This window comes from Haemorhous mexicanus, chromosome 31 (genome assembly GCF_027477595.1).
Source record: "Haemorhous mexicanus isolate bHaeMex1 chromosome 31, bHaeMex1.pri, whole genome shotgun sequence".
NCBI lineage: Eukaryota > Metazoa > Chordata > Aves > Passeriformes > Fringillidae > Haemorhous > Haemorhous mexicanus.
Genome location: NC_082371.1, coordinates 3,985,853 through 4,233,658, shown reverse-complemented (window position 1 = coordinate 4,233,658; position 247,806 = coordinate 3,985,853). Strand labels below are relative to the sequence as shown.

The 247,806-nt window shown below is 55.2% G+C and overlaps 20 protein-coding genes and 4 long non-coding RNA genes across 42 annotated transcripts in view; 13 read left to right on the top strand and 11 right to left on the bottom strand.

The window, feature by feature from the left end:
- The window catches only part of LOC132340178 (T-lymphocyte surface antigen Ly-9-like), a 9,684-nt gene extending 7,884 nt beyond the window's left edge, over nucleotides 1-1,800 (bottom strand). For all 3 annotated transcript variants that reach the window (XM_059871017.1, XM_059871018.1, XM_059871019.1), the window contains exon 1: nucleotides 1,508-1,800. In XM_059871017.1, coding sequence (XP_059727000.1) covers nucleotides 1,508-1,580 — 73 coding nt within the window. In that variant the 5' untranslated portion in view covers nucleotides 1,581-1,800. The remainder of the gene's footprint in view (nucleotides 1-1,507) is intronic.
- A 6,214-nt stretch (nucleotides 1,801-8,014) lies between these two features.
- On the bottom strand, nucleotides 8,015-37,160 carry KIRREL1 (kirre like nephrin family adhesion molecule 1). Of its 2 annotated transcripts, XM_059870999.1 has the most exons (15): nucleotides 36,888-37,160; nucleotides 22,560-22,709; nucleotides 21,045-21,194; nucleotides 20,277-20,434; nucleotides 19,195-19,345; nucleotides 17,052-17,157; nucleotides 16,184-16,332; nucleotides 15,975-16,102; nucleotides 14,899-15,025; nucleotides 14,178-14,278; nucleotides 12,214-12,412; nucleotides 11,314-11,421; nucleotides 10,270-10,409; nucleotides 9,469-9,546; nucleotides 8,015-8,593 (listed from the first exon to the last, which is right to left on the bottom strand). In XM_059870999.1, exons 1-15 carry the CDS (start codon nucleotides 36,937-36,939, stop codon nucleotides 8,156-8,158), a joined length of 2,235 nt encoding a protein of 744 aa, XP_059726982.1. In that variant the 5' UTR covers nucleotides 36,940-37,160; the 3' UTR covers nucleotides 8,015-8,155. The 2 variants fall into 2 exon arrangements, with proteins under 2 accessions (XP_059726982.1, XP_059726983.1); XM_059871000.1 differs by lacking the exons at nucleotides 22,560-22,709; nucleotides 36,888-37,160 and adding an exon at nucleotides 22,378-22,405.
- A 6,444-nt stretch (nucleotides 37,161-43,604) lies between these two features.
- LOC132340193 (natural killer cell receptor 2B4-like) lies at nucleotides 43,605-48,597 on the top strand. The gene is made up of 9 exons (XM_059871041.1): nucleotides 43,605-43,848; nucleotides 45,415-45,732; nucleotides 45,811-46,116; nucleotides 46,838-46,963; nucleotides 47,260-47,336; nucleotides 47,592-47,657; nucleotides 47,762-47,830; nucleotides 47,940-47,999; nucleotides 48,076-48,597. Exons 1-9 carry the CDS (start codon nucleotides 43,776-43,778, stop codon nucleotides 48,133-48,135), a joined length of 1,155 nt encoding a protein of 384 aa, XP_059727024.1. The 5' UTR covers nucleotides 43,605-43,775; the 3' UTR covers nucleotides 48,136-48,597.
- Nucleotides 48,534-55,886, bottom strand: LOC132340182 (signaling lymphocytic activation molecule-like). Of its 2 annotated transcripts, XM_059871024.1 has the most exons (8): nucleotides 55,458-55,886; nucleotides 54,886-55,198; nucleotides 53,187-53,507; nucleotides 52,323-52,604; nucleotides 51,015-51,125; nucleotides 50,398-50,465; nucleotides 49,737-49,883; nucleotides 48,534-49,642 (listed from the first exon to the last, which is right to left on the bottom strand). In XM_059871024.1, the coding sequence occupies exons 2-8, from the start codon at nucleotides 54,935-54,937 to the stop codon at nucleotides 49,598-49,600; spliced, it is 1,026 nt and encodes a 341-aa protein (XP_059727007.1). In that variant the 5' UTR covers nucleotides 54,938-55,198; nucleotides 55,458-55,886; the 3' UTR covers nucleotides 48,534-49,597. The 2 variants fall into 2 exon arrangements, with proteins under 2 accessions (XP_059727007.1, XP_059727009.1); XM_059871026.1 differs by lacking the exon at nucleotides 55,458-55,886 and having other exon boundaries at nucleotides 54,886-55,327.
- LOC132340257 (uncharacterized) lies at nucleotides 55,874-56,683 on the top strand. Its single transcript, XR_009489825.1, has 2 exons — nucleotides 55,874-55,992; nucleotides 56,555-56,683. It is a non-coding gene; the product is annotated as an uncharacterized LOC132340257 (long non-coding RNA).
- A 489-nt stretch (nucleotides 56,684-57,172) lies between these two features.
- LOC132340190 (CD48 antigen-like) lies at nucleotides 57,173-60,638 on the bottom strand. Of its 2 annotated transcripts, XM_059871037.1 has the most exons (4): nucleotides 60,293-60,638; nucleotides 59,600-59,920; nucleotides 58,320-58,574; nucleotides 57,173-57,645 (listed from the first exon to the last, which is right to left on the bottom strand). In XM_059871037.1, the coding sequence occupies exons 1-4, from the start codon at nucleotides 60,363-60,365 to the stop codon at nucleotides 57,551-57,553; spliced, it is 744 nt and encodes a 247-aa protein (XP_059727020.1). In that variant the 5' UTR covers nucleotides 60,366-60,638; the 3' UTR covers nucleotides 57,173-57,550. The 2 variants fall into 2 exon arrangements, with proteins under 2 accessions (XP_059727020.1, XP_059727019.1); XM_059871036.1 differs by lacking the exon at nucleotides 60,293-60,638 and having other exon boundaries at nucleotides 59,600-60,286.
- A 1,755-nt stretch (nucleotides 60,639-62,393) lies between these two features.
- Nucleotides 62,394-64,519, bottom strand: LOC132340188 (natural killer cell receptor 2B4-like). The gene is made up of 5 exons (XM_059871034.1): nucleotides 64,354-64,519; nucleotides 63,736-64,053; nucleotides 63,353-63,658; nucleotides 62,709-62,828; nucleotides 62,394-62,573 (listed from the first exon to the last, which is right to left on the bottom strand). The coding sequence occupies exons 1-5, from the start codon at nucleotides 64,424-64,426 to the stop codon at nucleotides 62,569-62,571; spliced, it is 822 nt and encodes a 273-aa protein (XP_059727017.1). The 5' UTR covers nucleotides 64,427-64,519; the 3' UTR covers nucleotides 62,394-62,568.
- Nucleotides 64,520-65,126: 607 nt separating this feature from the next.
- On the top strand, nucleotides 65,127-73,800 carry LOC132340183 (T-lymphocyte surface antigen Ly-9-like). Its single transcript, XM_059871027.1, has 8 exons — nucleotides 65,127-65,590; nucleotides 67,708-68,001; nucleotides 68,074-68,343; nucleotides 69,855-69,965; nucleotides 70,133-70,177; nucleotides 70,997-71,049; nucleotides 71,532-71,615; nucleotides 71,767-73,800. Exons 1-8 carry the CDS (start codon nucleotides 65,485-65,487, stop codon nucleotides 71,818-71,820), a joined length of 1,017 nt encoding a protein of 338 aa, XP_059727010.1. The 5' UTR covers nucleotides 65,127-65,484; the 3' UTR covers nucleotides 71,821-73,800.
- Nucleotides 73,801-79,432: 5,632 nt separating this feature from the next.
- VANGL2 (VANGL planar cell polarity protein 2) lies at nucleotides 79,433-92,945 on the bottom strand. 2 transcript variants are annotated; one of them, XM_059871009.1, is made up of 9 exons: nucleotides 92,844-92,945; nucleotides 88,211-88,347; nucleotides 86,814-87,075; nucleotides 86,572-86,692; nucleotides 84,473-85,080; nucleotides 83,347-83,483; nucleotides 83,021-83,156; nucleotides 81,839-82,070; nucleotides 79,433-81,255 (listed from the first exon to the last, which is right to left on the bottom strand). In XM_059871009.1, the coding sequence occupies exons 3-9, from the start codon at nucleotides 86,882-86,884 to the stop codon at nucleotides 80,995-80,997; spliced, it is 1,566 nt and encodes a 521-aa protein (XP_059726992.1). In that variant the 5' UTR covers nucleotides 86,885-87,075; nucleotides 88,211-88,347; nucleotides 92,844-92,945; the 3' UTR covers nucleotides 79,433-80,994. The 2 variants fall into 2 exon arrangements, with proteins under 2 accessions (XP_059726992.1, XP_059726993.1); XM_059871010.1 differs by lacking the exons at nucleotides 86,572-86,692; nucleotides 86,814-87,075; nucleotides 88,211-88,347; nucleotides 92,844-92,945 and adding an exon at nucleotides 85,474-86,303.
- Nucleotides 92,946-96,400: 3,455 nt separating this feature from the next.
- On the bottom strand, nucleotides 96,401-102,076 carry NHLH1 (nescient helix-loop-helix 1). Its single transcript, XM_059871106.1, has 2 exons — nucleotides 100,505-102,076; nucleotides 96,401-98,537 (listed from the first exon to the last, which is right to left on the bottom strand). Exon 2 carries the CDS (start codon nucleotides 97,723-97,725, stop codon nucleotides 97,390-97,392), a length of 336 nt encoding a protein of 111 aa, XP_059727089.1. The 5' UTR covers nucleotides 97,726-98,537; nucleotides 100,505-102,076; the 3' UTR covers nucleotides 96,401-97,389.
- A 1,429-nt stretch (nucleotides 102,077-103,505) lies between these two features.
- NCSTN (nicastrin) lies at nucleotides 103,506-126,154 on the bottom strand. Of its 2 annotated transcripts, XM_059870996.1 has the most exons (17): nucleotides 125,893-126,154; nucleotides 125,105-125,209; nucleotides 124,016-124,139; nucleotides 121,474-121,592; nucleotides 120,488-120,633; nucleotides 119,064-119,217; nucleotides 117,712-117,821; nucleotides 114,859-115,011; nucleotides 113,503-113,607; nucleotides 112,702-112,779; nucleotides 112,271-112,440; nucleotides 110,860-110,962; nucleotides 109,903-109,998; nucleotides 109,320-109,407; nucleotides 107,916-108,067; nucleotides 105,298-105,510; nucleotides 103,506-104,525 (listed from the first exon to the last, which is right to left on the bottom strand). In XM_059870996.1, exons 1-17 carry the CDS (start codon nucleotides 126,152-126,154, stop codon nucleotides 104,403-104,405), a joined length of 2,301 nt encoding a protein of 766 aa, XP_059726979.1. In that variant the 3' UTR covers nucleotides 103,506-104,402. The 2 variants fall into 2 exon arrangements, with proteins under 2 accessions (XP_059726979.1, XP_059726981.1); XM_059870998.1 differs by lacking the exons at nucleotides 125,105-125,209; nucleotides 125,893-126,154 and adding an exon at nucleotides 125,049-125,092.
- COPA (COPI coat complex subunit alpha) lies at nucleotides 126,070-155,875 on the top strand. Of its 4 annotated transcripts, XM_059870988.1 has the most exons (33): nucleotides 126,070-126,192; nucleotides 127,248-127,361; nucleotides 128,211-128,284; nucleotides 129,821-129,901; nucleotides 131,074-131,150; nucleotides 132,191-132,300; nucleotides 133,854-133,963; nucleotides 135,333-135,432; nucleotides 136,191-136,326; nucleotides 136,416-136,498; nucleotides 138,017-138,167; nucleotides 139,322-139,388; nucleotides 140,043-140,118; nucleotides 141,705-141,787; nucleotides 142,461-142,600; nucleotides 142,967-143,052; nucleotides 144,498-144,636; nucleotides 145,396-145,558; nucleotides 146,219-146,365; nucleotides 147,181-147,370; nucleotides 148,395-148,490; nucleotides 148,746-148,834; nucleotides 149,103-149,226; nucleotides 149,712-149,801; nucleotides 149,886-149,995; nucleotides 150,111-150,188; nucleotides 150,337-150,405; nucleotides 150,611-150,747; nucleotides 151,455-151,641; nucleotides 152,733-152,843; nucleotides 153,416-153,577; nucleotides 154,363-154,557; nucleotides 155,401-155,875. In XM_059870988.1, the coding sequence occupies exons 1-33, from the start codon at nucleotides 126,153-126,155 to the stop codon at nucleotides 155,458-155,460; spliced, it is 3,675 nt and encodes a 1,224-aa protein (XP_059726971.1). In that variant the 5' UTR covers nucleotides 126,070-126,152; the 3' UTR covers nucleotides 155,461-155,875. The 4 variants fall into 4 exon arrangements, with proteins under 4 accessions (XP_059726971.1, XP_059726974.1, XP_059726973.1 ...); XM_059870991.1 differs by lacking the exons at nucleotides 126,070-126,192; nucleotides 127,248-127,361; nucleotides 128,211-128,284; ... (1 more) ...; nucleotides 131,074-131,150; nucleotides 132,191-132,300 and adding an exon at nucleotides 132,493-132,541; XM_059870990.1 differs by lacking the exons at nucleotides 126,070-126,192; nucleotides 127,248-127,361; nucleotides 128,211-128,284; ... (1 more) ...; nucleotides 131,074-131,150; nucleotides 132,191-132,300 and adding an exon at nucleotides 132,886-132,934.
- Nucleotides 155,876-156,597: 722 nt separating this feature from the next.
- Nucleotides 156,598-159,169, bottom strand: LOC132340202 (protein S100-A11-like). Its single transcript, XM_059871057.1, has 3 exons — nucleotides 158,942-159,169; nucleotides 157,778-157,915; nucleotides 156,598-156,875 (listed from the first exon to the last, which is right to left on the bottom strand). The coding sequence occupies exons 1-3, from the start codon at nucleotides 159,152-159,154 to the stop codon at nucleotides 156,723-156,725; spliced, it is 504 nt and encodes a 167-aa protein (XP_059727040.1). The 5' UTR covers nucleotides 159,155-159,169; the 3' UTR covers nucleotides 156,598-156,722.
- A 990-nt stretch (nucleotides 159,170-160,159) lies between these two features.
- LOC132340165 (trichohyalin-like) lies at nucleotides 160,160-167,914 on the bottom strand. 2 transcript variants are annotated; one of them, XM_059870984.1, is made up of 4 exons: nucleotides 167,783-167,914; nucleotides 166,685-166,841; nucleotides 163,499-166,357; nucleotides 160,160-163,156 (listed from the first exon to the last, which is right to left on the bottom strand). In XM_059870984.1, the coding sequence occupies exons 2-4, from the start codon at nucleotides 166,820-166,822 to the stop codon at nucleotides 160,721-160,723; spliced, it is 5,433 nt and encodes a 1,810-aa protein (XP_059726967.1). In that variant the 5' UTR covers nucleotides 166,823-166,841; nucleotides 167,783-167,914; the 3' UTR covers nucleotides 160,160-160,720. The 2 variants fall into 2 exon arrangements, with proteins under 2 accessions (XP_059726967.1, XP_059726968.1); XM_059870985.1 differs by having other exon boundaries at nucleotides 160,160-162,349; nucleotides 163,700-166,357.
- LOC132340256 (uncharacterized) lies at nucleotides 162,279-168,232 on the top strand. Its single transcript, XR_009489824.1, has 2 exons — nucleotides 162,279-162,361; nucleotides 165,359-168,232. It is a non-coding gene; the product is annotated as an uncharacterized LOC132340256 (long non-coding RNA).
- A 10,854-nt stretch (nucleotides 168,233-179,086) lies between these two features.
- Nucleotides 179,087-183,069, top strand: LOC132340144 (NF-X1-type zinc finger protein NFXL1-like). The gene is made up of 3 exons (XM_059870944.1): nucleotides 179,087-180,926; nucleotides 181,017-182,403; nucleotides 182,941-183,069. Exons 1-3 carry the CDS (start codon nucleotides 179,581-179,583, stop codon nucleotides 183,067-183,069), a joined length of 2,862 nt encoding a protein of 953 aa, XP_059726927.1. The 5' UTR covers nucleotides 179,087-179,580.
- A 4,508-nt stretch (nucleotides 183,070-187,577) lies between these two features.
- Nucleotides 187,578-190,053, top strand: LOC132340199 (proline-rich protein 9-like). Its single transcript, XM_059871046.1, has 2 exons — nucleotides 187,578-187,731; nucleotides 189,091-190,053. Exon 2 carries the CDS (start codon nucleotides 189,144-189,146, stop codon nucleotides 189,687-189,689), a length of 546 nt encoding a protein of 181 aa, XP_059727029.1. The 5' UTR covers nucleotides 187,578-187,731; nucleotides 189,091-189,143; the 3' UTR covers nucleotides 189,690-190,053.
- Nucleotides 190,054-192,361: 2,308 nt separating this feature from the next.
- On the top strand, nucleotides 192,362-193,997 carry LOC132340252 (uncharacterized). Its single transcript, XR_009489820.1, has 2 exons — nucleotides 192,362-192,556; nucleotides 193,604-193,997. It is a non-coding gene; the product is annotated as an uncharacterized LOC132340252 (long non-coding RNA).
- A 416-nt stretch (nucleotides 193,998-194,413) lies between these two features.
- On the bottom strand, nucleotides 194,414-198,471 carry LOC132340179 (titin-like). Its single transcript, XM_059871020.1, has 2 exons — nucleotides 198,373-198,471; nucleotides 194,414-196,462 (listed from the first exon to the last, which is right to left on the bottom strand). The coding sequence occupies exon 2, from the start codon at nucleotides 196,438-196,440 to the stop codon at nucleotides 195,304-195,306; it is 1,137 nt and encodes a 378-aa protein (XP_059727003.1). The 5' UTR covers nucleotides 196,441-196,462; nucleotides 198,373-198,471; the 3' UTR covers nucleotides 194,414-195,303.
- On the top strand, nucleotides 196,459-212,552 carry LOC132340172 (keratinocyte proline-rich protein-like). Of its 7 annotated transcripts, none has more exons than XM_059871004.1 (4): nucleotides 196,459-197,065; nucleotides 199,658-199,750; nucleotides 201,681-201,917; nucleotides 210,538-212,552. In XM_059871004.1, the coding sequence occupies exon 4, from the start codon at nucleotides 210,558-210,560 to the stop codon at nucleotides 212,205-212,207; it is 1,650 nt and encodes a 549-aa protein (XP_059726987.1). In that variant the 5' UTR covers nucleotides 196,459-197,065; nucleotides 199,658-199,750; nucleotides 201,681-201,917; nucleotides 210,538-210,557; the 3' UTR covers nucleotides 212,208-212,552. The 7 variants fall into 7 exon arrangements, with proteins under 7 accessions (XP_059726987.1, XP_059726984.1, XP_059726985.1 ...); XM_059871001.1 differs by having other exon boundaries at nucleotides 199,001-199,750; XM_059871002.1 differs by having other exon boundaries at nucleotides 199,001-201,158.
- A 3,830-nt stretch (nucleotides 212,553-216,382) lies between these two features.
- LOC132340184 (DBF4-type zinc finger-containing protein 2 homolog) lies at nucleotides 216,383-219,979 on the top strand. Of its 2 annotated transcripts, none has more exons than XM_059871028.1 (2): nucleotides 216,383-216,985; nucleotides 218,526-219,979. In XM_059871028.1, exon 2 carries the CDS (start codon nucleotides 218,545-218,547, stop codon nucleotides 219,418-219,420), a length of 876 nt encoding a protein of 291 aa, XP_059727011.1. In that variant the 5' UTR covers nucleotides 216,383-216,985; nucleotides 218,526-218,544; the 3' UTR covers nucleotides 219,421-219,979. The 2 variants fall into 2 exon arrangements, with proteins under 2 accessions (XP_059727011.1, XP_059727012.1); XM_059871029.1 differs by lacking the exon at nucleotides 216,383-216,985 and adding an exon at nucleotides 216,992-217,431.
- Nucleotides 219,980-220,114: 135 nt separating this feature from the next.
- Nucleotides 220,115-220,695, top strand: LOC132340253 (uncharacterized). Its single transcript, XR_009489821.1, has 2 exons — nucleotides 220,115-220,189; nucleotides 220,291-220,695. It is a non-coding gene; the product is annotated as an uncharacterized LOC132340253 (long non-coding RNA).
- An 11,181-nt stretch (nucleotides 220,696-231,876) lies between these two features.
- LOC132340189 (keratin-associated protein 5-4-like) lies at nucleotides 231,877-236,614 on the top strand. Its single transcript, XM_059871035.1, has 3 exons — nucleotides 231,877-232,080; nucleotides 234,280-234,347; nucleotides 235,502-236,614. Exons 1-3 carry the CDS (start codon nucleotides 232,036-232,038, stop codon nucleotides 236,184-236,186), a joined length of 798 nt encoding a protein of 265 aa, XP_059727018.1. The 5' UTR covers nucleotides 231,877-232,035; the 3' UTR covers nucleotides 236,187-236,614.
- Nucleotides 236,615-240,760: 4,146 nt separating this feature from the next.
- Nucleotides 240,761-241,264, top strand: LOC132340143 (scale keratin-like). Its single transcript, XM_059870943.1, has one exon. It carries the CDS (start codon nucleotides 240,761-240,763, stop codon nucleotides 241,262-241,264), a length of 504 nt encoding a protein of 167 aa, XP_059726926.1.
- Nucleotides 241,265-247,806: the final 6,542 nt, after the last annotated feature.

The following is a 247,806-nucleotide window of genomic DNA, read 5'->3' as shown; positions in this document are numbered from 1 at the left end:
GATTCATTCCCGCTTTTCCCGGGATTCATTCTCGCTTTTCCCAGGTTTGAGTCCTGCTTTTCCTGAGTGTCATTCCCGCTTTTCCCGGGTTTGATTCCCACTTTTTTCCCCCGGTTTTGTTCCTGCTTTTCCTGAGTTTCATTCCTGCTCATCCCAGGTTTTATTCCTGCTTTTCCAGGATTTGATTCCTGCCCATCCCGGGATTGATTCCCGCTTTTCCCGGCTTTCATCCCTGCTCATCCCGGGTCTCATTCCCGCTTTTCCAGCCCGACTTTAAAGCCGAGGGAATTTTTGAGCGCTCGGTGAAGTTTTTGGGGGGTGAAGCCCCCCCAGACCCCAGGGGAGGATGCTGAGAGCAAGGAGGGGCCGGGGAGGGGCTTCCCGAAACCCCCCCGGAATCCCAAAATCCCCCGGAATTCCAAAATCCCCCGGAATTCCAAGATCCCCCCCGGAATTCCAACATCCCCCCGGAATTCCAGGATCCGCTCCCGAATTCCAGGATCCGCTCCCGAATTCCAGGATCCTCTCCCGAATTCCAGGATCCGCTCCCGAATTCCAGGATCCTCTCCCGAATTCCAGGATCCGCTCCCGAATTCCAGGATCTGCTCCCGAATTCCAGGATCCGCTCCCGAATTCCAGGATCCGCTCCCGAATTCCAGGATCTGCTCCCGAATTCCAAGATCCCCCCGGAATTCCAGGATCCGCTCCCCCTCTGGAGCGGTCTCCACCCCCCTCCCCATCTCCCCCCGGGCTCCGCAGCCCCCCGGGCGCTCCCTGCGCTTTTCCCGGGATTTTTCCCGGTGCTCCATCCCGGGAGGAGCGGCCGGGGGGGCTCGCGGTGGCCGCTCGGCCCCTCCCGCGCCAAGCGCCGCCCCGCCTCAGCCTGTTTATCCCGGATCCCGATTTTTTTGGGAGCACGAGGCTCTCCCGCAGCGCGGGGAGGAGGGAGAGGGAGCCGCGGGATCCGTCCCTGCTCCCGGCCCGCCCCAAACCTCCGAAAATCCCCCAAAACCAACTCCAGCCTCGCTCTGCGCCCCGCGTCCCTTCCCCCCCGGCCGGGCTCTGCTTCCCAGGCTGCTCCAAATCCCGGGAATTGCGGCTTTCCCACCTTTCCCGGGCCGGTGTTTTGGGCATCACCTGGCGGCACCATCCCCGCCAGGCCAATTAATCGCGGAGGCAAATGAGCCCCGTAATTAAGGTGCCCGTGGGCCGGACGCTGTCCCGCAGGAACGCTCCCGGAGGGGATTTGCGGGAATTCTGGAATCTTTGGGAATTCCGGGGGGATCCCTCGCTCCCGGCTTTACGTAAGGAGCCGGGGAGGGGGGAAAAAATATCGCAGGTCCCTCAATCCAAAAAAAAAAACCCCAAAAATCCGCCTGGGGAGGGGTGGGCGAGCCCGGCGGGCCCGGCCCCGCTGGATGCGGCGTTCCAGAGCTTTCCAGGGCTCGGGGGGGTCCCGCCCGAGCCCCCCGGGGGTCCCGCGGCTCCGGGGTCGCCCCCGACTCACCTGGGCCGAGCCCCAGCAGCGCCAGGAGCAGCGAGGGCAGCCGCGATTTGCCCCGCGGCGATTCCCGCTCCATCCCCGCGCGGTTTTGCTTTTATTTCCCCGGGAATCGGCTCGGCTCGGCTCGGCTCGGCGCGGGATCAGCGGCCGGAGCGGCTCGCAGGAGGAGGAGGAGGAGGAGGAGGAGGGGGAGGAAGGAGGAGCGACCACCCCGGCGCCGCAGCCCGCGGGGCGCGGAGCATCGCGGGGCTCAGAGCGAGGGGTTCTCCATGGGGGAAAAACACCGGGAATGGGGGAAAAACACCGGGAATGGGGGGAAAACCACCGGGAATGGGGGGAAAACCACCGGGAATGGGGAAAAACCACCGGGAATGGGGATAAACACCGGGAATGGGGGAAAACCACCGGGAATGGGGGGAAAACCACCGGGAATGGGGGGAAAACACCGGGAATGGGGGGAAAAACGGGGATGGAGGGAGTGCGGGAATGGAGGGAGTGCGGTAATGGGGGGAGAAAACACCGGGAATGGGGGGAAAAACCGGGAACTGGGGGGAAAAACCGGGAACTGGGGGGAAAACACCGGGAATGGGGGGAAAAACGGGGATGGGGGGAAAAAACCAGAGAATGGAGGGGAGGAAACGGGAATGGAGGAAAAAACGGGAATGGAGGGAGTGCGGGGATGGGGGGAGAAAACACCGGGAATGGGGGAGGAAAAACCGGGAATGGGGGGAAAATGGGAATGGAGGGAGTGCGGGGATGGAGGGAGTGCGGGGATGGAGGGAGTCCTGGAATGGGGGCCAAAACCACCGGGAATGGGGCGGGGAGGGGGAACACCGGGAATGAGGGGGAAACGGGGATGGGGGGAAAGGGGAAAATGCGGGAATGGAGGGCAATAAATGCGGGAGTGGGGGAGAGCGGGGCTGCGGAGCGGGCGGAGCGCGCAGAATGGCGGGGGCCGCGCTGACCCCCGACCCCGCGGCAGCGCCCGGATCAGTGCCCGGATTAGCGGCGGCCGCGCCGGGCACGGCCCGAGAGCTGCGGCCGCGCTGCCGGCGGGAAACACCGGGAAAAGAGAATTCCCGGAACGGCCGAGGGTCCCCCCGCAATGCCAGAGCCTGTCCCGGCAATGCCAGAGGATCCCCCGGCCACCGCCAGGGTCCCGGGTTTGGGGTGGGGTGTGGGGTGTGGGGATTGGGGGTTGGGGATTGGGGATTGGGGTTTGGGGATTGGGGTTTGGGGATTGGGGATTGGAATGTGGGGATTGGGGTTTGGGGATTGGAATTTGGGGTTTGGGGATTTGGGGATTGGAATTTGGGGATTGGAATTTGGGGTTTGGGGATTGGGGGTTTGGGGGTTTGGAATTTGGGGATTGGAATTTGGGGTTTGGGGATTTGGGGGTTTGGAATTTGGGGATTTGGAGTTTGGGGATTGGAATTTGGGGTCTGGGGATTGGAATTGGATTGGGGATTTGGGGTTTGGGGGTGTGGGATTTGGAATTTGGGGTTTGGGGATTTGGAATTTGGGGTTTGGGGGTTTGGGTTGTGAGGTTTGGGGGTTTGGAATTTGGGGATTTGGAGTTTGGGGGTTTCGGGGTTTCAGGGTTTGAGGTTTGGGGTTTGGGGGTGTGGAATTTGGGGATTTGGAATTTGGGGGTGTGGGGTTTGGGGATTTGGAATTTGGTGATTTGGAATTTGGGGTTTGGGGTTTTGGGGTTTGGAGTTTGGGGTTTTGGGGGTTTCGGGGTTTGGGGTTGGGAGGTGTGGGATTTGGAATTTGGGGTTTGGGGATTTGGAATTTGGGGTTTGGGGTTTAGGGGTTTGGGGAAGGAGATGCTGGAATTCCTCCCTCCCTTCCCTCCCTCCCTCCGGCTGATCCCGGTTTTCCAGCCGGGATTTGGGAATCCAATTTATCGTGGGTGCAATTCCCGGTGGGAAATCGGGAATGCGGGGAGAGGGAGCCCGCGGCGGGGTCGGCACCAGAGGGGTTAATCCCAGCTTCGTTTTCCCGGATTTTTTTTGAGGAATTCCCCAAAAGGACACGGCAGCAGCCAGGTGTCCCAAAAAATCGATTTTTGGGTGCCCCAAATCCCTCCGGGATTTTCCTTTTCCGCCTCTCATCCCCAAAAACTCCTGGAAAAATGGGACGGAGCCTCCTGGCCTGGGTTAATTAACGGCAATTAAGGGCTAATGAAGGCTTCGAGGGGCGATACAACCTCTGGAATTCCGCTGGAATCCCGGGAGGGAGAGAGGGAAGAGCTTGGAGCAACTCCCAGGCTGGGGAATTCGGGATGCAGAGAATTCCTGGAAGGAAAATTGAAATTATTCCAAAAGAGTTCAGGGATCCTGCAGTGAAACAGCGCAGGAGGAAATTGGGAATGGGGATTGATTTTCTTTTTTTTGGGATCAGAGCCAGGAAAACCAGGGAAAAAAAGGAAGAAAAGCCATTCCCAGGGCCAGGAACATCCTGGATTTTCAGGGAATCCTGGAATAATTTGGCTCGGAAGGAGCTGAAATGTCCCAGTTCCACGGGCAGGGACATTCCCGTTATCCCGGGGCGCTCCAGGCTGGGATTTTGAGGAATTTAAAGGAATTTTAAGGAATTATTTTCAGGAATTTTAAGGAATTCCCGCTTTTTTTCCCCAGCCCCACTTCCTTGGATCATCCTGGCGGGGCGATCCTTTCGTGTGGACATGAAGGGATTTTCAGGAATTTTAAGATTTTTTTCAGGAATTTCCAGGTATTTTCAGGAATTTTGAACGATTTTAAGGCATTTTCAGGAATTTTCAGGATTTCCCAGCAATTTTAAGGGATTTTAAGGAGTTGTCAGGATTTTAAAGGATTTTTCATGAATTTTAAGGAATTTTCATGGTGTTTTTTCCCACGTTGATCCCAAACTCCGGAGTTTTCTGGGATGTGGCCGTGGGGAAGGCCTCGATCCAATGGGATCCATCCCAAACCCAGGAACAGGGAAATAAATCCAGGGTTTGTGGACCCCAACCCCAGGGAATGAGGGATCTCAAATTTCGGGTTTTTCACCCCAAACCCAGGGGAAGGGGGGGGACCCCCTCCAAACCCCTCAGAACTGGGGGGGCCCTCAAAGCCCCGTTTGGGACCCCTCCAGGCCCCGGGGCTGCTCCCCGGGGATCCAGGCGGGAACAAAGGGGAGAATTTGGGGGATTTTGGGGTTTTTTCCCCTCCTGGGGTCCCCAAAACTCCTCGGGACCCCAAAGCCCCCTCACGGCTCAGCGATGACGTCATGGGGAGAGCCACGCCCACAACAGTATGGCGGGACGGCAAATCTCGCGAGAGCTCGCGGTGTTCCCGAGGTTATAAATAGCGCCGCCTGAGGGACGCGGCCCTCAGAGCCCGCCCAGCCGGGGGCGGGTGCGGAGGTGGGGTGCGCTTTGCTGCGGGCCCGGCCAGGGCCTCTCTTGGCGGCGATCGTGAGGGGAGAGGGGACAAACCCCGGGAATTCGCCCCGGGAATTCGGGAATTCCTCCTTGGAACAGCACCGCAGCCTTGGGGTGACAGCGCTGTCCCCCTGGCTGAGGGCCCTGGAAGAGCCGTGAGGGGAAACTGAGGCACGATGGGTCCTGCGTTTCCAAAAGTTTTACATTTTTCCGCATAAAATCCGGGACAGTCCCTCCCGATTCCTTCTTTTCCTCTTCCAGCTGCTCGCGGTTTAGGGAGAATTCCAATAAAATTTATTTATTTGAGGTGTTTTGTCAGCCGGCCGGCGAAGGGAAGGGCTGGAAGGTGAAATTCCAGCGGGATGGGGAAAAAAAAAAGGGAATTTTCCTTCTAAAAGCCAAATTCCTGATTCTGTGAGGGAATCCTGATTTAATTATTGGATTAAAATCGTTTTCGTATAAAGGGAAGGATGAGGCGAGGGATTTGTGGTGAAAATTCCCAGGGAATAAATGGGGATTAAGGCAGGAATAAATCATAAATCCCTGGAATAAATTCATCTGAAGTTTTTGCATTTTTGGAATTGTGGTTGCCACCAAAACCCCTCCAGGGATTTGGGAACGCTGGAATTGTAGGAATTATGGATGGAAAAGGAAAATATTCCTCCCTCCATCCATTCCTCAATTCTCCCAGAAAAACTATTAAAGAATGACAAAAATCCCCCCAAAAAAATAAAAGGAAAACTCGGAGCCGCCTCAAGTTTTTTTTTAACCATTTATATTTATATATATATATATAAAAAAATTAAATATATATAATATATCGTGTTTAAGACTAAAAATATAGTACAGAATATTTAAAAAAAAAGGAAAATGCAACATAAAAAAAAAAAAAAAACCAACCAAAAAACGGGAACGGGGAAAGATCTCGGAATTTCGGGGGGGGGAAAAAGGAAACGGGGGAGGGTCTCTAAACCAACCTGTGCTAAAAAAAAAGGGGGAAATTCCATGTTCCAGCCCCAAAGTGGGGTTGGAATTTTAAAGCTTCCCGGTGGCCGGGCCGGGGCTCCCCCTCTTCCCGTGGGATATTGCTCTGGAGTTCGGGTGCAGCACCTGGAGCGGGAATCCCCTCCCCCCTCTGGCGTTTTGGGGTGAATTCAGGCACCTTTGGGATCCCCGGGGGGTGGGCCCGTCCTGACGGGACCTTCTGGGGTCTGGGGAATTTGGGGAGGGGGAGGCGAGAGGGGAGGGTCCCGCGGCTCGTACCGGGATGGGGATTTGGGGATTCGGGAATTCGGGGAAGATCCCGACCCCGGGGAGGGCCCTCGAGGGGTGGGGAGGGGTCTCGTACCTAATCCCGGGGTTTTTTGGGAATCAGCTGGGAATTCCCTCCGAAATTCACCCCCCAAAATCCCCAGCTGGGGCTGGGAATCCTCTGGGAATTCCCTCCAAGACTCATCCCCCCCACAAATTCCCAGTCCTAAATTGGGGTCCCTTTGGGAATTTGGGAATTGGGGCTGGGAATCCTCTGGGAATTCCCTCCAAAATTCACCCCCCAAAATCCTCCATCCAAAATTGGGGCTCATTGGGGAATCTGGGAGTTGGGGCTGGGAATTCTCTCAAAAACTCATCCCCAAAATCCCCAATCCCAAACTGGGGCTGGGAATCCTCTGGGAATTCCTTCCAAAATTTATACCCCAAGTTCCCCCATCCCAAACTGGGGTCCCTTTGGGAATTTGGGAATTGGGTCTGGGAATTCCCTCCAAAACTCATCCCCCCCAAGTTCCCCCATCCCAAACTGGGGTCCCTTTGGGAATTGTGGCTGGGAATTCCCTCACCCCCCCAGTCCCCAGTCCCAGCCCGGGGTCCCCAGTGCCCCCAGTCCCCGGCCCAGCTCCTGATCCCGAAGTTCTGGCCGGTCCCGGCTCCCGGGATTCCCGGGAATGCGATTCCCGCCGGATTTACATTCACAGGAGGGAGGGGGATGGGGGGATCCGAGGGGATCCCACGGGAACGGTGTGCGTATGGATCGGGGGCTGCTCCCCAAAACCCCAAATTCCCCCGCGGCCGCTCCGGGGGGATTTGGGGAGGGGGAGAGCGGGGGCAGCCAGCCCGAGGGAGGGGCGGCCCCGAGAGCAAGGCACAGGGAATGGGAATGGGAATGGGAATGGGAATGGGATTTGTGTGTCCCTCTGGATTTGGGGACACGCAGAACCCTCCCACTGACCCCAATGGGAATGGGAATGGTTTGGGACGGGGCTGGTTTGGGATTTGTGTGTCCCTCTGGATTTGGGGACATGTGTATCCCAAAGGGAATGGTTTGGGATTTGCACATCCCCCTGGATTTAGGGACACATGGATCCCAATTGGAATGGGAATGGTTTGGCGAATGGGAATGGCTCAGGATGGGAGTGATTTGGATGGAAGTTTTTTTTGGGATTTGTGCATCCCTTTGGATTTGGGAACACGCAGATCCCAATGGGAATGGTCGGGACGGGGCTGTTTTTGGGATTGGCGTGTCCCTCTGGATTTGGGGACATGCAGAACCCTCCCACTGATCCCAGTGGGAATGGGAATGGTCGGGATGGGGCTGGTTTGGGATTTGCATATCCCATTGGATTTAGGGACACGCGGAGCCCTCAGGGAATGGGAATGGTCGGGACGGGGCTGTTTTTGGGATTTGTGTGTCCCTCTGGATTTGGGAACATGCAGATCCCAATGGGAATGGTCGGGACGGGGCTGTTTTTGGGATTTGTGTGTCCCTCTGGATTTGGGAACATGCAGATCCCAATGGGAATGGTCGGGACAGGGCTGTTTTTGGGATTTGCACATCCCCCCGGAGTTGGGAACACGCAGATCCCAATGGGAATGGGCGGGACGGGGCTGTTTTTGGGATTTGTGTGTCCCTCTGGATTTGGGAACACGCAGATCCCAATGGGAATGGTCGGGACGGGGCTGTTTTTGGGATTTGCACATCCCCCCGGATTTAGGGACGCGCAGAGCTGCTCCCTGGCAAAGCTCCGGGACCAACAACAGGGCTCAAACCCCGGCGGGTGACACGGAGGGGACGGCGCCGCGCCGAGCCCTCCCCTGCGCCTGCGGGGTCGGGAGAGTACCGGCAAAACAACCAACGGAATGAACGGAAGCTCCAAGGAAACCGGGGGCGTCGGGGTCGGGGCGGCGAGCCAACGAGCCCCTGAATATCAGGGGCCGCCCGCCGGGTCCCCCGCCGAGCCCTGCCCGCCCTAGACGTGCGTCTGCATGCGCTGCTGGAAGCGCTGCCCGTAGTCCGAGTGCTGCGAGGTGTAGGAGAAGCGCGCCGCGCCGCCGCCGAACTTGCCCACGGCCTCGTAGGCCTCGTAGGCGCCGCCGAAGCCCAGCCGGTAGGGCGGGAACGCCGCGGCCGCCGCGCCCGGGAACGCCGCGCCCACGCCCGCGTAGTTCTCGTAGGACAGCTGGCTGGCCGTGTCCCCCGGCGCCGCCGCCGGCGCCTCGGCGGGGAACTCGGGGCCGCCGCGTGGGTAGGAGCTGAGCTGGGCGTAGCCGCTGGAGTGCGAGAGGCGCGAGGGCGGCCGCGCCTCGAAGCGTCCGGGGCCCGGCGCGCGGTAATCGCCGTAGAGCACGGAGCGCGAGGCCGGGCGGTCCTCGTGGGCGCGGACGTTGTAGTAGCCGTTGGTGGGGTCCTGGTGGAGGGAAAAACGGGGGGAAAAGGGTGGGTTTTGGGAATGCTGGGGGTGGGAGAGGGGTGGGAGGGGCGTGGGGTGGCGGGGGTGGATGGGATGGTGGGGGTCCTTTGGGATTGCTTGGGGGCTGGGAATGGAGAGTGGGAATTCCTTTGGGATTGCTTGGGAGGGTGGGAATTCCTTGGGATTGCTTGGGAGGGTGGGAAATCCTTGGGATTGTTTTGGAGGGTGGAAATGGAGGGTGGGGGTCCTTTGGGATTGCTTGGTAGGGTGGGAAATCCTTATGATTTTTTTGGAGGGTGGGAATTCCTTGGGATTGTTTGGGAGGGTGGAAATTGAGGGTCGGAAATCTTTGGGGTTGCTTGGGTGGGTGGGAATCCTTTGGGATTGTTTGGGAAGGTGGGAATTCTTTGGGATTGCTTGGAGGGGGTGGGAATTCTTTGGGATTTCCTGAGGGATGGGACTGGGTCAGGGATGGAATCCTGGATCTCTTGGAGATTGGAGTGGACACGCCAAGACCATCCAAGTCCAAAATACCCCCCCGTCCCTTGGCAGCCTTGTCCAAACGCTCCCGGAATTTTTGGGGCTGTGCCCATTCCCTTGGGGGCTGCTCCAGAGCCCCACCCCCCTTTTTCCCTAAAATCCATCCCAAATCCCTCCCTGGGGCGTCTCCATCCATTCCCTCTGATCCCATCCCCGACCCTGGAGATCCGAGCTGCACGTTCCCAAAATTTCCCCTCCATCCCAACAGTTCCAGCTCCTCACGCCTGAAATTCCAGGAGTTTTCCATTTTGCCCATTCCAGGGGAAAAAAAAAAACAAAGAATGTGGGATCTGCCCCTCTTTTGCCACCCTAAAACCGCGGCGGGAGCGGACCTTGAGCTCGTACTCCTCGCGGGTGTCGATGGTGTCGCAGCGCAGGTCCTGCTTCAAGTCCACGTCGTCCTTGAACGACTGGAGAGCCCGAGGGAATAACGGTGGAATGGTGGAATGGGATGGGCGGGGAGGAACCCTGGGACCCCCCCGTGGTGGGAAGGGACGGCTCCCCAGAGCCCGGCTGGATCCGAGGGGGAGCTGGGCACTTCCAGGGATGGGCAATCCATGGGATCCATGGGATCCGGAATGGGAATCCATGAGTTCATGGAATCCCTGGGATCAGGGATGGAGAGTCCATGGGATCCATGGGATCAGGGATGGGGAATCCATGGAATCCCTGGGATCAGGGATGGAGAGTCCATGGGATCCATGGGATCAGGGATGGGGAATCCATAGGATGGGGAATCCATGGGATCATGGGATCCATGGACTCATGGATGGGTCCAGGACTGATCCCTAAAATCCCATTAAACCGGCCCAGGGAATGCTGGAATTCTTTGGGACAGAAAAGATCCCTAAAGATCCAAGGGCAGGGACATTCCCATCATCCTGGGTGGCTTCAGCCTGGCCTTGGGGACACTCCCAGGTTGGGGACACTCCCAGGGCTGGGGACACTCCCAGGTTGGGGACACTCTGAGCGTTGGGGACACTGCCAGGGCTGGGGACACTGCCAGGGCTGGCGACACTGCCAGGGCTGGGGACACTCCCAGGGCTGGGGACTCTGCCAGCGCCTCCCGGCCATCCCAGGTGACAGTCCCTGCCCAGAGCCCGTCCTGGCGCCGCTGTCCCCGTGTCCCTCACCGAGTAGATGGCCTTCATGACGCGGGTGGCCGTGGACACGCTGGCCGTGTCCTCCTCCCTGTCTGCGTGCAGCGTCAGCGGCTCCCGGTTCACCGTCTCCACCTTGATGTCCAGCTTGCGCAGGGTGACGTCCTTGCGGCCTGCCGGGGGACCAGAGTGACCTCTGGGTGACCACTGGGTGACCACTGGGTGACCACTGGGTGACCATGAAGTGACCACAGAGTGACCATGAAGTGACCACTGGGTGACCACAGAGTGACCACTGGGTGACCACTGGGTGACCACAGAGTGACCACTGAGTGACCCCCATAGTGACCCCCAGAGTGACTCCTGAGTGACCACCGGGTGACCATGAAGTGACCTCCATCGAGACACCCAGAGTGACCACAGAGTGACCCCTGCGTGTCCCCGAGTGTCCCCGAGTGTCCCCTGTCCCCACTCACTTCCTTTGCGGCGCCGGTAGAGGAAGCAGGCGAGGGCCAGCAGGCAGCTGATGAGGAGGATGCACCCCGAGTGTCCCCTGAGTGACCCCTGAGTGTCCCTGAGTGACCCCGAGTGTCCCCAAGTGTCCCCGAGTGTCCCCTGTCCCCACTCACTTCCTTTGCGGCGCCGGTAGAGGAAGCAGGCGAGGGCCAGCAGGCAGCTGATGAGGAGGATGCACCCCGAGTGTCCCCTGAGTGACCCCTGAGTGTCCCTGAGTGACCCCGAGTGTCCCCAAGTGTCCCCAAGTGTCCCCTGTCCCCACTCACTTCCTTTGCGGCGCCGGTAGAGGAAGCAGGCGAGGGCCAGCAGGCAGCTGATGAGGAGGATGCACCCCGAGTGTCCCCTGAGTGTCCCCGAGTGTCCCCGAGTGTCCCCAGGTGTCCCCGAGTGTCCCCTGTCCCCACTCACTTCCTTTGCGGCGCCGGTAGAGGAAGCAGGCGAGGGCCAGCAGGCAGCTGATGAGGAGGATGCACCCCGAGTGTCCCCTGAGTGACCCCTGAGTGTCCCTGAGTGACCCCGAGTGTCCCCGGGTGTCCCCGAGTGTCCCCTGTCCCCACTCACTTCCTTTGCGGCGCCGGTAGAGGAAGCAGGCGAGGGCCAGCAGGCAGCTGATGAGGAGGATGCTGGCGCCGATGGTGGCCCCGGCGATGATGCCCACGGGCAGCACCTCTGCGGGGACACGGCCGGTTGGGGACACTTGGGGACAGCGCCACAGCCGGGGCTCGCGTCCCAAACCCCCAAGAACTCGGCTCGGAGCGGGAGTGAGGGGTCACCCAGCCAGGGTGGGACCGATCCCCAGAATTCCGGGGGTTCCTCGGGGGGTCCCGCCCCGTCCGGGGCCTGACCGCCCGATCCAGGAGGAACTGCCCCAAATTTCCAGCTCGAGGCCACCCCAAGCTGTCCCCAAGCTCCCTGCCATTGTCACCTTTCTCCTGCAGCTGCATGATGGCCGTGCCCAGCCCAACTCAAGGCCATTCTCTGTCACCCCAAGCTGTCCCCAAGCTGTCCCTGCCATTGTCACCTTTCTCCTCGAGCTGGATGATGGCCGTGCCCAGCCCAACTCAAGGCCACCCAAAGCTGTCCCCAAGCTGTCCCTGGTGTCACCTTTCTCCTCCAGCTTGGCCGTGCCCAGCCCAACTCAAGGCCATTCCCTGTCACCCCAAGCTGTCCCCAGGCCGTGTCCCCTGTCACCTTTCTCCTCGAGCTGGATGATGGCCGTGCCCAGCCCAACTCAAGGCCACCCAAAGCTGTCCCCAAGCTGTCCCTGGTGTCACCTTCCTCCTCGAGCTGGATGATGGCCGTGCCCAGCCCAACTCAAGGCCATTCCCTGTCACCCAAAGCTGTCCCCAAGCCGTCCCTGGTGTCACCTTTCTCCTCGAGCTGGATGATGGCTGTGCCCAGCCCAACTCAAGGCCACCCAAAGCTGTCCCCAAGCTGTCCCCAGGCTGTCCCTGGTGTCACCTTTCTCCTCGAGCTGGATGATGGCCGTGCCGGGCCCGAAGCTGTTCCAGGCCGTGCAGTTGTAGCGCGTCTGGAAGTCGGCCTCCATGACGTTGTTGATGGTCAGCGTGGACAGGACCCCGCTGCCCGTGTTGCTCCTCTCCACCGTGTAGCGCTCCAGCGTCCCCGCTTCCAGAATGTTCTCCTGCCACGCCCAGGCCTGCGGGAGGGGCTGCTCAGCGCGGGCACGGCCGCTCGCGCCTTTGGCTGCGTGGGGTGGGCTTGGGAGTCACCCCGACAGTGACAGAGGTAGTGGGATTTAGGTCAGGTTATCCTAGATTATTTATTGGTGCTCTCTTTATAAACCGCGTTGGATTATTGCTATATGCATTAATATATATTAATTTTATTGTTTTCATCCGAATGTATATTTAATGTAAACATGTATAAATATAGACATCGATATTTATATATTATTTTAGATTATTTGTTTGTGCTCTCTTTATAAACTGCATTGGATTATTGGTATATGCATTAATATACATTAATTTTAATGTTTTCATCCGAATGTATATTTAATGTAAACATGTATAAATATAGACATCTATATTTATATATTATTTTAGATTATTTGTTGGTGCTCTCTTTATAAACTGCATTGGATTATTGGTATATACATTAATATATATTAATTTTAATGTTTTCATTCGAATGTATATCTAATGTAAACATGTATAAATATAGACATCTATATTTATATATTAATATATATCAATATATAAAATGTGTATTAATTCAAATGTATATTAAATGTAAACATGTATAAATATAAACCTCTATATTTACATATTAATATATATCAATATATAAAATATGTAGACATTCAAATGTATATTAAATGTAAACATGCATAAATATAAACATCTATATTTATATATTAATATATATCGGTATATAAATCTATCCATATATATTAATTCAAATGTATATTTAATGATATAATTTAATACATATTATTATATTATATTATATATTATATATTATATTATATTATATTATATTATATTATATTATATTATATTATATTAATTATATTATATTAATTATATTATATTATATTATATTATATTATATTATATTATATTATATTATATTATATTATATTATATTATATTATATTATATTATATTAATAATCGAAATCGATATTAATGCTAATATTAAAATATGAGCTGTGCACTGCATTAAGCGAGAAGGAGCCAAGGGCTGTGGCTCGGGCAGAGCCGGGCAGGCGTGGATAATTTAAAATGGAATATTTTATATTATATTATATTATATATTATATTATACACTATATTTTATTAATAATCTAAATCACTATTAATGCTAATATTAAACTATGAGCTGTGCACCGCATTAAGCGAGAAGGAGCCAAGGGCTGTGGCTCGGGCAGAGCCGGGCAGGCGCAGCTAATTTAAAATGGAATATTTTATATTATATTATATATTATATTATACACGATATTTTATTAATAATCTAAATCGCTATTAATGCTAATATTAAAATATGAACTCTAAACCACATTAAGCGAGAAGGAGCCAAGGGCTGTGGCTCGGGCAGAGCCGGGCAGGTGCGGCTAATTTAAAATGGAATATTATATATTATATTATATTATATTATATTTTATTAATAATCGAAATCGATATTAATGCTAATATTAAACTATGAGCTGTGCACTGCATTAAGGGAGAAGGAGCCAAGGGCTGTGGCTCGGGCAGAGCCGGGCGGGCGCGGTAATTTAAAATGGAATATTATATATTATATTATATTATATTATATTATATTTTATCAATAATCTAAATCGCTATTAATGCTAATATTAAACTATGAACTCTAAACCGCATTAAGCGAGAAGGGGCCAAGGGCTGTGGCTCGGGCAGAGCCGGGCGGGCGCGGCGGTCTGGGCTGGGGCGCGGTTGGACTCACGATGCGGTCCGGCGGCGGCGTGCTGCCGATGAAGCACTCGACCTTGCCGCGGCCGCCGCGCACGGCGAACTGCAGCGGCGGGCTGGAGATGATCGGGGGGCCTGGGGGCGGGAACGGGGGTGAGCGGGGGGATAGCGGGGGGATCGGGGTGGAAATGGGGTGTTCGGGGTGAGCGGGGGATATCGGGGTGTTTGGGGTGTTCGGGGTGTTTGGGGTGAATGGGGGGATATCGGGGTGTTTAGGGGGATTAGGGTGTTTGGGGTGAGCGGGGGATATCGGGGTGTTCGGGGTGAGTGGGGGGATTGGGGTGTTTGGGGATATCGGGGTGTTCGGGGTGGAAATGGGGGATAGCGGGGTGTTTGGGGTGGAAATGGGGGATATTGGGGTGTTTGGGGATATTGGGGTGTTTGGGGTGGATGGGGGTATCGGGGTGTTTGGGGTGAGCGGGGTGTTTGGGGTGAATGGGGGGATTGGGGTGTTTGGGGTGGATGGGGGGATCAGGGTGAGCAGGGTGAACGGGGGGATTGGGGTGAATGGAGGAGATCGGGGTGTTTGGGGTGAAAATGGGGGGATTGGGGTGTTTGGGGTGAATGGGGTGTTTGGGGTGTTTGGGGTGGATGGGGGGAATTGGGGTGTTTGGGGTGGAAATGGGGGGTTCGGGGTGTTTGGGGTCTCGGGGTGTTTGGGGGGTTCGGGGTGTTTGGGGTCTCGGGGGGCTGACCGTTGACGAAGAGGGTGACCTCCCTCTCGCCCACGCCGATCCTGGGGACGATGGCCTTGCAGACGTACTGGCCCGCGTCCGCCTGCGTCACCGACTTGAGGTACAGCTGGTTGCTGTTGCTCAGCACCTGTGGGGACACGAGGGGACCTTGGGGACAGCCAGCGGCGACAGGGACATCCCCAAAGGCTCAGGGACAGCCAGCGGGGACAGGGACATCCCCAAAGGCTCAGGGACAGCCAGCGGGGACAGGGACATCCCCAAAGGCTCAGGGACAGCCAGGGGGGACAGGGACAGCCGGGGGGACAGGGACAGCCGGGGGGGACAGGGACATCCCCAAAGGCTCAGGGACATCCCCCAAAGGCTCAGGGACAGCCAGGGGGGACAGGGACAGCCGGGGGGACAGGGACATCCCCAAAGGCTCAGGGACATCCGCAAAGGCTCAGGGACAGCCAGGGGGGACAGGGACAGCCAGTGGGGACAGGGACATCCCCAAAGGCTCAGGGACATCCCCCAAAGGCTCAGCAGCCTGGCCCTAAATCATTCCCGTGGGAATCTCAGCCCCCGGGATTTCTGGGGGGTTTCGGGGTGTGGAGGGGGCACGAGGAATGGTGGGGACGTTCAGGGGCCGCGTTTGACCCCAAACCCAATCCCAAACCCAATCCCAAACCCAAACCCAAACCCAATCCCAACCCCAAACCCAATTCCAAACCCAATCCCAACCCCAATCCCAACCCCAAACCCAAACCCAATCCCAAACCCATTTCCAAACCCAATCCAAATCCCAATCCCAAACCCATTTCCAAACCCAATCCAAATCCCAATCCCAGTTTCCATTTTTTTGGGGATTTTTTTTTGGGGATTTTTTTGGGGGGATTTTTTTGCGGGGATTTTTCCTGGGATTGTTTTTGGGATTTTGGGGGGACTTTTTTTCAGATTTTCCTTCAGATTTTTTAGGGGATTTTTTTGGGGATTTTTTTTTGGGGGGTGGGGGGGGGATTTCAGGACACATGGAACCCCCCCCCCCCGACCCCAAGGGAACAGGGAACATTCCGGAAGCCCCGGGAAGGGGCTCCTACCATGTTGGATTCCTTCTTGGTCCAGGTGAGGGTCAGCGGGGGGTTCCCCGACCACACGCAGGTCAGCGTGACGTCGGAGCCGATGTCGGTCACCGTGGGCTTGGGGTCCACCACGATCCGGGGGGCGACTGGGGGGACACGGCCGGCAGGGGACGTGGGCAGGGGGCTCTGGGGCGGGCAGGGGGCTCTGGGGCTCGGGGGTCACTCACAGTGCACGTCCACCAGCGTGCTGACGTTGGTGCTGCCGATGTCGTTGTGCACCTCGCAGGACACGGGCTCCGTGAAGAAGGTGTAGTCCACCTGCGTGTCGTACCTGTTCTCCTTGGCCTCCTCGATGATCACCCCCCCCTTGGCCCACCTGGCGACAGCGGGGACACCGTGGGACCCCCATCCCTGTCCCCAGTCCCTGTCCCCATCCTAAATCCCGATCCCGATCCTAAATCCTGATCCTGATCCTAAATTCCAATCCTGATCCTAAATCCCGATCACCCTTTCCAGGGGTTACTGGGGAGGGGCACAGAGCCATGCTGGGGACATCCAGGGACACTTTGGGACCCCAATCCCCATCCTAAATCCCAATCCCCATCCCAATTCCCAATCCCCATCCCAATTCCCAATCCCCATCCCAATTCCCAATCCCACTCGCCGTTCCCAGGGGGTTTTGGGGAGGGGGCGCAGAGCCAAGCTGGGGACGTTTGACCCCAATCCCAATTTCCAATCCCAGGGGTTTTGGGAAGGGGAGGGGACGCAGAGCCAGGGTGGGGACATTGGGTGGCCCCGAGTGACCCCCCCCAGTCCCAGTCCTGGGGTTTGGGGCTCACCTGTGGCCCTTTTTGGGGCTCACCTGTAGCCCTTTTTGGGGCTCACCTGTAGCCCTTTTTGGGGCTCACCTGTGGCCCTTTTTGGGGCTCACCTGTGGCCCCTTTTTGGGGCTCACCTGTAGCCCTTTTTGGGGCTCACCTGTGGCCCCTTTTTGGGGCTCACCTGTGGCCCTTTTTGGGGCTCACCTGTGGCCCCTTTTTGGGGCTCACCTGTGGCCCTTTTTGGGGCTCACCTGTGGCCCTTTTTGGGGCTCACCTGTAGCCCTTGATCTCGGGGTTGGCCGTGGCCATGCAGGTGAACACGACCCTCTCGCCCTCCTGCACCGTCTGGGGCTGGATGGACAAGGTCACCGTCGGGGGGTCTGTGGGGACAGCGACGGCTCAGGGGGGGACACCAGGGGTCCCCAAAGCTCTGTGGTGGGGCAGCCCCGTCCCTGTCCTTGTGGGGACCCTAAATCCCACCTCTGTCCTTATGGGGACCCCAAATCTCACCCCCGTCCTTGTGGGGACCCCAAATCCCACCCCCGTCCTTGTGGGGACCCCAAATCCCACCCCTGTCCTTGTGGGGACCCCAAATCCCACCCCCAGTCCTTGTGGGGACCCCAAATCCCACCCCTGTCCTTGTGGGGACCCTAAATCTCACCTCTGTCCTTGTGGGGACCCCAAATCTCACCCCCGTCCTTGTGGGGACCCTAAATCTCACCTCTGTCCTTGTGGGGACCCCAAATCCCACCCCCAGTCCTTGTGGGGACCCCAAATCCCACCTCCATCCCCGTGGGGACCCCAAATCCCACCCCTGTCCTTGTGGGGACCCCAAATCCCACCTCTGTCCTTATGGGGACCCCAAATCCCACCCCCATCCTTATGGGGATCCCAAATCCCACCTCCATCCTCGTGGGGACCCCAAATCCCACCCCTGTCCTTGTGGGGACCCTCCCTGGGGCTGTCCCCGCTGTCCCCGCTGTCCCCTCCCGCCGGTGGCCGCCCCTTCCCGCAGCAGCCACCGGAGGTCGGTGTTGGCCACCGAATCCCGGCCCTGCCTCCCCCTCCTCTTCCTCCTCCTCCTCCTCCTGCAGATCCCACCCACAGACAGCACTCCCCCAGCGACACCCCAAAATCCCCCAAAAATGTCCCCAAATCCCCCCAAACCCACATCCACCTTCTCACTCCTTTCAGCCCTGCTGTCCCCAGTGTCCCCAGTGTCCCCAATGTCCCCAATGTCCCCAATGTCCCCGTGTCCCCGTGTCACCCACGGTGCACGTTGAGGCGCACGGAGCTCTCCCTGTCCCCATGTCCCCAGTGTCCCCATGTCCCCAATGTCCCCAATGTCCCTGTGTCCCCGTGTCACCCACGGTGCACGTTGAGGCGCACGGAGCTCTCCCTGTCCCAGTGTCCCCAATGTCCCCAGTGTCCCCTGGTGTCACCCACGGTGCACGTTGAGGCGCACGGAGCTCTCCCTGTCCCCATGTCCCCAATGTCCCCAATGTCCCCGTGTCCCCGTGTCACCCACGGTGCACGTTGAGGCGCACGGAGCTCTCCCTGTCCCAGTGTCCCCAATGTCCCCAATGTCCCCGTGTCCCCGTGTCACCCACGGTGCACGTTGAGGCGCACGGAGCTCTCCCTGTCCCCATGTCCCCAGTGTCCCCATGTCCCCAATGTCCCCAATGTCCCTGTGTCCCCGTGTCACCCACGGTGCACGTTGAGGCGCACGGAGCTCTCCCTGTCCCAGTGTCCCCAATGTCCCCAGTGTCCCCTGGTGTCACCCACGGTGCACGTTGAGGCGCACGGAGCTCTCCCTGTCCCAGTGTCCCCAATGTCCCCAGTGTCCCCAATGTCCCCGTGTCCCCGTGTCACCCACGGTGCACGTTGAGGCGCACGGAGCTCTCCCTGTCCCAATGTCCCCAATGTCCCCAATGTCCCCAATGTCCCCGTGTCCCCTGGTGTCACCCACGGTGCACGTTGAGGCGCACGGAGCTCTCCCTGTCCCAGTGTCCCCAGTGTCCCCAATGTCCCCAATGTCCCCGTGTCCCCTGGTGTCACCCACGGTGCACGTTGAGGCGCACGGAGTCCCTGTCCCAGTGTCCCCAATGTCCCCAATGTCCCCAATGTCCCCATGTCCCCATGTCCCCTGGTGTCACCCACGGTGCACGTTGAGGCGCACGGAGCTCTCCCTGTCCCAGTGTCCCCAATGTCCCCAATGTCCCCAATGTCCCCGTGTCCCCGTGTCACCCACGGTGCACGTTGAGGCGCACGGAGCTCTCCCTGTCCCAGTGTCCCCAATGTCCCCAATGTCCCCAATGTCCCCGTGTCACCCACGGTGCACGTTGAGGCGCACGGAGCTCTCCCTGTCCCCATGTCCCCAATGTCCCCAGTGTCCCCAATGTCCCCATGTCACCCACGGTGCACGTTGAGGCGCACGGAGCTCTCCCTGCCGCCGGGCACGGCCTCGTTGGAGCTGCGGCAGGAGAAGACGCGGCCGATGTCCAGCTCCGAGGGGGTGATGGGCAGCAGGCTCGTGGTGCTCTCGCGCTTCCCGTCGGCCAGCACCTCCTGGGGGACAGGGGACAGCTCCAGACAGGCTGGGGACACGGGGAGCCACAGCCGGGATGGGGACATGGGGACACGGGGACGGGGGACAGGGGACAGCTCCAGACAGGCTGGAGACACGGGGGAACCACAGCTGGGACTGGGACATGGGGACAGGGGACAGCTCCAGACAGGCTGGGGACACGGGGAGCCACAGCCGGGATGGGGACATGGGGATGGGGGACAGGGGACAGGGGACAGCTCCAGACAGGCTGGGGACACGGGAGAGCCACAGCTGGGAATGGGACACAGGGACAGGGGGACATGGGAGAGCTCTGGTGGGGCTGGGGACATGGGGACATGGGGACAGCCACCATGGTGCTGTGTCCCCATCCCATGCTGGTGACAGCCTCGTCCTTCTGGGGCCTGGTGTGGAACCACCATGGTGGCAGTGAGCAGAGGGACATGGGGACAGCTCCAGCAGAGTGTTGGGGACACTGGGGACACCGAGAGGGGACATGGGGACAGCTCCAGCAGAGTGTTGGGGACACTGGGGACACCGAGAGGGGATGGCCATACCGTGCTGGTGCAGCCCATCACGGAACCAAACAATGGTGGTGACAGTGGGACAGGAGGGACAGGGGACACAGGGTGACAGTTGTGGGGACAGCGAGAGGGGACGGCCATCCTGTGCTGGTGACAGCCCCGTCCTGCTGCAGCCCGTCGCGGAACCAGGGGAGGCTGGCAGTGGGACAGGGGGCACAGAGGGGACAGGGGACACAGGGTGACAGTTGTGGGGACAGCGGGAGGGGACGGCCATACCGTGCTGGTGACAGCCCCGTCCTGCTGCAGCCCGTCGCGGAACCAGGGGAGGCTGGCAGTGGGACAGGGGGCACAGAGGGGACAGGGGACACAGGGTGACAGTTGTGGGGACAGCGGGAGGGGACAGCCATACCGTGCTGGTGACAGCCCCGTCCTGCTGCAGCCCGTCGCGGAACCAGGCCAGCGTGGCCGCGGGTTTGGCGCTGCGGGCGCGGCACGTCAGGTTGTAGGGGGTCCCCGCCCTCAGCAGGATCTCGGGGGCGCCGTCGATCGTGGGGTCCTCGGGGGGGACTGCGGGGGGACAGAGGGGACAGCGGCTCGGGAGGGACACCCTGGGGGTGGGGAGGGGACAGCGGGAATGGGGAGGGGACACGGAATGGGGAGGGGACACCGGGAATGGGGAGGGGACACCGGGAATGGGGAGGGGACACCAGGAAGGGGAAAAGGACACAGGGAATGGGGAAGGGACACTGGGGACAGTGTGGGGCATTGGGGACAGTGTGTGACATTGGGGACCGTGTGTGACATTGGGGGCTGTGTGTGACATTGGGGACCGTGTGTGACATTGGGGGCTGTGTGTGACACTGGGGGCTGTGTGACACTGGGGACCGTGTGTGACACTGGGGGCTGTGTGACACTGGGGACCGTGTGGGACACTGGGGACCGTGTGTGACATTGGGGACCGTGTGTGACATTGGGGGCTGTGTGTGACATTGGGGACCGTGTGTGACATTGGGGGCTGTGTGTGACATTGGGGACCGTGTGTGACACTGGGGGCTGTGTGGGGCACAGGGAATGGTGAGGGGACACGAGAGGCCCTGGAGGACACAGGGGTGGGACGTGGGGGACGCTGGGGGCCGCGCGGGGCAGGGGGACCCCGGGGACACGGGCCAGCCCTCACTGAGCACGGTGAGGCGGGCGCGGCGCGAGCGCAGCGCGGCCTCGGTGGCCTGGCACTCGTAGACGGCGTCATCGGAGAGCTCGGCGTCGCGGATCTCCAGGTTGTACTGGCCCGAGTCGGCCGTGCCCACGATGCGGTACCGCGGCCACGCTGCGGGGACGGCACGGGGTCAGCTGGGGACACCCGCTAACACAGGGACACCCCGACAACAGAGGGACACCCGGTAACACAGGGACACCCCCATAACACAGGGACACCCCGATAATACAGCTGGGGACACCCGCTAACACAGGGACACCCCATAACACAGCTGGGGACACCCGCTAACACAGGGACACCCCATAACACAGCTGGGGACACCCGGTAACACAGGGACACCCCATAACACAGGGACACCCCGACAACAGAGGGACACCCCATAACACAGGGACACCCCATAACACAGGGACACCTGGCAACACAGCTGGGGACACCCCATAACACAGGGACACCCCATAACACAGGGACACCCGCTAACACAGGGACACCCATAACACAACTGGGGACACCCCGTAACACAGGGACACCCCGGTAACACAGGGACACCCCAATAACACAGGGACACCCTAATAACACAGCTGGGGACACCCGGTAACACAGGGACATCCCATAACACAGCTGGGGACACCCGCTAACACAGGGACACCCCGACAACAGAGGGACACCCGGTAACACAGCTGGGGACACTCGGTAACACAGGGACACCCCATAACACAGGGACACCCGGTAACACAGCTGGGGACACCCCCATCCCACAGGGACACCCCCATAACATAGGGACACCCCATAACACAACTGGGGACACCCCGTAACACAGGGACACCCGGTAACACAGGGACACCCCATAACACAGGGACACCCCATAACACAACTGGGGACACCCCATAACACAGGGACACCCCGGTAACACAGGGACACCCCGGTAACACAGGGACACCCGGTAACACAGGGACACCCCGACAACAGAGGGACACCCCATAACACAGGGACACCCCGGTAACACAGGGACACCTGGTAACACAACTGGGGACACCCCATAACACAGGGACACCCCCATCCCACAGGGACACCCCAATCCCACAGGGACACCCCCATCCCACACCCAGGCTGTGGGGACAGCCCTGGGATGTCACACAGGGACACCCCCAGAGCCACCCCCCCTTTCCCAGATACCCTTCAGCACCTGCCCCTTGGCTGTCACCCCCAGGGCCAGCCCTCCCCAGCCGGTGTCACCCCCAGGGCCAGCCCTCCCCACCCAGTGCCACCCCCAGTGTCACCGCTGTCCCCGGGGTACCTTTGAGGCCCTGGCCCATGCCCAGTGCCACCCCTCCCCACCCAGTGCCACCCCCAGTGCCACCCCCAGTGTCACCCCTGTCCCGGGGCACCTTTGAGGCCCTGGCCCATGCCCAGTGCCACCCCTCCCCAGCCGGTGTCACCCCCAGTGTCACCCCCAGTGTCACCGCTGTCCCCGGGCACCTTTGAGGCCCTGGCCCATGCCCAGGGCCAGCCCGTCCTTGGTCCATTGCACGATGCCGGAGTAGTTGAGCACCACGCAGGACAGGACGATTCTCTGCCCGGCCACCACCGTCTGGTCCTCGGGCTCCTCCACGAAGCGCGTCTGCACCGCTGCGGCCACGGGACCGCGGTCAGCACCGGCCACGGGGCCACGGTCACCGGCCACGGGGCCACGGTCACCGGACACGGGGCCACGGTCAGCACCGGCCACGGGGCCACGGTCACCGGACACGGCACCGTGGTCCCCGCGCAGCGCCCGGCACCGCGGCACCGCGTGCGCCGCCATCCTGGGATCGCCTCCGATCCTCCCGAGATCCCCCCAAGATTCCCCCAGGATCCCCCTGGGATGCCCCGAGACCCCCCGGAGATCCCCTGAGACCCCCCCCCCCCGAGACCTCCTGAGATCCCCCAGGGATCCTCCCCAGATCGCCCTGAGATGGCCCCAGGATCCTCCTGGGATCCCCCCGAGATCCCCCCGACCCTCCCGGAGCTGCCCAGGATCCCCTCAGGATCCCCCCGGAGGTCCCGGGGACCCCCCAAACGCCCCCAGCCCGGGCCCCGCCGCTCCCGCTCCCGTTCCCGTTCCCGGCGGTCCGGGATCGATCCCGGGGTCACGCGGCCCGCGGGAATCGAGCGGGATGTGACAGGGACGGAAACAGGGACAGGGACAGGGACAGGGACAGGGACGGGGACAGGGAGGGGGAGGGCTCGGGATGCGGCCGTGCCCTGGAGCGGGGAAGGGGCAGCGCGACCCCCGCGTCTCCCGGCTCCGATCCCGGTTTTTATTCTGGAATGAGGCACGGCACGGAACGGAACGGCACGGAACGGCACGGCACGGCACGGAACGGCACGGCACGGCACGGCACGGCTCGGGGTCCCCGTCCCGCTCCTCTCCTTCTGAGTCCCCAAAACCCACAGGCTCCGCGGGCCTCCTGCTTTTGATCCCGAAAACAAAACTCCCCAAACATCCCCCAAAATCCCCAAAACTGCCCCAAAATCCCCGTGTGGGGGTGTCCGCTCCTCCTCTCGGCATCCCAGGATCCCTGGGAGCCCGGGAACCCCGGGACGGGGAATCCGGGGATCCCCGGGATGAAAAAACCCCAAATTCCCGGGACGGGGAATCCGGGGATCCCCGGGACGGGACCCCCCAGGACCCCCCGGATCCCCGGGAAGACCCCCGGGCCGCGGCCCCGCCAGGCTCGCGCCCCTCCCCGCGCGGGTTTTTGGGGCCAGCCCGGGGTGTCCCGGTGCCACCCCCGCCCCGAGGCCGCGGGGATTTTGGGGGAAGATGAAGGGAAAGCGGGAGATCAAAGAGGGGAAGGTGCCGGGAGAGGGAGGGGGAGGGAAAATCAGAGCGGGGAGAGGGGGAGGGGGCGGCGGGGGGGACCCGCAGCCCGCCGGCACCGGGCGGGCACCGGGACGGCACCGGGCGGGCACCAGGATGGCACCGGGCGGGCACCGGCCCAGCCCAGAATGGTTTGGGATTTGGGCGCCACCATCCCTGTGTCCCCACGCATTGTCCCCAACCACCAAACGCCAGCGCCGGGTCCCCGCAGTGCCAGTGCCACCCCCCGGTGCCACCCCCCCGCAGTGCCAGTGCCACCCTCCCGGTGCCACGTCCCCGCAGTGCCAGTGCCACCCTCCCGGTGCCACCCCCCCGCAGTGCCAGTGCCACCCTCCCGGTGCCACCCCCCCGCAGTGCCAGTGCCACCCCCCCGGTGCCACCTCCCCGCAGTGCCAGCCGCGCTGACAGCCCGCCGGCGGGGGCTGGTGGCGATTGTCACAGCCGGAGCCACCTCCTGCCACCTTCCCGTCCCTCCTCCCCGGGCAGGGACCGAGACGGGGGTGGGAGGTGGCGGTGCCACCCCTGCGGTGTCGCCGGGCGGTGACACGGTGGTGGCACGGCCTGGTTTGCTCCGAGGAGCCGCGGCGGGCGCGGGGGTGGCCTTTTGTCGTGCGGCCGAGGTGACACTGCGCCGAGGTGACAGCGGTGGCCCGCGGCCGGCGCGGGGACAGGCACGAGGTGGCGCCTCGCTGCTGCGTCCCTGCGTGTCCCCTGGCCGCTGGTCACCGTGTCCCCTTCGCCACTGTGCTGTCCACGCCACGGGGCCACCGCTGCGGCCCCCCCGTGTCGCTGTGCCCTCCCCCTTTGTCACCACGGTCCCCGCCCGTGTGGCAGCACGTGCTTGTGCCCGCGGGAATGTCCCCCTGTCCCCCGTCCCGCCACGGCAATGTCCCCAAAGCCGGCTGTCCCCACGGCAATGTCCCCAAACCGGGGGGAGCCAGGACCCTGAAAGAGCTCCACGTGTCACCCCCGCTGCTCCTGTCCCCCAGTGTCCCCCCTCGCTGTCCCCCCTGTCCCCGCTGTCCCCGCTGTCCCCCCCTGTCCCCGCTGTCTCCCCGCTGTCCCTGCTGTCCCCCCCCTGTCCCCGCTGTCCCCCCTGTCCCCCCTGTCCCCGCTGTCCCCCCCCGTCCCCCCTGTCCCCGCTGTCCCCCCCGTCCCCACTGTCCCCCCCTGCCCCCGCTGTCCCCCCGCTGTCCCCGCTGTCCCCCCCTGTCCCCGTTGTCCCCGCTGTCCCCCCCGCTGTCCCCCCCTGTCCCCGCTGTCCCCCGCTGTCCCCGCTGTCCCCGCTGTCCCCCCCTGTCCCCGCTGTCCCCGCTGTCCCCCCCTGTCCCCGCTGTCCCCCCCTGTCCCCGCTGTCCCCCCCGCTGTCCCCCCCCGTCCCCCCTGTCCCCGCTGTCCCCCCGCTGTCCCCCCCCTGTCCCCGCTGTCCCCCGCTGTCCCCGCTGTCCCCCCCTGTCCCCGCTGTCCCCCCCTGTCCCCCCCTGTCCCCGCTGTCCCCCCGCATTCCGCGGCCGCGGCGCTGAAGCCGCCCCGGGCCGGGCCCGGCCCCTCCCGCCGCTCTCCGCGACCCGCGGGGCTCCGCCGGGCCGGGCTGGCGCTGGCAGCGCTCCGATGGAGCTCCCGCGCCTCGCCTCCCTCCGCAGGGTTCCTGCTCCTTCTTCTCCCCCCTTCTTCCCCCATTTTTCCCCGTTTCCCTCCATTTTTCCCCCTTTTCCCCCATTTTTCCCCGTTTCCCCCCATTTTTCCCCATTTTTCCCATTTTCTTCCCCATTCCCCCCCATTTTTCCCCCTCCTCATTTCATCTCTCCCTCCTCCCCTCCCCTCTCGGCTTTTCAGTTTAAAGCCTTTCCCCTTCCCGAGTTGCTCGCTGCTATTTTTATGTGAAACCAAAAAAAATTAAAAAAAAACCCCCTGAAAACCTAAAACCCGCCCCAAAAGAGGCGAGGAGGGAGGAGGGCTCTGAAACCTGAACTAATGGAAGCAGAAAAAGCTCTGCCCGGGCCGGGCCTTGGGTGGAGAAAAGGGGATTTGGGGTTCTTGGGGCCGAGAGGCCGGGGCAGGGCCGGGGGCGCTGCTGTCCCTCTGTCCTTCTGTCCTTCTGTCCCCTCTGTCCTCCTGTCCCCTCTGTCCTCCTGTCCCCTCTGTCCTCCTGTCCCTCTGTCCCTTTCTCCTTCTGTCCCCTCTGTCCCTCTGTCCCCTCTGTCCCTCCTGCTCCCTGTCCCCAATGTCTCCTCTGTCCTTCTGTCCCTCTGTCCTTCTGTCCCCAGCGCCATGGGACCCATGGGATGGGATTTATGGGATTTATGGGATTTATGGGATTTATGGGATGGGGTCAGTGGGATGGGATCCATGGGATGGGATTTATGGGATTTATGGGATCCCTGGGGTAGGATCAGAGGGATGAGGTCCATGGGATGGGATGGGATGGGATGGGATGGGATGGGATGGGATGGGATGGGATGGGATGGGATGGGATGGGATTTGTGGGATGGGATGGGATCTATGGGATGGGATGGGATTTGTGGGATGGGATGGGATCTATGGGATGGGATGGGATTTGTGGGACCCCTGGATGGGGAGGGGTCCCGAGCTGGAGACCCCGGCAGTGCTGGGAATGTGGGGTCGCATCCCCACGGGATTTGGGATTTGGGATCACATCCTGCCAGGAATGTGGGGTCTCACCCTGCCTGGGAATCAGGGTCCTGTCCTGGCAGGGACCGATCCCATCCCGACGGGGATCTGGGATCCCGTTTTACCACGGATCGATCCCGTTTTCCGGGGAGTCTCGGCCCAGTTTTCCCAGGAATTCCGGCCCCATTATCCCGGGAATCCCGGCCCCGTTTTCCCGGGAATCCCGGCCCCGTTCTCCCGGGAATCCCGGCCCCGTTCTCCCGGGGATCCCGGCCCCGTTTTCCCGGGAATCCCGACCCCGTTTTCCCGGGAATCCCGGCCCCGTTCTCCCGGCCCGCGCCGCTCCCGGCCGAGCCGAGCCCGGCCCCATCCCCGCCCCCCCCGCTCCCGGAACTATTTTGGGATCGGGAATTTGGGACTCCGGGCCCGGCCCCGGCGCTGCCGAGGGAGGGAGGGAGGGGACGCGGGGACAGCGCCGGTGCCGCGTGTCCCCGGGGCGGCCCCGGGAGCCCCGCCGCGATTTCGGGATGCCCGGAGAACATTCCCAAATGTCCCCTCCCGAAAATCCCGGCCCCCACCCTGTCCCCGGCCGGGTGACACCTCCGGGGTCCCCCTGGACACCGGGAATTTCGGGAGCCGGGGCGGGATGGGCCGTGCGGGGGTCCTGGCCCCGTGTCCCCCCCAGCCCGGTGTCCCCAGCCCCGTGTCCCCCCCAGCCCGGTGTCCCCCCCCGGTGCCACTCTGGTCCCCGCTGTCCCCCCGCTGTCCCCGGCCCCAATCCCCGCCCTCTAATCCCGCAGTAATTAAAATCCCGGCCCTTAATTCCTCGCTAATTGCGGCCCCAGCCCCAACCCCCGCACGGCCCAGAGCTGCCACTGGCCCGGTGTCCCCTGTCCCCATCCCTGCCATGGCCCTGTCCCGGTGTCCCCTGTCCCCGTCCCTGCCATGGCCCCGTCCCGGTGTCCCCTGTCCCCATCCCTGCCATGGCCCCGGCCCGGTGTCCCCTGTCCCCGTCCCCATCCCTGCCATGGCCCTGGCCCGGTGTCCCCATCCCTGTCCCCATCTCTGTCCCCTGTCCCTGCCATGCCACTGTCCTGGTGTCCCTGTGTCTCCATCCCTGTCTCTGTCCCCATCCTGTCCCCATCTGTGTACCCATCCCTGGCCCTGTCCCTGTCCCTGTCCCTGTCCCTGCCACCATCCTTGGTGTCCCCGTGTCCCCATCCCTGTCCTTGTCCCCGCGCTGGTGGCACCGGGCTGAGGGACGGATTCCCATGGACACGGCAATCCTTGGGCACCGAAATGCCAGGGGGAAACTGAGGCACGGGTGGAGTTATTCCATGGGGAAACTGAGGCACGGGCAGGGTTATTCCAGAGGGAAACTGAGGCACGGGTGGAGTTATTCCAGAGGGAAACTGAGGCACGGGCAGGGTTATTCCATGGGGAAACTGAGGCACGGGCAGGGTTATTCCATGGGGAAACTGAGGCACGGGCAGGGTTATTCCAGAGGGAAACTGAGGCACGGGTGGAGTTATTCCAGAGGGAAACTGAGGCACGGGCAGGGTTATTCCATGGGGAAACTGAGGCACGGGCAGGGTTATTCCAGAGGGAAACTGAGGCACGGGCAGGGTTATTCCAGAGGGAAACTGAGGCACGGGCGCTCCCGCCCCTCCCCCGCTCCCCGCGGCCCCGGGGCCGGGACTGGGGCGCCTCTCCCGGGGCCGTTAATGCCATTAATTAACGATGTCTCATTAAGACATCTGCTAACGAGGCCGCAGCTCCGGGGGGGGGAGGGAACGCTTCCAGCGCTTTTTTTTCCCATTTTTAACATTTTTTTTCCCCATTTTTTAACATTTTTTCCCCATTTTTTAACAATTTTTCCCATTTTTTAACTTTTCTCCCCATTTCCCTCCCGTTAAATTCGGGATTTTTATTCCTTCCCCCCCCGAATTTTCCCAAAAATCCCTCCCCCCCCCCCCCCCGCGGGCCCGGGCAAACAAACAAAAGTCTTAATTAGACATTGTTCCTGCGCTAATTAATTAACGCCGCGCCAATCAAGGGCGGGGGGGGGAGGGGCGGATTGGGGGGGTCGGGGGGCTCTGACTGGGGGAGGGGTCCCTGGGGCTGCGGGGGGCTCAGTTTGGGGGGTCAGGGCCGTTTTTGGGGGGATTTTGGGGGGGTTGATCCACCTGGGTCACCCCAGCAGCGAAATTTGGGAAGTTCGGGATTTTTCTGGGTTTTTTTTTTTGGGTATTCGGGATTTTCTTGGGGACATTTGGGGTTTTTTGGGGTTTTTTGGGGTTTTTTGGGGGATTCCGGATTTTTTAGGGGGGGATTCGGGGTTTTTTGGGATGAAATTCTGGATATTTTTGGGGAAAGAATTCGAGATTTTTTTAGGGGGATTCTGGATTTTCTAGAGGGAAATTGGGGATTTTTGGGGGCGGTTCGGGGTTTCTTGGGATGAGATTTTTGGGGGGAGATTCGGGGTTTTTTTGGGATGAAATTCTGGATATTTTGCGGATAGAATTCGAGATTTTGGGGGGGAAATTCGAAATTTTTTGGGGGGAGATTCGGGGTTTTTTGGGATGAGGTTTTTGGGGGAGATTCGGGGTTTTTTGGGATGAGATTCTGGATATTTTAGGCGGAGGATTCGGGATTTTTTTTAGGGGGTTCTGGATTTTCTAGAGGGAGAAACTGGGGATTTTTGGGGGCGGTTCGGGGTTTTTTGGGATGAGATTTTGGAGGAGATTCGGGGTTTTTTGGGATGAGATTTTGGGGGCGGTTCGGGGGTTTTTGGGATGAGGTTTTGGAGGAGATTCGGGGTTTTTTGGGATGAGATTTTGGGGGCGGTTCGGGGTTTTTTGGGATGAGGTTTTGGAGGAGATTCGGGGTTTTTTGGGATGAGATTTTAGGGGCGGTTCGGGGTTATTTGGGATGAGATTTTGGGGGAGATTCGGGTTTTTTTGGGGTGTCCCGAGCCCTCCCGCTCCCGCTCCCCTCGGGCTGCGGTCGGGCCGCCGATGATCCCACACTCCTGGAATTTGAGGAATTTCCTGCCAAGGCTCCCTCTGGAAAGGCAAAAACGCCGAGATTTTAACCCTCTGCTGCCCGGCCCGCCGGGGATTTGGGGACAATTTCTCATTTTTGCCTCATTTCTGATTTTCCCCTGATTTTTTTTTCCCCCCCCGGGATGGGAATCGCTGCTTTTCATGGAAAAATCCGGAATTCCGTGCCTCAGTTTCCCTCTCCTGGATCCGAGGGTTCCATTCCCGCCCCAAATCCCCCTGAAAACCCCAAAAAACCGCCCCAAAACTCCCCCAGAGCCGCCCATCCCAAATCCCCTTTTTTCCATCAAATCCGCTCGGAATTTTCTGGGTTTTTTTAAAAAATAAAATTTCACCAAAACGGGGAAAGGAGGGGGAAAAAGGGGCCGGGAATTGTCCCCCAAAAGCGGCCCCAGCTCCGGGATATTCCCGGTTCCAGCCCCGAGGAGGGCGGAAAAGGGGAAAAAAAGGGAATTTTGGGGGAAATCCTCCTGGGGGAGGGGGGAAAATGTGGGATTTGGGGAAAATCCGCCTGAAAAAAGGGGAAAATGTGGATTTTGGGGGAAATCCTCGTGAAGAAAGGGGGGAAAAAAAGTGGATTTTGGGGAAAATCCACCTGGGGAAGGGGGAAAAAAAGTGGATTTTGGGGGGAAAATGTGGATTTTGGTGAAACCCCACATGGCTAAAGGGGAAAAATGTGAATTTTTGTGGATTTTGGGGAGAAAAATGTGGATTTTGGGAAAATCCAAGTGGGGAAGGGAGGGAAAAAGTGAAAATTGGGGAACATCCACCAAGGGAAGGAGGGAAAATGTGGATTTTGGGGAGAAAATGTGGATTTTGGTAAAACCCCACGTGGCTGAAGGGGGGAAATGTGGATTTTGGGGGGGAAAACGTGGATTTTGGGGGGAAAATGTGAATTTTGGGGGAAAACTGTGGATTTTGGGGGAAATGCACCTAGGGAAGGAGGGGAAATGTGGATTTTGAGGAGAAAATGTGGATTTTGGGGGGAATAATGTGGATTTTGGTAAAACCCCACGTGGCTGAAGGGGGAAAATGTGAATTTTGGGGGGAAACCCCCCCGGGCACGGCTCCCAGGGGACCCCCCCGAGGATTGGGGGTGGTCGCGGTGCTGGAGCCTTCATCTCGCTCCTCCTCCCCCTCCCCGCCCCTTCCCCATTCCCATTTCATTAAAAAAAAAATTAAAAAAAATTAAATTTTCCCCCCCGTTCCCATGGCAACGCCTCCAACCGCTCTCGCCTTGGAAATAAAAGTTGTTTTTTCCTTCCCCCTCCTCCTCCTCCTCCTCCTCCTCCTTTTCCTCCTTCCCTTCCCATTCCCATCCCAAACCCCCCCCCGGATTTTGATTTCCATTTGGATCATAATCCGCCCGTTGCCATGGCAACGCTGCCAGCCCTTTATGTCCCGGCCCTTGCAGAAAAGGCCTCCTTCCCCTTTTCCCCTTTTCCCTCCATTTTCCCCATTTTCCCCTCATTTCCCCCCCCCCCATTCCCTCCCCCATTTTCCCTTTTTTACCCCATTTTCCCCCTTTTTTCTCCTTTTTTCCCGTTTTCCCCCTTTTTTCCCCATTTTTTCTGCTCCTTGCATCCCCTCCTTCCTCCCATCCCGGGGTCGCTTTGGGGGAGGGGGGACAGGAGGGGCTGGGCCAGATCCCGGAGACCCCAGACCCCGAATCCTAAACCCCAATCCCTAAACCCCAAATCCCTGATCCCAAATCCTAAACTGCAATCCCTAAATCCCAGATCTCAAATCCCCAATCCCAAATCCCTGATCCGAAATCTAAAATCCCAAACCCCAAACCCCAAATCCCAAAATCCCAGACCCCAGATCTAAAATCCCAACCCCCAAATCCTTGACCCCAAACCCCAGACCCCAAATCCCTGATCTCTGATCCCAAATCCCAGATCTCAAATCCCCGATCCCCGGTCCCAAATCCCAAACCCCAAATCCAAAACCCCAAATCCCCAGCCCCAAATCTCAGATCCCCAAATCCCAAATCCCAAACCCCCGACCCCCAACCCCCGACCCCCAACCCCTTTCCCCTTTTCCCGCCGCTCCCCTCGCTCTGTCCCCGCTCCCCGCGGGGTCTCTGTGGGGCCGGGGGGGATTTGGGGGGTTCTGACCCCATGGGGGGATTTGGGGGCGGAGTTTGGGGGGTTCTGTCCCCCCCCCCCCCCCCCCCCCCCCGAGCCGGGGTTATGCAAATGAGCCGCGTGCCCAGGAGAGCGCAATTAGCGCGAGAGCCGGAGCGGTTAATGAGGAGAGAATGAAGGGAAGAGCCGGGGGGACGGGGAGGGGGCGGAACTCCCGAGAAACCCCAAAATTCCCGGGAATGGCCGAAAAAACTCCCGGGAATTCCCGAAAATCCCCGAGAATTCCCGAAAATCCCCGAGAATTTCCGATAATTCACGAGAATTACCGAAAAATTGCCGAGAATTACCGAAAATTGCCGAGAATTACCGAAAATTGACGAGAATTCCCGAAAAATCACCAAGAATTGCCGAAAATTGCCGAGAATTCCCGAAAATCACCGAGAATTGCCGAAAATTGCCGAGAATTACCGAGAATTGCCGAAAATATGACGAGAATTACCGAAAATTGCCGAAATATGACGAGAATTGCCGAAAATGCCCGAGAATTGCCGATAATTGCCGAGAATTGCCGAGAATTGCCGAAAATTGACGAGAATTAATGAAAATCCTGGAGCACTCCCGAGAGTTCCCGATAACTCCCAATAATCCCGGATAACTCTCAAAAATTCCCCAAAATCCACGATAATCCTGGCGAATTCCCAACAATTCCCGATAATTCAGGATAATAATTCCCGATAATTCCCTAAAATTCCTGAAGATTCCCGAAAATCCACAATAATTCCCGAGAATTCCCAATAATTCGTGATAATTCCCAAAAATTCCCTGAAAGCTCGGGTTATTAATTCCCAAAAATTCCTGAGAATTCCCCAAAATTCTGCCGAGAATTCCAAAGCCGAGCTGGGCGCTCCCAGGGTTTGTCCAGGTGGGCAAAGCTCGGGATTAAATCAGGCCTGGATTAAAGCAGGGGATTAAACGAATAAATCATTAACGAATGAATAAATAAATTAATATATTAATTAATGAATTAATGAGCTGGGGTAGAGGTGCCGCCCCCCGAGGTCGCCCCCAGGGACACAAAGGGAATCGGGAGAAGGTTCCGGGGGCTCCAGGGTTGGGGTTTCCCATCCCAAATTCACCAAAAAATCACAAAAAGTCACCCCCAAATCACCCAAAATTTCCCGAAATCACCCCAAATCCTGTCCCAGGGGTTTGGGCCAGCCGGGGCGCTCCTGGCCCTGTCCCTGTCTCTGCCACCTTGGCACAAAATTTGGGGTCGGGGGTCACATCCCAGCCCCATCCCCAAATCCCACAGGATCCCAAATCCCACAGGATCCCAAATCCTACAGGATCCCAAATCCTACAGGATCCCAAATCCCACGGGATCCCAAATCCCACGGGATCCCAAACCCCACGGGATCCCAAATCCCACAGGATCCCAAATCCCACAGGATCCCAAATCCCACAGGATCCCAGATCCCACAGGATCCCAAATCCTACAGGATCCCAAATCCCAGGGGATCCCAAATCCTACAGGATCCCAAATCCCACGGGATCCCAAATCCCACAGGATCCCAAATCCCACGGGATCCCAAATCCCACGGGATCCCAGATCCCACAGGATCCAAAATCTTCCAGAACTCCAAATCCCACAGGATCCCAAATCCCACGGGATCCCAGATCCCCTGGGGTCAGGTCCCCGCTGTCACCTCTCCCATAAGAGGGAAGGGAAGGAGGAAAATGGGGGAAGATAAAGTAAATTCTAAAATAAAATAACAAATAAAATATAAAAATAAAATAAAATAAAATAAAAAAGAAAATAACATTTAAAATGTAATATAAAAGAAAATACGAAATAGAATAAAAACCAAAATATAAAATTAAAAAAAAATAAAATAAAAGCGGAACTAAAATAAATAAAAAACCCCGCGGAGAGAAAAGGAAGGGCCCAGAAAATGAATAAATATTTCAATTTGAGGCGCAATCAGGGCGAGTGATTGAACCGGGGGAAGAATAATGGGTTTCATTTAGATAAGATACAGAAAATTATTTAGTGAGAAATGAAGAGTGATGAGCCCCATTCAGCGCCAGGGCGGGCTCGGCCCCGAGCGCCACCCACGGCGGGAGGGACCCCAAACCCGCCCAGGATCCCCCAAATCCCCCCCAAATCCCCCCAAATCCCAGCCTGCTCCAGAGGGAAACCCCACGTTTTACAGAAAAACCAAACATTTTCCAGAAAAACCCAAATTTTTCAGAAAAACCCAAATTTTTCAGAAAAAAAACCCAAATTTTCCAGGAAAAAACCAAACATTTTCCTGAAAAACCCCACATTTTACAGAAACCCCCCCAAATTTCACAGAAAACCCCACATTTCCCAGGAAAACCCCAAATTTTCAAAAAATCCCCTCATTTTCCTGAAAGAAACCCAAAATTTTTGGGATGGGATTGATGGGATTGGGATGGGATCTGGGATTGATGGGATGGGATCTGGGATGGGATTGGGATGGGATTGATGGGGATGGGATTGGATTGGGATGGGATTGGGGTGGGATTGATGGGATGGGATTGGGGTGGGATTGATGGGATGGGTTTGGATTGGGATTTGGGATTGATGGGATGGGATTTGGGATGGGTTTGGGATGGGATTGATGGGATGGGATTGGATTGGGATGGGATTGGGATTGACAGGATGGGATGGGATTTGGGATGGGATTTGGGATGGGATTTGGGATGGGATTGATGGGATGGGATTGATGGGATGGGATTGATTTAGGATTGATGGGATGGGATTTGGGGTGGGTTTGGGATGGGGTTTGGGATGGGTTTAGGATGGGATTGATGGGATGGGATTGGGGTGGGTTTGATGGGATGGGATTGGATTGGGAAGGGATTTGGGATGGGTTTGGGGTGGGTTTGGGATGGGATTGATGGGATGGGATTGGATTGGGATGGGTTTGGGATTGACGGGATGGGACTGGGGGTCACTGGGATTGTCACACAGGGCTGTGAGCCCGGATCCCAAACTGGGATCCTCAAATGGAACCATCCCAAAACAGACCTGCTCCATCCCAAACCAGAGCCATTGACCCCAAAATGGAACCATGCCAAACCAGACCTGCCCCATCCCAACCTGGAACTGTCCCGCCCCAAACCGGAGCCGTTTCACCCCAAACCGGGGCCATTGAATCCCAACCTGGATCTGTCCCATCCCACACCGGAGCAATCCCATTTCAAACCGGAGCCCTCCCGCCCCCCCACCGGAGCCCTCCCGCCCCACACCGGAGCCGTTCCTCCCCACACCGGAGCCCTCCCGCCCCACACCGGAGCCGTTCCTCCCCCCACCGGAGCCCTCCCGCCCCACACCGGAGCCGTTCCTCCCCACACCGGAGCCGTTCCGCCCCACACCGGAGCCGTTCCTCCCCACACCCGGAGCCCTCCCGCCCCACACCGGAGCCGTTCCGCCCCACACCGGAGCCGTTCCGCCCCACACCGGAGCCCTCCCGCCCCACACCGGAGCCGTTCCTCCCCACACCGGAGCCGTTCCTCCCCACACCGGAGCCCTCCCGCCCCACACCGGAGCCCTCCCGCCCCACACCGGAGCCCTCCCGCCCCCACACCGGAGCCCTCCCGCCGCTCCCGCCGCTCCCCGCGTGGCCCCGGGCGGAGCGCGGCCGCTTTTGTTCCCGGGGGACGCGGAGCCCCCGGCGCTGCCCCCGGCGCTGCCCCGGCCCCGCGGCCGTCCCGGGGGTCCCGGAGCTGCCCCGGCGCCTCGGGGGTCCCGGGGGTCCCGGTCCCACCGGCGCCTTCCTCCCGCTCCTCCCCGAAGCCCCGCGGTCCAGGCGGTTTTTTTGGTCTTTTTTTTTTTTGGTTTTTTTTATTTTTTTCCCTTTTTTTCCCCTTCCCCTCTCTCCTCTTGGCATCTTAGCAACGCCGCCCCCTTAATTAAAAATTAGATTGGATTTTGCAGCTGGGAAGAGCCGGAGGCCGCGCTGGGGCAGAGCCCGGCCCCGGCCCCGCGCGCACGGGAGACCCCCCCCAAAACTCCCCGCGGGGATGGGGGCGCCCCCAGCCCCCCTCCGAGGGCTCGGGGGGGGTTTTGGGGACCCCCAGCCCCCCCCCCAGCCCCGCGGCTGTTCCTCAGCGTGACCTTGGCAGAGCGGCTCCCCCCGTGCCTCAGTTTCCCCCGGGGAGGGCACAGCGCGGGATTTGGGGGGGGGGGGTCGGGTTGTTCCCCACCCCCCACCCCGGGAGGCGGCTCTGGAGGGGGGTGGGGGTGGGCAAAGGGTGGTCCGGGCACCCCCAGCCCCCTCCCCAAGGAATGCCCGGATTGGGGTCCGGGGTCCCCCCCGGAGGTGGCCCCTGCACTCGCCACGGACGGACGGACACACGGACAGCCCCCCCCCCCCCCCCCCCCCCGGCCGGGTCAGGGCCCCCCCATCACGCTCAGCCCTGCCCCCCCCCGCCCCTCCCGGGGGTCCCGTTTGACCCCAGGGCCCCCGAACCGGCCCCGGGAACCGCGATGGGGCCCGGGACCCACATCGGGGGTGGGGGGCCCGAAACCTCGGTCCCGGTCCGGGGGGCTCCAACAGCACCGGAACCGGGGGAGGGAGAACCGGGCCCGGTTCCATCAGGACCCCCCCGGTAGCGAGGGGGGGTCCACGAGGAGCAGTCCCAGGACCCGGGGAGAACCGGGCCCGGTCCCACCGGGATCCCCGGTACCGAAGGGGGGGTCCACGAGAACCGGGCCCGGGTCCCCACCGCGCTCCCCCCGGTACCGGCGCGGGGGAATCCACGAGAACCCACGCCAGGATTTGGCAAGACCGGGCCCGGGATTGAGCAGAACCGGCCGCGATTCCATCCGAACCCTCCGGTACCACAACGGCGGCTCCACAAGCGGCGACCCCGGGGCCCGCCAGCACCGCCAGCACCCCCCGGGACCCCCCCGAGCCCCGGTCCCGGCCGGAGCCGGGCTCTCATCCCTCCGGGATCGGGCGGGACCGGCGGCGAGCGGGGCTGGGAGCGCTGCCCGCGGAGTTGGGAACGGCGCTCCGGGGCGGCCCCGCTCCCGGTCCCGCTCCCGCTCCCGGTGCCCTCCCACCGCCCGTTCCCCGGCGCCCCCCCGCGCCCCCCCGGTGCCCCCGGTGCCCCCGGCGCCGGTGCCCACCTTGCCCGCGGGTCCCGGCGAGAGTCAGCAGGCACAGGAGGAGGATCCGCATCTCCCGTCCCGTGGCGGCGGCCGCGCTCCGGGGCCGGGCCCGCCGGGGCTCCGGGGGGGGTTCGGGGGGGGGATCGCCGCCCCTCTCGGCCCCGCGCCGCCCCCGGTACCGGCGGCGCTCTCGGCGAGCCTGGCCCGGCCGGGCCGGGGCCGGGCAGGGGCCGGGAAGGGCCACGGAGCTCCGGCGGCTCCGCTGCGCGCCGAGCCCCGAGCGAGCGGCGGCGGGGGCGGGGCGGGGGGCGGAGGGGGCGCGGGGAGGGGGGAGAGGGAGCGGCGAGCGCGGGGGGAGGAGGAGGAGGAGGAGGAGGGAAGGAGGAGGAGGAGGGAGGGGGAGAGCGGGGACGTGCGCGCGTGTCACGCGTGGGGCTGCGCGGGGGAGCGCCGGTGGGGCGGCGGGCGATGCGCGGTGGGGCGGGAGAGCGGGGTTTGGGGGGGGAGAGCGGGGTTTGGGGCGGGAGAGGGGGATTTGGGGGTGTGCGAGGGGGGTTTGGGGGGGGGAGAGGGGGATTTGGGGCGGGAGAGGGGGATTTGGGGGTGCGCGAGGGGGGTTTTGGGGCAGCGAGCGGGGTTTGGGGGGGGAGAGGGGAATTTGGGGTGTTGGGAGGGGGTTTTGGGGCGGGAGAGGGGGATTTCGGGAGGGAGAGGGGGATTTGGGGTGTGCGAGGGGGATTTGGGGGGGGGAGAGGGGGTTTTGGGGCAGCGAGCGGGGTTTGGGGGGGGAGAGGGGGATTTGGGGTGCGCGAGGGGGTTTTGGGGCGGGAGAGGGGGTTTTGGGGTGTTAGAGAGGGATTTGGGGAGGGAGAGGGGGATTTGGGGTGCGCGAGCGGGTTTTGGGGAGGTAGATCGGCATTTGGAGCGTGCGAGGGGGATTTGGGGCGGGAGAGGGGGTTTTGGGGTGCGCGAGTGTGTTTTGGGGTGTAAATGTGTGTTTTGGGGTGTTCGTGCACCCCTGTTCTCACACATCGCCCACGCCTGCACGCGTGTCGGGTGCACATCTGCGTTCTGGGGGGCACATCTGCATTTTGGGGCTGTGCTCCTGTGTGTGCACATCTGGCCACGGCTCGGAGCACCTGGGCACACCTGGATGTGCGCACCTGGAGGTGCAGGCGTGCCCATCTGGCCCCGCGCGTGTCTCTGTGTGTGAGTGTGTGTGTGTGCACACCCGTGTGCGTGGGAGCTCCTCCATCTTCCCGGGATTTTTTTTTCAGGGCTGGAATTTTTATCCTCTCCCCCCGTTCCTCTTTTTTGAGCTTTCTCTTTTTTCTCCCTCTCTCTCCTTTTTTTTTTTTTTTTTTTTTGCCTTTAATCTTAAATAGAATTTTCTTTTTCTTTTTTTTTTTTTTTTTTCCTCCTCCAGCCTGGAGGGATTTGGAGGAAACCTGGGAAAAGCGGGGCAGGGCTCCTGAGCCAGCCCGGCCCCGGAGCTGGGCCAAGGGGGTCGGGGAGCAGCGCGACCAGAGGCCGCCCAGCGCCTCCTTCCCACATTTTTTTCCATGGAAAACACAATTTTTTCCCTTTCTCCCGGGGATTTCCAAACGTTTTTTTTTTTTCCCTGGCAGCGATCCCGGGCCTTGTCCCGTTCCGGGACTCACCGGGGGCTCCCTCCTCTCTTTTCCCTGCATCCCCCAGCCCCAGGAATTCCCAAATTCCCGGGGGGCCCCGGAAGATTCCCGTTCCAAAGCGCCCGAGCTGGGCTGCAGCAGAATGGGGTGAAAAACCCGGATTTTTGTTAAAAAAAATCCCGCGGGGGAGCCCGGGCTGGGAGGGCGCCCCCGGACCCCGCCGTGCCCGGAGGTTTTCGGGGTTTTCTCCCAAATCCACCCGAATTCTCCGCTCGGTGCCGGAGGGTCCCGGGAGCGGGAGAGGCCCCGGAGCTGCCCCCGCTGCCGGGAATTTGGGGAGGAGGAGGAGGAGGAGGAGGAGGAGGAGGAGGAGGAGGGAGCGAGGGGTCAGGGAGGAGCCGGGAATTCGCTGACGGGCCGGGAAAAGCCGCTGTGTCGGCACTCGGGAGCCGGGCCCGGGGCACCGGGGGCGGGAGAGGCAGCGGGGGCCGGGCCGGGGGCAGCGGGGACCCCAAACTCTGGGAGGAGCGGGAGGAGGAGGCGTCACGGCCTGGAGAGCTCGGCTGCAGCGTTATCCCAATGTTTGATCCATTATCCCGGAGTTTGGTCCGTTACCCCACAGTTTGATCCGTTATCCCAAATTTTGGTCCGTTATCCCAGAGTTTGTTTGATCCGTTATCCCGGAGTTTGGCCCATAATCCCAATGTTTGCCTCACTATCCCGGAGTTTGGTCCATAATCCCAGTTTTGGGCCCATTTCCCCAGTATTTGGTTCATTTCCCGGTGTTGATCCCAAATCCCAACACTGGATCCATCACCTCCTCACTGGATCCCAAATCCCAACACTGGATCCATCACCTCCTCACTGGATCCCAAATCCCAGCACTGGATCCCAGATCCCGACAGTGGGAAGTGTCCAGCGAGTCCCCAGCCCACGGGACCCCAGTTTTGGGATCGCTCCCCAATCCCAAAATCCCGGATCCAATCCCGGAGCAGCCGGGGGGGGACACGGCCCCAGAAGTGACAGACCCGGGAGTGGCACCCCAGATTCCGGGATTGGCACCCGGAATTGCGGGATTGGCACCTGGAATTCCGGGATCGGCACCCTGGAATTCCGGGAGCAGCACCTGGAATTCCGGGACTGGCACCTGGAATTCCGGGATTGGCACCTGGAATTCCGGGATTGGCACCCCAAATTCTGGGATCAGCACCCGGAATTCCGGGATTGGCACCCCAAATTCTGGATCCGCACCCCAAATTCTGGGATCAGCACCCGGAATTCCGGGATTGGCACCCCAAATTCTGGATCAGCACCCGGAATTCCGGGATCGGCACCTGGAATTCCGGGATTGGCACCTGGAATTCCGGGATCAGCACCTGGAATTCCGGGATTGGCACCCCAAATTCCGGGATCAGCACCTGGAATTCCGGGATCGGCCCCCGCGGCTCCGGGCCTGGCAGCAGCCCCGCGTTCCTCGCGCCGCAGCGCCGGGGGCGGGCGGGGTCTCCGCCGGGCCGTGAAATCCCAATCTGTGCCGGAATTCCCGGGACATCCCTGCGGAGCCCGCGGCTCCCGGCAGCTCCCGCAGCCGGCTCCACCCGTCCCCGGCGCCGCCGGAGCGGGGAGGGCCAGGGAAATGTTTGGGGTGGCCAAATGGAGATCCTTGGGATGGACCAGGAGAATCCTTGGGATGGACGGGGAAAATGTTTGGGATGGAAGAGGAAGAGGAATATTTGGGATCTCCAGTGAAGATCCTTGGGATGGCCAGAAGGATCTTTGGGATGACCAAGGAGGATCTTTGGGGTGGCCAAGAGGATCTTTGGGGTGGATGGGGAAAATATTCGGGATAGACCAGGAAGATCCTTGGGATGGACGAGGAAGATCTTTGGGATGGCCAAGAGGATCTTTGGGGTGGCCCAGGAGGATCTTTGGGATGGATGAGGAAGATCATTGGGGTGGCTGAAAGGATCTTTGGGGTGGCTGAAAGGATCTTTGGGGTGGCTGAAAGGATCTTTGGGGTGGCCCAAGAGGATCTTTGGGGTGGCCCAAGAGGATCTTTGGGGTGGCCCAAGAGGATCTTTGGGGTGGCCCAGGAAGGTTTTTGGGGTGGCCCAGGAAAACCCTCCTGGTCAGCCCCAGGGTCTCGGCCGGGATTCCCTGGGGAGCTGCGGCCCTGGAACGGGGATGGAAGGAAGGAATGTCACGGTTTCCGTGGATTTTCAGGTTTTGGGAAGCGTTTCCAGCGGGGAAGGAGCAGCCGGGCTGGAGGCTCCGGCCCTTCCCACCCGAGCGCGCCTCTTTATGACTCTTCTTTCTTTCATATTTTTCATTTTTTCCCCCCCAAAATCAATCCCAAATCCCTGCCCTCCATCCCGCGGGAATTATCTCCCTGCCGGGGCCGGGCTGGGATTTGCAGGAATTCCATTTCCCGAGGAAAAGCCTCTCCAGCCCCAAAGGAATCCTGAGCTCCGCGGGGACTGCGGCCAGAGCCCGGCGGAGGGGGAGGGGAGGCTGGGGGGGACTGGGGGGACATTGGGGGGGCACTGGGGACATTAGGGGGACATTGGGGGCACTGGGGGGCACTGGGGGTCACTGGGGGGCACTGGGGGCACTGGGGGCACTGGGGGGCACTGGGGGCACTGGGGACATTGGGGGCACTGGGGGCACTGGGGGTACTGGGGGGGACACTGGGGGTACTGGGGGCACTGGGGGTACTGGGGGGGACATTGGGGGGCACTGGGGGGACACTGGGGGCACTGGGGGTACTGGGGGGGACACTGGGGGTACTGGGGGCACTGGGGGCACTGGGGACCTTGGGGGGCACTGGAGGCACTGGGGGTACTGGGGGGGACACTGGGGGACACTGGGGGGCACTGGGGGGCACACTGGGGGCACTGGGGGGCACTGGGGGTACTGGGGACACTGGGGGACACTGGGGGGCACTGGGGGGGACATTGGGGGACACTGGGGGGCACTGGTAGATACTGGACACTGGTGGACACTGGGGGTACTGTGGGTGCTGGTCACTGGTGGTCACTGGGGGGTGCTGGGTGCTCCATTCCCACCCCCACCCCCACCCCATCCCCCCCACCCAGAGCTCCTCCTCAGCCTAATCCCGATCCGGGGTGAAATCCCAAATCTCCAATCCCAAATCCCAAATCCCCAGTCCCCTCTCCCCAGACGGCTCCCGGCCCCAATCCCAGCCCGGCCCCGGCTGCTCCCGGCCCTCCCCGCCCTGCGGAGCTCCCTGGCTGCTGCCAGCGGGGCCCTCCGTGCCTCAGTTTCCCCAGCTCCTAAATCCTGCTGCTCTGTGGCCACGGGGTCTCTGAATTCCGGAACCCCACAACCCCAGGAACCCAGAATCCAAGAATTCCAGAATCCCAGAATCCCAGAATCCCAGGATCCAAAGATCCCAGAATCCCAGAACTCCAGAACTCAAAATCCCAGAACCTTAGGAACCCCAAAATCCCAGAATTCCAGAACCCCAGCATTCCTGAATTCCAGAACCCCCAAATCCCAGAATCCCAGGATCCAAAGATCCCGGGATCCCATAGTTCCAGGATCCCAGGATTTACGAGGTTGGAAAAGCCCCTCCAGCCCAAGCCGTGCCCACTCCCTGCCCACCCAGAATTCCAGGAATTCCGGGGACCCCTCCAGCCCTCCCCGAGCCCCTTCCAGGCGGGAATTCCTCCTTCAATCCCGGATTTTGGAGAGCAGATTTGGGAATGGTGGCCCAAAAAAGGAGCAAAGCCCATCCCGAGGCTCCTCCGGGGCGCGGCTGTGCCGCGGGGTGTTCCTCCCCTCCCTAATTAATCCCTAATTAATTCCCTAATTCCCCAATCTCCCGCTTTTGTCTGGGGCTTTGTTCTGCCCGCCTGGCGGACAGAGGTGACACCCAGGGGACATCTGCCACCTGCCACGGGATCAGCGCGGGGCCTCGGCACCGCCCGGCCCCCACCAATGATTCATTCCATCACCAATTAATCAACCTAAATTAATGAATTGATTAAACCACATTAATGAATCCCCGGATCAACAATTGGCCGTTCACCCCAACATCCCCGGCGGGCGGGCGGGGCCGTCCCAGCCTGGAAAAATCCCGAATTTCCCCCTTTTCCCCCCCATCCAACCCAAATGTGCATTTTCCAACAGCCCTTCCCAAAATCCCGCTCTGGGATTGCGGAATTCTGGGATTTTGGGGGGGTTCCGAAATTCAGGAGTTTTGGGATTCTGGCATTCAGGAAATCTGGGATTTTGAGGTCCTGGAATGCTGGGATTTTGGGATTTTGGGGTCCTGGAATTCTGGGATTCTGGGATTTTGGGGTCCTGGAATTCTGGGATTCTAGGATTTTGGAGTCCTGGAATCTTGGGATTTTAGGGTCCTGGAATTCTGGGATTCTGGGGTCCTGGAATTCTGGGATTCTGGGATTTTGGGGTTCTGGGATCTTTGGATTCTTGGATCCTGGAATTCTGGAATTCTGGAATTCAGGAATTCTGGGATTTTTGGTTTCCAGAATTCTGGAATTCTGATGTTCTGGGGTCCCATCCTGTCCCCTTTCCCATCGGAACCAGCTCGGACTCAGCTCCAGGACTTTATTTGGGGCTGAGGGACCCACAGCTGCATCCCGGTTCCTCCTTTCCCGGAGGGATTTGGGATTTGGGGGGGAGTTCGGGGACCCCCTGGCCGCTCGCGGTCTCCTGCTGCCACCTCCCGGCTCTGGCTTGAAAAGAATTCCCGGGATTTTCTCTCCCTGCCGGCTCGGGAGCGCGGGATGGGCGGGGATGGGGCTGCGGGGGGCGGCCACAGCGGCAAATCCCATTTTGGGATTTTTCCCCGAGTCGGGAGCTCGGGGGGGTTTGGGGCTGGAACGGGGATTTTGGGGCTGGAAAGTGCATTTTGGGGTTGGATACTCCTCCCCAAAGCTCCCGGTCCTGCTGCTGCGGTGCTCGAGCTGGGGACAGCGGAGCCACCGCGATGTCCCCAAGTGTCCCCGGCGCTCGCTGCAAAGGGAAAGCCAAACCCCCAAAACCCCGCGCCCTGCCCGGGCAGTTAAAATGAATTCCCTCCGAGCTCTGGGGCTGAGAGCGCCGCAGCCCGGCATGTCCTTGTCCCCTCTGCCACTGCGGTGCCCTGGGGGTGACAGCGCGGCCCAACCCCCCCGCAGGAGGAGGAGGAGGAGGAGGAGGAGGAGGAGGAAGGAGCCGCACGGAGCCCGAGCAGAGGAAGTCCCCGCCGGGCACTCGCAGCCCCGAGGGGTCCCCGCTGCGCTCCGAGATGTCCCCGCCCGGGGGTCGCCGCTGTCCCCCCGCGCTGCTGGCGCTGCTGCTGGGGCTGGCCGGGAGCCGAGGTGAGGAGGGGGCGCGGGGGGGGCCGGGGGGCTGCGGCAATTCGGGAATTGCGGGGAATTGGGGGATGGAGGGAAAAGCCGGAGCGGCGAGAGGGGCTCGGGGGGATGGAGAGGGGCTCGGGGGGATGGAGAGGGGCTGGCTGCGGGTTTGGGGGATTCTCCTCGGTTCTCTCAGCCCCCCCTTGCCCAGGGAGAGCCGAGCCGGGCCGGGCCGTGACGAGGGGCCGGTTCCCCTTCCTGGGCAGCGTTTCGGACGTGAAGTTTGCCTGAAAGTCGCGACTTCCCTGTCCCGACAGTTCCCCAAGCCCAGAGCAGTGACCTTTCCCTGTTCCCAATCTCAGATCCCTCTGCCGAGCCAGCGCAGCCCCGTCCGCTCTCCCGGGATTTTGGGACAGCTGCTGGTGACCCAGGGTCACTTTTCCCTAAAAGCAGCGATTCCTGCAGGAATTCTGGCACCTGGGGCAGGGGGAAATCCCTTCCTCATCAACGATCCCGGCTCCCGCTGTCCCAGGGAAGGATTTCCTGCCTCTCCCTGCACCAGCCCCAGGAATTCCCGAATTTCCCGAGCCCCGGGGTGTCCCCACACCCGCAGCTCTGCCCTGGAGCCGCTGGAGCTCCCGGAGCTCCCAGGGCAAAACCCTGGATGCGCCCGGGGAGGAATTTCCTGGCGGAAAAAGCCCCGGGATGGGTGGGATTGGAGGCGGGGGGTGGGGAAGGGGGGGTTTAGGGGGGCTGGGCTGGCAAAGGTGGCCCCAGAGCCGCCCTGACCACACGGAGCCGCAGGAAGCAGCGTCGGCCCTCCGGATGTTCCGCGGGTTTTATTTTGGGGGCCTCCGACATCCGGGGCTGCTCTGAGGAGAGAAAGGCAAAAGTTGGGGGGAAAGGGGGCAGGGGGGGAAATCCCCTGGGATTGGGGAGGGGGAACGGGCACTGGGAGGGTGGGGGGTGGTGTGGGGAGAGAGGAGCCCCCGGAAGGGGGAACGGACCTTGGCCAGTCTGGGAAAATGGGGAGAGGGGAAATTTGGGAATGGGATGGGGAATAGATGGAGAATCAGTTTGGGATGATGGGGTGAGAGGGGAAATTTGGGATGGGGATGGGGAATGGACACAGAACCAGTCTGGGATAATGGGGAGAAAATGGAAATTTCGGGATGGAGAATGGACATAGAATCAGTTTGGGAAAACAGGGAGAGAGGGGAAATTTGGGAATGGGATGGGGAACCAGCCCAGGATGGTGAAGAGAGAATGGAACTCCTGGAATGGGGGATAGGCACAGAACCAGTCTGGGAGAATGTGGAGAAAATTGAACTTTTGGGACGGGGAATGGACACAGAACCAAGTCTGGGATAGTGGGGAGAGAGGGGAAGTTTTGGGAATGGGATGGGGAATAGATGGAGAATCAGTTTGGGATGGTGTGGAGAGAGGGGAAATTTTGGGAATGGGATGGGGAATGGGCCCTGGGGCCAGGCGTGGCCTTGGTGGACGCTGCAGGTGTGTCTCCTCCAGAGCTGTGGAGCCTCTCCTGGGGTCACAGCCTCACCTGGGGCTCCTCTGGCTCTGGTTTAGGATTCCCGGAATGCGAAAATCTGGCTGTGACCGAGGGAGGGTCGCTGTGCCTGGGGCCGGAGGAACCCCCGCGGGAGTGGACAGAGATCCGCTGGAAAGTGAAAATTAATTCAGGAACGTGGCAGCGGATCCTGACAGCCCTCAGGGATGGAGCTGTCTCCTATCTCAAAGGTCCTTTCAATGGGAGAGCGAAATTCCAGCCGGGAAACCTCTCCCTGTGCATCTCCCCGGTTCACAGGGACGATCACGGGCTCTATAGGGCCGAGTTCGAGAATTCGGGAGCGATTTCATCCCGGTGCTTCCGAGTGTCCGTGTGGGGTGAGTGGCTGGGTCCTGGTCCCTGTGTCCCTTGTGCCCATGTCCCGCTGTCCCCTCTGACCCGCGCTGTCCCCGCAGACCCCGTCCCGCAGCCGGAGCTGAAATCCCAAATCCTGCAGCGGGGTCGGGGCTGGTGCCGCCTGGCCCTGCTCTGCTCCAGCCCCGGGAACGTCTCCTACAGCTGGGCCTGCGCCGGGGATCCCCCCGGGCAGATCCCGGAGCAGATCCCGGAGGAGATCCCGGAGGAGATCCCGGAGGAGACCCCGGGGATCCCCTCCCGGCTGCTGCGGAGGCTCCCCGAGGGCGCCGAACCCCAAATCTGCCTCTGCAACGTCAGCAACCCCGCGGGGTGGAGCGCGGCCCGCGCCCGCCTCACCTGCCCAGGTGCTCTTCCAGCGGGTGCCGGGCTGAGCACTGCGGGTTTTACAGGCCAGAAATGGGGGGAAAAATTGGGTAAATTTTGGAAAATATTGGGTAAAAATCTGCTGGAAAATATTAGGTAAAAATCATGTATATAGATGTAAATTATATAATTTCTAATTTAATCTTTGTGTGTAATATACATAATTTTTTTGTATGTATTCTATGTAAAATTCATACTTATATATATAAAATCAATTAATATATAAAAATATACTTACATATATAATATATACTGATTTATCTATTAAATTTATTTATATATAAAATTATACTTATTTTTAGATAAAATATTATAAAATATACTTATTTTTTATATATAAAATCCATCCTTATTTTCTCATATAGCACACTTATTTATCTGTAAAAAATGGACATTCATCTGTATAAAATCTACACGTATTTTTATATCAAATATGTAATTATCTATAGATACATTTATACTTATTTATTATTATTCATTATGCTTTATTTATTATTATTTATTATTATTTTTAAAGCCATAATTGTTTACATATAAAATATAAAATTATTTTTATATCTTTAATCAATAATTATTTAAATTTTTAAAATTTGATATACAGCAAAAATATAATTTTAGAGATTCAGGGGATCCTGGAATGCTTTGGGTGGGAAGGAACTCCAAATCCCAGCCCAGTTCCAGGATTCTGGGATTCTTTTCCAGAAATTCCCGAGAATTTCAGCCACTGGACACTGCTGGCCGTGGCCGTGGCTGTGGCCGTGGGGGTGATCCTGCTCCTCGTGGGCTGCTGCTGCTGGTGGAGGAAGAGGAGGAAGAATTCCCGGGAAGGTTTGTCGGGAATGTGGGGGCGGGATCCCAAATTTGGGGGTTTCTGACCCCAAACCGACCACTGGAACCCCAAAATCTGGGAGTTCTGATCCCAAACTGACCCTTGGAACCCCAATCTGAAAGTTCTCATCCCAACTGAGCCTTGGAACCCCAAAATCTGGGAGTTCTCATCCCAACTGACCCTTGGAACTCCAGTTTGGGAATTCTGACCCCACACTGACCCTTGGAACCCAAATTTGGGAATTCTGATCCCAAACTGACCTTTGGAACTCCAATTTGGGAATTCTGACCCCCAGGGACCCCCGGAACGCCCCCGGAGCAGGCGCTGACCATCTACGCCACGGTGGGAGAGAAGAAACCCCGCCAGGACCCCGTGAGTGCTGGGAATGTCCCTTCCCACCCCAAATCCGGGAATTTTGGGGTCGGAAAAGCCCCCCAAGGTCACCGAGTCCTCCCTGGGGCTGACCCCAGCCCGGTCACTCCTCGGACACTTCCAGGATTGGAACCCAAAGCTCGGGCAGTTCTCGGGCCTGAGCACACTCCCCATGGGGAAATCCCCTCCGTGTGGGAATTCCGGGAACCCCAAATTGATCCTTTTAACCATTCCCACCTTTTTTTGTGTCCCCAGGCCGGGACTGGCGAGGCCACCCAGGAAGGAGCCACCATCTACGCCGTGGTCACTCCCAGGACACTGGTAGGGTCATCCCTGTGGGATCCCCAGGCTGGATCCACTTTTTACCCATTTTTTATCCCAAAATTTCCCATTTTTTGCTCATCCCCACGCTTTTTCCCCGGCAGGAGCACCCCAAGCACCAGGAGGAACCCGGGAATTTCACCATTTACTCCACGGTCCAGTTTGACCGGAGGGTGAGGCTGTCCTGGAGTGTCCCCAAGCCTTGGGGACACCAAATCCATGTCCCCCGAGGTTCTGGGATCCCGCTTTTCCCAACGGGAATTTTTCCCCTTTTTCCCACAGCCTTCCTCCATCAAGAGGAAGAGGCTGGACCGATCTTTGGTCTCCACCGCCTACTTGGAGGTAACGGAGAACCCACGGGGCTTTTTGGGATCCAGAATTCCCCAAAATGCCCCAAATCCCGCCCGTTTCCTGGCAGGATAACGGGGGCTACAGGCGCTTGGGCTTCCCAAATCCCGCCGACCACCAGCACCCCTGAAACCCCGGAATTCCCATCCCGGTGGAATTCTCCTCCTGGGAACTGCAGCCCCCACTGGGATCCATGGAACAGAAACATCCAGAAATTCGGGTTTTCCCCCCAAGATTCAACCCCCAGCTGCGCCTCGGAGCGAAGATCTGGGGATGGAAAACTGTGGAAGGGATGGATTTGGGATTGGGCAGTGGGATGGGAATTCTGTGGGGTTTGGGAAGTTTGGGAATCCTTTTTTTTTCCTTTTCCTGGTGAAGAGTGTGAAGAGGTCTGGGTTCACCAATCGGAGTTTCCAGTTTTGGGGTGGGTTCGGTGCTGGCCAAAGTCCAGGCGCTCGCTGGAGTTGTTTGCTCATTTCCTGCTGAGAGATCTGGATTAGGAGGAGGAGGGCAAAACAGGCTCAAAACTTTAAAAGATGTAAAAAAAACCTTTATTGGCTGAGTTAAATATAAAATAATACAAAAATCAGAATGAACATGGAATGCTTATCTCCCCCCCACCCTCTTTCCTCCCCCACTGACAACATAAAGAGACAAAACCTGGGATTTTCAGTCATTTTTCCAACTCAAAATTGCCTTTCTTCATCTCTCTCGTGGAGAGGAGTCTCTCCTGCCATGCCATGGAGACTTCTCCACAAGAAACATTCTTTCCTGGCTTTTAACTTTAATTTTAATTTCCATGAAGTCCTTTGCGAGATAGCCGTGGTTGCGTGGCCTGCACGAGAGGATTTGGGCCGGACAGTCTCGGCCTCGTGGCCACTCCAGATTTCAGAGGGGTCCTGGACCTTGTCCTGGGCTGCATCCAAAGGAGTGTGGGAGGGTTCTCATCTCTGGAATGGTGAGATCCCACCTGGAATGGTGAGATCCCACCTGGAATGGTGAGATCCCACCAGGTCTGGTGCCCCCAACACGAGAAGCTCCTGGAGCTGTCACAGGTCTGGGAATGACCATTCCAGGTTCCACAGCTGTGGGAATGACCATTCCAGGTTCCACAGCTGTGGGAATGACCATTCCAGGTTCCACAGGTCTGGGAATGACCATTCCAGGTTCCACAGGTCTGGGAATGACCATTCCAGGTTCCACAGGTGTGGGAATGACCATTCCCGTTGGATCCTCCATCACTCCCAGCTCCAGGTGCATCCAGAGCCTCTCTCCCTTCTCCCACGGCTCCAGGATCCCGCTGGAATTCCTCCAGCACAGCCTGGAATTCCTTCCCTGTGTCCAGCCCTTGTTTGACCACCCCACATCGCTCCGGCCACGCTGGACACGCCGCTCGATTCCTTTGGGGGTGTTCAGGGATCCCCAAAGGATTTCCCGGGATCCCCAAAGGATCCCCTGGGATCAGCGGTGATTCCAGCCAGGAATGGATCCCAGGGAGGCTCTGGAGGTGCTCAGGGATCTCCAAAGGATCCCCCGGGATCCCCAAAGTATTTCCCGGCGATTCCAGCCGGGAATGCAGATCCTGGAGAGGCTCAGGCCACAGGAAGGGTCACGCTGGCATAAACCGTCGTGGGCTCCTTGCAGGGGACAAAAATGGGGACACGAAGGGGTCAGCGAGGTGGCTGGGCTGGGGGTGCCCCACGGGCGGGGGTTGGGGACGGTCCCCCTTACCTGGGACAGCGGGGGGCGTCCCCGCGGGGTTGGGGACCCGGCTGGGGACCGGGGGGCTCCATCAGGGGCCGGGGGTGGCCCGGTGGCCGCGGCGTAGATGGTGGTGCAGGACAGGGGGGTGGCGTTGGGGACGGTCCCTTTGGGCTTCTGAGGGAGGGGACAAAGGGTGGGCAGCGAGCCGAGGGTCCCCACGGGGCCACCCTGGTCCTGCCGCCGGGGCTGTGCCCGGCTGGGCTCGGGAAAGGGGGAAAATCCCAGAGTTTGTCCCCAAAACCACCGTGGGACCTCGGGGGCTCGGTGCCTTGTGTCACCCGGCTTCATTCCCGAGATTCCCAAATTCCTGGTGAGTGGGGCGGCAGGGATGGGGGACAAACCCCCTCCCCAATGACACCCTCTCATTTTTCCCTCCTTTCCCTTATTTTTCCCCCTTTCTCCCCCTTTTCTTCTTTTTCTCCCTTAATCCCCTTTTTACCCTTTCCCTCCCTTTTTTTTATCTTTTCCTCCACTTTTTCCCTTTATTTTCCTTTTCTTTGCCCTTTTGACCCCTACTTTCTCTCCCCTTTTTTCCTCCTATGCCTCTTTTTCCCCATTTCCCCTTTTTTCCATCCTTATCCCTGTTTTTTCCTCATTTTCCCCTTTTTTCCCCATTTTTCTCCCTTACCTGCACCCGCTGCACCTGGGCGTAGATGGTGGCGCTGGCTGGAGTGACCTGGGAGGGGTCCTGGTCACCTGTGGGGTGGGGAGGGGTCGCACAATCCCGGGATCAGCCAGGTTGGAAAAGAATTCCGAGGTCACCAAGTCCAAGCAGTGTCCGGTCCCCTCTTGGTCATCCCGAGGAATCTCCAGGAATTCCTCGGACACTCCAACCCTCCCTGAGCCCCTTCTGAGCCCTTTTCCCTTTTCCAGGAGGAATTTTCCCAATTTTCCAGCCCTGGCACAGCTCGAGGCCGTTCCCTCTTGCCCCGTTCCCTGGGATCAGATCCCAAATCCCCCTTGGCAGATCCCAAATCCCCCCTGGCTCCCCCTTTTCTCCAGGCTGAGCCCCCCCCAGCTCCCTCGGGAATTCTCCTTCCAGGATTTTCTCTCCCAGGAGCTCATCCTGGGAGGATCCCAGCCATCCCAGGCCCAGTCCCTCCTCCTGTCCCTCAGGACACCGGGTGGCCACAGGGGACCGGTCACAGCCAGGACTCGATGACCTCGGAATTCTTTCCCAGCCTCTGGAATTTTGGGGATCAGCCCTTGGGGACCCCTGCCCACTCCAGGACCCCCCAAACTCACATTTGGCCGAGCGGGTGGCCCTGCAGGTGACAACGACCACGATGACGATGACGACGATGACACCGAGCACCACCAGAGGCACCAGGAGCTCTGTCCTCACCCCAGGGACACCTGGGACAGCAGGGGACACACAGGGGAGGTGGCCCCAGGTCACCAGAGCCTTTCGTCACCTCTGTCACCCGATTTGGGGCTGATTTTTGTCACCTGTCACCTGATTTCCATCACTTTGTCCCCTGACTTTGGGGTGGATTTTTCTCACCACTGTACCCTAATTTTGTCACCAGATTTGGAGGCCGAATTTGTCACCTCTGTCACCTGATTTGGGGTTGATGCGCCACAGAACAGGAAGCAAAGGGCAGGAAATGCCTCTGAGCTCTCTTTATTTGCCTTCTTTGAGCTAAAAACCCGCTGGGGGCTGGATGTGGGGTCGGGAAAAAACCCTAAAATCTCCCTGGTGGCTTTGAGGGGGCTTGAGGGACAGAAATACTTTGAATGTTCATAGAAATATCTCCAATATCCGTAAAAATCTCCTGTCCAAGGGGGATCCCATTAATCCATTGAACTATCTCCAATATCCGTAGAATTCTCTCAAAATTCCAACACGAATCTCTCAAATTTCTGCCCAAATCCACCAAGTTGACACCCCTGTGCTGAGAGCACAGGGACATCTCCAGAGCTTCCTTCCCACCCCATAATCCTGGAATTCTGGGATTCTGGAGTTCCAGGATTCCGGGGTTCTGATATTATGGGATCTCACAATTCTGGGTTTATGGGATTCTGGGGTTCTGGGGTTCCAGGATTCTGGGATTCCAGGATTCTGGGGTTCTGGGGTTCCAGGATTCTGGGGTTCTGGGGTTCCAGGATTCTGAGGCTCCGGGATCCCAGGGTTTGAGAGTTCTAAGATTCTGGGATTCCAGGATTCTGGGATTCTGGAATTCCAGGATTCCGTGATTCCAGGGTTCTGGGGAACTGGGGTTCTGGGGTTTCAGAATTCTGGGATTCTGGGGTACTGGGATTTCATGATTCCAGGATTCCGGGGTTCTGGGATTCTGAAATTCCAGGATTATGGGATTCTGGGGTTCTGGGGGCCTGGGATTCCAGGATTCTGGGGTTCCAGGATTACGGGATTCCAGGATTCTGGGGTCCTGGGATTCCAGGGTTCTGGGGTTCCAGAATTACGGGATTCCAGGATTCTGGGATTCCAGGATTACGGGATTCCAGGGTTCTGGGGTCCTGGGATTCTGGGGTCCTGGGATTCCAGGATTCCGTGGTTCTGGAACTCCAGGATTCCGGGGTCCCAGGACCTACCCCTGAGCTGGGAGCCGCAGCGGGCGGCGTCGAAGGTGGCGCGGCGGCTGCTGACGGGGTTGCGGGCGGTGCAGACGCAGCCGAAGGCCGCGCTCCGCAGCGGGAACGAGAGTGTCAGGACGCTGCCGTTGCCCGAGCAGATCCCCCCGGTGCCGTTGTCCCGGCTGTCCCAGCTGTAGGAAACCTCGTCCCCCCGCTCCGAGGAGCAGCGCAGAGCCAGGGAGCAGCTCCCGTTGGAGGATTCCTGGTGGAGGATCCGGATGCTGGGATCGGCCACCGGCTCTGGGGAGAGACGGGAATGCCGAGGCTTGGACATGAGGGTTGGCGTTTTCCACCTCCCGCATCCCAGACCTGCTCCCAAAGGGCTGAGAACACCCAGAAAAAAACCAGCAACATCCAGGAAAGCAGCAGGAAATTCCTGGAGAAGCCTGGGAATATCCAGCAAAAAGCCAGGAAATTCCAGCAAAAAGCTGGGATTGACCTCCAGCTCCGGAAAAAGGAGAAATGGAAATTCCAGGATTCTTTGGACATCAAAGTGGGCACTTCCCACCTCCCTGACCACCACCCACCTCCCAGACCTGCTCCCAAAATGCCAGAATCATCCAGGAAAAGGCCTGGAACATCCAGGAACAGGCCTGGAACATCCAGGAACAGGCCTGGAACACCCTGGAAAAGGCCTGGAACACCCAGGAAAAGGCCTGGAACATCCAGGAACAGGCCTGGAACACCCCGGAAAAGGCCTGGAACATCCAGGAACAGGTCTGGAACACCCTGGAACGGGCCTGGAACATCCAGGAACAGGCCTGGAACACCCCGGAAAAGGCCGGGATCACCATCCTGGCGATTCCCAGGGGATTTTTTTACCGAACACCTCCAGCTGGATCTGCCAGACCTCCTCCTCCGAGCCCTTGCTGACGCTGTACTCGTAGAGCCGCCGGTCATCCCGGCTGGTGTTGAGGATTTCCAGGGAAAAGTCCTCCTTGTGGAAGCGCATCCGCCCCGGCTCGTACTCCGTGTGGTTCCCGCCGGAAATCTTCAGCAGGAATTTCTTCTTCAGCGGCTCCTGGGTGATTTTTTTCCAGGAGGCTTCCCCGAATTCCTCGGTGCACTCCCGCAGCTCGCGGGGGATCCGCAGGAGCGTCGCCTCCCCCAGAGTCCCCAGCAGCGTTTCCCTGGCTCCGGTCCCTGGGAAGAGGGGAGGGAGAAGGGTTGAGGCTCGCGGGGATCATCCTCATCCCAATCCTGGAGGAATCCTCTGGGATCGGGTCAGGGATGGCGCTGGATCCAGCCTGGTGATCCACAGGATCCCAGATCCATGGGAGAAACCTCCAGATCCAAGGAGGAGACCCCAAATCCAAGAGAGAAACCCCCAGATCCAAAGGTGAGACCCCAAATCCAAAGGTGAGACCCTGAATCCAAAGGTGAGACCCCAAATCCAAAAGGAGAGACCCCAAATCCAAAGGTGAGACCCCAAATCCAAAGGTGAGACCCCAAATCCAAAAGGAGAGACCCCAAATCCAGAGGTGAGACCCCAAATCCAAAGAAGTCTCTTTCCCAACTTCAAACATCCTGGAATTTTGGGAATTGCAGCCTCCTGGGAGCAGGCTCAGGTACAAACCCACATTTTCCCTCAGGCTGAGGTGGTCCCAGGTTGGTTTTTTTGGAAAAAATGTGAGGGGTTTCATCTCCCACAGCCTGGGATTCCCGTGGGAGGATTTTTCCCCCCAAAACCCCTCTGCTGTTTTTTATTCCAAGCCAATGATTCAGAATTTCCTCGACTTGGATTTTGCTCGACTCAGATTTTCCCTCATTTCTGGGCAAACAAATTTTGGTTTTGTAGGAAATTGTGGGAGGAGGAGGAAGAGGAGGAAGAGGAGGAGCCAAATCTGGAGCTCCCAAAAGCAGAGAAGGGTCCCCATTGTGCCACCCCCACTTTTCCCAAAGTCTGTATTCCATGGGTTTTGCCCAGAAAGGAAAGGAAAAAGGAAAAAGGAAAGGAAGAAAAAGGGAAAAAAGGGAAAAAAAAGGAAGAAAAAGGGAAAATGGAAAAAGGAAATGATCTCCTGGTGGTGGAACCTGGAATTTTGGCTGGAATCTTGGAGGGAATTTTGGCTTTCCAGACCCCCCCAAAAGAGAGATTGGTCCCATTTTCATGGAAGTTGTCCCATGGCAAAGGGTTGGGAGCCAGCGATCCTCAAGGTCCTTCCAGCCCAAACCATTCCATGATTTTATTCCTTGGGAATCTCCCAGCCCAGGGATCTGAGCCAACCCTCCGGGAATCTTCCTCTGGAACATCCCAGCTCCTTCTGGCACTGAATTAATCCCTCAGGGCTCTCAGAACCCCGCTAAAATTCACCCAAACCCTTCACTTTTCCACCTGATTTTTTTCCATCACATTTGAATCCCATCCCCCCTTTGGGAGATTTTTAGGGACGCTCCTCACATCCCACCCGGAGCACCTCCACCCCAAAGCCCTAAACCCCTGCAGATCCACCCAAAAAACCCCAAAATTCAGGAAAAAACACCAAGACCCCCCCCAAATCGGGGAGGAAACCGTACATACCCCAAAGAGCTGCGAGGGTGAGGAGCAGCCGGAGCCAGGCCCCGGAGCCCATCCCGGGATCACGGAGCCTCCGCTGCTCCGGGGCTCAGAGCAGGTGCTGACAGGAAGATCTTCACCCCCAGGCCTCTCATTTCCTGTTTTTGGGGCTGATTGAGTCGAACCTTTGCCTTTTATCTTCTTCGGTTGGAAATTATTCAAAGCGCGGGGTTGTGCTCCGTGCCCCAGAGGTGAAAAAGGAAAAAGCAGAAGAAAGCAGAAAAAGGGGTTTGGTTTTTCCACCAGGATTCCATCATCCTGCTGAGGGGTCCTCAAACTGCTCCGAAAAAAGAGGAAAAATCCAGGTTTGGAGGAATTTCCTGGATTTTTCCAGCTCTGGAGAGGTGGAAGCTTCAAAGCGATCCTGCTAAAGGATGTGGGCGGCTCCTCGGAGCATCCCAAAATCTGCTCCACCCCCCCAGGGGTGGGACCACCCAGAAAGGGGAGGAAACCCCAAATTTCCCGGGAATATCCCAGCCTGGAGCTCCGTGGGATCCACAGAAGGAGGAGAAGGACGGGAGGTCCCCAAAACTCACCCGGGAGAAGCCAAATCCTCGTTCTCGGTGGATTTGGGACCACCTGGAGATGGGGACGGTCCTTCCTGGTGGAATGGCTGGGAAAGAATGGGAAAAATCCAGTCGTGGATCTGCTGCTGGAAAATCTTGACTGGTTTTGGTGGAGGAGCTTTGAAATCCGAGGGTTTTTGCCTTTTTCTTGCTCCAAATTTTGCCGTTTTTCCCAATTTTCAGGGCGTGGATGGAGCAGGAATTCCAGGATCCCTGAGGCTGGAGAAGAGCTCCGGGATCCAACAATCCAAGGTGCCACCGACTCCCACCTTGCTGTTCCTTGGACACCTCCAGGGATGAAAATCCCAGGATTTGAACCCAAACCCAATCCTGGGATTGGATCACATCCCGCTGCTCTCCAGGGAAGCCCAGCTTGGAGTTTTCCCCGAGGTTTTGCTGCTGGGAAATGATTTTTGAATGGCAAAAAAACCCGAAGCCACCCAAAAACCCCCGCCCGGAACCTCCTGTCAGGCTCCTCCTTCCTTGCTCAGAAAGCACCTGATAGGTAAAACCCCAAAGCCATCATTTCTCAAAAATCAGACTTTTACCAAAAAATACAGATGGGGAAGCGCAGGATGAAATAATCCAGGAAAAACAGCAGTGGCTCTTCCTGGAAACTTCTGGAATGGGAGCTTGGAAGGATTTTGGGGTGGAAAAGCAGTTGGTTGTGGGGTGTTTGGGGGTATTTTGGGATATTTGGGGGTATTTTGGGGTTTTGTGGGGGTGTTTTTAGAGGCACAAATCCCACCTGGAATTCCCGTGGCCAGGCTGGATTTCTCCATGGATTTCTCCACCAGTTCAACCCCCAGGTCCCAAAAGGAAAATTTTCACCCTGGAAATGGTCCAGAAAAGCCAAAAAATCCCCCCCCCCCAAAAAAAAAAACCCACCAATTTTCCCCACCTGGGCTTGGCTGGCATGGAGCAGGAAAAATTAATGAAGTGAAATCATCCAGAGGAAAATTCCTTTTGGGAAGCATTTTGGGGAGCAAGGAACAAAAAATGCCGGGGAAAACCTCTTTTAAGTGGAAACAATGATCCTAAATCCTTTCTTCTCCCCATCAACTCAGCCTGGAATGTTCTGGCTGGAAGCTCTCCCGAAATTCAGCAGCGGGATCAACGTTTATCAATTTCCAGAGGTTTTTGGGACATCCTGGATTTTACAAGTGGAATAAAAGCTCAAAATCTCCACAAGGGAATGGATCAAGACCCCAAAAAATTCTTTCCAAGGGGCAAAATCACTGGAAAAATCAACTTTGGTGTTAAAATCATCACCCAAGGAGCAGGAATTATCCCTGGCTGCTCCTCAGGCATGGCTGGAATCACTTGGAATTTTCCAAGGAAGTCCCTGTTGACCCTTGGATGATTCCAAGGAATCTTTGGGAATCTTTGCCTAAAGTGGAACTTTTTGGGATTTATGGAGGTGAAATCCCCGATTTTCCCCTTTTTAGCGCTGGGTTGGTGGAGCTGGAAGTGTCCCAAACTTTTCCAGGGTTTTTTTTTGGGGGGCTGAGGGATCATCTCCATCATTCCCGAGATTTCTTCCCGCCCCGCTGGATCCGTGTCCCCCCCTCCGGAGCCAGACCCTCCTCTGGGGGACAGAGGAAGGGATTTTGTCCCCAAAAACGGGGCTGGGGGGAAACACTGAAATCCCTGAGCCCAGGGAAAAATCCAGAAAATCCCAAAGATGGGGTGTCCAGGATGGAATTTAATGTGCAAAGAAACATCTGGGAAATCCAAACCCGACCCCAAGCCCTCCCTCGCAGGGAGCACCAAAGGCGCCGCCTTGGCCCCGCCCTTCGAGGCCATCCCAAAAATTGGAGGATCCCCCAGAATTCCAGGGAACCCCGGGAAGGGCTCAGATGGGGTCTCCCCGCAGATTTTGGGATGGTTTTGGGGAGAGAAGGATTTCCGGATTAACCCCGAGCTGAACGGGCCCGGTGACGCCGCTCCCTCGCGCGCCCGCGGTTTTTCCGCGCCCGGAGGATTTCGGGATCTTCATCCAGGTGTTGGTCCTGTGGTGCTGGCAGGTGAGGAGGTGACCGGAGGTGCCACCCGCGGGGTCCTCAAGCCACGGTGAGCAGGAGGAAGAGGAGGACGAGGTGTCCCAGGGCCACCAGGGCGCGGGGCGCGGCGCAGGTGGCGGACGAGGAGGATTCGTCTGGAGGCAGATCCAGGAGCTCCAGGAGGGTCCCCAAATCCCTCCCCAAACCCACGGGAGGAGGGAAAAGGGATCCCCCACCCCTGGGATCCACCTTGGGACTGGGATCTGCTCCCAGGGATCATTTTGGGGGGTGCAGGGAGCCCCTGACCCCTCCTGGATTGATTTTTGGGGTTCAGGGACCCCCCGATACACCATGGGGTCAGTTTTGGGGTTCAGGGATTCTCCGACAGCACAGCGGAGTCGATTTTGGGGTGGAATCCAAAAATCAGGACAGAAGAAGGGCCTCGAGCTGTGCCAGGGGAGGCTCAGGGTGGGAAATTTGGGGAAATTTCTCCTGGAAAAGGGGAAAAGGCCTTGGAAGGGGCTCAGGGAGGTTTGGGGTGTCCATCCCTGGAGATCCCCCTGGATGACCAGGAGGGGTCAATCCCAGGGAGGTTTGGGGTGTCCATCCCTGAGGTGTCCGAGGAACCCCTGGAGATCCCCCGGATGACCTCGTGGCTCAGCCCCACGGGGTCAGCCCCACGTTGGACCGATGACCTCGTGGCTCCTTCCCAACCCCAACAGTTCTGTGGGATGGCTCTCAAAGTCCCCAGACCCCCCCCAAACCACTCTGGGGACATCCCAAAGGCCAGGCCAGCCCTGCCCGGAGCCGTGGCCGGCCCTGGCCGTACCTGTCCAGCTGCAGGGGGGCCGGAAGGTCAGCGAGGCGTTGCTGGAGGACACGGGGTTGCTGACCTTGCACACGTAGGTTTCCACCGTGGGGTTGATGGAGACCTCCAGGATGGGGCCCTCCTTCATCACGAGCTTCTGGGGAGGGATCCACTCGTAGGTGACCCCTTCGAGGGCCACGGAGCAGTTCAGGGTGGTGTTGCACACCTCAGAGTCACCGCTGGTGGTGGCCGTCACGCGGGGCTTCGGGACCAGGTCTGCAGGAGAGGCCAGCATGGCACAAAGTCCCCCTGGAGCTCCTGGACAGTGCCCAGGATGGCACAAAGTCCCCCTGGAGCTCCTGGAGAGTGCCCAGGATGGCACAAAGTCCTCCTGGAGCTCCTGGAGAGTGCCCAGGATGGCACAGAGTCCCCCTGGAGCTCCTGGACAGTGCCCAGGATGGCACAGAGTCCCCCTGGAGCTCCTGGACAGTGCCCAGGATGGCACAGAGTCCCCCTGGAGCTCCTGGACAGTGCCCAGGATGGCACAAAGTCCCCCTGGAGCTCTGGGACAGTGCCCAGGATGGCACAATGTCCTCCTGGAGCTCTGGGACAGTGCCCAGGATGGCACAAAGTCCTCCTGGAGCTCCTGGACACTGCCCAGGATGGCACAAAGTCCCCCTGGAGCTCCTGGACAGTGCCCAGGATGGCACAAAGTCCTCCTGGAGCTCTGGGACAGTGCCCAGGACGTCACGATGTCCCCATGAGGTTCTTGGACAACCAAGAAGTCACAACATCCTCCTGGAGCTCTGGGACAACCCCCAGGATGTCACAAGGTCCCCATGAGGCTCTTAGACAACCCAGATGTCACAATGTCCCTGTGGGGCAGTGGGGCAACCCCGAGAATGTCACAATGTCCCCAGCCCACCCATGGAGCTCTGGGACAACGTCTCCATGAGGTTCTTGGACAATCTGGAAGTCACAAAGTCCCCATGGAGCTCTGGGACAATCCCCAGGACCTCACAATGTCCCCAACCCACCCATGGAGCTCTGGGACAACGTCCCCATGAGGTTCTTGGACAACCTGGAAGTCACAACCTCCCCATGGAGCTCTGGGACAATCTCTTGAGCACATCACAACATCCCCAGCCCACCCATGGAGCTCTGGGACAATGTCCCCATGAGGTTCTTCGACAACCAGGAAGTCACAAAGTCCTCGTGGAGCTCTGGGACAATCCCAGGACCTCACAACGTCCCCAGCCCCACCGTGGGGCTCTGGGACAGTTCCCTGTCCCCACACTCACCGTAGACCCTCAGCAGGACCCTCTGGACGCTTTCCCTGCCCGTGTCATCCTCCAGGTGGAGGCGGTACTCGCCGCTGTCCCCGAGGCTCAGGCGGCTCATTCGGAGGGTTCCGTTGGCCAGCAGCTCCAGGCGCCCCCCAAAGCGGCTCTGGGGGTACCTGGGCTGCTCCCCCCGCTCCCGGCTGGCGATCCTCAGCTGGTTTTCCCAGCGCCAGTGGATTTGGGAGTATTTCGAGGGGTTTTGGGGGTTTTGGGGGTTCAGGAAGACCACCCCGCCAACAGCTCCGGTCACCTTCAAGGGTGGGGGTTCTTCTGTCCAGGCTGCCAAAAAAAATTGGGGATGGTGGAGTTGGGTTCGTCCTTCCCTGGGTCTCATCCCACTTGGAATTCCAGACAGGTTCAAAATGGAAATGAACATTAAAAATAAAATTGAAACAGCTCGGCCCCGTCTGGAGCCCTTTGCACGAAGAGGGGCAGGAGCAGCGTTTCGGATTTTCCCACCCCAAATTCCTCAGGGATGAATTTTTCCCTCACTTCCATTTTTTGGGACTCCGTGTGGGGACGGTCCGTCCCCTCAGGGCATGGTGGCTCTCATGGGGAGGGACCTGGTGGTGGCACCTTGTGGAGACAGGGTGGGGTCACCCCAAGGTCCCCAGCTGTCCCCAAAGCCACGTCCCCACCCCAGCCCCGTACCTGGCGCGGTGAAGAGGAGGAAAAGGAGGAAGAGGAGGAAGAGGAGGAGGTTCAGCGCCAGCCCGGGCGCCATTTTGTCGCCAACGTCACCTCACCGAGGGTGGGACACGGCCAAACCCAGGGTGGGGCACCCCTCAGGGGGGACCGCCCTCACGGGGCAGCTGCTCCCCAAGGACCCCCAAGGCCGGAGCCCCCCAAGACCCCCCAAAACTTGGGGCGGGGGGATTTTGATGGCGGGGGAGAAACCGCGTGATGGGAGGTTCCTCTTCCTCTTCCGGATCATAACGGCGTTTGGGTGGAACCTGAAGTTATCAGGGTTACACAGGCAGCCCTTGGGCCTGATGGGGACACATCCCCCAGATCCCCACTGGAGTGGCCCCAAGGCCCCCCAAAACCCCTCCAAAACCCACCCAGATCCCCCAAATCCTCAACAAAACCCACCCAGACCACTGAAAACCCCTCAAATCCCCCTAAAATCTACCCAGACTCCCCCAAGTCCCTCAAATCCCAAATCCATCCAGGATCCCCCCACTGTCCCCATGGCCAGTGGGACACTGACCCCAAGGGTCACATGTCCCCCTCACTGTGGGTGACCAGAGTGACCCCAAAGCCTGGGGGGATTTGGGATCTGATCCCAGGGGGTTTGGGATCTGATCCAGGGGGGTTTGGGATCTGATCCCAGGGGGGATTTGGGATCTGATCCCAGAGGGGTTTGGGATCTGATCCCAGGGGGGTTTGGGATCTGATCCAGGGGGGGTTTGGGATCTGATCCCAGGGAATGGGGCAGGACGAGAGGGAACGGCCTCGAGCTGTGCCAGGGCTGGAAATCTGGGATGATTTTTCCATGGAAAAAGAGTTGGGAAGCGTCGGGAGGGGCTCAGGCAGGGCTGGATCCCCATCCCGGGATGCATCCGAGGGATCCCTGGACATTCCCCTGGATGACCTCGGGCTGGCCAGGCCGGCTCGATCCCAGCTCCCTCCCGGGATTCTCCCCCATCCCCAAACCATCCCCGCGGGATTTCCCGGGGTCGCCGCTCCAGACGCCGCCGAGGAGGGGCTGGAATTCCATCGCGGGTTCCTCCCCGCCCGGCCACGCTCGGCGCCTTTGTCGCGGCTCCCCGCGGCCACCGCCACCCCCGCTGTCCCCTCGCTGGGGACAAACGGCCCTCGGCGTCTTCCCACGGGCGGGGGTCGGCCAACAAAGGGACCCCGCGACCCCCGCTGCGCCCTGACCCACTTGGGGCCGACCCGGGGCTGTCCCCGTCCCGCTCCGGTGTCGCCTCGCTGCGGTGACACCAAAACCGAGGGAGGAGAAATGGGAATGGCGATTGGCGGGATGCAAATTAATCCGGTATGCAAATGAGGGTCATTAGGATAAATTACAGCGCCCCGACGGAGGCGTCCCCGCTCGTCCTTTGGGATGAGGAGGGGCTGGAGCTGCTCCAGGGGGATTTCGGGGTGGATTTCAGGGAAAATCCCGGATTTTGGGGTGGCTGGGATGGTCTTTTCCAACCGGGATTTTCCATGATTCCACGAGGCGTCACCCAGGCATTCCCAGCACCTTTTCCAAAGGGTTTCCCGCCCTTTTCACCGATCCTGAGCTTTTCCCACCCAATCCCGCCCCCACCTCTCCATCAGCGCCGATTTCCACGAGCAGAGGAAGCGTTGGGATCACCCCGAAACACCGGGAATGGCGCAATTCCCTAAGTCCCCTCCCTGTGGATGATCCCAATTAACGCCCGGAATTGGCCACGAGGATTTTTGGGATGAGGGAGAGGAGGCGCCACCCCTTTCTATCGCGATCCCAAGGAAAATCCCGACCCCGGGGTCACCTCCCCCGCTCCATCCCCACACAAAATTCCAGCCCAGAATTCCAATTCCCCAAAAAATTCCCACTCCCTTCCCGCTCCCCAGGCTCTAATCAGCCAGTTAATTAATTAAACAACTTTATTGTGCGGCTCAGCCGTATTTACAACAAGGAAAATAAATATAAAAAGGGATTCCCAAGTTCCCAAACCCTACAAACCCCACAGAATTCCCATCCCGCTGCCCAATCCCAAATCCATCCCTTCCGCAGTTTTCCATCCCCAGATCTTCGCTCCGAGGCGCAGCTGGGGGTTGAATCTTGGGGGGAAAAACCCGAATTTCTCGATGTTTCTGTTCCATGGATCCCAGTGGGGGCTGCAGTTCCCAGGAGGAGAATTCCACCGGGATGGGAATTCCGGGGTCCCAGGAATTCCCATTCCTGTGGATTTGGGAAGCGCCTGTAGCCCCCGTTATCCTGCAAGGAAACGGGGGGGATTTGGGGCATTTGGGGGATTTTTTAATCCAAAACTCCCAGATTTTCGGGTTCCAGTGGTCGGTTTGGGGTCAGAACCCCCAAATTTGGGATCCCCCCCCCACATTCCCGACAAACCTTCCTGGGAATTCTTCCTCCTCTCCCTCCAGCAGCAGCAGCAGCCCACGAGGAGCAGGGTCAGCCCCTCGGCCACGGCCACGGCCAGAGGTCTCCAGCGGCTGAAATCCTCTGGAATTTCTGGAAAAGAATCCCAGAATCCTGGAACTGGGCTGGGATTTGGGGTCCCTCCCCACCCAAAGCATTCCAGGATCCCCTGAATCTCTAAACTGATATTTTTGCCTTATATAGAATAAAAAAAAATTAAATAATTATGGATTAAAGATATAAAAATAAGTTTCTATTATATATATATATATAGTATATAAAAATAAGTGTAATAATATAGAAAAATAAGCGTATGCTCTATAAAAATAAGTATAAATTATATATAAAAATAAGAATATTATACGAATACCTATTATGTATATAAGTATATATTTTATAGCTATTAATAGATTTTATATACATAACTATAGATTTTACACAGAATACATACAAAAATTATGTATATTACATACAAATGTTAGATTTAAAATTATATAATTTACACCTCCATAAACGATTTTTACCCAGTATTTTCCAGCACTAAACCCACAATTTTTCCCCCCATTTCTGGCCTGTAAAACCCGCAGTGCTCAGCCCGGCACCCGCGGGAAGATCACCTGGGCAGGTGAGGCGGGCGCGGGCCGCGCTCCACCCCGCGGGGTTGCTGACGTTGCAGAGGCAGATTTGGGGTTCGGCGCCCTCGGGGAGCCTCCGCAGCAGCCGGGAGGGGATCGCCGGGGTCTCCTCCGGGATCTCCTCCGGGATCTCCTCCGGGATCTGCCCCGGGATCTGCCCGGGGGGATCCCCGGCGCAGGCCCAGCTGTAGGAGACGTTCCCGGGGCTGGAGCAGAGCAGGGCCAGGCGGCACCAGCCCCGACCCCGCTGCAGGATTTGGGATTTCAGCTCCGGCTGCGGGACGGGGTCTGCGGGGACAGCGCGGGTCAGAGGGGACAGCGGGACATGGGCACAAGGGACAGGGGACCAGGACCCAGCCACTCACCCCACACGGACACTCGGAAGCACCGGGATGAAATCGCTCCCGAATTCTCGAACTCGGCCCTATAGAGCCCGTGATCGTCCCTGTGAACCGGGGAGATGCACAGGGAGAGGTTTCCCGGCTGGAATTTCGCTCTCCCACGGAAAGGACCTCTGAGATAGGAGACAGCTCCATCCCTGCGGGCTGTCAGGATCCGCTGCCATGTTCCTGAATTAATATCCCATTTCCAGCGGATCTCTGTCCACTCCCGCGGGGGTTCCTCCGGCCTCAGGCACAGCGACCCTCCCTCGGTCACAGCTGAATTTTCGCATTCCGGGAATCCTAAACCAGAACCGGGGGAGTCGCGACTTTCAGGCAAACTTCACGTCCGAAACGCTGCCCAGGAAGGGGAACCGGCCCCTCGTCACGGCCCGGCCCGGCTCGGCTCTCCCTGGGCGAGGGGGGGCTGAGAGAACCGAGGAGAATCCCCCAAACCCGCAGCCAGCCCCTCTCCATCCCCCCGAGCCCCTCTCCATCCCCCCGAGCCCCTCTCGCCGCTCCGGCTTTTCCCTCCATCCCCCAATTCCCCGCAATTCCCGAATTGCCGCAGCCCCCCCGGCCCCCCCCGCGCCCCCTCCTCACCTCGGCTCCCGGCCAGCCCCAGCAGCAGCGCCAGCAGCGCGGGGGGACAGCGGCGACCCCCGGGCGGGGACATCTCGGAGCGCAGCGGGGACCCCTCGGGGCTGCGAGTGCCCGGCGGGGACTTCCTCTGCTCGGGCTCCGTGCGGCTCCTTCCTCCTCCTCCTCCTCCTCCTCCTCCTCCTCCTCCTCCTCCTGCGGGGGGGTTGGGCCGCGCTGTCACCCCCAGGGCACCGCAGTGGCAGAGGGGACAAGGACATGCCGGGCTGCGGCGCTCTCAGCCCCAGAGCTCGGAGGGAATTCATTTTAACTGCCCGGGCAGGGCGCGGGGTTTTGGGGGTTTTGCTTTCCCTTTGCAGCGAGCGCCGGGGACACTTGGGGACATCGCGGTGGCTCCGCTGTCCCCAGCTCGGGCACCGCAGCAGCAGGACCGGGAGCTTTGGGGAGGAGTATCCAACCCCAAAATGCACTTTCCAGCCCCAAAATCTTCCTCATTCCCACCCCAAAATCCTCCTTGCTTCAGCCCCCAAATCCTCCTCGTTCTCACCCCAAATCCTCTTTCCAGCCCCATTTATTGTCCTTAATGTCCCTTCCACCCCAAACCAGTCTGGGTCAGCAGCTCCCAGTTCCTCACTGGAGTAGAGGAACCAGGGGAGTTTTTAAGGATTTTAAATCCATTTTTAAAGAATATTTTTAGAACATTTTAGGATAGTTTTTAAATCTGCTGCAGTTCACTTCCCCCTCACCCCAAAATTTCGCCACGACCATCCTCATGTGACCTTCCCTGAATAATCTGGACTGGGGAAGTGCTGTTTCCCAAAATGGTCATTGTCCCATGTCCAGGGGTGGCTTTTGGGGGACACAGAGGGGGCTGGAGCAGCTCCATTACGGCCCAGGCTGAGGGAACTGGGCTGGTCCCATGGAGCACCTGAGCCACTTGTCCCAGCGGTGACACTCCTGGGCCACCGTCATCTTTCCGTGGAAACCAGTGGTTGTTTCAAACACCTCAAATTTCCATTTTGAGTGAGAATTGCACCTCCTTGCTGCTCCGTTTTTTTTCACAAACCACATCGAAAGCCACTTCCCCCCACCAGGCACTGAAAAGCCACGCAGGCGCTCTTCTTCTTCCTCTTCATGGCATTTTTGGGTGGCGGTGCCCCAAATCCTCTCCGTTTTCGGACATCCATGGACGTGTTTTGGATCCATCTTCTCGCCACCCTCGTGCTCCTCCTCCAAACCAGTGAGTGCTGGGTCCTCCTTGTCCCCCGGGAAGGAGATCTTGGGGTGCTTTTGGGGTTTTTGGGGTCGAGGGCTGTGTGGGACCACCAGAGCAGCTCCACGGGGTGGATTTGAATTCCAATGTTGGGATCCAGGGCTGCCGTGGAGCTCCTGCTGCCATGGAAACCTGCTGCTAGGGGGCTGGGGTCCATCTCTGGGGTCCCTCTCTGGGGTCCCTCTCTGGGGTCCCTCTCTGGTGCCCATCTCTGGTGCCCATCTCTGGTGCCCATCTCTGGTGCCCACCTCTGGCCAGCTGCTGCCCAGGTGCTCCTGGCAGAAGTTATTCCATGGATTCGCCATCTCTGGAGTGACCAAGGCCAGGTTGGAGCCAGGTGGGACGCTGGAAGGTTCTGGGAGGTGGAACGGGATCATTTTGAGTTCCTCCCAACCCAAACCTCTCAAGAATTCCAGGTCTCTCCTCCAAGGAGCAGCTCCAGGAGCTCCCTGTCCTGCTCAGGTCCCTGAGCTGGGACTTTGGTGCTCAGAGCGAGCCTTTCCGACCTTTCCAAGCCCTCTCCAACCTTCTCCCTCCCATTTTCACCTCCAGGCTCCATCCCCGTGCCCCTTTGCACGTGCCAGGTGCTCCTTGTCCCTTGGCAAGGAGCCTGTGGAGGGTTTGGGGTGGTTTTGGGGACCCCCAGGAGGGTGGGGACGTGTGGGGTCAGCTCCAGAGGGGTGGAGGATTGGGCAGCCAGGGGGAGAGATGGGGCAACCAGGGGGAGAGATGGGGCAACCAGGGGGGAGTGATGGGGCAACCAAGGGGAAAGACACCCTGGCCTCTCCCCTGGCCATGGGAACCCTCTAAAGAGGGGTGAGGAGGTCCCACCTCTGGTGTTCACCTCTGGCCCAGCCTCTGTCCCAGATGTTCTCCAGACATCCTGCTCTGCCTTCAGCTCCTGCTCCTCTCCACGTTGCCTCCTGGTTTTTGGAGGTCTCATCCTGGGGTGTTTTCGGGCTGAAAAGAGGGAAATTGGGCAAAGTTCAGCCCTTCCCCACTCTGAGGGAGGTTTATCATGGCAACCATGCCAGACTTCGTTCTTCCTGCGAGTTTATCTTCCCCTGCAGCTTTTTCCTGCCACGTGCTCCTCTGTCGGTGTCCCAGGGGTGGCTGAGGCTGAGGGAGCCAGAAATTCCAATCCCGAGCTCGGGGCTGGGCCAGGATCAGTTCTCTGTTAGGAAAACTGGGAAGAAGAACTCCATTCCCAGTATAAATGGGGTGACGTGGTGAATTGGAAATGGGAAGTTGTGAAAATAACGAAAACAACTCCTTCCTCCTTAAATTGGTGAGCCAAGGTCCTGGTGTGGTCAGTGGAGGGAAGGGAAGGGTCCAGAGGGGTCCTGGACCTTGTCCTGGGCTGCATCCAAAGGAGTGTGGGAGGGTTCTCATCTCTGGAATGGTGAGATCCCACCTGGAATGGTGAGATCCCACCTGGAATGGTGAGATCCCCCCTGGAATGGTGAGAGTCCCCCTGGAATGGTGAGATCCCACCAGGTCTGGTGCCCCCAACACGAGAAGCTCCTGGAGCTGTCACAGTGAGCCCACAGTTTCAAAGTTCCCTTGCCTGTGGCCACAGGGAGTGGCCAGCCTGGAGCAGCTGTGCTGGAGCTGCCCCGTGCACCCCCGGCAGTGTCCAAGGCCGGGCTGTCTTCAGCTCCTCGTTCTCCTTTCCCTCTCAGGTCCCCTCTGGGCTCCGTCCTTGGCTCGAGGCTGTGGGGGCTCGGCCTGGGGGTGGCCTCGTGCTCTTCCTTCACCCAGGGACCCTTCCATGAGCCCCCCATGAGCCCTCAAACAGCCCCAGCGTGGATGGGCTTCATCCTCTGGGTTCTGGCACTTCATCCCACCCTGATCCCACCTTGATCCCAGCTTTTCATCCCACCTTCATTTCCCCTTTTCATCCCACCTTCATCCCACACCCAGAACTCCTTCACCCCAACTTTCTCCCACCTCCATCCCACCTTCATGCCCCCCTCACTGATCTCCATCCCACCTCCATCCCACCCTGAGCCCCCCTTCATCCCACATTCCCCCACCTCCATCCCACCCCCATCTCAAGTTCTCTCCCCACTTTCTCTCCCCAGCGAGCGCCAGCGACCCCACGGAGGTGATCGGGGTCCTGGGCAGGTCCGTGACCCTCCGCACCCACAACCCAGACAGAAATGTAGCACTCTGGAGTTTTGGGAATGATCCCATCGTGACTGTGGCACTTGAGGACCCTCCTCAACCCTTATTTCACAAAGACGAATTCAAAACCCGTTTTGCCGTCTCTGAGAGAGGCCACGCGCTCGCCATCTCCCAGCTGAGGATGGAGGATGCCGGGACCTACTCTGTAATCATTGACGGAAAAACATCCACCTTCACGCTGCGGGTGTTCAGTAGGTGCTGTTAGTGCTCTTTTGGGGGGTTTCACGCTCAAAGAGAGGTTTGTGACAGCCCGGTGTCCCCAGGGGAGCTGGCAGAGCCCACGGTGACCTGCGAGGCCCAGAACTGCTCGGACGGGAGCTGCAGCTCCTCCCTGCGCTGCTCCGCGCCCGGCGCCGGCCTCGGGAACGTCTCCTACACCTGGAGGGTGGGGGAGCACACGTGGGACGGGAGCTCCGTGGTGCTGCTGGTGAACGAAACATCCCAGGATGAGCCGGAGCGGCTGACGTGCACGGCACGGAACCCCGTCAGCAGCAGGAACGTCACCGTCACCATCCCCGGGGTGCTCTGTGCAGGTGAGAGCCGGGGACAGGTGGGGGAGAGGTGGGCTGGGCTGATCCCCATCCCCTGAGAGCCATGGGAACATTGGGATTTGGGGTTGGGGTGGGCTGATCCCCATTCCCTGAGAGCCATGGGAACATTGGGATTTGGGGTTGGGCTGGGCTGATCCCCATCCCCTGAGAGCCATGGGAACATTGGGATTTGGGGTTGGGCTGGGCTGATCCCACTCCCCTGAGAGCCATGGGAACATTGGGATTTGGGGTTGGGGTGGGCTGATCCCACTCCCCTGAGAGCCATGGGAACATTGGGATTTGGGGTTGGGCTGGGCTGATCCTTATCCCCTGAGAGCCATGGGAACATTGGGATTTGGGGTTGGGATGGGCTGATCCCACTCCCCTGAGAGCCATGGGAACATTGGGATTTGGGGTTGGGATGGGCTGATCCCACTCCCCTGAGAGCCATGGGAACATTGGGATTTGGGGTTGGGGTGGGCTGATCCCCATTCCCTGAGAGCCATGGGAACATTGGGATTTGGGGTTGGGATGGGCTGATCCGGATCCCCTGAGAGCCATGGGAACATTGGGATTTGGGGTTGGGATGGGCTGATCCCACTCCCCTGAGAGCCATGGGAACATTGGGATTTGGGGTTGGGGTGGGATGATCCCCATTCCCTGAGAGCCATGGGAACATTGGGATTTGGGGTTGGGGTGGGCTGATCCTGATCCCATGAGAGCCATGGGAACATTGGGATTTGGGGTTGGGATGGGCTGATCCTGATCCCATGAGAGCCATGGGAACATTGGGATTTGGGGTTGGGGTGGGCTGATCCCCATTCCCTGAGAGCCATGGGAACATTGGGATTTGGGGTTGGGGTGGGCTGATCCCCATTCCCTGAGAGCCATGGGAACATTGGGATTTGGGGTTGGGGTGGGCTGATCCCCATTCCCTGAGAGCCATGGGAACATTGGGATTTGGGGTTGGGATGGGCTGATCCCCATTCCCTGAGAGCCATGGGAACATTGGGATTTGGGGTTGGGGTGGGCTGATCCTGATCCCCTGAGAGCCATGGGAACATTGGGATTTGGGGTTGGGGATGGGCTGATCCCACTCCCCTGAGAGCAGGAAAAGCTGGGATTTGGGGTTGGGCTGGGCTCATCCCGATCCCCTGGGAAACACGGGAGGGTTGGGGTTGGGATGGGATGGGAATGCTGAGGTTGGGATGGGCTGATCCCACTCTCCTGAGAGCCAAGGGAAGGTTGGATTTGGGGTTGGGATGGAGATGGGAATGTTGAGGTTGGGATGATCTGATCCCCCTTCCTGTGAGGGCCATGGGAAGGTGGAGGGGAAGGTGGGATGGGCTGATCCCGACCCCCTGAGAAAAGCGGGAATGTTGGGGTATAGGGATGGGATGGGATGGGATGGGATGGGATGGGATGGGATGGGATGGGATGGGGTGGGATGGGATGGGATGGGATGGGATGGGATGGGCTGATCCCCCTCCCCTGAGATCTTCTCCCTTTTCCAGGCTCCCTCTCCAGCAGCTCAGTCAGGGTCGGGCGCGGGTTCTTGATCTTAGCCGGGATTTTAATCGCGGCGTCTTTGTCGATTATCTTCTTGCTCTTGTGGAAATCCAGAGGTGAGCGTGGAAAACCATCCCTGGAGCCCTGGGGAGCAGGAGGGGGACCTGGGTGGGGGGCAGAGCCAGGATGGGGCTGATTTGGGTGGATTTGGGTCGGATTTGGGGCAGATTTGGGGCGGATTTGGGGCGGATTTGAGGTTCTGATTCTGTCCCATCTCCCCCAGGCTGGACGAAATTCCGCCTCTCCCAGTCCAAGCCTGGGGACACAGGTGAGATTTTGGGGCAGTTCCCGGCCCTTTTGCCTGGTGGGAATAGCCAGGGAATTGCATTCAGGACCATCCCCGGTGCCGTGGTTTGGGATCGGAGCCGAAGGACCCTGACCCCTCTGTCCTGGCGGGGAGTGGGAGGGGCTGATCCCAGGGGAGGATCCCAGATTCCTGAAATCCAATTTTCCCTCCATTTTTTTGCTGGAAAACTTCATCCCAGACCACTAAGGGGGAGCTGGGAGCGGAGCTGTGGGATCATGAATAAAAGAGGGAATTCGGGAAAAAATAAAAGCTGGCAAGAGACGTTTGGGGGGAAAAGCCAGGAATTCTACCTGGGGACTCAGGGTCAGTCCAGCCAAGAATTCCAGAATCCCCGAGGTTGGGAAATCCCTCCAGGACCACCGAGTCCAAGCTGTGCCTGATCCCCACCCGGACACCCAGACCAACATCCAGGAATTCCAAAGGGAAATTTACCCCAAAAATGGAATTTTAAGGGATTTAAATCCCCCTTTTCCCCTCTGTTCCATGAGCAATGGGGGGGACCACGTGAAGGAGGAACAAATGGATTTTGTCCTCCAAAAAGCAGCCAGGAATTTGGGATTTAAACCAAAACAGGGCGGATTTTCCCTGTCCTTGGTGCTGGAAGTTCATCCCAACTCCACAGCGCCAGGGGGGGTGGGACGAGGAGCAATTCCCACCTCCAGCAGCTCCGAGGGGCTTCGGGGGGCGAGGTTTTACCCAAGCCTGGATTCCTGAGGTTGGGATTCCCTCATTCCCTGCATCCCAAATCCCCAAATTCCTGCTTTTCTTCCCCATCTGCAGGGGCCACAAACGACTACACGACCGTGTACGCCGAGGTGGGCCCAACCCAGCAGGTGAGACTGGGCTTGGGGACACCCCGGGGACACCCCAAGGACACTCTGGGGACACCCCAGGGACACCCCAGGGACACTCTGGGGACACCCCGGGGAACACCCCGGGGACAGCGGGACAGTCCCTGGCTCCCTTTGAGAATTCCAACCAGGAAGTGCCACAGCTGGAGGTGGCCCAAGGGCGCCTGAGCTTGCCCAAAACTCCGTGCCCAGCCCCAAAATCTCGGTTTTGGAGGGATCAGAGAGAAATGGGGATTTGGGGGTTGGGAGGGAGTTTAAAATCGTCCCATTCCATGGGCGGGGACACTTCCCACGGTCCCAGGATGCTCCAACCTGGCCTCGGGATGGGACAACACCTCCAGAGGTGGCTCTTGGAGGGAGCTCTGGATTTGGGATCATTTTTCCAGCACCGAGCCCTAAAAGTTGTTAAAATCTTTAAATTTTTTTTTTTAAATTTTAAAACTTTTGAAATCCTTTTCCCCCAGCGCGTCCCTGACGGAACTAAAGCCAAACCAGCGGAGGGGGGACCTGCCACAACCATTTATTCCCTGGTCAAGCATCCAGACCAGGTGAGCTGGGACACCCCGGGCTGGGGCGGAACCCCTGGAGCTGGGACGGGCACAGAGGGGTCCAGAGCCTTGAACCGAACCCTGGATCTCTCCAGGGCTGGGATCAGCCCCCACGACCCCAAACCAAGCTTGTGTCCCTCTGTCCTTGCAGGTGCATGGTGGGACGGCAGAAAACGCCCCCACGGCCAGCCTGGAGCTGGTCTAGAAGGATCCAGAACCGGTTTAAGGAAAAAGAGACTGATCTGAAGGGCCTGGATCTGGTTTGGGGACATGAAACTGGCTTAAAAACCTGGAAGTGATTTAAAGATCTATTTTAGTGAGTCTGCACCTGGTTCACAAAAACAAGAACTGATTTAGAAGAAGCTGGAACTGCTCCAAAAGGACCTGGAACTGGTTTAGAAGGATCCAGAACTGGTTTAGAAGGATCTGGAACTGGTTTAGAAGGATCTGGAACTGGTTTGAAGGGTCTCCACTCCCAGGTCAGACAGAAGGACCCCACAAGGTGGCTCTGGAACAGCTCCGACGTCCCCGACCCCGCTCCGGACTGGGATCTCCCAGATCTCCCCCTCCTGGAATCTCCCTTCCCCCCCTCATCTCTGCTGCCTCAGTTTCCCTCTCTTTGGGATTTCAGGAGGATTTCTGGGAGCTTTCTCCATGGTTTTGGCAGCTCCGTGGGGTTCAGGCTCCTTTTCCCACCAGGATCCTGGACCAAAACTCTTCCAAAGCTGCCGGGCTGCAGGAGACTCTCAAAAGGGTTTTCCCATGGAATTCTGGAATTCCTGGAGTTGGGAAGACCCTCCAGGACCGTCAGTCCCAGCCTGGGACCGATCCTGGTCACCCAGACCAGCGTCCAGTGGGTTCTCAGGAGATGTCCAGGGATGGCTCCAAACCAGCCCCTTTTGGGGCGGAAAACCCATTTTTTACAAACAATTCTCTCAGGGAACCTTTGGAAACGAATTTTATTTTTTATATTTTGTAAATTACTTTTTTCTAAATGATTTTTTTTTTCTCTCTCTCTCTTCTGCTGCATTTTGAGCCCTGTGAAAGGCTCCTGGCAGGGCTGAAAACAACCAAAAATAACCCCAGGAAGTTAAAGCAGAACCAGAAGTGGTGCCCCCCCTGTCACAGCTCGTGTGGTTTCAGCACCTGCTCCCTCTCCCCACCTCCAGAACTTTCTACATTTTACAGCACCCACCCCCCAAAAATAACCTCAGCCCCACCAATCCCTGCAGGGCCAGGGCTTGGGATCATCTGGGATTTGGGATCTGGGATCTCGGATTTGGGATTTGGGATTTGGGATCTGGGATTTGGGGTGGACCTGAGGGAAAACGGGACACGGAGAGCGACTCCGGGGTGTTTGGGTGTGGGGTTTGGATTTTGGGCGAGGGATTCGGGCTGGGCTGCTGGAGCTGGGCGGATTCCCAGCAGGGATCCCAGCTGGAATCTGGGGATCCCAGCAGGAATCTAAGGACCCCAGGCAGGAATCCCAGAGGGGATCCCAGCAGGAATTTGGGAATCCCAGAAGGAATCTCAGCAGGAATCTCAGCAGGAATTTGGGGATCCCAGCAAGAATTTTGGAATTCCAGAAGGAATTTCAGCAGGAATCCCAGCAGGAATTTTGGGATCCCAGCAGGAATTTGAGGATCCCAGCTGGAATTTGAGGATCCCAGCAGGAATTTTGGGATCCCAGCAGGAATCTGGGGATCCCAGCAGGAATTTTTGGGATCCCAGCATGAATTTTGGGATCCCAGCAGGAATCTGGGGATCCCAGCAGGAATTTTTGGGATCCCAGCAGGAATTTGAGGATCCCAGCTCCCTCCAAGAGCAGGATTCCTTTGGAACGCACATCCTGCTGGGGACAAGGACCCGAGCAGGGGACAAGGGACACATCCTCCCTTTCCCTGCTCCCCAAATCCCCCTGGAAACGGCAGAAATGGCCCCAAACCCACGAGCTGGCCGGGATTTTCCGATGGCTCCGGAATTCTGGGAATTCTCTTCCCTGCCGTGCCCCTTCCTGCTGCTCTTTGTCTGTGCCTCGGTGAATTATTCACGGCTGGAACCGGAGCCGCCTTTGAAGTCTCGGGAATAAAAATTCCAGGTGCATCCTGGCATCGTTCCTGCCTGCACTTTATTTTTTGGGAATCAAATAAGTTTTTGGAATAAATTTGGAATCATTTGTATTTTCCGGGTGTTTTCCCCGTGTTTTGAATGTTTGGAATATTATTTTGAATTAAAAGCAAGTCGGGTTTTATAGGAGTGGGATTTGCCCACGGGGCTCCTGGGAATCCCATCCTTGGCTTGGACTGGGATTTGAACAATTCCAGGGATTGTCCTGAAGGGATTCTGGGAACTCCTGGAGCTTCCCCCACTCCTTGCCCAGGCCTCCAACCTTTTCCCTGCCCCTTCCCATGGAGAAATGAATCCATGGGGAGGAGAAATGAATCCATGGGGAGGAGAAATAATTCCATTGCATTTCTCCATGGAACGGAGAGACGATTCTATGGGATGGAAAAATAATTCCATGGGGAATTCTTGGTTCCTTTTGAGGATTCCAAGAGATGATCCATGGGGTGGGCAGATGAATCCATGGGGTGGAGAAAAGAATTCCATAGGGTGGAGAAATAATTCCATGGGTGGAGAAGTGATCCATGAGGTGGAGAAATGAATCCATGGGGAGGAGAAGTGAATCCATGAGGTAGAGAAATGATCCATGGGATTTCTCTGTGGAATGGAGAGACGATCCCATGGGATGGAAGAGTAATCCCATGGCAAGGAGAAACGAATCCATGGGGTGGAGAAATGACCCACTGGATTTCTCCATGGAATGGAGAAATGATTCTAGGGGATGGAAAAATAATTCCATGGGGTGGAGAATGAATCCGTGGGGTGGAGAATGAATCCATGGGGTGGAGAGTTGATCCATGGGGTGGAGAGATGATCTATGGGGTGGAGAATGAATCCATGGGGTGGAGAATGAATCTGTGGGGTGGAGAGATGATCCATGGTGTGGAGAGATGATCTATGGGGTGGAGAATGAATCCATGGGGTGGAGAATAAATCCATGGGGTGGAGAGATGATCCCTGGGGTGGAGAGGTGATCCCTGGGGTGGAGAGATGATCCATGGGGTGGAGAATTGATCCATGGGGTGGAGAGATGATCTATGGGGTGGAGAGATGATCTATGGGGTGGAGAGGTGATCCATGGAGTGGAGAATGAATCCATGGGGTGGAGAATGAATCCATGGGGTGGAGAATGAATCCATGGGGTGGAGAATGAATCCCTGGGGTGGAGAAAGGACCTCCGGGGTGTTTTTTACCCGTTCCTCCCCCGATTTCACCACCTTTGCTCACCAACCGCCGCTTCCTGCCCCGAAAGGGGAAGGAAGGCGGCTCCGAGGGGCCGGGGAGGGGCAGGATGGGCCCGAGGGGCTTTGGGGGGCTCTGCCTCGCCCTGCTCTGCTCCGGGGCCGGTGAGTGGGGCTGGGGGGGCTCGGGGTGTGGGGCTGGAGCGAGGATGAGGAAGAGGAAGGGGCTGAAGGCAGCGGGAGCAGCTCACGGAGGTCCCTGGAGGGCTTTTCTGGGGGTTAAGCTCAGGTTTGGGTTGAGCCTGGCTTTGCTGAGCGTGGTTTGTGTTCCCAGGAGGGTTTTGGGGTCCTCTGAGCTGTCCCAGCTCCCCAAATCCATCCCAGCCCACCCTGGTGGAGCAGCAGGAGGGGCTTTTGGACCGTTTTGGGTTGGTTTTGTTGGTTTTAATCTCGGCAGGGCCACAAATGGGACTTGGATGATCCTGGCGGGTCCTTCCACCTCACACCCCCCAATTTCACACCCCAGATCTGGATGTTTTGGGATATTTTGGGGTATTTTATAATTCCCTGCTGGTGGCACAGCCCCAAAACCTCCTGGGTTTCGGAGCAGCCTCAGCGTAGCCCCAGCCCCCATTTTCCACGGTGAAAACCCGACAGATTTGGGGTTTTTGGTGTCGGGGGCGAGGTGTGAGCCCCACAGGATGTGGGGCCGCTGCTCTGCTCGAGCTCAGCCCCCTCGGAGAGTTGTGGGACCTCTTGAGATGGAAAAACCCACCCGGATCGTCCAACCCAACCCCAGGCCATCCCCAAATCCCGAAATCCCAAAATCCCTCCCGGTGTCTGGAAGTGGTTTCCAGACCCTCCTGGAGGTTTTGGGGTCGGGATCATTCCCTGGGGGGCTGTTCCAGAGCCCCCAAACCCTCTGGGGGCAGAATTTCCCAGATCTCCTCCCCAAATCCCGCCTGGAACATCTCCGGCTGTTCCTGGGATCCCCCTCGGAATTCCCGGGATTTCCTCCATCTCCTCTTTCCCAAAATTTCCTTTTGGGGCCCCTCCTGACCTTTCACCCCCCTGGCGATGTCCCCAGACTCTGTCTCACGTCCCCTGAGGGGACATTGGGGTGGATATTCCCGTTCCCGACCCCCGAATTTGGGGGAGAATGGGCAAATCCCAAATCCCACAAATTCCCAGCTCTCGGCTTCCAGGAAGAGGAGTCGGGGAACGGGAACGGGAACGGGAACGGGAACGGGAACGTCACCAAGGAGACCCCGGAGGGCACACGGGACCCCCTGGAGCCACCTGGACACCCCAGCACGGCCACCGGGGATGGGGACACGGTGACAACGTGGCCGAGGGCCACCACGAGCCCTCCTCGGAGCCTTGGGGACCTCGCGGTGACACCGGCGGGGAACCAAACCCGTGAGTTCCACGGGAAGGGGAGGGAGGTGGCATTGTCCCCAGGGATTGTCACCATCGTGGGGACGTGGCATTGTCCCCAGGAACCTGTCACCATCATGGGGATGTGGCATTGTCCCCAGGGATCTGTCACTGTCATGAGGAGGTGACACCACCCCTGGAGGACCTGTCACCCTCTTGAGGGGTATGTGCCATCCCCCTCGGGACTTGTCACCTTCCTGGGGGAGGTGTCACCACTCTGGGGGACCTGCCACCACCCTGGAATGTCCCAAACTGTCCCCCTGGTCCCCTCTGTCCCCACAGGAACCTCCTCGGGTGTCCCAGCCCGGTACTGGTCCCCCGTCATCTTCGTGGTGCTGGCCCTGCTCGTGCTCTTTGTCACCTACCAGAGGACCAAGGACAAAGGTCAGACCCAAATCCCAAAACCTCCAGAGGTCACAACCCCAAAATGATCAGAAATGCCCCAAAACCTCCAGAAGTCACCACCCCAAAACTTCCAGAAGTGCCCCAAAATGATCAGAAATGCCCCAAAACCTCCAGAAGTCACCACCCCAAAACCTCCAGAAGTGCCCCAAAATGATCAGAAATGTCCCAAAACCTCCAGAAGTCACCACCCCAAAACCTCCAGAAGTGCCCCAAAATGATCAGAAATGTCCCAAAAGGTCCAGAAGTCACCACCCCAAAACCTCCAGAGGCCACCACCCCAAAATGATCAGAAATGCCCCAAAACCCCCAGAAGTGCCCCAAAATGTCCCTTTTTGGGGTGCAGCACCATCGGGGGGATCCTGATCCCAAAGCCCTCCCGTGGCCACAGCTCAGGGCTGGGGGTTCCCCCTTGCTCAGATCTGTCTCCAAAACTCCCCAAATTCACCCCAAATTTCCCATCTGACCTCAAATTTGCCTCTTTTGGGGTCACCTCTGCCCTTTCCTTCTCCAGCTCACGCAATTTTTTGGGGTTTTGGGTTTTTTTTCCTGCTTCAAACCCAAACTGAGGCTGGGCTGGTTTGGGGGTTTCCCAAAGGGGATTTGGGGTGGAAAATCGAGGTTTTGGGTCTGTTGTGGTCACAGGGATCCGGGACCGGGCCACGAGCGGCAGCGACTCCTCAGGTGAGCCCTGGGGGGTCGGGGTGACTGGGGTAACTGGTTTTACTGGGATCTTTTGTTTTATTGGGGTGCTTTATTTTATTGGGGGGTTTTTTAATCAGGCCGTTTGATTTTATTGGGAGACTTTGATTTTACTGGGAAATTTTCTCTTCTATTTTATTGAATATTTTATATTTTTATATTTTGTTGCATTGGGGTTTTTTTTTATTGGGTGTTTAATTTTATTGGGATGTTTTATTTATTTCTGGGATATTCAATTTTATTGGAATGCTTTATTTTTTTCTGGGATATCCAATTTTTTTGGGATATTTTGGGGGTTTTTTTCTGGGATATCCAATTTTATTGGGATATTTTATTTTTTTCTGGGATATTCAATTTTATTGGGATATTTTGTTGTTTTTTTTCTGGGATATTCAATTTTATTGGGATATTTTGTTTTTTTTTTTCTGGGATATCCAATTTTATTGGGATATTTTGGGGGTTTTTTTCTGGGATATTCAATTTTATTGGGATATTTTGTTGTTTTATTTATTTCTGGTATATTCAATTTTATTGGGATATTTTGGGTTTTTTTCTGGGATATTCAATTTTATTGGGATATTTTGTTGTTTTTTTTCTGGGATATTCAATTTTATTGGGATATTTTGTTGGTTTTTTTCTGGGATATTCAATTTTATTGGGATATTTTGTTGGTTTTTTTCTGGGATATTCAATTTTATTGGGATATTTTGGGGTTTTTTTTCTGGGATATTCAATTTTATTGGGATATTTTGTTGTTTTTTTTCTGGGATATTCAATTTTATTGGGATGTTTTGTTCTCCCATCCCTGGGAGTGCCCAATCCCAGTTTGGGATGGTGGGAATGTCCCTTCCCATGGGATTGGGGTGATCCCAAAGCTCCTCCCGTCCCGGTCATTCCCAGACCTCATCCCAACCCTTCCCTTGCAGATTTGGGAGCTCTGGTCTGTGACCCCATCCCAAAAATCCCGGAGAACACCGAGACCCCCTTGGACCAGCCAGACCCTCCCCAGACCCCGGTATTGCTGGGAAAAGGGAAATTCCTGGGAAATGGGAATTCCTGGGAAAAAGGGACAATTCCCGGGAAAAAGGGACAGTTCCTGGGATAAAGGGACAATTCTTGGGATAAAGGGACAATTCCCAGGATAAAGGGACAATTCCCAGGATAAAGGGACAATTCCTGGGATAAAGGGACAATTCCCAGGATAAAGGAACAATTCCCAGGATAAAGGGACAATTCCCAGGATAAAGGGACAATTCTTGGGATAAAGGGACAATTCCTGGGATAAAGGGAAAATTCTTGGGCTAAAGGGACAATTCCTGGGATAAAGGGAAATTCCTGGGATAAAGGGACAATTTCCAGGATAAAGGAACAATTCCCAGGATAAAGGGACAATTCTTGGGATAAAGGGACAATTCCCAGGATAAAGGGACAATTCCAGCCTCTCCCAATTCCTGATTTTCCTCCTCCCCAGCCGGACTCGCCCCCGGGAGGCTCCTGAGGGTCCCAGGGTGGCCCCAGTGGCTCCCAGACCCCCCTGGGGACACGAGGCCACCCCGAGGTCCCTCCGGTGTCCCCTGCCTGAGGAAGAGCACAAAAAGTGGGATTTTATCCCAAAAATCCGTGGAATTTCTCCGCCGGGACACGCAGCCCCCTCTGACATTTTCCCCTGCCTGTTTTGGGGCAGTTCTGGGGGATTTGGGGGTGGGATGAGCACAAAAGGAGTCGGGCATTGACCCCAAACCCTCAGCCCCAAAAATCCCAAGTTTTTGGCCCCATAGGTCCCAAAATTTTGGCCCCAGAGATCCCAAAATTTTGGCCCTGAAGATCCCAAAACTTTAGGGGAAAACATCCCAAATCCCTGGCCTCATAAATCCCAAATCCTTGACCCCACAGACCCCAAATCCTTCACCCCACACCCCCCAAATCCTCGGCCCCACAGCCCCCGAGCCGAAATAAATTGAAAAAAAAAAAAAAAGTCAAAACAGATTTATTTTATTAAAAAAACAAAATTGTACAATTTTAGTTCCTCTATGAAAAAACAAAACAAAACAAAACAAAACAAAAAAACCCAAAAAAACAACCAAACACCAACGGAAAAAATTCCTACCACTGCCGGAATGCTCCGACCCACTGCAAAACTCCGGGAAACTCCAAGCTCTCTTTATATATTAAAAACCATTAATTTGACATTTTACAACTTTCTACACGCATGCACAGAAATCTCGGCTCTGCGGGAAAACGAAATCCAAACCCAACCCCAAAAACGGAACCAGAGAAAGGGAATTTTCATCTCCCAAAATTCCCAAATGGAATCGTGAACTCCCCACCCCTCCCAGGAAGATCCATCTGCTTCTTTTTTTTTTCTTTTTTTTTTTTTTTCTGGCAGGAAAATGCCCCAAAATGGGCTCCCAGTTCAAATTCCCCCAAAAAATTATTCCCCCCAAACATTCCCCAAAAAACCCAGGGATTTCCTGGAATTCGGGTAGGGGATGGATCCCCCCATTTTGCTACTGGTGCTTACTGGGGAAGCCTCCCCTGGCTCCAAACTCCCCCTTTTTAGTGCTTAGGACAAAATCGACCCCAAAACCCGACCCCAAAACGCCTCCCTGGAATGAAATCCGGCACTTCCGGCCCCACGAGGGTGCAGGTGGAAGCTGGAGAGAAAAAAAAAAAAATGGAATAAAATTCCAAATCCATCCGTGAGGTATTTGTGACCTTAAAAACAAAACCAGGAGAAGGCAAAAAAAAGCTTTTTTTTGCATCCCGATGGGAATTCTGCAGGATCACCACGGGGCCGGGATTTGAGGGATCTTCCTGAAGGACCTCGCTGACATCTCCAGGAGCTGCTCAGGGTTACGGATCCAGGATTGCTCCAACGGCACCGGGAAGCCCCACGGAGCCGCTGCTGGAATTTGGGACGTGGATCCCCCCAAGCAGCAAAACCCACCCAAAAAAACCCTCCCAAAACCTCAATTCAACCTTCAGCTCCTCCAAAAACCCCCAGATTTCCGCTCGTTTTTCCTAAAAAATCAGCAGGGGTGAGGAGGACGCTCCCAAAACCTGGGATGCACCAGGGGGAGCTTTTCCATAGCAGCCACGGATTCCTGGAGATGATTCCAAAATCCTTCCCCCCGCCCAAGAAATTCCCTTGGGATTCCAAGCCCGGCCCCGGGGCCGGGCAGTGGTTTAAGGCCAGAGCCAGGACAGTTGTCCAGGAGAACACGGACAGGAGCAGGAGGTCTGTGGGACCCCGGGCTGCTCCAGGACGCTGGTGAAGAAGGAAGTTGGGAATTCTTGGAATTAGCCCTTGAGTTACGGCTCCAAAGGATCCGGATTTTGGGAATGAGGAGGAGGAGGAGAAGGAGGAGGAGGAGGAGGAGGAGGAGAAGAAGGGGCTCAGCCACCTCAAGAAAGGACGAGTGGTCATGATCCCAGCAAGGCGCCGGAGCCGGGAGCGGCATTCCCGGTTTTCCGCGGCGCCGGAGGAGCCAAATTGGGAGATTCGGAGCCGGAAGGATTCGGGAAAAGTCCGATCACACCGAGGTCTCCGACTGCAGCCTCATGATGAACTTGTGCGACTTGGGGTCCACGAACTCCTCGGAGAGCTTGAAGAACGGGATCTTCTTGGTGGACACCACCAGGCTGAAGTCCTGGCGCTTCAGCACGAAGACCACGCCGTCCTTGAGGCCGTTGGTCACCGGCTCCTCGCTGACCAGCGTCCACTGCTTGGCCAGCCAGCGGTCCTTGTGGTACTGGATGGTGGGACCGGCTGTCAGGTACCGCTCCAGGAAGGCCTTGGGAAAGGGGAAGGACATGGGAATGTCACCTCCGGGTGGCCCGGCCCAGGTTTTGGTGTTGGAGGGAGAACGGCCCCGTGGTGCTGCTTTGGGGATTTTTGGGGATGGATCCTGGGATTGTCCAGGTTGGGAAAGAGCTCCGAGGTCATCGAGTCAGAGCTGGGGCCAATCTCCAACTGGTCCCCCGGAATTCCAGGAATTCCTTGGACACCTCCAGAGGTGGCCGCTCCAAACCTCCCTGAGCCCATTCCAAGGCCTTTCCAGGAGGGATTTTCCCAAATTTCCCACCCTGAGCTTCCCCTGACACAGCTCAAGGCCATTCCCTCTTGTCCTGTCCCATTCCTTGGGATCGGATCCCAAATCCCCGCTTGCAGACCCCAAATCCCCCCTGGATCCCCCTTTTCTCCAGCCTGAGCCCCCCCAGCTCCCTCAGGATCCTCCAATCCCTTCTCCAGCAGCTCCATTCCCAGTTCCCCATGAGAAGAACCCAACCCCACCTCGCTCCAACCCCTCTTTTCCCAACGGGATGATCCCAAATGGGATAAACCCACCCAAATCCCGTTTGGGCTCCCCCACGCACCTTGGGGGTCATGTCGTGGGTGATGCAGAACTCCAGGTGCTGCAGGATGCTCTCCATGGTGTGGTAGGGCTGCTGCTTGGTGGTCCTCAGGTACTTCTGCATGGCCCGGGCCATGGAGGCGAAGATGGCCTGGGCGGCCTCGCGCGGGTCCATGATCTCCCGCGGGTTCTTCTGGTCCTCCTCCTGCAGCCGCTTGATGTGGGTGAAGGCCTCCTCCACCGCCACCACCAGCCTGCCGGGAGAGGTGGGAAACCCCGTGGGGTTGGGATGGGAAACCCTGTGGGGTTGGGATGGGAAACCCCTTGGATTTGGGACAGAAAATCTCTTGGATTTGGGATGGAAAATCTCTTGGATCTGGGATGGGAAACTCCTTGGATTTGGGATGGGAAACCCCTTGGATTTGGGATGGGAATCCCCTTGGATTTGGGATGGAAAACCCCTTGGATCTGGGACGGAAAATCTCTTGGATTTGGGATAGGAAACCCCTTGGATTTGGGATGGAAAATCTCTTGGATCTGGGATGGGAAACCCCTTGGATTTGGGATGGAAAACCCCTTGGATTTGGGATGGGAAACCCCTTGGATTTGGGATGGGAAACCCCTTGGATTTGGGATGGGAAACCCCTTGGATCTGGGATGGAAAATCTCTTGGATTTGGGATGGAAACTCCCTTGGATTTGGGATGGAAAATCCCTTGGATCTGGGACAGAAAAATCCCTTGGATCTGGGATGAAAAATCCCTTGGATTTGGGATGGGAAACCCCATGGATTTGGCATGGAAACTCCCATGGATTTGGGATGGAAAACCCCTTGGATCTGGGACGGAAAATCTCTTGGATTTGGGATGGAAAACTGCTTGGATTTGGGATGGGAAACTGCTTGGATTTGGGATGGGAAACCCCTTGGATTTGGGATGGGAAACCCCTTGGATTTGGGATGGGAAACCCCTTGGATCTGGGATAGGAAACTCCGTGGATTTAGGATGGGAATCTCCGTGGATCCAAGATGGAAATCCTGGATCTGCTGGGATTCACTCAAATGGACAAAGGAACCCAAGCTTCACCCACGTGACTGCCCTTGGGATGAGCTGGGATCGCCCTCTGGAATCTCCCCATCCATGGAAAACCTGGAAGGAGCCCCCCACGGCCTTCCTGACGCGGGGAATCCGCGGATTTTCCCGCACCTGGCGCGGCGTTTCCGCACCCGGCGCTCGTGCTCGGCCTCCTCGTAGTAGAACTCGTTGTGGCTGTTGTCGCGCCGCCGCGCCGCCGCCGCGATCACCGCCCGCGACTGCCCCGTGGAGTTGTTGGTGGAGTTCTCTGCGGGGCCGCCCAGACCAGGGGTGAGCTCGGAGGAAACCCCCGGAGCTCCCCCCAAAAAAATTCCGGAGAGGAAGGGAGGAAACCCTCCGGAGCTCCCCCCAAAAAATTCCAGAGGAACACGAGGACAGGGACGGAAAAACGGGAGGAGAAGGAGAGGGGGAAGCCAAGGGAAAACGGGGACTCTCACCCTCGCCGAGGGAATAGACCTTAAAGCCGGACATTTTCTTGGAAAGGACGGATTTTGGAAGGTTGAGGAGGGCGGGGTTGTAGACCGGGAAGTCGTGGTAGTAATTCTCCAGGATCCACACGGCCGCTCGCTGGATGCTGCGGGGGAAACACCGGGAATGTGGGGCACGGGGAGAGCGGGGAATGCATGAGGGGGACACACACCGAGGGATGGGAGGGGCTGGTAGGGAATTCCCGGGAAAAAACGTGGCTGCCCCATTCCTGGAAGTGTCCAAGGTCGGGTTGGAGCCACCTGGGATGGTGGGAGGTGTCCCTGCCCATGGATCTGTAAGGTCCTTCCAACCCAAACCATTCCGTGATTCCATCAATCCCAGAGAAAAGAGCTCCAGGATCACCGAGTCCGAGCTGTGCCCGATCCCCCCTTGGTCATCCTGAGGAATCTCCAGGAATTCCTCGGACACCTCCAGGGGTGGCCACTCCAACCCTCCCTGAGCCCCTTCCAAGGCCTGGCCACCCTTTCCAGGAGGGATTTTCCCAAATTTCCAGCCCTGGCACAGCTGGAGGCCGTTCCCTCTTGTCCTGACCTTGTTAGAGGACACAGTCTCGAGCTGCGTCAGGGAAGGCACAGGCTGGGTATTAGGAAAAAATTTTTCACCAAAAGAATAATCAAGTACTGGAATGCTCTTCCCAGGGAGGTGGGAAGAGCATTCCAGTACTTGATTATTCCAGCTCTGGATGTGTTTAAAAAGACTGGACATGGCACATGGTGCTATGGTCTGGTTGAGGTGTTGGGGCATGGGTTGGACTCGATGATCTTAGAGGTCTCCTCCAGCCTCATTATTCCGTGATTCTGGGATTCTGTGATTCTGGGATTCCATGATTCTGGGATTCTGTGATTCTGGGATTCTGTGATTCTGGGATTCCGTGATTCTGGGATTCTGTGACCCCGTTCCCTCAATCAGATCCCAAATCCCCCCTGGAGGAGCCCAAAATCTCCCTTTCCTCCAGGCTGATCCCCTCCATCCCCCTCAGAACATCTCCACACCCCTCACCACCTTTCGCACCAAACAAATCCCCCGTTCCCACCACGGCAACGTCCACCCAGCCGCCACCGGAGCCGTCCCCACCTGAGGTGGCCGACGTTGTAGAAGCGGCTGGCGCCGTCGGCCGAGCGCACGGCCTTGAGCGTGAACTGGGGCTGGAGCTGCCGCAGCTCCAGCAGCACCACGGCCAGGTAGTGGACGAAGAGCAGAGCGTCCACCAGGGACACGGCGAACTGCACCACGCCGCGGTAGTTGCGGTCCCGCGAGTCCAAGATCCGCACGCCGTAGAAGAGCCAGTAGGAGACGACCAGCAGGAAAACCAGCACCATGAGGAGGGCGCGGAAGACGAAGACGCGTGGGAAGAAGGCTTTGGGGCGGCGGAAGAACAAGGCCCAGCTGCCCAGCAGGAGGATGAGGAGTTTGAAGGCCACCGAGATGAAGAGCCCCTCGCAGGGCGTCCCGCAGGGCTCCAGCTCCTCCCGCCACAGCAGCTGCGGCAGGAGGAGGAAGGCCAAGGGCGTGAGGAAGGCCAGGAGCGCCAGGGCCACGCCCAGGGCCACGCCCAGGTGGCGGGAGCAGTCCAGGTGGGCGCTGTCCTCCATGTCCTTGGTGATGCGCGTGAGGTCATCGTGGGAGATGCTGTGCTCCGACGTCCCCGTCACCACCGTGGTGGTCTCGCCCCAGTTGTCGTCCTGGGGAGGGGACAGGGGACATTTCGAGGGGTGGCTCCGTGTCCCACCTGTCCCAGGTGGCCACCTCACCTCCAGGACCTCCCACCGATCACCCAGATGTCATCCTGAGCAGGGGACATTTCGAGGGGTGGCTCTGTGTCCCACCTGTCCCAGGTGGCCACCTCACCTCCAGGACCTCCCACCCATCACCCAGATGTCATCCTGAGCAGGGGACATTTCGAGGGGTGGCTCTGTGTCCCACCTGTCCCAGGTGGCCACCTCACCTCCAGGACCTCCCACCCACCACAGCTCCAAACCAGGAAATGTCACCCTGGGGAGGTGACAGGGCGCATTCCACGGGGTGGCCCCAAATTCCTCCAGCCCCAGAGGGACATTCCCAAACCCCCATCCCACCTCCACTCCGGGAGCGCTCCCTGGAGCCATCGCCCTCCTCAGAGTGGAGGAACCTCAGCCTGGGCCTGGGAGAGCGGCGATTCCGACGGGAATTTTCCCTCTGGGAAGCTCCGGCTCCGGCAGGAGCAGCTTTGGGATCGGGAAGCTCCCGGATTTCCTGGCCAACCCCCCTGGCTGGCAGGGCCAGCAGGAACATGCCCGGCACGCCCCTGCACCGCTGGCCACGCCGGGAAGGCTGGGAATGCTTGGGAATGGTTGGGAACGGTCAGGAATTGTTGGGAATGGCTCTGGATAGGCCCTTCCCTGCTCCAGAAGCCCCTCTCCCAGCCAGAGAGGTGCCAAAAATCCTGGATTCCTTCCCAGCAGGATTCCTTCCCCTACCCCTGTCCGTGTGTCTTTCCCTCATCCTGGTTTTGGCCACTCGGACATTCCTGGAATTTGTTGTTTTTCTTTTTTCCCGTGTCGGAATTTTCCCCACAGATTCCTGCCGGAACACTGGGAGATTCCTCCCTGTTTTTCCATGGATCCCCCACCCCTGGAGGTGCCCAATTCCAGCTCAGAGCACCCTGGGATGGTGGGAGGTGTCCCTGCCCATGGGATGATCCCCAGGGTCCCTTCCAACCAATTCCAGGGTTCCATGAATTTCGTTCCAGAGGGCAAAGCGGAGCCCGGGGCGCTCCGGCGGGACGGGAAGGGCGGCTCTGGGAGCCCCATTCCCAGGAAAAGCCGTCGGAGAGGGAACATGAAAAGCGCCGGAGCCGCCGGCGTGGGCGGACTGGGAGAGGATGAAAGGCGGGGATCAGGCTCCGCGGAGTCCGGAAGAATTCCAGAATTCGGGAGCGAGGGGCACCGGGGTGGGGCAGCCTCCCCTGCTCCATCCGGGAATTTGGGGCAAATCCTCCAGGTTTGGGTCCGTCGGGATCGGATCCCGGGGGCGTTTCCAGCCGGAGGCGCCGCCGGAGCCGCGTCTCCTTTCATTTTCTCATTTTCTCGTTTTCCCGGGACCGGCCCGACCGGCTGGACCGCTCCGCCGGGAAATTCCGCCGGGAAGCTCGCCCGGGATCCCGCCCTCGGGCTCCCAGCCCTTTCCCCGCTCACCCTCTCGTCCCCCCGCGTGGATTCGTTGTCCAGCAAAGGCTCTCCCGGCGCTTGGATCGTCACCGATTTGTCCCCGCGCGTCCCATCCCGGCTCTTGGAGCGGTGCCGCTCCCGCCGATCCCTGGGAAAAGCGGGAAAAGAGTGGGAAAAATGGGGGAAAAGGGGAAAAAAGTGGGACTGGGACACGCACCGGGATTGGGACGCCCACCAAACGTGGGGACAGGGAACGCGGGGTCCCTCACCTGTGCTTGCGGGAGCTGCGGGAATGGCCGGATTTGTAGGAGTATCCGGAATACTGCGACTCATTATCCATGGCGTCGGAACGCCGGGGTTTGTGCCGCTCCAGGATGTGGGATTTGGGTTTTCCCGGGAGAGCGGCCAGGGCCTCCTTCAGCGGGGGCTTCTTCAGGCCCAGGGGCACCTTCAGGAAGTCGACCGTGACCTTGAGGGGCTCAATTTTGTCACCTTGGGGTGGCCTCGCTCAGGAGAAAAGGACGCGCCCACCTGTGGGGACACACGGGGAGCGTCACTGGGGCTGGCCCAGTACGGCCCAGTACGGCCCAGTATGGCCCAGTATGGCCCAGAGCCCCTCCTGTCCCTGCAACCCATCGCCTGGTGGGAAATGGGGCTGGGAAAGGGAATTTGGGATGGGCAGGGAAAGGGGATTTGGGATGGGCAGGGAGAGGGAATTTGGGATGAGCAGAGAAAGGGGATTTGGGATGGGCAGGGAAAGGGGATTTGGGGTCAGGAGGAAGAGGGAATTTGGGATCTGGGGCTGTGTCCCCCCCTTGGGAATCTGGGAACGCCGGATTCCATCAGGATGATCCTGCCAAACCCCGCTGCCTTTTCCCCGGGGTTTTGGGGGAATTTGGACGCCCCAATCCCGCAGGCTGGGAGGCCCCAGCTGCCTCTGGGAGCCATCCCAGCTTCCCAGGTTTCCATGGAAATCCCATTCCCACCAAATCAACCCCAAAAACCCCTCGGGCCCCTTTTCCAAGGCCCCGGGAAAGGGGGAGAAGGGGTCAAGGAGGCGAAAAGGGGGAAGCGGGGGGAATTCCTTTGTCCGGAATTCCGGATGATCCCACACCGATCTCCATGGAAACCGAGGCCTTTCCCCGCTCCCGCCGTCGTCCGGGAGACGGGAATGGGGCTGGGAGACACTGGGGGTCCCAGTATGGTCCAGTAAGAGATGGATCCTGTCCCAGTATGGCCCAGTAACCCCAGTAAGGGCTGGATCCTGTCCCAGTAACCCCAGGAAGGGCTGGATCCTGTCCCAGTATGGCCCAGTAACCCCAGTAAGGGCTGGATCCTGTCCCAGTATGGCCAGTAACCCCAGTAAGAGCCACGTACTGGGGGTCCCAGTAGCCCAAATAAGAGCTGGATACTGGGGGGGCCCAGTAACCCCAGTAAGGAGCTGATACTGGAGATCCCACTAGCTCCCAGTAACCCCAGTAAGGGCTCCCAGTAACCCCAGTAAGGGCTGGATCCTGGGCTCCCAGTAACCCCAGTAAGGGCTGGCTCCTGTCCCAGTATGTCCCAGTCCCCCCAGTAAGGGCTGGCTCCTGTCCCAGTATGTCCCAGTCCCCCCAGTCAGGGCTGGCTCCTGTCCCAGCATCCCCAGTTTTCTGGGCTCACTCACCGGGCGGCTCCGGCGGCGGCGGCTCCGTCCCGGCGCTCACCGAGGCCTTTGGAGCGTCCGGAGCCTCCGGAGGGGCCGGCATGGGAGACGGGCCGGGCATGGGGGGCTGCTCACGGCACGGGGGGGCCGCCCTGGAGCTGCGAGAGCCAAGCAACGGGAATGGGGGAGCTCTTCCCGAATCCCCGAATCCCAAATCCCCGAATCCCAAATCCCCGAATCCCAAATACTGCCAATCCCAAATCCAGCCAATTCCGCCAATTTCAAAATCCCGCCAATTCCAAAAAATCCCGCCAATTTCAAAAACCCGCCAATTTCAAAAAAATCCCGCCAATTTCAAAAATCCCGCCAATTTCAAAAAATCCCGCCAATTCCAAAAAAATCCCGCCAATTAAAAAAAAAAAAAAAATCCCCGCCAATTTCGAAAAATCCCGCCAATTTCGAAAAATCCCGCCAAATCCCAAATCCCGCCAATTCCAAAAAATCCCGCCAATTCCAAAAAAATCCCGCCAATTCCAAAAAAAATCCCGCCAATTCCAAAAAAAATCCCGCCAATTTCAAAATCCCGCCAATTTCAAAAAAAAAAAATCCCGCCAATTTCAAAAAATCCCACCAATTCAAAAAAAAAAAAATCCCGCCAATTCCCAAATCCCGCCAATTCCAAAAAATCCCGCCAATTCAAAAAAAATCCTGCCAATTAAAAAAAAAAAATCCCGCCAATTTCAAAAAATCCCGCCAATTTCAAAAATCCCGCCAATTCAAAAAAAAAAAAATCCCGCCAATTTCAAAAATCCCGCCAATTTCAAAAATCCCGCCAATTCAAAAAAAAAATCCCGCCAATTTCAAAAAATCCCGCCTATTTCAAAAAATCCCGCCAATTCAAATAAAAAATGAAAAATCCCGCCAATTCCAAAAAATCCCGCCAATTCCAAAAAATCCCGCCAATTCAAAAAAATCCCGCCAATTCCAAAATCCCGCCAATTTAAAAAAAATCCCGCCAATTCAAAAAAAAATCCCGCCAATTCCCAAATCCCGCCAATTTCAAAAAATCCCGCCAATTTCAAAAAATCCCGCCAATTCCAAAAAATCCCGCCAATTCAAAAAAAAAAATCCCGCCAATTCCAAAATACCGCCAATTTCAAAAAATCCCGCCAATTAAAAAAAAAAAAAAAAAAAATCCCCCCAATTCCAAAAAAATCCCGCCAATTTCAAAAAAATCCCGCCAATTCCAAAAAAATCCCGCCAATTTCAAAAAATCCCGCCAATCCCCAATCCCGTTGCTCAGGGATTCCTTGGGAGCACCATGGAAAAGCGATTGGACACCCCACCCCAGGCATCCCAAAATTTTTGGGAATCATCCTCCTGGATGATTGGCTGGGAGAGATTTGGGATTCTCCAGGAATCCCTGAGTTTTCCCGAAATCCCAGGGTCTCTGGGTGAAGTGAACTTGGGGTTTTCCACAAATCCCGGGGTTTTCCGGGATTTTCCAGGCGGTCCGAGGTCTCTTGGCCCCAGCCCGTGGATTCAGCCAAAATAAATTTGGGATTTTCCAGGAATCCGTGAGTTTGCCAGGTATTATCCCCATCCCAGCAGTTTTCCAAAGGGAATTCCAGCAGGAATCCGGGATCCAGGAGCTCCTCATCCTCTCAGTCCAGCAGGAAAAAAAAGGGATTTTTCTTGGAATCTTTTCCAGCAGAGCCGGTTCCACAGCCCTGGAAAAGCTGGGAATGGATTCCCGGACTCTGGGAGACGCCGGGAGCCAGAGCCAGATGCAAAAGAGGAGGAGGAAAATTCCCATTTTTTAATCCTGGGATGATCAAAGCTCCCAAAAACCCCCCAGGGCCGGAGAGGCTTCGCCATTCCCAACATCTTCAAGTCCAGGCTGGAATTTTTCCCGGGATGGGGCTCGGGATCAAAGTCCTGAACCTCAAATCCAATGTTTGGGATTCAAATATTCCCAAAAGAGCGAAAATAATTAAAAATAACACATAGATCCAAGCGTTTCCAGGTGAAAAATCTTCTTCCCAATGGCTCCAGAGGGAGAATTCCAAGAGGGAAATCCCGATCCGGGGTTCTGGGAATGCTGGGAATGAGTTTTCCTGGAAAAATCCCACTTGGAGAGGGAGAATCCGGCGGATGAAGGATCCAGGATTCCCATCCTGGAGGAACTGGGGAGGGTTGGGAACGAGGCGGGTGAGAATCCCAGAATCCTGGGATTGTCCAGGCTGGGAAAGATCTCCGAGGTCACCGAGTCCGAGCTGGGATGGATCAACATCCGAATTCCAGGGATTCCCTCCAGGGATGGGGATCCAGCCCTGCCTGAGCCCCTCCCGACGCTTCCCAACCCTTTTTCCATGAAAAAATCATCCCAAATTTCCTGCCCTGGCACAGGTCCAGGCCGTTCCCTCTTGTCCTGCCCCATTCCCTGGGATCAGATCCCAAATCCCCCTGGATCAGATCCCAAATCCCCCTGGATCAGATCCCAAATCCCCCCTGGATCAGATCCCAAATCCCCCCTGGATCAGATCCCAAATCCCCCCTGGATCAGATCCCAAATCCCCCCTGGATCCTCCTTTTCTCCAGGCTGAGCCCCCCCAGCATCCCCCGTTCCCATCCCTGGAAATTCCCACTTCCCTTCCCAACCCCTTTTTCCGAGAGGATCCAACAGCACTGCAGCACCTGGAAAACCAAATCCCACAGCTGGAGGAGCCAGGAATCCCAAATTCCCGGAAAAAAATTCCGGGATTCTGAATTCCCACCCCACAGCCCTAAATCCCCCATCCCAGACTCCCGCTTAGGATTCCCTGGAGAAATCCCAAATCCCAGCTCCCCGTCCCTTCCAGCAATGCCAAGGACAGCCCAAAGCCGCTTCCAGGTGGCTCCGTGGGATTTGGGACGGAAATCCCAGAAATCCACGTCCTCGCTCGGAATTCCGACGTTTTCTCCAGGAGAACCCCAAAATCCCGACTGCTGCCCCCAAAGGGCACCTGGGTCGCCCAGGACTGGGGTTTGGATCCATGAGAACTCTTCTCCAGCAGCTCCTGATCCTTTGGGATCCCCCCAGTCCATCATCCACGTCCCGGATCCCGGAAAAGCAGTGCAGGGACGGGATCCAGCGGGATCGAGGAGCGCTGGGACGTTTCCATCACATCCAGGGATCCCGCAGGGCAGCGGGGCCGAAACTCCTCGGGTTCGGGGCGGTGCTGGCCGGAATTCCGAGCCGGGAATTCCCAAATCCCTTCCCAGGCCTCTTCCCAGGCATCCCGGCCGGACAATAAATCCATAAAACCTCGGCGGCGCTCGGGAAACTCATCCCAAATCCCGAATTAAGCCGGATCCGCGACCTCGGGGCTGCTCCCTCCGGCCCCATTGTCTGCCGGGAGCCGGGGAAAAACAAGGAATCCTCCCATGGGATCGTCCCAAGGGCTGGGATGTCCCCAATCCCTCTGGAATAGGTGGGGAGGGGACACGGGGTGACCTTGGCCCCGGAGCGGCCGCCCCCGGGCCCCCCTCTCCGGCCGCCGCCTGTTAATTGTTAATTGCTCATTAATTAAATCATCCGAGCTTCACAAAGCCTCCGGAAAATCCTCGGGATCCCGTCTGACTCCCAGCCCCGTCCTCGAATTTCTGGGATGGAGCCGGAGGCTCCTCCAGGAGATCCGAATGATTCCAAAACCTTCTTCTTTTTGTTGTTGTTTTGATTTCTTTTTGTTGTTTTGTTGCGTTTTCACCTCCGCCCGCGGGGGGAAGAGGATCCCAAAGGAAAAGAAACCATCCCGGGCCGGGCTCCGGGAACTCCCCGGCGGCTCCAGGGCGGCTCCGCCAGGAACCGGCTCGGGATCCGGCCGGGGCTGTCCCGGAGCCGGGGGCAGCGGGCACGCCCGGCCCAGGGACCCCCGGGCGGCGGGCAGGGCGTGGGGACAGCGGGGGACACAGGGGAAAGAGGGGGACACAGGGGACAGCGGGGGACACCGGGCACATCCCGGCCCAGCCACCCCCGGGACGGCCCCGCCCGGGCACTGGGGAGGGGATGGGGACAGTGGGGGGGGACACCCCAGGGCCACGCCTCAGGTGACGGGGACACGGGGGACACCCCGCAGGTGATGGGGGGGACACCCAGGGGACACCGGGGGACATCCCGAGGGTGATGGGGACACCGGGGACGCCCCGCAGGTGATGGGGGGGACACAGAGGACGCCGCGCAGGTGACGGGGACACCGGGGACGCCCCGGGGACGCCCCGCAGGTGCCCCCGGGATGGGCACAAAGCGCTCCGAGGCCGCCGTGCCACCGCCGCCGCAGCCGGGGGGCGTTCCGGGGGTCCCGGGGGTCGCATCGCGCCCCGAGGAGGCTCCAGCGGAGCCCCGCAGCCCCGGCGCGGTCCCCGAGGGAGTCCCCGGGGGGGTTCCCGGGGGGGTCCGGGGGGTCCCATCGCCCCCTCCCCAGCCGGGACCCCAGCGCCGGGCTCGGGGCTCCCGCCGCCGCCGCCAGCCCAGGAAAAGCCGCGGCTGCCGGGGCCCTTCCCGCAGGGAGCGCGGCCCCGGCCCGGCCCCGCTCCCCTCCCAGCCCCGGGGCCGGTTCCGCATCCCGGGATCCCCCCGGGACCGGCCCGAACCCCCCCGGAGCCCCGCACTCACCATCGCCGCCGCACCTTTGTGCGCGTCCCCCCCGCACCCGAACCCCGGCGGCGGCGGCGGCGGCGGCGGCGGAGGAGGAGGAGGCGGAGGAGGAGGCAGAGGAGGAGGAGGAGGAAGAGGAGGAGGAGGAGGAGGCGGAGGAAACCCCGGCTCCCCCCCTCGCCCCCCCTCGCCCGGCCCCGGAGCCCCCCCGCCCCCGCTCCCGCCCATTGTCTGCGCTGCGCGCTCCCGGCGCCGCTGCGGGGCCATTGTTTGGGGCGGGGGGACACCCGCCGACCCCCCGAGCTCCCGTGGACCCCCCCCCCATATTGGGGACCCCCCCCGAAAAACCGGGAGCCCCCCCCCGGCCGGGGGGATTTGGGGTGAGGATGCGCTTTTTTGGGGGAGGGGCGTTTCTTGAGGAGGGTCCCCCATTTTCTGGGGAGGGGGCTGCGGTTTTTGGGGAAGAATCCCCGGTTTTGGGGGGGCAGTGAGGGTTGAGCCCCCACCTCGTGTCACCCCCCGCTCGGTGCTCCCCCGCGTGGGTCCCCAAGGGGTCTCCGCACCCCAAAATTGTCCCCAGAGGGGTCTCAGCGCCCCAAACCCGCCCCCCAGCAGGTCTGAACCCCCCAAGGGGTCTCAGCCCACGGAGGGGGGCACAGCCCCGCTGCTCCCACCTTGTTTTGGGGTTTGGGGAAGGATCCTGAACCCCATAAACCCCCCCGAAAAAATCGGGGTCCGGGTCCTGCGTCCGGCCGAGCCCCCCCAGGGTTTGGGGTGTCCTGGGGGGGTCCTGCCGAACCCCCCGCCTTTGGGGTCACCCCCAACCCTCAGCCCCAGCGGTTCCGGGGTGCGTGGGAGCCGCTGGAAGACCCCAGCCCCATCCCTGCGGATATGGAGGGGCACGGGACACACCTGGGGGCACACCTGGGGACACACCTGGGAACACACCTGGGGAACCCCGGCCTGCAGCAGAGCCGGGGGGGTGGCAGCGGTTTTTGGGGGGGCTCAGGGCCAGCAGCACCCCCCGAGGCAGGAGGGGCCGCTGGGGACACACGGGGGGTTCCAGCACCTCATCCCCCCCAGAGGGAGGGACCCCAAATCCCCCCGAGCCCCCCAGGGACACCCGGGGGTCCCCAAAGCCTGCGGAGCGCGGGGGGGGCGCGGCCGCTGCCCGGAACAGCCGAGCGCTCAATGGGCGAGGGTGGGAACGCGCTGGCCACGCCCCCCGCGGCGCTGGCCAATGGCGTGAGGCGGGGGCAGAGAGCCGCGCTGCCATTGGTGGGATTGAAATGCGTGGTTGGGGCTCAATGGGGAGGAGGGGCCGGGAGGGGAATTGGGGCGGGGGGCGAGGGGAGATCGGGATTTGGGGGGGATTTGGGGCAAGGGGAGATCGGGATTTGGGGGGGATTTGGGGCAAGGGGAGATCGGGATTTGGGGGGGATTTTGGGGGGATTTGAGGGCGAGGAGAGATCGGGATTTGGGGGGGATTTGGGGCGAGGGGAGATCGGGATTTGGGGGGGATTTTGGGGAGATTTTGGGGGGATTTGAGGGCGAGGAGAGATCGGGATTTTGGGGGCACTTTGGGGGGGTTGGGGGCATTTAGGGCCGGGGGAATTTGTGGCTGGGGGCTATGGGGCGATGGGAAAGCGGTTATGGGGCTGGGGGCGATGCGGCAGGGAGATTAGGGCGGAATTATGGGGCGGGGGGCGATGGGGTTATGGGGCAATGGGCTCAGCGCCCCCCACCCCATTATTTCACCCCCTAATGAGCGGAACCACCGGCCCCACCCCGAGCTGCGACCCCAAACCCGGCTCCTGGCGCCCCCATTGTTGTGGGGTCTGTGCCGGGTGGGGGGGGGGTCCCTGGTGACCCCATTGTTGTGGGGTCTGTGCCGGGTGGGGGGGGTCCCTGGTGACCCCATTGTTGTGGGGTCTGTGCCGGGTGGGGGGGGGTCCCTGGTGACCCCATTGTTGTGGGGTCTGTGCCGGGTGGGGGGGGGGTCCCTGGTGACCCCATTGTTGTGGGGTCTGTGCCGGGGGGTCCCAGGGCCGCCCCCGCAGCTGCCCCGGGGCGCTCCCGGCCCGCTCCGGGGATGATTTATGGGGTCGGGGGTCGTTCCCCGGGATGATTTATGGGGTCGGGGCTCGTTCCCGGCCAGATGGGGCTGCAGCAGCTGGGAAGGGGCGCTCGGCCCCACCCGGGCCTTTATGGGGCCGCCCCTCCCCTCTGAAGGCTGCGGGAGGCGACACGGCCCTAAAGGGGTTTGGGGACAATGAGCCCTAAAGGGGTTTGGGGACACGGCCCTAAAGGGGTTTGGGGACACGGCCCTAAAGGGGTTTGGGGACAATGAACCCTAAAAGGGTTTGGGGACAATGAGCCCCAAAGGGGTTTGGGGACAATGAACCCCAAAGGGGTTTGGGGACAATGAGCCCCAAAGGGGTTTGGGGACACGGCCCTAAAGGGGTTTGGGGACAATGAACCCTAAAAGGGTTTGGGGACAATGAGCCCCAAAGGGGTCTGGGGACAATGAGCCCCAAAGGGGTTTGGGGACAGTGAACCCCAAAGGGGTTTGGGGACAATGAACCCTAAAGGGGTTTGGGGACAATGAGCCCTAAAGGGGTTTGGGGACACGGCCCTAAAGGGGTTTGGGGACACGGCCCTAAAGGGGTTTGGGGTTCCCAAATTGAGGGGAAGTTTGTCCCCAAATTAGGGGGAGGTGACTGGGGGGGGGACAGGGGGCGATGTCCCCAAATTGGGGGCAGGCAGGGCCGGCGGGGTCCAGCAGGGGGCGCTGCTGTCCCGGCGGCGGTTGGGGACGGGGGGGACACTGGGGACACCCCCGGGGGACACTGGGGACACCCCCGGGGGACACTGGGGACACCCCCGGGGGACACTGGGGACACCCAGGAGCAATTCCCTGATGTTTATCCCAAACCCAGGTGGATTTTTCCCAAGGAATGGGAATTTCCAGAGGGATGGAGAGGATGGGAGGGGCTGGGAATAGTGGGGGGAAAAATGAGAATGGGGGGAAAATGGGAATGGGGGAAAAATGGGAATTGTGCCGGGAAAGGCTTGGAGAGGCCGAGGACAAAGGGCGGGAATTCCCAATCTGTCGGGCCGGAATCTCAATGAGAGCCGAGAGTTCCCATTGTGAGGGGGACAATGGGGCCAGATGGGGCCGGGGCCCCAAAGGGGTTTGGGATCTGCCGGGAGGGGGAAAACCGACCCTAAAGGGATTGGGAATGGGGACAGGGCCCTAAAGGGATTGGGAATGGGGAAAACCGACCCTAAAGGGATTGGGAATGGGGACAGGGCCCTAAAGGGATTGGGAATGGGGAAAACCGACCCTAAAGGGGATTGGGAATGGGGAAAACTGACCCTAAAAGGGATTGGGAATGGGGAAAACCGACCCTAAAGGGATTGGGAATGGGGAAAACTGACCCCAAAAGGGATTTGGAATGGGGAAAAATGACCCTAAAAGGGATTGGGAATGGGGAAAACTGACCCTAAAGGGTTTGGGAATGGGGCCAGGGCCTTTTCCTTTTCCCGCCAAAAGTGCACAAGGACGCAGTGGATAAATTCATAATAATAATAAATAATAATAATAAATAATAATTCTCAATAAATAAATTAGTTCCATAAATATCCTGACGGCACAGACGGGGGGAGGGGAGGGTTTGGGGGGAAAAGGGGGAGCTGGCTCTGGGAACTCCTGCTCCAGTTCTCTGGGAATTCTGCTCCCAGTTCCTCCGGGAATTGCGGCTCCAACCTCCTGGGATTTGCTGTCCCAGCTCTCCGTTCCTCTGGGAATTTGGGCTCCATCCCTCTGGGAATTGCTGCTCCAGTTCCTCAGGAGCTGCAGCTCCAAACCCCTGGGAACTGCGGCTCCCCCCTCTGGAATCTGCTCCTCCAAACTTCAGGGATTTGCTGCTCCATCCCCCGGGATTCGCAGCCCCAAATCTCTGGGATTGGCTCCTCCGTCCCTCCGGAGTTGCTGCTCCAGTTCCTCTGGAATTGCTGCTCCAAAGCCCGGGGAGCAGGGCCGGGGGGGGCAGGGTGGGCACACGGACGGACGGACGGACACAGGGACGGACACAGGGACAGCCAGATGTCCACGACGTGGTTCAGGTAGGAGATGCAGCAGATGAACAGGTGGACACAGGGACGGACACACGGACACAGGGATGGACAGACGGACAGGTCACACGTCCAGGACGTGGTTCAGGTAGGAGATGCAGCAGATGGCCAGGTGGACACAGGGATGGACAGATGGACACACAGATGACCAGATGGACACAGGGACGGACAGACGGACACAGGGACGGACACAGGGACGGACAGACGGACACAGGGACGGACAGACAGACAGGTCACACATCCAGGACGTGGTTCAGGTAGGAGATGTAGCAGATGGCCAGGTGGACACAGGGATGGACAGACGGACACAGGGATGGACAGACGGACGTGTCACACATCCAGGACGTGGTTCAGGTAGGAGATGTAGCAGATGAACAGGTGGACACAGGGATGGACACACGGACACAGGGATGGACAGACGGACGTGTCACACATCCAGGACGTGGTTCAGGTAGGAGATGTAGCAGATGGCCAGGCGCAGGATCTCGATCTTGGACAGTTTCTTGTCGGGGGGCAGCGTGGGCAGCAGGCGCCGCAGCTCGGCGAAGGCCACGTTGAAGGCCTCGACGCGGATGCGCTCGCGCGTGGCGTGCGCCGTGCGGTACTTGGCCGTGGCCCGGCGCCGGCGCCGCCGCTCCTCGCGGCTCAGCGGCTCCTTCCCGGCCGGGCCCGCGGCACCGGCACCGCCACCGGCAGCGGCAGCGGGCTCGGGGGGAGCCGAGGGGACGGAGAGAGAGGCCGGCGGCTCCGAGTTCAGCATCATCGTCGGGGGGAGAGGGGACGGATCTGAACTGATCCTGGGGACGGCGGCAAAGGGATCCGGGGACTTGGGGACAGCTCTGAACTGATCCCGGGGTTTGGGGATGGATCTGAACTGATCCCGGGGTTTGGGGACAGATCTGAACTGATCCCGGGGTTTGGGGATGGATCTAAACTGATCCCGGGGTTTGGGGACAGCTCTGAACTGATCCTGGGGTTTGGGGACGGATCGGAACTGATCCTGGGGTTTGGGGACAGATCCAAAGGGATCCCAGGGATTTCAGGACAGCAGCAAAGGGTTCCCAGGGACTTGGGGATGGATCCAAAGGGATCCCGGGGACTTGGGGACAGCTCTGAACGGATCCCAGGGGTTTGGGGACAGCAGCAAAGGGATCCCTGGGTTTGGGGACAGATCCAAAGGGATCCCAGGGATTTGGGGACAGCTCTGAACTGATCCCGGGGTTTGGGGACACCTCCAAGTGTTTTGGGGTGACCCCCGAGCGGGTCCCAGGGATCTGGGGACACCTCAGGAGAAGCTGATCCCGCTGTTTCAGGGTCACCTCCGCAGGACAAGGCTCCGGCTTTGGGGTGCCCGTCCCCGGCTCCCAGCGAGGCCCGTGGGGATCCTCCTCCTCCTCCTCCCCATCACACTCCAGCCGGGAATTGGGGCGTTTCCCTTGGGAATTCCGTGGCCCGGGAGAAATCCGGGAGAGCAGCCGGAGGCATCAAAATGAGATGGAGATTTCCCCGCGGTTTTTGGGGTTTTTGGGGTCAGGATGCGGCTCTGGAGCCCTCGGGGGTCAGATCCCGACGGGTCTGGAAAGGAAAGATCGGGAATTTCAGCTCCGGGTGGGAAAGGAGCCGGCAGAGGCGTCAAATAAAATAATAAAAATGAAATGATGATAATAAAAAGGGTAAAAATTAAAATAAGGTAAAACGAGGTAATATCAAATAATAATAAAAATGAAATAAATAAATTAAAATAAAACAAAATAAAATAAAATAAAATAAAATAAAATAAAATAAAATAAAATAAAATAATTAAAATAGAATGAAAGTATTTTCCTCAGCTTTTTCCAGTCAAATCCCGTCCACTTTGGGGGAACAAACTCCGGGAATTCCCGCTCCCGGAAGGAAAAGGATCCGCCGGGAAGCTCGGGAGGATCGGGAAATTCGGGAAGCTGGGAAAGCTCGGGGAATTTGGGGAGCCGGGGCGGCAGAGGCGCTCCGGAGGTGGCAGGTGGCGGATGCGCGGCGGGGGCGGGGCGGGCTTTGTGTCGCAAATGAGCCCCGTCTGTCCCCACGGCTGTCCCTGCTGGCTGTCCCCCCGGCTGTCCCCTCTGTCCCCCCCGGCTGTCCCCCTGTCCCCCCCTGGCTGTCCCCTCTGTCCCCCTGTCCCGTCTGTCCCCGTCTGTCCCCGCTGGCTCCGCTCCCGGCAGATGGAGCGGCCGCAGCTGCTCCCGGGAATCCGCAGGGAATCCCGAGCGCCGGGAACGCGCCCCGCCCCCTGCTCATCATCCTCATCCTCCTCTTCCTCATCCTCTTCTTCCTCATCATCCTCATTCTCATCCTTATCTTCTTATTCTTCTTCATCCTCATCTTCTTCATCCTCCTCCTCCTCGTCCTCCTCATCCTCATCTTCCTCCCAATCCTCATTCCCATCTTCATCCTCCCCCTCATCTTCATCCCAGTCCTCATTCCCATCCTCATCTTCCTCCCCTTCCTTCCCTGGAAATCCGGGCGCGTCCAGGGAAAGGGGGAGAAACTTTGGGATGGGAAAAGCGGCTGGGAATGAGCTGGGAATGAGCTGGGAATGAGCTGGGAACGCTCCTCTCCTTCCCTTCCTCCTCCTCATCTTCATCCCCATCCCCATCCCCGGCTGCCGCACCGGGAAATCTGGGAATGCCACGGGGAAAAACTTCGGAGTGGGAAAAGCGGCTGGGAATGGATCCCAAATCCCAGCGGGACGGGGCAGGAACGGCCCCAATCCCGATTTTTTCAGAGGCTGGAATGGTGGGAATTTGCTCCCCAAAAATTCGGGAAGAGCCGCCCGACCCTCCCAAAATCCCTGAGAGGGGTGGGGGATTTCCCCCTCTGACTCTCCCGATGAAATTCCCGGGAATTCGGATGTCCGGGATCACCCCCGGGAGTCCTCCCGGCTCGGCTTCACTCCGAGATGGGAATTTGGGGATTTGGGAATTTGGGGATTTGGGGATTTGGGAATTTGGGGATTTGGCCCCTTGAGCTGCCCTGCGGGTCTGGGATTCCCGGGAATGTGGGGTGGATCCCACACCTGGGTGGGAAGCAGGAGACTTTTTTTGGGAAAACTCAAGTTTCATTCCCAGATCCAAACAAACTCCGGGCCTGCGTTATCCTGGAGATTCTCCTTGGAGCGGAATTCCTGCTCCCAGCGCCTCTCTCCCCAGATTTTTTTGGGAAAACCGCCCCATTCCTGAATCCAGCCGCTCCAAGGATTCCTGGTCAGCCTCCACCTTTCCCAGCAAAACCCCGGGAATTCTTCCCACCTCCTCCCTGGCCCTTTTCCTGCCATTCCCGACCCTTGGAGTGGCGAAATTCCCGACAGTTTTCCTTGGAAACCAAACGTGTCCAGGACCCCAATTCCAGGCGGGTTCTTTTCCTTTTCCCCGCTCCCCAACCCTCCCAGGAAAAACCCTTTTTCCAAAGGGATCTGGGAGCCAAAGCTGGCAGTGGGACCGAGCCTTGAATTCCCGCCGGGATCCCGGTGTTTGAGCCATTCCCGATCCCTGGAAAAGCCGCCTTACCCCGAGTCCCGCACCATTCCCGGGCTCCGGGCTTTCTCCTCCAGGTATTCCCAGGATGTGGAATCCGCTCCGCTCATCCATCCATGGAGGAAGGAAAAAACTTTCCCTGGGTTCTCCCGAGGTCCCGCGACGGATCCGGGATGGGAACCCGGGATCAACCCCGGAATTCCCGGGGCGGCGGCGCCGCTCCGGAGCCTCCGAGGAGGAAATTCGCCGCTCCCCCCAAAATTCCCAATTTATCCACCCTGGGCCCGACCCCGGGAGCCTCATTGGCCTCTCCCGCTCCCCCTCCCTTTTCCCTCATAAATATGGAAAACCGGGAATTCGGGATTCCATTGGCTGCGCGGGAGCCCCCCGGGAGGGGCGCGCTGGATGCGGGCCGGGAAAAGGCGACAGCTGCTCCCGGTGCTCCTTTCCAGCGGGAATTCGGGCCGGGAAAAGCGGGAAAAGAGCCTGGAGCGGAATTCCCGGTCCCCAAAATTGGGAAAAGGGAGCCTGGAGCGGCATTGCCGGCCTCGAGAAACTCGGGAAAAGGGACCCGGGAAATGGGAAAAGGGAGCCTGGAGCAGAATTCCCGGTGGATCCGGAGCCCTCGGGTGATCCCTGAGGACTCAGCGGGTCCTTTTGGGATCACCCAGAGCCTCCATCCCATAAATCCCTCCTGGAGAATTCACCTGTGGTGGAGAGGGAAAAGTGAAAGGGCGGAAACTCGGGAATAGCCCGGGAGAAACCCGGGAATATCCCGGGAAGAGCCGGGAATGCGATCCCGAGTCCAGCCGGGACACAGCGACCTTTGGGGCCGGCTCTGCTCTCGCCCTGCTGGGATTGTCCGGGAAATCGGGAAAACCGGGGAAACCGGGAAAATCGGGGAAACCGGGAAATGCGCTGCAATTCCAGGGGGATCCCAGCGCCCCCACCCCGCATTTGGGATCCTCCCGGAGCCCCCGATCCGTCCGGGATCGTCCCACCCTCCCAGGGCCGCGCTCGGGATCCCTCCCGCGCGGCCCGCGGCTTTCGGGTCCCCTGTCCTGTCCCTGTCCCGGCTCTGTCCCCGCTCTGTCCCCGCTCGGTCCCCTCTGTCCCCGCTCGCTGCCATGGCGATGCTGGCGGTGCTGGCGCTGCTGGCCCTGGCTCTGTCCCCGCCGCTGTCGCCAGCTGAGCCCCGCGCGCCGCCGCCCGCGGCTCCGGGGCCGTTCCGGGAGCAGCTGCGAGCGCGGCGGGCGCGGAGCCCGGGCAGGAGGGGCCGGGTGGGGACGGGGACAGGGACAGGGACGGGAGAGGGGGACAGGGACAGGGACAGGAGAGGGGGACAAGGACAGGAGAGGGGGACAGGGACGGGAGATGGGACAGGGACGGGAGAGGGGGACAGGGACAGGGACAGGAGCTGGGGACAAGGACGGGAGAGGGGGACAGGAACGGGAGATGGGGACAGGGACAGGAGATGCAAGGGGACAGAGTGGGGACAGAGCCTGGAGCGGCTCCCGGCGCAGCCGCATCCCAAATCTTCATCCCAAATCCTCATCCCACACTCCCGAATCCCCTCCCCGCCACCCCGAGGGGATTTTTTGGGATCGTTCCCGGCCCCTCCCGCATCCATCACTCCCCATCCCGAATCCCACACCCCAAACCCACATCCATCACCGCAATCCCCCATCCCGAATCCCACACCCCAAACCCACATCCATCACCCCAATCCCCCATTCCCAAATCCCAAATCTCACAACCCAAATCCACATCCATCACCCCAATCCCCCATTCCCAAATCCCACACCCCAAATCCACATCCATCATTCCAAATCCACATTTCCAAATCCCAAATCCCGAATTCCAAATCCCAAACCCACATCCATCACCCCAATCCCCCATTCCCATCCCACATTCCCAAATCCCGAATCCCAAATCCACATCCATCACCCGAATCCCCCATTCCCGTCCCGAATCCCAAATCCCACACCCCAAATCCACATCCATCACCCCAATCCCCCATTCCCAAATCCCACACCCCAAATCCACATCCATCATTCCAAATCCACATTTCCAAATCCCAAATCCCGAATCCCAAGCCCACATCCATCACCCGAATCCCCCATTCCCGAATCCCAAACCCACATCCATCACCCCAATCCCCCATTCCCGTCCCGAATCCCCTCCCCGCCGCCCCGCGGGGATTCTTTGGGATCGTTCCCGGCGCGGCCGCAGCTGAGGCCGCGGGCTCCGGGCGCGATTCCAGCCGGGAATGAGGCGGGAGCGAGCGGAGCCGCCCCCGCCTGCCAGCGCTTCCCGCCGGGAATTCCCAGCCCGGCTGCTCCTGGAACTGGACCGGGGGCTCCGGGCCGATCCCAAAAAGGGGACCGGGATCGGGGCCGCGGGTCCCGGCGCCGGGATCCCCTTCCCGGGAAATTCCCTCCGCCGTGCTCCCGGCCCAGCTTCTCCTCCTTTTCCCTGCCGGGATTCCCGCCTGGAATTGCCGGGAATGGGGCTCGGACCCCAAAGATCCCAAAGATCCCGCGGAGCCGGGAAGGTTCTGCCGGGATTTTGTTCATTCCCAGTCCCGGGAATTCCCGGGATTTCGCCCGTTCCCCAATTTCCAGCCCGATATCCCGAATTCCCAGCTCATTATCCCGAATTCCCGGCTCATTATCCCGAATTCCCAGCTCATTATCCCGAATTCCCGGCTCATTATCCCAAATTCCCGGCTCAATATCCCGAATTCCCAGCTCAATATCCCGAATTTCCAGCCCATTATCCCGAATTCCCGGCTCAATATCCCGAATTCCCGGCTCATTATCCCGAATTCCCGGCTCAATATCCCGAATTTGGGCTCCATCCGGCCCCACCCCTTTGTGTCCTTCCCATCTGTTATCCCAAAGCTTTTCCTCCTTTTCCACGATTTTTTTGGGATCCACATCCCACCCCTTTTATCCAATCCCAACCCCAAATCCCCCCAGTTCCCAGCGTTTTCTCTGCATTTTCTTTGGAAAAAAACCTGGAAATACAAAGGTTCCTTGGGAATTCCAAGGGTTTATTTATAATATTTACAAATCCCAGGGAAAAAAGGGACCTTTTCCATCGGGACATTCCCAGACCCGTTGGAATCCTCACAATTCCCAGAAATCCCCCCTTCATCCTTCCTTTATCTGGACTTTGGGAAAAGCTCCACCCCGGGAAACAGGATGGGTCCAATTGGGAATTCTGGGAATATTTTGGGAATTCCCCACTCAGGGCACCGGATCCATCCAGAAATCCCAGGAATTTGCCACTCCGGCAAGCAGGAATTCCAGGAATTCTTCACTTGGGACATCAAATCCAAATGGGAATTCCGGGAATTCTTCACTCGGGGCATCGAATCCAACCGGGAATTTTGGGCATTTCCCCCCCCCAGCAGCAGACCCCACCTGAAATTCTGGGAATTCTCCCCCCAGGGCATGGATCCCACCCGGAATTCCGGATTTCCCGGGAACACCTCTGGCATTCCCAGCTCTGGGGGAATTCCCTGCCGAGGCTTTTCCAGGCCCCTTCCAGGAGGTTTCCCTGGATTTTCCAGGGGTTTTCCCGGGTTTTCCAGGGGTTTTTCCTGGATTTTCCAGAGGTGTTCCTGGATTTTCCAGAGGTGTTCTCGGATTTCCCAGGGGTTTTTCCTGGTTTTCCAGGAGGTTTCCCTGGATTTCCCAGGGTTTTCCTGGGTTTTCCAGGGGTTTTCCCAGATTTCCCAGGGGTGTTCCTGGGTTTTCCAGAGGTGTTCCTGGATTTACCAGGGGTTTTTCCCGGATTTCCCAGAGGTTTTCCCGGGTCTCCCAGGGGTTTTTCCCGGGTTTTCCCGGGTTTCCCAGGGTTTTTCCCGGGTTTTCCCAGGTTTTCCCGGGTTTTTCCCGGGTTTTTCCCAGGTTTTCCCGGGTTTTCAGTAGCCGGAGGGGCCGGGCGGGGCCGGGAGGCCGAAGAGCAGCGCGGCCTTGGAGTTGATGAGGAAGGTGCAGAGCAGGGACAGGAGCAGCACCAGCACCCCCAGGGCCAGGGTCAGGAGCTGGGAAACGGGAATTGGGGATTTGGGAATTTGGGATAAACCCAGGGTCCCTCCCTGTCCCCGCCATGTCCCTGTCCCCGTGTCCTTGTCCCCGTGTCCCCTTCCTGTGTCCCTGTCCCCTCTCTGTCCCATCCCTGTGTCCCCTGGGTGTCCCTGTGTCCCCTCCCTGCATCCTCATCCCTCTGTCCCTGTCCCTGTCCCCTCCCTGTGTCCTCATCCCTGTGCCCCAATCCCTGTGTCCCTGTCCCCTCCCTCTGTCCCAATCCCTGTGTCCCTGTGTCCCTGTCCCTTCCCTGTCCCTGTGACCCCTCAGTGTCCCTGTCCCTATCCCTGTGTCCCATCCCCTGTGTCCCTGTCCTTGTGTCCCCTTGCTGTCCCTGTCCCCTCTCTGCCCCCTCCCTGTGTCCCTTCCCTCTGTCCCTGTGTCCCTGTCCCCTCCCTGTCCCAGTGACCCCTCAGTGTCCCTGTCCCATCCCTGTGTCCCCTCTCTGTCCCCACCCCTGTGTCCCATCCCCTGTGTCCCTGTCCTTGTATCCCCTTGCTGTCCCTGTGTCCCTGTCCCCTCCCTGTGTCCCTGTCCCCCTCCCTGTGTCCCCTCTCTGTCCCCATCCCTGTGTCCCTGTCCCCCTCCCTGTGTCCCCTCTCTGTCCCCATCCCTGTGTCCCATCTCCTGTGCCCCTGTCCTTGTGTCCCCTTGCTGTCCCGGTGTCCGTGTGTCCCCTCCCCGTCCCCCGGCTGTCCCCAGTGCCATCTCCCGGTGTCCCCGTGTCACCTCCAGCTCCCGGCTGGCCACCAGGAAGATGCGGGCCCGGATGTCCTTCCAGCGGCTCTCGGTCCAGGTGGAGAATTCCGGCGAGTCCCAGCGGCGCAGCTCGAAGGCCGGGGACAGCGCGGGGGACAGACGGACGCCGGAGCGGACACAGCCGGGCAGGCGCGAGCTGGAATTGCCCTCCAGGGGGCCCTGCACCCACCAGTACTCGAACAGCTGGGAATGGCGGGGAAAAACGGGAATTACAGTGGGAAAACAATGGGAATTACAGCTGGGAATGGCGGGGGAAACCGGGAATTACAGCGGGAATTACAGCGGGAATTACAGCGGGAAACACCGGGAATTACAGTGGGAATTACAGCAGGAATTACAGCTGGGAATGGCGGGGGAAAAACGGGAATTACAGTGGGAATTACAGCTGGGAATGGCGGGGGAAAACGGGAATTACAGTGGGAAACAGCGGGAATTACAGCTGGGAATGGCGGGGAAAAACGGGAATTACAGTGGGAAAACAATGGGAATTACAGCTGGGAATGGCGGGGGAAACACGGGAATTACAGCGGGAATTACAGTGGGAAAACAATGGGAATTACAGCGGGAATTACAGCTGGGAATGGCGGGGAAAAACGGGAATTACAGCGGGAAAACAATGGGAATTACAGCTGGGAATGGCGGGGAAAAACGGGAATTACAGTGGGAAACAACAGGAATTACAGCTGGGAATGGCGGGGAAAAACGGGAATTACAGTGGGAAAACAACGGGAATTACAGCTGGGAATGGCGGGGGAAAAACGGGAATTACAGCGGGAATTACAGCGGGAATTACAGCTGGGAATGGCGGGGGAAAAACGGGAATTACAGCGGGAATTACAGCGGGAATTACAGTGGGAAACAACGGGAATTACAGCTGGGAATGGCGGGGGAAAAACGGGAATTACAGCGGGAATTACAGCGGGAATTACAGTGGGAAACAACGGGAATTACAGCTGGGAATGGCGGGGAAACACGGGAATTACAGTGGGAAAACAATGGGAATTACAGCTGGGAATGGCGGGGAAAAATGGGAATTACAGTGGGAAAACAATGGGAATTACAGCGGGAATTACAGCAGGAATGGCGGGGGAAAACGGGAATTACAGTGGGAATTACAGCGGGAATTACAGCGGGAATGGCACGGGGAAATGGGAATTACAGCTAGGGAAAAGGGAATTACACATGGAAAAACCCAACTCCCATCCCACATTCGGGATCACCTCAGGCTGCATTCCCAGGCTCTTCCCGGGGCTCTGGCCCCATTATCCCACTATCCCGCTATCCCAATCCCAAACCCCACCTCGGGCTGCGTTCCCGGGCTCTTCCCGGGGCTCTGGCACTGCTCCCATTATCCCAATCCCAAATCCCAATCCCAAACCCCACCTCGGGCTGCGTTCCGGGGCTCTTCCCGGGGCTCTGGCCCCATTCCCAAATCCCAATCCCAAATCCCAAATCCCAAACCCCACCTCGGGCTGCGTTCCCGGGCTCTTCCCAGGGCTCTGGCACTGCTCCCAGTATCCCAATCCCAAATCCCAACCCCAAACCCCACCTCGGGCTGCGTTCCGGGGCTCTTCCCGGGGCTCTGGCCCCATTCCCAAATCCCAATCCCAAATCCCAAATCCCAAACCCCACCTCGGGCTGCGTTCCCGGGCTCTTCCCAGGGCTCTGGCACTGCTCCCAGTATCCCAATCCCAAATCCCAATCCCAAATCCCACCTCGGGCTGCGTTCCCGGGCTCTTCCCGGGGCTCTGGCCCCATTATCCCATTATCCCACTATCCCAACCCCAAATCCCACCTCGGGCTGCGTTCCCGGGCTCCTCCCGGGGCTCTGGCACTGCTCCCAGTATCCCAATCCCCAATCCCATTATCCCACCTCGGGCTGCGTTCCCGGGCTCTTCCCGGGGCTCTGGCCCCATTATCCCAAATCCCAACCCCAAACCCCACCTCGGGCTGCGTTCCCGGGCTCTTCCCGGGGCTCTGGCCCTGCTCCCATTATCCCAATCCCAAATCCCAACCCCAAACCCCACCTCGGGCTGCGTTCCCGGGCTCTTCCCGGGGCTCTGGCACTGCTCCCATTATCCCACTATCCCAATCCCAAACCCCACCTCGGGCTGGGTTCCCGGGCTCTTCCCGGGGCTCTGGCACTGCTCCCAGTATCCCACTATCCCAAATCCCAATCCCATTATCCCACCTCGGGCTGGGTTCCCGGGCTCTTCCCGGGGCTCTGGCCCCATTACCCCACTATCCCAATCCCAAACCCCACCTCGGGCTGGGTTCCCGGGCTCTTCCCGGGGCTCTGGCACTGCTCCCAGTATCCCACTATCCCAAATCCCAATCCCATTATCCCACCTCGGGCTGGGTTCCCGGGCTCTTCCTGGGGCTCTGGCCCCATTACCCCACTATCCCAATCCCAAACCCCACCTCGGGCTGCGTTCCCGGGCTCTTCCCGGGGCTCTGGCACTGCTCCCATTATCCCAACCCCAAATCCCAATCCCAAACCCCACCTCGGGCTGCGTTCCCGGGCTCTTCCCGGGGCTCTGGCACTGCTCCCATTATCCCAATCCCATTATCCCAATCCCAAACCCCACCTCGGGCTGGGTTCCCGGGCTCTTCCCGGGGCTCTGGCACTGCTCCCGGCTCAGGTTGACGCTGGCCCCGGTCAGGTTGCCCAGCACCGCCTGCAGCAGCTGCGTGGTGTTGGTGGGGCTGGAGACGGCCACGTAGTGCTGCGGGAAAGGGCCTGGGCAGCAACGGGAAAACGGGAATCACGGGATGGGAATCACGGGATGGGAATCACGGGATGGGAATCACGGGATTGGGGACGGGAATCACGGGATGGGGAATGGGAGAAACGGGAAACACGGGATTGGGGATGGGGATCACGGGATTGGGATCACGGGACTGGGGACGGGAAACACAGGATTGGGGACGGGAGTCACGGGATTGGGGATGGGAGAAACGGGATTGGGGACGGGAATCACAGGATTGGGGACGGGAAACATGGGATTGGGGACGGGAAAAATGGGATTGGGGATGGGAAACACGGGATTGGGGATGGGAATCACAGGATTGGGGATGGGGATCACGGGATTGGGGACGGGAGTCACGGGATTGGGGATGGGAGAAACGGGATTGGGGACAGGAATCATGGGATTGGGGATGGGAGAAAAGGGAATCACGGGATTGGGGACGGGAGAAATGGGATTGGGGATGGGAATCACGGGATTGTGGATGGGGATCACGGGATTGGGGACGGGAGTCACAGGATTGGGGATGGGAGAAATGGGAAACACGGGATTGGGGACGGGAAACACGGGATTGGGGACGGGAAAAATGGGATTGGGAACCGAAGTTATGGCTGGGGAATGGGAAAAATGGGACTGGGAACAGGAAAACCAGGATTGGGAACAGGAATCACGGCCCTGGGGAATGGGAAAAATGGGACTGGGAACAGGAAAACCAGGATTGGGAACAGGAATCACGGCCCTGGGGAACGGGAGAAATGGGATTGGGAACAGGAATTATGGCTGGGGAATGGGAAAAGCAGGATTGGGAACTGAAATTCCAGCTGGGGAATGGGAAAAATGGGAAAAATGGGATTTGGAACAGGAAAAACGGGACTGGGAACGGGAATTCTGGCTGGGGGAAAGGGAAAATGGGATTGGGAATGGGAATTCTGGCTGGGGAATGGGAAATCCAGCAGGGGAATGGGAGAAATGGGATTGGGAACGGGAATTCTGGCTCTGGGGAATCACAGCTGGGAAAATGGGGATTGGAGAGGGGAAAAATGGGAATGACAGCCAGGAAAGATGGGAATGACAGCTGGGAAAGATGGGAGTTAGAGACGGGAAAATGGGAATTACAGGCAGGGAAAAGTGGGGATCCCAGCAGGGGAAAACGGGGATCCCAGCTCCTGGGGATCCCGTCAGGAAAAAGGGGAATTCCAGGCTGGAATGCCAGCTGGAAGAGCGGGAATGGGGCTCTCTCCTCACCCAGGATTCCCTTCTGGTCGGGTTTGATCAGGGACTGGAACCAGGAGTTGTTGGAGTTGAGCAGGAATCCGTAGAGCAGCCGCGTGACCTGGGGGGGAGAGCCCGGAATTCCCTCAGGGAAAAGGGCCCAGGCAAGGAGGGGGGAAAGCGGGAATTCCAGGAAAATCGGGGGGTCTGATTCCAGGGATCCCAGGAAAATCGGGGGGTCTGATTCCAGGGATTTCAATTTTAGGAATCCCAGCAGAGTTGTGGACTGTAATCCCAGGAATTCCCGGAGAATTTAGGGATTCTTATCCCAGGCATTTCAGGTAAATGGGGGATCCCAATCCCAGGGGTTCCAATCCTACAAATCCCAAGAAAATGGGGGCTTCTAACTCCAGGGATTTCAGCAAAAAAAGGGGATTCCAATTCCAGGAGAAGTGGGGATTTTAATCCCAGGGATCCCAGGAAAACTGGGCATTCCAGGGAAACTGGGGATGCCAGGCTGACTGTGGATTCCCACGGCAGCATTCCCAGCACTCCCAACAGGAGTTCCCAGCATTCCTTCCCAGCATTCCCAGCAGGAATTCCTTCCCATCCCTACCGTTCCGGGATCCGCCTGGATGCTCTCGGTGCCGGATTTTCCCCCGGCCAGGGTGAACAGAGCCCGGGCCACCAGCGTGGCCACCTCGGCCAGGGCCTGGAGAGCGGGAACAAAGCCGGGAATTCTGGGAACTCCGGGAATTCTGGGAACTCCCAGGATCAGCGTCCGGCCCGAAGCGCCCCTGTCCCGACGCTCCCGGATCCTTCCCGCCCTCGTTCCCGGCCTTTCCCTCCTCTCCCCCTTCCCAAATCCCTCCCAGCTGTTCCCACCTTTCCCTCCTCTCCAATTCCCACTCCTGCCTGGATCCTGAATCCCAGGAATCCCCTGGATTCCAAGTCCCAGATCCCAGGAATCCCCTGGATCCCGAATCCCAAGAATCCCTTGGATCCCAAATCCCATTTCCTGAATCCCAGGAATCCCCTGGATCCCAAGTCCCAAATCTCAGGAATCCCAGATCCCAAATCCCAAGAATCCCTTGGATCCCAAATCCCAGATCCTCAATCCCAAGAATCCCCTGGATCTCAAATCCCAGATCCCAGGAATCCCAAATCCCCAATCCCAGGAATCCCCTGGATCCCAAATCCCAAGAACCCCTTGGATCCCAAACCCCAGCTCCCAAACCCCAGGAGTCCCCTGGATCCCAAGTCCCAGATCCCAGGAATCCCAGATCCCAAATCCCAGATCCTGAATTCCAGGGATCCCCTAGATCCCAAATCCCAGGAGTCCCCTGGATCCCAAGTCCCAGCTCCCAAATCCCAGGAATCCCAGATCCTGAACCCCCGGAACCCCCGGATCCCCTGAGCCCCGGGAACCCCAGGAACCCCGGGAATGACGGGAAGCCCGGGAACGCCAGGAACCCCGGGAAGGCCGGGAAGCCCGGGAACGCCAGGAACCCTGGGAAGGCCGGGAATTCCGGGAAGGCCGGGAATTCTGGGAATTCTGGGAATTCCGGGGGACCTGGGCGGTGCCGGTGACGAAGTGCAGCTGCTGCTCGGGGCTCAGCCCCTCGGGGTAACGCAGCCCGATGCTCTCGGCCGTGTCGTAGATGCTCTGGAAGTACCTGGGAACACAGCCGGGAAAAGCCGGCATGGGGCCGGAATTCCCATCCCGGAGAAGGGCCCCGTGCCCGGGGATTCAGCCAGGAGGGGCTGGAATTCCAAAGGAATTCCCCGAGGGATTTTCTGGGATTAGCGAGGAGGGCTCGGGCTCTGCTTGGAATTCCAGGCTGCGGTTGGAATTTCAGAGCCCGTTCCCGGAGCTGGGAGAGGAAAATTCCCACAGGATCCAAGGAAAAGATGGGAATTCCAAGGGGTTCCATCAGTGAATGGTGTATCATCCGCCAACAGCCGGAATTCCAAGGGAATCCCAGATTCCCACACTCCCGGGAAAGCTGGGACGGTCCCAAGGGATCCCAGAGCTGGGATTTGGGGTCTTTGGGATTCCCAAATTCCCGCCGCGGATCCGAGAATTCCTTCGGGAAAGCTGGACCGGGGTCAGGGGGGGTGATCCCACAAAACCCCTGGAAGGGGAGAGGAGCCAGCCAGGCAATAATTCCACGGAAAATTCCGGGAGCAGCCTCTGGAAGCGCAGCTGCGGCTCCGGCGCCTCCGGCCCCTGCCGGGCTCCGGGCCAGGAACCTTCTCCCAGAAAAAGCCGGAATTTCCTCTCGCCTGTCCGAGCAATTCCCTCCCGCTCTTCCGAGCATTCCCAGAACTCCCCTGGGCTGGGATCCCCACGGGAAGGGCCAAATCCCGCTGGAAATCCCGGACTTTCGGGATGGGAAGGTGGGATCCTGCTGGAACGCCTGGAATTCCCGAATTTCACCTGTCCCGGAATTCCCAGATTTTGGATCTGTTCTGGAATTCCCAGAATTCCTGTGTTGTACCTGTCCCAGCATTCCCGGATTTACCTGTCCCAGAATTCCCAGATTTACCTGTCCCAGAATTCCTGGCATTCCCGGATTTACCTGTCCCAGAATTTCTGGAATCCCCAGATTTACCTGTCCCAGCATTCCTGGCATTCCTGGATTTACCTGTCCCAGAATTTCTGGAATTCCCAGATTTACCCATCCCAGCATTCCTGGCATTCCCGGATTTACCTGTCCCAGAATTTCTGGAATTCCCAGATTTACCTGTCCCGGAATTCCCGGCATTCCCAGATTTACCTGTCCCAGCATTCCTGGATTTACCTGTCCCAGAATTCCCAGATTTACCTGTCCCAGAATTTCTGGAATTCCCAGATTTACCTGTCCCAGAATTTCTGGAATTCCCAGATTTTCCCATCCCAGAATTCCTGGCATTCCCAGATTTACCCGTCCCAGCATTCCCGGATTTACCCGTCCCGGCATTCCCGGCGTTCCGGGCCGTACCTGTTGCGGAAGGCGGCCCGGTGGTCGCTCAGCACCACCCCCGGGATGCTCCGGGATCTCAGGAACCTCTGGAATGACGAGGGGGGGAGGGGCTGGGACACGCCCGGCTCCTGCAGGGAAAGCCCGGAGCCGGCGCCGCTGCTCCGGAGCACGGCCAGGATCTCCTGCACCTGGAAAAGCGGGAATGCCGCCTCAGGAGCTGGAATCCTGCTGGAAATCCTGGAGTTTGGGTCGGAATTTCCACGGAAAAGGGAGTTTGGGATGAGCCCAGGGGGTTCTCCGGGATAGAATTCCCACCGGGAATCTGAAATCCCCTGAGGGATCCCGGGTTTTGCTGGGAATATCCCAGGAATCCGGGCAGGGTTTGGGTTTCTGGGAAAGGCTCCGAGCCTGGGATGGATCCCAGGGGATTCCCGGGGTGCCGGCCTCACCTGGGATTCCACGGATTCGTTCCGGCGGGAGACGGGATCCGTGTGCATCCAGAGCACGGAGCTGTTCCGCAGGGACACCTGGAAAACAGCCCGGGGGAATTCCAGGGGAAAATCAGGGCTGGGGTGGGAATTCCAGGGAAAAATTCCAGCTGGGGTGGGAATTCCAGGGAGAAACCAGCTCCAGGGTGGGAATTCTGGGGCCCTGGATGGGAATTCCAGGGAAAAATCACGGCTGGGATGGAGAATTCCAAGGAAAAACCAGCCCCAGGGTGGGAATTCTGGGGCCCTGGATGGGAATTCCAGGGAAAATCAGGGCTGGGATGGAGAATTCCAGGGGAAAAATCCAGTTGGGATGGGAATTCCAGGGAAAACTCCGGGTGAGGATGGGAATTCCAGGGAAAATTCAGCCCCGGGGTGGGAATTCTGGGGCTCTGGATGGGAATTCCAGGGAAAACCCAAGTTGGGATGGGAATTCCAGGGAAAAATCTGGGCTGGGATGGGAATTCCAGGGAAAGATCAGCCCCAGGGTGGGAATTCCAGGGAAAAATCTGGGCTGGGCTGGGAATTCCAGAGAAAAAACAGCCTCTGGGTGGGAATTCCAGGTCCCTGGGTGGGAATTCCAGGAAAAAATCAGAGCTGGGGGGGGGAAATTCAGGGAAAAATCAGAGCTGGGGTGGGAAATTCAGGGAAAAATCAGAGCTGGGGTGGGAAATTCAGGGAAAAATCAGAGCTGGGGTGGGAAATTCAGGGAAAACTGGGGGAATTCCCGGGAAAAGGGTCCCTGGGAATGCTGTCCCAGACCTGGCCCAGCTCCAGGAAGGCGCCGATGTTCTCCAGGCGCACCGGGAACTTCTCCTGCTCCATGTCAAACACCAGGCGGGAGCTGCCGATGTAATCGAAGGTCTCCTGGGAAAGGGAAAAAGTCCTGGAATTCCGGGGAAAGGGAAAGGGGAAAGGAAGGGAAAACCAAGGAATGACAAGGAGAGGAATGGGAAAAGAAAGAAAATAAAAGGGGAAGAAAGGGAAAAAAGGAAAAGGAACAAAATGGGAAATGCGGGGAAAGGAGAAAACGTGGAAAAGAAAGGAAAAATAAAGGAAAAGAAATGGGAAAGATGGGAAGGGAGTGGAGAAAAGTGAAAGAAACCAAACCAAAGCCAATCCCAACCAAAAACCCAGGAAAAACCTGGGAAAAACCCATTCCCAAGGGCTGGGATTGATCCCAAAGACTCAGGGTTGGGATCCCGAGGATTTGGGGCTGGATCCCGGGATGGATCCCAGGGAATTTGGCTCTCACCCCCTGGAAGAAGACGAAGAGGATATTCCAGGGGACCTGACTCCAATCCCACCCAAAAACCTGGGAAAAACCCATTCCCAAGGGCTGGGATTGATCCCAAGGGCTGGGATTGATCCCAAGGATCGGAGCTGGGATCCTGAGATGGATCCCAAGGATTTGGGGCTGGATCCCAGTGAATCCCGGGCTGGATCCCAGGGAATTCCTACTCCCAGAAACCCAGGAAAAACCCATTCCCAAGGGCTGGGATTGATCCCAGGGAATCCTGGGCTGTGATCCCGAGGATTTGGGGCTGGATCCCGGGAATTCCAGCTCTCACACCCTGGAAGAAGACGAAGAGGACGTTCCTGGGGAACTGAGCCCAATCCCACCCAAAAACCTGGGAAAAACCCATTCCCAAGGGCTGGGATTGATCCCAGGGAATCCTGGGCTGTGATCCCGAGGATCTGGGGCTGGATCCTGGGAATTTGGGACTGGATCCCAGGGAATTCCGGCTCTCACCCCCTGGAAGAAGATGAAGAGGATGTTCCTGGGGACCTGACTCCAATCCCACCCAAAAACCTGGGAAAAACCCATTCCCAAGGGCTGGGATTGATCCCAAGGATCCTGGGCTAGATCCTGGGCTGGATCCCAGGGAATTCCAGGCTGGATCCCAGGGAATTCCAGGCTGGATCCCAGGGAATTCCTACTCCCACCCGCTGGAAGAAGACGAAGAGGACGTTCCCGGGGAGCTGAGCCCAATCCCACCCAAAAACCCGGGAAGAACCCGGGAAGAACCCATTCCCAAGGGCTGGGACTGATCCCAGGCAATCCTGGGCTGTGATCCCGAGGATCTGGGGCTGGATCCCCGGGAATTTGGCTCTCACCCCCTGGAAGAAGACGAAGAGGACGTTCCTGGGCAGGCTCTGGGAGCCCGGGGCCGCCTGCAGGGCCTGGGCAGCCGCCAGCAGCGCCACGAAGGAACCGACGGCGGCCTCGGCCCCCGGGGCCACGTTCCAGAAAAACGAGTGGCTGTCCACCTGGGAAACAGGGAATGTTCTGGAAACATGGGAATGGGGCAGGGAAACGAGGGGCTGAACCCCTGGGAATGTTCTGGAAACACGGGAATGGGGCAGGGAAACGAGGGGCTGAACACCTGGGAATGTTCTGGAAACACGGGAATGGGGCAGGGAAACGAGGGGCTGAACCCCTGGGAATGTTCTGGAAACACGGGAATGGAACAGGGAAACGAGGGGCTGAACACCTGGGAATGTTCTGGAAACACGGGAATGGGGCAGGGAAATGAGGGGCTGAACACCTGGGAATGTTCTGGAAACACGGGAATGGGGCAGGGAAACGAGGGGCTGAACACCTGGGAATGTTCTGGAAAAACAGGAATGGAACAGGGAAATGAGGGGCTGAACACCTGGGAATGTTCTGGAAACACGGGAATGGGGCAGGGAAACGAGGGGCTGAACACCTGGGAATGTTCTGGAAAAACAGGAATGGAGCAGGGAAACGAGGGGCTGAACCCCTGGGAATGTTCTGGAAACACGGGAATGGGGCAGGGAAACGAGGGGCTGAACACCTGGGAATGTTCTGGAAACATGGGAATGGGGCAGGGAAACGAGGGGCTGAACCCCTGGGAATGTTCTGGAAACACGGGAATGGGGCAGGGAAACGAGGGGCTGAACACCTGGGAATGTTCTGGAAACACGGGAATGGGGCAGGGAAACGAGGGGCTGAACCCCTGGGAATGTTCTGGAAACACGGGAATGGAACAGGGAAACGAGGGGCTGAACACCTGGGAATGTTCTGGAAACACGGGAATGGGGCAGGGAAATGAGGGGCTGAACACCTGGGAATGTTCTGGAAACACGGGAATGGGGCAGGGAAACGAGGGGCTGAACACCTGGGAATGTTCTGGAAAAACAGGAATGGAACAGGGAAATGAGGGGCTGAACACCTGGGAATGTTCTGGAAACACGGGAATGGGGCAGGGAAACGAGGGGCTGAACACCTGGGAATGTTCTGGAAAAACAGGAATGGAGCAGGGAAACGAGGGGCTGAACCCCTGGGAATGTTCTGGAAACACGGGAATGGGGCAGGGAAACGAGGGGCTGAACACCTGGGAATGTTCTGGAAACATGGGAATGGGGCAGGGAAACGAGGGGCTGAACCCCTGGGAATGTTCTGGAAACACGGGAATGGGGCAGGGAAACGAGGGGCTGAACACCTGGGAATGTTCTGGAAAAACAGGAATGGAACAGGGAAACGAGGGGCTGAACCCCTGGGAATGTTCTGGAAAAACAGGAATGGAACAGGGAAACGAGGGGCTGAACACCTGAGAATGTTCTGGAAACACGGGAATGGAGCAGGGAAACGAGGGGCTGAACACCTGGGAATGTTCTGGAAACACGGGAATGGGGCAGGGAAATGAGGGGCTGAACACCTGGGAATGTTCTGGAAACACAGGAATGGGGCAGGGAAACGAGGGGCTGAACGCCTGGGAATGTTCTGGAAAAACAGGAATGGAACAGGGAAACGAGGGGCTGAACACCTGGGAAATGGGAAAAATGGGAATGTTCCAGAAAAATGAGTGGCTTTCCACCTGGGAAAACACAGAATGGGGCAGGGAACATCCCTGAAACACGATTTCAGTGGGATCTTCATGTGATTTCCCAGGGATTTTTCCAGGGTTTTCAAAGGATTTTCCAAGGAGTTTTCCTGGGATTTCTCCGTGATTTTTCCTAGGATTTTCCCTGATTTCCCCATGATTTTCCCAGAGATGTTCCCAGGATTTCCCCATGATTTCCCCCATGATTTTCCCAGATTTTTCCCATGATTTCTTGAGGAATTTCCCCCTGGTTTCCCAAGGATTTTCCCCAGGATTTCCCCCATGATTTTCCCAGAGATGTTCCCAGGATTTCCCCACAATTTTCCCAGATTTTTCCCAGGATTTCTCAAGGAATTTTCACCACGGTTTCCCAAGGATTTTCCCCAGGATTTCCCCCATGATTTTCCTAGTTTTTTCCCAGGATTTCCCCACAATTTTCCCAGGATTTGTCCAGGAATTTCCCCATGGTTTCCCAAGGATTTTTCCCATGATTTTCCCCAGGATTTCTTGAGGAATTTATCCCTGCTTTCCCAAGGATTTTTCCCATGATTTCCCCCACGATTTTCCCAGAGATGTTCCCAGGATTTCCCCACGATTTTTCCCAGGATTTCTCAAGGAATTTCCCCACGATTTCCCAAGGATTTTTCCCAGGATTTCCTCATAATTTTCCCAGAGATGTTCCCAGGATTTTCCCCAGGAATTTCCCCACAGTTTCCCAAGAATTTTTCCCACGATTTCCCCCATGATTTCCTCATGATTTTCCCAGATTTTTTCCAGGATTTCTTGAGGAATTTCCCCCATGATTTCCCAAGGATTTTCCCCACGATTTTCCCATGATTTCTTGAGGAATTTCCCCACGTTTTCCTAAGCATTTTTCCCAGGATTTCCCCATAATTTTCCCAGAGATGTTCCCAGGATTTCCCCACGATTTCCCCACCATTTTTCCCAGGATTTCCCCACGATTTTTCCCAGGATTTCTCAAGGAATTTCCCCATGATTTCCCAAGGATTTTTCCCATGATTTCCCCACGATTTTCCCCAGGAATTTCCCCACAGTTTCCCAAGGATTTCCCCACGATTATCCCAGAGATGTTCCCCTTTTTTTTCCAGGGATTTTCTCTCACCCTGGTGGCCGCCAGGACCAGCTGCTGCTCGGGCTGCAGCCGCCCCGAGGCGTTGATGGGCTGCAGGGAGCTCCAGACGTTGTAATCCAGCAGGGGGTCACACACGATCTCTGGGAAAGGGAACACATTCCAGGGGCTGGGAAAACTCCAGGGGAAAACCGGGAAATCCTGCTAAAAACGGGGAAAAATGGGATTTCTCTGGGAGGTTTTACAGGAAAAAGGGATTCAGGGAGCTCCAGATGTTGGAATCCAGCAGGGGGGCACACAGGATCTCTGGGGGTGGGAACACATTCCAGGGAAGTACTGGGAAGTCCTGCTACAAATGGGATTTCTGTGGGAATTCTTATGGAAAAGACAAAGGGATTGGTGGCATTCAGGGAGCTGCAGACGTTGGAATTCCCAGGATTCCCCATGGACTCCCCCTGGATTCCGCAGGGCTCTCCCAGGGTTTCCCCGTGATCTTCTCACGATTCTCCCAAAGTTTCCCAGGATTTCACTGAGATTTCCCCAGGATGTCCCTGTGATTCTCCCAGGATTTCCCCAGAACTTTCCCATGATTTCCCCAGCACTTCCCCGGTAATTTCCCCAGGATTTCCCAGGATTTCTCCAGGATTTCCCCATTATTTTCTCAGGTTTTTTCCTAGATTCCCCCAGCATTTCCAATTATTCCCCCAGGATTTCCCTGGGATTGCTCCTGAATTTCCCCAGGATTTCCCTGGGATTGCTCCTGAATTTCCCCAGGATTTCCCTGGGATTGCTCCTGAATTTCCCCAGGATTTCCCTGGGATTGCTCCTGAATTTCCCCAGGATTTCCCTGGGATTGCTCCTGAATTTCCCCAGGATTTCCCTGGGATTGCTCCTGAATTTCCCCAGGACTTCCCTGTGATTTTCCCAGGATTTGGGCCAGTGACCCGGGCTGAGGCTGCAGCCCCTGCGCAGCCCCATGCAGCACTGCCCTGGGTTGATGCTGAAGGCGCTCTGCAGCCCCATTGCAGCACTGCTCCATTGCAGCCCCACTGCAGCACGTACTTGGGTTGATGCTGAAAGCGCTCTGCAGCCCCATTGCAGCCCCATTGCAGCACTGCCCCACTGCAGCACAGCCCCAATGCAGCACGTACCTGGGTCGATGCTGAAGGCGCTCTGCAGCCCCATTGCAGCCCCCAATGCAGCACAGCCCCATTGCAGCCCTGTGACTGACCTGGGTCGATGCTGAAGGCGCTCTGCAGCCCCATTGCAGCACTGCCCCATTGCAGCACAGCCCCACTGCAGCACGTACCTGGGTTGATGCTGAAGGCGCTCTGCAGCCCCATTGCAGCCCCACTGCAGCCCCACTGCAGCACTGCCCCACGTACCTGGGTTGATGCTGAAGGCGCTCTGCAGCGAGCTGCGGCGCATGCAGGTGACGGTGCTGGCCGCAGCATGCATGTGTGCCTGCAGCTGCATGGCGCAGAGCGGGAACTGCGGCACCGAGCCGGGCGAGGGCGGCACGTTGTGGGCCTGGAAACACTGCAAGAAATGCAACAAACACGGCACTGCTCAGCCAGGGGAAAGCTGCATCGGCACCACGGGGGGGTTTAAAACTTCTGGGGGATTTTGTTAATTTTTTGGCTTTTTTTCTGGGTTTTTAAACGAATTTTTAACAGAATTTTTCAGACTTTTAATGGATTTTTTGAAAGGCTCATTAATGGATTTTTGATAATATCCTTTTGATTTTTTCTTAAAGTTTTTCTTTTAAAGGATTTTTTTTTGATTTTTTAAACTTTTTTTTTAAGCTCTTTTAAAAAAAGATTTTCTTTTTAAAGATTATTTTTAAAATAGTTTTTTAAAAAGGATTTTTAAAGGTTATTTTGTGGATTCTTAAATCTTCTTTAAAACTTTTATGGGTTTTTTACAGATTTTTCAAGATTTTGGATGGACCCCTTACGATTCTTTTTAACACCCTTTTAAAAGAATCATAAAAATTGATTCTTATTTCGTTTTTTAAGATTTTTTTAATGGGTTCTTAATGGTTTCGTGGTATTTTTTTAAATGGACTTTTTGAAAGTATTGTGGAAGACTATTATGCAGTTTTTCATGGATCTCCAGGTTTTTTTAATAGATTTTCAGTGGATTTTCAATGGACTTTCATGGATTTCAATGAATTTTAATCAATTTTCATGGATTTAATGGATTTTCATGGATTTTCATGAATTTTCAAGGGACTTTTATAGATTTAATGGATTTGAACAGATTTTAATGAATTTCCAATGGACCTCTATAGATTTAATGGATTTTAATGAACTTTCAATGGATTTTAATGGATTTCCAATGGACTTTTATGGATTTAATGGATTTTAATGAATTTCCAATAGATTCTTATGGTTTTAATGGACTTTATTAAACTTTCAATGGATTTCATTGGACTTTTATGGTTTTAATGGATTTTCAATGGACTTCTGTGGATTTGATGAATTTTCAACGCATTTTTATGGATTTAAATGATTTTTAACTGGGTTTTACTGAATTTTCAATGGATTTTATGGATTTAAGTGATTTTAAATTGGATTTAAATGACTTTTAATTGGCTTTCACTGAACTTGAATTTTCAACAGCTTTTCAATGGACTTTTGTGGATTTTAATGAATTTTCAAAGGATTTAAATGATTTTAAATTGGATTTTTACGGATTTAAACAATTTTAAATTGGATTTTCACGGATTTTACCGGGTTTTGATGAATTTTAAAGAACTTTTAGCAGGTTTTTAGTGGGATTTTGCCCCAGCCCGTGGCCCCAGCACCTCTTTGATGAGCTGGGTCTCGTTGGCATCCTGCAGCAGGAAGATGGGGAAGGGGAAATCCTCGTAGGAGAGCCCCGAGCCGCCCGGGTTCCACTGGGAGCCGTTGCAGTGAGCAAACTGGGGGCCGTAGGTGTCGGAGTAAACTCCTGAAAAACGGGGGAAAAACAGTGAAAAACGGGCAAAAACTGTGGGCTGTAGGTGTCAGAGTAAACTCCTGAAAAATGGGGGAAAAACAGAGAGAAATGGGCAAAAACTGGGCAAGAACTGGGGGCTGTAGGTGACACCTGAAAAATGGGGGGAAAATGGTGAAAAATAGGCAAAAACTGGGCAAGAACTGTGGGCTGTAGGTGTCGGAGTAAACTCTTGGGAAATGGGGGAAAAATGGGATAAAATGGGAAAAAACTGGGCAAGAACTGTGGGCTGTAGGTGTCAGAGTAAACTCCTGAAAAATGGGGGGAAAACGGTGAAAAATGGGCAAAAACTGGGCAAGAACTGTGGGCTGTAGGTGTCTGAGTAAACATCTGGGAAATGGGGATAAAACGGTGAAAAACAGGCAAAAACTGGGCAAGAACTGGGGGCTGTAGGTGTCTGAGTAAACATCTGGGAAATGGGGGAAAAATGGGAAGAAAGGTGAAAAATGTGAAAAGAACAGTGAAAAAAATGGGATAAAATGGGGGAAACCAGGGGGAAAATGGTGGGGGAAGATGGGGAAACAAAAAAAGAAAAATGGGAGAAAAGCCCAAGAAAAAATGGGAGAAAAATGTGAAGAAATGGGGAAAAAATGAAGCAAAAATGGGGGAAAACAGAAAAAAATTGGAAAAAAACTGGGAAAAATGGGAGAAAAATGGGAAGAGACAGAGAGAATTGAGGAAAAAATGGGGGGACAAAAAAGGGAAAAAATGGGGAAGAAACAGGAAGAAAAATGGGGGGAAATCAGGAAAAAAAACAGAGGGGAAAAAAGGGGAAAAGCTGGGAATTCTGCTCACCAAATCCATCGTTGGGACACTTCAGTCCCGGGGAAAATCCTTGGGAAGGGGCGGGAGAGGCAGCGGCCACGGCCAGGCCTGAGATCCGGGAGCTTCCTTTCAGCTGCATCAAAACCTCCCTGGAAAAGGGGAAAAAGGGGAAAAAGGGCTGGAATTTGGGATTTATACATCAGGAACTGAAATCCGGGGATAAATCGAGGAAATGAAGGGAAAATCCTGGGATTTTTATGTTGGGAGGGCCCAAAATGGCGGAAAACCGACAAGGCCGTAAATCCTGGAAATTCCCCTCAGGCACAGCAAAACCTCCCTGGAAAAGGGGGAAAAGGGTTGGAATTTGGGATTTATCCACCAGGAACTGAAATCCGGGGATAAATCGAGGAAATGAAGGGAAAATCCCGGGATTTTTATCTTGGGAGGGCTCAAAATGGTGGAAAACCGACAAGGCCGTAAATCCTGGAAATTCCCCTCAGGCACAGCAAAACCTCCCTGGAAAAGGGGAAAAGGGCTGGAATTTGGGATTTATTCATAGAAAAGTGAAATCCGGGGATAAATCGAGGAAATGAAGGAAAAATCCTGGGATTTTTATCTTGGGAGGGCCCAAAATGGCGGAAAACCGACAAGGCCGGAAATCCTGGAAATTCCCCTCAGGTGGAGCAAACCCCCCCCTGGAAAAGGGGAAAAGGGTTGGAATTTGGGATTTATTCATAGAAAAGTGAAATCTGGGGATAAATCGAGGAAATGAAGGAAAAATCCTGGGATTTTTATCTTGGGAGGGCCCAAAATGGCGGAAAACCGACAAGGCCGGAAATCCTGGAAATTCCCCTCAGGTGCAGCAAAACCTCCCTGGAAAAGGGGGAAAAGGGTTGGAATTTGGGATTTATCCATAGAAAAGTGAAAACTGGGGATAAATCGAGGAAATGAAGGGAAAAGCCCTTGGGAAAATCATGGAAGGGCCTAAAATGAGGGAAAAATCAAGAGGGAGAAAATTCCAGCCAGGGCCCTCCTGCCTTTCCCAGGAACAGGAGCCCCAAGTCCATCCCGAGGTTTGTTATCCCTGGTTTTTAAATCATGGATCGACATTCCATGGATGGGGGAGTCCAATCCCACAGAAAAAGAGAAGGAAAAGCAAAGTTTAGCAAGGACAAAATCCCTGCAAGGCCAGGAAGGGCCCAGGCCCGGAGCAGCACCTGGAGAAGGGGATTTATTTCCAGATTTTGGAGTTCCCAAAGATCCCACCTGGAGAAAGGGATTTATTCCCAGATTTTGAAGCTCCCAATCCCAAAGATCCCACATGGAAGAAGGGATTCATTCCCAGATTTTGGCATTCCCAAGAATCCCACCTGGAAAAGGGGATTTATTCCCAGATTTTGGCATTCCCAATCCCAAAGATCCCACATGGAACAAGGGATTTATTCCCAGATTTTGGCATTCCCAAGGATCCCACACAGAAGAAGGGATTTATTCCCAGATTTTGGCATTCCCAAAGATCCCACACAGAAGAAGGGATTTATTCCCAGATTTTGGCATTCCCAAGGATCCCACACAGAAGAAGGGATTTATTCCCAGATTCTGGCACTCCCAAGGGTCCCACATGGAAGAAGGGATTTATTCCCAGATTTTGGCATTCCCAATCCCAAAGATCCCACATGGAAGAAGGGATTTATTCCCAGATTCTGGCATTCCCAAGGGTCCCACCTGGAGAAAGGGATTTATTCCCAGATTTTGGAGTTCCCATTCCCAAAGATCCCACCCGGAAGAAGGGGCTCATTCCCAGATTTTGGCATTCCCAAGATCCCACCTGGAGAAAGGGATTTATTCCCAGATTCTGGCACTCCCAAGGGTCCCACATGGAAGAAGGGGCTCATTCCCAGATTTTGGCATTCCCAATCCCAAAGATCCCACATGGAAGAAGGGATTTATTCCCAGATTCTGGCATTCCCAAGGGTCCCACCTGGAGAAAGGGATTTATTCCCAGATTTTGGAGTTCCCATTCCCAAAGATCCCACCCGGAAGAAGGGGCTCATTCCCAGATTTTGGCATTCCCAAGGATCCCAGCTGGAAGAAGGGATTTATTCCCAGATTCTGGCATTCCCAAGGGTCCCAGCTGGAAGAAGGGGCTCATTCCCAGATTCTGGCATTCCCAAGGTCCCACCTGGAGAAGGGGCTCATTCCCAGATTTTGGCATTCCCAAGGATCCCAGCTGGAAGAAGGGATTTATTCCCAGATTTTGGCATTCCCAAGGGTCCCAGCTGGAAGAAGGGGTTCATTCCCAGATTCTGGCATTCCCAAGGGTCCCAGCTGGAAGAAGGGGCTCATTCCCAGATTCTGGCATTCCCAAGGGTCCCAGCTGAAGAAGGGGATTTATTCCCAGATTCTGGCATTCCCAAGGGTCCCAGCTGGAAGAAGGGGTTCATTCCCAGATTCTGGCATTCCCAAGGGTCCCAGCTGAAGAAGGGGATTTATTCCCAGATTCTGGCATTCCCAAGGGTCCCAGCTGGAAGAAGGGGCTCATTCCCAGATTCTGGCATTCCCAAGGTCCCACCTGGAGAAGAGGTGCCCGTCCAGCAGCACCATGTAGGGTGGGTGGGGGCCCTTGGCCAGGGCCCACTCCAGGTCCTGCTCCTTCTCCACCACGTGGATCACGCCCGTGTCCCCGCTCAGCGAGGCTGGGGGAAAGGGGGAGCAGCCCCTCAGAACTCCAGGGATTCCCACCAAAAATCCTGGGATTCCCGTGGAACATCAGGGGAGCAGGGGGAGGGGCTGAGGGGGAGAGCTCTGGGGGGGAAATGTGGGAATTGTCCCCTCAGAATTCCCAAAATTCTCTGGAAAGGTGGGCAGGAGGATGAGGGTTTTAAGGAAGAGCTGTGGGGTGGAAATGTGGGATTTGTCCCCTCAGAATTCCCAAAATTCCCTGGAAAACCAAGGCAGACAGCTGAGGAATTTAGGGGAGAGCTCTGGGGTGGAAATGTGGGATTTGTCCCCTCCAAATTCCCAAAATTCTCTGGAAAACCAAGGCAGAGAGCTGAGGAATTTAAGGGAGAGCTGTGGGGTGGAAATGTGGGATTTGTTCCCTCAGAATTCCCAAAATTCTCTGGAAAACCAAAGCAGAGAGCTGAGGAATTTAAGGGAGAGCTATGGGGTGGAAATGTGGGATTTGTTCCCCACAGAATTCCACGGATTCCCACCAAAAATCCAGGGATTCCCATGGAATAGCAGGGGAGGGGGGTGAGGGGTTGAGAGGGAGAACTCAGGGGTGGAAATGTGGGAACTGTCTCCTCAGAATTCCCAAAATTCCCTGGAAAATCAAGGCAGAGAGCTGAGGAATTTAGGGGAGAGCTGTGGGGTGGAAATGTGGGATTTGTCCCCTCAGAATTCCCAAAATTCCCTGGCAGAGCAGGGCAGGGGGATGAGGGGCCCTGACACCGCCAGCATCACCAGGAGGCTCCCTCAGACACCCCCAGCATTCCCAAATCCCCTGAAATTCCCAGATTTTCACACTGGCAGCCAATCTGGTGTGTGGCCCCCAGCATTCCCAGACCCCCCTGGAATTCCCAGGAATTCCCAGGATTTCTCACACTGGCAGCCGAGCCCCATGCCCCCCAGCATTCCCGGAATTCCCAGGATTTCTCACACTGGCAGCCGATCTGGTGCGTGGCGTTGAGCAGGCGCACGCAGGGCGCCGTGTGGTTCAGGGTGATGTAAATCTTCCTGTGCACCGAGTTCCCCTGGCAGGAACCTGGGGTGGGGCAGGAAAAATATGGGATCAAAACTGGGAAAACACCGGGATCAGGGACTGGGAATAATTGGGATCAAAACCCGGGAATGCAGCAGGGAAAAACGGGGTCAGGGACTCGGACTGGGGCAGGGAAACACCAGGATTAAAACCGGGAAGGTGACGGGATAAATGGGATCAAAGCCCGGGAATGGGGCAGGGAAACAGCAAGATCAAAGACTGGGAATGACTGGGACTAGGGACTGGGAAAAACCAGGATCAAAACCCGGGAATGGCACGGGACAAATGGGACAAGGGACTGGGAATGGGGCAGGGAAACACCGGGATCAGAAACTGGGACTGGGGCAGAGAAAAACGGGGTCAAAAACTGGGAATGGCATGGGAAAATGGGATGGGAGACAGGGAAAGGGCTGGGAAAAGGAGAAGGGAATGGAGCCAGGGACACAGCCAGGGACACAGGGACCCCAAAAGGGCCCGGGGGGACCCCAAAAGGGGAATTAGGGACCCCAAAACGGGCACTGAGGGGGACACGGACCCCTCCCCAGCCATGAGGGGACCCCAAAAAGGGAACTGGGGACCCCAAAAGGGGAATTGGGGACCCCAAAAGTGTCCCCGGGAGGCCTCGCCCCCTCCCCTCCCCTCAGGACCCCCCAAGCCACCCCTTCCCCCTCCCCCTCAGGCCTCACCCGCCGCCAGCGCGGCCACGAGCAGCGCGCGGAGCACGCCCAAGGAGCTGCGGAGCGTTCCCAGGGAATTCCAGGCCGTTCCTGGGGAGCTCCGGGCCATTCCCGGGGAATCCCGGCCCGGCCCCGCCGCCATCGCCGCCCGCGGCCGCTCCACTTCCGCGATCCGGCGGAAGTGACGCTGCGGAAGCGGTGCCGCTTCCGGGGCGGTCCCGCGGTGCCGACGTGGAGGTTCCGGGTTGCGGCCGGGCCGGGCTGGGACCATGTTGACCAAATTCGAGACCAAATCGGCGCGGGTGAAAGGTGGGAAAAACCGGGAATAACCGGGATAAACCGGGATAAACCCGGGGTTCAGGGGATGGGGAGGGGGAGTTATGGGGGGAAGGTGGAATTCCGTCATGGAGGGAGGGCCTGGAGGGGCCTGGGGGGGCTCAGGGTGGAGAAAAGGGAACCAGGGGGGATTTGGGATCTGATCCCAGGGGGGTTTGGGATCTGATCCCAGGGGGGATTTGGGATCTGATCCAGGGGGAATTTGGGATCTGATCCGGGGGGGGTTTGGGATCTGATCCAGGGGGGTTTGGGATCTGATCCCAGGGGGATTTGGGATCTGATCCAGGGGGGATTTGGGATCTGATCCCAGGGAATGGGGCAGGACAAGAGGGAAGGGCCTCGAGCTGTGCCAGGACAGGAAATCTGGGATGATTTTTCCATGGAAAAAGGGTTGGGAAGCGTCGGGAGGGGCTCAGGCAGGGCTGGATCCCCATCCCTGGAGGGGTCCGAGGGATTCCCAGGATTTGGGCTGGGTTTGGGGCTCGGGGCATTCCCAGAGCTTTCCCAGGTTTTTCCCACCCTTTCCCCAAGGTTTTCCCCAGGTTTTTCCCACCCTTCTCCCAGATTTCTCCCCCCAGTTTTTTGCCACCCTTTTCCTGGATTTTCCCCAGGTTTTTCCCATATTTTCCCCACTCTTTTCCCACTCTTCTCCCAGGTTTTTTTCCCACCCTTTCCCCAAGGTTTTCCCCAGGTTTTTCCCACCCTTCTCCCAGGTTTTTTTCCCACCCTTTCCCCAAGGTTTTCCCAGGTTTCTCCCATTTTTTCCCCCCACCTTTTCCCACCCTTCTCCCAGGTTTTTCCCACCCTTTTCCTGGATTTTCCCCAAGGTTTTCCCAAGTTTATTTCCCAGGTTTTCCCCACCCTTTCCCCAAGGTTTTCCCCAGGTTTTTCCCAGTTTTTTTTCCCACCCTTCTCCCAGGTTTTTTCCCCCATTTTTTTCCCCACCTTTTCCCGGATTTTCCCCAGGTTTTCCCCAGGTTTCCCCAGGTTTTTCCCACACTTTTCCCACCTTTTCCCTCCTTTCCCAGGGCTGTCCTTCCACCCCAAGCGGCCCTGGGTGCTGAGCAGCCTCCACAATGGCGTCATCCAGCTCTGGGACTACCGCATGTGCACCCTCATCGACAAGTTCGACGAGCACGACGGTAAAATGGGGCAAAAACGGGGGAAAACGGGAAAATCCTGAAGTTCTCAGAGTTCTGGGAGAGCTCCCTGAGATTTGGGGGGGAATTCCCAAAGGTTTTGAGGGAGAATTCCCAAAGGTTTGGGCTGGGTCCTGTGTGCGCCCTCAGTGACAATTCAGTGAGCACGATGGTGAAAATGGGGCAAAAATGGGAAAATTCTGGAATTCTGGGGGTTCCAGGATCCCCCTGAGCCCGTGGTGCTCCTGGGATTGGCTCCAGGGCAGAATTCCCAAAGGGAATTTGGGTTGGGTCCCCCCTGTGCACCCTCAGTGACAAGTTCAGCCAGCACGATGGTGGAAATGGGGGAAAAATTCAGTGAAAACATGGGAAAAATTCTGGGAAAAAACCCACAAAAAACCAGGAGAAGTTTGGGAATTCTGGGGGTTTTGGGGATCCCCTTGAACCCCTGGTGTTCCCAAATATTTGGGGGAGAATTCCTAAAGGTTTGGGGTGGGTTCTGTGAGCTCTCTCCGTGACAGGTTCAACCAGCACGATGGGAAAAAATGGGGGAAAAATGGGAAAAAAACGGGAAAAGTCCAGGAAAACTGGGAAAGTTTCCAGGAAAAAAAAGGAAAAATTCTGGGAAAACCCAGGAAAAACCAGGAGAAGTTTGGGAATTCTGGGGGTTTGGGATCCCCTTGAACCCGTGGTGCTTCTGGGTTTGGCTCCAAGGTGGGGGGGAAATTCCCCTAAATTGGGGGGAAAAAATCCCAAAAATTTAGGGAAAGTTCCCAAAGATTTGGGGGAAAAAATTTCCCAAAAAACCAGGGAAAGAACCCCAGAGGAATGCTGAGGGGGTTTCTGTTCCAGGGCCCGTCCGAGGCATCGATTTCCACAAGCAGCAGCCGCTCTTCGTGTCCGGGGGGGATGACTACAAAATCAAGGTCAGCCTTCCCAGTTCCCCCAGTTTTTCCCCAATTTCCCCCCATTTTTTCCCCCCCCATTTTTCTCCCATTTTTTTCCCATTTTTCCCCCAATTTTCCCACCATTGTTTCCCCCATTGTTTCCCCCTTTTTCCCCCATTTTTCCCCCCATTGTTTTCCCATTTTCCCCCCAATTTCCCCCCATTGTTTCCCCCCATTGTTTTCCCATTTTCCCCCCATTGTTTTCTCATTTCCCCCCCAATTTCCCCCCATTGTTTCCCCCATTGTTTCCCCCATTTTTTTTCCCATTGTTTCCCAATTTTAACCCCCAATTTTCCCCCCATTGTTTCCCCATTTTTTCCCATTTTCCCCCCAATTTTCCCCCAATTTTCCCCCAATTTCCCCCCCAATTTTCCCCCCAATTTTCCCCCCAATTTTCCCCCATTTTCCCCCCATTTTCCCCCCCATTGTTTCCCCCATTGTTTCCCCCATTGTTTCCCCCATTGTTTCCCCCATTGTTTCCCCCCATTTTCCCCCCATTTTTTTCCCATTTTTTCCCCTTTTTTTCCCCTTTTTTCCCCTTTTTTCCCATTTTTCCCCATTTTTCCCATTTTTTTTCCCATTTTTTTTTTTCCATTTTTCCCCCATTTTTCCCCCGTTGTTTCCCCCATTGTTCCCCCCATTTTTTTCCCCCCATTGTTTTTCCCATTTTTTCCCATTTTTTTCCCATTGTTTCCCATTTTTTTCCCATTGTTTCCCCCATTGTTTTCCCCCATTATTCCCCAATTTTCCCCCCAATTTCCCCCCCAATTTCCCCCCCATTGTTCCCCCAACTTTCCCCCAATTTTCCCCCAATTTTTCCCCCATTTTTTCCCATTTTTTCCCCATTGTTTCCCCCATTGTTTTCCCCCAATTTCCCCCCCCATTTTTTTCCCATTTTTCTCATTTTTCCCCCATTGTTTCCCCCATTTCCCCCCATTTCCCCCCATTTTCCCCCCATTTTTTCCCATTTTTTCTCATTTTTCCCCCCATTTTTCCCCCCATTTTCCCCCCATTTCCCCCAATTTTCCCCCCATTTTTTTCCCATTTTTTCCCATTTTTTCCCCATTGTTTCCCCCATTGTTTCCCCCAATTTCCCCCCCCATTTTCCCCCCATTTTTTCCCATTTTTTCCCATTTTTTCTCATTTTTCCCCCCATTTTTCCCCAATTTTCCCCCATTGTTTCCCCATTTTTTTCCCATTTCTTCCAAATTTTTTCTCATTTTCTTCCAAATTTTTCCCATTATTCCCCTTTTTTTTCCCATTTTCCCCCATTTTCTCCCCTTTTTCCCCCAAACCCTGAGCCTGGCCAGGGCTGGGATGAGCCCTGGCGCCCTGCTCGGCATTTCTGGGAATAAAATCTGGGATTTGGGATTGAGCCATCTGGGATTGCCAGTTGGACATGAGCACAAAAACCTGGGACCCAGCAGGGAAAAATCCCGGGCACAAATGGGAATGGGGTGCTGCTGCTGGGCTGGAATTCCGGGAATTCCCCTGGAATTCTCCCTGGGATTGCAGGTGTGGAATTACAAACTGCGGCGCTGCCTCTTCACCCTGCTGGGCCACCTGGACTACATCCGCACCACCTTCTTCCACCATGTGAGCCCGGGAATTCTGGGAATTCTGGGAATTCTGGGAATTCTGGGGGGTCTGGGAATCCGGGCTTCTCCCGGGAATCCGGGATTTCTGGCAGCCTCCAGTGGGAGTCTGCTCTCCAGGGAGTTCTGGGGTGATCCCGGGAGCTTGGGGGCTCTCCTGGGAATTCTGGGAATGCTGGGAGTGCAGGGATATCCTGGGAATTCTGGGGGTTCTGGGAATGCAGGGTTCTCCTGGGAATTCTGGGAATGCTGGGAGTGCAGGGCTCTCCTGGGAATTCTGGAATGCAGGGTTCTCCTGGGAATTCTGGGGGTTCTCCTGGGAATTCTGGGGGTTCTCTTGGGAATTCTGGGAATTCTGGGAATGCAGGGTTCTCCTGGGAATTCTGGGGGTTCTCCTGGGAGTTCTGGGAATTCTGGGGGTTCTCCTGGGAATTCTGGGAATGCAGGGTTCTCCCGGGAATTCTGAGGTTCTGGGAATGCAGGGTTCTCCTGGGAATGTGGGGTTATCCCGGGGATTCTGGAGTTCTGGGAATCCCGGGATTTTCTGGGAATCCAGGATTTCTGGTGGGAATCTCCTCCCTAGGGAATCTCCTGGTGGGATTTTTTCACCGACCCTGGTTTTCCCAGGAATCTCCTCCAGTGGGAATCCCCTTCCTGGGAATTCTGGGGTGGTTTATTTCCTGGGAATTCCTTCCTGGGAATCTCCAGCGGGGATCTTTTAACGGGAATCAATTCCTCTTGGGAATCACTTCCCGGGAGCCCTCCGGGATCCCTTCCCAGAGGATTTTTCCCTGGGGATGGGCAGTTCCCGGGCTGGGCTCTCCCATTCCCTCATTCCCTCTCCCATTCCCTCTCCCATTCCCTCATTCCCTCTCCCATTCCCTCTCCCATTCCCTCTCCCATTCCCTCTCCCATTCCCTCATTCCCTCTCCCATTCCCTCTCCCATTCCCTCTCCCATTCCCTCTCCCATTCCCTCTCCCATTCCCTCTCCCATTCCCTCTCCCATTCCCTCTCCCATTCCCTCTCCCATTCCCTCATTCCCTCTCCCATTCCCTCTCCCATTCCCTCTCCCATTCCCTCATTCCCTCTCCCATTCCCTCATTCCCTCTCCCATTCCCTCTCCCATTCCCTCATTCCCTCTCCCATTCCCTCTCCCATTCCCTCTCTCCCAGGAGTATCCCTGGATCCTGAGCGCCTCCGACGACCAAACCATCCGCGTCTGGAACTGGCAGTCCCGCACCTGCGTCTGGTGAGGCCGGAATTCCTGGGATTTCCTGGGAATTCCTGGGATTTCCTGGGATTTCCTGGGATTTCCGGGGAATTCCTGGGATTCCTTGGGATTTCCTGGGATTTTCTGGGATTTTCTGGGATTTCCTGGGATTCCTTGGGATTTCCTGGGGTTCCTGGGATTCCCTGGGACTCCTGGAACTCCTGGGATTCCTTGGGATTTCCTGGGATTCCTTGGGATTCCTAATTTAAACCCTTCCCTGGGATTTCCTGGGACTCCTTGGACTCCTGGGACTCCCTGGGATTTCCTGGGATTCCCTGGGACTCCTTGGGATTCCTAAGATAAACCCTTCTCTGGGATTTCCTGCGATTCTGGGGTTCCCTGGGGTTCCTTGGGATTCTGATTCCTTCCCTGGGATATCTTGGGATTCCTGGGATTCCCTGGGATTCCCGAGATCCAGGGATTCTGGCATTCCTGGGATAAACCCTTCCCTGGGATTCTGGGATTCCCTGGGACTCCGGGATAAATCCTTGTCTGGGATTTCGGGATCAGTTCTCCCTGGGATTCCCAGGATTTTGGGATAGATCCTCTGTGGGATTCTGGGATTCCCTGGGATTTTTGGGGTTCCTGGGATTTCCTGGGATTTTGGAATAAATCCTTCCTTGGGAATCCCTGGGTTTTTGGGATAAATCCTTCCTTGGGATTCTGGGATCAATCCTCCCTGGGATTCCCTGGGATTCTGGGATGAGCCCTTCCCAGGGAGGGCAGAGAATTCCCAGGCCCAGGGAGTTCCATGGATTCCCCATCCCTGGGACTGCCCCGGGCCAGGCTGGAGCCCCCTGGGATTTTGGGAATGTCCCCACCCTTGGAATTTTGGGGATCTTTGGGCTCTCTCCCGTCCCAAACCATCCCGGGATCCCCCGGGCCGGGTCCTTTGGGATTCCAGGGATGGATCCCAGATCCCCTGGGAGTGCCCAGCTCCCATCCCAGAGTTCCCAACCCCCCCGGGCGCTGCCGGGCTCCGGGATTTTCACGGAATTCCGTCCTGGATTTGGGCTCAGCGTCCTGACAGGGCACAACCACTACGTGATGTGCGCCCAGTTCCACCCCAGCGAGGACCTGGTGGTGTCGGCCAGCCTGGACCAGACCGTCAGGGTCTGGGACATCTCCGGTGAGATTCCAGGGAAATCCATGGGAAAAACTGGGAATGGGAGTGGGATGGAGCAGAGCGTGAGGGTCTGGGACATCTCCGGTGAGATTCCAGGGAAAATCCATGGGAAAATGGGAATGGGAGTGGGATGGACCAGACCGTCAGGGTCTGGGACATCTCCGGTGAGATTCCAGGGAAAATCCATGGGAAAATGGGAATGGGAGTGGGATGGACCAGACCGTCAGGGTCTGGGACATCTCCGGTGAGATTCCAGGGAAAATCCATGGGAAAATGGGAATGGGAGTGGGATGGACCAGACCGTGAGAGTCTGGGACATCTCCGGTGAGATTCCAGGGAAATCCATGGGAAAAACTGGGAGTGGGAGTGGGATGGAGCAGAGCATCAGGGTCTGGGACATCTCCGGTGAGATTCCAGGGAAAAACCGGGAGAAACTGGGAATGGGAGTGGGATGGACCAGAGCATCAGGGTGTGGGATATATCTGGTGAGATTCCAGGGAAAATCCATGGGAAAAACTGGGAATGGGAGTGGGATGGAGCAGAGCATCAGGGTGTGGGATATATCTGGTGAGATTCCAGGGAAAAACCGGGAGTGGGAGTGGGATGGACCAGAGTGTGAGGGTCTGGGACATCTCCGGTGAGATTCCAGGGAAAATCCGGGAAAAACTGGGAGTGGGAGTGGGAGTGGGAGTGGGATGGACCAGACTGTGAGAGTGTGGGATATCTCCGGTGAGATTCCAGGGAAATCCATGGGAAAAACTGGGAGTGGGAGTGGGATAACCCAGACTGTCAGGGTGTGGGACATCTCCGGTGAGATTCCAGGGAAAAACCAGGAATGGGAGTGGGATGGACCAGAGTGTGAGAGTCTGGGATATATCTGGTGAGATTCCAGGGAAAATCCATGGGAAAAACCAGGAGTGGGAGTGGGATGGACCAGAGCGTGAGAGTCTGGGATATCTCCGGTGAGATTCCAGGGAAAAACCGGGAAAAGCCATGGAAAAAGAGGGGAAAATTGGGAGTGGGAATGGGTGTAGGACACCTCTGGTGAGGGATCCCAAAAACTCCTGGGACAGCCGGGAATGAGGGGCTGGAAAAGGGAATGGAGGATCCTGAGGGAGCTGAAAAAAGGGGATCCAGGGGGGATTTGGGATCTGATCCAGGGGGGGTTTGGGATCTGATCCCAGGGGGGATTTGGGATCTGATCCAGGGGGGGGTTGGGATCTGATCCAGGGGGATTTGGGATCTGATCCAGGGGGAAATTTGGGATCTGATCCCAGGGAATGGGGCAGGACAAGAGGGAAGGGCCTCGAGCTGTGCCAGGGCTGGAAATCTGGGATGATTTTTCCATGGAAAAAGGGTTGGGAAGCGTCGGGAGGGGCTCAGGCAGGGCTGGATCCCCATCCCTGCAGGGAATCCCTGGAGATCTCCCTTGGAGAGGGAAAAAAACAGGGAGGAAAAACCCCCTGGAATTGCTGGATCCGGGTGCTGAATCCCTTGGTTTTCCCGGGTTTTTCCCGGGTTTTTCCCGGGTTTTCCCGGGTTTTCCTGCCCCCCAGGGCTCCGGAAGAAGAACCTGTCCCCCGGCGCCGTGGAGTCGGACGTGCGCGGCATCACCGGCGTGGATCTGTTCGGCACCACCGACGCCGTGGTCAAACACGTGCTGGAGGTGCCTGGTGCTCCCCAAATCCCTGGGAAATCCTTGGGAAAGCCGTGGGAAACCCTGGGAAACAGCGGGAAATCCAGGGGGATTCCAGGGATCTGTTTGGGATCTGATCCCAGGGAGCGCGGGCAGGGCAAAGGAACGGCCCCGAGCTGTGCCAGGGGAGGCTCAGGATGGGAAATTTGGGAAAATCCCTCCTGGAAAAGGGAAGGAAACCCTGGGAAGGACCTCTGGGAAGGGCCAGGGTGGCTCTGGGTCGGGATATTCCCAGATCTGCCAGATTCTCTGGGAATGGTTTGGAATTGCTCAGCTCAGCTCAGCTGAATTCCCTCCCTCCCCAATCCCTGTCCCGGAAAGGGATTCCAGAAGGATTTTCCCCCATTCCTGGGGTTTTCCCCCCATTTCTCTCATTTTCCCTGGATTTTCCCCATTCCTTGCTGTTCTTCCCCTGTTCCAGGCTGCTTTTCCCTGGGTTTTTCCCTGGATTTTTCCCTGGATTTTCCCCTGGATTTTTCCTGCCTTCCCTGGGTTTTTCCCTGAATTTTTTCCATTCCCGTCCCTTTTTTCCCTGGATTTTTCCCCCCTTCCCTGGATTTTTCCCTGGATTTTTCCCATTCCAGTCCATTTTTCCCTGGATTTTTCCCATTCCAGTCCATTTTTCCCTGGATTTTTCCCATTCCAGTCCCTTTTTCCCTGGATTTTTCCCATTCCAGTCCCTTTTCCCCCAGATTTTTCCCATTCCAGTCCCTTTTTCCCCGGATTTTTCCCATTCCAGGCTGGTTTTCCCCGGATTTTTCTCATTCCAGTCCCTTTTTCCCCGGATTTTTCCCATTCCAGTCCCTTTTTCTCCGGATTTTTCCCATTCCAGTCCATTTTTCCCTGGATTTTTCCCATTCCAGTCACTTTCCCCCCGCATTTTTCCCATTCCAGTCCCTTTTTCCCCACATTTTTCCCATTCCAGTCCCTTTTTCCCTGGATTTTTCCCATTCCAGTCCTTTTTTCCCCGGATTTTTCTCATTCCAGTCCCTTTTTCCCTGGATTTTTTCCCATTCCAGTCCCTTTTTCCCCGGATTTTTCCCATTCCAGTCCCTTTTTCCCTGGATTTTTCCCATTCCAGTCCCTTTTCCCCCAGATTTTTCCCATTCCAGTCCCTTTTTCCCTGGATTTTTCCCATTCCAGTCCCTTTTCCCCCGGATTTTTCCCATTCCAGTCCCTTTTTCCCCGGATTTTTCCCATTCCAGTCCCTTTTTCCCCGGATTTTTCCCATTCCAGGCTGGTTTTCCCCGGATTTTTCCCATTCCAGTCCCTTTTTCCCTGGATTTCCCCCCGTTTCCTGGATTTCCCCCTGGGTTTTCCCTCATTCCCGCTTTTCCAGGGCCATGACCGGGGGGTGAACTGGGCTGCCTTCCACCCCTCCATGCCCCTGATCGTGTCCGGGGCCGACGACCGCCAGGTGAAGATCTGGAGGATGAACGGTGAGGGAAAAACGGGAAAAAAACCGGGAAGAAGGCTGGGAATTCTGGTGGGGGTGGGGAAAAGTGGGAATCACCCCCATTCCTCCCATTTCCCTGATTTTTCTCCCCTGTTCCTCCCTTTTTCCTGGCGGTTTTTCCCCACTTCCTTGCTGTTTTCCCCATTCCATGATTGGTTTTTCCCATTTTCCCTGGATTTCCCCCCAAATCCCACAGAACCCAAGCCATGGGAGGTGACCACGTGCCAGGCTGGTTTCTCCCTTTCTCCGTTGCTTTTTTCCCATTTCCCTGATGTTTCTCCCCATTTCCTTCGGGCCCCTCCCCCTTCCCCTGCTGTTTCTCCCCATTCCATGATTGGTTTTTCCAGTTTTCCCTGGATTTTACCCCAAATCCCACAGAGTCCAAGCTGTGGCAGGTGTCCACGTGCCAGGCTGGTTTCTCCCTTTCTCCATTGCTTTTTTCCCATTTCCCTGATGTTTCTCCCCATTTTCTTGGAGCCCCACCCCATTCCCCTGCTGTTTCTCCCATTTCTCTGGGATTTTTTCCCATTTTCCCTGGATTTCCCCCCAAATCCCACAGAACCCATGCTGTGGCAGGTGACCACGTGCCCGGCTGGTTTCTCCCTTTCTCCGTTGCTATTTTCCCATTTCCCCGATGTTTCTCCCCGTTTTCTTGGGGCCCCTCCCCCTTCCCCTGCAGTTTCTCCCCATTCCATGATTGGTTTTTCCCGTTTTCCCTGGATTTTCCCCCAAACCCCACAGAGTCCAAGGCCTGGGAGGTGGACACGTGCCGGGGCCACTACAACAACGTCTCGTGCGCCGTGTTCCACCCGCGCCAGGAGCTGATCCTCAGCAACTCCGAGGACAAGAGCATCCGGGTCTGGGACATGTCCAAGCGGTCAGTGCCCCCCCAGGGGGCGGCAGAGACCCTCGGGAATCTCGGGAATTCCCGGAATTCCAGGATTTTCTCCCCCACTTCCCCCCCAGGACCGGCGTCCAAACGTTCCGGCGCGACCACGACCGGTTCTGGGTGCTGGCGGCACATCCCAACCTCAACCTCTTCGCTGCCGGTGAGTCCCGGAATTCCATCTGGGAATCCCCGAATTCCATCTGGGAATCCCCAAATTTTATCTGGGAATCCCCGAATTCCATCTGGGAATCCCCAAATTCCGGCTGGGAATCCCCAAATTCCATCTGGGAATCCCCAAATTCCGGCTGTGAATCCTGAAATACTCTCAGGAACACCAAAGTTCCAGCTGGTAGTCCCAAAATTCCGGCTGGGAATCCCCAAATTCCAGCTGGGATACCCTGAAATACCCTCAGGATCTCCACGTTTCCCCAGGAACCCCAAATTCCGGGTGCAATCCCCGGTGTTTTTTCTGGAATTCTGGGTGGTTTTCCCCAGGGCACGACGGTGGCACGCTGGTGTTCAGTTCCCCTTCTTCTCTCCCATTCCCATCCCAAATTCCCGGTGTAATTCTGGGTGTTTTTCCCTGGAATTCTGGCTGTAATTCCTGGGGTAATTCCGGGTGGTTTTCCCTGGAATTCCCGGTGTAATTCCAGGTGTTTTTCCCTGGAATTCCCGGTGTAATTCCGGCTGTTATTCCAGGTGTTTTTTCCTGGAATTCCCAGTGTAATTCTGGGTGTAATTCTGGGTGTTTTTCCTTGGAATTCCCGGTGTAATTCTGGGTGTTTTTCCCTGGAATTCCCAGTGTAATTCCAGCTGTAATTCCGGGTGTTTTTCCTGGCATTCTGGCTGTAATTCCTGCTGTAATTCTGGGTGTTACTCCAGGTGTTTTTCCCTGGAATTCCCAGTGTAATTCCCAGTGTAATTCTCGGTGTTTTTCCTTGGAATTCCCGGTGTAATTACTGATGTAATTCCAGGTGTTTCCCCCAGGCCATGCTGGTGTCCTGTTCCCCTTTCTCTCCCCCATTTCCATCCCAAATTCCTGGTGTTTTCCCCCAGAACTCCGGCTGTAATTCTGGGTATTTTTCCCTGGAATTCCCAGTGTAATTCCGGCTGTAATTCCGGGTGTTTTCCCCTGGTATTCCCAGTGTAATTCCTAGTGTGATTCCGGGTGTGATTCCGGGTGTTTCCCCCCAGGGCACGATGGGGGCACGCTGGTGTCCCGTTCCCCTTTCTCTCCCCCATTTCCATCCCAAATTCCCGGTGTTTCCCCCAGAACTCCGGCTGTAATTCCGGGTGTTTTCCCCCGGTATTCCCGGTGCAATTCCCGGTGCAATTCCCAACGTTCCCCCCAGGGCATGACGGGGGCACGCTGGTGTTCTTTTCCCCTTTCTCTCCCCCATTTCCATCCCAAATTCCTGGTGTTTCCCCCAGAACTCCAGCTGTAATTCCGGGTGTTTTCCCCGGTATTCCCAGTGTAATTCCCGGTGTAATTCCGGGTGTGATTCCCAACGTTCCCCCAGGGCACGACGGGGGCACGCTGGTGTTCTTTTCCCCTTTCTCTCCCCCATTTCCGTCCCAAATTCCCGGTGTTTTCCCCCAGAACTCCGGCTGTAATTCCAGGTGTTTCCCCCGGTATTCCCGGTGTAATTCCGGGTGTAATTCCCACCGTTCCCCCCAGGGCACGACGGGGGCATGCTGGTGTTCAAGCTGGAGCGGGAGCGGCCGGCGCTGGCCGTGCACGGGAACTCTCTGTTCTACGTCAAGGATCGCTTCCTGCGGCAGCTCGACTTCGGCAGCTCCCGCGACGTGGCCGTGATGCAGCTCCGCAGGCACGGCCCTCCCAGCAGCCCTGAATCCTGAAATCCACCCCGAAATCCATCCTGAAATCCATCCCTGAATCCCTGAAATCCAGCCCGAAATCCACCCCGAAATCCATCCTGAAATCCATCCCTGAATCCCTGAAATCCAGCCCGAAATCCATCCTGAAATCCATCCCTGAATCCCTGAAATCCATCCTGAAATCCACCCCGAAATCCACCCCCGAAATCCACCCCGAAATCCCTGAAATCCATCCCAAAATCCCTGAAATCCACCCTGAAATCCAGCCCGAAATCCAGCCCGAAATCCATCCTGAAATCCATCCTGAAATCCATCCCTGAATCCCTGAAATCCACCCTGAAATCCACCCCAAAATCCAGCCTGAAATCCATCCCAGAATCCCTGAAATCCACCCTGAAATCCATCCCTGAATCCCTGAAATCCAGCCCGAAATCCAGCCCGAAATCCATCCCAGAATCCCTGAAATCCACCCTGAAATCCATCCCTGAATCCCTGAAATCCAGCCCGAAATCCATCCTGAAATCCACCCCAAAATTCCTGAAATCCCCCCCAAAATCCAGCCCGAAATCCACTCCAAAATCCACCCTGAAATCCATCCCAGAATCCCCGAAATCCATCCTGAAATCCATCCCAAAATCCCCGAAATCCATCCTGAAATCCATCCCAAAATCCATCCCAAACTCCACCCCAAAATCCCTGAAATCCACCCCAAAATCCATACCAAGCTGCACTCCAAAATCCATCCCAAACTCCCTGAAATCCACTCCAATTTCCACCCCAAATTCCACCCCAAAATTCCTGAAATTCCTCCTGAAATCCACCCAAGATCCAAGAATCCCCAAACCCCATCCCAAAAATTTCTAAACTCCGTCCCAAAATCCGTCCTGAAAACTCATCCTGGAGTTCCCCAAATCCATCCCAAAGAACCCCAGGCTTCCCAAAATCCCCCAAATCCATCCCAAAGAACCCCAGGCTTCCCAAAATCCCCCAAATCCATCCCAAAGAACCCCAGGCTTCCCAAATTCCCCAAAATCCATCCCAAAGAACCCCAGGCTTCCCAAAATCCCCCAAATCCATCCCAAAGAACCCCAGGCTTCCCAAAATCCCATTTTTTCCCATTTTTTCCCCATTTTTCCCTTTCCAGCGGCTCCAAGTTCCCGGTGTTCAGCATGAGCTACAACCCAGCTGAGAACGCCGTGCTGCTCTGCACCGTGAGTCCCAAAATCCTGGAGGTTTTGGGGAAAAATCCCCCAAATCCCCAACTCTGGGAAAAACCCCTCCAGTCCCCCTTCATTCCGCTGAAAAACCCCTCAAATTCCACTTTTTTGGGACAGAAAAATCCCTTGAATTGTTGGTTTTTTTAGGGAGGAAATCCCTCAAATTCCACTTTTTTTGGGAGGGGAAAAGTCCCTCAAATCCCTGAATTTTGGGGGGAAAGTCTCTCAAATCCCTGAATTTTCTGGGGAAAAGTCTCTCAAATCCCTGAATTTTGGGGGAAAAGTCTCTCAAATCCCTGAATTTTCTGGGGAAAAGTCTCTCAAATCCCTGAATTTTTGGGGGAAAGTCCCTCAAATCCCTGAATGTTTTGGGGGGGAAATCCCAATCCCTCAAATTCCACTTTTTTAGGGTGGGGAGGAACTTTTCAAATCCCACATTTTTTAAAATGGGAAAATCCCTTAAATTCCTCATTTTCCTGAGGAAAAAGCCTCTTAAATTCCTCCTTTTTCTGGGGAAAAAAACCCCTTAAATTCCGCAGGTTTTTTTTTGGGAAAAATCCCTTAAATTCCCCAGGTTTCTTTGGAAAATCCCTCACCCACGGATGTTTTGGGGGAGAATCCCAAAAATGCCCCATTTTTATCCCACAGCGAGCCAGCAACCTGGAGAACAGCACCTACGACCTGTACACCATTCCCAAGGATGCAGATTCCCAAAATCCCGACGGTGGGTGTGGCCTGAGCTCCCAAAATTCCCAACAATTCCCCTCCCCATCCCCCCCTCTGGTTTCCCCTTCATTTCTCCCCAAATTTTAGTTTTTTCCCCCGGATTTTTGGCAGCTTTCCCTTGAAAAATTCAAACTTTTCCAGCCCCCCATCCATATTTTATCAGGAATTCTCCTTTCCCTTCCCAAATTTTCCTCCCAGCTGGAGATTTCCTGGCTCTGTCCAAAGCTGATGGATCTCAGGCGGATTTTTGGGATGTTTCATCCACCAAAAAATCCCTTTCAAAGTGACAATTCCAGGAATTATTTTGTTTTCCCTTCCTGGCAAATTCCTTGGGATTTTTTTTTTTTTTAGGGAGGAATTTACGATTCCAAGCCTTGATTTGATGGGATGAAAACTCCCAAATTATTGGTTTTTTGTCCTGGTTTTAAATCCCAGCTGCTCCCCCTGCCAGGCAGCCCTGATGGATTCGGGGCCTTTTCCAGGGATTTATGGATTCCGGAGCGTTTGGAGCAGGGAATATTTCCCTGCTGGGGTGGATTTGGAGGGAAAGAACGGGGGGGAAAAAAAAAAAAAAATCGTTTTTTTGGGAAGTTTTTCCAGCTGGGATATTGGGAAGATCAATCAAGTCCCTGGGTTTGATGGAGGAGCAGCTGGGTCCCAAAAAAAAGAGGGAAAAGGGAAAATTCCGCTGCCAGAGGAGGGAGAAGGGCCCGGCCTCAGGGAGGGTTTGGGGACAAAACCCTCAGATCCCTGAGGTTTTGGGAAAATCCCTTGAATCCCACATTCTTGGGGTGAAAACCCCTCGAGTTCCACATTTTGGGGATTGTCAGGGCCTTTTCTGGCCGAAAATTGTGGATTTTTATGGGAAATCAGAGGCTGGAGCAGCCTGGGATGGGGGCACGGTCCCAGGGAGTGGGAGGAGAGTCAGGGGCCCTCCTGATCCCAGAAATTCCAGGATTCTGGGATGTGAGTCTGGGAGGAATCTGGATCCCATCCCAACCTCTGAACCCCATCCCATCAATCCCATGGATGCCAATCCCTGAATCCCACTGATCCCATAAACCCCATGGATCCCATCCCATACATCCCACTGATCCCATAAACCCCCTGGATCCCATCCCATAAATCCCACTGATCCCATAAACCCCATGGATCCATCCCAATCCCATAAATCCCACTGATCCCATAAACCCCATGGATCCCATCCCATAAATCCCATCCATCCCATCCTTCAAATCTTGTCGTGTGAATCCCATCCCATCCCATCAATCCCCTCCCATCAATCCCATCCCAATCCCATCCTGAGGGATGGATTCCCAGGTTGATCCCAGCTGGATTCCAGGGTTAATCCCGGGTTGATCCTGGCTGGATTCTAGGGTTTATCCCAGGTTTATCCCGGGTTTATCCTGGGTTGATCCTGCTCAGATTCTGGGTTAATCCCGGGTTGATCCCGGCCGGATCCCGGGTTGATCCCGTGCGGATTCCCGGGTTGATCCCGTGTGGATTCCCGGGTTGATCCCGCCCGGATTCCCGGGTTGATCCCGTCCGGATCCCGGGTTGATCCCGGTTTTTTTGGGCTCTCAGCTCCGGAGGGGAAGCGCTCCTCGGGGCTCACGGCCGTGTGGGTGGCGCGGAACCGATTCGCCGTCCTGGACAGGATGCACTCGGTGAGATCCCGGGAAAAACCGGGAAATCGGGATAAGGGGATGGGATCCGGGGGGGGCTGATCCCAAAAAAAGGGCTGGGAAAACCAGGAATGGGGCTGGAGCAACTGGAAAAGGGTCTGGAAAATCCTGAGGGAGCTGAGGGGGCTCAGGCTGGAGAAAAGGGGATCCAGGGGGATTTGGGATCTGATCCAGGGGGGGTTTGGGATCTGATCCAGGAGGGATTTGGGATCTGATCCAGGGGGGATTTGGGATCTGATCCCAGGGGGGTTTGGGATCTGATCCCAGGGAATGGGGCAGGACAAGAGGGAACGGCCTCGAGCTGTGCCAGGGCTGGAAATCTGGGATGATGTTTCCATGGAAAAAGGGTTGGGAAGCGTCGGGAGGGGCTCAGGGAGGGCTGGATCCCCATCCCTGGAGGGGTCCAAGGGATTCCCAGGATTTGGGCTGGGTTTGGTGCTCCTGGAGGGCTTTTCCAACCTCCAAAATCCTGGAATTCTGGGAAAACCCCGATTCCCAACCCAGCTCTTGGTGCTCCCTCAAAAAAAGGGGAAAATCCTGGAAAAACCCAACTCTGCTTCAGCCCAAAGGGCACAAAACCTTCCCTGCTTTCCCTAAAAACCCCCAAAATCCGGGAATTCCCCCCCAAATCTGGGAATTCTCTTCCCGGGGGCAGATCCTGATCAAGAACCTGAAGAACGAGATCACCAAGAAGGTTCCGGTTCCCAACTGCGACGAGATTTTCTACGCGGGCACCGGGAACCTGCTCCTCAGGGACTCCGACTCCATCACCCTCTTCGACGTCCAGCAGAAAAGGTGGGCATCTTCCGGGAATTTCCTGGGAATTTTCCAGGAATTTTCCAGGAATTTTCCAGGAATTTTCCGGGAATTCCGCACCTAAAACCTGATTTTTCTGCTCCAAATGCTGCTTTTTTCACCCTAAATCCTGCGTGGTTTTCCCCCTAAATCCTTGGGTTTTTTCCCCCCTAAATCCTTGGGTTTTTTCCCCCTAAATCCCCCTTTTTTACCCTAAATCCCTCTTTTCCCACCCCAAATCCTGCTTGTTCCTGTGGCAAGCTGGGAAGGGCTGGAGAAGGGATCTGCTGGGGGTTTTTGGGATCCCGGAGGTTCTGGGGCTGGATTTTGAGCCATTCCCTGATCCCGGGTCTGGGATTTTTCCAGGACTTTGGCCTCGGTGAAGATCTCCAAGGTGAAGTACGTGATCTGGTCGGCTGACATGTCCCACGTGGCTCTGCTGGCCAAGCACGGTGAGCTCCGGGGGAAAATCCCCCTTCCCATCCTGATCCCTGTTCTCATTCCCATCCCGTTCCCATTATTCCCATCCCCAATCCCATAATTCCCACAATCCCTGCTCCTATTCCCATCCTGATCCCCATTCCCATCTCTAATCCCATCCCCATTCCCGTCCTGATCCCTGTTCTCATTCCCATTCCTGCAATTCCCATTCCCATAATTCCTGCAATCCCCATAATCCCCGTTCCCATCCTGATCCCCATTCCCATCCCCCATCCCCATCCTGATCCCCATTCCCATCCCCCATCCCCATCCTGATCTCCCTTCTCATTCCCATTCCTGTAATTCCCATTATTCCCATTATCCCCATTCCCATAATTCCCACAACCCCTGTTATTCCCATTCCCATCCTGATCTCCCTTCTCATCTCCCATTCCCATCCCCATTATCCCAATTCCCATCCTGATCCCCATTCCTGCTCCCATCCCCATTCCCATCCTGATCTCCCTTATCATTCCCATTCCTGTCATGCCTGTTATCCCCTTTCCCATAATTCCCACAATCCCTGTTATTCCCATTCCCATCCTGATCCCCATTCCCATCCCCCATCCCCATTATCCCAATTCCCATCCTAATCCCCATTCCTGCTCCCATCCCCATCCCCATCCTGATCTCCCTTCTCATTCCCATTCCTGTAATTCCCATTATCCCCATTCCCACAATCCCTGTTGTTCCCATTCCCCTCCTGATCTCCAATCCCCATCCCAATTCCTGTCCCCATCCCCATCCCAGTCCCCGTTCTCATTCCCATTCCTGTAATTCCCATTATCCCCATTCCCACAATCCCTGTTATTCCTGTTCCCCTCCTGATCTCCAATCCCCATCCCAATTCCTGTCCCCATCCCCGTTCCCATCCCGATCCCCATTCCCGTCATTCCCGTCGTTCCCTTGTTCCCGTCATTCCCACCGTTCCCTCGTTCCCGCCGCTCCCGTCATTCCCGCCGTTCCCGTCATTCCCGCCGTTCCCGTCATTCCCACCGTTCCCTCGGTCCCGCCGTTCCCGTCATTCCCACCGTTCCCTCGTTCCCGCCGTTCCCGTCATTCCCACCGTTCCCTCGGTCCCGCCGTTCCCGTCATTCCCACCGTTCCCTCGTTCCCGCCGTTCCCGTCATTCCCGCCGTTCCCTCGTTCCCGCCGTTCCCGTCATTCCCGCCGTTCCCGTCATTCCCGCCGTTCCCTCGTTCCCGCCGTTCCCGTCATTCCCGCCGTTCCCGTCATTCCCGCCGTTCCCTCGGTCCCGCCGTTCCCTCGTTCCCGCCGTTCCCTCGTTCCCGCCGTTCCCGTCATTCCCGCCGTTCCCGTCATTCCCGCCGTTCCCTCGTTCCCGCCGTTCCCTCGTTCCCGCCATTCCCGTCATTCCCGCCGTTCCCGTCATTCCCGCCGTTCCCTCGGTCCGCAGCCATCCTGATCTGTAACCGGAAGCTGGAGTCGCTGTGCCAGATCCACGAGAACATCCGGGTCAAGAGCGGCGCCTGGGACGAGAGCGGCGTCTTCATCTACACCACCAGCAACCACATCAAATACGCCGTCACCTCGGGGTCAGCCGCCCCCGGGCCGGGAATTCTCCCTGGGATGGACGGGAATTCCTTGGGATGGACGGGAATTCTCCCTGGGATGGCCGGGAATTCTCCCTGGGATGGCTGGGAATTCTCCCTGGGATGGTCAGGAGCTCACTGAGATGGCTGGGAATTCTCCCAGGGACGGTCAGGAATTCTCCAGGATGGTCAGGAATTCCCTGGGATCGCCGGGAATTCCTTGGGATGGTCTGGAGTTCTCTGGGAGCTCATCAGAAGTTCCCTGTGGTGGCTGGGAATTCTCACTGGGAGTGTCCTCCCAGAACTCCCCGGGATGGCCGAGAATTCCCTGGGATGGGCTGGGAATTCTCACCGGGAATGTACCCCCAGAATTCCCTGGGATGGCTGAGATTTCTCTCTGGGAATGTACCCCCAGAATTCCCTGGGATGGCTGAGATTTCTCACTGGGAATGTCCCCCCAGAATTCCCTGGGATGGCTGAGAATTCCCCGGGATGGCTGGGAATTCCCCAGGATGGGCAGGAATTCTCACCGGGAATGTCCCCCAGAATTCCCCGGGATGGCTGGGAATTCCCCAGGATGGGCAGGAATTCTCACCGGGAATGTCCCCCAGAATTCCCCGGGATGGCTGGGAATTCTCACTTTGAATTCTCACTGGGAATTCTCACTGGGAATGTACCCCCAGAATTCCCCGGGATGGCCGGGAATTCTCACCAGGAATTCTCACTGGGAATTCTCACTGGGAATGTCCCCCCCCGGTGCAGGGATCACGGGATCATCCGCACGCTGGACCTGCCCATCTACGTGACGCGGGTGAAGGGCAACAACGTGTACTGCCTGGACCGGGAGTGCCGGCCCCGCGTGCTCACCATCGACCCCACCGAGTTCCGCTTCAAACTCGCCCTCATCAACAGGAAGTACGACGAGGTCAGGAAATGAACCCGGGAATGGGGAAAGGGGGATTGGGAATGGTGGGAAAGTGGGGTTGGAAATGGTGGGAAAATGCAGGTGAGCCTCGAGTGCTCAGCATCGGCCCCACTGAGTTCTGCTTCAAACTCGCCCTCAGCAGCAGAGGAAGTATGATGAGGTCAGGGAATAAATCTGGGAATGAGGAAAAGTCAGGGAAAGTGGGATTGGGAATGGGGGAAGGATGGGATTGGGAATGGGGGAAAAGTGGGGTTGGGAATGGGGGAAAAGTGGGGTTGGGAATGGTGGGAAAATGGAGGAGAGCCCCGCGTGCTCAGCATCAGCCCCACCGAGTTCTGCTTCAGACTCGCCCTCAGCAACAGAGGAAGTATGATGAGGTCAGGGAATAAATCTGGGAATGAGGAAAAGTGGGGGAAAATGGGATTGGGAATGGGGGAAAAGTGGAGGATTTCCTGAGGATTTTGAATTTGGGCCTGGAGCATTTGGGGATGGGGGGCTGGCAAAGCCTTTCCCGAGGATAGGAAGAGCCTTTCTTGAGGGATTTTGGGAAGAGCCTTTCCCAAGGCATTTTGGGAAGAGCCTTTCCCAAGGCATTTTGGGAGGAGCCTTTCCCAGGGATTTTGGGAAGAGCTTTTCCCCGGGATCTGGGGCCACCCGCAGGTGCTGCACATGGTGCGGAACGCCAAGCTGGTGGGGCAGTCGATCATCGCGTACCTGCAGCGCAAGGGGTACCCCGAGGTGGCCCTGCACTTCGTCAAGGACGAGAAAACGCGCTTCAGCCTGGCCCTGGAGTGCGGCAACATCGAGGTGACGCGGGCATGGGGGCATTCTGGGACATTCTGGGACATTCTGGGATGTTTTGGGATGTTTGGGGATGTTTTGGGAAAAACGCGCTTCAGCCTGGCCCTGGAGTGCGGCAGCGTGGAGGTGATGTGGGCATGGCGCTGCCTCAGGAGATTCCAGGGGATTTTGGGATGTCTTGGGATGCTTTCAGCTGTTCTGAGATGTTTTGGGGCATTCTGGGAAGTTTGGGTTTGGATGTTTTGGGACGTTTTAGGGACATTCCCTGGCACAGATCGCCCTGGAAGCAGCCAAGGCCCTGGATGACAAAGGCTGCTGGGGGAGGTGGCTCTGCCGCCATCCCAGAATTCCAGAATCCCAGCTTCCATTCCCCATTCCCAATCCCTCCAACCCCACTTCTGATCCCTCTGACCCCATTCCCGACCCCTCTGACCCCGGAATTCCCTGGCACAGATCGCCCTGGAGGCAGCCAAGGCTCTGGACGACAAGGGCTGCCGGGGGAGGAGGCTCTGCTGCAATCCCTGCTCTCGATCCCCATTCCCGACCCCCCTGACCCCATTCCCGACCCCTCTGACCCCATTCCCGATCCCTCTGACCCCATTCCCGACCCCTCTGACCCCGGAATTCCCTGGCACAGATCGCCCTGGAGGCAGCCAAGGCCCTGGACGACAAGGGCTGCTGGGGGAGGAGGCTCTGCTGCAATCCCTGCTCCCGGTCCCCATTCCCGACCCCCCTGACCCCATTCCCGACCCCCCTGACCCCATTCCCGACCCCTCTGACCCCATTCCCGACCCCTCTGACCCCGGAATTCCCTGGCACAGATCGCCCTGGAGGCAGCCAAGGCCCTGGACGACAAGGGCTGCTGGGAGAAGCTGGGCGAGGTGGCTCTGCTGCAGGGCAACCACCAGGTGGTGGAGATGTGCTACCAGCGCACCAAGAACTTCGACCGCCTCTCCTTCCTCTACCTCATCACCGGCAACCTGGAGAAGCTCCGCAAGATGATGAAGATCGGTGAGTGCCGGCATTCCCGGTGGGAATGGCCGCTGAGTCCCGGTTTCCTGGGGCCAGGAATGGCCGCTGAGTCCCGGTTTTCCCGGCGGGAATGGCCGCTGATTCCCGGTTTTCCTGGGCTGGGAATGGCCGCTGATTCCCGGTTTTCCTGGGGCTGAGCACGGTGGCTGATTCCTGGTTTTCCCGGGGCTGGGAATGGCCGCTGATTCCCGGTTTTCACGGGGCTGGGAATGGCGGCTGATTCCCGGTTTCCTGGGGCTGGGAATGGCCGCTGATTCCCGGTTTTCCCGGGGCTGGGAATGGCGGCTGATTCCCGGTTTTCCCGGCGGGAATGGCGGCTGATTCCCGGTTTTCCCAGGGCCGGGAATGGCCGCTGATTCCCGGTTTTCCTGGGCCGGGAATGGCCGCTGATTCCCGATTTCCCTGGGGCTGAGCACAGCGGCTGATTCCCGGTTTTCCCGGGGCCGGGAATGGCGGCTGATTCCCGGTTTTCCCGGCGGGAATGGCGGCTGATTCCCGGTTTTCCCAGGGCCGGGAATGGCCGCTGATTCCCGGTTTTCCTGGGGCTGAGCACGGCCGCTGATTCCCGGTTTCCCAGGGCTGGGAATGGCTGCTGATTCCCGGTTTTCCCAGGGCCAGGAATGGCTGCTGATTCCCGGTTTTCCCAGGGCTGGGAATGGCGGCTGATTCCCGGTTTTCCCAGGGCCAGGAATGGCTGCTGATTCCCGGTTTTCCCAGGGCTGGGAATGGCCGCTGATTCCCGGTTTTCCTGGGCCGGGAATGGCCGCTGATTCCCGATTTCCCTGGGGATGAGCACAGCGGCTGATTCCCGGTTTTCCCGGGGCCGGGAATGGCGGCTGATTCCCGGTTTTCCTGGGCCGGGAATGGCCGCTGATTCCCGGTTTTCCCAGGGCTGAGCACGGCGGCTGATTCCCGGTTTTCCCGGAGCTGGGCATGGCCGCTGATTCCCGGTTTTCCCGGGGCTGGGAATGGCGGCTGATTCCCAGTTTTCCCGTTTTTCCAGCGGAGATCCGGAAGGACATGAGCGGGCACTACCAGAACGCGCTGTACCTGGGGGACGTGGCCGAGAGGGTGCGGATCCTGCGGAACTGCGGCCAGAGTGAGTCATTCCCAAAGGGAATCCCGGGAATTCCAGGCACGGGGACTCCTTCCCAGTGGGAATTCTGCCCTGGGAGCTCAGGAAAGGCTCTTGGATCCCCCAGCACTTCCGTTATTCCAGTGGTTATTCCCATTATTCCAATGGCTATTCCCACTATTCCTGTTATTCCAATGGCCGTTCCCAGTATTTCCCATCATTCCCATGGCCATTCCCGGTGTTTCCCGTTATTCCCGTGGCCATTCCCGTTTTTTCCAGAGTCCCTGGCGTTCCTGACGGCCGCCACGCACGGGCTGGACGAGGAGGCCGAGAGCCTGCGGGAATCCTTCGATCCCGAGAAGGAGACGGTGAGAAAACCGGGAAAACTCTGGGAATTTGGGAGGGAGGGAAGGCATGGGGGCTCCTGGGAAACTCTGGGAATTTGGGAAGGGGACAATGGGATCTAGTGAGGAAAACGCCTGGAATTTGGGAAGGAGGGAATGGTGGGGATGGATGAACTCCTGGAAAACTCCAGGAATTCGGGAAGGAGGTGACAATGGAAGGGCAGCTCCTTCCCGGGACCCCAGAGGACGGGGTTTTCCCGGCGCATCCCGACGTTTTCCCGGCGTGTCCCAGATCCCGGCCGTGGATCCCGAGGCGCGGCTGCTGCAGCCGCCGGCCCCGGTGCTGCCCCTGGACACCAACTGGCCCCTGCTGACCGTGTCCAAGGGCTTCTTCGAGGGCTCCATCGCCGGGAAAGGTCGGCATTGCCGGCATTGCCGGGATTTGGGATCAGCGCTGGGAGGGTCCTGTGGTCCAGACAGACCCAGGGAATGTTCTGGGGATGGGGGAAAAGGGGCTGGAAAACTGGGGAAGGGTGTGGGGGGTGAGGCCAGGGGGGTGGGAGGGGGCGGGAATGGGATCAGGGCTGGGATTGACCCCTGAGAATGGGATCAGGACTGGGATTGACCCCTAGGAATGGGATCAGGACTGGGATTGATCCCTGGGAATGGGATCAGGTCTGGGATTTAACCCTGGGAGTGGGATCAGGTCTGGGATTGGAATTCCTGGAATTCAGAGTGGGTGTCCAGCTGGGGATGAGCCCCATGATCCTGGAGCTCTCCCCCACTCTCATAAATCCCAAAATTCCGCAAAATCCCAGCCCGAGGTGCGACAGCACAACGTCAGGGTGGGGTTTTCCCCAGATGGAATTATTTTCCAAGGGTCTTTCCCTGTTTTTTTTAGGGAAAGGAGGAGCCCTGGCTGCCGACATTGACATAGACACGGTGGGCACCGAGGGCTGGGGCGAGGATGCCGAGCTGCAGCTGGATGAAGGTGGGGAAATCCTGGAATTTTGTATGGGAAAACGCCATTCCCCCCGCCCGTGGGACCCCCGCTGACATTCCCTGCTCCCTGCAGATGGATTCGTGGATGCCGGGGAAGGATTCGGAGAGGAAGGAACGGGAAAAGGGCAGGAGGAAGGAGGAGGATGGGAGGTGGAAGAAGATTTGGATCTTCCCCCCGAGCTGGTAGGGGAATCCTGGCGCGTCCCAGTGCCGATTCCTCGGGAATTCGGGAAGCAGGGAATGTTCTGTGGGATCATCCGGGTCGGATTTCAGCTGGAATTCCGGGATTTTCCCTCAGGATGTCCCCGCCGGCCCTGCAGGAACGGCTGAGGACGGATTCTTCGTGCCCCCCACCAAAGGCACCAGCCCAGCCCAGGTAAAATCCTGGATTTCCTTGGAAAACCAGGAATTCCCTCCTTTTCCCCTTCTTTTTTGGTTTTTTTTTTTTGGGATTTGTGAGCCCATTGTGGGAGCTCTGCCCATCCCAATCCCACCTGGATTCCCTTCCCTTCCCTCTTTCCCAGGTGTGGTGCAACAATTCCCAGCTCCCCGTGGATCACATCCTGGCAGGATCCTTCGAGACAGCCATGAGGGTGAGTTTTCCATGGAATTTTTTATGGAAAAACGCCTCTTTTCCCCCCTTACTTTGCCTGCTCCACCCGATTCCTCCCTTTGCATCCATCTGGGAATATTCCATCCCCGCTCTCCTGGGGATGTGACCCAGAGCGAGGCCTCGGCGCTGCCTGATCCAGGTTTTCCTGACCCAATCCATGATTTTTTATTTTTTTTCCCCCTCAGCTGCTCCATGACCAGGTGGGAGTCACCAACTTCGGGCCCTACAAGCAGCTCTTCCTGCAGACCTTCTCCCGAGGCCGGACGACATTCCAGGCTCTTCCCAGCCTCCCCGCCATGTACGGATTCCCACACCGCAACTGGTGAGCACCGGGACGCGCCTTTCCCACCTTCCAGGGGTTTTCCTGCGGAGAAATCCCGGATTTATGAGGTTGGGAATGAGGTCAGCCAGTCCGAGCTGGACGCTCAGAATTCCAGGAATTCCTTGGGCAGCGCCAGAGATGGGGAGGAGGCGGAATTCCCGGTTTGTGGGGAGAGCTGGGAATTGTGTGGGGGCAGAGATGGGTTTGGGGCTGAGCTCGGGGCAAAATCCAGGGAATGGCCAAGGCTGGATCCTCATGGAATGAGGGGCTGGGAATTGTCCAGGGAATGGAGAATCCTGAGGGAGCTGGAGGTGGCTCAGCCTGGAGAAAAGGGGGATCCAGGGGGAATTAGGGATCTGCCAGGGGGATTTGGGATCTGATCCCAGGGAATTGGGACAGAATGAGAGAGAACTCCTCAGGTTGCTCCAGGACAGGTTTAGGTTGGGTATTTGGGGGAATTTTTCCATGGGAAAGCATTGGAAAATTCCATTTCCGTGGAAAAGCACCAGGACAGGTTTAGGTTGGATATTTGAGGGAATTTTTCCATGGGGAAAGCATTGGAAGGGACTCAGTGAGGTGCATTCCCATCCCTGGAGGGAATTCGCAGGAATTCCTGGGCCGCTCCGGGAATTCCATCCCGCCCTCACCGGGCCCACACGGCCCTCGCTGCCCTCATCCCTAAATCCGGAACTTTCCCGGGGTGCCAGGAAGGAGGCCGGGCTGAAGAACGGGCTGCCGGCCGTGGGGCTGAAGCTGAACGACCTGATCCAGCGGCTGCAGCTCTGCTACCAGCTGACCACGGCCGGCAAGTTCGAGGAGGCCGTGGAGAAATTCCGGCTGATCCTGCTCAGCGTCCCCCTGCTGGTGGTGGACAACAAGCAGGAGATCGCCGAGGTCGGGGGGGCTGCGTCCCGGTGGGATTCCTGAGGGGGGAGATGTGGGAATTCCTGAGGGGGGAGATGTGGGAATTCGTGAGGGGGGAAAGGTGGGAATTCCTGAGGGGGGAAAGGTGGGAATTCGTGAGGGGAAAAGTTGAAATTCCTGAGGGGGAAAGGTGGGAATTCGTGAGGGGAAATGTGGGGATTCCTGAGGGGGAAATGTGGGGATTTCTGAGGGGGAAAATGTGGGAATTTGTGAGGGGGGAAAGGTGGGAATTCCTGAGGGGGGAAATGTGGGATTTGTGAGGGGAAAATGTGGGGATCCTGCCCTGAAAAACATGCAGTTCCTGAGGGGGGAAATGTGGAATTCCTGAGGGGAAAAGGTGGGAATTCGTGAGGGGAAAAGTTGAAATTCCTGAGGGGAAAATGAGGGATTTCTTAAGGGGAAAATGTGGGGATTCCTGAGGGGGAAATGTGGGAATTCGTGAGGGGAAAATGTGGGAATTCGTGAGGGGAAAAGTTGAAATTCCTGTGGGGAAAATGAGGGATTTCATAAGGGGAAAATGTGGGGATTTCTGAGGGGGAAAATGTGGGAATTTGTGAGGGGAAAATGTGGGGATCCTGCCCTGAAAAACATGGAATTCCTGAGGGGGAAAATGTGGGAATTTGTGAGGGGGAAATGTGGGGATTCCTGAGAGGAAAAGGTGGGGATTCCTGAGGGGGAAATGTTGGAATCCTGCCCTGAAAAACATGGAATTCGTGAGGGGGGAAATGTGGAATTCCTGAGGGGAAAAGGTGGGAATTCGTGAGGGGGGAAATGTCAGGGGAAAAGTTGGAATTCCTGAGGGGAAATGTGGGATTGCTGAGGGGAAAAGGTGGGAATTCGTGAGGGGGGAAATGTGGGAATTCGTGAAGGGAAAAGTTGGAATTCATGAGGGGCAAATGTGGGAATTCCTGCCGTGGAAAACACGGAATTCATGAGGGGGGAAATGTGGGATTTCTTAAGGGGAAAACGTGGGGATTCCTGAGGGGGAAAATGTGGGGATTCCCCATCCCGATCCCGGGGTATCCCCAGGGAAGGGTTTGATCCCCGGTTTTGTCCCAAAGGCCCAGCAGCTGGTCGCCATATGCCGGGAATACATCGTGGGGTTGTCCATGGAGATCGAGAGGAAGAAGCTGCCCAAGGAGACGCTGGAGCAGCAGAAGAGGATCTGTGAGGTGAGGGAGGCCTGAGGGGAAAAACAAGGAATTCCTGAGGGAAAAACACGGAATTACTGAGGGGAAAATGAGGGAATTCCTGAAAAACATGGAATTCCTGAGGGGGAAGTGCAGGATTCCTGAGGGGGGAAATGTGGGAATTCCCGAGGGGGAAATGAAGGAAATCTGGAGGGAGAAATGAAGGAATTCCTGAGGGGGAAATGTGGGAATTTCTGAGGGGGAAAACACGGAATTCCTGAGGAAGGAAATGTAGGAATTCCTGAGGGAGGAAATGAGGGAATTACTGAGGGGAAAATACAGAATTCACGAGGGGGAAATGTGGGAATTCCTGAGGGGGAAGTGCAAGATTTCTGAGGGGGGAAAAGGAGGGAATTCCTGAGGGTGAAATGTGAGAATTTCTGAGGGGGAAAACACGCAATTCCTGAGGAGGAAATCTGAGATTCCTGAGGTGGTAAAAACCTCACTGGAAATTTGGAATTCTGCCTTCAACACAAACACAACAGGGAAAAGAGGGATTCCTGGTCATAATTCCCATTATTTCCAAGGATTTTAACCCTTGCTTTCCCTGGCAGATGGCCGCCTACTTCACGCACTCCAACCTGCAGCCCGTGCACATGATCCTGGTGCTCCGCACCGCCCTCAACCTCTTCTTCAAGCTCAAGAACTTCAAAAGCGCCGCCACCTTCGCCCGGCGCCTGCTCGAGCTCGGCCCCAAGCCCGAGGTGGCCCAGCAGGTGAGACCCCAAAGGGCCCTGTCCCCAATGGCCCCGTCCCCAAACCCAGCAGGTGAGACCCCAAATGGCCCTGTCCCCAGTGGCCCTGTCCCCAAACCCAGCAGGTGAGACCCCAAATGGCCCTGTCCCTAAACCCAGCAGGTGAGGGCTCAGTGGCCCTGTCCCCAAATGTCCCCAATGGCCCTGTCCCCAAACTCAAGGTGAGGTCCTCCGATGAGGCCCTCAAGTTGGGAAACACCATTTTATCCCCAGACCCCCCCTGTGAGCCATTTTGGGGTGTCCCTGTCCCCAAACCTGAGCTGAGGCCCTCAGGTGTGGAACCCTTCCTGTGATACCATTTTTGGGGTGTCCCTGTCCCCACACCCCCGCTGTGAGCCATTTTGGGGTGTCCCTGTCCCCAAGGCCCTGCTGTGAGCCATTTTGGGGTGTCCCTGTCCCCACACCCCTGCTGTGAGCCATTTTGGGGTGTCCCAGTCCCCAAACCCCCGCTGTGAGCCATTTTGGGGTGTTGCAGTCCCCAAACCCCCGCTGTGAGCCATTTTGGGGTGTCCCTGTCCCCACACCCCCGCTGTGAGCCATTTTGGGGTGTCCCAGTCCCCACACCCCTGCTGTGAGCCATTTTGGGGTGTCCCTGTCCCCAAGGCCCTGCTGTGAGCCATTTTGGGGTGTCCCTGTCCCCACACCCCCGCTGTGAGCCATTTTGGGGTGTCCCTGTCCCCAAGGCCCCGCTGTGAGCCATTTTGGGGTGTCCCCCTTCCCCGTGCTCACGGCGCTGCCGTTCCCAGACGCGGAAGATCCTGGCGGCGTGCGAGAAGAACCCCATCGACAGCCACCAGCTCAACTACGACCAGCACAACCCCTTCGACATCTGCGCCGCCTCCTACCGCCCCATCTACCGCGGCAAAGCCGTGGAGAAGTGTCCCCTCAGCGGGGCCTGCTACAGCCCCGAGTTCCGGGGACAGATCTGCCGCGTCACCACGGTGAGGGGACTCCGCTGGTTCCGTGGGAATTGTGTCCCACTGAGCTGTGGGCTGGGAAAGTTTGGGGTTTGGAGGTGGTTTGAGGGCTCAGCGCTGTCCTTAGGGGGGACATTTTGTGCTTCCGGAGGGGGTTTGGGTCTCTCCCACAAGGGCGGCCTGTGGGAGAGACCCCAGGCCTGTGGGAGTTGGGCCTGGTTGGTCTGGAGCAGGCTGAGGGGGAATCTTATCCATCCGTGGAAATATCTTCAATATCCATGGAAATGCCTCAAATATCCATGGAAATATCTCCAAAAATCTCTCCTCTGAGGGGGAATTTGAGCTCTGGAGTGTTTCTCCCACAAGAGAGGCCTGTGGGAGTTGGGCCTGGTTGGTCTGGAGGAGGCTGAGGGGGAAACTTATCCATTTGTGGAAATATCTCCAATATCCATGGAAATATCTAAAATATTTGTGGAAATATCTTAAATATTCCCAAAAATCTCTCCTCTGAGGGAGGATTTGAGCTCTGGATTGTTTCTTCCACAAGGGAGGCCTGTGGGAGTTGGGCCTGGTTGGTCTGGAGGAGGCTGAGGGGGAATCCTACACATCCATGGAAATATCTTAAATATCTGTGGAAATATCTTAAATATCCCCTCAAATTTCCATGCAAATCCCTCAAATTCCCACCCAAATCCCCTAGTGGGATCTCAGAGACACTCCCAGACCCTTCCCAGAGCTCCCCGCACAGGCTCAGGAGTGACAACCACAAACCCAACCCCTAAATCCCAAACTTTTCACTGCTAAATCCTGAATTTTCACCCCTAAATCCCAAATTTTCACCCCTAAATCCTCACTTTGTCCCTGCAGGTGACGGAGATCGGGAAGGACGTGCTGGGGCTGCGCATCAGCCCCCTCCAGTTCCGCTAGGAATTCTCCTGGATAAGAAGTTCCCACTCCCCATCCCAGCTTTCCCCCCAGCCCCTCCCCTTGGGCATTCCCATCCTCTCTTCCCAGTTTTTCCCCACTCTGGAATGCCAGATTGGGGTTTTTTCCCACATTTAGCAGGAATTTTTTTTTCCTTGTTCCCAGAGCGGTTTTCCTGTGCTTTTATCCCAGTTTTTTTCCGGAGGGGGACGGGGGCTTTTCCCAAATCCTGGTTGTGACACAGCCACCTCTGTTCCCCTTAAAATTGCTCAGAAAACCTGGGATTGGCTCTGTAAATCCCAAATCCAGGGAAATCCTGCTCCCTCTGGAAGTGTCTCCGTGTTTGTTGACTCCTTCTGTTGTCGTCATGGCAACTTAATGAGCTCCCATTGTTAATAAAGTTCGTTAATCACCTGGATTTCCCTGGTTTGCAGCTCAGGACACACCAAAAAAAAAAAGAATTTAATCCCTTTTCCCACCTCTGCTTGGAGAGCTGGGAATTTTCCAGAGGATAGGATCGGCACTCCTGGGATGATTCGGAGCTGGGTGTGTTAATTAGTGGGGTGTAATTAACGCCCCAATTAACCCCGAGGGCTTGTCCTGCATTTCCAGGTGGAGTTTTGTCCTTTGGCACTCCCGGGTTTGGCCCCAGGGCACGGAAAAGGCTCCGGGATTCCCAAATTTGGGTGGATTCCGATCCCTGCAGGGGAGAGGGGTGGGAATAACAACGGGGGAGGATCCAGGGATGCAATTCCAGGGATTGTCCTGCTGGGAATGTCCAGGGCATGGAGTGAGGGGCTGGAAGTGTCCAGGGAATGGGGATGGAGCCGCTGGAAAAGGGAATGGGGCATCCTGAGGGGGCTCAGCCTGGAGAAAAGGGGGATCCAGAGGGATTTGGGATCTGCCAGGGGGGATTTGGGATCTGATCCCAGGGAATGGGGACAGGACAAGCAGGAATGGCCTCGAGCTGTGCCAGGGCGGGAAATCTGGGATGATTTTTCCATGGGAAAAGGGTTGGGAAGCATCGGAAGGGGCTCAGGGAGGGCTGGATCCCTGTCCCTGCAGGGAATCCCTGGAATTCGGAGCAGGTAAGGATCACTTTGGGATTCTTCCTCCCCTCACAGATCCCGGAATCCCTCGGGGTCTTCAACCTTTTATTTATCCATAAAAAAACGGGGGGAAAAAAGGGAATGTGACCATTCCATCACTTCCAGCATTCCATGGGGAATTCCGGGGGATCTGGGGTGGAGCCAGAGCCTCAGGATTTAGGGCTTGGGGGCTTTGACGATCAGGGAGTCGTGGCAGGCCACGGCGATGCCCCCGATGAGGTTCAGGAACTCCTGGAAATCCAACTGCCCGTCGCTGTTCATGTCCAGCTTCTTCATCATCCTGTCCACCACGCCCGGGTCCTTCTGGTTCTGGGAAAAAACGGGAATTGGTGCCTGGGGTGAGGGGGAATTCCCTGCCCAGGCAGGGATGGGAGCTCAGGGAATCCTGGAACGGTTTGGGACGGAAAATCCTTGAACAGCCACAGTCAGGGATGTTCCTACAATCCCATCCCAGTCCCATGGATCCCATCCCATCCCCATTGTTCCCAATGATCCCTTCCCATTGATCCCATACAATCCCACGCATTCCGTCCCATTCCATTGATCCCATGGACCCCATTGATCCCATCCCCACCCCATTCCATGGACCCCATGGATCCTAGCCCCATCCCATGGATCCCATCCCATGGATCCTATCCCCATCCCATGGATCCCATCCCATGGATCTCATCCCCATCCCATTCCTTGGATCCCATTGATCCCATCCCCACCCCATTCCCTGGATTCCATTGATCCCATCCCCATCCCATTCCATGGATCCCATGGATCCTAACCCTATCCCAATCCCATGGATGCCATCCCATGGATCTCATCCCCACCCCATTCCTTGGATCCCATGGATCCCATCCCCATCCCATTCCTTGGATCCCATTGATCCCATCCCCATCCCATTCCATGGATCCCATGGATCCCATCCCATTCCATGGATCCCATGGATCCTATCCCTATCCCAATGCCATGGATGTCATCCCATGGATCTCATCCCCACCCCATTCCTTGGATCCCATTGATCTCATCCCCACCCCATTCCATTGATCCCATGGATCCCATCCCCATCCCATTCCTTGGATCCCATGGATCCCATCCCAGTCCCATGGATCGCATTGATCCCATGGATCCCATCCCAGTCCCATGGACCGCATTGATCCCCTGGATCCCATCCCATCAATCCCCTCCCATGCCGTGGACCCCAGGACCCCACACTCCCGGACCTTGGTGAAGGCGGCCAGCTCGGTGTCCATGAAGGCGCGGAATTCCCGCTTGGAGAGGGTGCAGGAGTCGCCCTCGCGGCCGGCGTAGCGCTGGAACACGGCCAGCAGCGACTCGATGCAGCGCTCGGTCTCCGTGGGCTGGGGAGCAGAAATCCCGGGATTTGGGGTCAGGGGAGGGCGGGGGAGACCCTCTGCCCGTCCCAGGTGTGCCGGGGGCAATCCCGGATTTTTTGGGAGCAGGGAGAGGCTCCCTGTGCCCGCCCATTCCAGGAGCAATCGCGGTTTTTTGGGATGAGGGAGGGGCTGGAGGAGCCTCCTGTGCCCATCCCAGATGTGCCAGGGGCAATCCCGGTTTTTTTTGGGATGAGGGAAGGGCTGGACTGAGCCTCCTCTGCCCATTCCAGGAGCGGTTCCAGGTTTTTTGGGAGCAGGGAAAGGCCCCCTCTGCCCATCCCAGGAGCAATCCCAGTTCTTTGGGGATGAGGGAAGGGCTGGAGGAGCCTCCTGTGCCCATTCCAGGTGTGCCAAGGAGCAATCCCGAATTTTTGGGGAGCAGGGAAGCACCTCCTGTGCTCATTCCAGCTTCTCCAAGAGCAATCCCGGTTTTTTCGGGATGCGGGAAGGGCTCGGCCGGACCCGTTCCGCCGCATTTTTCCCTGGATTTCGCTCCCTGGCGCAGCGGGACGGGCCCGGAGCGGGAGCGGCTCCTGGAAAATGCCCTGGGGAGGCGGCGGATCCGGCGGGGCGGTGGACAGGGCCGGGCTGGATCCGTTCTTTCTCCCTTTTCCCCCCATTTCTCCCCTCCCCACCCCGGCTTCTCCCTGTTTTTCAACCATTTTCACCGTTTTTCTCCGTTTTTTCCCCTGTTTTCCCCCGTTTTTTTCCGGTTTTTTGCCATTTTCCTCTCGGTTTCTGTCCTGGTTTTTCCCTCCGTTTTATTCCCATTTTCCACCCGTTTTTTCCCTGTTCCCCCCTTCCCCCCCACCTAGTTTTTTCCCTTTTCCCCTGTTTCCCCCCATTTTTCCGTTCCTTCCCCCTTTTCTTTCCTCCCCTTGGGACCACGCCCTATCCCCTCCCACCCCGATTTTGGGGCTTTTTGCAGGAAAACCTCCTTTTCCCCCGCTCGGGATCCATTTCCCCCCCAGATTCCCGGGAATCCCTCACCATGGCTGGGACAGGCGGCGGCTCCGCTCCGGTTCGGAGTTGCAGGATCAGGAAAAGAGCTCGGGGAAAGTTCGGGAGCCCCGCCCGGGCTGAGTCAGCCCCGCACGCGTTGGGCAATTCTCGTTTCCAGCGGCAACCGCGGCTCCTCCCGCGGCCCTGGAATGTGCCCGGCCCGGTCCGGGGCTTTGCGGGCATTCCCAAATCCTGCTCCATCCCGGTTATCTCCTTGGGATATCCCTGGAGTCATCCTCGGGCACGGGAGCGGGGGGAAATCCCAAAAATCTTAATGGGGGAGGTTGGGGAAAAAGGGGGGAAATTTCCTCAAAAATCTTCCGGGGGAGCCTGGAGCAGGAAAAGGGAAAATCCCAAAATGTTCAGGGGGAGGCTGGAGAAGGAAAAAGGGGAAAATTCCCAAAAATCTTTTGGGAAAGCCTGGAGCTGGAAAAAAAGGAAAATCCCCAAAATCTCTGGGGGAGCCTGGAGCAGAGAAGGGGTTAAAAACCAGGGATCAGGATGAGTTTTGTGATCCCAGAAATTCCTCTGGGACTTGGAAGATTTTCCCCTTTCCCTCAATTTCCTGCCCCCAAACTCCCATTTGTCCCGAATATTGGGATTTTCCCCCAACTCGCCTTTCCCAAAGGGAATTTTCCCGAGCTGGGATCTCCCTTTGGCTTTTCCCTCCCCCTCAGAACCCCCTGGTGACATCGCGGGGGGACGGGGAGGTGACATTTCCCTGTGCCAGGGCCAGTCCCGGGCATTTAGGGCATTCCATTCCCGGGGCTGCGGGACGGAGACGCCGCCATCTGTGCGGCCACATGGCTGTCCCTGGCATTGTCACCGAGCGCTGGCAGCTGTGTCACTGCCCCTGGCATTGCCACCGAGCTGTGTCACTGCTGCTGGCATTGCCACCCAGCCCTGCCAGTGTCACTGTTCCTCTTCCTGTTCCTGTCCCTGGCATTGTCACCGAGCTGTGTCCCTGTCCCTGTCAGTTGGGGACAGTGCGGGGACAGAGCCTTGGGAGAGCCCCTGGCTCTGGAGCAGGATGTGGGAATGGGAAATGGGGATTGGGTGGGATTTGGGATCAGGAGGAGTTTGGGGGCTGAACTGGGAATGCGTGACCCGAACTGGGAATGCCTGACCTGAACTGGGAATGCCTGATCCCAGCTGGGCCCCCCTCCCAGCCCTCCCAGCCCTCCGGAAGGTGACACTCAGAGCTGCTGCAGGAATCAGCCGTTTATTCCCATTTTCCATGCGATCAAAAAGGAAGGAAAAGGAAAAGGAGGAGAAGGAGAATCCCCCACCCACCACCAGCACCCTGTGCCTCTAAACCCCGGGGCCTGGAGCTGGAATTCTGCTGGAATCGAGGCTAAAAAGGTGATTTTTTTTTTTTTCCCCAGCCTTGAGGATTTCCAGGCCCCAAAATCAGGAATTTTTTTGGAGTTTAACGGCAGAAGCCGAGAGCAGCCCCAGGGCAGGGGGAACCTGAAGTGACACCCCAGGGTGCAAAAGAGGACAGAGGGACCCAAGGACTCCAATCAGAGCAGAAAAAGTGATTAAATATGGAGGGACACACCCGGCAGGAGGTGGAAACGCCACATCTGGGGGGATCTCGCTTCCTGCTGAGGATTCATTCCAGGGAAAAGCCCCCAAACCCCACTGGACACCCCGGGATCCTTTTGAGTCCATCACTGCTGGGCCACCACATCCCGAGCTGGTAATGGGGGGCAGAAGTGACCCTCAGAAGGACCTGGGGAGGCTCCAGGGAGAGGCAGATTCCCCTCAGGATGTCTTGGATTCATCCCTGGGGCGGCTCGGGGCCTCCTGCGGGGGCTCCTGGCCCTGCTTGGTGCCACCTTCCCGAGAAACCTGGGAATTGCCGGATTCCCGGCGGCTCCTCTTGCTGGGTTCCTCCTCAGGAGCCTCCTCACCCTCCTGGATTCCCTCTCTGCGGGGCTCTGCGGGCTCTCTCCGCTCCGGATCCCGACATTCCGGGGGGATGCCGCTCTTGGCCTCGCTGTCCTCGCGCTCTCTCCGCTGGCAGCCGGATCCGGGCTCCCGTGGGACCTTCTGGGGTTCCTCACCCTGGGGCTGATCCTGCTCCACCTCAGGGATCTCGGGGCGCCTCCGGATCTCCTTGGATTTCACCCGCTCGCCTTTCACAGCCTCCGCCTCGGCGGAATCCCGGAGGGCTCCGTCCTTCACTTCTTTTCCGGATCTTTCCCGGGGCTCATCCAGACCCTCGGGGTTTTCCTGGGGGCATTTGGACGGCGGCGCCTCGGGACGGCCCCTGCAGTCACTCGGTGGCCGCGGGGACACGGAGCAGGTCCGGACGCGCACGGGCTGGCCCTGCTGGCCGGGCTGGTGGCACACGATCTCGTAGGTGGCGGCCTTGGGGTCCTCCAGGTTCTGGATCACGTGCACCAAGTAGGCGACGGTCTGAGGCTCCACAGGCTCGGGGAGCAGCCGGACCTCGGGCCGGACATCGGGGTCAGCGGGGCGGTACCGGACCCTGAGGTCACTGACGGGCGCCTCCTGTCCCGGGGGGCAGAGATCGCCGGTGTCCACGTCCAGGGTCTGGTACCGGCACTGGCCCTGCTCCAGCTCCTCCTCATCTTCTTCCTCCAGGACCTCCAGCCTGATCTCCTCACGGGCCTCCCTCTGATCAGCGACGGTCACTTCTGCCTCCCTGTCCTGAGTCTGGCGGCTGCGGCGCTCAGAGACCTCCAGCTCCAGCTCCCGTTGCCGATCGATTCTCCTCTCCCTCAGGGCCTCTTCCCTCTCTCTGACCCGGGAGATTCTCCTCTCTGGTTCTGCTTCCTCCTCACGCTCAGAGGGACGTTCTCTCCTTCTCAGCTCCTCTCGTGGTTCCCGGATCTCACGGCGCACTCTGACATCGGCTTCAGCTGCTGCCACTGAGATCTCTCTGTCCCTTTCGTACCTCAGAGTTTCTCTCTGTCTCCTGCCATCATCTCCAATCTCACGAATTTCTCGCTCTCGTCTCTCCCGTATCTCCCTCCGGTCAACTCTGGCTACTTCTTCCTCCCTTTCCCGTGCCCGGCGCTCAGAGCCCTCCACCTCCAGCTCCCGCTGACGATCGATTCTCCTCTCCCTCAGGGCTTCTTCCCTCTCTCTGACCCGGGAGATTCTCCTCTCTTCCTCCTCACGCTCAGAGGGACGTTCTCTCCTTCTCAGCTCCTCTCGTGGTTCCCGTTCCCGGATCTCACGGTGCCCTTTGACATCGGCTTCTGCTGCTGCCACTGAGATCTCTCTTCTCCTGTCATGCACTTCTTGTTCTCTCCTTGCAGCTATTTCAGCCTCACGAATTTCTCGCTCTCGTCTCTCCCGTGTCTCTCTCAGGTTTCTGGCGGCCACTTCCTCCTCCCTTTCCCGTGCCCGGCGCTCAGAGACCTCCAGCTCCAGGTCCCGTTGCCGATCGATTCTCCTCTCTCTCAGGGCCTCTTCGCTCTCTCTGACCCGGGAAATTCTCCTCTCTGGTTCTGCTTCCTCCTCACGCTCAGAGGGACGTTCTCTCCTTCTCAGCTCCTCACCTTGTTCCCGGATCTCACGGTGCACTCTGACATCGGCTTCAGCTGCTGCCACTGAGATCTCTCTGTCCCTTTCGTACCTCAGAGTTTCCCTCTGTCTCCTTCTATCATCTCCAATCTCACGAATTTCTCGCTCTCGTCTCTCCCGTGTCTCTCTCCGTCCAATGGCAGCCACTTCTTCCTCCCTTTCCCGTGCCCGGCGCTCAGACACCTCCAGGTCCCGTTGCCGATCTATTCTCCTCTCCCTCAGGGCCTCTTCGCTCTCTCTGACCCGGGAAATTCTCCTCTCTGGTTCTGCTTCCTCCTCACGCTCAGAGGGACGTTCTCTCCTTCTCAGCTCCTCTCGTGGTTCCCGTTCCTGGATCTCACGGCGCACTCTGACATCGGCTTCTGCGGCTGCCACTGAGATCTCTCTGTCCCTTTCGTACCTCAGAGTTTCTCTCTGTCTCCTTCCATCATCTCCAATCTCACGAATTTCTCGCTCTTGTCTCTCCTCCCTTTCCCGTGCCCGGCGCTCAGAGATTCCCACCTCCAGCTCCCGTTCACGGTCGATTCTCCTCTCCCTCAGGGGCTCTTCCCCGTCTCTTCTGGGGCAAATTCTTCTGTCTTCCTCACGCTCAGAGGGACGTTCTCTCCTTCTCAGCTCCTCTCGTGGTTCCCGTTCCCGGATCTCACGGCGCACTCTGACATCGGCTTCTGCTGCTGCCACTGAGATCTCTCTTCTCCTGTCATGCACTTCTTGTTCTCTCCTTGCATCTATTTCAGCCTCACGAATTTCTCGCTCTCGTCTCTCCTGTATCTCCCTCCGTCCAATGGCAGCCACTTCCTCCTCCCTTTCCCGTGCCCGGCGCTCAACCACCTCCAGCTCCAGGTCCTGTTGCCGATCGATTCTTCTCTCTCTCAGGGCCTCTTCCCTCTCTCTGACCCGGGAAATTCTCCTCTCTGGTTCTGCTTCCTCCTCACGCTCAGAGGGACGTTCTCTCCTTCTCAGCTCCTCACCTTGTTCCCGGACCTCACGGCGCCCTTTGACATTGGCTTCTGCTGCTGCCACTGAGATCTCTCTGTCCCTTTCGTACCTCAGAGTTTCTCTCTGTCTCCTTCCATCATCTCCAATCTCACGAATTTCTCGCTCTCGTCTCTCCCGTATCTCCCTCCGGCCAACTCTGGCCACTTCTTCCTCCCTTTCCCGTGCCCGACGCTCAGAGCCCTCCACCTCCAGCTCCCGTTGCCGATCGATTCTCCTCTCCCTCAGGGCCTCTTCCCTCTCTCTGACCTGGGAGATTCTCCTCTCTTCCTCCTCACGCTCAGAGGGACGTTCTCTCCTTCTCAGCTCCTCTCGTGGTTCCCGGATCTCACGGCGCCCTTTGATATCGGCTTCTGCGGCTGCCACTGAGATCTCTCTGTCCCTTTCGTACCTCAGAGTTTCTCTTTGTCTCCTTCCATCATCTCCAATCTCACGAATTTCTCGCTCTCGTCTCTCCCGTATCTCCCTCCGTCCAATGGCAGCCACTTCTTCCTCCCTTTCCCTTGTCCGACGCTCAGAGCCCTCCACCTCCAGCTCCTGTTCATGGTTTATTCTCCTCTCCCTCACGGTCTCTTCCCTCTCTCTGACCCTGGAGATTCTCCTCTCTTCCTCCTCACGCTCAGAGGGACGTTCTCTCCTTCTCAGCTCCTCTCGTGGTTCCCGTTCCCGGATCTCACGGCGCCCTTTGACATCGGCTTCAGCTGCTGCCACTGAGATCTCTCTTCTCCTGTCATGCACTTCTTGTTCTCTCCTTGCATCTATTTCAGCCTCACGGATGTCTTGCTCTCGTCTCTCCCGTGTCTCTCTCTGGCCAATGGCAGCCACTTCTTCCTCCCTTTCCCATGCCCGGCGCTCAACCACCTCCAGCTTCCGTTGCTGATCAAGGCCTCTTTCCCTCAGGGCCTCTTCCCTCTCTCTGACCCGGGAAATTCTCCTCTCTGGTTCTGCTTCCTCCTCACGCTCAGAGGGACGTTCTCTCCTTCTCAGCTCCTCTTGTGGTTCCTGGATCTCACGGCGCCCTTTGACGTCGGCTTCTGCTGCTGCCACTGAGATCTCTCTGTCCCTTTCGTACCTCAGAGTTTCTCTCTGTCTCCTGCCATCATCTCCAATCTCACGAATTTCTCGCTCTCGTCTCTCCCGTATCTCCCTCCGTCCAATGGCAGCCACTTCTTCCTCCCTTTCCCTTGTCCGGCGCTCAGAGCCCTCCACCTCCAGCTCCCGTTGCCGATCGATTCTCCTCTCCCTCAGGGCTTCTTCCCTCTCTCTGACCCGGGAGATTCTCCTCTCTTCCTCCTCACGCTCAGAGGGACGTTCTCTCCTTCTCAGCTCCTCTCGTGGTTCCCGGATCTCACGACGCACTCTGACATCGGCTTCAGCTGCTGCCACTGAGATCTCTCTGTCCCTTTCGTACCTCAGAGTTTCTCTCTGTCTCCTTCCATCATCTCCAATCTCACGAATTTCTCGCTCTTGTCTCTCCTCCCTTTCCCGTGCCCGGCGCTCAGAGATTCCCACCTCCAGCTCCCGTTCACGGTCGATTCTCCTCTCCCTCAGGGGCTCTTCCCTGTCTCTTCTGGGGCAAATTCTTCTGTCTTCCTCACGCTCAGAGGGACGTTCTCTCCTTCTCAGCTCCTCACCTTGTTCCCGGATCTCACGGCGCACTCTGTCATCGGCTTCTGCTGCTGCCACTGAGATCTCTCTTCTCCTGTCATGCACTTCTTGTTCTCTCCTTGCATCTATTTCAGCCTCACGGATGTCTCGCTCTCGTCCCTCCCGTGTCTCTCTCCGGCCAATGATGGCCACTTCTTCCTCCCTTTCCCGTGCCCGGCGCTCGGACACCTCCACCTCCAGCTCCCGTTCTTGATTCACCCTCCTCTCTCTCATTCTCCGTTTTCTTCTGGGGTCATCTCTTTCTTCCCTCTCTTGCTCCTCTCGGATCTCCCTTTCCCTTTCCTCAGATTCCAGCTCCCGTTCCTGCTTTGTTCTCCGTCCGTAGCCGCGTTCCTCTGGCTCTGCTCTCCCACATTCCCCGAGGTCGATCTCTAACGGTTCCTCCAGGTACGACTGATGTGGCCGCCTGGACTCTGGACATTCCAGCTCAGCCGCCCGGCAGCTTCTCCCTTCCAGCTCTCTTTGTTCCAGCTCACGCCGGCGGTGGCGGCTCCTCTCTTCCCGGAGCAATTCGGGTTCCCGTGGCCGATTGTCACCTTCTCCATCTGCTCCTCGTGGCCACTGGGTTCTTTCATCACCCCCTGGCTCCTGGCGGCTCCACCTGTCCAGCTGTGGTTGGGGTTCTCGGCGTTGCCTGCCTGTCCTCACGTCTGCCAGTTCTTCCTCCCGGAGCCCCTCCCGGTCTCTCCTCTCTCCCTCCCGTCTGTCTGGCTCCGGGGGCTGCCGCCTTCTCCGGCTCTCCCGCTGCTCGCACGGCTCCTGGCTCCGTTCCCGGTGTTCCCGAGGGATCAGCTCCCTGCGTGGTTCCGCGTCCGTCCTGCTCCGCGTGCGATGTTCCTGCTGATCCCTCCTCGTTTCCTCCGAGATTTCCACCTCCCTGACCCTGAGGTCTCCTTGCAGCTCAGCTTCACCATTCCTCTCCCAGGTTTGTCGTTCCTCCTCCTCCTCCTGGAGCTGCCGGCGGTTCCCTCTGCTCCTGAATTCCGGCTCCCGCAGGGATTTTCCGCCGGTCGGGATCTTTGTCCTCTGCACCAGGAACGGGGCCCTCGGCTGGAACCAGAAGCAGCACTTGGCCACCCGGAACACCAGGAGGAGGAACTCGTTAAAATCGATGTCCCCGTCCCCATCCCACTCCAGGAACTGCAGGATCTTCTCGATGGTCTGAGGGTCGTGTGGCTTCTGCAGGGAAAAAACACGGTGGGGGAAAAAGGGGATTTTTGTCTTCCTGCTCCTTGGGGAGAAATGCAACAATGGGAAGAGTCATAGGAATTCTCCTTCCATCTCTCAAAATCTCACTTTTAGGGCTCAGCACCAGCTGTGGGAATTCATTCCCCAAAATCCCCCCTGGATCCCCCTTTTCTCCAGGCTGAGCCCCCCCAGCTCCTTCAGGGTTCTCCGTTCCCTTCCCAGCACAAGCAAACCCAACCTTTGGTGGAACCCTCCCCGTTCCCTTTCCAGAGAGGATTTTGCCGTTCCCACATCCCAGCCCTTCCCCGCTGCGCTCACCACCAGGGAATCTGCGAATTCCCTCTGGATGAGCTCCCTCATCCTCCTGCGGCTGAGCCCGGAGCCGTCCCCATCTCCCCGGGCGTGCTGCTGGAAGACGCCGACGATGGTGGCGATGCTGTCCAAGAACGGGGACATCCTGCAGATCCGAGCGAGCCTGCGAGGGACAGGAGCAGACCAAGGGCTGGGGGAAATCCTTGGGAAGAGGGAGAGGAATTCCTGGCTCCGCGTTCCCCTCTGGGAACACATTCCGGGGTTTTAGTGGGATGGGGAGTGGCCTCTGGCCTCGCCACTGACGCGTTTGGGTGACGTCGGAGCGGGAATGGTGACGGGGATGCGGTGATGGGGAGGGACCCGGCGGTGCTGACTCAAGAGCTGCCCCCAGATCCTGCCCTGTGAGGTTGTCCCATGGAATATTTCCTTGGAATGGACCCTGAATGGAGCCAGTCCAACCCCTCTGCTGTCCAGGGAGGTCTCTAAGGTCTCCATGGAGCTTCTCCTCTCCAGGTGAACCCCTCCATCTCTCCCAACCTTCCCCCAGCCCTTGGAGCATCTCCATGGCCTCATTCCAGAACTTCCTGGTGTTCCCAAGATCCATCCCCGTGATCCCGGTGAGGGAAGCTTTAACCCAACCCAAGACAAGATCTGGGGCAGAGACCTCAAAAGCTGCGTCTGGAAACCTCCAAAGCCTCCTCCTTCCCTCCTTCCTCCCTTGTGGGATCCCCAAGCCTCCTCTGGGGAACCTCCGTGCCCGATCTGATCCCGGGGAGCTGCGCCGTGCCCGATTCCCGCCTCCGGAACGTGCCCGGGCACACGAGCACTCCCTGCCCCATGGAAACGCCGGAATTTCCATGGAGAAGGGGCCGCTGCTCCAGCTGGGAGCTGACCCCACACCCAAGGAAGCCCCTGGACTTCTCCCATATTCCCTTCCCTCAAGGACAACCCAACCCAACAATTCCAACAGGGACAAACCCCTTGATACTCCCAAAAACTGCCGGGAACGACTCTCCCGTCCGCCGTGAATCCCGGAGAAACACCAGAATTCCCACCCAGGGGAACATTCCCGGCAAAGGGAACGTTCCCAAGGGAGCCACTCACCCGAGTCACCGGCGGGATCAAGTGGGATTCCTGGGAAGCCGTGCGGAGCGAGGCGAGGACGGGGCTGCTTTTATAGGGTCCCCGTTGGGGTTGGAGAGGAGCCACCCTTCGTGGACGTTGTCCTGATTCATCCTGGGCCAAGCCCAGTCCCAAACGGGTTATTTGGCTTTATCAACCCTTCCCTATCATTTTCACCCCGAAATAGCAGCGGCTCTTCAGGCCGGTTCCGCCTAATCCTGGAAAATCCTGGCTGTAAAATCCTTTTACGGTCGCGTTTCGGATTTTTTGGGGAAATCTGGAAGGGCTCCAGAGCGTGAATGGAGGAGGGTGGATTTCAATGTAAATATTTGTGTTATGGGTGGGAGTTGATGTCTTCAACGCCTGCAAAACCACATGAAAATAGGAATTAATATTTAAATTAAATTAATTAAATTCATTACATTAATTAAATTAATTTAAAAGAAAATTTAAGTGCTGATGGCAGCAGAGCTCAGGACGAGCAGATCAGGGACAATCAAGATCTTTATGATGCACAAATTTTGTCCCACACTTCTGGAGGGGTTTTTTGTCTCTTTTTTGTGCTTTTCCTTTGGAATTTCAAGCCCGAGGTCACTGAGGTCTGGATCAGGAAAAAGGAAGAAGATTTCAGCCCTAAAATCTGGGTGAGATTCCCCAAATCCTCCTGATTTTTTCTCGTGGGACACCCCTGTAGAGATTTATTCTTATTTTTACTTCTCATTAATGAGTATTTGGCCATAGTATCCAACACAAAAAAATAAACCAACCACAACCATTTTTAAACGATTAAATGAATTTTTAAATGGATTTTCGAACAAGGAAATTGTCATCAATTGATGACTTTTCATTGAGAAAAATCACGATAAAACTTCTAATATTAATTGGACCATTTTAATTTCAGCTTGGCTCGATTTTAATTAAAAATAAAAGCAGAAACCTCTGCTGAGAGGTCGATTAATGCTGAATTTCCTCCGGCTGCCCTCGGGCTGTAATTACCTCACAATCTCCTTATTTTTTAATTTAATCTTCGAACGGCAAATTAATTAACTCTTCCTTTATTCCCCAGGAGCTCTCCCAGCACTTGGAGGAAATCTGGAAAATTCCAGAGCCTGGATTTGGGGTTTGGAGGGGGGCCGAGGTGACGGGGACATCACGGGGGCCACCTCAGAGCAGGAACTCGTCCCGCAGCCTCGCCCGTGGCTCACCCTGGGTGTAGGAGCCCAATTAATTAACGCTGGCTAATTAATAACCTCGGGGACACTCAGCCCAGGGATTTGTCCCCAACGTTCATTTTTGGGCCTTTTTTTTTTTTTTTTTTTTTTTTTTTTAACCCGGATTAAATTGCCCTGGTGCAAATTAGGCCCCGCCTGGGCGATAATGACACCCTTGGGACGCTGTAATTTTGGGGTGATTATGCAAATGAGGGGGGGTTCGGTGGCCTGTAACTGTCTGGAATCCCCACCCCAGGGGCCGGGGCCGTGCGGGAGCCTCGGGAATCCGCCTTGGAAAAGGTCCCTGGCCTGGGGAGCGCTTTCCTGGGACTTGGTGACATTCCCGGGATGAGGCAACGAGGCTCCAGGCACGTCCTGGCAGGGCTGAACCCCTTTTCCTGCTGGGTTTTCCCCAAAAATGCTTTTCCCGAGGCTCCAGGCACGTCCTGGCAGTGCTTGTGGAACTGGGGTGGGATTTTTTTGGGATTTAAAGTTCCTTTCCATCCCAAACCGTTCCAGGATTCCCTGGGCCGGTTTGGATGGGGTTTTAGGGATCAATCCTTCCCTGGCCCCGGTGATTCCATGGGTTCCCCATCCCTGGGAGTGCCCAAGGCCAGGCTGGACCCACCTGGGATGGTGGAATTTGTCCCAGCTGGGTTCAGGGTGTGCTGGGACACTTTTCCAGCCGGGATGTGGACGAGCAGTGGGATGAGGTCAGCGGGGCTCATTCCGGGCTGGAGCACCAGGACTCCTGACCCCGCTCATCCTGTTTGTCCCCGTCCCCATCTGTCACCTGTCCCCAATCAGCGCCATCGGGGCCCGGCCAAGGTCCCCACACCTCGTCTGAGGTCTGTGACACGCAGGACACGGAGCCCTGGGTGCCACCTCCGACGTCACCTCCGAGACGGCCCCGAATCCCACAGCGGCCTCAGCCCTGACTCAGAAATCCCAAACCAGAAGCCACCCCCACCCCGCGGGGCTCCGGAACTCCAAAATTCTGCCGGAATTCCCCGGATCGGGCCTGGAGTGCGGAATTTTGGGATGAGTCCTGGGGGAGGTCTCAGCCTTGCACACGCCAGGGGAGGGTTGGGAATTCTGGATATCCCACCCAAAGCAGCACAGGGAATCTTTTCTAGGATTGGGATTCCAGCCTGGGAATTGCAGGGGAGGCACCCCTGAAACGCCCCTCGCCCAATTCCTCCATCTTTAGTTGCTCTTTTCTCATTAATCAGGATTTTCTCTGGAATTAATTGCTGGCCCTCCACAGCCAGACCCTTCCACGGACACCCCCGGCAGGAACTGGGCAGGAACTGGGCAGGAATTGGGCAGGAACTGGGCAGGAACTGGGCAGGAATTTGGCAGGAATTGGGCAGGAATTGGGCAGGAATTGGGCCGGAATTGGGCAGGAATTGGGCAGGAATTGGGCAGGAACTGGGCAGGAATTGGGCAGGAACTGGCCAGGAATTGGGCAGGAATTGGGCAGGAATTGGGCAGGAATTGAGCAGGAACTGAGCAGGAATTGAGCAGGAATTGAGCAGGAATTGGGCAGGAACTGGACAGGAATTGAGCAGGAATTGGGCAGGAATTGAGCAGGAACTGGGCAGGAATTGGGCAGGAATTGAGCAGGAACTGAGCAGGAATTGAGCAGGAATTGAGCAGGAATTGGGCAGGAATTGGGCAGGAACTGGACAGGAATTGAGCAGGAATTGGGCAGGAATTGAGCAGGAACTGGGCAGGAATTGGGCAGGAATTGAGCAGGAACTGGGCAGGAACTGGGCAGGAACTGGGCAGGAATTGGGTAGGAATTGGGCAGGAATTGGGCCGGAATTGGGCAGGAACTGGGCAGGAACTGGGCAGGAACTGGGCAGGAATTGGGTAGGAATTGGGCAGGAATTGGGCAGGAATTGGGCAGGAATTGGGTAGGAATTGGGCAGGAACTGGGCAGGAATTGGGCAGGAACTGGGCAGGAACTGGGCAGGAACTGGACAGGAATTGGGTAGGAATTGGGCAGGAATTGAGCAGGAACTGGGCAGGAATTGAGCAGGAATTGGGCAGGAATTGGGCAGGAATTGGGCAGGAATTGGGCAGGAACTGGGCAGGAATTGGGCAGGAATTGGGCAGGAACTGGGCAGGAATTGGGCAGGAACTGGGCAGGAACTGGGCAGGAATTGGGTAGGAACTGGGCAGGAATTGGGTAGGAATTGAGCAGGAACTGGGCAGGAATTGGGTAGGAATTGGGCAGGAATTGGGCAGGAATTGGGCAGGAATTGGGCAGGAATTGAGCAGGAACTGGGCAGGAACTGGGCAGGAATTGGGCAGGAATTGGGCAGGAATTGGGCAGGAATTTGGCCGGAACTGGGCAGGAATTGAGCAGGAATTGAGCAGGAATTGGGCAGGAACTGGCCAGGAATTGGGCAGGAACTGGGCAGGAACTGGGCAGGAATTGAGCAGGATTTGGGCAGGATTTGGGCAGGAATTGGGCAGGAATTGGGCAGGAACTGGGCAGGAACTGGGCAGGAATTAAGCAGGAATTGGGCAGGAACTGGGCAGGAACTGGGCAGGAATTGGGCAGGAATTGGGCAGGAATTGAGCAGGAATTGGGCAGGAACTGGGCAGGAGAGGTTATTTTGGTTAATTTGGTGATTTTGGTTATTTTTACCCTGCCGGGGTTGGGGTTCAGGCGGTGCCAGAGCCACGCCCGGGGCCCAGAACGGGTTTGGTGAGAGGGGTGGGGAGGGAGGGGAAACAAAGGGAGAGGAATGAGGATGTTGGGATGGGAACTGGGGCTGGTCCGGGGGGCTGGAGCGGGGCCAGGGGTGGGAACGGGGCTGGAAAAGGGAACGGAGAATCCTGAGGGAGCTGGGGGGGTGATCCCGGAGAAAAGGGGGGTCCAGGGGGAATTTGGGATCTGCCAGGGGGGATTTGGGATCTGCCAGGGGGGATTTGGGATCTGCCAGGGGGGATTTGGGATCTGATCCCAGGGAACGAAACAGAACAAGAGGGAAGGGCCTCGAGCTGTGCCAGGGGAGGCTCAGGGCGGGAAATTTGGGAAAATTCCTCCTGGAAAAGGGAAAAGGGCTTGGAAGGGACTCAGGGAGGGTTGGAGTGGCAACCCCTGGAGGTGTCCGGGGAATTCCTGGAGATTCCTCGGGATGGCCAGAGGGGGGAATGATTCCAGCTTGGACTCGGTGATCCTGGAGCGCTTTCCTTGGATGATCCTGGAATTCTCCTGGATCCGGCAGCGAGCGGAGAAATCTTTTCCCACAGTGCCACCAAGTGGACTGGGATCCCCTGGAATGTCCCGCGCGCGGATTTGGGACGGGGACACGCGGGGAAACTGAGGCACGAGGAGGGAAAAGGGCTGGAATTCCTCGCGCTGCTCCCACTGCCGGGCTGGGAGCCACTGGGAGAACTGGGAGTCCCCTAAATGGCTCAGGAAGGTCGATTTATATTTTATTTTATTTTATTTTATTTTATTTTATTTTATTTTATTTTATTTTATTTTATTTTATTTTATTTTATATTTTATTTTATTTTATTTTATTTTATTTTATTTTATATTTTATTTTATTTTATTTTATTTTATTTTATTTTATTTTATTTTATTTTATTTTATTTTAATTTCATTTATTATTGCAGTTTTTATCCCTCTTTTTGAAGGTTTTATCCTTCTTATTACTGGTTTTATCCATGTTTTTCCAGCTTTTTTCCACGCTATCCCCTTCCCAGCACTCCTTTGCCGTTTCTCCCCATTTCCTTCCCTCCTCCTCTGCTGAGAGCTGCGGGAATTCGCCCCAAATTCCAGCCTTTTTTCACTCTTTTTGCCTCATCCCAGAGCAGATTCCTAAACCTTCCCGTTCCGCAGGGATTTCCATCCCCTCATCTCCGTGATGAAATAATTGGAATCAAATCCTTCCTTTCCCCGAGCTCTTCCCGCTGTCCCTAATCCCCACTGACGCTGAGAGGTGTCAGAAATTCCCCTAATCCCGTTTTTTTCCCCATGTTAATGAGGATATTTCGATTATTCCTGCCGGGATAATTGGATTCCAGGGCTCCCCTCGAATTCTCTGGATTTGAATAATCCCACAATTCAAATCAGGGATTCACGTCCCAGACCCTTCCCTTGCTTTGAGACACTTTTAATAAATCCAGCCATCATTAATGATAATTAAGGAGGAATTAATTAAACCCTTCCTGTGCCTTCTGAGCCCCAAACTCACAAATTGGATTTTCCTGTTCCCTTTCCCCACCCTCCTGGGGAGGGCGGGATTTTTCTGTGCTCCCTTTTGCTCATTTTCCCATTCCTTGGAATGTTTTAATCCCATTTTTCTGGGGGGATGTTTTAATCCAATTCCTTGGGATGGTTTCATCCAATTCCTCAGGACATTTTCATCCCATTCCTTGGGATGTTTTAATCCCATTCCTTGGGATATTTCACCCAGTTCCTCGGGATGTTTTAATCCCATTTTCCAGGATATTTTCATCCCATTCCTTGGGATGTTTTTATCCCATTTTTGGGGGATGTTTTAATCCAATTCCTTGGGATGGTTTCATCCCGTTCCTCAGGATATTTTCATCCCATTCCTTGGGATGTTTTTATCCCATTTTTTTGGGATATTTTAATCCAATTCCTTGGGATGGTTTCATCCAATTCCTCAGGATATTTTCATCCCATTCCTTGGGATGTTTTTATCCCATTCCTTGGGATATTTCACCCAGTTCCTCGGGATGTTTTAATCTCATTTTTCAGGATATTTTCATCCCATTCCTTGGGATGTTTTAATCCCATTCCTTGGGATATTTCACCCAGTTCCTCGGGATGTTTTAATCTCATTTTCCAGCATATTTTCATCCCATTTCTTGGGATGTTTTAATCCCATTCCTTGGGATGGTTTCACCCAGTTCCTCGGGATGTTTTAATCCCATTTTCCAGGATATTTTCATCCCATTCCTTGGGATGTTTTAATCCCTTTTTCAAGATGTTTTCACCCAATTCCCCCACTGGAATCCCTTCCATCTCTAGCCCGGATTTCCCAAAAATTAAGGACTCTGCTCTCCTCCTTTGAAATCCTGGTGATTATTTTTTAATTCGAAGCGGGTCCATCACGGCGGTTCGGAAAATGCTGGAATCTCCCCTCGTCCCATGAAAATCGGGACGGGCCTGGAGGAAGCTGCTGGGGCAGGGAGGAGGGAGCGGCTCCCCCCTGCAGGACACCGGGGCCGCTGGAATCCCGGCCAGACCAGTTCTCCCAGTGGCCTGCCCGGGTTTCCAGTGGCATTTCTGGCTGGTGACACCGGGACGGGGACGGGAGCTGGGACAGGCTCTGGTGCTTCCCGAACATTCCCTGGAGTTCCTTCTCCATTCCCTCTGGATTTTGGAGCTCCCAGAGGAAACCTCCAGGCAAAATCCACCTCCCCTGGGGGTCCTGAGGGGTTCTGAGCCCTCGGCAAACTGGGAGCTGCTGGTTTAACTGGAATTCTCCGTGCCTGGAAGAGCCTCTGGGGGTGGGGACTCATCCCAGGAAAATGTGGATTCCAGGCTGGATTCCAGCTCCCCAAAATAAATTCGGGAGCAGCCCCAGCCCTGGAGTGCTGCTGGGGGTCCCCAAACTCAGATCCAGCCCAGAATTCCCTAAAAAAAAATTCTCATCCGTGGGGAAGGAGCTCCTCGAGTTTTATTTCCGAGGAAAGTTTGCTTTCCTCAATATTCCCACCATTTTAAGGGGGAAAACCATTGAGAGGGAGGATTAAAAATGCAAAGGCAGAACCATGAATGAATGAAGGCAGACTCTGAGCCTCCTCCTTCGTCCGTGGGAAGCGAAAAGGCGGCGGGTGACGAAACAGGACCCCGGCTGCAATTCCCACTGGGATCATTTTCCCATTATTTATTGCACTTTTCATTGAGCAATCCAACTGAGACACTAATTAAGGGATGATTGAAAAGCAGCTTTTTTTTTTTTTTTTTTTTTATCTCACATGAAGCAATTTTCTCTCTTTTTGTAACTCTTGGGAAGCTCAGACTCACCCGAGCCGGGCAGGGCCCCCCTTCCTTCATCCCACCGATCCCAATCCTATTTGTTGCCCCGGAACCAGCTCTGGCAGCGGGAAAGGCAGCGCTCCACGATGCTGGAAGTGCAGGAGTTGAGGCGGAACGGGCTCCGTGGGGACGCTTGGGATTTGCTGTCCTTGGCATCTCCGGCGTCCCCGAGTCCCTGGGATTGGGAGGCGCAGGGATCCGTGGAGATCCCGCTTTGGGACACGCAGGGATCTGTGGAAATCCCGCTTTGGGACACGCAGGGATCCCCCAGGACCGTGCCCTGTGCCTGGCAGGGCTCGTCCGTGCCCAGCTCCACCACCTCGAGGGTGCAGGGCTCCGCGGCCGGCAGCTCCTGGCGGAGCTTTTCCAGGTTGTCCAGGCAGGTCCCGGCGGTTTTGGTGACCCCGAGCTCCTCCTGGGGCAGCGGGAAGGTGCCGGCGGTGTCAGGGGGACACAGCTCCACGGTCAGGATGGATTTCTGCAGCGGGAACCTCATCACGCACATCCCGGGGCTCTCGAAGGTGAAGGGTTCTTCTCCCGAGCTCTGGATTTTCACGGGATCCACGCAGGGCCCGGAGTCCACGGGGAGGGACAGGGAGGTGACCCCGAGGGGGACCTGGGGGGGATCACAGGGACAGGAGGGACAAACGTCCTGGCACGGGCAGGGATCCGCCGGGGAATTCTGCTCCGGGGCCACCACGGTGCAGGGATGGCTCTGGGCAGCCTCTTCCAGGCAGGAACAGGGCGGGCACTGGGAATTCATCTCCCTGCGATGGAGAGCTGCAAGAAAAAGGAACAATTTCACACCCAATCCCATGAAAAATCGGGGGGAAATTCCTCATTTTTTCACTTTTCTCTTCAGGCTCCCAAAATCAGCTTTTCTCATCAAAATCTGCTTGAAGCCAAACAATTCCAACGATTTGCCAGCTTTTCTTTTGGGATAACAATGGATTTGAGTCATGTTTTCAGGTTTATAAATTTCCCCATTTTTTTTTCCCTTCTCCAGTTTGTTTTTCCCTTTTCCAGTTGTTTGGAATGGATCCTGGATGTCCTGGCAGGACGGGGTTTAATCCCACTAAATCCACTGCTGGAACAACAGGAATTTTCCAGAACATCCCTGGGAATTCCGGAATTACAGCCAAGCCAGCGCGAGGGAAGGATTTTACCCTCTGAAACCTTTACCCCCGAGGAAACTGAGCCCCATAAATCCCTCTTTTTCAGCTTTCCAGGGAATCTATTCTGGAAAAGACCCCCGGGATCTGCAGGATCCCAAGGAGACTCACCGGGTGGGGACCGGCAGGGCAGACGCGGCCGCGTTATCCCGGGATGTTCCTGCTGCCTTCCCGGGCCTCCGGAGCCGCGGAGCCCCAGGCACCCGGAGCTCCCCACGGCCTCGCTCCGCCTCTGCCCCGCCAGGGATGATTTGCCTAATTATTTTTAATGGAAAACGCCTATTTCCGTGGCTGGAGCCGGACCTGGAGCTCGGGAATCCACGTGGGCCCGCAGACGCCAGGGAGGAATTTGGGAAATGAGAGGATTCCCGGCCGGCTCGCCAATAATCGCCCGGTGACGGGGCAGGTTTTGGGATGCTCCAACACCCTCCAGCCCTGCACCTCGTGAGGACCATTAGGGACAGGATGGGATGTGGGATTTGGGGGATTCTTTTATTTTTAGCCACGTCTTCTGACCTTTTTCTGCCCTGTTTTTCCACGGAGCTGCTGGAAACTCTTCGCTCACCGCTCGTCTCGTGATGTTTTCCGTGCGCTCCCCAAGTTCTGACTCAACTCCCGTCTCCGTTGTCGTGACGGTGACGTTGTCCTCGTGTGGGATGAGCAGGCAGGTGACCGGAGGAGGGACCACCACCCTTTTCCCTTCGTTTTACCCCAAACCCGCTGAACTCCACCCAGCTGGAAATGCAAAAACCCAAAAAGGTGAATCAAATCCGTTCCCTTCCCCTCCAAAAAAAAAAAACCACATTGGAAAACCATTGGAATTGTTCAGCTGATAACAGATTTGAGCAAGAAAAGCTCAAAGGGAGAGTTTGAACAAAAAAACATTTAAAAAAAGGAGGAAATTTTTCCTGCAGACAGCAGCAAACTCCCAAGCCAAGGAGTCAGAAATCCCAAATTTATTGATTTCCTGGAAATAACCAAAACCCACCGCAGTGGACACCCAAATTTGGAGGGAGAAGAGGCAAAACCCCCCTGGGTCTCCTGGTGGAGAACGGCCTCGCCTCTGGTGCGAGTCACTGCTGTCCCTGGTTGTGTCACCGGGTGACTTCGGGCTGGGTGGCAGCGAGCAGAGGAGAACTCCAGAGCCTTTGATGTCTCAGGGGAACTGGTTGGGTCTCTCTTCCCTCTTTTCCAGGCAGGGACGGCTTTTCCGCAGGGAGAAAGCGGCGGCTCCGAGCTGCGACTGCTGCGCGAAGTTTGTCACCTTCTCGGGCTGGGTGTGACCTCCTGGCACCAGAAACGGGCACAAAAACCGCCCCAAAGGCCACCGAGATCAGAGAGTTCATCCCTCATGGCCCCGGGTGTCACCTGGTGGGGCTGGGACACGCGGGAGAGGTCCTGGAGATCCTGGAGATCCTCAAAATGTGAAGATTTCCCTGGAGGCCAACAGCCAAAATCCCGACGAATCAAAGACATCAAATTTGTGTTAAAAAGAGAAATCAAAGAATTGTGGCCAAAATGACCAGTGGGACCAGGGCAGGGATTGTCCCACTGGGGAGGGGAATGTCCAGTGCTGTGTCCAGGTCTGGACAGTCATGGAAAGAGGGACAGGGAGGGGCTGGAGCAGGGAACCGGGCTGGGGAAGGGTCTGGAAAATCCTGAGGGAGCTGTGGTGGCTCAGCCTGGAGAAAAGGGGGATCCAGGGGGAATTCCGGGCTCTGCCAGGGGGAATTTGGGATCTGATCCCAGGGAATGGGGCCAGGACAAGAGGGAATGGCCTCGAGCTGTGCCAGGGGAGGCTCAGGGTGGATATTTGGGAAAATTCCTCCCGGAAAAGGGAAAAGGGCTTGGAAGGGGCTCAGGGAGGGTTGGAGTGGCTGCTCCTGGAGGAATTCCTGGATCACGTCTGGAGCTGTGTCCGATTTGGGTCCCACAGCCCAAGGCCAACCAAGGCCACCCAGACATTCCAAGGAGTTTGAGGAAAAGGTGGATTGGGAGATGCTGAAGGATTTGGGGATGATCCTGGGGCCTCTTTGAGCCGTCCAAAATATTCATGGAGAGGCTCTTCCAATTGAGAGACTGAGGGAAGACTGACCAGATTATCAGGACTAAAATTCCCAGCAGAAGGAATATTGTGAGAGGGCCAAGCCCCTTCCAGAGTCCCATCCCACCTCCATTCCCCAAATGCTCCAAAACACCTTTTTTTTCCGAGTTTAATCCTGAGGGGGATTGTTTCCAGGCTGTCTCATCTGCATTTCCCAGCCCGTAGGAAATACGTGGATGGGGAATTCCTCGCAGTCATGAGAGCCTCACATCCCACCTCGGCGACAATAAAAATTATAACGTCGAGCGAAGTAATTGAAGGATTGGAGCAGAGCAGGTCTGGATTATTAAATATTTGATTTCCATACCCCTGAGGTGTCTCACTTCCGGAGCCACGGACACCAAAATCCTATAAAAGGATTCCTATTGTCCTGTTCCTCAAGCCAGGTTTGGTTTCATTTGGTGCTCGCTGGTGGAGAATTGGGTAAGTCCAGCTCGGTTTCCTTAGAAGTCACCTCGTGGTTGGTTTTGTTTTTTTTTTTCATTTTGGAGCCGTGCAGAAGCAAATTAAAAGACTTAAAAGTGTTTCTGCTTGGGGATATTGGGTTGGGATTCCCCCAGATTTTAATTCCGTCTTCTCTGGGGTTTATTTGCTGTGGGTTTTGCTCTTTCTCCATCAAGGAGGACAAAATTCTCTCTCTGTCCTCACCGACTTTGCTGCCTGTTTCACCCAGGGAATTGTTGGCGTTGGGAGAGATCAAAAGGCCAGGCTGGGACTTCAAAGGGGAGCAGTGGGAGGGGTGATAAGGAGTGGAGACTCTCAGGCTGCCGGGGAAGGCCGTGCCTGGGAGGAAAAATTGGGGTGGGAAGAGCCAGGCAGATTTTGTGGGAAAAGCAGCCACGGCAGAGCCTTTCCTTGGGGAGGTTTTCCAGCACAGAGCTGCCCCTGGTGTCCTCTGGATGAGGGCAGGGTGTTCTGAAGCCTTTTTGGGTGAAATCAGGGAGGGAATGGGAAAGGTTCATCCTGAACCAAGGGGAGGTGTGGGCAGGTGGAGGCTTCAGACCTTGCAGAAAACCTAAAGGAGCCCAAACAATTTTTCCTTCCTGTTTTGAGAGGAAGCTGCTTGAAAACAGCTACAAATTTGTCTAAAACGCTTTCATGTGGAGTCACTTCCTCACCTCCCGGCTGTTTTCCCAGTTCAGGACTGGGTGGAAAAAGGATGATGGAATTCTGTTTATAGACCGGCCTGGAATGTTTCTCACACTTTTCAAATTTTATCCCTATCCTGCTTCCAGCCTCCCCCCTTCCCCCCAAGAATGCGCCGCGCCACCGGCTGCCCGCTGAGCCAGATCTGCATCCCCCCTCCCGCCGTCCTGGTGAGGAGCTTCCCGGTGAGATCCAGCCCGGATCCCTGCGGCACCACCGGCTTCCCGTGCCTCCCTCCCGGCAGCAGCCCCTGCTGCTACCCCGGCACCACCACCTTCGTCAGCCTGGGGAGCCTGGCCCAGGCCGCCGGCTGCGCCAAGCCCTGCGGCCTCGTGGCCACCACGTGCGTCCCCCCGTGCGGCCAGGGCGTGGCTGAGTGCACCACGAGGTGCAGGAACCCCTGCTGCTGCTGCTGGGTGACCGAGAGCTGCGCCAGGAGCCAGGACTGCTGCCAGGAGGTGGCCAAGCGCTCCACAGGCACGTGCCAGGATCCCTGCTGCCAGGAGGTCACCAAGTGTGTCACCACGTGCCAGGATCCCTGCCGCCAGGAGGTCACCAAGTGTGTCACCACGTGTCAGGATCCATGCCGTCAGGAGGTCACCAAGTGTGTCACCACGTGTCAGGATCCCTGCTGCCAGGAGGTCTCCAAGTGTGTCACCACGTGTCAGGATCCGTGCTGCCAGGAGGTCTCCAAGTGTGTCACCACGTGCCAGGATCCCTGCTGCCAGGAGGTCACCAAGTGTGTCACCACGTGCCAGGATCCGTGCCATCAAGAGGTCTCCAAGTGTGTCACCACATGTCAGGATCCATGCCGTCAAGAGGTCTCCAAGTGTGTCACCACGTGCCAGGATCCCTGCTGCCAGGAGGTCACCAAGTGTGTCACCACGTGCCAAGATCCCTGTTGTAAGGAAGTGACCAAGTGTGTCACCACGTGCCAGGATCCATGTTGTAAGGAAGTGACCAAGTGTGTCACCACATGCCAGGATCCATGTTGCAAAGAAGTGACCAGGTGCACCACCACGCATGTGGATCCCTGCTGCCAGGAGGTCACCAAGTGTGTCACCACGTGTGTGGACCCGTGTTGTAAGGAGGTCTCCAAGTGTGTCACCACGTGCCAGGATCCGTGCCGTCAAGAGGTCACCAAGTGTGTCACCACGTGCCAAGATCCCTGTTGTAAGGAAGTAACCAAATGTGTCACCACGTGCCAAGATCCCTGCTGCCAGGAGGTCACCAAATGTGTCACCACGTGCCAAGATCCCTGCTGCCAGGAGGTCACCAAATGTGTCACCACGTGCCAAGATCCCTGCTGCCAAGAGGTGTCCAAGTGCACCACAACATGCCAAGATCCATGTTGCAAGGAAGTGACCACGTGTACCACGTGTGTGGACCCGTGTTGTCAGGAGGTGTCCAAGTGTGTCACCAGGTGTGTGGACCCGTGCTGTCAGGAGGTCACCAGGTGTGTCACCACGTGTGTGGACCCGTGCTGTCAGGAGGTCACCAGGTGTGTCACCAGGTGTGTGGACCCGTGCTGTCAGGAGGTCACCAGGTGTGTCACCACGTGTGTGGACCCGTGTGGCAAGAAAGCCCCCAGGGGCCTCACGCCGTGTTACGACCCCTGCTGCAAGAAGGTGACCAAGTGGAGCAGCCCGTGGGTGATTCCGTGGTGCAGGAAAGGCTCCAAGTCCAGCACCAGATGTGGAGATCCCTGTTCCAAGAAGGGAAGCAAGTCCAGCTCCAGATGTGTGGATCCGTGCTACAAGAAGGTGCCCAAGTGCTCCACCCCGTGCCAAGATCCGTGCTGTGTGACCAGGTGTGACCCCAGGTGCGTGGACACGTGTTGTCAGGAGGTCACCAAGTGCAGAACCAGGTGTGTTGATCCCTGCTGCCAGGAGGTCACCAAGTGTGTCACCAGGTGTGTGGATCCATGTTGCAAGGAGGTCACCAAGTGCACCACCAGGTGTGTGGATCCCTGCTGCCAGGAGGTCACCAAGTGTGTCACCACATGCCAGGACCCCTGCTGCCAGGAGGTCACCAAGTGCACCACCAGGTGTGTTGATCCCTGCTGCCAGGAGGTCACCAAGTGTGTCACCAGGTGTGTGGATCCGTGTTGCAAGGAGGTCACCAAGTGCACCACCAGGTGTGTTGATCCATGTTGTCAGGAGGTCACCAAGTGTGTCACCACGTGCCAGGATCCCTGCTGCCAGGAGATCACCAAGTGTAGAACCAGGTGCGTTGACCCGTGCTCCCAGGAGGTCACCAAGTGCGTCACCACGTGCCAAGATCCCTGCTGTGTCACCAGATGTGCCACCAGGTGTGTCGATCCCTGCTGCCAGGAGGTCACCAAGTGTGTCACCACATGCCAAGATCCCTGCTGCCAGGAGGTGACAAAGTGCACCACCACCAGGTGTGTCGATCCCTGCTGCCAGGAGGTCACCAAGCGCGTCACCACGTGCCGGGATCCCTGCTGTGTCACCAGATGTGCCACCAGATGTGTGGACCCATGCTGCCAGGAGGTCACCAAGCGCGCCACCAGATGTGTTGATCCCTGCTGCCAGGGTGTCACCACGTGTGCCACCAGGTGCGTGGATCCCTGTTGCCAGGGGGTGACCAGGTGCCAAGATCCCTGTTGTGTCACCAGATGTGCCACCAGGTGTGTGGACTCCTGCTGCCAGGGAGTGACCACCTGCCAAAATTCCTGCTGCCAGGGAATGACCACCTGCACCTCCACCTGCCAGGACCCCTGCTGCCAGGGAGTGACCACCTGCCCCACCACCTGCCAAAGTTCCTGCTGCCAGGGAGTGACCACTTGCACCTCCACCTGCCAAAATTCCTGCTGCCAGGGAATGACCACCTGCCGCACCACCTGCCAGGACCCCTGCTGCCAGGGAATGACCACCTGCTCCACAACCTGCCAGGACCCCTGTTGCCAGGGAGTGACCACCTGCCAAAATTCCTGCTGCCAGGGAATGACCACCTGCCAAAATTCCTGCTGCCAGGGAATGACCACCTGCACCTCCACCTGCCAGGACCCCTGCTGCCAGGGAATGACCACCTGCACCTCCACCTGCCAGGACCCCTGCTGCCAGGGAGTGACCACCTGCCCCACCACCTGCCAAAATTCCTGCTGCCAGGGAGTGACCACTTGCACCTCCACCTGCCAGGACCCCTGTTGCCAGGGAATGACCACCTGCCAAAATTCCTGCTGCCAGGGAATGACCACCTGCCAAAATTCCTGTTGCCAGGGAGTGACCACCTGCTCCACCACCTGCCAGGACCCCTGCTGCCAGGGAGTGACCACTTGTCCCACCACCTGCCAGGACCCCTGCTGCCAGGGAATGACCACCTGCACCTCCACCTGCCAGGACCCCTGCTGCCAGGGAGTGCCCACCTGCTCCACCTCGTGCCCAGCCCCGTGCTGTGTCCCCAGCTGTCCCCCTCCGTGTGCGGATCCCTGCTGTGCCACCCCGCAGTGCCGTGGAGGTGTCCAGGTTGTCACCAGGTGTGCCGACTCCTGTCCCACCACCTGCGTCACCCAGACCTGCCCGGTGTGCGGCCAGCGCTGCTCTGTCTCGGGCTGCCCCAAATTCCGGGCTCGCTGAGGGGCTCCGGGGTGGGATCTGAGGGAGACCCCGCTCCCCGCGGGGGTTTCCTGGCGGAATCTCCAGAGGAAGAGTAAATCCTCACTTTCCTGGCGTTCTGCCCTGTTCCTGCTGTTTTTCTCCTCAAGAAAGCGCCGTTCCTCACGGGATGTCACCGAGCGATTTTGTGCCCCCGGGATGGTTCCCCGGGAGAAAGAACCCGCAGTTCCCCCTCGCACCAGGAGTGTGGTGGAGGAATTCCCCCTCTTTGCTCTCCCTCCTGATCTTTTCCCTTTCCATGTTCTGAAGCAATAAAAGAAATGATCTTGGCATTGGCCTCCCGCATTTCCTTTGCTTCCCGCCCTCTGTCCTTTTCATTCCTTTCCCAAAATCCCGATTTTTGTAATAAAAAATGCTTGGGAAGGTCTCGCTGGGATTGTGGAATGGCCTGAGATGGAAGGGACACACAGGGACCATCAAATCCAACTCCTGGCCCTGCCCAGGACATCCCAAAATCCCTCTGTGTCCTTGGGAGGGCTGTCCTGGAGCTCTGGTGGGTTTGGGATGGTGACCATTCCTTGGGGAGCGTGGTCAGAGCTCCCACACTCTGGTGGGAAGGTCCTTTTCCCAAAATCCACCCCAATTCCCACCCCCTGGCACATCTCCAGCCCTTCCCTCAGTCCTGACATCCCTGATATCCCAGATCAATGTTTGATATCCCAAATCAGTGTGTGAAATCCCAGAACAATGTGTGAAATCCCAGATCAATGCCTGAAATCCCAAATCAATGTGTGAAATCCCAGATCAATGTGTGAAATCCCAAATCAATGTCTGATATCCCAGATCAATGTGTGAAATCCCAGATCAATGTGTGAAATCCGAGATCAGTGTGTGAAATCCCAGATCAACGTCTGAAATCCCAAACCAGTGCCTGAAATCCCAGATCAACATCTGGAATCCCAAATCAATGTCTGAAATCCCAGATCAATGTCTGAAATCCCAGATCAATGTCTGAAATCCCAGATCAATGTCTGATATCCCAGATCAATGTGTGAAATCCCAGATCAACATCTGAAATCCCAGCTCAGGTGGGATTTCCAGCCTGGAAAAACCCCTGGAAACCCCAAAAATGGGGACTTTTCCAAGCGCTCCTCCATCACTCGATCCCAAACCCCCAGCCGGGGGTCGGAACCATCCCGGGAGGCTCCCGAGGTTGCGCTGGCTCGGAGCCGGGCCCGGGGAGGGTTTGGCGGAGCAAATCCCGCTGGGAATGCGGGCGGGAGCAGCGGGGGCGGCGGCAGACGGGGCGCGACCGTCTGGGAGCCGCCACCGGAGATGCCCCAAGGCCCGGGGTTGGTGACAACCTGCGAGCTCCGCCCTCGGAGCTCCTCTGATCCCAACACAAATCCTCCCCGTGGGGTTTCGTTGGACTCCAAAACGCCTCTAAAATTCCTTAAAATTCTGTGCGAGCAATGATGCCCTTCACTCCTGCTCCCAAATCCCTCAATTTTCTGGGAAATAAAATTAGATGGGGGAAAAAAATGGCTTTTGGATTCATTTTTCTCTTCTGGCGTGGTGCTGGCAGGGTATTTCATCCTTCACGTGTCCATAAAATTCAGATTTAAATCATCTTGGAGCAGCAGAGAGCAGAAGCATCATTTCCAGGGGAAAAAACCAAACAGGAATTCTTCCCGTGTGACCTCCTGGATGTTTATTCCACACCTGTGAAATTAAAACAGGCAGAAAACTGCTGCTCACTGCAAGGAAATATTGTAGAATCCCCCTGGTTCCTCTGTCAGGTGAGCTCTAAAGTTTCCATGGACATCAAAGCAACTTTATCCACTAAAATAAAAAACAAAATCCCTAGGGAATCCAGAGATTTTTTCCTGAAAAAATGGAGAAAATCAAAGCAAAGAAGGCAAAGAGATAAAAGAGGTGAGGAATATTTTTATTTTTTTTTCTCTAACCACAGCCAGTTCCTCCTTCCCAGATTTAATTACTCAGGTGCTAATTGTCATTCTTCCCTGAGCGCTCACCTTCCGGAGTAAACAGGAAAAGAGGCCGGAATGGCGGGATTTGGGTTCCTGTCACCTCTGGATCCAAATTGTCCCTCGGGCATGGACTGAAGGAGCCACTCACGCCCAGGTGAGGCTTAATGTCCTCTCCTCTCATCCTCCTGGCATCCCAAAAATTCCAGGGTTCCCGGAGCCACCTGGACACTGCCCTGGAGCTGGGTCAGACCCTCCCACCTCGCCCAGGTCCTTGTGGGAATGAGGAGAGGGGAAAGTTGGGTCTGAGGAAGGCCCAGGAGGGTTAATTGCAACCAGGCGTGGAGAGTTTGGGCAGGAAAACGGGGAGAATCCCTGATTTCTGTGAGAATCGATCGAAACACACAGAAAAAATTCCTTTTCTTGCTCAGGAAAATGGGAATTTTGGGTTGGAGGGGTCAGACCTCGACCCCGTGTCCAGGTCTGGAGAATCATGGAAAGAGGGATGGGAAGGAGCCTGTCCAGGGGTGGGAACGGGGCTGGGGAAGGGTCTGGAAAATCCTGAGGGAGCTGGGGGGGCTCAGCCTGGAGAAAAGGGGGATCCAGGGGGGATTTGGAATCTGCCAGGGGGGATTTGGGATCTGATCCCAGGGAATGGAACAGGACAAGAGGAAACATCCTCGAGCTGTGCCGGGGAGGCTCAGGGTGGGAAATTTGGGAAAATCCCTCCTGGAAAGGGTGGCCAGGCCTTGGAAGGGGCTCGGGGAGGGTTGGAGTGGCCGCCCCTGGATGTGTCCAAGGAATTCCTGGAGATTCCTCTGGATGACCAAGGGGGGATCGGACACAGCTTGGACTCGATGTTCCGGGAGATCTTTCCCAGTCTCAGGGATTTTGGGATGCTGGAAAACCTTGGGCCCTTCAGCACAAGATGGGACTGGACCTTTGGGGCTGGGGGTGCTGCCCTCGTGGAATTCCCTCACGGAATTCCCTCTGGAAGGCCCAGCCTGCCATGGAGGAGTCACCGGAGCCACCGAAGGACGTCGCTGTGGGGTCCTGACTCACCGACCCCAACGTGACGACTCCAAGGACTCCAATTGCCCATAAACGTAATGGAGATCCCCAAATTAGTGCCAATTAGGGATAACGATCCAGCCCCGTGACGCTCCCACGTGGCCGAGCGCGGGTCCCTTTACGTCTCCCGAAATAATCCACTCTTGGAAGGCCCCAATTTCTTGCTAATCAAAGTTAACAACAGGGTGTAAAACAACTCGGGGTAGAAAGGGAGGTGCAGGACCGGTCCTCAGAGATGGTTTTGAGGTGAGCCTGGAGCCCGAGGAGATAATGAGGAGCTGTTCCAACCGGAATATGGGATATTCCTCGGGAAGATAAGAGTTGGAAGCTGCTCTGGGGGAAAATTTCCACACCCGGCAGCCTGAGGAGGAGAAAATCAGGAGGGATTAATCTGCCTAAAAATTCAGCTCCCAGATCCGAGCTCTGCTGGGTGCAGTTTCTCCTCCTGTGGCAAAGGAGGTGTTTAAGAGGAGCAAACCACACTCTGCCAGTCCCAGTTTATCCCCGGAAAAGCCTCGGGGGCAGCGGAGCCTCCGGGGAAGGGGGACAGGTTGCACGTGGGGAGCTGAGTCTGTGGAAAAGCTGAGCCACCCGTGAGGTGGCAAAAAGCCCCGTGGAGATCCGTCAGCCCCGGGTGGAATTCCAGTACGAGCACTGGGAAGGAACCGGTGCTGAGGCCTGGAATTCTCCGGGAGACTCCGGGTTTGGGGCGTAAACAGGACGTGCTGCTCGTGCTGGGTTGTTTCGTTTTGGGGTGGTTTTTTTCCCCCTATTTAACATTTTTGTGATGGTCATGTTCCCATCTCCGTGATTGGAATAGCTGTGAGAAATGTGGATTTTTCCATAATCAGGAAAACTTTAATAAAAATTGTATCCCGGGTCTAAATCCCACTTAAACTGGAGCCTTTTGTACTTTTCTGTGAGGGAAAAGCATCTTTAAAATGAGGATTACTCTGCCTTGAATGGCTTGAGGTGTTCCTCAAAAAACCTGGAGTTGTGTCCCCACTGGAATTTCCAAGCCCAGATGGTGTTAATCTATGGAGAGAAATGGGTTGGATGAGTGAAATAATTTAATTTATCAGGAAAACAGGGACCTCAAGGTTTTGTGGGAGCGCTGGAGGACTGGCTGTGCCTTTCCATGAGAATTAGGACAGAGTATTTCTCATAGTAAATCCAATTAATTATCCATCTTCCCTAATAACAGCCATCCCAGGCTGGAAAAACTCCAGGTATCAAAACCCAACATTTATGGAAATAAGGCCACGGAAACGTCCCAGCACATTAAATCCCTTTCTGAAAACCAATTAATTCAGCACCCGCTGGTTTGTCTTTTTTTAATGACTCCGCCATTCCCGCTGGGAACCGCATGACCGGGATGGGAGCGCGGCTGGCTCAGCATCACCTGCTTTCCTGGAAGAGGGCTTCCACCAAAAATTAGGATGCAAACAAACATGCAAAGCATGTGGAGGTGGAGCCTGCCGGGGCACTTTGTGGTCAGCTGTCCATCCCCCTGGGCTCCCGCGTTTCCGGAGCTGACGCCACTCCGGCCGTATAAAAGGTTTGGGTTCCGAGGCTCCCGCCAGTTCCTTTGGCTTCTCCGTCGCTCGCCAGGACCAGTGACCCGGTAAGTCCTCCTTGGCTTTATCAGGGAATTTTTATCAGGATATCTCGTGGAAAAGAGAGCTCACTCCAGGTCTCGGGAGAGCTTCGCTCCTGTGCTTCTCTTCTGGGATTTGTCCTGGAATTGGGGATTTTATTTAGGGTTTGCTCTGCCCAGAAGGAGCTTGGAGAAGTCACCTCGTCCAGAACTGCAGCTGCTTCTCCTCCTCCCTCCTGTTCCATCCTGGTTCATTTGCTCCTGCCTCATTAAGGCTGGGAATTAAATAAATTAATGGATGCTGTGGAGCAGCTCCTGGGACTTCTTCCTGGGTGGGAAGAGGCTCCATCCAGAAGGAGGCAACTGCAGAATTCCTGCAGGCAAAGCCGGGGGAGACCTCTGGGAGAAGCCAAGAGGAGGAAACGAGCTGGAAATGGGAGCTGCAGCCTCTGGGCCAGCCCTTCCCTCGCGGATGGATGAGCCCCATTAATCCCCCCAGAAATTCCAGTGACGTCCCAGGATCTGGAGGATCATCAGGATGGGAGAGCTGGGAATGTTCAGCCTCTGGAGACCTCAGGTCCAGGATCTGCAGGGGCTCCAGGGAAGCTGGAGAGGGACTCTTCCTCAGGAACTGCAGGGGCAGGACACAGGAAATGGGTTTACACTGATATATGGGAAATGTAGGTTGGATATTGGGAAGAAACTGTGAGGGCCCAGGTTATTCCATGGATTCCTCATCCCTGGAAGTGTCCAAGGCCAGGTTGGACAGGTCTTGCAGCAACGTGCTCTGGGCTGGAGGGCGATGATCTTTGAGATCCCTCCCAACCCAAACCATCCCATGATTCCATGGGATAATGGCAGGATCTGTGGCCTCTGGGTTTTGTGGTTGGGAATTCCCAGCCTGAGGGACGTGCCCGGGTGGGCGTGAGGATCTGACAAGGAAGAGACGAGCCCTGGAACATCTGCTGATGGAACTGGGAATAGCAGGACCTGGAGTATTTTTGTCTTATGGCTTCTACAAAGTTGGCAATCCCATAAAATTCGGGATTTGTGGCTCAAGGCTTCCTAACAGGTTCCCAATGAAGGAAGGGGCTCTCTGGCAGCGTTAATTCCATGAAAACCCTGGGATTGTCCCAGACTGCAGTGCTCACAACGCTGAGCTCACAGATTTGATCCCTGCAGGAACCGTTCCCTGAAAAGCTGGACTTGATGAGATCCTTGTGGGTCCCTTCCAGCTCCAGAACCCAGGAATCCTGGACACAGGATCTTTTCCTAACATTCCTTTCCTCAGCCGAGCACGAACACACCGAGAGCTCACACCGCGAACCGCGCCTCGTTAAGCACGCACCGATATCCTGATCTTTTCTTTTTTTGTCTCTTTCCCAGCTTTTTCCCAGCTTTTTCCCAGCTCTCTCCTGCTGCCCCAGCACCTCCCCGAGATGTCCTACTACTACGAGCAGTGCAAGCAGCCCTGCCTGCCCCCTCCCTGCCTGCAGAAGTGCGTCAAGTGCCCGGAGCCCTGCGCCACCCAGTGCGTCGAGGTCTGCCAGGCCCCCTGTGCCACCCAGTGCGCCACCACCTGTGCCACCCAGTGCGTGGAGCCCTGTGCCACCCAGTGTGCCACCAGCTGCGCCCCGCAGTGCGTGGACGTCTGCGCCAAGCCTTGCTCCAGCCAGTGCGTGGAGGTCTGCGCCCCGCAGTGCGCGGACGTCTGTGCCACCCAGTGTGCCACCAGCTGTGCCCCTCAGTGCGTGGACGTCTGTGCCACCCAGTGTGCCACCAGCTGTGCCCCTCAGTGCGTGGACGTCTGTGCCACCCAGTGCTCCACCAGCTGCGCCCCGCAGTGCGTGGACGTCTGCCCCGCCCAGTGCCCCGAGCCCTGTGCCACCAAGTGCGTGGAGCAGTGCCAGGCCGAGGTTTGCAGCACCAAGTGCGTGGAGTCGTGTGAGGCCGTGTGCCTGGAGCCCTGCTCCCGCCCCTGCTGATCCCCTGGCGGGCCTGGCCCCGATGGCGGCTCCGGTGACCGGCGAGGAGCCAGAGCCGCGGGTTCGGGATGGAAAACACGGCGCAGACCCATCGGCAACGCAACACCCTGCTCTGATCGTCCCACCTCGTCTTCGTCCTGGGAAACGTTTCCTCTCTGAGTGCTCCCTGTGTTTTCACCTCTGCTCCTGCCACGCCAGCGTTTTCCCGCTGGTATTCCCAATATTTTAGCGTTGGGAATCCCAGGAAGCGCTGTCAGCAGCTGGTGGGGGAAGGTGTCGATGCTTTTCCCCTCCCCTTCTCCTCTTGTCTCTTCTCAGTCTTGTAAATTCTCTGTGCAGCAATAAAAAATGACCATCGATGGCACCAGCTGTCTTTTGTCTTTTCTCTCCCCATTTCCACGACTTCAGACCCCCAAAATATCTTCCCGAATTTCTGTTTTCAAAGCGGCTGGGGAGGGTTTTGGCCTAAAAAAAAAACATTTTAATGTGGAGAAATTCCTACTAATTTGACAAGGAAATCATTGTCTGGTCAATTCTTTTCTGAGAGATGCTTGAAATTATTGGTAGAAATTTGGTTTTCAGAGAGAATTTTGGTCTTCACAGCCTGGGATTTTGGAAGGCGAATTTAAGTGGAAGAAAGCCTTAAATTAATTAAGGAATTGAACGCCTGGAAGGCACAGTTTAAAATAAATTTAAATAATTATATTTTAATAAATAAATAAACATTGCAACAAATGAATACATTTTAAATAATTTTAATAAAGGCTCCTCCACCTTTATTCTGGAGAAGTTTGAGGCTGAAGGTGACCCCGTGGTCTGGAGGGAGTTAACCCATTAAAACCCCCAAATTTCAGAGATAAATCTCCCACTGTGTCCCGGGCTGTGCCTGTGGCTTTCTTCACCTCTGGCTCCGTGCTGGCCACGCCATTTCCAGGTCTGGGAATGCTGAAATCGCTCCCCACCTACCCCCTCATTAGGGGAAGGGTGGGGAGCATCTAATCTGGAGAAGAAAAGAGAGATATTTCTGTTCGGGGGCGTGCCGACGGCGTTTCCAAATCGCCTTTTTAATGGGCAGGTGGGGAGGCGAGGAGCAGGTTCCTCTTTGTGTCCCTGGCTGTCGACAGCAGGAGGTGACACCAGGAGGTGACACCCTCAGGTGGGGATGGTGGCAGGCAAAAAAAACACAGCTGGGGAAGGCAAACACCCGAGCACAGCCGAGAGGCAAAGCTGGAGCAGGAATTCTCCCAGAAAATTGGGTGGGGAAGTGAGGAATCAGCACCTCGAGTTCCTCCGTGGAATTTGAGGATCCAGGCTCTGCCTCAGGAGCCCCTCGGAGGTGACACTTGTGTGGCATGGAAAAGGTGTCAGGAACCAGGGAGAACAACCCCACACCTGGGCCAGGAATTCCCAGGAAATTGGATGGGGGGAATGAGGAATCTGCACCTCAAATTCCTCCCGAGGAACCCAAATCCTCGAGGATCCAAGCTCTGCCCTGGAGGTGCCACTTTTGTGTCATCCTGGGGGCATGGAAAAGGTTTTGGTCAGGAATCATGGAAAAAACCCCAACCCCTCCACCTGAACACACCTGGACTGGATATTCCCAGGAAAACTGATGGGGAAATGAGGAATTTGTGCCTCAAATTCCTCCAGATTGTTGGGGCTCCAAGCTCTTGGAGGCCTGGAAAAGGTTTAAACCATGAATCATGGAAAAGGTTTAAATCAGGAATCACATGGAGCTCCTTCCCCCCATGAGTCACCTGATTCTGGACCATCTCCATCCATCACCTGTGCCTGAAAATGGAATGTTTCCATTTCCCTGGGAACAGGCAGCACCTGGAAAATCCTGGAGGGACCTGCTGTGCTCCCAACATTTCCTGTGGCCGAGCCCTGACGCACCAGCTGTGGTCAGCGCTGGGAATTGCTGGAATTCCCGGGATATTTGCAATAAATTCGGGATATTTCATCAGGCTCCAGGTGGAGGAGCCTGGAAAATCTTCCTGATTTCTTGGGGGGGCAAAAATAATAAAAAAAAAAGTTTCATTCTTGTTTTGGGGATGGGAATTAGAGGAGGGAAACAGCAAAATCCAGAACCAAGCTGGGATCTGGTGCCTTTCCAGGTTCCAAACTGGGATCTGGTGCCTTTCCAGGTTCCAAACTGGGATCCTGGTACCTTTCCAGGTTCCAAACTGGGATCTGGTGCCTTTCCAGGTTCCAAACTGGGATCTGGTTCCTTTCCAGGTTCCAAACTGGGATCTGGTGCCTTTCCAGGTTCCAAACTGGGATCTGGTGCCTTTCCAAGTTCCAAACTGGGATCTGGTTCCTTTCCAGGTTCCAAGCTGGGATCTGGTTCCTTTCCAAGTTCCAAACTGGGATCCTGGTACCTTTCCAGGTTCCAAGCTGGGATCTGGTGCCTTTCCCAGGAGACAGGACAAATTCCCAACCCCACTCAGACTTCCCCAGGTGCTCCCAGCCTAAATTACCCCTAAAACTCATTCCCAAGTGGATGTGAGCTGTCCCAGCTGCCGGTTCCTTGCGGGATCTCTGCCTGGGCCGGGGACGGTGCGAATTATTAAGAAATTATTAATGAATTATTAACAAATCACCCCGCCATGAGCAGCCCTGGGTGTGCCCTGGGTGAAGAACACCCAGTCCCCCGCAGGCGGGAGAGGAGGGAATCTCCCAAAGCCGGGCTTTGACTGAGGTCCAGGAGGTGGGAGCGGAGCCGGTTCCGGTTGTGAAAGATTCTGGTCACCGAGTTTAATCCGGAGGCATCGGCCCTTCCTGAGGGATATAAAAGCTGCTCCTCGGGGGAGCTCCACACCCGCAGCGGCTCCTCCTGAGCTCCCTCCTCCAGCAGGACGCTCCAGGTGAGTCCTTCCCTGCCCCTCTCGCTGCCCAGCTGAGGCGTTGGTGCCCCAGGCTGGGAAAAATTGGATTTTCCGCCCTTTTTTTCCCCAAACTGGGGTTGTCTCCCCCCAAAAATCCCACCTGCCACGTGTGGAAAACCATAGTATAGAGTTTTGGGGGTTTTGAGGCTCCAGCTGGTGGTTTGGGACTCTTTGGGTCAGGACTGTGATGATTTTTCTGGGATTGATAACAATCCTGTGGATTACCAAAGGTTGGCACCCATGGGCAGATGGAGGAACAGCTTCCCGGATTTCTGGGGATCCTGGTTGGGTTTCCTTGGATCAAATCCTCAACCCACCTGAATTTCACGGCCCTGGGTGTGGCTCCTGCTCTGGGGAGTCTCAAGGAGCCGGGGCAGAGGCGCAGTGGTTCCAAAAATTGGGATTGGTATCAAATATTGGGAATATTATCAAATGTTGGGAATATTATCAAATATTGGGATTGGCATCCAATACTGGGATTGTTATCAAAGGATTTTTCCCTGCCAAAACTCCCAATCCTGAGATTTTTCCCAGTTTTCTGCTCCTCTCTGGCTGCTTTTCTTGGAGCTTCTCCTTGAGTTCAGCTTTCCTCCAAATCCAGTTTTTTTTCCTGAGCTTTTTAAAGTCGAGATTCCCAGGAAAAAAGGAGCAGAGAAAAGGAAGGAAAGCCCCTGGTGCCGTTTGTCTCCTCTCCAGCTCTGCAGCCTTTCCCTGGCTTTGTTAGGCTGGGTTTTGCCTCTGATCCTCGGTTTAGGCACAGCTGCTCCCTGATCCCTCAGCAGGGCAACCAATCCTGCAGGGATTGGGATGGGATCCAAAAAAACCCCAATAAGGGACGGGAAGCAACTCCCCAAAATTCAGATTTCAGGGATTTAATCCCAGGAGCTGCCTGCTTTGGGACTGGGATTAAGTTTAAATCAGCGGGGTCGCTCTCGAAGCCGAGGCAGCGCCCGGAACCTCAACACCCCAAAAAGGCGAATTTAAGCCTAAAAAGGGCTGGGTTCTCTCGGTGCTCTTGAATTCCAGGACCCATCCCAGGATGTCCCAGCAGCAGAAGCAGCCGCAGCAGATCCCGGCCCAGTGCCAGCAGAAGTGTGGGGCCCTTCCCAAGGGGGTCCAGCAAAGCCAGGCCTCCAAAGGCCAGGCCCAGGCGGCCGTGAAGAGCCTCCCCCAGCAGCAGCAGCAGCAGCAGCAGTGCTCCAAGCAGAAGTAGGAGCCATCCAAATCCCAAATCCTGCTTTTCCCACCTCTCCTGGCTCCCGGGAACGCCTCCAGACCTGCAGCCAGCTGCTTCGCTTGCCAGAAGTTACCTCATGACGAGATGCGCTTAATTAGGTTTCAAAAATGATAAATGGACGGCGGGGCTGGTTTTAATTCCGAGTTTAATTTGGGATGTGGTGCAATAAAATGATGGAATGACCTGGTGGTTGCTGCCTGGTGTTTTTCTTGGGGCTCCTCTCCCGCTTTCCCTTCTCCTCCTCTTTCATTTTCCCCTGAAATACCAACTTTAGGCACACACAAACCCCGGCTTTTGCAAGCTGAGCCTCCTCTCCATCTGAATCAGGAGAAGCCGTTGAAAATCCCCAAAACTTGATTTAAAAATTGCCACAATTTGGTACAAAAATTCCCAAAACTTGGTATAAAGATTCCCACAATTTGATTTTAAAAAATCCCCAAAGCTTGATATGAAAGCCCCCCAAAACTCAGTATAAAACTTCCCAAAACTTGATTTTAAAATCCCCAAAACTTGGTATAAACCCCCCCATAATTTGGTACAAACATCCCCACAATTTCATTTAAAAAAACCCCACGACCAGGAACAAAAATTCCTCAAGCTCGGTACTGAAAGTCGCTTTTATTGTGGAATTTTCACAGTGAAATAAATCCTGGATCCAACAGCAGCCGAAAACAATCACGAGACAAAGTCCCAAACCCCGACGGGTGGCGAAACATTCCCGGCTGGAATTCCTCCTTTATCCCGTCTGCGCCACGCCCGGGGTTAATCCCTTCCCAAACATGTCTGGAGTGGAGTTAATGAGCCATAAATTTGGGTAATTACGGAATATTCACGGCCTGACCTGTTCTTTGACACCTCCGAGGAAATTCAAGGGGAGAGCGAGCTCGGATTTATCCTGAAATTCTTCCTTTTCTCCCCTCAGTCCCAAAGGATTCTTTTTAATTCCACCCAAGTCGGACCTATCCTAAAAATCTTCTTTTTTTTCTCCCTCAGTCCCAAAGGATTATTTTTTATTCAGCGCTAATTCCCGACTGGGGAAGTTTGGAGCGTTTTGGCGGCAGATTCCGCACGAAATCCGATTCTTTGGAGGGAAAAACTTCCCAAATTCCAGGCGGGAGCTGGAATCAGGGGGGAAAGGCAGGAAAAAGGGGATGAGCTCTTCCCTGGATTTGGGGCTTTTTGTTTTTTTAATTCATTAACTTGCTCCATGATTCTTTTCTGGGGGGGCTTTTTGGGCATTCCAAAGCCGCGGGATTGGGGGAAAAGGGCAGGAATTTGGGAAGGGGAGCTACAACCCTGCTGGAAAAGCATTCCCGACGGGAATTCCCTGCTGTTAGTAAAGGACAAGGCGTTAGCGGGAGGGGCGGCTGGAAGGAATTCCTGACAAAAGCTCTGCAGGGGTTAAAAAAAACCAACCACAACAACAACAAAAAGGCTTGGAAAAACCTCTGGATTCGGGGAGAAAATCCCCGGGATCGGGATTTTCCCTCTATTTCTGCCACGGGCCGGGCTGCTCCAGCTGCTGCTCCAGGGGAGGGAATTTCTCGGGAAGGGAGCGCTGCTCCGGGATCTCCTGGAATTCCTGCTTTTCCTGGGAACACGGGATGGGCTCTGAGATCTCCTGGAATTCCTGCTTTTCCTGGGAACACGGGATGGGCTCTGAGATCTCCTGGAATTCCTGCTTTTCCTGAGAACAGGGGATGGGCTCTGAGATCTGGAATTCCTGCTTTTCCTGGAAAGATGGGGTGGGCTCTGAGATCTCCTGGAATTCCTGCTTTTCTTGGAAAGATGGGATGTGCTCTGGGATCTCCTGGAATTCCTGCTTTTCCTGGGAACAGGGGGTGGGCTCTGGGACTGGGATGGGGACAGGGCTGTCCTTGCATTCCTGTTTTTCCGGGATGGACACCGGGATTTCCTGGAATTCCTGCTTTTCCTGGGAACACGGGGCTGGTTCAGGGATGGAAACCGGGATGGGGACAGGGCTGTCCTTGCATTCCTGTTTTTCTGGGATGGACACCGGGATTTCCTTGCATTCCTGCTTTTCTTGGGAGCACGGGGCAGGGTCAGGGACGGACACCGGGATTTCCTTGCGCTCCTGTTTTTCTGGGACGGACACCGGGATTTCCTTGCGCTCCTGTTTTTCTGGGACGGACACCGGGATTTCCTTGCGCTCCTGTTTTTCTGGGATGGACACCGGGATTTCCTTGCGCTCCTGTTTTTCCGGGATGGACACCGGGATTTCCTTGCATTCCTGTTTTTCCGGGATGGACACCGGGATTTCCTGGCGCTGCTGCTTCTCCTGGGCGCAGGGAACGGGAACGGGAACCGGGATCTCCTTGACCTCCTGCTTCGGTTCCGGGCAGGATTTCTCTTCCAGGCGCGGAGCAGGTTCGGGGGTCGGCAATTCCCGGGGGAATTGGGTTTGCTGCTCCTGGGGCACGGCAGCTTCCCCTTTTCCCGGTTCTGGGATCGCCTTTTCCGGGAATTTCGCCGCTGCCGGGAGCGGCTCGGGGCAGGGGGAGGGCACCGGGATTTGGGGATGCTCCGGGCTCTGTTTTGGGGCGGTTTTACCCAACCCGGGGGGGAGCTGCAGCTCCTGCTTGATTTGCATCTGGTTCAGAGACATCTCTGCGGGAAAACGGGATCACCTGGGGAAAAAAAAAAGTGGGAATTTCTTGTGTTACCGGGACGAGGGTGACGCAATTCTGGAAAACGTGTTAAAATTCAACAAAGCCGAGTTTTCCTGTTCTGCCCTTGGCTTCCCGAGCCTAAACCCAAATATTTCAGGACGTTTGGTGCGCCAGAATAAAAAGAAGAATATAAATGTGGGGCCAAGGGGGTGTTTTGGGCTGCTAAACCCGAAATAATTCCTGCTTTTCCCCCTCGATTTTCAGCTTTTCCTTGGAATTTGGAACGCCAGGGGAGGTTTCTCCAGGCTCCGGCGAGCTGAGGGTTAAATTCCCAGGAGAGAGCTCCTCCTCCCGCTCCGGTCTCACCCTGCTCCGGGTGACAATGCCGAAGGTTTGGGTGACCCTGGAAGGGTCCCTGGGAGGGAATTGCCGGGGATAAAGCGTCCCCGAGGTCGGGGATTGTCACCGCTGTCCCCTCTGAGTCAGAGCGGGCAGCGCGGATTTCTCCTCCCGGACAATTTGGGGACAATTTGGGGACAATTTTGTGGTCGCTGAAGGCTCGCCGGGACCTCGGGAATTCCTGCGCTGCCGCTTTTTAAAATCCCAGGGCAGGAGTGAAAGGTGAGAATTCCAAAAGGGATTTGAACTCCCCAAGGCAGAGAGAGGGAAAATTCCTCCTCCCTTCCCCGGGGGGGTCCCAGCTCCTCTCACAGCCAATTCCTTCCTCTCTTCCCTTTTATTATCATTATTATTTTTTTAACATCTGATAAGACCTTGATTAACTAATTAATTAATTAAGATCTTGCTCCTGACATGGATGAGGCGGCACACGGGGAATATTTTCACTCCTTGTCTCCCTGCAGCGCCCTCTTGCTCCCAAATTTGCCTCTTTCCAAGGAATTCCTGGGTGAAATGGAAGTTTGCGAAATATTTTGGTTATAAAATCACAGGAAAATCAGTTTGGCAGGAGAGGGTTTGGTGTCCTTCCCTGGAGGGAGGAGATTCGCCCTCAAACCAACGGAATTCCATCTGATCCGTGCCTCAGGTAGGGTCTAATTTAGGGTTTAATTACCCTCAGATTTAGGCTCGGTCTTAATTTGCCTTCCAGTGCCATTTCCAGGCTGCCCCAACGCCCACAAATTCCCTCCTTTCCAGGAACCCTCCACGTATCCCAAGGCGCCAAACCCAACCCTTCCTGAAAGGCAGAACCCCAGATATCCCCCCAAAAATTGGGATTCTCAATCCCAAAATATCGGGATTCTCAATCCCAAATATCCCCTCCAAAATCTCAGAAGTTTGAATCCCAAACCTCTCCAAAAATCCCAGGATTCCCAGTCCCAAATATCCCCCCAAAAATCTTGATATTCTCAATTCCAAACCTCCCCAAAAATCTCGATATTCTCAATCCCAAACCTCCCCAAAAATCTTGATGTTCTCAATCCCAAACCTCCCCAAAAATCTCGATATTCTCAATCCCAAACCTCCCCAAAAATCTTGATGTTCTCAATCCCAAACCTCCCCAAAAATCTCGATATTCTCAATCCCAAACCTCCCCAAAAATCTCGATATTCTCAATCCCAAATCTCCCCAGAAATCTCGATATTCTCAATCCCAAACCTCCCCAAAAATCTCGATATTCTCAATCCCAAATCTCCCCAGAAATATCAGAGTTCTGAATCCCAAACCTCCCTGAGGAACCTCGGGATCCCCAATCCCAAAGCTCCCTGAGGAACCTCGGGATCCCCAATCCCAAAGCTCCCTGAGGAACCTCGGGATCCCCAATCCCAAAGCTCCCTGAGGAACCTCGGGATCCCCAATCCCAAAGCTCCCTGAGGAACCTCGGGATCCCCAATCCCAAAGCTCCCTGAGGAACCTCGGGATCCCCAATCCCAAAGCTCCCTGAGGAACCTCGGGGTTCCGGGACTCACCCAGCCGGTGCCGAGGGAGCAGCGGGAGCGGAGTGGATGCTGCAGAGGGGAGATTTGGGATCTTTTATAGGGTTTGGAAGCCCTGCCTTCTGGGAATGAGTCCTCCTGGCTGATGAGCTCATTCTTTCACAAGAACCTTGCCCGGCCGGGTTTTACACGTAGGCACTTTCCAGAGAGGATTCTGAGTTCGTTCCCCTGACTAATCCCGCTGAACCGTGGGATTTCTCCCTGGATAAAGGTCAGAGCCTTGGGATCATGGAGTCATTGGAGACCCCGTTGAGGTTTGGGGGCTTGGTGGGGTTTGGTGCCACCTCAACCCATCCAGGGGTCATTCCATGACTAAAACCTCCTCTGATGTCTGAAATTCCTGGGATTTATTGGGAATTCCCACCTCAACCCATCCAGGGGTCATTCCAAAGCTAGAACCCCCTCAGATGTCTGAAATTCCTGGGATTTATTGGGAATTCCCACCTCAACCCATCCAGGGGTCATTCCATGACTAAAACCTCCTCTGATGTCTGAAATTCCTGGAATTTATTGGGAATTCCCACCTCAACCCATCCAGGGGTCATTCCACAGCTAAAACCTCCCCTGGGTTTTCCTTGATTTCCCTCAAGTTTCATTTCAGTTTGGAATCACCGCGAGGTGTTTCCTGGAAATTCCAGGAATTTCCTCCTGGAAAGGGCGGTCAGGGGCTGCCCAGTGAGGTTTGGAGTTGCCACTGCTGGAAGCGTCCAAGGAATTCCTGGAAAGGGGTTGATCCATCCAAAGATGGACTTGATGATCTTGGAGGGCTTTTTCAACCTCAGCGATCCTGGAATCCTCTGGATAAATCTCATTTTCCGCAGAGATGCAGCTCTCACCCATCCAAACACAATGGAGCAGGGAGCTGAGTTCATCTCCCGGGATTTTTAATGACATCCAAGATTTTTCCCACCCAAATGGAATTCGGGGAACCGGCCCCAGAGAATTCCAGAAGGGAATTTAAAAAGGTGTTTCAGCCTAGATGTGAAATAAAGGGAACTCTGTGCCTGCAGTGCATTCCCTGAGGATTAGTGCAGGTGGAACAAAATCCAGATTTTTATGGAGCGGGAAAACCCTCTGAAATCCAATCCCAGTCCCCAAATCTCCGGGATCCATCGGGACACGGCTCCTGGAGACACCACGTCCCACCCAGACGGGAATTTCGTCACCTTTGGTCATCCCCGGCCTCTCCCGGGCTCATCTCCGCGGCTTTTCCGGAGCTTTTATCGGATCAAGATCCTGACACGATCACTTCCAACAGGCTGAGCTGGTCCCACGCCACCTCCCGGAATTCCTGGGCAGCGCCTGGAAGCGGCTGCAACTTCCTCCCTCCACAACCCTTCAGCAGCACAAGGTTGGAAAATTCCGGAATTTTCTCCCGTCCGAACAATTCCCGCTTTCCCCTGGGTCCTGCCTCGCTGCTCCCTCTGGGACAGGCTCGGTTTTAGTCTCCAGCTTTGGGAATACCCCAGCCCAAGCCCAAAGCCTGACTCAGGCCTTGCTGGTGCTCCACTGGTGCTGATTCCAAGCTGGAATTAGGGCACTTCCCAGACCTGCCCGGCTGCTTTCGAGGCAGCCTGGCGGCTGGCAGGGCTCGGAACCGAGATAAGCTCCTGGAATTGTGCCCTTCCCGCGGGGAGATGCAGGGAAGGAGATCAGAGTCCCCTCAAAACCTCGGGTTCGGCACTGCCCCGTTCCTGGAGCTGTCCGAGGAACGTTGGATGGGGCTTGGAGAGACCTGGGACAGTGGGAATTGTCCCTGGCCGTGGCAGGGGCTTGGAGCAGGGATGATCCTGAAGGTCCTTTCCAACCCAAACCATTCCATGATCCTCTGATTTTCTCGGAGTCCCTGATTTTATTATACCATGATTTCATGCTTCTGTCATTCCGCGATTCCGCGATTCCCTGCTCCTCTTAGTCCAGGATTTTCTGATTCTCTGATTCTATTATTCCACGTGATTCTGTGATCCTCTAATTCCATCACTTTGTGATTTTATGGTTCCATGATTTCCCGATTTCATGATTCCATGATTCCCTGTTTCTATTATTCCACGATTTCATCATTCCCTGATCCTGGTTTTTGCCCCGCTGAGGCCGGAGCAGCTGAGTTTGAGAGCGGACAGGGAATTTCACCACCTCCAACCTTCCACCCGAATTTTTGTGCAATATTCCCGAGGGAATTCTCCTCCTCAGGTCGGTGCTGTCCATCCCTCAGAGCCCCAGAGAGGGACAGGACACCTCCACCTGCTCGGGACATTTTTATTTCAGCAATAAATAAAGGATTTCTGGAATATTTCCGTGCCAAATTTAAACCCAGAACCTGCAACGCCCAGGGATTAAAGTCAAACACTTCCCATGGCTGGGAGGGAGAGACCTAAACCTAATCCTAAACCTAATCCTAAACCCTGTCTGGAGATCAGAAGATGTGGCCTGACCTTAAACTGGTTTGGATCCAGTCTGGAAAAGCTCCGGAGGTCACCGGGCAGCAACCTCAGCACAAAAATTGTGGATATTGCCCAAAGAGGCTCCGGAGTCAGCCCCTGGAAAGGGAGGGAACGTTTTTCCCCGAGGAGAGGTGGAATTGCTCTTCCCATCCCCGGGAATTGCACAAAAATCTATTTTTAGCCAAACCTTTGGGAAAACGACGGGAGAAACGTGAGGGAATGGAGGGAACGTGGAGCTCCCGGTCCGCCCCAAATATTCCACAAATTCCCGGGACGGCGACACCGCGGGGAAGGAAATTCCCAGCCCGGCATTCCCAGGTGGGAATGGCTGCTCCAGATCCCACAAATCCCAAATTTATCAGGGACCTCCCAGGTGATTCCCAGGAGTTATTCCAGGAGATCCAAACGGGAGCTGGTGGCTCCATCTGGGATGTCCTGGAGGCGTCTCGGTGTCTCCAAGGGTCCCGGAGCTCCTTCGCTTCACTCTGCCAAAAAAATGGATCCGAATTTTGGGAAGTGAGGACCCCTCACCCAAGACCCCATGGATGCTCCCTTGACCTTTTTTGCCACCTCAGATTTGGGGATTTTCATGGAATTCCCAGATTTTTTGGGGAGGTGAGGACCCTTCCCTCAGGACCCTAAGGATGCTCCCTCACCCTTTTTCCACCCAGGATTTGGGGAAAGGATCAGATTTTTTGGGGAGGTGAGGAGCTCCCAGAGACACCCCCTGATTTTTGCCACCCAGAATTTTGGGATTTTTGTGCAGGGATCAGATTTTTTTGGGGAGGCAAGGATCTTTCCCTCATGATTTCATGGATTCTCCCTGATTTTTTTCGCCAGGATTCGGGACCTTTGTGCACAGAGGGGAGGATCCTCGGGAACTTTTGCCCTGCCAGATTTCAGCCGTGACTCAGTAGCTGCCGAACCGGCCCGGCCTGGCCCGGGGCTCCGCAGGGTTCGGCTCCGCCCATCTCGTTGTTGTGTCCAGCTCCGGGCTGGACATCGCGGTGAACTCATCAAACAAAGGCTTAATTAGCACCTGCTGGATGGCTTAATTAGCACCTGCAGCATCTCCCGGTATCGGTCTGGAGTCTGCAGCAGCTCCTGTCCCAAACTCCCGGCACCTTTGGGGCTTCCCTGGAAGTGTCCAAGGCCCGGCTGGAGGGGCTCGGAGCCACCTGGGAGGGTGGGAATTGCCCCTGCCCATGGCAGAGGTTGGGATTTAAGGTCCCAAAACACCTGGACACCCCCAAGAGCTGCAGGATCCAAGGACTGGATCTGGAGTGTCCATGGTCTTTTCCTGGCTGTATTATTCTGCCAGGCTGGGAATGTTTGGAATGTTGGGAATGTTGGGAATGCTGAGACCCCAGAGCCCCTCCAGGATCTCCAGGGGCTCCAGGGAAGCTGGAGAGATTTTTCCTCAGGAACTGCAGGGACAGGACACAGGGAATGGGATCAGGGGGACAGAGGGGGAATTTGGGTGGGATTTTGGGGAGGAATTGTTCCCTGTGAGGGTCCCAGGGAATTCCATGGATTCCCCATCCCTGGAAGTGCCCAATTCCAGCCTGGAGCCACCAGGCACAGCAGAAGCTGTCCCATGGCAGAAGTTGGAATGAGATGATTTTTAAGATCCCTTCCAACCCAAACCATTCCATAATTCCATGATTCCTGAGCTTCCCAGGATCCAGACAACTCCTATAAAACTCTGAGTTTCCCAGCTGAGTCAGGGACTCAATTCTCCTGTAAAACCTCCCCACAAATCCCCCAAAGCTTTTGAGTCCCATTTTCGGATTTCCCAGCCTGTTCCTGAGTCCTCCTGTGCTGCTCCCTGCAAACCTCCTGCTAATTCCCAGCCTAAATTAATCCCAAATTTCTTCTGTGCTCCTTGAAAACCTCCTGCTAATTCCCAGCCTAAATTTACCCCTCATTTCCCCTGCAGGGCTCTGGCTGCCTCACTGAAACCCCACAACTCTTCCAGCAGCCATCCCATCCATGGAATCCATCCCATCCAAGAACCCAATTCCCGATTGCTTCATCCCCCTCCGGAGCTGGCTGGGGATGAACTCGCTGGAGTTCAGCCTGTCCCAGGTTTTTCCAGGACCTGCTGGAAAGTGCAGCAGCCTTGGGGTCACCCAAGGAGGAACCAGGATACAGAGCTGGGTTTCAGCCTTCCTGACCTCTTGGAAAAGGATAAAATCCCATTTTTTTTTTCCTGGAGTATCTGTGGTGCTCCTGGTGCCACTGGGAAAGGCAATTATTGGTCTTTGGGGCCAGAAACCAAAAGGATTTCTCTTGGATTTTGTCCTTTTCATGGGTTCCATGAGCCGGGCTGAGTGAATCTCTAAAAGAATTAGAATTCCAACCCTGGGCTCGCCATTTGCTCCATCCCAACACCTGCACGAGGCCAAACTCCAAATCCCAGGGTTCATTCCCTGTGGAATCCCAGCACGGAGCTGATGGATGGAGGTGCTGAGGGAGGAAAAATCGCTGCTGAAATCCCAAAAAAAGCTGAGCTTTGAGAAGTCACCGGGGTTACTCTGACCCTAAAGCCAGGCTTAACCTCCCCCGAGCCTGGCCCAGAACAAAGAGCTCCTAATTAGAGAAACCAAGAGTTAATTAAGCAATAAAACCCTTTCAGGGTGAAGCAAGAGGGACCAGGTGAGGAGTTTCATTCTCATTTTGCCCTGAGTGCTGTTAAATGGCCCAAATCGGGAATTTACTCATCATGAGAGGAGTTTTCTTGTCTGCAGCTCCTGTGCAGCTCTTTAATTACAAATTAATGAAATTAATTAAATCACTCTGAGCACGGTCCCTGCTCGTCCCCTCACGTTTCCTTTGGTCCCTGCCCTTCCCTCCCTGCCCCGTGCCTGGAATGGTGGAATGGCTTGGAATGGCTTGGAATCATGGAATTGTTTGGAACTCTAGAATGGTTTTGGAATGGTTTGGAATGGTTTTTGAATCATGGAATGGTTTGAAATGGTTTGGAATGGTTTGGAATGGTTTTGGAATAGTTTCGAATGGTTTTGGCATGGTTTCAGATGGTTTTGGAATGGTTTGGAATGGTTTTGGAATCTTGGAATGGTTTTGGAATGGTTTGGAATGGTTTGGAATGGTTTGGAATGGTTTTGGAATCATGGAATGGTTTTGGAATGGTTTGGAATGGTTTTGGAATGGTGGAATGGTTTGAAATGGTTTGGAATGGTTTGGAATCATGGAATGGTTTGAAATGGTTTGGAATGATTTTGGAATTGTGGAATGGTTTGGAATGGTTTTGGGTGGGAAGGGACCTTGAATCTCATCCAGTTCCAACCCCGGGGCAGGGACACCTTTCCCCAGCCCAGGCTGCTCCAAGCCCGGTCCAGCCTGGCCTTGGACTCTTCCAGGGATGGGAAATCCATGGAATTCCCTGGGCCAGGCCCTCCCAGGGAACAACTCCTCCCCCAACTCCCCCTCTGTCCCCCTGACCCCATTTCCTGTGTCCTGTCCCTGCAGCTCCTGAGGAAAAACCTCTCCAGCTTCCCTGGAGATCCTGGAGGGGCTCTGGGGTCCCAACATTCCCAACATTCCCAACATTCCCAACATTCCCAGCTTTTCCAGGAGTGGGAACAGGAGGCCCTGGGAGGCTGGGACAGCTCTGGTTCAGGTTTTGCCCACCGGGACCCCCAGGTCCTGCTCGGTGGGGTGGGACAATCCCGGCCCGTGCTGCTCCTTCCCAGATCCAGCGGCGAGAAGGGGCTGAGCCCAACCCGAAATGAAAACTTTTCCTGGAGACACAGAGGGAGGGAGGGAGGGAGGGACAGGGAGGATCCCAAGGGATTTTCCAGGAGCCGCCTGCGCGGGCCAATGCTGCGCTCTGGTGGTTGGGGACACTGGGGTGACACTGGGGTGACACTGGGGTGACACTCGGTCCTCTGTCCCCGGGTGGAAAAGGGACACGGAGGGGCTGGAGCAGCTGGAGAAGGTTCTGGAAAATCCTGAGGGAGCTGGAGGAGCTCAGCCTGGAGAAAAGGGGGATCCAGGGAGGATTTGGGATCTGATCCCTGGGAATGGGACAGGACAAGAGGGAACGGCCTCGAGCTGTGCCAGGGCTGGAAATTTGGGAAAATTCCTCCTGGAAAAGGGAAAAGGGCTTGGAAGGGGCTCGGGGAGGGTTGGAGTGGCCATCCCTGGAGGTGTCAGAGGAATTCCTGGACGTTTTTCTGGGTGTCCAGGTGGGGATCGAGCTTGGACTCGATGACCTTGGAATTCTTTTCAGGGATTTTGGAATTCTGCCCTTTTCACCCACCAGGTGAAGGTGGAGGAAAGGAGTTAAAGCAGGGAGGGGTTGGAGGAGGGAGGGCCCAAAAACCGCAGGAGGAGGAGGAGGAGGAGCCCGGAGGGACCTCGGGGATTCTCCACCCCACCTTGAATAAATCAGGAGGGCGGATTTGGAGGGCGAGGCGCCAGGAACGCAGAGCTCCCTCCCTGCTCCAGAAATAGAAACCCTGGCAGCAGAACAAAAGGAGAGAGAAGGGAGGGGAAAAAAAGGTGAATTTTCAATGCGTGATCCGAGGTGTTGGGTTGAAACCTCAGGAGATGGAAAATCAGCCCGGCTCCAGGAATTCCCACTTGGGAAGAAGCTGACCACCTTTCCAGGTGGAAACTCCTGCTGGTGTCCCACCTGCCCCCTCCAGGCCTGGATGAATCGATAGAAATTTATAAAAATGGGGTCTGTTTATGATTTCTGTTTATGTGGATGGGAACTGCTGGTTTTGGTCAAAGGGAGGTCCCAAACCTCCAGAAATGGGAGCTGAAAACCACGGAGGGATTGTGGCTTCAGATCAAAGCAAGGATTCCTGCAGGAGAGAGGCCACAACAGAGCCACGTCCTCCTGGTGCAGGTGGAGCCAGACACTCAGAGCTGACCAGGAAAATCTGGATTTGTTCCTGATGGAGAATTCCCGGAAAAAGGGAGGGTTTCGCCCTCTCTGCTCCTTCCCCCATGTGGGGCACAATTACCCAGAGCTCCCCAAACTTCCTGATTCATTTTCGTCTCCGAGTTATTCCGGGCCCTTTCTCCTGGCCACAAAACCCTCCTGGGTGGGGCCATTTCTCTGAGCTCACAAGAAACCACAGTTTTTAATAAAAAAAAATTAAAATATTCGGGCCCTGACCCCTCCCTGTGGGTTTGAGCTCCGTGTTGGTGTCACCAAGGCTGGGCTTTGTTTTGTCCTGGTCCCTCTGAGCTCTGCTGGAGCCAGCAGGGCCAAATTGGCCTTTTTGGGGTTTTTGTGTCATTATGAACCCATAAAAGCACTGAGCAGATTTTTAATGACTTAAAAAATCCATCTTCTCTTTTTTGAGGTTTTTCTGTGTCACTGTGAACCCCTAAAAGTGCTGAGAAGATCTTTAATGACTTAAAAAAATCTATCTTCTGTTTTTTGGGGTTGTTTTGTGTCACTGTGAACCTCTAAGAGCTCTTGAGCAGATTTTTAATGACTTAAAAAATCCATCTTCTGTTTTTGGGGTTGTTTTTTGTCACTGTGAACCCCTAAATTGCTGAACAGATTTTTAATGACTTAAAAAATCCATCTTCTGGTTTTTGGGGTTGTTTTGTGTCACTGTGAACCCCTAAGAGCACTTGAGCAGATTTTTGATGCCTTCAAAAATCCATTTCCTGGTTTTATGAGGATTTCTTTTCAGTCTCTGTGAGATAAGGAGTTGATTCAGTGAGAAACTCCCACGTGATTTTTGGAGGAAGTTTATTTCTGGGTGGCAGCCCAGCTGGTTGTGCAAGGGCTGTGCCTCACCTGTCCCGGTCACCTGAGAGTCACCAGGGCCACATTCCCGCTGCTCTGGGGACAGGTGACAGCCCCGGGACCCGCGTGGGGACACCTGGAGCCAGAGGTGACAAAAAGCTCCAGGAGCTGATGAACTTCCTCCAGCCCCGTGTGACTTCCCCAGGCATTCACCTCCCAGAGGTTAAAAAACTCCCAAACCCAGGAATTCCTTTTTTTAGCTCACTAAAGATCTGCTCAGCGCTTTCATGGGTTCATTGTGACCCAAAAAAAATCCCAAAAAATGGAGATGGATTTTTTAAGTCATTGAAAATCTGCTCAAGTGCTCTTAGGGGTTCATAGTGACACAAAAAAACCCCAAAAAACAGAAGATGGATTTTTTAAGTCATTAAAAATCTGCTCAGTGCTTTTAGGGGTTCACAGTGACAAAAAATAACCCCGAAAAACAGAAGATGGATTTTTAAAGTCATCAAAAATCTGCTCAAGTGCTCTTAGGGGTTCATTGTGACACAAAAAAACCCCAAAAAATGGAGATGGATTTTTTAAGTCATCAAAAATCTGCTCAGCACTTTTAGGGGTTCATAGTGACAAAAAAAAACCTCAAAAAAGAGAAGATGGATTTTTTAAGTCATTAAAAATCTGCTCAGCACCTTCATGGGTTCATTGTAACACAAAAAAACCTCCAAGAACAGAAGATGGATTTTTTAAGTCATCAAAAATCTGCTCAAGTGCTCTTAGGGGTTCATAGTGACACAAAAAAAACCCCAAAAAATGGAGATGGACTTTTTAAGTCATTGAAAATCTGCTCAAGTGCTCTTAGGGGTTCATAGTGACAAAAAATAACCCCAAAAACAGAGAAGATGGATTTTTAAAGTCATTAAAAATCTGCTCAGTGCTTTTATGGGTTCATAATGACACAAAAAACCCCAAAAAGGCCAATTTGGCCCTGCTGGCTCCAGCAGAGCTCAGAGGGACCAGGACAAAACAAAGCCCAGCCTTGGTGACACCAACACGGAGCTCAAACCCACAGGGAGGGGTCAGGGCCCGAATATTTTAATTTTTTTTTATTAAAAACTGTGGTTTCTTGTGAGCTCAGAGAAATGGCCCCACCCAGGAGGGTTTTGTGGCCAGGAGAAAGGGCCCCGAGTAACTCGGAGACGAAAATGAATCAGGAAGTTTGGGGAGCTCTGGGTAATTGTGCCCCACATGGGGGAAGGAGCAGAGAGGGCGAAATCCTCCTTTAATTATGGAATTCTCCATCAGGAATGAGTCCAGGAATGAATCCAGGCCCTTCCTGCTCGGAGCTGAGGGACAATTTCTCCCTGATGATCCCGAGGAGAGCTGAGAGGGACCGGGACAAAGCCGTGCCCAGCCCTGGTGACACCAACACTGAGCTGGGACCACAGGGTGGGGTTAGAACTGGAGTTCTTAATTAAAAAAATGAAGATTTTGATGGATAATGAGCTGCACCCACCTCAAGAGGGGATTTGTTTTCCCTCAGTGGATTGAAACCCACACCCAAAACTTGGCCAAACAACCCCAAAATCCGGGCCTTGCGGGGTGGATGAGATCAAACCCCAGAGCTGGAGAATCCCATGGGAAACCTGCCCCAAATCCAACAACTGGGACCACCCCATCCCTGTGGGGAAAAACCCCCGGGACAATCCATCCCTCCCCATCCAGGGCTTCCATCCCCACAAACAGCCCCGGGGCTGGGGCTGCCGCTCCGAGGATTAATTATCCCGAGGTAATTACTCTGGGAAGCTGACATGGAACCACTCATTGTCGGGGATGAGTCGGCGCCTCCGACTCACTCCGGGAGGGCCACGGGGCTTGCGGGACCCGGCGGCCCCATAAAAGCTCCGGCGGAGCCGGGACGCTCCGGTCGCCTCCGGAAGCTCTTCCCGCCCCCGGGAGCTGGGTGAGTCCGGTCCCTGAGCCTCTGGAGACGCCAGGATGGGGAATTCGGGAGGAATTCCTGATTCCCACAGTGGGGGTGGGCTGGGTGGGCTGGCTGGGAGGAGATTGCCCATCCCAGGAAGGGTCCAAGGGCAGGTGGGACGGGGTTTGGGATTGGGGATTGGGTTTGGGGAGATCTGGGGTGGGTTTGGGAAATACCAGATCGGTTTGGGGTGGGATTGGTGGATTCCAGGGAGAGATCCAGGGTGGTTTGAGGGAAAATACCAGCTTGTTTTGGGGTGGGATTGGTGGATTCCAGGGAGAGATCCGGGGTGGTTTGAGGGAAAAGAACACCTCAGTTTGGGGTGGGATTGGTGGATTCCAGGGAGGCATCTGGGATGGTTTTAGGAAAAAGAACACCTCGGTTTGGGGTGGGATTGGTGGATTCCAGGGAGAGATCCGGGGTGGTTTGAGGGAAAAGAACACCTCAGTTTGGGGTGGGATTGGTGGATTCCAGGGAGGCATCTGGGATGGTTTTAGGAAAAAGAACACCTCGGTTTGGGGTGGGATTGGTGGATTCCAGGGAGAGATCCAGGGTGGTTTTAGGAAAAAGAACACCTTGGTTTGGGGTGGGATTGGTGGATTCCAGGGAGAGATCCAGGGTGGTTTTAGGAAAAATACCAGCTCAGTTTGGGGTGGGATTGGTGGATTCCAGGGAAAGATCCGGGGTGGTTTTAGGAAAAATACCAGCTTGTTTTGGGGTGGGATTGGTGGATTCCAGGGAGGCATCTGGGATGGTTTTAGGAAAAAGAACACCTCGGTTTGGGGTGGGATTGGTGGATTCCAGGGAGAGATCCGGGGTGGTTTTAGGAAAAATACCAGCTCGTTTTGGGGTGGGATTGGTGGATTCCAGGGAGATCCAGAGTGGTTTTAGGAAAAAGAACACCTTGGTTTGGGGTGGGATTGCTGGATTCCAGGGAGAGATCCAGGGTGGTTTTAGGAAAAATACCAGATCGGTTTGGGGTGGGATTGGTGGATTCCAGGGAAAGATCCGGGGTGGTTTTAGGAAAAAGAACACCTCGGTTTGGGGTGGGACTGGTGGATTCCAGGGAGAGCATCCCCTGCAAGAAGAGGTGGTGGGAGGGACTTTCCACCAGGAGCTGGAGCGACAGGAAAAGGGGGAATGGGGTGAAAGTGAAAGTGAAGGAATTTAGGAAGGAATTGTTCCCTGTGAGAGTGAGGAGAGCCTGGCATGGGATGTTCCATGGATTTCCCATCCCTGGAAGTGTCCCAGGCCAGGCTGGGACCCAGGACAGTGGAAGGTGTCCCATCGCAGGGGTTGAGTTGGTCTTTGATGTCCTTCCCGACCCAAAGCACTCTGGGATTCTGGGATTACAAAATTCAGATTTATTCCTGATTTTCCCATATAAAAAACGCAATTTGGGACAGGATTTTAGAAGGGATTGGTTGGAATTTCTGTGCTGGAGTGGGAGAGGATTCTCGGGGTTCCCTGCTGAGTGTCTGAATCCCAGATTTGCTCCTGAAAAAGGGGGAGTTTGGGAGCGAGGGAAGTTTGTTTCGATTAATTAGATTAATTAATTAGGGGGGGTTTTGCATGCAATTCAGTGCTGAGTGTCCCCAAGTGTCCCCAAGTGTCCCAGCTTGGTTTCAGGACATGGTTCAGAGTTAAAAACGAGGGGTTGGGTCCCTCAGGTGCTGCTGGGGCCATGTTGGGATGGTGGCACAGCTGGGACGTGTCCCCAAGGTGTGGGGACCTCACCTGTCCGGGTGTCCTTGGGTGTCACCAAACAGGTGGGGAGGGACCCTAAAATTCACCTCATTCCAACCCCATTGTGTCCTCCAGGGGTCCCCAAGATGTCCCTGGGACACAAGGACTGTGACACAGCTAGGACGTGTCCCCAGGGTTTGGGGACCAGAGGTTCCCTCAGGTGTCACCAACAGGGTTGGGTTGGGAGGGACCTCAAACCTCACCTGATTCCAACCCCGTCCGTGTCCTTCCAGTCCTGCCACGTGTCCCCAAGATGTCCTGCCACCTGCACCAGCACCTCCCTCCGCCCTACCAGGACCCCGTGGCGTTGTCCCCTGGCGTCCCCTTCCCGCCTCAGCGGTGGCACTCCAGCACCTGCATCCCCCAGGCCGTGCCCGGCCAGGTGCCCCTGCAGCGGGCCATGTCCTCCAGCGTGTGCCACCAGCAGAGTGTCACCCAGGCCGTGCCACCCCGCCAGCTCCACGGACCCCCCTGCGTGCCCCAGCGCCTCCTGCAGCAGCAGATTGTCCCCAGGCGGGTGACAACGTGCGTGCCACCGCAGCAGCGCGTGACCGGCGGCGCGGGCGTCACCTGGGGAGTGCCACAGCAGGTGGGGGTGACCCGGTGCGTGCCACACCAGGTGGGGGTGACCCAGTGCGTGCCACAGCAGCTGCGGGTGCCACAGCACTGCCCGCCCGTCCCCCAGCAGCAGAAGATTGTCCCCAGGTGTGTCACCAGCTGCGGGCCGCAGCAGCACCTGACGGGCGGCGCGGGTGTCACCGGTGTCACCCAGTGCGTGCCGCAGCAGCTGCAGGTGCCACCGCCCCAGTGCGTCCCCCAGCAGCAGAAGATTGTCCCCAGGTGCGTCACCACCTGCGCGCCGCGGCCGCCGTTGGTCACCAAGGGTGTCCCGCAGCAGCAGAGTGCCACCAGGTGCGTCCCCCAGCAGTGTGTGACCAGCGTCTGTCCCCAGCAGGGTGTCCCCAGGTGTGTCACCACCTGTGTCCCCCAGCAGCGTGCGGCTCAGGGAGTCTCGTACCAGTGGGTGACAGCGCCTGTCCCCCAGCAGTGGCACAGTGTCACCGCCGGTGTCCCCCAGCAGTGGCACAGCAGGTGTGTCACCAAGTGTGTCCCGCAGCAGTGTGACACTGGCGGGGCCAGCATTTGTGTCCCCCAGCAGCAACAGAGTGGGACAATCTGTGTCCCCCAGCAAGGTGCCACCAAGTGTGTCCCCCAGCAGTGTGCCACCAAGTGTGTCCCCCAGCAAAGTGCCACCAGGTGTGTCCCCCAGCAGTGTGTCACCAAATGTGTCCCCCAGCAATATGGGACAATCTGTGTCCCCCAGCAGTGTGTGACCAAGAGTGTCACTCAACAGAGTGCCACCAAGTGTGTCCCCCAGCAGAGCGTGACCAAGTGTGTCCCCCATCAAGGTGTGGCCAAGTGCGTCCCCAAGCAAAGTGTCACCAAAGGTGTCACTCAGAAGTATGGGACAGTCTGTGTCCCCCAGCAAAGTGCCACCAAGTGTGTCCCCCAGCAAAGTGTCAAGTGTGTCCCTCAGCAGTGTGGCACAATTTGTGTCCCTCAGCAAAGTGCCACCAAGTGTGTCCCCCAGCAGTATGGGACAATTGGTGTCCCCCAGCAGAGTGCCACCAAGTGTGTCCCCCAGCAGAGTGTCACCAAGTGTGTCCCCCAGCAATATGGGACAATTGGTGTCCCCCAGCAGAGTGCCACCAAGTGTGTCCCCCAGCAGAGTGCCACCAAATGTGTCCCCCAGCAATATGGGACAATCTGTGTCCCCCAGCAGAGTGCCACCAAGTGTGTCCCCCAGCAGAGTGCCACCAGCTGTGTCCCCCAGCAGGCCGGTGGAGTGAAGATCTCCAGCCACTCCAAGAAATACTGCTCGGCCCCCAAGTGGCCCTGGTGACCCCCAGGGAGTGTGACGGGGACAATCCCTGGGAATGTGGCCACAATTCCCATTTTTTTAACCCCTGCCCCCCGCAGAGTCCCCAAACAGCAATGTCCCCAAAATGTCCCTCCTGAAGTTTTTATTCTTTGGTTGAGATAAAATCTGCAACTTGAAATGAAAACTCTTCAAAATAACAAAAGTTAGAGCAGGGTTATTTTATAAATGTTTCATTAAATTAATTAAATTTGTTATGCTGAAGATGTGCACTGAAAACAAATTTTATCTACAGAAATATATGAATATTTTACATATATATATATATGAAAACTTAAATAAACATTCTTGCCTGACCTCGGATTAAAATCTTGGGTTTCTGCCTCTTGGTGGTTTTTTAATTTAATTAAAGAAATATTTATTCAATATTATCATGATTATTTTGAATTAACATTATAAATACTTAATATTATTATATTTATTAACATCTTTATTTAACATGAAATACTTATTTAATAGAAATATTTATTAAATTGAAATGTTTATTCAATATAAAAATATTTAATTGAAATATTTAATATTGAATATTTATTTAATATTGAATATTTATTTAATATTAAATATTCATTTAATATTGAAGATTTATTTAATATTGAAGATTTATTTAGTACTGAAGATTTATTTAGTATTGAATATTTATTTAATATTGAATATTTATTTAATATTGAAGATTTATTTAATATTGAAGATTTATTTGATATTAAATATTTCTTTAATATTGAAGATTTATTTAATATTGAAGACTTATTTAGTATTGAAGATTTATTTAATATTGAAGATTTATTTAATATTGAAGATTTATTTGATATTAAATATTTCTTTAATATTGAAGATTTATTTAATATTGAAGACTTATTTAGTATTGAAGATTTATTTAATATTGAAGATTTATTTAGTATTGAAGATTTCTTTAATATTGAAGATTTCTTTAATATTGAAGATTTATTTAGTATTGAATATTTATTTAGTATTGAAGATTTAATTAGTATTGAAGATTTATTTAATATTGAAGATTTATTTAGTATTGAAGATTTCTTTAATATTGAAGATTTATTTAATATTGAAGATTTTTTTAGTATTAAATATTTCTTTAATATTGAAGATTTATTTAGTATTGAAGATTTCTTTAATATTGAAGATTTATTTCGTATTGAAGATTTATTTAATAAATCCAGCAAAATCCGGGCGGGAAGAAGCCGTGGACGAGCCCCATCATTAGGAAAACGAGCAGGAGCTCCCGAGGTGACCCGAGGGGACAGGAGGGTGTGGCCGGGTGTGGCCGGGCTGGGGACGCTGTCCCGCATCTTGTCCTGCCCCTCCCTGCCTCGGTGACCTCCTGGTGCCACCTGGAGTTGTCCAAGAGCCCCTGGGAGTGTTGGGAGCTCCCGGTGCCTCCTTTTCCTCGGAGTTTGGGTTTTTTTTTCCAGCTGGGAATGTGGAAAATCCGACACCCCCCGAGCCGGGGGAGATCCCACAATCCAACCCCAAAACTGAGGGGGAAAATCCTGGAATGGTTTGGGTGGCAGGGACATCAAAACCATCCCATTCCAGGGGCAGGGACATTCCCCAGTCCCAGGTGGCTCCAATCCAGCCCTGGATATTCCCAGGGATGGGGAATCCATGGAATCACCCGGGCCAGGGAAGGATTGATCCCTAAAATCCCATCCAAACTGACCCAGGGAATTCTGGAATGGTTTGGGATGGAGAGGAGCCTTAAATCCCAAAAAATCCCACCCCAGTTCCATGGGCAGGGACCTTCCCCTATCCCTGGTGGGTCCAACCTGGCCTTGGACACTTCCAGGGATGGAGAATCCATGGAATTCCCTGGGACCCTCCCAGGGAACAATTCCAACCCAATTCCAACCCAAATCCAACCCAAATTCCCCCTGTCCCCCCGTCCCCCATTCCCTGTGTCCTGTCCCTGCAGATCCTGGAGGGGCTCTGGGGTCCCAACATTCCCAACATTCCCAATGTTCCCAACATTCCCAACATTCCCAGCCCCTCCACCACCTCTGGAGGAGTTGTCCCATCTCGGGGTGGCCTTGTGGCTTTTCCCACGGAATCTTCCAGAAAATCCCCCTTTGGGGTGGATCCCGGATTTTGGGGTCACTGGGATTTGGGGATGTTTTGGACGGGGTTGGCCCTGACTCAGCCGTGCCTCAGTTTCCCCAGCGTTTAATTGGGAATAATGACCCCCCCCCCCCAATTTCCCAGGAGCCTCTGGGAGATGAAAGGGCCTCGCAAATGTTAATTAAGGACACTGGGGTGCTAATTAAGGACATTTTTAATGACGGTAATGGCCCGCTCCCTGCACTGGGTACACACAACCAGGAATTAGGAGCTCTCCTTGATCCCGAGCTTCCCAAGGAATTCCCATAAAACCCGGCCTAAGCCGCGCTCCGACGCCTGTTTATTCCCGGAATTCCAGGTCAGGGAATTCAGCATGAAAAGGTCCAGGGGTGGTGGTGCTGTTGTTGTTCAGGGCAGGGAGAATCCATAAAAGTGAGAGGAATCCGGGCTGGAGCCGGGATTTGCCTTCGGGTTCCTCCCTTGAGCCCTCGGAATGTTGGGATCCGCCTGGAGAAGCGGCGCCGGCGCCCCCGGGATTTCCTGCGCGGGCGGGAAATGAAATGGAAATCACGGGGCTGCCCCCGGGCTCCTGGGAAAGCAGGACCTGAAACGGGAGATGTGGGTCACCGGTCGTCATTTGGAGTCTGATAATCCCAAATATTCCAAAATTCCAATGTTCAAATACTCCAATAGTCAAACAATCTAATATTCAAACACTCCAATATTCAAACAATCTAATATTCAAACACTCCAATAGTCAAACAATCTAATATTCAAACACTCCTATAGTCAAATAATCTAATATTCAAACACTCCAATAGTCAAATATTTAAATATTCCAATGTTCCAATGCTCCAACATTCCAAAACTCCCATATTCAATTATTCCAATATTGAAATAATCCAATATCCAAATATCCCAATATTCCAAAATTCCAGTATTCAAATACACAAATATTCCAATATCCAAATAAGCCAGTATCCCAATATTCCAAAATTCCAGTATTCCAATATCCAAATATTCCAATATCTAAATATTCCAATATCCCAATATTCCAATATCCCAATACTCCAATATCCAAATAATCCAATATCCTAATCTTCCAAAATTCCAGTATCCAAATTCCCAAATATTCCAATATTCAAATAACCCAGTATCCCAATATTCCAAAATTCCAGTGTTCCAATATCCCAATATTCCAATATCCAAATATTCCAATATCCAAATAACCCAGTATCCCAATATTCCAATATCCCAATATTCCAATATCCAAATATTCCAAGATCCCAATATCCCAATATTCCAATATCCCAATATTCCAATATCCAAATAACCCAGTATCCCAATATTACAAAATTCCAGTATTCCAATATCCAAATATTCCAATATCCCAATATTCCAATATCCCAATATTCCAATATCCAGATATTCCAATATCCAAATTCTCCATATATCCCAATATTTAAATATTCCAATACTCCAAATATCCCACTCATGCTCACCTTCCCAAGGCTCCAGGAGCATTTTCCCAGTTTTGGGAATTCTGGGAATTCTGAGCAGGGCCCGGAGTTGGATTTGATCCCTTCCAAGGAGGATTTTCCATGGAAATTCCCCTCTTTTTTCAGGCACCTCACCTGAATCGATTCAAAAGCGTTGGATTCCTACAAAAGGGACCCAAAAACCCCCAAAACCCCGAATTCCCGAATTCCAGGCCCTTCCCTGGAGCAGGAGTGACTCCCACAGCATTCCCAGTCCTGCTCATTTTCCCTGGGGGATTTTTGTGGGACAAACAGGGAACGAAGGAGCAGGAAATGGGAATTTGGGGTTTTTTTTGGGATCAGCCCTCTCCCTTCCCCCCTTTGTGACCAGGAATTTTTGGGAGCTGTCCCGGCAATCCCTGCCGTGCCTCCCCTGGATTCCCGGGAAGGAATCCGCGTGTCCCACTAATTATGGGATGCCTGAGTCCTTCCTGGATGGAATTTCAAAGGGATTCCTGCCCTGGGAATGAGGAATTCCTTCTTTTCCCTTGGCTGGCCTCCACTGAGACTTTTTATTTTTAAATTTTTTCATTTTTTGGGAGGTGGAAAGGGCAGTCCCGGCTGGAATTTCGGGAAGATTTGGCATCCCAGAGAACCCTCGATTTTCCAGGGGTTTTTTTGTTTGTTTGGTTGGATATTTTGGTTTTATTTTGGGGGTGGGGAGGGCAGTTCTGGCTGGAATTTCGGGAAGATTTGACAGCCCTGAGAATCCTCGGTTTTCCGAGGTTTTGGGGTTTTTTGGGGGGTTTTTTGGGGAATGGAAAGAGCGGTTTTGGCTGGAATTTCAGGAAGATTTGCCATCCCAAATAATCCTTGGATTTCCAGGTTTTTGTTTGTTTTTTGGAGTTTTTTGGGAGGTGGAAAGGGCTGTTTGGGCTGGAATTTCGGGAAAATCTGGCATCCCTGAGGATCTCTGATATTCCAGGTTTTTTTTTTGCTGGCCCAGCCTCTCTGCTCCGGGTGATCCAGGACATCCCTGGGAGCCGGAGCCGCACGTGGCCGGGTTCGGGGTGCAATTAAAGCCAAACCCAACCTCCCCAAAATTCCCTGGGGCATTCCCGGGCTCCATAAAAACCCGGCCAGCCCCGGCCTTTCCCGGGCGCTTCTCTCCGGCTCTTCCCCCTCATGACCTGGGTAAGTCCTGGAACTCCCAAAATTCTCCTTTTTATCCCCAAATTCTCCTCCACCTTTTTTTGGGATGCGCGGCTTTTCCGGCGGGAGCTGCGCTCAGGAAAAATGGGGAAGAAATTCCATAGGAAATGAGGATTTTTGGGGGGATTTTTCCCGCTTTTTTCCCCGGATTTGGCTCCACAAAGAGCCGGATCCCAGCAGGAATCGGGTGCGGGATGGGAAGAGCCGAGGCAGCTCCTCCAAAAGAACCTGAGGAATTCTCTGCTGCTTTCATGGAATTTTAAACAATTTATTATTTTTTTTTCCCCCCCGACCAGAGCAAGGAGCTGACGGAATTTCCGACGGGAAAAATCCCCAATCCCTAAAAATTCCCGGCGAATCCCCCTAAAAACGAGGGGGAAGCGCCAACAATCCCCCCTAATTCGGAAGCGTTTTGTTCCAGTGCTGCGGTAATTGCTGCCTTTGTTTTTCCCGGCGCTGTTTTTATTGGACAATAATTGTTCCGATTGTGATGATAACGAGATTTCCTAATGAGCCGGGCGCGTGACTCTATCCCGGTTTGGGATTTGGGAAGACGAAACCTTAAATCCTGGAAGGATCCAGAATTCGGGGCGCTCAGAAAATGTAGAATTTTAATTTTTTAATTTTTTTTTTTTTTTTTTTACAATCTACAATGTAGATCTTTTTAATGGTTTACTCTCAAAAAACAACAACAAAAAAAGGAAAACTGACCATTTTTGGTCAAAATAACCCTGTTTAAACCGGGGGAAAACCCCGAAAACTGGAGTTTTCCTGGAGTGGGATATTTTTTCCTGCGATTTCCAAGGAAAAAGGGAAACTTTTCAGGGGAGAAAAGTGGTGCAGCCCCGGGGGCTGATTTATTGGGTGTAATTCTCCCAAAATCAGCGAAGCTGGAGCCGTTCCCAACCCTGCCACCTGCTCCGGGTCCCTTCCAGCCCCAAATCCTCTGGGATATTTAATCCTTTTATCCACCTGGGGGTTTGCCTTGATTTTTGCCTTCCCTCCAGCAAATATTTTGCTGTATTTGTAAAAAAATCAGGATTTGCGGGGGAGAGCGAGCCAGGGCTGCCGCTGCCCCGCTCCCGACCCCAAATCCCCGTGGGATGGGAGCTCCAGAGAGCCCCGAACCTCTCCCGAGCCCCGGCGTGGCTCCGCGGCCGCGCCCGGCTATTACCGAGGGGCCACACCCGGAATTTTGGCTCCTCTCTCATCTCACGGCAGCTCAACCTGAAAGGGCGACCCAGGGAGGGCCCCGAGGTGCTCGGGAGTCGCCCAAAAGCTCCTCGGCGGTTTGGAGGGTGGCACGAACCGGCCTGGCCGAAATTCCGGATCTTTTCAGGCGTTCTAGAGCAGAACCCGCAGCCGAGGACGGAATTTTCCTCTCCCCTCCCAAACACGCCCCGCTTTGAGTCACGGGCCGCCAGGAGAGCGGGGCGAGTTTTGCTGCTGAATCATCCCCAAAAAAAATCCCAAAAAAACCCCAACCTAACAAAAGAAATGATCGCTGTTTTGTCTCCCGCAGCTCTGAACCCCGCTCCGCCATGCACTGCCCCGGCGAGCGCTGCCCGCCGCTCCTCCTGCCGGGCCCCAAATTCATCCCCGAGCTGCTCCCTCCGTGCCAGGCTCACCCCGAGCCCTTCGCCAACACCTGCCACCCCCTGAGCATCACCAAGGGCCCCGCGCCGCGCTGGCAGAGCTGTCCCCAAGCCGCCACCGCCGCCTCGCTGCTGCCCTGCCGGCCGCTGGTGCAGAAGTGCCTCCTGCTCTACCCCGAGCCCTGCGAGACCACGCGGCTGCTGCCCCGCCCGAGGGGCTCCGGTGTCCCCCAGAGCCCCCCGGCCCCTCGCGGCGACAAGAGACGCGCGGCCCGGAGCCTCCCGCCGTGCGCCCCGCGCTGCCCCGAGCCCGGCCGGCTGCGCTTCCCCCCGTGCGGCATCCGCGGCTCCTCCGCCTCCTGCCGGGCCCTGGCTCGCCCGCACAAGGCGGCCGCGTGTCCCCCGCGCTGCCCCGAGCTGAGCGGCGGCTACTCGCTGCCCCTCCGAGGGGTCACCGAGTGTCCCCCGCAGCAGAGCGTCACCCGCTCCTTCCTGCGGGAGCAGCTGGCGGGGGTGGCCCCGCACCGCTGCTCCAAGGGGTACCCCACGCAGGAATTTGGCACCTGCTGCTCCTCGGAGCAGCGCCTGAGCGTCACCAAGGTCACCGAGGAGCGTCCCCCGATGCCGGCGGTGGCCAAGGGCTCGCCGCAGCTTGAGGGGACCAAGGGCAGGAGCTGCTCGGCGCAGCACCTGAGCAAGTCCCGCTGTGGCCACCACCAGCACCCCCGGGGCTCCCCGCGGCCCTCCCGGCTGGCCCCGGCCGGCGCCAAGCGCTCCGGGCGCTCCAAGAAAAGTCGCGGTGCTTCCAAGTGGCTCTGGTGAGGGAGGGGCGGGAAAGGTCGGGAATGCCGCGGGGGATGGAGCCCGGGTTCGGGGGGATCGACAGGGGGTGATCCCCCCTCCTTGGAGCCCGGTTTTGGGGTGATTCCCATGGGGTGATCCCCCCCTTGGGCCCAGGTTGGGGTGATCCCCATGGGGTGATCCCACCACTACTTGGAGTCCAGTTTTAGGGTGATTTCCCCTCCTTGGAGCCCAGGTTAGGGGTGATTTCCCCTCCTTGGAACCCCGGTTTGGGGTGATCCCCCCCTCCAGGAAGCCCAAATTTGGAGTGATTTTCTCTCTCCTTGGAGTCCAGGTTTGGGGTGATCTCCCCTCCATGGACCCCAGGTTTGGTTTGGGGTGATTTCCCCTCCTTGGAACCCAGATTTGGGGTGATTTCCCCTCCATGGACCCCAGGTTTGGTTTGGGGTGATTTCCCCTCCTTGGAGCCCAGGTTTGGGGCAATCCCCCCTCCTTGGAGCCCAGGTTTGGTTTGGGGTGATTTCCTCTCCTTGGAGCCCAGGTTTGGGGTGATCGCCCCTCCATGGACCCCAGGTTTGGTTTGGGGTGATTTCCCCTCCTTGGAGCCCAGGTTTGGTTTGGGGTGATTTCCCCTCCATAAACCCCAGGTTTGGGGTGATTTCCCCTCCTTGGACCCCAGGTTTGGTTTGGGGTGATCCCCCCTCCATGGACCCCAGGTTTGGGGTGATTTCCCCTCCTTGGACCCCAGGTTTGGTTTGGGGTGATTTCCCCTCCTTGGACCCCAGGTTTGGTTTGGGGTGATCCCCCCTCCATAAACCCCAGGTTTGGGGTGATTTCCCCTCCTTGGACCCCAGGTTTGGTTTGGGGTGATTTCCCCTCCTTGGAGCCCAGGTTTGGGGTGATTTCCCCTCCTTGGAGCCCAGGTTTGGGGTGATTTCCCCTCCTTGGAGCCCAGGTTTGGGGTGATTTCCCCTCCTTGGAGCCCAGGTTTGGTTTGGGGTGATTTCCTCTCCTTGGAGCCCAGGTTTGGGGTGATCCCCCCTCCATTCCCAGTCCTGCCCCCCAAGCCTGGTTTTCCCCCATATCGTGCCCGTGTTCAGCTCGCAGAGCAAATCCCTCCTTTTATTCGACCCCAAATTTGGATTTTCCAGCGCCAGGAAGGTGCTGGGGAGAGGCTGAGGAGCTCTGAGCCACTTGGAGCCTCACCCCAACGCCTTCGTGACAACGTCTGCACCCTGTTTTGATGTTGTGGGACCAACTGAAATTCCACTCTCATTAAACTCAGGTTACAGCTGATTCCTGCTCTCTGCCTGAATTATTTCCCATCTTTTAAAACAGTTTCTAATTCCTACTACTGGTAAAAAACACTTTCCCTGTGGTTACCCTGCTCCTTTTGTGTAAAATAAGGGAAATAATCACAGTTTTAGGGCTGGGTTTGCTACCACGGATTTACTGGGGGGAGAGGATGATGTTCCTCAGGAATTCCTTCCCAGTATCCAACCTCAACTTCCTCCCATCGAGGGCACTCCAGGCCCTTGGGAAAATAAAATCTCTCCCCAATTTCCCTGCAGCCCCTTCAAGGCCGCAGTGGGGTCACCCCAAAGCTTCTCCAGGCTGAATATTCCCAATTCCCTCAGCCTTTCCTCCCAGCAGGAGGAAAAAAAATATGGGGAAGAGGGGGTGGATCAGCAGGAAAAGTTAAATTGTAAAAATCCGAGCTCCTGATTCCGCGGGTTTGCTGCTGATAACGGAGCTGTGTTGAGAGGACAGAATTAAAACCCGGAGTCTCAAAGCACCGAAATTCCGCCGTGACGATGCTGGGGCTCTCCTGCTCCCCTGTCCCGCCCCCATCCCGAGGTTTTCCGGGTGGGATTTGCCCTTGGAAAAGTCACGAGCCCTGGAAAAGGGGACGGGGACCCAACGGGGCAGCGCTGCCGCCTGGCGGCCACAGGGGAGAACTGCACCGGCAATTCCGTCCTCATCCCAAAAATCCCATCCGAATCCCAAACAATGCCATCCTCATCCCCAAAAATCCTCTTTCTAAATCCCCAAAAATCCCATCCGAATCCCAAACAATGCCATCCTCATCCCCAAAAATCCTCTTTCTAAATCCCCAAAAATCCCATCCGAATCCCAAACAATGCCATCCTCATCCCCAAAAATCCTCTTTCTAAATCCCCAAAAATCCCATCCGAATCCCAAACAATGCCATCCTCATCCCCAAAAATCCTCTTTCTAAATCCCCAAAAAATCCCATTCCTGAATCCCAAAAAATCCCATTCCTGAATCCCAAAAAATCCCGTCCTCATCCCAAAAAATCCTATTCCCGAATCCCAAAAAAATCCCATCCGAATCCCAAAAAATCCTCTTTCTAAATCCCCAAAAATCCTATTCCCGAATCCCAAAAAAATTCCATTCCCGAATCCAAAAAATCCCCTCCTTGTCCTAAAGAAATCCCATCCTCATCCCAAAAAATCCCGTTCCCGAACCCCAAAAAATCCCATTCCCAAAGGAATTCCCACTTCCAGAAATCAAAGGGGATCAGAACTCCCCCCCCAGGTTCTGATGTCAATTTGCAGGAGGCAAACTGACCTTACACATTCCCAATAATCTTCGAATTAGAATCCTAAACAATCCCATTCCAATCCGAAATCATCATCCCGGTGATAAATCTCGATGGGATCGGGATTCGGAAGGAGGGATTCAAATCCTGAATTTTTTATTTTTTTTTTTGAAAACTCTGGGATTGTCTTTTGGGACAGGATGAGGGAAATCATCCCGGTGATGAGGTTCCCACACCGCAAACCACCTCGGGAATGTTCGCCAGCCATTTCTGCATGCAAAGCATTTTCTCCAGGTGATGGAAATAACAAACGATGCCAGGAAAACCCCTCGGGGCTCCGAGAGGCTCTGGAACATTCCCCCGGCACGGAATAAATCCCTCCAATAAACAGGATGTTGTTCTCCCGCCCCAACTCCGGGTATTTTGCATATTCATGAAGCAAAGTTATTGATTTCTCCTCAAAAGTCACCCCAAAACCGGGGAGTTTCCAGGGGCAGGAGTGAATTCCTGGGATTTCCACGGGAGCAGATTGTCCGGGGGATGTTGGGATCTCCCTCAGTGAGGATATTCCAGAGGTATCCTGAAAATCCCCTGCCAGGTTCGGGCGGGATCCCTTCCTGCCTGAAGAATCCCCAAATTTCCCGATGAATTCCATCAAATTCCCGGTTAGTTCCATTAAACACCAATTCCGGAATTCTGGGATTCTCTCAGCTCGGGGATCCACCCAAATCCTCAGAAAATCACCAAAACTCCATGAAATTCATCAGATTTTTCCAGCTTCCACAGGATTATTTTTTCTAAGTCTTTAATGTTTAATTTTTTTAAATTAAACTTTTAAATTTACCATAAACTTTAAAAACGTTTAAATTTTTTTTAAACTAAATTTTTTAAACTTAAAAAATGTTTTAAAATTCAATATTTAATGCCCCTGAGGCATTTTTAACCCAACCCCATCCCAGGGCTGGAAATCCAGGCAGAAATCCCCTCCAAAATTCACTTTTCCTGCAATAAAAAAACCAAACCCAATGGGAATATGGGGAGGATGCAACAAAAATTCCCATTCCACTCCAGAAATTCCCATGGAAAAGGGAATTATGCAGGTAAACAAGCCCGAAATAATTAGCAGTAATTAAGATTATTACACATGAGGGGAGGGCAATTAAAGCCTCGCTCCCAAAGGCTGCCTCAGCTTCCTGGAAGTTCCCGAGTTCTTATAAAACTCCCAGGATTTGGGGCTCCCCCGGACATTCCTGGTGATTCCTTCCTGGAATTTCGGTGAGTGCTTCTCCCTTCCATCCCAGAATTAGGGGAAAACGGGAAATCAAAATAAATAATTGGGAAAGGAGAATAAATAATTGGGAAAGGAGAATAAATAATCGGGGTTTCCCGTGGATTTTGTGGCTCCAGCAATTCCAAAAGGGAGATTCCATGCTGGGAATGATTTCCTTGGGTGCTCGGGGTGAGTCCAGGCTTAAAAATTCTTGTTAAAATAAGAAACAACAACAAAAAATTTCTGCTGGAGTGTTGTTGTTAGCACGGAACGGTCAGTGACAAGAAAAGTCACTTTCATTTTAATTCTGGTGGGATTTGTCATGAAACCTTGGAATGTTTTGGGATGGAAGGGATTTTAAAGCTCAGGGTGCTCAGTAATGTTTCATCCGTATTTTTCCTTTAAAAATCTGAGAAAACCTGGGATTTTCTCTTTTTTTTACCCCCAAAATTTTATTATTAGTAAATCAATTTTTTTTTTCTATGGGATAAAAAGGGAGGAAAATCTTTTTTCCTCCTTATTTTCCTGCCGGAATGATCCCATTTTCCCTGAAAAGTTGTTTCCAATCAATTTCCAACCAGCCAAGGAATTTCTTTGCTGCAAACCCCCATTTTTGGAGCACTTTTGGGAAGAAGAAACTTCAATTCTGTTGTTTTCCCACCCAAAACTTTGGGAATTTTCTGAAAAAACCCATTTGATCTCCGTGGAACTCCCCACCAGATAAATAATGGGAATCCCCTGGACTTTTCCAGGAGAATCTTTGGAGAAAAAGCAGGAATTTGATGAATTTGAGGAGTTAAAGCCAACACCTACCTCCGAAGGAGCCTCTGGGAGAGCCCGGATTCCTCCAGGGACAAAAATTCCAGGGGTTTTTTTGGGAATCATCCTCATCCTACAGCTTTGAGCCCCGCCAGGTAAATCCCAGGAGAAATTCTGGAATGGGTTCCATGAGAATGTGGATTCAGGTCTGGGGGGGAAAAATAATTGGGCACCGAAATTCCCCGTGGAGCTCTGGGCCCTCTGGAATTCGTTGGAGGAAGGATTTCTCCAGAATTCCGGGGATTTTGGAGCTGTCAGCGCTCCAGACGCGGATCCCAGGCTCTGGAATCTGCTCTGGGTAATTATCCCAGCCAGGGCTGGGCAGGCTGAGATAAACAAATCACCTGGGAAGGATGGAAAACCCTGGAAAAAGGCAGGGTGGGGTTTTTTGGGAAGGCTGAGGTGGGTGGGGAAAAGGGGAAGCTGAGCTGGGAGTTTGATTTCAAAGCAACACTTAAAAAGTCCAATGATTTTTTAAAAATTACAATGAAAAACCTGAATTTTTAAAATGCAGCGAAAATTAAAAAGAATTTTAAAAACTGAGATTAAGAAACGGAATGAAATTTAAAAATAACAATGGAAATGAAATCAGAGTTAAAAAAATACAAACTAAATTTTAAAAATACAACGGAAATGAAATAGAATTTGAAAAATCAAATTAAAGAATGATATAATAATAATAAAAAAGAAATATTTAATTAAAAATACAATTCAAAACTGGATTAAATAGAATAAAATAAAAATAAGCATGAAGTGGAGCAAGGTTTTTTCCCGCTGGGATTTGGAAATAAAGAGGAATCCATGTTTTAATTCCCGGATTTTTTCCCTGTCCTGGCTGCAGGTTCTCCCTGGTTCCTCCCAGATGTGCTCGGAATTCCAGGGGCCGTGCCCGGGCCCGGCGGCCTCGGGCTGCAGCCAGCCCTGCGTGGTTTCCTGCGGCGCTTCCCGCGTCATCATCTTCCCTCCTCCCGTGCTCGTGACATTCCCGGGGCCCATCCTCAGCACCTGCCCGCAGGAGACCGTGCTGGGATCCCCGGGAATGCCAGAGGGATCCTCGGGAATGGTGCTGGGATCCTCGGGAATGCCAGAGGGATCCTCGGGAACGGCGCTGGGATCCCACGGAGCGCCAATCCCGCGTTCCGGGCCTTTCATCCCAAAATTCACCTCCAGGCCCATCCTCGGCGTGGGCCCACAGGAGACCCTGCTGGGATCCTTGGGAATGGTGCTGGGATCCTCGGGAATGCTGGAGGGGGGCGCGGGGCCATCCCGAAGCTCCCTGGGGTCCCACGGAGCGCCGATCCCGCGCTCCGGGCCTTTGGTGCCCAAGTCGGGCCCGCGGCGAGCGTCGCGCTGCTCGTACATTTTCACTTCCCGCTGGATCCATCCCTGCCGCAGGAGCAGCTGCGGGAGCCAGCAGCCGGCCGGGACCGGGGGCCAGGAGCAAATTCCAGATCCGGAAAAGCCGGGAACAGAAAACGAGGCGGCGGCGAAGGAGGAAGAAGAGGTCCTGGAAGTGTGAGCGGATCCGGCCCCGATCCGGAGGCTCTGGAGGCTCCTCCAAAGCAGATTTGGGAATTTGAGTTCAGCTTAAGTTGCATTTTTTTTTTTTTTAAGGTTGGGGTTTTTTTCAGTTGTATTTTTTTCCCCTCAGACATTCCCAAGCGATGGAATAAAGCCATTAAATAACAATTTCAAATTTTGGGACAACCTGACACTGGAATCTGCTTTGTGGGAGCAATTCGTTCCTCCTCTGTGGTTTTCCAGAGAAATCAAGATTGGGGAACACCCCAAATGTGGTCAGATCTGACAAAGCCTTTGCCTGCCAGGCCTAATTGAGCCTGGCTTAGCTTTTATGGGAATTACTCACCAGGAAATTCCCTTTCCATTGGGATAAACACCAGCACGATCCCGTCACCACTTCCCGGCTTTCACTTTCACCGCAGGCAAGTTGGGAAAAGGAATAAACCAATCTCCTTACATTTAACTTTAATTTTAATAAAAAGGAAAAAGAAATTGTGGAAATGAATTATTTTTATATAAAAATTAACCCAGCGGGAAAGTTTGGCCACAAAAATGTGGATTTTCCACCTTGGAAGTGTCCAAAGCCAGGCTGGATTGGCTTGGAATAACCTGGGATAGTGGGAGTGTCCCTTGCCCATGGATCTGAATGATCCCTTCAGAACCATTCCAAAATTCCAGGATAAAAGTAGAGAATCTTCACGTGGACCTATGTCCTTGACCCCATAATTTATATTTTATTTTATTTTATTTTATTTTATTTTATTTTATTTTATTTTATTTTATTTTATTTTATTTTATTTTATTTTATTTTATTTTATTTTATTTTATTTTATCTTATCTTTAAAATTTTTAAAATTTATTTTTTATTTTATTCTTGTTCTTTCTCTTACCATTAAAATTATTCTGCATTATCACAGTGGTTTCCTGGTTTTCTTTCCCTGGGAAATTCTCCGAATTGGGAAATCTGGATAAATTCCAAAGCCCTGAGGTTTTTTTGGAGCCGGGGAGGTTTGAGAGCTGCCCGTGAACGACTGGAATTTTGGAATTCCTCACCAACCTCAGGGTGGGCTCCTCCTTCTGGGACCAGCCCCGATCTGGGGGCTCCCTTCAGAGGGAAAAGGGATTGTGGAAAATTTGTCAGGCTCATTTAAACGACTCCTGAACAGGCAGAAGGAAGAACCCCAGCCTCTGAGGAGGCTTTTCCCTGGTTTTGCTGGATTTTTTCCTCCGTGCCCACCCTCCTCACCTGGGCATCCAGGTGGGAGACAGGAAGTTCTTCCACGCTCCCAAATCCCCCCATTTGTGTGTGCCCCACTTTCCCCGTCCCAATGGGGATTTACCAATCCCAGTGGTGGTGTAACCATCCCAAAATCTTGGAGGATCAGCCCGCGAGCCGTGGGCAGCTCACGGATCCCACCTTTCTTGTTTGGCTCTTGGGGAAAAGGTTGGGAAAACTCCGGCAATGAGGTCACGGGCGGGGCGGACCCCAAGACCTCGGGGTTGACTCATGGGCCCAGCGGCTCCACCCCCTGCAGCCCCAGGGCTTGGACAATCTCCAGTTCCACGCGGGGCTCAGGAAGAGGAGGAATGGGAATTATTCCTTTTCTAGGTTTGGGGGTTTTTTCCTCAAAGGAACATCCCAGAGTTGTTGAGGGTGGAAAAGATCTCCAAGGTTGAGTCCAAGCTGTGCCCGATCCCAGACCAATGTCCAGGAATTCCTTGGACACCTCCAGGGGTGGCCACTCCAAACCTCCCTGGGCAGCCCCTTCCAAGCCCCTTCCCCTTTTCCAGGAGGGATTTTCCCAGATTTCCCACCCTGAGCCTCCCCTGGCACAGCTCAAGGCCATTCCCTCTTGTTCTGTTCCCAGTCCCAGGGATCAGATCCCAAATCCCCCCAGGAAGAGCCCAGAATTCCCCCCTGGATTCTCCTCACTGAGGCTTTTTGGGGAAAAAACACCAGCTTTTCCATCAAGAGCTCAGAGCTGGATCCCTTTCGGATCAAGCTGATCCCCTTTGGATCAAGTTGATCCCTTTTGGATCCAGTTGATCCAAATTTTTTCCCCACAGATCTTGTTTGGGTCCTTTCCATGTTTTTTTTTCCCCCATCAGTATTTTTTCAAACAACCCTCAGCATTCTCCCCTCATCTGCCTACTACTACTACTACTACTACTACTACTACTATTATTATTATTATTATTATTATTATTATTATTATTATTATTATTATTATTATTTTGATTTGCAGCCCAGAAAACCAAGGGTTCATCAGGAAACCCTGGATTTTTTCTGCCACTTTGGCTTTTTTCCCCGCTTTTCCCCCCTTTTCCCACCTCCCACCAACCCATCCCACCTGTTTCTCTCCCAGTGCTCCCATATTTTTTACGGCCTTGCACGGGGAGCTCGGCTGTTCCTCCTGCTCTGATCTCCACGGAATCCCGGGATGGTTTGGGATGGAAGGGACCTCCAGGATGATCCAGATCCCTCATTCCCTTTCCGATATCCCATCCCACAACTCCTCCTCCGGGCCTTTCCCTTTCCCCACTCCTGGCCCAGTAAAAGACTCATTTATTGGGGACAATCTGAGCCCACATGTGACCCAACCTGCCCAAGGATTCTCCGTGCAGAGGGTGGATCTGAGGCTGGGGCACACCCCGGTATTAATGGGGTTATTCCTGATAACCTGTCATTATATTCCCAATATTGCACAGCAGCAAAATCTGGGATGAGGTCAGGGAGATCAAGCTTTGGCCCAGGGCTGCTTTTCCTCTTTAAATCCCTTTTCAGGCCCAAGAACCGTAAAAACCTGGAATGGTTTGGGTTGGGAAGGTCCTTAGGGCTGCTTTTCCTCCTTAAATCCCTTTTCAGCCCAAGAATCGTAAAACCATGGAATGGTTTGGGTTGGGAAGGTCCTTAGGGCTCCTTTTCCTCCTTAAATCCCTTTTCAGGCCCAAGAATCATAAAACCATGGAATGGTTTGGGTTGGGAAGGTCCTTAGGGCTCCTTTTCCTCCTTAAATCCCTTTTCAGGCCCAAGAATCATAAAAACCATGGAATGGTTTGGGTTGGGAAGGTCCTTAGGGCTGATTTTCCTCCTTAAATCCCTTTTCAGGCCCAAGAATCATAAAAACCTGGAGTGGTTTGGGTTGGGAAGGTCCTTGGGGCTCCTTTTCCTCCTTAAATCCCTTTTCAGGCCCAAGAATCGTAAAAACCTGGAATGGTTTGTGTTGGGAAGGTCCTTAGGGCTGCTTTTCCTCCTTAAATCCCTTTTCAGGCCCAAGAATCATAAAAACCTGGAATGGTTTGGGTTGGGAAGGTCCTTAGGGCTGCTTTTCCTCCTTAAATCCCTTTTCAGGCCCAAGAATCATAAAAACCTGGAATGGTTTGGGTTGGGAAGGTCCTTAGGGCTGCTTTTCCTCCTTAAATCCCTTTTCAGGCCCAAGAATCGTAAAACCATGGAGTGCTTTGGGTTGGGAAGGTCCTTAGGGCTGCTTTTCCTCCTTAAATCCCTTTTCAGGCCCAAGAATCGTAAAACCATGGAGTGCTTTGGGTTGGGAAGGTCCTTAACAATCATCTCATTCCAACTCTTTTCCATTTTCCCAGGATGCTCCAGCCTGGCCTTGGACAATTCCATGGATGGGGCGTCCAAAGCTTCACTGGGAAATCCATTCCAGGGCCTCCCCACCCTCACAGGGAACCATTTCTTCCCTAAACCCAACCTAAATTTCCCCATTTTCAGCTTGAACCCATCCCCCTTTTCCCATAAACACAATTCCTGCTGAATTCCAGGAGCAAGGAGAGCCCTGGAATTCCTGACAGATTTTTATTCAAGCTGAACCTTTGGCCTTGTTGAGCTGGACTAATCAGTGCTGTACAAATAATTGCAGCTGGAAAAAAAAATCCAGTATTTCCTCTGGATAAGAAAACTCTGCACTTTTTTCCCTGGGAAATTTTCCTTTTCCTTCCTTAAATCCAACTATAAATTCATTTTTACAGGATTTTACAGGGTTTAATCCTTGAAGGAACTCAGAGGAAGCTGCCAGATTTTCTTGCTGAGACGAGCAGCTTTAATGAGGCAATGAAGGCAAATGAAGATTTAATTAATATCTTTCTCATTAATGGATGATTAAATTGGATCTCAGCACCACGCCTGGGTGAGCCATGGGGCGATACAGGAATGGGAATTCTCTCCGTGGCGTTGGCTCATTCCACAGGCGCTAATGAAATAGTAAAATTAATTATTTGCAAGGGCGGGACTTCCAAGATGCCCCAAATAACCCCAAACTTGTCCCATGAGCCCCCACCCTCCTGAGGAGCAGATCCTGCAGCTCTGTAGAATCCCAGGATCCTGGAGGCTGGGAAAGAATTCCGAGGTCGTCGAGTCCAAGCTGTGTCTGATCCCACCTGGACACCCAGACCAATGTCCAGGAATTCCTCAGGCGCCTCCAGAACCCCAAACCTCCCCGAGCCCCTTCCAAGCCCTTTTCCATTTTCCAGGAGGGATTTTCCCAGATTTCCCACCCTGAGCCTCCCCTGGCACAGCTTGAGGCCGTTCCCTCTTGTCCTGTTCCCAGGGATCAGACCCCAAATCCCTCCTGACAGATCCCAAATTCCCCCTGGATCCCCCTTTTCTTCAGGCTGAGCTGCCCCTGCGCCCTTGGGATTTTCCAGATCCTTCTCCAGCTTCTCCAGCCCCATTCCCATCCCTGGCCATGCTCCAGCTCCTCAGGGAAAGTCAAAATCTCCTTCTCCTCAATCTTCTGGGGCTTTGGGGTTGGGCTGAGCCGTATCAGAGCTCCTTCACCAGCCTTGTCCAATCCTGGGGGCTCCAAGACCTCAAAAAAACCCCAGGTGAGACTCTGGGGTCTCTTGGGGATGGTTCTGAGCCTGATCCTTGGGGTTCCCTTCCACCTGGGGATATTCCAAGATCCTGGGAAGTCCTGGAGGTGACCCTGACCTGGAGAAGGCGTTTGGGTGGTGGCCCCGGAGGGACACCTGGCCCAGCTTTTAGACAGACCCAAATCACACCCAGGCACTCCAGGCTTCCCCCCCTCCAGGGCTGCAATTCCACCTTGCCTGGAGTTTTATCCAGGGAATTACAGAGCATTAGCTGGGTTTTGTTTCCAAGATGAAAGATTCCCAGGAAATTGGGGTGCCGTCATCGTTCCCGAGCTCCCAGCAAAGTCTCCTTGGGTGGCAGGGAAGAATTCCGCAGTTCCGGAGTTATTTGTGTGTTTAATTCTTTAATCACCACCTGTGGTGGTGCTGGAGGTAAAAAATGTCCCCAAACCTCTCAGTGAGAGAGGAAATCCAAGTGGAAATGTGTTTTGTCCTGAAATTCTTAAGGGTGAGACTGAGACGTCCGGAAGGAAATGGGAGGCTGCCAAAAAAATTGATCTTTTAGTAGGATCAATAATCACATCGGGGGGAAATCACATCAATAATGGGCAGAAATGGACAGAAATTTGACATGAATGGACACAAATTATCAGAAATGGACAGAAATGTACAGAAATTACCATAAATGGACATAAATGGACAGAAATTACCATAAATGGACATAAATTGACAGAAATGGACAGAAATTCCCATAAATGGACATAAATGGACAGAAATTACTATAAATGGACATAAATGAACAGAAATGGACATAAATGGACAGAAATAGGCAGAAATTACCATAAATGTACAGAAATTACCATAAAAGGACAGAAATGGACAGAAATTACCATAAATGGACAGAAATGGACAGAAATAGACAGAAATTACCATAAATGTACAGAAATTACCATAAATGGACAGAAATGGACAGAAATTACCATAAATGGATATAAATGAACAGAAATGGACAGAAATGGACAGAAATGGACAGAACTGAGATCCTGCTCTGGCCTGAGCAATAAAACAAATCATTAACGAGCAGTTGGTGGTGATTCCATTTAATCCCATATTTCCCCTTCAATCTCACAATTCTCCAATGAAAAAACACCCCCGAACATCCCCCCTTTATTTAGAACTTGGATTCCAGGTGAGAGCCCTGAAACTGCTCCAAAACCGAGGTTCCAGGATCCAAACCAGCCTCAACTGCACTCAGTAATTCCCAAATTTCAGCCTGTTTATTTTCCTGCTGGGTGGTGTTGGCTGCTCCCTTCCAAGCCTGGAGCTGCCCCGATAAAATCTGGGGGAAAATGAGGGTTGAGGATGGTGCTCTGCCCCCATCTAGGATGATGACACCGATGATTTCCTCTCTGCCAAGCGGCCTCGGAGCCCAATTTGGAAAATTATAGGGAAGAGCAAAGCAGCTGCAGCAGCTTCCTCTGATTTCATCTCTGTATGCAAAGCAGCCGGGAAGGATCAGAGCAGAGCCCTGGAATTCCTAAAGCCAGAAAATCAATTTACCAGCCACGACAACAACAACAACAACATCAACAACAACAACAACAGCAGCCTGCCAGGAAAAAACAGGATGAGGAATGTCCCAGGTAAAATCTCTGGAGTTGGTTGGTTTGAGGTGAGTCTGGAGCTCCTCAGCTGCTCTGTAAAGTTTATTTTTTTAGTGTAAAAAATATGTTGGTTGGTTGTTTTTTTTCTTTTCCCCCTGCAAATCTTTTGCAAAAAAAAAAGAGCCAAATTCCAGATATTTTTAAAAAATTGAATTTATATTTCCAGAAGGATTTCTCTTCCACCTGGGAAGGGAGTTTATCTCCTTCTCTTATCTCTTCAGGAACTCTTTGATCTGAGGCGGGTTCAGGGCTTGTGAAAGGAGTTTTGGGCCTGGGCCAGGGGTTTGCATTTGGGAGCTGATTTTTTTTTGGAAGGATCTCCGTGGAATATCAGGGCTGTGAAATTGCACAGAGGAAAGGATCCCATTAAAGCCTCCAGGGAAAATCCCCAATTCCAGGAACCAAACTCCATTTTTTGGGGAATTTTGTGGTTTAAAATTTTCTCTCCTTCAAGACAATGGGACGATGTTCTTATGGACTTTTTTCAAATATTGGGTTTGGTAACTCCTGGAATTGCCTCAGCTGTCAATCACTGTAATTAATAGGTGCTTTTAATTGCCACAAATTAAGTGAGTCAGACTGTTCTGTGCTGCTCATGTGTCTCCTCTGCTCATTAGATTGATTCCAGAGCCATGAAATGTAAATAAAATCATTGATTTGGGGCTTTGTTTTGGTGTTTTCCTTTCATTTTAATACCTCACCACAACTGAGAAGGAAGAGAGTTTTGTTTTCAATGTAAATATGAGCGTGGAAATCACATTATCAGCATTTTCCAGGCCCTGGGGATTTGTTTGAGCTGAATTTGTGGGCCTGGACTTGATGTGATATTTGCTCTGAGTCCTCTCATCCTAAACTAAATTCCTCTTCTCATCTTGGCCTCTAAAAAACAGATCCCCAAAGGAAAATTTAATTTCTTCTTGGTTTTAGTATTTTTTAGGTGTTTATTCTGAAGGGGATAACCCTTGACATGAGGAATTGCTGATAAAATAGAAAATCCTGGACAGGTGCCCATTTTTAGCTGAATTTCTGATGGAATTCTTGCCCAGGAATTGCTTTGGCACCTCAGATTCCCTACTTGGAATGTGAAAAGGAAATCCTCTGTTCAGAGGACAGTTCCAGGGACAGAAATTCCACAAAAACCCATGGGGTGAACACAAAGTGACCATGCACACACAAAATGAATATTTTAGGGGAAATCCACCTGTTTTAGGGCAAATCCCCCTCAGTGGTTGGAGGGATTCCCAACAAAGGTCCTGGAAGGGTGAAGCACCTGTAGGCCTGGGCCTGTGTGGGCCTGGGAATTTATGTTCCAAGTCAGAAATTCCAGAAAAACCCATGGGGTGAGCACAAAGTGACCATGCACACACAAAATGAATATTTTAGGGAAAATCCCCTTATTTTAGGGCAAATCTCCCTCAGCGGATGGAGGGATTCCCAACAAAGGTCCTGGAAGGGTGAAGCACCTGTAGGCCTGGGCCTGTGTGGGCCTGGGAATTTATGTTCCAAGTCAGAAATTCCAGAAACACCCATGGGGTGAGCACAAAGTGACCATGCACACACAAAATGAATATTTTAGGGGAAATCCACCTGTTTTAGGGCAAATCCCCCTCAGTGGATGGAGGGATTCCCAACAAAGGTCCTGGAAGGGTGAAGTACCTGCAGCGCCCTGTGTAGGCCTGGGATTATCCCACATCCCCTTGTGGGGCTGGGAATTTATGTCCCAGGACAGAAATTCAATAAAAACACCCGGGGTGAACACAAAGTGAATATTGTGGGGAAAATCCACCTGGTTTTGGGCAAATGCCCCTCAGTGGATGGTGGGATTCCCAACAAAGGTCCTGGAAGGGTGAAGCACCTGTAGGCCTGGGGATTATCCCATACCCCTGTGTGGCCCTGGGAATTTAGAAGTCAGAAATTCCATAAAATCCCATGGCATGAACACAAAGTGACCACGCACACTCAAAATGAAGATTTCAGGGAAAATCCCCCTCAGTTTTTAGGGAAAATCCCCCCTCCACCCCCCAGGACGGAGAGATTTCCAGCAAAGGCCCAGGAAGGGTGAAGCACCTGTGTGGGACTGGGAATTATCTCCTAATCCTAAGGCGTTATCAAAACAGTTGCGACAAGGGGAGGCAGGAGCAGGGAAAACATTCCATTTCACAAGGGCTTGCGTCAAGGTGGCTCCCAATTTCCCTTCTCCATGACAGGATATAAAAGTGCTCCTGACCGGCGGCCCTGGAGCTGCCTCTGCTGACTGGTTCTCCTCGCTGACTGGGTAAGTCGGATTTCACTGAATCAGCTCCTAATTAGAGGTAATTTGGTTTATGGGGAGCTTTGAACTGAGGTTTTATATCCCATCCTAAATCAGGGTAGAGTTTATTCTCCAAGCCCGTTCTTGCGTGGGAAGTGGGGATTGGGATTAAGGTGGATAAAAGGAGGGAGAGGAATGGGAGTTATAAAAATGTTGATGGGAGGAATTTTTAGGAATTGAGCATTTATTTATGGGAAATAAACCCTTGATCAGGGTGGGATTGGTTCCCAAAAGGAGCAGGAAAGGGAATGAAGTGGGAGAAGGACAAGGAGGTTCTTCCCAGAATTCATTCTGGGAATAAAGACAGGACAAAAATACAGAGAAGCTTTGGGGTGACCCAATTGTGGCCTTCCAGGACCTGAAGGAGCCAAAAGGAACATGGGGAGAGACTTTTTCCAAGGGATGGAGTGCAAGGAAAAGGGGGAATGGGTTCCCACTGATGGGCAGGAGGTTTGGATGGGATTTTAGGGATAAATCCTTCCCTGTGAGCGTGGGGAAGCCCTGGAATGGAATTCCCAGAAAAGCCGTGGCAGGCCCATCCCTGGAACTGCCCAAGGCCAGGCTGGACAGGGTTTGGGGTCCATGGGAAGTGTCCCTGTCCATGCCAGGGATTGGAACTGGATCTTCAAGGTCCGTTCCATGATTCCATGGAGCACGAGAGAGGAGTGGGAACAGAATCCAAAGCATTTCCCCACAATTCCTCTCCCTTGATTGGTGCAATTTATGGAAAAGCAGATTGTGCCTTAGAAATGATGGGATTTTTTCTAAATGATCATTTTAATTTTTTTAACCACAAACTCATTTATTCAGATGATTTAATCCCACACATCTGCTCCTGTCCATCCAAACACCATCCAGGAAATCCCCATTCCCAGCTCCCTTTCCAGCAAATTCCAAAGGGAATAATCCCCCACACCCCTCCCATTTCCTGATGGATATCTCAGCCTCATCCCTCAGAATTTAGGGACAAAACACGTTTTCCTCACCCGGATTCCCCCTCTCACTGAGAAGCCTGGGGACATTTTTTACTTCTAAAAGGCAGCGCTTAAAGAATTAAACCCACAAATAACTCCAGAACTGAGGAATTCTTCCCCATCCTTCCCATCCACCCTTCCCAGGCTGTGCCTTCATTGGGTTGGGACCTTCTCATCCTTCCAGGTTGGATTGGGAAAGATGTCCTCCTATGGCCAGCTGCTCAGCGCCCGCTGTGCTTCGCCCTGCGAGGTGACATGCGCCCAGCCCTACGTCGACGCCTGCAGCGAGCCTTGCGTCGCCTCCTGCGGGGACTCGCGCGCCATCGTCTACGCCCCACCCGTGGTCGTGACATTCCCGGGGCCCATCATCAGCTCCTGCCCCACCGAGAGCATCGTTGGGTCGTCCATCCCTGAAATCGGCGGGGGAATGGGCTCTGGAGGGGGTGGGATGGGGTCTGGAGGAGGTGGGATGGGGTCTGGAGGAGGTGGGATGGGGTCTGGAGGTGGTGGGATGGGATCTGGAGGTGGGATGGGGTCTGGAGGTGGAGGGATGGGGTCTGGAGGAGGTGGGATGGGATCGGGATGGGGCTCTGGAGGGGGAGGAATGGGATCCGGAGGGGGAGGAATGGGCTCCTCCTGTGGGGGGGGAATGGGAGGGGGCTCCTCCTGCGGGGGGGGGATGGGAGGGGGCTCCTCCTGCGGGGGGGGGATGTCACGGCTGGGGAGCCTCTACCGCGGCTCCTATTTCTCAGGCTACGGTAGGAATTATTATCCCTATTTTTCCCGAGGGTACTACAGGTATCGCTACGGGAACTACGGGCCTTTTTAACCCTTTAAAGCTGAGGAATGTCCAAAGGAAAAATAGGATGCAGGGTAGTAGTTGAGAGCTAGGAATTCCAAGCAGTCTCTGCTCCAGCTGGTCCAGTCAGAGCTGGGGTTGTTTGGATCTTGTTGTGCTTTATCCAAGGCTTAGGATCCCGATGTTCCCTCCCTTTGTCCCTCGCTCCTGTTGTGTTTTGTACTCCCTGAACCCAAAGAGTCAAACCAGTCATGGGACTGGGCTGTGAAAGTGTCCTGCTGGAAAAAGAATGTCCTGGAATGACTGCTGGACTGGAGTCCAGGCTGAAATGGGAATGCTGAAATGGGAATGCTGAAATGGGAATGCTGAAATGGGAATGCTGACATGGAGATCCCGTTCTTTGTTTCTGCACTGCCTCATCCCACTTTTTGTTTGTATTAAAGCCCTGTTGCATCACAGCCCCGGGTTCTGGCTTTTATTTCACCACAGTTTCAGTTACAAGCTGGTCTGAAAGAAGGGAATCCTTGCGCAGTAATTAACTCTCATCAGAGGGGAATTGATTCTGCTTTAATTCAAATATAATTAGTCTGAAAATCCTCAATAAACTATTTTCCCTTTCTGATCTATTCCACATTATCCAATAAATAACACAGAATAATTTCCAAAAGGTTGGAAAAACCTCCAGGGATGGACTGAGGCAGCTCCCAGTTAAAACCAGTTTACCCTTGCCGCCAGGGTAATGGGGGATTGGGATGCCTAGGGGTGACCTCATTTTGTGAGGATCAAAGGTTGGACTTGGTGACCTTGGAGATCTTTCCCAGCCTAAATGATCCTGGGATTCTGTGGAAAGGAAAACCAGGAAGCTGCCAGTGCAATTTGGAAAGATTTTTATTAGGGTGAAGTAAATGAAATGGAACAGAACAGAGAAATTCATGGGGGGTGCCAGGGCAGCCAGGCCATTCCCGTGGGTGACAAAAGCCACTCCACAAGGTGAAGCTGTGGCCTTTACAGGAAGCCCCACATGGAATCCTGAAGCATTCCCACCCCACCAGAAAGGACACAGGACAAGATTAATTAAAGAGTTCCAGGAGAGACGTTGTTCCATGGAGCAGCGTTGGAATGAAGATGAGGCACAGCAGGAGGAGGTGTGGGCCTGGTTTTCAGGGATCAGCCCCAAAGTTCCAGACTTGGCCATGGATCTGGATCCTGGATTTTCATCCTCTGGGTTGTTGGGCCTTAGGATGAGCCCCAGCTCCCTAGGCAGGATCCGCCGCGGCTGCTGCGGGACCTCCGGCTGTACCAGGAGCCCCCCATTCCCAGGGAGCCTCCGTAGCCACAGGCACCCCCAGCCCCAAAGGATCCCTTCGCCCCCAGCATGCCCCCGTAGCCACAGGCCCCACGGGAATTCTGCATTCCATAACCAAAGGAACCCCCATATCCAACGGGACCCCCCATCCCCGAGGAGCCCCCGTAGCCAAAGGAGCCCCCGGATCCGAAGGAGGGTCCTGCCCCCACCACGCCCCCAGCCCCAAAGGAGCTCCCCACCCCATAGGGCTCATCGGAGATGCTTGCGATGGGAGCACCCATAACCATGGGCTGGGAGGCTCCCACCACGCTCTCCTGGGAGCAGGTGCTGATCGTGGGGCCCGGGAAGGTGAGGACCACGGGAGGAGGGAACACCACGGCTTTGGAATCTCCACAGGAGGCAACGCAGGGCTCCAGGCTCCTGCTGTAGGCACAGGGCTGGGAGCAGGCCACCTCGCAGCCTGGCTGGCACTCGGAGCTGACGTTGGACATCATGTCTTGGGATTTGGGATCAAGCTGGGAAGCTGGGAGAGGAAATGTGAGGTCAAGGAAGCAGCACGGTCAGGCCATGGGTTCTCAGTATGAACCAGTTGTTTTTTGTCCTTCTCCAGCTGCTCCCAGATCAGCCCTCCCTCAAAGATTCCCATTTTTCCTGCTATTTCCGTTCCTTCCTGACCTGTTTGAGGCTTCTCAGTACTTCCTTTCCTACCACCGCATCTCTTTTTCTTCTGAATCTCTCAAAAGAAAAAAAAAATCTTCCCCTTTTCTCTGGGGCTGAACTGTTGATCCTTAAACAATTCCTTGCCTAGAATAATTCCCTTTTCAAGTAGATCTACAGGAAGATTTGCCTTCAGGATGTCCCCAAGGAAAATCGTCCCATTAATTCCCTTTTTAAGTAGATCTACAGGAAGATTTGCCTTCAGGATGTCCCCAAGGAAAATTGTCCCATTAATTCCCTTTTCAAGTAGATCTACAGGAAGATTTGCCTTCAGAAAGTCCCCAAGGAAAATCTTCCTTGCTCTGTTCTTCCCTTTCCCCCAGCTTTTCTAAATCCACTCTTCTCTCCCTCAGCCTTTCTAAAACTTCTGCAATTTTGCAAGATAAAAAAGGAGAAAATTGAAAGTATAGAGGAGTGCAATGAAGTCAGACTTACCTCGTTGTCTTGGAGGGAGTAAGTCAGTGGAGCTGCGAGAGTGGAAGATGTCTCAGGTCTCTCCCCTTTTATTCCATTTTCAGACAATGGGGAAGATGTGATGTCACCCATCATTTGCTAAATTCTTATCACTTACAAAGAAAAAGATCCTCTTAAGCCTCGCCATTGTTTTCATTCCAGCTGATCATTTCCAGCCCTGCTTTGAGTGACACAAACCCAACACCCAAAAGTCTCCTTTTGTCTCAGACTTCATGGAGGAAAATCCTTTTGGCATCATTCTGGTTCCAAAAGAAACAGGAGCTGATCTCCGTGTTTATTTTCCTTCAGTGACTAGCAGGAAGGTGGCTCCCCTCATGTCACTCACACAATTGGGGTGTAATCCTCAGGTTTGGGTGAAAACCCTCCCAAATGGAATCATCCGACTTTGGATGGGGGTCAGGGCTCTTTGCAACCCTTCGTGCACCCACAGATTGAGAGGATGAGACAGCAAAACACATTTCAAAGGCATTGAAGTGACACACAAGGTCCTCTAAGCCCTGAAACCTCTGAGTAATTTTAATCAAAACTCATTCTGGGGATGCTGAGCTCAGCGTTGTCACCAGGATGTCACCAGTGCCATTGCAAGGGCGCAGCCCAAGGTCACCAAGCCTTTGTGCTCCAAGGTGGGGCCCAAACTTGGAATCTTGGTTGGAAAAGCCCTCCAAGGCCATCAAGTCCCACATTTGAGCCATCACCACCTGGTCACCCAGACCAATGTCCAGTTGTTCTTCGGACACCTCCAGGGATGGGGACTCCAAACCCCCCTGGTCAGCCCCTTCCAAAGCCCTTTCCATGAGGAAATTCCTCCTGAATCTCTTCCCAAATGAGTTTGACCTTCAAAATTATCTCATCATCAAGCCAAGCCGTTCCTTAGTGCAGACTTGCAGGGCTGATCTTGTCCAGGCCTCACTTAAATCATTAATAAAAAATAACAGGCAGGGGTCAGGTTCCATTGTAAATCCAGTCATCCCTGGGATGTTGCACAGGAACCGGGGCTGTAAAATTCCCACACAATGAAAAAGCCAAATTTATGATATGAGAGTCAGATTGTATATGTCGAGGGTTGATTTGCTAATTGGGAACTATGAAAATAATTACAGGCCTGAGAGGAGTCACACAGAGGAAAAAAATCAGAATTTGGTAAGGCTGGGAGATTTTATGGGATGTTTCATACCCCAGGAGCTGCCTCCAAAGAGGTATAAAAGCAGGAACCTCTCAGGAGTCTCCTCAGACCTTCTCCTGACTTCTCCTGCTACTCCAGGTGAGTTGGATTTAATCTGATTTTTGCTCTCTCTCATTCTCTGTAGCCACAGTTTTAAAAAAGGACTCGTTCCTTGATTTTTGGGGGTTTTAGTCGGCAGATGTGGCAGTGAAATCCTGCTTTTCGTTGGAGTCTCACTGCAGTCATTGGAAGAAATCAATCTGAGATTCAAAGACAGAATTTTAGGAGTTATTTGAATTTTTCTCGAGGCTTTTCAAAGCTTGAGGTGCAAATTTAAAGCTTAAATTTACTGAAAATCCAAATCCAAGGTGTCTTCTACAGGGGGGGGAGAAATGGTGTCAGGAGGATTTGAGGGAGGAGGTGAAGCCACACCTCGATCCCATGACCAGTTCTGGGTCCCCCCAATTCAAGAAGGTCACTGGGGGGCTGGAGCACCTGGAGAAGGGTCTGAAAAATCCTGAGAGGGCTGGGAGGGCTCAGCCTGGAGAAAAGGGGGATCCAGGGGGAATTTTGGGCTTCTCCAGGACGGATTTGGGATCTGATCCCAGGGAATGGAACAAGAGGGAACGGCCTCGAGCTGTGCCAGGGGAGTGTCAGGATGGGAAATTTGGGAAAATTCCTCCTGGAAAAGGGAAAAGGGCTTGGAAGGGGCTCAGGGAGGTTTGGAGTGGCCACCCCTGGAGGTGTCTGAGGAAGGAATGGACGCTGGTCTGGGTGGCCAGGTAGGGGTTGGGCACAGCTTGGACTCGATGCTCTTGGAGCTCTTTTCCAACCTCGGGGATCCTGGAATTCCACGAGCAGGAAGGACAAGGACCTCCTTTGCTGTCCCTGACATTCCCTGACTCCATCTTCTCCTTCCCAGCTCCTCCTCCAGCCCTGAGAACCATGAACTGCATCAGCTCCCGGTGCCTGCCCGGCTGCGAGGTGGCGTGTCCCGAGCCCTGTGCCTACAGCAGAGGCCTCGGCCCCTGCGTGGCCTCGTGTGGGGACTCCACGGCCCTGGTCTACGCCCCACCCGTGTGGATCACCTTCCCCGGCCCCATCCTGAGCTCCTGCCCCCAGGAAAGCATCGTGGCATCATCCATGCCCCAGCCCTCCGGTGGTTCCTCCTACGGCTCAGGGATGGGAGGCTACTCTGGTGGCCTGTCCAGAATTGGGGGTTCCTATGGATCTGGGGGTTCCTATGGATCTGGGGGCTCCTATGGCTCTGGGGGCTCCTATAGCTCTGGGGGCTCCTACGGATCTGGGGGCTCTTATGGATCTGGGAGCTCTTCTGGGGGCGTGCTGGGGAAGCTGGGCTCCTCTGGATGTGGGGGCTCCTCCTCGGGGGGCTGCTTCCTCAGGAAGTTCTACACCAGCAGCAGCCGTGGATCCCGCCTGGGAAACTGAGGCAGCTGAAGGTCCGCAGGGAGACAGAACCCCACGATCCAGACCCGCGGCTGGGACCAGCTTTTGGAGATGGCAAAAAACATCAACGGGAGCCACCCTGGCTCAGGAGCTCTGGGAACTGGGCCCACACCTCTTCCCTGCACATCCCCTTTGTCTTTAATTAACAACAGCCTCTGTTAATCACCCTTCAGTGCCAGCTCCTTCTTTCCATTGTGCCAAGAGAAGAAAAACAGAACGACTTGAAAGGCCTGGCACGGAGTTTGTCAGTGCAGCCCTGACAGGAGAACAATGGGTGGAAGGTGGATTCTTCTCGGGCCGTGGGCTGAAGGAAGGAGTGTCTGTTTGGTGTCATTTGTAGTGTATCCTATTAAAACTCTCCTGCATCATCACGTCTTGTTGGGATTTCCTTTCTCTGTGGGGCCGTTTCGGTCCCATCCTCTACCTCCCTGGGCTTCCTCGAGCTGGTTCTGTGAGCAGCAATTACAGGGTTTTATGGTAATTGGGAGGGAATTGTTTAATTAATTTGGGTTGTGAAATGGAGGGTTGGATGAGCAGCCAAAATTTAAGCACAAAAGGGTTCAGTTGTTCTCTGGGGGGCACGGGGGTCTCTGGAGGTGACAACTTTGATGAAAAAGTGAGGGGTGGGATGTGGTCAGCTGGAAAGTCAAAAGATTTTTATTTTACACCCTGGTTTAGCTCAGCTGTTCCCTCCTGAAGGATTCTGTTCATTCCTGGAACCATAAAATCCAGTCCTTGAGGCTGGAAAAATCTCCAAGGTCACTGAGTCCCATCTTTGGTCGATGTCCACCTCCCACCAGACCAGCGCCATGTCCAGTCCTTCCTTGGACGCCTCCAGGGATGGCCACTTCAAACCTCCCTGGCCACCCTTTCCAGGAGGAATTCTCCCAAATTTCCCACCCTGAGCCTCCCCCGGTGTGGTTTGAGGCTGTTCCCTCTGGTTCTGTTCCCTGGGAGCAGAGCCCAGCCCCATCCATTCTGCCACCATATTTAGAACCAGTTCTTGGGAATTTTAGCAATTCCCTGCTGAGTTCTGAGGCTCAGGAAAGCTGAACACATTTTCAGGAGTTTCAAAGAACGTGAAGCAAGGCGAAAATGTGAGGATGGGGATGGGAACCAGAGGAAATCCACCAAAGAACCTCTCCTTGACTTCTGAGCTGGCAACGCCAAACGCTTCAAGAGGTGGAGAAATTTCTCCCGACTGTGGCATCATCAAAGGGCTGCTTTTATATGACAGCAAAATGTCACCAGGCTGTGCAAGAGAGAATTTCCCAAGGGAGGAGTGACACAAGAGCTTGGATCCCGCCTGGTGCTGTTGTTTTCTGTCGGGATGGGAACACAGAGAGAACCCTGGTGGACCCCAGGTCTAAAGATGTGCCAAAGGTGACCTTAAACCCAGCTTTACTCCCTTGGAAAACCTAGGAGGGAGAGCAGGAACCCCAAAAAAGGTTTAAAATATGTTTTTAATACTTTTTATTGCACTATAGAATCCTTAATATTCATTAAATCAAGAAGGAACTGAAATATGGGAAATATCAAGGAAAAGAAGTTGTCCATACGAGAGATTCCTGCTTGGAAAATCAAATTTTTCACTCTCTGTTTAAGCTGAAAATGTGTTTAAAAAATTGAATTGACAGCGCTGGAGGTAAATAGAAAATTAGGTGACACACGACTCAAGTTGCTTAAATTCCCCGTGTGCCTGAAGAGTTGTAGGAATTTTAATCTGCGATTAATTTAATGATGGCACCCAATAAATTCATCAGCTCTCAGCAAAACCTTAATGGGGCTGAAGGAACAGGCTCAATTGGAAAACAATTAGATAATTAGTTTGCAATCGTGGTGAAGCTCTGGAGAGAGGAGGCAAAATCCCACAGAATTCCAGTTCAGCAAATCCCAGAATGTGTCACAGGGTGAAACCAGAGCTCCAAATTCCTTTTAAAGTGGCCTGACAGTCACTCCAGGATTTAAGAGAGGAAGATTTCAGCTGGCTCTGGGCAAAGTGGTTTCCAACCAAAGGATTTGTAGGAGAAAAGGGGGAAAAGAAAATGTGAGGAAAAAATAGAGATATAAAAGACTTTGAATGGGAAATATTGGTGGTGGAAAATTTGTTGTTCCCCCTCAAACCCAGTGCTCAGAGGGATAACTGGGCCTGGTTCTCATCCGGGACCCTCCCAAACTCTCAAACTCCTGAATTAGGGAAAAAAGATGAAAAACAAACAAAAAAAGCCCAACGATGGGAATTTGAATGCAAGAGAACTTTAATGGCAGGGAAGGGTTGGGGGCAGAGTCACACGCAGGGAGCACAAGGACGGTTCCCAAGGCTTTGGGAAGCCATGCAGATCCACAAAGGCTGCAGAAGACAATTCCTGGGATGTCCCTGGCTTGCAGCTTCCCCAGGAGCTGAGCCCAGCCCGTGGCTGCTGCCGGGGGAGCCGGGGCTGCCTCAGAAATAAAAGGAGCCGCAGTTTCCTCCTCCAAACCTCCTGGAGCTGGAGCTGCCTCCTCCGTAGGATCCCCCTCCGCAGGAGCCGCCCCCAAAGGAGCTGCCCCCGCCGCAGGAGCCCCCAAAGCCCGCGCCCGAGGAGCCGAAGGATCTTCTGCTCCCAAAGGATCTGCCCCCTCCATAGGAGCCCCCGGAGCCAAAGGATCTGCCCCCTCCATAGGAGCCCCCAATTCCTCCCATGGAACCGCCTCCAAAGGATCCACCCATGGAACCGCCTCCGAAGGATCCACCCATGGAACCGCCTCCAAAGGATCCCCCCATGGAACCGCCTCCATAGGATCCACCCATGGAACCCCCTCCAAGAGATCCCCCAATTCCCCCCATGGAGCCGCTGCCCCCTCCGTAGGATCCCCCAATGGAGCCCCCAGACCCAGAAGATCCCATGGCCCCTGACGGGAAGGAGGTGCCCACGATGCTCTCCTGGGGGCAGGAGCTGAGGATGGGCCCCGGGAAGGTGATGACCACGGGTGGAGGGTAGACCACGGCCCGCGAGTCCCCGCAGGAGGTGACACAGGGCTGGCTCCAGGCGTCTGCGTAGGGCTGGGGACAGGACACCTCGCACGGGGACGAGCAGCCGCTGCTCACCATGGCTCCTGACGACATTCTTGGGATGGACAGCGACCTGCAGCAGCACAGAAATCAGAGCTGCAGTGCCCAAATTCCAGAGGAAAAAGAAATCCTGCTCTGGTGCCTTCCATGGGCAGGAAAAAAGGGGGAAGGAAAGGCTGGGAAGAGTTAGGTTTGTCCCTTGTTGGTGTTTTTCTGCACTGAGCTCTGCTGATTCCACAGGGTTTCCTGCTGCTCTGGAAGTGCAGGGAATCCTGGAGAGCAAAGCCAAACTCAGGGGCCTTTGGAAGCAGCTCATCTCCAGGAGTTTGTGGGACCAGAAGATAAAGTTGTGGTGGTCACCAAAAACCTTGAATTGATCCCAGTGCCTGGGAAATTCCAGTCCTCTCATTGATCCTGGGCCTACAAATGCAGGCATGGGTGGGACTTTGGATTTTAAAGCCTAGAAAAGGCAAATGGGGTTGCTGGGCACCACAGGTTCTGCAGGAGACCAAGCCCTCCGTGTCCTGGAGACACCTTTTGGGATGGGGAGGAACATGAAGCAGGGGATGAATCCTAACTACAATGCCCAAAATTCCAGAGGAAAAAGAAATCCTGCTCTGGTGCCATCCATGAGCAGGAAACTAGAAGAAGAGTTTAGAAAGATTCCTGCAAACATCTTTTGGGAAGGAGAGAAAAGACAGAAAATATTTTGCCGTATTCACACAGAGGACAAAGAAGATCCAACTCACCGGGTCTGGAGAAGTGGAGAAGAGGAGCAGCCGTGGATGGCACTGCAGAATTCCAAGAGCTCTTTTATACTTTTCCTGACCCTCAGTGGGATGGGAGCCGCGCTTTGTGCAAGAGCTTCCCACGCGTTCCCAAACTGTGTTTTGCTGGCTGGATTATTTCATTAATTGTCCTAATTGTTCTCCTAAGTGACGTGATAAATTCATTATTAATCCCAAGTCACGTTCCAAGCGCTGCACCCCTCGGGTTTGATCCCATTTGCTCCACATTCCGACCCCCAGGAAATCACCTCGGAGCTGGTGCTGTCCCTGCAATTGAAGCTGGAATGAGTTTAGATCCACTTGAGGGATTTATTGATTAATAAATCAGTTTAGTGCACAATATTTCGCTTTCCACCCCAAAATCTGGATTTTGGGGAGTGGATGGAAGTGCTGCCTCTTCCCAGAGCAGCCGGAATGGGAGAACCAGCAGCAGAACCCAGGATTTTCCATGTAAATCAATATTTCCCAACCCAACTGGAGGAACCCAGAAAGTTTCACCTTAATTGAGGAGTCATGGAGGAATTGCTGACTGGCAGAGCTGTCAAACCCGGGATGTCACCGGGGCCTGACAGGGCTTGTTGAGGTTCTGTTGCAAGATCTTAACCCCGATATCGGCTCCTCGTGTTCTGTTTTCCAATCGGGTCTGGAAACACCAGAAATGTGGGGATAGGAGTTATGTAAACACCAACAATAAACTTTATCGTGATAGAAATGTGAAATATGGGATGACCATGGGATTTCGGAGTTGTTGAGGTTGGAAAAGTGCTCCAAGGCCATGGATTCCAGCCTGGGACTGATCCCACCTGGTCACCCAGACCAATGCCCAGGAGTTCCTTGGACACCTCCAGGGAGCCCTTTCTGAGGCCTGGCCACCCTTTCCAGGAAAAACAGGATGAAATTTCATCTCCAAACTGGAGTTGCTTCCTTCCCACAGCTCCAACTAAGAATCAAATCTCAAATCTCAAATCTTGGACCTTGAATCTCAAATATCGTATCTCAAATCTCTAATCTCAACTCACAAATATCAGATCTTGAATCTCAAATTTTTCTCAAATCTCAAATCTCTTCAGCTGACTTTGATTTAGAGCCAAAATCCCCCCAGTCTGGGGTTTGATGACACCAATGTTTGTTGTTTGTCTTGGACAACCACCCCAAAATATCCCTCATGTCTGAAACCCTCCTGGATGTTTCTGGTGATTGATAAAGGGAATTTTCCTTGGAGATGTCTCCCTCTATTTATGCATTTCTCCCTTTCACCAGCCAAGGTTTAAACCCAGGAATTCTGTTGGAATTTTCAGGGAATTCAGGAATTCCCTGAAAAAATAATCATGGCCAGTCTTGAGGTGCTTTTATTGTGTTTTAGATGGAATCAGCTTCATGCACTCAAAAAATATTGAGGTTTTTTCATCCAAGGATGCCTCCTGGACACGTGTCTCCTTGGAATATTGCAGCTGTCCCAAAAGGGGACAAAAGGAGAATTAGGATAATTAAGGTGACAAAAGGAGAATTATAATAATTAAATGCTCACACACAAGGCTTCCTTGGATGATAATGAGCATCCAAGGAATTAATTTAAGTCCTTTTTAATGAGTTCCTTGGGTTAAATAGGTATAAAGAAATGACCCTTCCCAACCAAGGATTTATAAGCAAAACATTTGTGGGTTTTCCCAGTTCTGGATTTCCAGAGAATTTTCTGCAGAACAGAAAATATTTCTCCCGACAAAGCCAAACTGATTTTTGCCCTTGCTGAGGGAATTCCCGATCCTTCACCCTTCCAAGCCAATTCCCAAGTCAAACCAGGTCAGGAAATGGCTGCTGTAACAAAATAATCTAAAAATTATTTAAGGATTAAAGCAAGACAAAGGGTGTGTGCATGTATTGGCTGATGAGGAGTTGATTTACGAATCGTTAGCACCTATCAAAGCAATTATTACAATTATAAGGCGCTTATACAGCAAAAAAATTGTCGCTGGTGATGCCCCAAAGTTGTGTTGCATGGCCTGGGAGCCGTGGGGAAGGGTATAAAAACCGGGATTTTCCTGCAGCTTCTCCAGCACCTTCTCCTCAGTCCGGTTTTCCCTGCGAGCCCGGTGAGTTCTCTGCCTCTGATTCCATTTCCATTAACTGGGATGCGGCTGTGGGTGCTGAATCGGGAAATGATTCCATGTCAGAGCTCTGAAATGATCAGGAATATGGACCTGGGGCTCTTCCCCAAGCCAAATTATTCAGTTTTATCAATTCTGTCTCTTTTTTTTGTGGCTGGAACTGATGGGAGATGCAGATCTCCAAATATGAGGTCGCGATGTTCCAAACCACAAAGGGAAAGTGTCAATTAAACCCTGATTATTTGATGGGGAGGTTACAACTTAACTACTCCGAGCTTGGCTTTAATTCAGGATGGAGGGAAATGAGAGGAGATCTCGTATTTATAGGGCAATAATTCCTTCCATCAGGAAATCACAGATTTTATCATCCTGGTGGTTGTGTAAAGGCCCAGATCTCCTTGAACATTTTAATTTTACTCCAGTGCTGCCGTTCTCTCTCTATCACAAAAAATGCTTTCAGGAATCTTTCCAACCTTTCTTTTCCCCCTTTTTTCCTGCCCATGGAAGGCACCCGAGCAGGATTTCTTTTTCCTCTGGAATTTGGGCACTGCAGCTCTGATTTCTGTGCTGCTGCAGGTC

Coding starts and splice junctions, on each gene's coding strand:
- KIRREL1 (XM_059870999.1), bottom strand. CDS start 36,939: ATGCGGATCCTCCTCCTGTGCCTGCTGACTCTCGCCGGGACCCGCGGG. Junction 19,346..20,276: donor ACGGGGCTGTCACCAGCACG/GTATGGCTGTCC, acceptor CCTGTCCCCCAG/GAGGTGCTGGCCGACGGGAA. Junction 14,279..14,898: donor GGTCACCCTCTTCGTCAACG/GTCAGCCCCCCG, acceptor TCCCGCCCCCAG/GCCCCCCGATCATCTCCAGC.
- LOC132340193 (XM_059871041.1), top strand. CDS start 43,776: ATGTCCCCGCCCGGGGGTCGCCGCTGTCCCCCCGCGCTGCTGGCGCTG. Junction 45,733..45,810: donor CTTCCGAGTGTCCGTGTGGG/GTGAGTGGCTGG, acceptor CTGTCCCCGCAG/ACCCCGTCCCGCAGCCGGAG. Junction 47,337..47,591: donor AGAAACCCCGCCAGGACCCC/GTGAGTGCTGGG, acceptor TTGTGTCCCCAG/GCCGGGACTGGCGAGGCCAC.
- LOC132340182 (XM_059871024.1), bottom strand. CDS start 54,937: ATGGGCTCCGGGGCCTGGCTCCGGCTGCTCCTCACCCTCGCAGCTCTT. Junction 51,126..52,322: donor CTGCGGCTCCCAGCTCAGGG/GTAGGTCCTGGG, acceptor CTGCTGTCCCAG/GTGTCCCTGGGGTGAGGACA. Junction 49,643..49,736: donor GACGCCCCCCGCTGTCCCAG/GTAAGGGGGACC, acceptor GTCCCCTGCAAG/GAGCCCACGACGGTTTATGC.
- LOC132340190 (XM_059871036.1), bottom strand. CDS start 60,017: ATGTTCATTTCCATTTTGAACCTGTCTGGAATTCCAAGTGGGATGAGA. Junction 58,575..59,599: donor GGTCCTGCTGAGGGTCTACG/GTGAGTGTGGGG, acceptor CCTCTCCTGCAG/ACCTGGTCCCGAAGCCCCGC. Junction 57,646..58,319: donor GCCCCCCTGCAGCTGGACAG/GTACGGCCAGGG, acceptor ATCTGCCTCCAG/ACGAATCCTCCTCGTCCGCC.
- LOC132340188 (XM_059871034.1), bottom strand. CDS start 64,426: ATGTCCCCGCCCGGGGGTCGCCGCTGTCCCCCCGCGCTGCTGGCGCTG. Junction 64,054..64,353: donor GGGGCTGGCCGGGAGCCGAG/GTGAGGAGGGGG, acceptor GTTCTGGTTTAG/GATTCCCGGAATGCGAAAAT. Junction 63,659..63,735: donor CTTCCGAGTGTCCGTGTGGG/GTGAGTGGCTGG, acceptor CTGTCCCCGCAG/ACCCCGTCCCGCAGCCGGAG.
- LOC132340183 (XM_059871027.1), top strand. CDS start 65,485: ATGGCATTTTTGGGTGGCGGTGCCCCAAATCCTCTCCGTTTTCGGACA. Junction 69,966..70,132: donor GCTCTTGTGGAAATCCAGAG/GTGAGCGTGGAA, acceptor CATCTCCCCCAG/GCTGGACGAAATTCCGCCTC. Junction 70,178..70,996: donor GTCCAAGCCTGGGGACACAG/GTGAGATTTTGG, acceptor CCCCATCTGCAG/GGGCCACAAACGACTACACG.
- VANGL2 (XM_059871009.1), bottom strand. CDS start 86,884: ATGGATAATGAGTCGCAGTATTCCGGATACTCCTACAAATCCGGCCAT. Junction 86,693..86,813: donor CGCAGCTCCCGCAAGCACAG/GTGAGGGACCCC, acceptor CGCTTTTCCCAG/GGATCGGCGGGAGCGGCACC. Junction 82,071..83,020: donor GTGCGGAAACGCCGCGCCAG/GTGCGGGAAAAT, acceptor CTCTCCCGGCAG/GCTGGTGGTGGCGGTGGAGG.
- NHLH1 (XM_059871106.1), bottom strand. CDS start 97,725: ATGATGCTGAACTCGGAGCCGCCGGCCTCTCTCTCCGTCCCCTCGGCT.
- COPA (XM_059870988.1), top strand. CDS start 126,153: ATGTTGACCAAATTCGAGACCAAATCGGCGCGGGTGAAAG. Junction 126,193..127,247: donor CAAATCGGCGCGGGTGAAAG/GTGGGAAAAACC, acceptor CTCCTTTCCCAG/GGCTGTCCTTCCACCCCAAG. Junction 128,285..129,820: donor GGGATGACTACAAAATCAAG/GTCAGCCTTCCC, acceptor CTGGGATTGCAG/GTGTGGAATTACAAACTGCG.
- NCSTN (XM_059870996.1), bottom strand. CDS start 126,154: ATGGTCCCAGCCCGGCCCGGCCGCAACCCGGAACCTCCACGTCGGCAC. Junction 120,634..121,473: donor GTGTCCCAACGATGGATTTG/GTGAGCAGAATT, acceptor CCCGTTTTTCAG/GAGTTTACTCCGACACCTAC. Junction 105,511..107,915: donor GCCCGGGAACCCAGCCCGAG/GTGGGGTTTGGG, acceptor CGCCATTCCCAG/CTGTTCGAGTACTGGTGGGT.
- LOC132340202 (XM_059871057.1), bottom strand. CDS start 159,154: ATGGAGCAGGATTTGGGAATGCCCGCAAAGCCCCGGACCGGGCCGGGC. Junction 157,916..158,941: donor CGCCGCCTGTCCCAGCCATG/GTGAGGGATTCC, acceptor TCTGCTCCCCAG/CCCACGGAGACCGAGCGCTG. Junction 156,876..157,777: donor AGCTGGCCGCCTTCACCAAG/GTCCGGGAGTGT, acceptor GTTTTTTCCCAG/AACCAGAAGGACCCGGGCGT.
- LOC132340165 (XM_059870984.1), bottom strand. CDS start 166,822: ATGTCCCCGTTCTTGGACAGCATCGCCACCATCGTCGGCGTCTTCCAG. Junction 166,358..166,684: donor AATTCGCAGATTCCCTGGTG/GTGAGCGCAGCG, acceptor TTTTCCCTGCAG/AAGCCACACGACCCTCAGAC. Junction 163,157..163,498: donor ATGTCAAAGGGCGCCGTGAG/GTCCGGGAACAA, acceptor GTGCGCCGTGAG/ATCCGGGAACGGGAACCACG.
- LOC132340144 (XM_059870944.1), top strand. CDS start 179,581: ATGCGCCGCGCCACCGGCTGCCCGCTGAGCCAGATCTGCATCCCCCCT. Junction 180,927..181,016: donor TGCTGTCAGGAGGTCACCAG/GTGTGTCACCAC, acceptor GGAGGTCACCAG/GTGTGTCACCACGTGTGTGG. Junction 182,404..182,940: donor AGGACCCCTGTTGCCAGGGA/GTGACCACCTGC, acceptor GCCACCCCGCAG/TGCCGTGGAGGTGTCCAGGT.
- LOC132340199 (XM_059871046.1), top strand. CDS start 189,144: ATGTCCTACTACTACGAGCAGTGCAAGCAGCCCTGCCTGCCCCCTCCC.
- LOC132340179 (XM_059871020.1), bottom strand. CDS start 196,440: ATGTCTCTGAACCAGATGCAAATCAAGCAGGAGCTGCAGCTCCCCCCC.
- LOC132340172 (XM_059871005.1), top strand. CDS start 210,558: ATGTCCTGCCACCTGCACCAGCACCTCCCTCCGCCCTACCAGGACCCC.
- LOC132340184 (XM_059871028.1), top strand. CDS start 218,545: ATGCACTGCCCCGGCGAGCGCTGCCCGCCGCTCCTCCTGCCGGGCCCC.
- LOC132340189 (XM_059871035.1), top strand. CDS start 232,036: ATGAGGAATGTCCCAGGTAAAATCTCTGGAGTTGGTTGGTTTGAG. Junction 232,081..234,279: donor CTGGAGTTGGTTGGTTTGAG/GTGAGTCTGGAG, acceptor TCTCCATGACAG/GATATAAAAGTGCTCCTGAC. Junction 234,348..235,501: donor TGGTTCTCCTCGCTGACTGG/GTAAGTCGGATT, acceptor CACCCTTCCCAG/GCTGTGCCTTCATTGGGTTG.
- LOC132340143 (XM_059870943.1), top strand. CDS start 240,761: ATGAACTGCATCAGCTCCCGGTGCCTGCCCGGCTGCGAGGTGGCGTGT.